Source organism: Podarcis gaigeae (genome assembly GCF_964106915.1).
Source record: "Podarcis gaigeae genome assembly, chromosome: 9".
Lineage (NCBI taxonomy): Eukaryota > Metazoa > Chordata > Lepidosauria > Squamata > Lacertidae > Podarcis > Podarcis gaigeae.
Genome location: NC_139685.1, coordinates 66,050,311 through 66,338,668, shown reverse-complemented (window position 1 = coordinate 66,338,668; position 288,358 = coordinate 66,050,311). Strand labels below are relative to the sequence as shown.

Here is a 288,358-nt window from a genome sequence, read left to right as displayed (position 1 = left end):
TTTTAGGGGGTTAACCAGGCTGGGATAGCTGGGATAGCAGGCTTGTTGGTTTTGAATGTCTTATGTAGATTTATTTTTTCCAATTTCGTTGTTCCGTATGGGACAATGACAACAAGGATTATCGTATCGTTGTCACAATGATATCAAGTGACCTGTTTTTGCCTGCACAATTTGAAATGTTATGTTGAATAGCACAGGAGACATGATGGACCTTATGAGGACTCCATAGCCCCCAAACTATAGAGCCAACAATATTCTCCTAGCCATAAGCACCAACGTTAAGGGGCTGAGGTCCCTTCGGGAGGCCCCAATAAAATACTGGAGAGGGGCAATGTTGAGAACGATCAAGGGGCAGAAGAGGCTGAGTGTGGAGCTGTGGAGCTAGAGAGGAGCTTCCAGACATTGAAACCATGCTGCTACCACATTCAGCTCCACCCCCTGGTTCCTCCAGGGGTTCCTGTGTCACAAGCACATCATTGGTCCGTCCCCCAGTCTTCTGGTCAAGTGGGCGCCTCTGCTCCTAGTGCAACTTTCTGGTAGTGACCCTGCAGGTAAGAGCAGAACTGTAGCAACACAGAACCTCCACGTCCCACCTCCCCGAGTCTCTCCAGAAGAGCACAATGGTAAATGAGGTCAAGGAGAACCAGTGGAGGGGCATTCCCTTGTCTATCGCTCAACAGAGGTATGGGAAACCGCAGGCCTTGGGTCCGAAAGCTGAACTAAGACTCTCTGTTCAGCCCTCAGCACTCTCCGCCAGTGCCGGATTTACATATAAGCTAAACAAGCTATAGCTTAGGGCCCCACTCTCTTGGGGGCCCCCAAAAAATATAAAGGGGAAAAAATAGATGTACATTTCCAAAATATAAGATAAAAAACAAATAAAACCTACATACAGCAACAGTGTTTTGTGTTGTCTAGGCTCCTAGGATGTAAATAATGGGCCCCACCTGCTAGCCTGCTCTATAAAATATCACTGGTTTTCTATATACAGAGTGCCTACATTCTGCTATTTATAATTATTAGTAGTTTGCATCATATATTTACACCTATTATTATTTCATGTTATATCAAGTTTCTGGAGACTAGATTATGAGTCTTTGTAAACTGTGTTTCTAAAGGAACTTTTGTTATTGCCAAATGCCAATATATTTGCATTATTAAGTTTGTTATGAATAAAAAAATCATTTTAAGTTAGAGCTTAATAATTATTTCACTATTACTATACTTCTTCTTAATTGTATTTCACTATTAATATACTTCTTCTTAATTGTATTTGAGTTCAACAGTTACTTTGATAAAATACGTATTTTGTTATGTGCAAATGGCTTTACAAACCTATTAGGTCCATAAATTACCAGATAGCATATATTCAACACAAAAAACAGTGCCAATTTATTGTTGACAAAGGACAGCTGGACATATAAAGAGCCCCATTACCTTTAGTAGCTTAGGGCCTCATCAAACCAGTAACCCTTCTTTGCATGCTCTTTTGGTGCTTTTGCCAGGCTGGAATGTGTCCTTGAATTCTGCCAATGGTTTTTGCTTGTCTGGGTAGAGAATAGAGGGGGATGCATGAATGTGTAGGAACTCGCTTACTGCACAAAGGTAGGATTTGCTGTCTCCACTGGCATGTACTTAGCACTGGTGCGGCACCTCCAAGGTTTCCAAATGAAGGAGCGTCTCCATCCCCGTCATTCAGCCCGGACACTGAGGTCCAGCTCCGAGGGCCTTCTGGAGGTTACCAGGAACCAGGCAGAGGGCCTTCTTGGTGGTGGCGCCCGCCCTGTGGAATGCCCTCCCATCAGATGTCAAGGAAATAAACAACTATCTGACTTTTAGAAGAAGGGAAGTTTGTTATGTTTTATCGTGTTTTTAATATTCTGTTGGGAGCCGCCCAGAGTGGCTGCGGAAACCCACCCAGATGGGCAGATGGGTGGGGTATTTTATTATTATTATTATTATTATTATTATTATTATTATTATTATTCACATATGGTATATAAACTGGATTAGGTCAACCATGTGTTTAATTCCAAATGGAGGCTGTTCAGGGTATAAAAGTTTACATAAAGTAGAAGAGAAGTATGGGGATGGGGATAATTCAAGTTTATTGAGTATTTCTATAAAATATCTGTTATATATTGAGAGAAGAATATGACACAACTCTATTTCTGTATTTGTTAAATCTTTATTGATAAATGAATAAACATTTAATAGCACCCTGGAGTGACTTTCACCCTCAATGAGTCAAATATATTTGCAGTTTATGGAACGCCTTGCAAAGGCAGGAAGGTTCATCCAAATTAAATTGAGATGTTGGGTGCATAGGTATTAAATATGATTATTTTTAATACATGTGTTTATTTCTTGCACTTAAAATGCCTTTCTCAAAATATATGATTTTGTCCTCAAGGAAAAGAGTGCTAATTTTTAATTGCAAAAAAAAAAAAAAAATCTATGAAATGTAATTATCATTTCCATGAAAAGCATCACTTGGAAATGACTGGTTGCACTTTCTTGAACTTAAGAGTGTAAAAGGATGCTATGTAATGTGTTGCAATGGGGCCATCTACTGGCCATTTTCCTCGCTGATCTTTTTAATGCTGCTTTTACAAGGTCACCATATAAGCTTGGTTCTCTAATCTTTCTAGCTTAGAGAACCATTTCCACATGGGCTTGTCTTCTGAAATACCCCAGGTGCCTGCTGAGATCCCTGGGTGTGACGCTGTGGCTTGGGTGCCCGCAGGCTCCACACTGCCCCAAACGGTCCACCCACTGCCTCCCTCCACCAACTGTGGGGTGTCTGAGTGGGAGGAGGCAGGCAGACTCCAGCGGCCCCACAGTACACCCCGCCCTATGGATGGCTCGCCCCGTCCCTGGATGTGCTGCCCCAGGTGTCCAAGCAGCTTCCTCCGCCGCTGAAGACATCAAAACCAAGAAACAAAATCTCTGCACTTGGAAAGTTAGCACATCAGGGGAAAGTAAATTTCTTGCCTGTATTCCCTGACACCCTAGCTTTCTATGTGTGGGGAATTGTTTCTTTTAAGGAAACAACAACAACAACAATTTATTTATACCCCGCCTATCGGGCTGGGTTTCCCCAGCCACTCTGGGCGGCTTCCAACACAATATTAAAATACAGTACAGTGGTACATCGGGTTACATATGCTTCAGGTTACAGACTCCGCTAACCCAGAAATAGTGCTTCAGGTTAAGAACTTTGCTTCAGGATGAGAACAGAAATTGTGCTCTGGCGGCGTGGCGGCAGCTGGAAGCCCCATTAGCTAAAGTGGTGCTTCAGGTTAAGAACAGTTTCAGGTTAAGAATGGACCTCCGGAACGAATTAAGTACTTAACCTGAGGTACCACTGTAATGAATCAAACATTAAAAGCTTCTCTAAACAGGACTGTCTTCAGATGTCATCTAAAAGTCTGGTAGTTGTTGTTCTCTTTGACATCTGGTGGGAGGGTGTTCCACAGGGCGGGTGCCACTACTGAGAAGGCCCTCTAACTTCCCTGTAACTTGGCTTCTCGCAGTGAGGGAACTGCCAGAAGGCCCTCGGAGCCGGACCTCAGTGTCTGGGTAGAACAATGGGGGTGGAGATGCTCCTTCATCTATACTGGACTGAGGCCGTTTATAATAATATAATAATATTCATCTGCAATCTGTACGACTTCAGAATGCAGTTGGGATCTTCCGTCATCTGTAATCTGAAGCGGAGCTTTACCATCACGTTTGCTGTTTGTGAGAATCATTACTACAGGGGAAATGCCAGCCCTGATTTATGCCTGACAACGCTGAAATGTGGATAGACATTCTAGTCAACAATGTGCAGCGTGCAGGTCTAAAGAAATAGATTCTGCAACGGGGTGAGTCGATTTTAGACTCTTGTGGGGTCTGCTATGTGGATCGCTGCCTTGAAGCCAACTAGGGGGAAAGACAATATAGAACCATAGCATTGTAGGGACCCAAGGATCATCTAGTCCAACTCTCTGCAATGCAGGAATCTCAGCTAAAGCATCCATGACAGATAGCCATCAAACCTCTGCTTAAAAACCTCAAAGGATGAAGAGTCCAGTGGGAATATGTTCCACTGCTGAACAGTTCTTGCTGTCAGAAGGTACTTCCTGATGTTGAGTCAAAATCTCCTTTCTTGTATCTTGGAGCCATTGGTTCGAGTCCTACCCTCCAGAGCAGGAGAAAACAAGCGTGTTCCCTCTTCCATGTGACAACCCTTATGAAATTTGAAGATGGCTATCATATCTCCTCTCAGTCTCCTTTTTTCCAGGCTAAACATGTAATAAACAAATATATAATAATAAACTCATAATCATCATCATCAAATAATAATAATCAAATAATAACTAACTATTATTATTAAGTGTTGGTTCCTTGACTCCCAGTTTCCAGGCACAATTCGAAGTGTTGGTGCTGACCTTGAAAGCCCTAAACAGCCTCAGCCCAGTATACCTGAAGGAGCATCTCCACCCCCATCGTTCAGCCCAGACACTGAGGTCTAGCTCTGAGGGCCTTCTGGCAGTTCCCTCACTGTGAGAGGTGAGGTTACAGGGAACCAGGCAGAGGGCCTTCTCGGTAGTGGCACCTGCCCTGTGGAACGCCCTCCTACCAGATGTCAAGGCAATAAACAACTATCTGACTTTTAGAAGACATCTGAAGGCAGCCCTGTTTAGGGAAGCTTTAAACATGTGATGAATCATTGTATTTTAATATTCTGCTGGAAGCTGCCCAGAGTGGCTCGGGAAACCCAGCCAGATGGGCAGGGTATAAATAATATATTATTATTATTATTATTATTATTATTATTATTATTACTACTACTATGAGAAGTGAAGTTACATGAAACCAGGCAGAGGGACTTCTCGGTAGTGGCACCCTCCCCGTGGAACACCCTCCCTTTAGATGTCAAGGAGATAAAGAACTACATAACTTTTAGAAGACATCCGAAGACATCTTGTACCAGGAAGTTTTGGGTGTTTGGTGTTTTACTATGTTATTATATATGCTGTAAGCCACCCAGAGTGGCTCAGTGGGGTACAACAACAACTGTGTGTGTGTGTGTGTAATAAACAAATAAATAAATGTGGTCCCCGCCCCCCCATAAAACTCAGGAGCCAGCAGCTGAAGTAAAATGGTTTCTGCAGGGATAGCATTGCCTTAGAATGAAGGGTCGGCTGAGGTTACAACCACACAGAAATCCTCTCCAAATTTTCCACCCAAGCTTTCTTCATTTCAGCAAGCAGCATAATTAAGAAGGCCTCCCGTTGTTCCTGTTGCTGTTGCTAAACAACTGGGCATCACAACGCTGCCGTCCCACTGTGAATCACCTCTCTTTTCTGTTCACCCTTTATAAATCGGATGTTTGGCAGCTAACACAGCAGAGGCTGGAAACAGTTGAGACCTGTAGAGCTGGAGGAGGTGGGGAGATGAACAGTAGGTGTAGTCGGAGACAACGAGAGGCAGAGTCACCCCATAACTGGCTGTAAGAAAGACAGCAGACTTTGGGGGGGGGTGTTGGCTGAGGGCAGAGTGAGGTTGATTGGGCAACCACCCACCAACTTCACGTGAGTACAATCTTCAGACCCCGATAATGGCTCAGAGCAGAGAACATCAAGGGGGGGGGATGAAAGAAGAAAGAGAAGAAAAGAATGAAAGAAAATAGGGGAGGGAAGGGAAGGGAACCTTGATTTTCTATCTGTCAGTTACATAAAAGAAATTATTCAAAATTCCAGTTACATAAAAAAAAAATATTCAAAACATTTGCTCTAGGACAGGAGTCAGCAAACTTTTCCAGCAGGGGGCCGATCCACTGTCCCTCAGACATTGTGGGGGGCCGGATTATATTTTGGGGGGGAAATATGAATGTATTCCTATGCCCCACAAATAACCCAGAGATGCATTTTAAATAAAAGCACACATTCTACTCATGTAAAAACACGCTGATTCCTGGACAGTCCGTGGGCTGGATTTAGAAGGTGATTGGGCCGGATCCGACCCCCGGGGCCTTAGTTTGCCTACCCATGCTCTTGGATGACCAGCAACTGTTCTACTTTCTGATAAGCAATATAATCCCTTTCTCCACCGCTGTTGCAATCCTTCCCCAGCTTCTTTGAGTTAAAGATAGGGCATGCATGAGGCATTGGTGACAAGCTCCTGGTTCACACCTAGGTTCTTGTGCAAAGTATGACTGTGAATGTGCGGCCACAACACACCTAGTCCTCTGCTGTGCTGTTAATTCCTAATAGCCGTTCTCTGGCCTCTAAATTGTGTTGGTTTGATGGTCTGTTAGTGGCTGATCTGTAGATTGCAGTGAATATAGCACATCACCAGATGCATTGCGAATCAGCGTTCTGACTATGTAGAAGGCAGTTTACTGTGTAGGAATAATATAAGCAAGGCATGTAGAAACCTGTCATGTGGGTGTACTATGAATTCATTGGATTGCTTAAGCAACCTCAAGAAACAATTTTGTAGCAACTATGCTGAAAGACCAGCTGGCTTATGAAACTCCAGCCGCACACTAACAAATACGATGAAGTAATTTTCTTGAACGGGTTAATAGCATACTCAGAGAGAGCAGAGAGAAAGAAGTAGAGGTAATCAGGTAATTGCACAATATTGGATAGCATTTCCTTGTTAGGAACATATGGAGGCCCTGCTGGTTGAAAACAAAGGCCTACAAAGCTTAATGTTTTCCTACCTCACCATCATTAGTTACTCAGACACCTTGGGGAAGCTAGCAAACAGGGCATCTCTCCCCTGTTCATTGTCCCCAGTGCGGAGTGTTTAAAGGTATACTGCTGCTGGATTTGGAGGTTCCACTTAGTTAACAACCTCATAGGGAGAGGGTGCCAATTCCTTGATCATCCTTTTCGTCACCCCTTTTGAAGTGCTGTGATAGACGGTTTTGTTAGATGGGGCACAAGAACTGCACACTGTTTCCCAAATGTGGCCACACTACAGGATTTACCTAAAAGCATTGTTATACAGACTGTTTTATTTCCATCTCCTTTCCAGGACGCAGGTGGCGCTGTGGTCTAAACCACAGAGCCTAGGGTGTGCCAATCAGGAGGTCGGCGGTTCAAATCCCCGTGACAGGGTGAGCTCCCGTTGCTCGGTCCCTGCTCCTCCCCACCTAGCAGTTCAAAAGCACGTCAAAGTGCAAGTAGATAAATAAGTACCGCTCTGGCAGGAAGGTAAACGGCATTTCTGGGCGCTGCTCTGGTTCGCCAGAAGCAGCTAGCCATGCTGGCCACATGACCTGGAAGCTGTCTGCGGACAAACGCTGGCTCCCTCGGCCAGTAAAGAGAGATGAGCGCCGCAACCCCAGAGTTGTCCGCGACTGGACTTAACGGTCAGGGGTCCCTTTACTTTTTACCTTTCCAGCTAGTTTGCTCTCTTGGTTGCTTTGGCACACAAAATGGACTTTTTCATTGACTTCAGCTGTGTACTCACCATATGTTTAAGCACACACCCCTCCCAAGAATACACGGAACTGTATTTTACCCACACAGAGCTACAATTCCCAGCACGCTTGACAAACTACAGTTCCCAGGATTCTTGGAGTGTGTGCAATAGGCACAATTCTAAGCACTGATGATTGGCAGGGGTCTCACCAGTAGTGCACCTTTTGACCCCATGTCCAGTAAGTAAAAGTTCCTTTAAAAAAATTAGAAAAGGAGGGCAGAAATGGGGCAGGATATCTGGGCCCAATACAAAATATTCAGGGATTGGGCTTTCTGGAGCACCTCCGCACAACACCAAATCCCCATGGGTGTAACAGCACCAATGGGAACTTTGGGAAGCATTCTTCAAGGCTAGGTTACTCATTTCCTCCTATCTAGCTAGGTTGTGTTTTGGAGTGTCCCTGTGGCCCCTAGTTGAGTACAGTGGTACCTCGGGTTACATGCGCTTCAGGTTACACACTCCGCTAACCCGGAAGTAGTACCTCAGGTAAAGAACTTTGCTTCAGGATGAGAACAGAAATCGGTCAGCAGCGGTGCAGTGGCAGCAGGAGGCCCCATTAGCTAAAGTGGTGCTTCAGGTTAAGAACAGTTTCAGGTTAAGAACGGACCTCCGGAACGAATTACCAGTAAGCGTCTGTAACCTGAGGTACCACTGTACAAAATTTTGGCATCTGTTGAGGGTGGGATCCCGAATTTTGGGGTCACATTTTAATGAAGCTATTGAAAGAGATTAGGTGGGATGAGAGAAGAAATAGGAGACAACAGAAAGCTAGAACAATCATGGCAGGTTCTACGTTTCTCCTCTTGATGAGAAGTTCTGGGAAGCTTTAGATCCTATCACTGGGCCCTTATAGGACTGGTCAAACTGGAATCCCCAAAAGGAGCACCGTTCTGTTATTCAGGAGCCACAAAATGTATACAGTGGTACCTCGGGTTACATACGCTTCTGGTTACAGACTCCGCTAACCCAGAAATAATACCTCGGTGTTATGTACTGAGTTGAACAGGATCCAAAATGCAGCAGTCTGAATGGTCTTAGAACAATAGGATTCAGAATGCAGCAGTCTGGTTGGTCCTAGAACAATAGGATCCAAAATGCAGCAGTCTGATTGGTCCTAGAACAATAGGATTCAGAATGCAGCAGTCTGATTGGTCCTAGAACAAAGCAGCAGTATGACTGGTTTGCAGGAGCCACCCAATCCGGCTCCAGATGGAAGTGAATCCACAACCTGATTGGCCTACAGGAGAATTCCGGAATTAGCCAATCACGTGCAGCCCATTGTGTAAATAATGTATATAAAGCAGATACTTTGGGGAAACTTCAATTTTCCTCCTCACCACTATGAGCTGAATAAAAAGCATGAAATCCACTCTCGACTCTGAGTATATTTCACTCAGGTTAAGAACTTTGCTTCAGGATGAGAACAGAAATCGCGCAGCGGCAGCGGGAGGCCCCATTAGCTAAAGTGGTGCTTCAGGTTAAGAACAGTTTCAGGTTAAGAATGGACCTCCAGAACGAATTAAGTATGTAACCAGAGGTACCACTGTACTTCATTGAATTATCATAAAGGTAGCTGGAATGTAACATAACAGGAAGTGGCTTTTAAAGGATTTTCTGTGCCCCCTTCCGGAACTACTGAAAGTCTTCATCCGATCCACCTTGGAAATGGCAATAAACAAGGGTTGCAAAATAGGCTACAAATGTTTTCTCATTCAGAGTGAGGGCAAGAAGCATTATTCTCCCTCTGATTTGACTCTGTGAAGCTGTTGCAAAGCCAGATCTGATTAGCTAGGTGCTGTCACAGCCATTGTCTTGCTCATGAGATAATGCCTGATTGGCTCAACCACATCACCAGGATGAAGAGGAATCCCTGTAAAAATATACCCCAGCAGCTGCTGAGAAGAGCATTAAACAGGAGCCAAGTAGAGCAGAAATGGTGTGAAATAAGTATGGGAAGGATCTTTTGCAAAATATGCAGTACCTCTCCAAACTCACCCCTTCTTTTTGCAGTGAAAATGTTTACACATGGAAATGTAGCTCAGTCCTAATTCTCAGTGATCTCTCCAGCTTTTGGTCCAGGAGCCCAAAAGAGTTTTAGGGCTCATCTACATATTAAAAGGTGACACAGGTGGTGCTGTGGGTTAAACCACAGATTTGCCGGATTTGCCAATCAGAAGTTCAGGGGTTCAAATCCCTGCGACGGGGTGAGCTCCCGTTGCTCGGTCCCTGCTCCTGCCAACCTAGCAGTTTGAAAGCACGTCAAAGTGCAAGTAGATAAATAGGTACCACTCCAGCGGGAAGGTAAACGCCGTTTCTGCACTGCTCTGGTTCACCAGAAGTGGCTTAGTCATGCTGGCCACATGACCCGGAAGCTGTACGCCGGCTCCCTTGGCCAGTAAAGCGAGATGAGCGCCGCAACCCCAGAGTCAGTCACGACTGGACCTAATGGTCAGGGGTCCCTTTACCTTTTTACATATTAAAAGGTGGGTGCCAGGAATCCTTAAACTTCCTGAATGTAAAGATCAATAGAAGCTTTATTTTTGGGTCAGAGTTAGGACAATGAATGATTCCAAGTTTCTGTTGGGAGTTGTTAGGACAGAGCTACAATTCCCAGAGTTCTCTGGGAAGAGTGATTGCCTGTTAAGCCACTCTGAGACTTGCACCCCTCAGCACCCCTAACAAACTACATTTCCCCTTTGGGGAGAGGTCATGACTCTTAAACTGCTATCATAGTGTTTTGTCAGCTGTACACTTTATTCATTTATACACCAAACGTTTCTTCTGCGCTGGCATCTGAAGCAGGTGGGTTTATATAAACCGACCATAGCAGCTTCCTTAAAAAAAGAACAATGTAATGATGCTTAATACACTGATTGATCTCACAAGAGATAACAGTTGTGCTGATGGTTGTGTAGCACTCTTGCAACTCAGCAAATTCAGCAATGTTTAGTATCTTGATAGAGACAGTTCAGGGGGAAACTGGGGGTTGGCACATTGTGCTTTGTCAGGAAAGAAAGAATGATCTGGGCCACTGCCTATATCTTGTCATATGGTTAGAAGGGAAAATAAAAAGTGTTATAGCCAGAGAAACAAAAAACGTTATTGTCATGCAATATGTTATCATTATCTGGGACGTGGGTGGCGCTGTGGGTTAAACCACAGAGCCTAGGACTTGCCAATCAGAAGGTCGGCAGTTCAAATCCCCATGACGGGGTAGTAATAATAATAATAATAATTTATTATTTATACCCCGCCCATCTGGCTGGGCTTCCCCAGCCACCCTGGGCAGCTTCCAAAAAAATATTAAAATACTGTAATACATCAAACATTAAAAGCTTCTGCCTTCAGATGTCTTCTAAAAGGGGGTGAGCTCCTGTTGCTCGGTCCCTGCTCCTGCCAACCTAGCAGTTCGAAAGAGAAGAAGAGGAAGAAGAAGAAGAAGAAGAAGAAGAAGAAGAAGAGAAGAGTTTGTATTTGATATCCCGCTTTATCACTACCCGAAGGAGTCTCAAAGCGGTTAAAAATCTCCTTTCCCTTCCTCCCCCACAACAAACATTCTGTGAGGTGAGTGGGGCTGAGAGACTTCAGAGAAGTGTGACTAGCCCAAGGTCACCCAGCAGCTGCATGTGGAGGAGCGGAGACGCGAACCCGGTTCGCCAGATTACGAGACTACCGCGCAAGTAGATAAATAGGTACCTCTCTGGCGGGAAGGTAAACGGCGTTTCTGTGTGCTGCTCTGGTTCACCAGAAGCAGCTTAGTCATGCTGGCCACATGACCCGGAAGCTGTACGCCGGCTCCCTCGGCCAATAAAGGGAGATGAGTGCCGCAACCCCAGAGTCGGCCACGACTGGACCTAATGGTCAGGGGTCCCTTTACCTTTATGTTATCACACTTAGCAGTTCACAATGTAAAACGACTAGTTGTGCATGCATTTATATCCGTTGGGGAGGAGTCCAGGGGTGTTGCTAGGCATTTAGCCTACTTGGAACATAGGCCTGTAGGCAGGAATTTGCATAAAATTTGCAAATGCAAATTTATATACTTTTAAATGGAATGCAGTCACAGAGACTCCGGTTCAGTTTCACCCCCGGATTTATTGCCCATCCAAAAACAGGGGTGAGTCAAGGGGCGGGAGAAGGGAAAAAGAAAGTTATGCTTCCTTCAATTACCGATGCTGCCAAACTAGCTCCGTGGCATCTTCTGCCACCAGAAATGCAGCTGTCACTATAATTCACCTTGTAGGAGTCAATGGGAGGGCAGAAAACCAAGGTTTATACTGCCCCTGCCAAGCCAGGAGCAGCTGGTTTGTTTGATTGATTTTAAAGCATTTAATATTGACAAAATGGCTAAGAGATGTAGAAAAAATAACATAGAAACCATAGACGAATACAGTGGTACCTTGGGTTACATACGCTTCCGGTTACATACACTTCAGGTTACAGACTCCTCTAACCCATAAATAGTGCTTCAGGTTAAGAACTTTGCTTCAGGTTGAGAACGGAAATTGTGCTCCGGTGGTGCGGCAGCAGCAGGAGGCCCCATTATCTAAAGTGGTGCTTCAGGTTAAGAACAGCTTCAGGTTAAGTACAGACCTCCGGAACGAATTAAGTACTTAACCCGAGGTACCACTGTATAATAAAAACAGAGATTTAAATTGCACGTTTGGATGTGAAATGGGATACCTGTTGAAGGGAAGGAAGGAAGTCGTAAGCTCGGCAGAGCAAAAGGTTGTTTTGTGTTTGTTATTGTAATGTTGGCAATGTTGTTTAAAGGAAAATAATAAAAATTTATGGAGGGGTGGGGAAGAATATAATAAAAACAGGAAGACGGAAAAACAGGAATTCAGGAATAGAAGAACTCAGTCTTGGGTCAAGCAAAGCTTGCCCCCAACAAGTCTTCACTAGATATCCGAAGCAGCTATGTTTTGACAGAGAGAACTGTGTTTCAGAGAACAAGGGCAATGGCAGAAAATTCCAATTTTTGGATCACCAGCTTGTGACATTGCACAGGGTGGGGTCCACAAGTAATCTCCCCCTATATAATCAGTAAGGCAAGTGATCTTGCAGGCAGTTGGGACACCCCGAAAGTTGTTGCGCTTTTTTTTTTTACAGAAATGCCAGAAAGCCATTGTGATTTTAATTGCCAAAGAACCAGGACAAACAGTCGTCTTCCACCTTTGAATTCTGACGTATGGCAGTCCTAGTGTTAGTGGCAAATTCTTAAGTGCAGGATCCCTTCATGATAGTCACCCTTGCACAGCCACACCTTAGTTTGTCTGGAGTTCTGTTGAGCAATGACTGCAAGATGGGAGCATGTCTTTTTGAGGTTAAGCAACAATAAATTGCAGCAAATCTCACGTACACACTCAGAAGAAAAGGGTTTATTTTGGCAAAGGAAAGCAGCTTTCAAGAGTTTCAAGCATGCACCCAAGAAGTAAAAAAAAAGAGTTGCAGGGTAGAGACTTAAATGCATGGAAATGACCCCCACCCCTTTCAACATACCTTACCAAAGTAATAGCAATTTGCCTTCAAATGAAAGCCATTTCAAACACTTCTCTGGAGAATGGAGAACAGGAGGAAGCAGAAAACAGAGTCTTTGGAGAGCCCGCAGTGTTCTTGGCAGTGCTTTTAGCACTGTATTTGTATTTGTATTTGGTACAAAACTGCCTAAGAGGAATGTCTGTCAGCAACAGAACTTTGCAACCGTTTCCAGATGACAAAAGGCACGTGGCTTCCCTTGCTCCCAGGAATACTGAGTGCTGTAGTTTACCCCCTCCTCCTCATGGAACTATAATTCTCGGTGCTCATTCTACAGTTCCCAGGATTCCAGGGGGAGCTGTGTGCATTAAATGCACAGTGTGACAAAACAACATAATTCCAAAAAACCACACGCACACATATGTACACACACCAACATCAGGGCCGTCTTACCCATAGGCGCTAGGAGTGTGGGGCACCCGGGTGCCTGGCTCTCAGGGGCGTCAGGCTGAGAGTCCGGGACCCGAGAGTTGAGTCCGGGGAAGAGCCCACCCGTCGGCTGGAGCGCTGTGATGGGCTCTTCCGCTGCAGGCAGCTCTGCGCCGCGAGTTCAGGGGTGACCGAGCCAGCAGGACGCTGAGGCGGCTGGCTGGCTCCGCCTTCCTGCGCGCCTGAGACTGGGCAACCTGGGGAGGGGGGGTGCCGGACAGATCTGTGCACCCCAGCTCTATGTGGGGCTACCTTTGAAGGTGACCCGGAAACTACAACTAATCCAGAATGCGGCAGCTAGACTGGTGACTGGGAGCGGCCGCCGAGACCACATAACACCGGTCTTGAAAGACCTACATTGGCTCCCAGTACGTTTCCGAGCACAATTCAAAAATGTTGGTGCTGACCTTTAAAGCTCTAAACGGCCTCAGTCCAGTATATCTGAAGGAGCGTCTCCACCCCCATCGTTCTACCTGGACACTGAGGTCCAGTGCTGAGAGCCTTCTGGCGGTTCCCTCACTGCGAGAAGCCAAATTACATGGAACCAGACAGAGGGCCTTCTCGGTAGTGGCACCTGCCCCGTGGAACACCCTCCCACTAGATGTCAAAGAGAACTATAACTACCATACTTTTAGAAGACATCTGAAGGCAGCCCTGCTTAGGGAAGCTTTTAATGTTTAATAGGTTATTGTATTTTAGTGTTTTGTTGGAAGCCGCCCAGAGTGGCTGGGGAAACAGGAGGATGGGCGGGGTATAAATAAATAATAATAATAATAATAATTATTAAGACAGCCCTGACCAACATAGAATTGTAGAGTTGGAAGAGATCCCCAAGGGTCATCTAGTCCAGCCCTCCCCACAATGTAGGAATGCTGGAACGTATTTACCTTTACCTCACACACACGTATCCCCCCCCCCCAAAAAAAAACCACAACAAAGGAGCTCGGGACTCGAACCGGCGATTCTCCCTCCTACTCATTCCTGCCAACATTCCTCTATGGGGAACTCCCGCTCCCCCTCCCGGCTCGCCTACGCAACTGCAAGCGGCGTCGCTTCCCTCTCTCTCCCGCGCGCCCGCCTCTGCAGGATTCAGTTCCTACGAGGGGGAGGGAGGGAGATAGAGGGGGGCGGGGCCGAACGCATCACCCCAGGGGGCGTGGCCCGGGCGCCGCGCGACGGGCAAGAACGGCCGGCCAGGCGCGAGGAGAAAGGGGCTGCTGAGGGAGCGAGCGAGCGAACGTCCGTCCTTGCCCCTCTCTCTCCCGTTGAGGAGTCGCTCTCTTGCGCGCGGCTGTTTTGTGTGTGTGTGTTTGTGTGGCGGCGGCTCGCGCGGCAGTAGCAACGCTGCGGCGCCGCCTGTCGCGGGTGGCGCTGTGGGTCGGAGGGAGGCAGGCGCTAAAGGGGTCTCATAGGGGGCTCCGCTGTGGTCCCCCCCTCACCTTCCCCGTTCTTCCAGGGGGTGTGTGGGCAGAGAGGTTAGGCGGGAGAAGCGAGCGAGCGGGTGACAGGGGTGGGGGGTGGTGGCGTTAGATCCCTTGGGTGCCCTCTGTAGTTGGTCCTGAGGGGAAGGGGAGATCTCCCCCCCCAAAAAAAACCACACTCGAAAGGGTTTTCAGGGGGGCCTTTGTGATTTTTATATTATTATTTTTATGTGGGGCCGAGCAGCGCCTTTTTTGGGCGGGAGTCTTAATTTTGGGTTGCGCATAACGCCCCCCCCCCATCATTTAAGTCTTCTGAGGAACAGAGCTGAGATTTATTTCGGGGAGCGGGGATTAGACAAGACACCTTATGTGTGTGTATGAGTCTCTGGAGTAAGAGACCCCCTCCCCACCTGCTTGTTTTATTTTATTTTATTTGAGGGAGGGTCCCCCAATACTTTGCCTAGGATAAAAGCAAATCTTATCTAGGAGCCCATTTATTTGGGGAGAGAGGGGGCGGGACGCGTAGCCAAAGAAGAACTTTTGACAGAGATCTTTTTGAAGGGCATCTGTTTTTTGGGGGGTCCCTGCTATAAGTAGCATCATGGAAAACTCCTGAGGGACCTGCAGGTCCCTTCTGTTTCGCAGAGTCTAGAGAGAGAGACTTCTGGTCTGTGTCTTACTTCTTTTGCAGTGGGGAGCTGATTTTGGGGTTGTTTCCCCCCCAGTTCTCTGGTTTCTTGCAAGGAGCTAGCTGGGATGTAGGAGGGTTCCAGAGGCCTAGGCTTTTGCAGTTAAAGCCTGTGATTCTCCCCATTATTATAAGGTAGGCTTGCCCCCTGCACACACACACATTCTACTTCCTGCTCCTGCTGCTGTTTTATTGACCTCACACCAGGGAAATGTCGGAGCTGAGGAAGAGAGGAGCTGGTGGAGATCATGAAACTGCAAACCTAATTGACAAGGTAAGGTTGAATGGGCCTCTTTTTCGTTTTACCTGTTTCCAGGTATGGGGACATGGAAGGTGTGAGCCCTGTCATTTTCCGAGGAGGATCCTTCGCATACCATTTCCTCCCAGCAGATTCCACCACCCTTTCTGCTTGGGGTATGATGTAAGCAGTTCTTGTTCCCCACGGAGGATTAAGATTTGAAAGAGAGATGCTTCTTTGCTGTCTCCTCTTTCACTCGGTTATCATTTCACCTCTGGGGATATGCTTGAGTAATGAAATTTGGGGCAGGTGTTTGCTTTCTTCACCTCTCTCTTAGGAAGTCACTCTTCCGTGTCAGTGACACTTGACTGTCCTTTATACTGCGGTGAAGGTGTGGGAAAATGAAAGTCATTCTCCCTTCCCCACACCTCTGCATTTTTAACATGTTCATTACTTAACAAGGTTGAGAGTATTCAAGGTGAATTGGTAAAGCTTAAAAATGTGGATATTGTGCACCGTTCCAGTTCTGCGGTAAGAGGCCGTTCTCTCTACCTGCAGTTTGCACTCTGTGCAGAAGGTTGTTCTTTGCATCACTCCTCCCCTTGTTCTACGTTTTCACTAGCTATAGGATGTAAACAGCCGGTTCACTAATACATTGACCCTGTGCATTGGAAGGAAGTAAAAAATAAACTGCTGAATTTGTTCTTGTTAGCTTGTTTCGACACCCATGTCAGGTTATATATTTATGGTTTTCTAACTGACAGACATTTGACTCTGGGCTCAGATATAATATTTCAAGAGGAGAAGCTGTTGTTGTTCGCTAAGAAACAACAACCCCCCCTTTCATGGATATCTGTGCATTGGTTTTGTGCCTATTAGCCTTAGGCAGAGGGGTTGAAACAATGCATTAGCAGTTGTTTCTGCCTTACGTAAACTGTATGTGATTTTAAATACTGAAACGTAGGCTTTTAGAAGTAAGTGTCATTCCTATGACTGAATATTAAAGCTGACACTATATAAAGCATAATAGAGGCATCTTAATGAAATAATGATGCCAAGATTTTAATTATGTCTAGACTGTGTATGTATGCTTTGCCAAAAAATGCACCATTCTTTTAGTGCTAGGAAAGAAATGGAAATGGGTGAGCCCAGTTTTTTTTTTACCTTTTAAATTCTAGCAGAACTTGGAAATGAAAGCTAGTTGTATTGTAGTAGTGTTGTCAGTAAACTCAATTGTTTTAGGGTGCTGAATATACCTGAGCGAGCAAGCCAGTTTTTCAAACTTTCTAACTTCAGGAAGTGATGGAATAAAGAGAGAGAGAGAGAGAGAAAAATGGATCCTGTTTTCAAGCTCATAAACTTAAAACAGAAGGCATACAAGAGAAGGGGACTGGAGGGAAAAGGTAGAATAAGATCACTTCTTCAAAGATGAAACAAAATTGTATCAGTCAAGCTGATCTTCCCATATTGGGCTGATCTTCCCTGTTCTTGTTTGAATAGCAGTTGCTTGCTCTTCTTCCTTTGGCTGAAGGATGAGGCTTTCCCCTTGCTTTTTTTCTACATCTCCAGGGCAACGGACAGTTGGAGCAGTATGTTCTTTCAGGGGGTGGGGTGGGGGGAATACAGGTTCCCTGTAGCTGTTCTGTTTCTGGCCAGTGAATGGGGCCAAGATGGTCTGCTCCTTGCCATAATGATCTTCTTGGGATGCGTAGGGAGCAGCTTCCTCATGGCTCTTGGTCTCATACCTGATGACAGAAGGCAGAGTATCCTGCCTTTCAGCTCTACAGTCCCAGGTCCATGGGGCAGGGGTGGTGCTGGAGAGAAGTAGCAGTGACTATACTCTCTCGAATTTTGTATTATGCCATGCCTGTCATGGCAGCCATTTTCTGACCACTGCCTGCACCACTTTTTGACTGCTGGTCAAAAAAGGTTGGCGACCCCTGTTTGACGTTACCCACCACTCTCCAACACAAGACCCTTCATCTATCATAAACAAAACCTTACGGTAATTGTGTGTTAACTTTATTGTAAACTTGTTTGCATGTACGCCTGATGTTGGAAAGAGCACACTGCATCCTTCATTGGCACCATAATCTCTGTAACACTGGGCTGGCAATCCCTGATCCTTTGGTGCATCTCCTGTTGCCTCGTGTGCAGTGCCTTTTTTTTTAATGGAGTATTCAGTCATGTGAATCTTGACCTGCAATCTGAAGTGGTATAGCCAAGCTAACAAGCTAATAGGCTTGCCATCAAATCTGCTGCTTGAGATAACTAGACATGTTGAGTAACTGCAGTAAACTGGCCAGCCTCTTTATTACTGCATTTTTGCCATCTTCTATGAACTAAGTGAGAATCTTGTATGCTTATTTGTGTTCATGAAGGGGATGCTAATTTCTCCTAGTTCAAACGCCTGTTGAAAGTTGTTCTGTAGAGTCTCCCAACCTTCAAGAATTGATTCTTGGAGTAGTTTTAAAAATAACAAAAAAATATACCGGTAGCATGAGTTAGAAGGAGCATGAGCTTCTGTCCTTTGCTCCTGCCTTTGGGTAGGGTTGTGAAAAACACGCTGTTAGTGCACTTTAAAACCCTGGGTTTCTTCCTGTGGGCTTTCACCACCACAGGCAAGGATAACGACATTAAAAATCAATCAAAAGCATCCAGGGGAAATCCCGACATGTAACCAATGCAATCATCACTCTTAATGTTTTAAAGTCTATGAGCACCACAGGCACTTTTGACGTGTGGCAGAAGAAGAAAAGGAGCTGTGGGTGCCCTAGTGGCTGGGGAAACCCAGTGATAAGCTCTTCTAAGTACAAATTTTACCTCCACATCTGACACTGTCACAATTTTAGAGTTGAGCAGCAACACTTAGCTTTTTCATTCTGTTGAGATGTCATTTGTTAGCTGCTTGCTCACAAGGGATTCCTAGTGGAAGGGATTTCCTGGAAGGGAATTCCTGGTGGAAACCCAGCCAGATGGGCAGGTTATAAATAATAAATTATTATTATTAAATTATTATAGTGGAAGCTGCCAACCTTGTTGTCATCAGAGGCTCCTCTGACAATGGTCTGGTTTCTCCCCGCTTCTCTTTATTGCTGCCACTTAAAGGTCCCCCTGAGGGGCTCACAAGGGTGAGCTACCTGCTAAGACCTCTGTTGAGTGAGGGTAGCTTTGCCCAGGCCAGGGGCTTCTGGCCACCAGGGGTAGGGGTAGGCGTGGGGGATATGGAGGAATGTAGCCTTGGTGTGTCAGGTGGGCCAGTACTCTCTCTGAATTGAAAAGCATGCCCTGTATCTGAGCATGTGCAGAGTGCCTTCCCCCAGAATTACTATGCAGTCGCAGCCAGCCCCCACCCCAGCAGAGTAGGGCAAGGGACTATGAAGATCTGGGTCAGGGCTGTTCCCTTCTGTTGTGCTGACTTGGGGAGAGAGATACTGACAGTGGGGAGAGTTGTGCTGACAGTGGGAAGAGAGATACTGTGAGCATTTAGGTTGCAGCAGCTGGGACCATTCACCCTGATCCATTTTCAGTTGGAGTTGCTAGCTGTCCCCCCCCCCCCCAATTATTGGACTACAGCTAAGAGCTGTTCTACAGTGGAATGGAGTCCTTCAGAAGGTGGTGGACTCGCCTTCATTGGAGGGTTTTGAGCAGAGGTTTGATGGCCGTCTGTCATGGATGATGAGATTCCTGCATTGCAGGGGGTTGTACTAGATGACCCGCAGGGTCCCTTCCAACTCTACAATTCTACGAAATGCTCTGGTGTAGTTGTGGCTCTAGAGATCCTAGAGGGTAATGTATGTTTTTAAACCGCATGTTGTAATGTTTGATCTAATTACAAAAACAAATTTGTGACCAATCCTGTGAGCCTGGGAAGGAGAAATTTGCAGCTGAGCAGTTATAACAGCATGGCAGTAGCAAACAATGTTGTCCTGGGCAGTCATATGTTTTCCTGGACAGTGACCATTGCTACTGTTTGATGATGCTTGCAGTTGTAGCAGGTGCTTTGCAAGCAAAGTTTTGCTGGGCTACTGGGTTTGCCCTTGACTGCTAGGAATCCCTTGTTTAATGAGCAAGCAGCTAGCAAATGACATCGCAACAGAATAGAAAAGCTAAGTGTTGCTACCCAACTCTAAAATTGTGACAGTGTTAGATGTGGAGGTACAATTTGTTCTTAGAAGGGCTTACCATTCCAGTTTGTGTGAAGGAAAGACAAAGGAAATATTTACTTGCTACTTATTATAATCCATTGGAGTCGCTTGCTTTATTTTGTATAAATAAGTTATCTTAAACCCATGAGCCTGGCAGTGTGCAGCTCTTCAAATTCTTGGAAGCAGTAGGGCTGGGAGTTAAATCTGGAGCTTTAGTCAAACAACATGCCCTCTGCCCCTGATCAGTGACTCTTTTAATCATCTTCAGACTAACTGTTAAAGGCCTGGTTATAAAGTTTTTGCCTGGTGCCTAAATATATAAAATGATGGTACCAGGTGAGCCTGCCTTGGGAGAGTGTTCCACGAACAGTGGCAGCTTATGGAGAAGCAATGAGACATAAAATAAGGCAGCCCTCCCCAAACTATTGCCCTCCACATGTCTTGGACTCCACCTTCCATCAGGTTGTGACACAAGTGAGGGAAAGGCGAAGGGGCTGAGAACAGCAGAGGCAAGGAAAATGGTGGCACAGCACAAAAACAGGGCCGCACACTTAAAAGGCTCCTAACATATTATTTTGCATTCTGCCACATACTACACTGCAGGGTGCCACAGCATCAGGCACAAGTGAGCAAAATATACCATGCTACAAGTGCCTTCTCTGCAGGGTAAGAAATCCAGATGACTCATGCAAGTAAGCCATACTGCATGGAAAGCTTATACTAATAATACTAAGAATTTATACAGCGCACATGGAGTGACATGCAACATTATGTGAGGTGATTTTCACTTCCTCCCCTTCCCCCTGCAGTCCGTTCCACTCACAGATGGCTACAGTTGGCTGTCACCCTTAGTGTTTGAAGCATTTCACATGTATATCAATATGCATTCATCAGTCATTTTATTTGTATGCTACCTTTCCATATAGCAGCCCTTTAAAATAGGTTAGTGTTAGCTGCATGTTGCAGTTGAGGACTTGAGGTGATAAAGAATAGTAGTTTGCTACCTAGTCTACCTAGTGAGTTTGTGCCTAAGGTGAGTTTTGAGCCAGGGACTTCCTGGCTCGTACTACTAGGAACTGTACTACTACCAGATTTCTCTATAAAAATGAAAAGTGCCTCATAGTTTTCTAAACTTCTAAGTGGAATATGAATTTGATCTTAAGCATAAAACTAGTCTGTTTACTGAAGTTTCATAGTTTAGTTTTGTACAGGAAATTTTGCAGCTAAAATAAGTAATAGTGTATGATTATGATGTGTTCTGGGAACAGATTATTGGCCATAATGTGCCCAAGCTTTTTGTACTGATTTATGTTAAACCAAGAATGGGAAAATGGACCAAAATGGTTAAAATACTCATGCAGTCAATTATTTTGGCAGACATTTGAACCCTTTCATGCTTAAAATTGCTTTAGAAGTATTACTTTGCACTCTGTTTCTTTCTTTCTTTTTAATAGCCTTAGCATACTTTTTAATAGTACTCCACTGGCTGTTGAAGGAGCACCTTATGTCCTTAAACCAGGCAAAGGCAAACTCGGCCCTCCAGATGTTTTGGGACTACAACTCCTATCATCCCTAGCTAACAGGACCAGTGGTCAGGGATGATGGGAGTTGTAGTCCCAAAACATCTGGAGGGCTGAGTTTGCCTATGTCTGCCTTAAACCTTCCAGCTTTCTAGAATTATCAAAGTCATGCTTTCCTTATTTGTAAACCTAGCTGAACTCACTGAGACTTCACTTTGAGTAAATATTCATAGCATTGGGCTGTATGACAGCTAACTGCACTTGAGAAGGGCATAACTAGATCCATGGAATAAATTAGGAAGTTACTTAGATGTGACACCCTTTAAATTCTAACAGATGTATTATGGTGTAAGCTTAAGTGGACTATATTTCAGTTGAAATATATGAACATTTCATGAAGTGGGCTCTAGTTCTTATGTAACAATATATTTGTTAGTCTTGAAGGAGCCACAGCAAGACTCTTTGTTCTACAGGCTACCCCTCTGGAATAAGTAAATACTTGGAACTTTAAACTAGGGCAGTTGCTTTCAGAATCTAAACTTCCAATCTCTGGCTTTGTGATGCATCTGGAAGCTAGAGGTATGCTGTGGTACAAGGAAAAAAAATAGAAGCAAACAGTTAAGATAGCAACAGCATTGTGACCTCAAAAAATTCAGTCTAAAATAATCAAGCAGAAGCTCAAACTAAAAGTTCTCATTCAGGGTGGATGGAACATTCTGACTTAAAATTGCCAGGGTTTCAGTTCTTCACTTTTCTTATTTTGGGGACTATAAAGACTTAACCTCCATTCTGGAAAAGCTTAAATGGGTAACTACTATGTAGTAGGACTGGGAATTGGTCTTTTCCTGCAGAGATTGACAATTCATAAAATGTCTCATTCTTTTTCATGGAAAGGTATCTACCCTGTGGAAGTAGAGAATAATTGTAGTAATGTGAGAAAGGTATTCTTTTTTTAAAAAAATGCCAGGCTAGAAACATAAACATAAACATTTAGTTTAGTACAAGTCTATACTGAAAATAGGAGAAGAAAATACAGTGGAACCTCGGGTTACATACGCTTCCGGTTACATACGCTTCAGGTTACAGACTCCGCTAACCCAGAAATAGTTCTTCAGGTTAAGAACTTTGCTTCAGGATGAGAACAGAAATCATGCTCCGGCGGCATGGCAGCAGCAGGAGGCCCCATTAGCTAAAGTGGTGCTTCAGGTTAAGAACAGTTTCAGGTTAAGTACGGACCTCCGGAACAAATTAAGTACTTAACCCGAGGTACCACTGTACTGCCCATTTTCTTGTTAAGAAGAAAAACCTCTCCTCTCCCTTAACTGTTTTATTTTACAACAAATTTCTTTCAGCTGATAACTATCCTTAAAATCTTGTGATTGCTATTAAACTCCTCCCAGCAGATTTGGGTTTCCTCTCTTGCTTTTTTTTTAGCTGACACTACTGTAAGTCTTTCAGAATGACTATTCATACTGTGCTCTGATCGGCAGTCGTAAGATACAGTGTTCATGCATAATGAAATTAATTCCTATTTATCTTTGATAAATGATACGGCAGTAAATGTAGAAAGAGCCAAGGATGGAAAACATCTCACATTCTTAGGCACCAGCATCAAATTTATTGGTGTCCAGTCAAGAACATTTTCCCCACCCCTGTGAAGTATGAGTACAGGTATAATTTCTATCCTGTCTTTTATTTTACAGCTTTTGAATTAAAGTAACCTACCTACAAAATAAAAAGAGTCAAAATAGGAAAGGAGGGCATGGATTATTTTGACCATAAATTGTTAATACAAATATACTGGACTGCTGAGTATGATGCATGCCTCAAAAAAGCTGACCAAAATGTTCTCTCATTTCTTTTCTGTATTCTCACGTTGATACCTTGTCAGCTCAAATAAGAATAGAGAGTAAGGTAAAGGTAAAGGGACCCCTGACCATTAGGTCCAGTCGTGGCCGACTCTGGGGTTGCGACGCTCATCTCGCTTTACTGGCCAGCATGACTAAGCCGCTTCTGGCGAACCAGAGCAGTGCACAGAAACGCCGTTTAAATTCTGCCATAGCAGAAAGTATTTATCTACTTGCACTTTGACGTGCTTTCGAACTGCTAGGTTGGCAGGAGCAGGGACCGAGCAACGGGACCTCACCCCGTCGTGGGGATTCGAACTGCCGACCTTCTGATCAGCAAGTCCTAGGCTCTGTGGTTTAACCCACAGAATAGGGAGTACAATTTGTTAAATCTATTGTTGTGTGGAAGGTGTTGACTTCTTCCAGTGTTTAAGCATATTGAGTTTCCATATTTTTTTTAAAAAAGAGCTTTCTTATTTGTTTTTGAAAAGCTGTATCTGTAAAGATAATTTTGTTCACAATGTTGAAAATTTCTAGCATTTCACTTAACATGAAATCATGCTTTGCCACTGATTTCAAATAATGGAATAATAATAAATTATAATAAATTTCTATATTACAGTACGTTGAATGTTGAAACAATATGCTGCTGTATGTGTGTTCTTAGCTTCTTAAGCGCATTTGCATCATGTGCTTTGTTTTAGGATGTAGATGGAGAAGATAGATTTGCGGAGCTAGACCTCAGGACCGATTCAGACATTCCTGAAGTTGTTCCACCAACAGACCGCACTCCAGAAATTTTTAAGAAGGCCCTTTCTGGCTTGTCTTCCAGGTATGGAAAAATAAAACTGAAAATATTACTGTAAAATAAATTAAGCAGATTGTATGCAAGCTAAAGCTTTGTTCTTGGAATTAGTTGCTTGGAGATGCATTAAGGGAGCCATTTGAATGGGACAATTATTCTAAAAAATGGTCTATTGTTTTTATCTCATTATCTCTTCCTAGTGTTATGAGTTTATAGGTGCCAGACTTATTGAACCTCATTGAACCTAGTGGGACTTATTTCTAATTAAAAAGATTACATTGTCAGTGGTGTTCTGACCTGGACATTGAATTTGGTTTCAAACATGAAAAAGTTACATTAGACTCATCAGTATTCCTTTGCTCAGTTGCTGAGTATTAGTGTAGCTTAATACTTAATTTTGTTTCTCTTGTTATGAAGTGGCAGGTAGTTGTAACATTATGGATTTTTTTTCTTTTGCAGATGGAAGAATTGGTGGATTCGTGGGATTTTAACTTTAGCCATGATTGCAGCTTTTTCGCTGATTATTTACATGGGATCATTTATGCTGATGCTGCTTGTAAGTTTCTTGAACTGTTAAAATTTATTTGCGTTGTTTTTGCATAAATGAAACCAATTTGTTAATCACTTCAGCCTGCCTTTTCTCAATTTGTCCGTTGTGAAACCAGTCTAATTGAGTAGCATAGCCATATAGACTGAAAATCTCCTTTGCTTTTATAATCCAGCACTACTTGAGGTTTCAATTAAGATGTAGAAGCTAGAAACCTGTAGTTGAAATCTGAAATGCCAAGTGAATTCCTGTATCTCTCTGTTCGTCCCCATTTGGAGCAATATTGAACATAGGCCTTTGTACACAATGTAATGTGCGTTGAGAGTTTCCCTTGATGTTGTATGAACCAGGAAGCCTGTGCACTGAATTTCTGGAGTGCCTATGAGCCTGCTAAAGGCATCTATGAAATTAGCTATGCCATATCAAAATACTTTGACTCACCTAAGATTAGCTTCCGGTTCCAGTTATCTAGGAACACCAGCATATGATTATGATGCATTTCTATCCTGTATTAAAATTTGGAATCGCATTCATCCTTTTACCTTAATTTCAGGTCATGAGCATACAAGTAAAGTGTTTCCATGAAATCATCACTATAGGTTACAGAGTCTATCGTTCTTATGAGTTGCCATGGTTTCGAACACTGAGCTGGTAAGTAATTTCGGTTCTAGCTGTTTCCAGCCTTTCCCCATTACATCCATGGGGATGACTTTTAGTGGAAGCACAGGCTGAGGATTTACTGACTGCTTGTAACTGCTGGCTTTGTGGTGCTTCACTTCTGTACTTGAATTAAAATAAGTGAGACATCAAATGCTTCAATAATGGACACAGTTAAAAGAAATGTAACAATTTAAAATGATTACTTTTTGGTATCCCCTGCAAAATACCCCTCCAAATCGTGTTGTATCTGCTTGCTTCGACGAGCCTCCATTGGACTCCTAAGTATGCAAAATGTTAAAGTTTTCTTACTTTGATATTTTCATCTTTAAAGATATAGAACGGTATGAAGAGAGAAAAAAGGGGGCTCCCTTCTTAGAAAGTATCTCAAGTTGCTTTATATGTTGCAGGTATTTCTTGCTGTGTGTGAACTACTTCTTTTATGGAGAGACTGTAGCAGATTACTTTGCCACATTTGTTCAAAGAAGAGAGCAACTTCAGTTCCTAATTCGCTATCACCGGTTTATATCTTTTACACTTTATCTGGCAGGTAACTTGGTCCAACTTGTTACTTGCCATTGCAGTTATTTACTACTTGATGTCAGATTCCAGTGTTCTCCATTTCTGTGCTAATAGACAAAGAGAGAGCGTGCACAGAAATTACAGAATTAACTATATGCAACCTTTGAAAACCACACTCATGGGTTGCAGTAAACACTGAGTAACTTGGTAAAGGCATTTTGGCAGTCATCTCCCATGTCATAGCTCCAGAATTATTTTTAATGAATAGCTTCAGTGTTGGATAAGTTTGGGAATGGGCATTCTTGCATAGAATCTGGAATGGCTTGATCTTGATTTGATCCTGCAAGGCACTTAACATTGTTAAGCAAGAATGCATAATTAGTATCACTTAACAGCTAATTGTATTGCAACTCTTAAGCAATCCAAAGTGTGTATTCTTGCTTTGAAAATATAATATGCGTTGGTGGGCCATGAAAATTCTAGGTCAAGACTTTCCAACATGCTTTCCAGATGCTGCAGACTACAGCTCCATCAGTCCCAGTCATGTGGCCCTTGTATAGGAAGCTGTGGGCTGTTTTCGTTTTTTATTGGTAGATTATACAATAACGAGGCTGGGCCATACTTTATGTAAACCAAATAACACTTCCAGAAAATCCTCTAGATGTTGCCATCCAGGGAAAGGATTTTCACAACTGTGAAACAATTACTGAGGCTGCACTTTTGTGCCCTCTTTCTTTTAAAACCTAGATGTAGATGAGATTATCAAGGGAGTGGTGCTGCCTAATCTAATAATTTGTTGTAACACACACCATACCAATGATTGTCTCATTGGTATTGCATTTTTAATAAAGGCAGGCACCAGACTGAGTACATGTGACATGCCCAAATTTTGAAATTTGTGCTTAGAAGTTACCAGCCATCTTTTTCGCTTTTGTGAAATAACCTTGCATCAGTGTTCCTTGAAAGCTATTGAGTATGAAAAATGCTCTGTTGGATGCAGACCTTATTATATACAACAATAACTTGGGGCAGGGTAGATTTTAGTTATGGTTCACATTTTAATGTGAACTTTCTTAATTGGTACGTCCCAAAACAGTATAAAAAGCAAAACACAGCTATTGTTCAAAACTCACAGTTCTCTGAATTTTGTCTTTCGGTTCTCCAAACAAAAAAAAGTACACCAAATATGCTATTAGAGAAATGTGTGCATAAAAATGGATGTATTAGTGAAATAACATACAAGAACACATTATATTAGGGGAAATAAAGATTTATTTTAAAAATTACAAATTGATGCAGAGATATGGCAAACTGAATTTAAGATTTGAAAAATAAGAAACTGAAATTGGCCCATCCTTAGTAAGAAGCCTCACACCCTGCTTGTGTGCAGGAAGTCAGATTTGTAATGATGCATAATACATACACGTTCTTTGGGTAGTACTCACAATTATTGGGGCATGTTCCTATGAGAACCCTGCCAGGCTTCCTCTCTACACTGCTTTTTAAGAGAGCATTGAAGGTACTCCTATCCATTAGGCATTTGGCAGTTGGAACATTCAGCTCCTAGGGTGATTTTTCAGGCTTTTAGCTGTTCATACTGTCTTTGTTGGAAGGTTCATGTTGAGTTTTAAGTGTCTTGGGGCTTCTGTTGAAAGGTAGTCTATAAATCTTAGGGTTATAAATCAGTCATTAAAGACTCATCTGCAATTATAATTTTAAATATTTGGCCTCTGAGTACAAAAACTATGCTTACAGTTGAAATGAACAGTGGGAGCCTTGGAAACTGAGTCCTCGCCATCAGTTTCCTTACAATACAGTGGTGCCTCTAGTTGCGTTCTGCTCTTGTTGCGGACTTTCAGCTTACGAACGCAGGAAACCTGGAAGTGTTTACTTCCGGGTTCACCATGCGTGCATGCGCAGAAGCGATATGCACACTTCGCACATGCGCAGAAGCGCTCGATCGTGCCTCACACATGCGTGGAAGAGGCGGTCTAGTTGTGGACTTTTCGGGGTGCGAACGGCACCCCAAAATGGATTAAGTCCGCAACTAGAGGTACCACTGTACCTGTATATAAGAATCTGGACAATCTTGTTCAGTGTACTGCTTAAATTGGCCCTATAATCAGGAGGTACAATGGAAACAATTTTAATCTCTAAAGAAAACAGTAGTATTTACAGTTATAGTATCGAGGTTAAGACTGATACAATTGAAAACCGAAGTGGAGGGGGCAAGCCCAACAATGCAACTGGCTAGCTTCTGTTTACTGAAAGGCTGGAAAACATGTACCTGCTTTCTGTTTTTTTGCATAGGTTTCTGTTTGTTTGTACTGAGCTTGGTGAAGAGGCACTATCGCCTGCAATTTTACATGGTGCGTATCTATCCTTCAGCTGCTAAATTTGTTGTCAAAATAATTATCAGTATTAAATCACTTGCTTTTGAAGTTTAATGTCCAAAATAGATTTTAAAGCCTTATGAATAAAAGTTATTAACCTGCACTGTTAATACAAATCTGGATTTGAGATATGGAAGACCTTTGTCAATGACTGTGTTGACATGTTTGGGCTAAATCACAGTTTCGTGTGATAAGCAGAGACCAGAATGTGCCCAATGCAGCTTTGGGCTCTCACTCTTCACCTTTCCCCATTCCCATTTCTCACCCCACATGACTGGGAGGAATTTGAAAGATTTCACTTCCAGAACAACAAGCTGGTTGACATAACCTGTGGTTAACTGAAAGCAAACCAGCTTCTGAAATGATGGTTTGAAGTAACCATAGTTATATATTAACCATGTTCTGGCTCCAGAAGACAAAGCTAGCTGTGGTTAACCAAAAGCAGCAGTAGAAGTTTGTGAATTCCCTCTTCCCAGTTGTGTGGGAATAGGACAGGGTGCATACACAAGTTTTTGTTTTGCTTAGGCTCATTTCAGATTGTGCACATGGCCTAGTGGGGTTGAAACCAGCTCAACGTGTAATAATTATGGGTTCTTTGTTGAAGACTATTGCTATAAGGTTTAATTCAATCTGCCAATATAGACTAACTACACTTTGGGAAAAGTGAATTTGTTATTTTCTATACCAATCATCCAGCAAAACTGTTGGGGTATTCAAAATCTTCAGCATGAACATAAAGAAAATTGTTTGAAATTTAAATGCACATTAAACCTTTAACATTTATGTTCTCACCTCTGCCTAAATTAACAGTAAGAAACCAAGAATTATTTTAAAATTATTGACTTACCTCAAGGCTGTCAGTATTTTGCATTTTTCTGTGGCTGCACTTCAATCCAACATGTGTTTTTGAATGCCTCTACATAGTACTGCTTTGTGGAATGGTTGCAGATGTGCTTTCAGTTGTCTTGAGTGATAAAAACACAAAAGTGTAGATCTACAAAAGTGTGCACTAGTACTTTGTGCATAGTCAAATATGTACAGTACAAACGTATATACAGCTAAAACAACTCTTCATCACAGATCAGAACAAGAGACTTTAGAAGTTTGGAAATGTATAGCATCCATGCTGAATGTAAATGTAAATTGAGAGTATCTACTTAGCACACACAAAAAGCACACATCATAGTACACATATGCAAGTGTCAGAATAGTCATATGGAGAATATTAATCAGTGGGATTCATATTTGAACCAGACATTAACATCTAGTCCCTAGTAGCCTACCAATTATTAGCTACATTTGAAATGGTAATTTAATTGTATGAAACCTCTCCAGAGTTGCCACATGACAAATCACAATTTGTTTGTAACAAGGGATTCTTCTTCTTTAGTACGTCTGCAGGTAGTGTAGTTTTGATCCTTTGTGTTCATCAATAACTTGTAGGAACTAACTTCTGTCTGGACAATTTTCCATCATTATATTGCATGCCATCACCATAACTTTGCCACTAACATCTTTATTGTTCTAATTCTAAATTGTCTTATATGTATATGCAGACTATCCTATTACTTTCCACCTTCGTTCTTCCTCATTCCCATTAAGATACATGGTTAAAAGTATTTTAACTCCCAAATGGAAAAATTATAGGAGTTTTAATAGAAATCTCCTTTTATGTCTTGTCTTCAAAATTAATACAATTAGATTGTGATACTGTTTGTGTACACCTCTAATTTCTTAGAATGTCTGTGCAATTCCTTCAGCTAAACTACCATTTTTATTTAGATGTATTGATCTGTTGTAGTGTCACTAACTGTTGTGTTATTGCACTGTTAACAGTTCGCATGGACTCATGTCACTTTGCTGATCATTGTAACACAATCCCATCTTGTCATCCAAAATCTGTTTGAAGGCATGATCTGGTAAGGGGACAGTAATTCTTGAAAATCTATACATATGTCTCAATTGTTTAAATAGTATGTTTCTAGAGTCTTGTAATTGTTTTCTCTTTCACAAGTTTGTCTGCAGATATTCCATGGGGCCTTGTCTAGGCCTTAAAATATCTGGAATAAACAATAAAATAATCATGGTTAAAATTCAATTCAAAATTGAAACCTTCACCCTCTGAGTAGTCTTAAAATATTGGTCAACATCATTGTAATCTAATTTTTAACTAGCATTAAGGACTGCTGAATGTAGGTCATAGAAAATAAGTGCCAGTTCTAAATACATTGTCTTGGAGGTATTGTGGGTAACTGCAAAACTTTCTTCCAGAGCCTTTAGGATTATGATGAAAGGCTAGAATTAACTATAAGAAGTATGGATGGGTATACCTCAAGAAGTCATACAAATATCTCAGTGAATTTCATTAGCTTTATGGTTAAATCCTGAGTAAATTGCATTGCTGGCAAGGAGTGAGATTGCCCTGTGTTCAGGAAAAGCTTCCCTCTTCCTTACAAATGGGCAGGGACCACGATCCAAACGATTCTGACACTAGTTCTGTGAACTAAAGGGGACTTCTGGTTGTTCAACAGCAACCTTCCAAGCTCTGTGGCAAACTGCTTATGAAACTGAGGGAATTTGTGATATGGAATGAGTGTCAGCAGTTTAAAGAATGATGTTCAACTTTTCTGCCGGTTAGCACGAGCCTTTGAATGAATTCAGGCAGTTAGTTGATTCCCACTCTGTTTTCCTGTTGTCTAGCAGTTGCCAATGACTGAAGTGGAAAGCGGGTCTTCTATTGCAAGAAGAGACCCAAACATAAATTATGAATCTAATTATTTGTGGTGAGGGGGTGTTGCTGATGCATAGCCAGAATTTATTTTAACTTACAGGAAGTGTTTGTCTCTTTAAGCATGTGCTTTGTATCCATCTCTTTTCCAGACATATTTCTGATTCATTTTTTCTGATTCATTTCATAACTTTCAAAGTGTTTAGCATATATTTACAGCGTACAGAATTTCCTCATATTGTAGAGCCATCTCAAAGTGATCATTCTGTAAACATTTGCATTTAAATTATTATTATTATTATTATTATTTTATTTAAAAAGTATACTCTTGCTGTCCTATGAATTTGCCCTTGCAAGTTGACCAGGATTTTTTTTCAAAGTTACTGTTCTTCATAATAATACCTCTGGGTTGACTCTAAACTATAAAACTTTTTTCTTTTTACTGCTCAGGTTTCTTGTTCCTATCTCAAGTGTTGTTTGCAATGATATTGCTGCTTATATCTTTGGATTCTTCTTTGGGAGAACTCCATTAATTAAGGTACAAAATTTGGTTCAGTAAATAATCAAATAACTTTTTATAGGTTTGGCTCATGTTTGGCTTCTATTTACTGCAGTAAATTTACTATTTACTGCAGAATGTGGCATATGCTGATTGTGCATTTCATCAACACATTATGGCTATTTTGGAAGGGATTGTTCTATCCAGTAACTAGGCTAACTATAATTTTGACCAATTTTACAATATTGCTTGCTAGTTGTACTCTCAGATTCTTCCCATTCTTCTTATGTACACATACAGATTGCTTTCTTTGTTATATTCTTTGCTATTTTTTATACTTGAATGTTTTGTTAACTTGTCAGAGGACCTCTTACTGTTAGAGGGGAAAAATTAGGACTATTGATGGGTCTACAGTGTTGGCTTTTGTTGGTGATCAGAGTGCATTAGTTGTATTTCTGGCACTCTTAACCTCGGATTTTGATTTCTGAGAAAACATGATTCTAGTCCCCAGTTGCATTAGCAGTCATCTTATAGACACATTTAATCTGCATTAGCAATTTACAGGCTCCTATTTGAATGTGTCTTTGAAGTCACTGCTGCCCTTAGACACAATCCCACTACCTTATTTGAAAAATAATTGAAAACGGAGGTGTACATTTGTAAAGGGTGAGCATTCTTACCTGTTATAATATACACATATCTACACATACCACTCTAGAAATAGTACAGCACTTGAAAGATGGCTGGAACATGAACTGATTATACTAGATCTAAACAGTATTTAAGTTCTGCTTATGTCATGTGTGTGTGTTTTGCTTGGACAGAAATGCACAAATTGTTGTAACTTCTTCATTTCTCTCTCCGATTAGCTGTCTCCCAAAAAGACCTGGGAAGGCTTCATTGGCGGTTTCTTTAGCACAGTTGTGTTTGGATTCCTTGTAAGTGGATGTGCCCTTCTCATACTAATGTGGTGTTGTTCATTGCATTTGATTTGAAGCTGGCGTGAAATGCTCTGAAATGTGGCCCGTCTGTTGAAGCTTTCAAGCGTCAGGCCCTTGACAAGTTAAGGCTTGGAATACCACTTTGTGTCTAGAAGTTGTGGATGGCAGGCTGACTTGTGATTGTAATCACAATTGCAGACAGCTTTCTTTGCTGCAGCAGAAGAGAGCTGGTTGAGTGACAGCATGTCATGTGACTATGCTACCTTCCCTAGCCACCTGGGTGGACATATCTTCATTTGGTTCCTGTATAGACCACCCTTCAATATAAGAATCGTTGGGTGGTATATGAGGACAGTAGTTCTAAAATCACAGAGCAGTACTCATAAGTCAGCGAAGTCCAGCATTTCGCAATAAAGCATCGATATACAAAACATTGCTAAATTGTATGCATTTTACAATACAGGGTATTATGCTTATCGGCCATAATGGTCCTCAAAATTATTCACCCTATTAAAACGTGATTTACAGGCTGCCGATGCTGCCTTTGCAGCGACTGATCTTCAATACCAGGATTCTAATTGGTTTCTACAAGTATTACGAAGCGCCACACTCTCATGCTTTAAAGACAGTAGCAACAGAGTGTGATGCTGGAGAGAACACCTGTCCCCCAGAGTCTTTTCCCCAGTTGAGTAGCTGTTCCTGCTGCTGATGGGGGTGGGGAAACTGGTTTGGTGTGGAGTAAAATTCTTTTGCTCCTCCTTGGAAGAAGGGACAGCCTTGGAAAAGGGGGTGATCTTGCCTGATTGCATAAATTGGAGCAACACCCATCTGGATGTGAAACCTTGAAAGAGCGACTGCTGCTGGGTTTGCCTTCTGTCCTAACAGCAGGCAGGACTTTCTTATCCTTTGTCTTGACTAGGGCAGAATGCACTTTTAAGATAATCATTTACCTGGCACTGAAAAGACATCATGTTTGGCACCAGATAAACTTTTCTGGGGAGGTCATTCCACATAAAGGATGCCACAGGCGAGAAAACACTGTATTCAGTCACCAGCTGCCTGACTTCAGATGGTGGGTAGGGCCTCAGGAGAAGAATGGAGATCTACACATCACCTGGAGTGGCATGGGAACAACCATTCCAACAGTAGCCTCATTTCTGCAGAAAACATTTCAAACGTGCCTTAGGTACACAATGGGAGGAATCAACCATTTTTTCTTGGTGGAGGTAGATATCCTTCTCTGGGATTGTTCTTCCCATTCATTCCAGAAGGTAGGACTTGTTTATATCAGGCTGTTGCTCTGCTCTGCTTGGGAGGGAGGGAGCACCCTTCCCTTTTTTTCAGACTGGAGATGAACTTGGGCAGAACTCCTTTCCTTTGGTTTTCTTTTCTGTGTCTTACTAGTTCTTCCCCTCAGTTTTGAAGCTGTCCAAAGTGGGAGGGGGGCCTCTCTCCCATTCAGAGCATAGCAAAAGCTTGATTTGCCTAAACAAGCGGTTCTCAACCTGTGGGTCCCCAGATGTTGTTGGACTACAACTCCCATCATCCCTGAGCTCTGGTCTTGCTAGCTAGGGGTGATGGGAGTTGTAGTTCAACAGCATTTGGGGAGAAAGGCTGGGACCTAAACCTTGCCTTTTGGATTGAATGGGAGAAGCAACCCAGAGGGAGGCTATCCTCCTACAATGAGCCCACCACAGGTAAGACCAGTGCTCCTTTTTCTTGTATTAAAGAAGTCCAAGATGCCCTCAACTTGTCACAAAGATCTTATGGATGCCTACTGTGCTTTTCAGGTTGCCACCCTTCTGGCTCAATATCAGTATTTTGTATGCCCCGTGGAATACAACAGTGAAATCAACAGATTTGACACAGAGTGTGAACCGTCAGAACTATTCCAGTTACAAAAGTACTCCATACCACCTTTGCTTCAGGTTGTGCTGGGAAGGGTAAGTAAAGCAAAATCTTTAAGACAAAGCTGAATCTTTCAAAGTTGGCATTCTGAAGGAAATGCTTTTTTAAAAGCCCAATTCTCTCTCCCTTCTTCCTTTTGAGTAAGTTAAATAGCAGCTGCGTGAGGAGGAGGAAACAAATATCCTTGAGTTGCCTGAAGTGACTCCTGCTTTGTGCTGCTGCTGTGTAGAAATAGGCAGGCCAGGCCAATCCACCTGCCTTCTTCTAATCATTCATTGTCTTCCAGAAGGAAATGGCACCATGTGGTTTGCTCTATACCCACTTTGTGCCTCTCTGCAGAAGATGGCAGCCAGGGAAAGCTCCCCCATGTATCTAGACCTAAGGCTGTTTCCCCAACAACCTTTTTCTGATGTCCCTTGCCAATCCATAACTAGGGAAGAGGGAGAGGGAGAAATTAATTTTAAGAAAAGAAGAAAATGAGAGGGAGGCTTTAATTAAAGTGTACAGACCTCTATGGAACCTTGCTTGAACCCCGACCTCACGCTGGTCTGAGAAGGCTGGATACTCTTCTTTCACTGATGAGGTCAAGATGAAGAAGAGGTAAAACTGGTCTGGTTTCTTGAGTAAGGTGCCCATCCTTCTAAGCATTTAATGCTCCAGGTTGTCCTTAAGGGGGGTCTGTGGATATGGAGAAAACTTAAGTTTCTTATAAGGAAAATAAGGAAAATTAATGACCATAATTTCTTGTAGGAAACAGTGAATTTGTGCCCGTTCCAGATGCACAGCATTGCTTTGTCAACATTTGCATCCTTAATTGGACCATTCGGAGGCTTCTTTGCAAGTGGATTCAAAAGGGCTTTCAAAATCAAGGTGTGTATGAATCTGGACGTATGAGTCTTCTCTGTACCGAGACTTCTGTGTCCCTTTTGTAAGTACACGTAGAAATAGAAATCTGCTGCCCCAGTTACCTAGGGGTACCTTTTTAAATTGAAAACATGTTATGGATTAATTGACTAAATATTGCATCTGTAACTTAAATATAATTGATAAATTGATTTAAAAGCAGTTTAGAAATGTTACATTAAATATATAATTAGTATTAATTAGGACAGCTATCTTCAAACAATAAATTGAATTTCCTTTTTTCTAAAGGATTTTGCTGACACCATTCCTGGCCATGGTGGAATAATGGATCGTTGTGACTGTCAGTATCTGATGTCTACATTTGTTCATGTCTATATCACCAGTTTCATAAGGTATGTTCTCTATTAATAATTCATTGCAGAGAATTGACATGAAGTCATTACATGAGTCTTCATTTCAGATACTACTGTAACCTGCTCTATGTGTTGCTGCCTTTGAAAAGTGCTCAGTCATTTACACTGGCTCATAACAGAAGAGAACTCATTGTCGGGGCTAAGGAAATGGCTCCAAATTGAAGTAATGGATGTAGGTAGCAATGTGAATGGTTGCTTTAACTTAATAGAAGTTTACATTAGATGCATGTCAGGACAGAGTTTCTGGTTGCTTGTCCCAGTACTCTACATTATTCTATGTGTAAAACTTCTCAGAAAGTGCCAGTGGCGATTGGTATCTTCCTTGTTATCTGACATTACTGTTCTGAGTTGCTGGAGACTCGGATGCAAAGGTATAGGTCCATTAATGGGCTTATGCAAGGGGAAAATAATAGGGCCCCAATTCTGTAGTGGTGCAGGGAGCAGCATTTCATATTTCCTCACATGCAGAACTATTTTTTAAAAACAACAACAACAATTTTTATTGTTTTTTAAACAAAAACCAGTACAAAAACCATTAAATACTTATCCTGCTGTACTGCAGAACCAGTTTTTGTGACTGGTATGTTATACACCTAATTTTGTTCTGACATTCTTAAATTTCCCTCCCTATAGTAATTAGTGCTTGGGTGGATGTTCATAATGAGGAAATGTGTCTCTCAGTAGATCTGGTTATTCATGTTGAATTTCTGTGACCTCATTAAGGTGTTTGCATATGTGCTGGTCGGCATGCTTTCGATGCTGTACTGTCCCCAGTAGGGCGAAAATTTCATTTGGATGAGCTCTTTATAAGCAAACATTTGACCACAAGTGGTATTGCAGATTGATACCTTGTCTCCTTCAATTTAATTGCCAGAGGCCCCAATCCCAGCAAGCTCCTGCAACAGCTGTTGGTGCTTCAGCCAGAGCAGCAATTAAATGTCTACAAAACTCTGAAGACGCATCTCATTGAAAAGGGGATTCTTCAGCCATCGCTGAGAGGATAGGCAGACCAAACTCTGGACTACAAAGAGAAGTGCAGCTGGAAATGCAGGTTTTGCTTATATGAGCATGACATGTTGGACCGAAGTCAGACTGTGTGCCTGAAGATATGAATGTTTGTTTACTAAGATTACTGTGAATATCTAGGAGGCCATGCAAGATGTAAGTTCCTTCTAACTGCATGTTTTTGCTGTCTAGTTTAGTTCCTTGGGTTGATGAGACGAGCCTTCTCCCTTGGTTCCCAGCTACAGTTTTTAAAAAAATAACTATTTTTAAACAACGGTGGGCACACTCCTTCTGGAACAAGAATTCAACGGATGATTGGGAGTATGCAGTTCATCAAAATACATTTTAGTGCAATGATATTAATGACTCCAGCTCACTTAATGACACTTTGCCGTGCTGCATTTTAGCTGACAGTATCACTAAACTTTGACCAAATGGCATCTGTTTTATCCTGTTGCATTACTTCCCCAAAATAGGAAAGGGGCCTGTAATGGAGAAACCCTTACAGGAAAAGCGTGCCTGTAAATGGATGCCTGAGGCTGGTTTTGCTTTTAGTTAAAAAGCCTAAGAGGCAGGTGAAAAATAAAAATAAAGGAACGGCTTCTTGTAAAAGGAAAATGTTCTTTGGGAGGGTGGGGCTCTTCCTCATAGCATCCTAAAGACCAGTTTAAAGCACAAAACGCCTACTTGAGTTGCAGGCCTCTTCTCTACCAGCAAACTCTGTCCAGGACTTTGGGGTTGAAATGACTGATTAGTCTCTGGAATGTGCTCATTTGTGCCTCCAATGTTTGGACGTGTTAAATAGAAACTCCCCCTTCCTTTATGGTAAGTGCAATACAAGTGCTAACTCAGCAATATTTAGATCACTTTCGTAACAATGTTAGTTGGAGTTCTATGCTGTGAGATGAATCTAGTGCTTCCACCGCTAATGGAGTCTCAAGGGCGTTTAGTCAGTAACAGAGTTGGAGATTACTTCTTCTTACCCTGTGGGGAAGACCAGCACTTCTGTTGATAGATGTGCTCAATATGATTTGCACTTTTGAGATTCCTTACCGAAGTCTGCATGAAATGTGACATTTCTAATATTCAAGGCATGAGTTGCTTTTTAAATGCTTCTGTGTGGTTTCTTTTTATCATGTGATAATAAAAAATATTTTTAAAGCAAATGAAAGTAATAAACCTAAAGCACACGAATGCCAAAAACATGGTATGGTGAGGAGTGATTAAATAGGGTTTAAGGCATTAGGAGTGTAATCCTCATGGAAGTTTCTTTCTACAGAAGTCTCACTGAAACAAAGGATATTTGCACAACAGCACATCTATTTCCATTCATTTCAGTGAGGCTTGTGCAACAGAACCTTCTGGAGGATTCTACCCTATGAACTTGGTGTGAGTGAGTTTTCTTCTGCTGTGAGCTTTCGAGGTTCCATATTTCTTGCCCTGCTTGGTGCTGCTTGACTAAACTGTATAGTGAAACTCAACACGTGTTATTAACGTCTGACTTCTAGAAAAATGAAATCCGTTTACATCATTGTACTATTTGAGTTCATTGTGTGTTTTGGTTTAGGATGGTATATATCAAATCATTATGACAGGGTGACTGAACAAGCTGGAAACCTTTGATTCTATCAAAATCAATGAAACATCACCAGTAATACCTAAATATTTACAGGCTTCTTCTAAAATTACCTTGGTGGTGCAGGAGTAGCTATTGTGTTTGTCCTTTTGATGCTTCTCCTGTGATAATGTAATTTGAAAATAGCATAGGAAATGCTGGTACTGTGGGAAAAGTTGGCCCACTGGGAACTGGAGCAATAACTTGTGTAAGAAGGATCCGTATTGTAGGTTCCTACCTCTTATTCTGGGGCAGATGCACTAGCACCCATGATGCCGAGATAACATCAGAAGAGGTGTCATGAAGCTGGATTAGATATTTCTTTAAAAGAAACAAAACAATGCAGTGACTTCTGTAGTTGCCATATCTTGAGATCCTAATGGAACTGAGTACTCTGAAGTACCTTGCAAAGAAAGTTTGGCAACTACCTTCTTCCTAACAAGCTGTTGCTCATACATTTGGCATGATGTCTGGACTTCTGGTCATATGGAGTGCCTACATGTGTACAGCTCTGTCTATAGGTATCATTTCAGACACTGGGGTGCACAGCATTCACTGAACGCATGTGGGTAATGTTTATTTGAAAATATAATTACTTTCCACCATCCAGAATTTTTCCCCATCCAGAATTTATTTGTGGATCAATAACTACTTTTAGAGATCTCAGCTTTCAAACTAATCACAACAATGACCCCATGGGGGTGATGGTTAAGCTCTAAAAAGAGAACAAAATGCAGCTTAAAGCTGAAGAAATGGCCTAGACTTTCAAGTTAAGAAGCATCACTAGGAAAATTTGCACTGAAGTCAGTAGTCACTTGTAGGCCTTTGAAATTTGAGACTTAAATATATTTTTTCTTAGGAAATTTTCTGCCTAATTACTTATTTCATCCTGAAGGTGACTCATATAAAAATGTAAAACTTAACTTTAATGTAAAGGTGTAACTTTTGGGTTACTATGGTGTACTTTTTATAGCATTGGTATTGAAATAAGACTGTATTTAAGCCATTGAATGCAGGAGAATAGCTGGATCTGCCAGCTCTGTTTGCACTGTTAAGAAACATGTAGAATGTTCGCTGCTCATTAAAAAGTGAAATGCCTCCTGGTCACTTTGGATGTGCTCTTATCACTTTAGAATCTGATTGTTTTTGTTTAGGACACAGTTGAAAAGGTTCTCCCAGTGTGCTTTTCAGGAACAGCCTAAGTATATTAGCAGAAATGACCAGACATACTCAAGGATGCAAAAACCCATACCCATGGCCATCACGGGATATCTGCAGCAGTGCCAAGTCTGCTTGTTGTCATGTAAACTTAAAATAACTAAAGGTTAAAGCTTGCTGAACTGTACCTGGGACAGTAAATTCTTAATGAGCATAATCTTTTCAGGGAAGGTGAAGATGTCTTGCTGCTTTAGCTTTTAAGGGTTTTGGGTTTTTTTAATTACATGCCGGAACATTTTCTTCAACGATCTGTATTTTATTAGTTCAAGCAAACTGTGTGATCAAAAGGAAACATCCCCCTCCCCTATACTTTTTCATTTGCACTTCTCTTGGGTGAGACACTCTGCCTTGTTTAGCAAAACTTTAGAAAATTGTGTGTATATACTGTAAATGTTGAGCATTCAATACTGTAAATGTGTATTCAAAATGTTTTAGTTGACCATTTTGTAGAGCTGGGATGGGGAAAATAAAGCCCTGATCAAAACCTTGATATCCTGTCTTTGCCCATGAGTTCTTCTTTTTGCAGATGTTTGAAGTTTGCAGATGAGTTTCACTATGTGTTTCCTCAGTTCCTCATGTGCTTTCTATAAAAACATCAGTTTAATTCCCAAAAAAGAAAAAAGCTCTAAGTAGTAAACAGATTACAGTGGTACCTCAGGTTACCTACACTTCAGGTTACAGAAGATTCAGGTTATAGACTTCGCTAACCCAGAAATATTACGTCGGGTTAAGAACTTTGCTTCAGGATGAGAACAGAAATTGTGCGGCAGCGGGACGCCCCATTAGCTAAAGTGATGCTTCAGGTTAAGAACAGTTTCAGGTTAAGAATGGACCTCCAGACCGAATTAAGTTCTTAACCCGAGGTACCAACTGTACTAGCTTTTATTGCACTTGACAGGAATACATAATGTTTCAAAAAGGAAAAAGCAGCTAGATTCATCCATACATAAATTTTAAAATAGCATTAGATGAGTACAGAAGCTTAACATACTTTAATATGGTAAAATAAAGGTAGCTGGGAGACATTGTGCTACTGTGCTGTTAATGAAATACTAAGGTTTGCTTTAAAATGGTCAATATTGTTAGATATTTGGGGTAAACCCTAGAAATTAACAAATGCTAGGATTTTGGGTTCTTTGTGATGTGAAAGGATAATATAAGCTGCAAGGGGATCCCTGGGCTGCCTTACGCAAACCAGTCTGGCTGGCTGGGGGCAGAGCAGAGCTGTTAGCATTATAGTAGAGAGCCCACATTGAGCCGCATGAAATGGAAGTCCATCAACCAGTGTATCTGAAGAAGTGTGCATGCACACGAAAGCTCATACCAATAACTAACTTAGCTAGTCTCTAAGGTGCTACTGGAAGGAATTTATATTGTTTTGACTATGGCAGACCAACACGGCTACCTACCTGTAAACAGAGAGCCATTGAGGGTCATCACACCTCCTCGTCCCAGGTGTGACCAGAGACTAGAGATTGGGAAGGTTGCCAGGGTAACTGCTGGGGTAGGGCAAGGGGCTTCTGGGAAGAAGAAAGGCTGAGATCCATTTTGGCAAGGGTGAAGGAAGGACTGCCGGAACTGTTGTGGAACATGCTGTAAGGACTGGACCCCCCTCCATGCCGCCGAAAGGTGTAAATAGGCAAACATACCTGATTTCGTAAAGCACGACAGCCTCCACCGTGTCTTCTATTATCCAAAGGGACAGAGACCCTGTGTGGGCACCTGAGATCCCACACACTCTTGCCAAGGCTTGGGAAGAAAAAGGGACGGGCTTTTGTAACAGTATGAAGATAGACGAGGTGGTCTTAAAACAACCACTTGGCAACTTGTTGCCATTGTTGCTGCTTTCCCATGACACTTCATCTTCTAGTTTTGCCATAGGTAAAGGACGACATCTCCAGGAGGGTGGACCAAATTCCTAATTCTAAACCGACATTATTTTGTGGCAGTTTGGTGCTGCGTACCAGTGGTATCTTGAGTGGGCACTAGGATACTACCAAGTGGGATGTTCTGAAGCTATTATTGTTATTCCCAAGATGGGAACTGGCACACTAATAATCTGGAAGCACCTGAAGGACAGGCCAGCCAAAGGCAGTCTCCAAGCATACATGTAAGTCCAGCTTTTATTTTTTAAATAATGTTTATTAAAGTTTCCAGAATAAAAAAGGAAAGAAAGAAAAAAGAAAAGGATAAAGTTTACACTTAATTAACATCTTTCCAGGACTTCCCCCCCTCCCCCTCCTGTATTCCATTTCCATTAAATTGATTCCACAAATTCTTACCCCAAATTTTAAAACCTTTTATAATTATAAATAACCCATTTATTCAAAATTAATTTATCTTATTTAACCATTTCTCTTTATATTTTTTAAACTTCCCTAAGATCGACCCCAATTCCCTTCCACAAATTCCCCTATTTTTATACAAGAAAAAATGAAGAAAAAGAGAAAAGAAAAAAATATGTAGTTTTACAGCCTTTGGATTCCAAATCTCCCTCCCCCCTTTCCCGGTTCCGATCCCCAAAGTTCATCCATCTTCTGCCAGCCTGGAGAACCCACGTCCATGTCTAAATCTCTCTCGATTCCACTTTGCCGTCTTTTTGGTAGCTTTTAATTTCAGAAAGTCCAATCTCGGAGAAACTCTCAGAAAAGATCATTCTCCTTCCATCCAGACCTCTATGTTTAAGAGTATAACTCAAATTCTGTTTCTTGATCCTTTTAAAGTCTGGATGTCCCAAATGTTCCAACTTCGAATTTAGTCCAGCTCTTATTCCTCAGATTTTCTTTTCCTGTTCTGCTGCAAAAACCTTCTAATTCAGAAACTTCTTATTCTCCACAGAGGCTTTATTTATTCAGGAACATAAACTTACGTCAAGTCCCTTCCTTTCTTCAATAGATAAATCCATTGTCTCCTTTAGTGTAGAAACCTCTGTAGACAAAATAATGCCTCGGTTTTGCAGCTTTCCCAAGAGATAACAAATCCTGTTCAATTTCATAGTATTTTTCCACTTGCTGCCACTGTTGCAATGTCCCGAACTCCCTCTAGAGGGAATATGGTAACTTAATTTCTTTCCAGATCAGACCCAAAAGTCAGATAATTTGTTGCCTTCATTTCCAATAATTTATGTCCAAATTGTAACAAATCTAACCAGCAAAGCCATTGTAACAAAGTTCTCTTTTATTTCCCTGCTTTGACAGCTACTTTGACAGCTGTCAAAGTTTCCGTGTCTCTTTACCAGTCTCTCATGACTGATCGCTCCCAGTTCCCGGGGGGTTGCATTTTAGTTCTCGCAAACCAATCTTCTCCTCCAGCACAGTTACTTATAATTTCCCTTCGTGAAATTAATTTTTTTCAAATAAACAGGTTCATCTCTCGATCTTAGTTGTCAAATCCTTGCGTTAAAACCTCTACAACGGGGGGGGGGGGACTTCCTTTTTGCACCTCCCCCGCTCGCTCCGAATTCGTAAATCAAATTTTCCTTTTAAGTCCGATAAATTTACTCACGGGTTGTTCTTTTTAATCCAAAATTTTCAAAAGAAGTCGTTGCTCTCCGCCGAATGGCATGCGGCTTCGCTAGGCAGGGGAAGCAGTGGACTCATAGCACCACCACCCCCGTCACCCGCTCCGCAGCCTTTAAAAAGGCTCCTTCGCGGGTCGGGGGGGCGCAAACGGTGCCCGCTGAGTCACCAAGTCCATGGGCATCACCGCCCATGGTTTTTGAGGGTCCCCGCGTCACCAGCGCGGCAGGACCCAACCCCTACCCAGCAGGCTCCCTCCGGAGCTCGGAGGGAGTCCGCCATTCGGCGATGGCGCCGACCCAGAAGTCTGTAAGTCCAGCTTTTAATGCTTCATCAAAGAACTTGGATTGATCCAAGTTACTGTCTGGCACATGTCTTGAAGAGATGTATTCTTGAGAGTGCAGCATCCCAAGTCAATTGCTAGATCTGTTGCATGGAAGTTTACTGTGATGCCTGGAGTGTTGGTACGACTTAGCAGGCATCTCTGTTCAACATCCCTGGCCAGTCAGGACCAGAATGAGAGTGAGGGCCCCGAGTCTGAAGATCCTGAAACCATTTTGGAAAACCATGCCTCCTTGGCCAGCAAAGAGCCTAAAACATGATGGTTGCCCTCTCCTGATACACTGTCTTGAACACTCAAGGAAGCAAAAGAATGGGAGGGAAAGCATATAGCAAGCCCAGAGGCCATGTCAAATCGAGTCCGTGCAACCCACAAGCTATGAAAACCTGGTATAACACCACCTGAGTTGGTGGTTGACATCAGACACGAGTAAGTCTCTGTGTAGTTTCCTGAACTGACATAGAATTTTCCTGATGACTGTGTTGCTGAGCTGCGATTTCCCTGGGCATCAGGGTCTGTCAACTCAGTCAGTCTGCATCAGTGTAGACTCTGTATCCGTGCTCTGCTATCAGAGCCAAGATTCTTCTTCACCCAGGACAACAGTAATGTTGCCTCTGTTGGATGGATTTGAGGTCAGGATAGGCTATATTATTTTTACGATTTACTCCCTGTTACGCGTGTGAGCAGAACTAAAAAACTTAAAAACAATCACTTAGCAGAGTTTTAAAACAATTCCATGCAACATTAAACTTTTGGGATTAGGTTGTATAGTCTCTTTATATATTGATCCAGGCTGTGGTGGCAGACTGGATCATTCCCTTTCCTCTCTTCATTAAAAGAATCACGTTAACAGACCGTAGACTTAGCATTAAAAGTGGTGTTTACTTACATAAGGTCTTGCACTTGATTCAGCAATAGCAGTAAGGAAAAACAAGGCAGACATTTCTACCTCTAGATTACAAAACGCACAGTTGAGTTCAAAAATGGAGTCCCTGCTTGAGCAGAGATCAGGTGACTGTCTCAGAAGCATGGGGAAGGAGAGTTCAGAGACAGAAGGCAGTAGAAAAGATTAAATCCTTGTGTCCTTTTCATAGATTCATGGAGTTGGAACGGACCAAGGGTTATCTAGTCCAACCCCACACAATGCAGGAATATCAACTAAAGCATCCATGAAACATGGCCATCTATTTTCCCGCCAGAGAACTAAAGGAAATGAAATGAACTAAAGGAAAGGAAATGATGTCACAGAGAGCTGTCTCTCTAGTAACCTGCAACTGAGTCTTAACCTTTTGACTGTAAATTCTCACAGCCTCCACCTGAAGACTAATGTATGTATGAATGTGTGACCATGCTGTGATATTTATGTTCTTTAAAAAAATGTTTAGGAGTACTCTCATTTTCCTACTCATATTGAAATACTGCCCCTCAATGAGGCCAAACTTAGATTCACAAAATGTTTAGGGCTATGCGTACCCCCATGTCCCCCCCAGAAAAAAAGCACTGGTTCTTCCTCATTTCCCCTTCTAAAAAGCACCACAACTATGGAGAGAATCTCTACATCAGACACTTTTTTGGGGTAGAGAAAGGAGGAAGAATGTCATGTCTGTTGCCAGATTTCACCAACAAGAGCACTAGAACTTGTTTCTTTAGTTGACGTGTCCTTTTGTAGCAGCGGAACCACAAAGTATAAAATCAATCTTGTATTAAAAAGCAAGGACAAAGGTCTGCCATGATTCACGCTAACACATGAAAGACAAGCTTCCTAAAATGTCAATTTTTATTTAAAATAAAAAGTGTACCTAGCCAGAATAGAAGCAGCATTTCAATTAATCTTCTTGCCTCACACCATGAGTGCCATTCTGATTAATTTAAATTGACATGAGAGTCAGCTTTCCCCCCCTAATGCAGAACTTGGAGAATTGCCCGGGGATAATTTTTTTTGGCACAAACACTTGACTTACCGTAGTTGTTGAAAGCTGTACATTTACACAAATATATTTTTTTTCTCCCAAAAGAGATATACACAGAATAATTTGGTGGTAAATAGCAAGTATTTATTTGAAATGAAAACAAAACAAAAAGTACCTGAACTATTGCATTTAATCATGTATTGTAATTGTGTTACTCTACCTTTTTGCATTGGAGACAAATATACAATAAACATTCAAATATCACAGATTGCACACTAGATAGTAATTCTTCTGGCCTTTTACATATCCACCAAAAAAACCCAGAAATTGGAGTCCGCAATATAGTACAAAATTCCACCCCTCCAGTCGTAGCCAGTTATCTTCAATTTACTCCGGTTGCTGTACAAATAAATGGCCATTTACCTAGAGTTTACAAATTAATAACAGGACAAAAAATATACATTGTACTGACACAAAAAGTCAGTTGTGTTAAGTCATGCAACAAGTAACCAAACTTGCTGAAATTAAAAATATTTTCTAAAAACAGTTTTAACTGCATAAATATTTTTTATACACAGTTCACTTACCAAAACAAAAAGGAGTCTTAAATGATACAAAAAAAAAAGTTTCTACTGATTTTTATACACAAGAAAGTGCAAAATAATGTCTCTAAGGTGTTTTTGCTATTGGACTGATGGATGAAGGGGGTGGAGTTAGCCACTCTCCACTTCCTATGCGTGAACACTACAACCGCACAGTACAAACAAAGGTAGAGCACATGAATGCATCAAAATGAGGATCACATCAAAGAACGAGGCAGGAGGAGAGATGGGAGCTATGGGACAGTGCAATAAGCTAGAGGTGCTGCTCTGCTCAACGAAATTAAATGCAAAACCACAAATTTGGAGAAACAGAGATATTCAGTCCAGAATGCTCTGATAAGTCTATGGAACTATACTAGACATTGTTTAGGTCATTAGAGCAGCAGCTGCAGGGGGACTCTCAGGGCTCAACTGGGCCAAGAATCCAGCCATTCACTCCAGTGGAGCTTGTGTAGGACTTCCATGTCAGGGGCCACCAGAATGAATGGAGGTTATGCAGTGCCTGTTTCGTGGTGCAGCTGAGCCCCCATTTTCCCTTTTCACACAAACAGAATACACAAATCTCTTCTATCCATCATCTGGCTACACAAATGAGTTCTGGGGAAAAACTCATCCCAAAGTAGGCAGCTGAGAAGTTCAGCCCACAGAACCTTAAATACACCTATTACTACGCAAGTTTGACGCAATCAACCACACAGAAGAAAAAAAATCACCTTCCATCTTGAGGAGTGGCAAATGTAAAAAGTGTAGAATAACACTGGTACAACATGTCTATGTAGTTAAACATGCTAAAAAAGAAGGAGTAAACATTTCTACACATCCTGCTGTCTTCTAACAACCCAGCAATAGTTGTAACTGTGCTATCCAGTACTTAGAATTTTATTTTCAATAATTTAGGGTGGGGTTTTTCTTTAAAGTAACAAACCCAAATTCTCAAGCTAGAGAGACTTCAAGTTAAGCTGTTCTTCTAATGTTCAGTCTTTCCTTAATAAGAGAAACAAAAATTTGGTGGGGTGAAGGTGCTTTCAGAGATTTTTTTTCCCAGAGAATTTCTTTTAAATATTTAAATATCTGTAATTTGAAAACTAGTTTTATCAGGTCAAGATCTATAAACCACTTATGTTTACCCATACTTAAGGCTATTTAGTTCGACAGGTCAGAATGTATGCTGGGACTTAAGTGGCTTGGAGATCATGTTGTTAGGCTGTAGCAACAAAGTAAAAAGCAACTAAGTGCGGAAACTGACTTTCCTTGCAGGGCAAAGTAGGCGAGACTGCTGCATCAGTGCCATTTGTATCCAAAACCACAGAGTGGGTGAAGTAATATTAATAAATTTGCATGCATGCGTGTGTGGAATGATTTCCTTGGGGACTTGAACACAAATCCACAAACTGATCTAATTCTTGCAGTTCATAACCATTAAAAACATCATCATCAAAACAGACAGTTAATCTTCCAATCAGTGCATATATCTCTATCACCAGGGATGTTTAAGTGGACAAAAATGTGAGCTCGATTTACTGTCAAAAGAAAGTACTTAATCAATATAAGCAGTGTGGAGTGTGAGTGTGTGTGTCCCACTTAATCTTGTGTAACGCTGCAAGGTACTCAGACCATTGTAAATGCTTTGTCTTTCCCAACTGAAGTGGTACAGATCTGAGAATGCGTTTTTGCCTTAGTGTTGTGCCCTGTTCCTTTTCACTTGGTAGTGTGCCAGGGTTTTGGTTCTGTTGCTAACGTGACCGTCAACTCATCTGCTGCGAAGCAGCAGCGGTGATCTGGGAAACTGAACAAGGCCAATTCATCTCCCCACCCGTTTACAACAGGGTATACATTACAGTGAAACGAAAACAAACAGAACAATAAAATAAAAACAAACCACCACTTTCCAAGGCCATGTTCAAAAAATGATGCCCAAGGATTGCGCCTGATCTGTGTATTCCCCCATCTCTACAGACAAGATGGACTGGAGAAAAAGTGACCCAAGAAAGAAGTGAGAAACATAAGATCTTAAACCGCTAATGTATGAAATGCCCTTCTTCAATGAAAGTTTGAGTAACATCCCCCAAGTTGATGGTACGCCAATGAATGATAAAGGCAGCCTAAAAAATAATCATAATGAGTTACAGACAACCCCAGCAGAAAAGCCCAGTTAAGGGGAATAAAAGGTGGGCAATTGTTCTTGTGCAACTCCCATTCACTTCAATAGGCCCTGTGCAAGAGAATCCCCCTCAATATATTGGTATTAGCATCCAGTTATAACAGCAAGGGTCCCAAGTCTGTTATTTTCTTCTCTGGGGTAGGCCAATTCTGAGTTTCATGCAAGGCATTTACTACTGTCCAAAGTAAGGTCTGGCCTTTACTGTTGTAGGAACCAGCTGATCCAGAAACTGCAAAGAATAAGCACAAGCCAAGGTCCACATTGTATAAAAAGAGATCATTTTAAATATGAAGATAGGCGCTCAATAGCTTCTGTATTTTTTAAAAAATGAAACAAAAAGAGGGTCCTTATCTTACAGTTGAGAATGAAAGATTCCGAGTCCTATTGCCGCAGACAAGTTGAGGGTGGTTTGCCCCGCCTTTCAAAACTCTCTGAATGACCTGGTTTAAAGTTAAGATATTGCGAGTAACCAAAGAACAAACATGCAGCCTGGGTTTTGAAAATAAAATACAGATAATGCCTCAATGCTTTAAAAAAAAAAACCAAACACATTCATATTTAAGTAGATGGATGAGCTAAAAATGAGACACAAGGTATAGTGGTTGGTCTGATGTCCCATGTAACAGGCAGTTAAGTTCATATTTCAATAAAAAGGCCATTATATCTATTTACAATATCCACAGTTTGCTTGCGAAGAAGGCAGATTTACAACTATCTTCTAAAAAGCCTTCTCCTTCCCGCAACACAAATAAGGTGACTAGCTCTACAAAACCAAAGACAGAACAAGGGGTGGTTAATGATGGGTTTTCCTTCCCAGCCACGTTAGCAGGGAAGGCTGGGTCTTGTGGGTCCTCACTGCAGTTGCGGCAACTGCTCGTCTCTCCGCCTGACACTCGCCGGCCACATGAACGCTTTCAGCCCCTTCTCTGAAAATGTACATGGAAAATGAATGATCCCTTTTGCTCGCAAGTGCTTTGCTGCGCAGTACAAAGACGAAGTGTTCAGGGCTAGCGTTGCAATCCTTTCTAGATGTGCTGCATGTTCCTTCCTGCAATGAATTAAATTTACCAAGTTCCGGTGGGCCCTGCAGTTTTGTGTGGCTTGCCTCTGCCTTGTTAATTCCAGGATCCCTCCTCCGGGCCTCGCTCGTGCTGAAGGTTGTAGTAACAGTTCTGGCAAACCCGCACCGGGGAGGAGATTTTCAAACGCTTGATTTCCGACTGGAAGCGGCTGCACCTGGCGGGGGGGGGGGGGAAGGCATGCAAAAATGTGAGCTGCTATTCCTCTCTCTGCACCCACAGTTTATTATGGTGGATGATGAAGTCTTCGGACTGGGCTATTTCTCTTGCAAGAGACTCAGGCAGGAGCAAAGAATTGTGGGAGGTAGACTGTTTTCCTCCTGCATTTTTGCTCAGAATCACATGGTTCTGCTGTTAGAAGAACCTTGCTCTAGGGGCAGGGGTGTTCTTGGGGCACCCGGTCATCTTGAGCAAGGGAAGAACCAGCAATCGATCAACGGAATCCAAGGGGTCATGGTATAGTGACAGCACTACTGAAACAGAAATGGAATTTCCGGGGTAACTAGTGTTAAAGTGGCCGGCAATGGGCTTATAAAGGATCAGCTGTTCTGAGAACCAGCACTAATGTTTACAGGAGCTTCTGGGAACAGGGTATTCCACTTATGCTATTGTGGGTTTAATTTCCCCTCTAGGCCAATTGAGCTCTATCCTACCTTTCTCAAAATAATATAGCACCAACTTATCTAGAATAAGAGAATTTATTTATTTTTGGTGGGGAGAGGGAGTATCAGATTTGCTAGTGAAATAAATAGGGTGCCTGTTGTTATCAAGAAGCAGCTCTTCAGACAAGTTGTGTACAAACGGAGAGACTTGCCAGGGGCAAGTTTAATGATATTTGGAATTCATTTTTAAAACTAGATTAAGGTCTGATTAACTACAAAAACTTTTTTTTTCATTTTTTTGTAATGTACACAATATCTTTTTTCTGTTTTGTTTTCTACATGGGTACTATTTACTGTTCCTTCTTTTTTTGTGTCTTATCTTATTCTGTGCACTTGTAATTCTGTACTTTTAATTTTTCAATAAAGAATATAAAGTAAAAAAGCAGCAGCTCTTCAGATGCTAGCACTTCTTTGCGAGAACCAGTCTGTAAAGAATTTACAGGAGAGACCATCTTTCTTACTTCTGACAGAAGAGCTGCCCGCAGTTTCTGCAATGGTGACGCCTTTCAGTAAGAGAGAAACGGACGGAGCAGCTGGAACAACAGTCTCCTCCCTCATCTTTCACCCAGTGGTCAGCTGCAGAGCGGCCGGGCTGGTCACTCACTGACCAGCTGAACACTCTGCCCCTGCTGTCGCCTACGAGAATCCTGCTGTGATCCCTGAAAAGAGAAACAGATACGGAAAGACAAATTAGCACTTGATTTAAGCATTAGGAAGTAGCCTCAAGGCTAGAGAGAAACACATTTTTAAAGCCAGAGAATATTAGGCCAAAGGTAGCAGCTTTGCTCCACATCCCCCCCTCTTGAATGCAACAGCCTTGCTGAATCAAAGTAAGGTCTATCAGGTCAGACTTACTTTCTCCCAACTCTGAAAAAAGATGCGGAGCACCAAACACAAATGAGAAAAAAGAGGGGGGAGTGTCAGAATGGTAACCCAAAAATACAAAAAGTATAAAGAAGAAGAATGCCCAAAGCATTTCATTAAAGGCCTCATTGTGTTCCCGGCACCTGATACTCTGACATAGGCTAACTCTGAGCACAGTACAGTGGTACCTCAGGTTACATACGCTTCAGGTTACAGACTCCGCTAACCCAGAAATATTACCTCGGGTTAAGAACTTTGCTTCAGGATGAGAACAGAAATCGCGCAGCGGCAGCGGGAGGCCCCATTAGCTAAAGTGGTGCTTCAGGTTAAGAACAGTTTCAGGTTAAGAACGGACCTCCAGAACGAATTAAGTTCTTAACCCGAGGTACCAATGTAGTTTTATCTAGCTATCATTGCTTATAGTTGCATCTCCTATCTGTCTAACCCAGGCATCCCCACACTCAGCCCTCCAGTTGTTTTGGGACTACAACTCCCATCATCCCTAGCTAACAGGACCAGTGGTCAGGGATGATGGGCATTGTAGTTCCCAAACAGCTGGAGGGCCGAGTTTGGAGGTGCCTGGTCTAACCATTTCAAAGCAATTTTCAGTTCCAAACTTGTTTGTTTTATTCAAGCGATCTAAAGCTGAAACCACTACTGTGCCTTCAGCTGATATACTGAGGACACACAGAAAGCAGGTCACTTACTTGGAGATGCCCAATGCCGTGATGTCTGCAGGATGTGCGTTGTCCTTGCGATCAAAGGCTGTGTGCATAGTTAGTTTGCTCCGGAACACTAGCTGCCGTTCCCATCTGTAGCCTAAGAAAGGAAAACGGGTAACAATGTAAGCAGATGTGGAGGGTGGGAAACACATCTGCATGGTGCCTGCTCAGGATCTGGGTCGTCTTGCCCCAAAGAGTACAGGATTGATCTGGGCACCCGGAAACCTGCCCAGGCAACACACTGACTTGGCAGCAACACACGCCAAGAGGCGTTTCCCTACCTGGTTTGAGCTTGCTGTAATGTCGCAGTTCCCCTGGATTAGGGTGTGGGTGGTTAGCTTGAACCTGGGGGTGGACTTTCGCTTGCCCCTCAGAGTAGTTCACGAAGATGAAGCCGTCCTTCTCATCCAAGCTGAGCTGGTCGGACCAGCGCCTCGAGTCGTCAGAGCTGCTGTCTGCTGACCACGCAGCTGCTGCTCGGGCTGAGGACGAGCGAGGCCTGTGGCTGGCGCTGCCTGGCTGGCTCCGGCTTTCCTGCAACTTTGGTTCCTGGCCAAGGCCCTGGTCTTCTGCTTCCGAATCGCTGCTGTCCTCATCCGGGGCTTCCTCGCCTGTTACATGCAATGCGTTAAAAAACAAACAAACCCAGCCATGATACGCTTTCCCTCACTAGACCTGCTCCTCCGTAACTCTGACATAAAACCTAGGCCCAGATTCATACAAAGCCTATTAGGTACATTATTACCGTATTTTTCACTCTATAAGACGCACCTTTTTGCTCCTAAAAAGTAAGGGGAAATGTGTGTGCATCTTATGGAGCAAATGCAGGCTTCGTGGGCTATCCCAGAAGCCAGAACAGCTAGAGGGAGCGCTGCGCCACGCTCCCTCTTGCTGTTCTAGCTTCTGGCGAAGCCTCCGCAGGGCACTGGAGCCTTCATCCCACTGCCCTACGGAGGCTTCGTGCGGCTATCCCTGGCTTTTGCGGGAGGTGGGGGAAGGGACAGAGCCCCTCCTTGGGGAAAAGCCTGCAAGCGCCGCACACATGCTCCTCGCGGCTCTTGAAAGGGAGCGCTGAGCAGAGCCCGGGATGCATACAGGCTCTGGTCAGCGCTCCCTTTAAATAATATTTTTTTTCTTGCATTACCCCTCTAAAAACTAGGTGCGTCTTATGGTCAGGTGCATCTTATGGAGCAAAAAATACGGTATGCCATCCATGCCAGAGGGCAGCCGAAGTGGTGCTCCCCGATATTGTCAGACGCCAGGCCAGCAAAGAAAATGATCAGGGATGGTGGGAGTTAAAAATAAGTTATGAAAAACTAATAATTTTATTGTTTTACTGTTTTCATTCGCCATTTTGAGAGTTATTTTAAAGCAATGAAATGGTATATAAATGTACGAAATAAATAAAATTATAGCCACAACTATAACTGGAGAAGCAAAGGTTTCTGACTCCTGAGCTACACCTTGAACAATTTAAAGCTGAACACAAAGCCAAAAAGAAACAGCACCTATTTGGGTTTCTGGACACTCTTCCTGCATCTCGAGCGCCTCCACAGGTTCAGGAGCTGGAGTTTCCGGGACCTGCAGAAACTCCATTCGCCAGAACTAGGACAAGGAGGGATGAAAGTGTGAGTCTGAATGCATACATCCATTGCCATATAACCTGGCTTTCAACCTGATACGATAACAAGACATGGAGCAAAGTAATATTGAAAGCACTCAAAGAGACACAAAAATCAAGGCACATTTAAATTACAATTGAACTAGGTTTCTAACTGTATGCCCAAAACTAGCGGATGGGCTATTCAACTGCTTTAATATATGAGTAAATGAATATGCCATTGAGGAATTCTGAATAGAAAGGAGCTTTAATTAGGAATGAACCTGGAAATCCTATATAAGTCCTGTCATCCTGTTTCCCACAATAGATTTCTATGGGAAGCCCACAAAGCCCTCTTCCAATTAGCAATTTTAGATGTAGAGTATATGGCTATCACACCTAGTAACCACTGATGGCCTTATTGTCCAGGAATCTGTCTAAATCCCCTTCAGACTTCAGATTCATGAGTTTCAATGCTGCCTCACTCCCTTTCCTCCGAAACTCTCAGCATTCAGGTTCACCAGATGAGCCAGGTTCTCATATTTTGAACAAAAACCCTTCTCTATCAACTTCCTCTGCACCACGAGGCATGCTGCCGATCACCAGTTTTATTTCTATGCAACTGCTGGTACTTACTCGGACCACACCATCTGAATGCCCCGTCACAATCACGTTCTGGGTATCCCATTCGTTCATTTCTGACATGCAACAGCACAGGATTTGCTGGCTGCGCCCGGTGAAAGTGTTCACGCTCACTATGGGGTTCCCATTAATGCTCCACACGTGGATGTAAGTGCCAGCGCAGGACACAATGTCTCCCTGAAAAAAATGGATAAATGTTTTAGGCACACTTAGATCTCAACGCTGCCATTCTTTGCCATCCCGGAGGACAAACGCATCTCGATTTAATATGAAGAACAAAGGCGTGGTCTGGCTGGAAACTCCAAGAACCGATGACTTGAATCTGACCCCATCAGGAACTGATCTACATAGCTAAGAGGCTGCAATCTAGTTAAAGACAAATTGAAGGCCCCCTAATATGCTACTGCTGTGGCACACAAACAATGTCCCTGCAATAGCAACTGGTATCATGTGGGTGGGGTCAAGACCACGGCTCCTTTCAACCCAACTGCCATCATTCGGGAAAGACCATAACAAGCCTACATTATGACATGCTTTCCATTACAGTGGTACCTCGGGCTACATATGCTTCAGGTTACAGACTCCGCTAACCCAGAAATAGTACCTTGGGTTAAGAACTTTGCTTCAGGATGAGAACAGAAATCGTGCTCTGGCGGCGCAGCGGCAGTGGGAGGCCCCATTAGCTAAAGCGGTGCTTCAGGTTAAGAACAGTTTCAGGTTAAGAACGGACCTCCGGAACGAATTAAGTACTTAACCCGAGGTGCCACTGTATTACAGCAGGATGAAGCCACAAAGAAGCAGCTTAAAGGCCAATGCAGTATTGTAGGATCTCTGGTTTTCTGCTATGCCTGCTCTTCTAGTGACGGTGCCAAAAATTTACGATAGGTCTCCCCCTACTCCAGAGTCAACTTGCCTAGTTACTGGGCCAACATGATGGTCAGGTGAAAATATGATAAACAATGGTTTTGGAAGAGGGGAAGAGAATCTCTGGGTGACCCCCCATAATAAGTTTTTCTAAGTACCCAGCAAGCTGCTTTCTGTCGGCAATAAATTGCACAGTTGAAACCCCCAAAGGGGCTCCATGATGTTTTCATTTACCGTATTTTTCACCCTATAGGACGCACTTTTCCCCCTCCAAAAATGAAGGGGAAATGTGTGTGCGTCCTATGGGGTGAATGCAGGCTTTCGCTGAAGCCTGGAGAGCGAGAGGGGTCGGTGCGCACCGACCCCTCTCGCTCTCCAGGCTTCAGGAGAGCCCCACCGCCAGCCCCGCAAGCTCCCCCGACATTGTTTGAAGGCTGGTGGGCTTCCCCTGCCCCAGCCCCGCGCCTGGGGGGGGGAAAAATTTTTTTCCTTATCCCCCCCCCAAATCTAGGTGCGTCCTATGGGCCGGTGTGTCCTATAGGGCGAAAAATACGGTAATAACTTGGAAATCTTCACTAACTAGGGGACATGTGCAATCTGGAGCTGAAATGAGCGCAACCAGCTCAAGAGTGATTTTCTACATTTGTGTCTCTTCTAAGAGAAGCAGTCGATGTTCTGATCTGTACCGTCAGTTCGTTGATGCAGAGTGCTGACACGGGGGCCCGGTGGCCACGAAGCTGTGTTAAAAACGAGAGCTTGTTCAAATCCCAGATGATGCAGGTGCGGTCCCGAGACCCGCTCACAATGATGTGATAGGCCAGAGAGGCTGTCAAACACGTGACTGCTTCGGTGTGGCCGAGCAGCGCCTAAAAGCAGAGGAAGACGGAAGAAAACACATAAAGCATTTGCTGCAAAGTGCTGCAAATACAGATATTGGAATAGTTTTCCTTCGGAGAGAGGGACAATGTGGGAGTATGACACTATTACTAGGTTGCAGAAGACGAATTTAAATCTAAGAAACACAATGCTACGGAAATTGAATAGTGTGGTTTCTTGCTGAATAACCTCAAACCACTTAAGTGGGGTTTGTAGCCATTTCCCAGGTGAGCCTTATTGAAATGAATGGAGACTCTGTGATAGCACTGGTGAACTGTGCCTAAGCAAATAATAATAATAATAATAATAATAATAATAATAATAATAATAATAATAATAATAAATTATTTATACCCCGCCCTTCCCGGTTCAGAAAACCAGGGTCAGGGTGGCTAACAACAAATTTAAAACACTTAATTGATGCAACAAAAAAAGCATAAAATACAGTATAAAACGTGAATAACAATAAATTCAGAATTCATCAATTTAGGGTGGAAATCAATCCAATAAACATTAGATGATCACCAGGGCTAGCTGGCTAAATTAGTCCTATTTGGGCCAGCGAGGAGACCAGGGGAGAATTAGCTGACAACAAGAACAAATTCTCAGCCCCTTCCTTGCCTTTTGCTCACCCTTTGCTTATATAGGCAGACCCCTATGGGGACAAAAGACAGTGGCAGGTCAAATAGCAGGGGTGTATTTCAATGGTTTTAGTAAATTGTCCATGCAGTCACATGGACGTAAGGCTATGGTTGTGCAAGGTAATAAGCAGATTTTGTTCAGAGCTCTGACAGAATCCACAGTGAATTTCTTCCTTTCTCCAGAAAACAGCATCAACAACTTTGGGTGATCTATCCATGTGCCAACAGTTGAGGAGGGCAAAACCTTCTGACTTAGTTCACTCCCAACTTGCCGGATTTAATCAGTACCGATGAAATATGCTTGGGGGCCCAGTTTTCTGACACAGAAATCCAGATTTACCTGCTTAAGAGTGAGTGTTCTGGCTTTTTCCTTGGAGGTGCCCATCTCCCATACACAAACAACTGTGCTGGTTCCTCCGGTGATGACCAGCTTGGGATTTGGACAGATGGCACTGAGAACCTGTCCCCATTCCGATAAGCATTCATAAACGATCACGGCCTAGGAAGGTAGAAAAGTAAAACAGTGGACCCATCAATTTACAAAACGTGGCCAGTTTCCGGCATCTTATCACTGTGTTGGTTGGTTGGGGAAGATACATTTCCTTCCACCCAACCTTGCATCCTGAGAGAAAACCAGCTCACACTTCCAAAGGCAGTTGCAGGGGAGAGGCAATGGATTTCTTGTACTCCCATCCACAACCAAAGAGCTGGGTTCGGAAGCTGCGTTCAGGAGCCAGCTCCTTGGTTCCATGGAGAGGGGCAAAGCAAGGGAAGTGTGGAAAGGATACAAGTAATAGGAGAAGAAAGCCTGGAATCCTCTACCCCCGGAACATAATTCACTCTGTATTTTGGCCAACCTTAAAGTCATTACCATAGCCCATCCTGCACCAAAGAATGGTGCTCATGCAAATTATACTTGTTAATTAAAACATATGTACATTTAACAGACAGGTTTCATAAGAAGTGTTCACTAGAAACAACTTTCTGCCAAGTGTTAATTTGCCCCACGGCCTGCTTAGATACCGGATTTATTTATTTATGTTACAAGCTTTCACAAAATGCACCGCTTGAGTGTTAAAAACCAACAAAGCAGTTTTTTAAAAAAAGATAAAACAATAAAATTATCAATAAAAATTAACAGCTATTGTCAGGGAACTGATATCGGAGCCAGAGGTGGAGGCAAGGCTCCCAAGCGATGCTGGAGAAGGGCCCAGCAGGGACAGAGGGAGCTCATCGGCTGGGGAAGGAAATCAGCGTAACACCAGGGATAAAGGGGGGGGGGCAGATGGGGGAATCGGCGAGAGGGCTCCAGGACTCCTCGCCAGAGACCAGTGGGGAGAGCACGGGTCCTCCGCTACCCACACCCACCCTGCGCATAAGACTTCCGCGCAGGGAAAGTAGGCATAGACTTGGCGTCAAAGAACTTCTTTGCTGGAAGAAGTTCAAGAAACGCCCACTGACGGATTCTGCTAGCGACTGAAACAGCCACGAAGTGAAGGGCTGTCCAGCCAGGAAAAGGTTTAACCAGGCAACCTAGCCAGGAGTGGCCGCAACTTACGCACGAGCAACCCCATATAACCATTACAGCTATGATTTCAAAAAAATATTAACTAACTTCAGACTAAAACCTGCATCAACTTTCTAAGTACCTGGATAGGCTTGTCTGAACAAAAATGTGTTCAGCAGGTTTCTAAAAGGGTACAGTTAAGACACCTGCCTGAGGCAGCTTGTTCAGTCATTGTTTTCCATCATCAAGCATGCAAGTTAAAGAGCCACAAAAATCTGAGAGACAAACCTTGTCTGACTCATAGGTTCCCAGCCTGCAGCTGAGATCTGCATAACCCCAAGCAAAGGTTTTATTCCAGGCTGGCGGAATTAGCACTTTATTCTGCTCCACTGCTAAAATTCCTTTGTCCGTGTACACGATCTGTCCTACACGCTCCTTGAGCTCTGCTCAAAGAGAGAAAGAAAAGCGAGAAAGAAAAGATAGCAGCACTCACAAACAAGACCTCATAAAAACATTCGCTGTTCCAAGATTAGGTGAAAGCTATACCCAATCACAGTAGAAAGTGAGGATATTTCACGAGAACTTTGTTATCTTTCTGAGAAACCTGCTTACACTACTGAAAGCTCTGAAAGAATTTAAACAGTGACCAGTGATGTTAAATTCTTATCAACTCCCATGACACAGAAGTGTAAGAAACTGGATAAGAGACTTTCAAGGGCATAGAGCTACTGAGAACGCTCCAGGAATTCGTTAATGCTCAAATCAGTCTTACGTTTCAGCAGAGCAGTGGGGAAAGTGGCTGGCGAGTATCAAAATAACTTTGTATAAATTCAAACACAACCATTCCATTGTAAGAAGACTTCTTTTCAGTCCTCTAGCAGTCTAGCAACATGAATCTTGTTCATGGTTCAGTGTGCTAGAAGCAAGGCAAATCCGAACAACACAAAGCCTAAGGGAGGATCTGTAGCGCAGGCACAATGTAAGGCCGGCTCCCAGTCCAGAAAGCTCTTTTGTGGTCTCATAATTTCCAGCGAAGTCAGGAAGCATGGAAATTAACTTGGGGTTGCAGCCTGGACAACTCTCTGAATGTCGCTAGTGCATACACCTACCGTCACCAGAGAGGGCAAGATGATTAAAACCAGTTTCTAGGCGATGTTCCCTTAGAGCCATCCCCATCCCAACACAGAGGCTATTGTGGGGTGCGGGGGATTACCTTTGCCACACAAGCTGCAGGCACTGGACACCACAGTCATATAGGTCTCTATGCAAACAGAGTCCAACATGTAATCCGGATCTGTGCCGACTATACACTCTTCGCCACTCCGAGGGATCAGGATTTGTGGGTTTTGCTTACACATTTCACTCTATGAGCACAAGCCCTGTTCAAACAAGGTGTCTAATGCACAGATGCCATTGACAATCCTGATCCCACATCAAGCGAAATCTTTGAGGCACATTGGCCTTCGTTTTGTTTTCTTTATTTTAATATCAGCTTGTTTTAAACGAACTCTAGATTAAAGACTGGCTTCATATATATATCGCTTGGTTTGTTTTCACTCGTTTCTTTACCTGCCATGACATGTTCTGTTGTTTCTAGTGCACTGAATTTTTGGCATATTCTGTTCTGCTCATGCCATAACATACCGTATTTTTTGCTCTGTAAGACTCACTTTTTCCCTCCTAAAAAGTAAGGGGGAATGTGTGTGCATCTTATGGAGCGAATGCAGGCTGCGCAGCTATCACAGAAGCCAGAACAGCAAGAGGGATCGCTGCTTTCACTGCGCAGCGATTCCTCTTGCTGTTCTGACTTCTGAGATTCAGAATATTTTTTTCTTGTTTTCCTCCTCCAAAAACTAGGTGCGTCTTGTGGTCTGGTACGTCTTATAAAGCGAAAAATATGGTAGATGCAATGAAGGACGCTTCACATTTTTAATAGATTAAAAAAAACATTTTAATTGATATAGACGGCCTTGGAAATCTTTTTCTTCTGGGGTAAACAATAGTATATGTTTTAATAAAAATGCCTGGAACTATGAGCGTAGTTCTAAAAAAAAACAAAAATCAAAAGTAAACTGATTGCAGCATTTACCTTTTACTGGTGCAAGAGAAGGCCTCAGGTTGTCTAAATGATGAAAAAAAATCTTGCCACTGGCAATACCTGGTGGGATAGAAACCCCACTTATTTCTCCATTAATTCGGCTTCTCACTCGCTTTGGAGGGTGAGGTTTCTTAAACAACTGCAGCAAGACAGAAAACATTACAGGCTTAGCAGCAGGCCTGCAAATAATTTGCAGCAACACCTCTCAAAACATGTCAGCACCATCCATGAGACTTGTTGCAAATAAATTCCCTAACAGAGATGGATTTCACAGTCACAGGAAACACACAAGCTGTTTTCAGTTGCCTCGGCCCACCATGTGACGATGAGTCAGTGAAATACCAGTATTCGCCACTCCTGATATACACTCAAAGCCATGTTAAGCAACCACGGGGTGCTTTTAAAGGGACTGTCAGAGGAGCAGATGGAATGCTGGTGTTTATCAAAACAGGATGCTAGTTTAAATACTGTCAACCTTAGCAGATAAGCTGCAATCATAAACAGAGAATTATTAAGATTTGGCAGGCTTCATCCTAAACATTTAATAACATTTTAAAACACTCCTTTAAAATCTAACTGTTCACATAATTTCATTGTTAGAGAGGGACGTTTTAGCAGTGGAACGTTCTCCGTGATGAAGGGACAGGTCAGCTCTATTTTAGCTTCTGGGAAGGTAGTAAAAAGTTTTGTCTTTATTTTTAATATGCAGGTATTGAAGGGACAGAAGAAGTTACTTTTAATCCAGTTCTGCCTTAGTATTTTTATGTTTCAGGTTTTTAGGATTTTCATTTTTACCGCCAGCTTCGATGCTGACAGCTATGTGGGATCCCATAAACGAAACCATAAGCAAGTAATTTTAATTTTGGAGAAAATGTCAGTCACTTTATGTTTTGGCTGTGTGGCTGTTTGTTCTTTGTCAAGATCTGTGCAAGGCCTTGGAACTCCATATATTTATATTTTATGTCTGGAAATCACATTTTACTTCTGGAAAGCATCAAGGGCACGATCCATTGGGCAAGCATGACTAAAATCAAGATTTTGCATATTTTGCATTCGTTTAAATGGGCCTTGCACAGAAGATCTTCCTGATGAACTACACCCCCCCCCCTCTTCCTTTGCTTGCTTCTCTGTCAAACAAGATCACGCCAACATACTGAGGATGGACATATTTGTTTATTCTTGGAGTCACTCTAAGACCACCCAGTTCATCTCCATTTGGGTCATTCTGTCGTGTGGTGACATTAATATGCAATATTACAAAGATGGCATGAGCTGAAGGCCCACACCCTGTCCCAGACGGATACCTAGGATTGTCATTCAAATACGTCACATTTGCATGACCAGCTTTTACTTTTACTATGAAATCACAGCAACAGTGACTTGCCTTTTAAAGCAAGAATAAAGCCCATGGAAATGAGATTCAAACTCCTGATTGCTCCATCCTCCCCCAAAGGGCCAAGGGTCTCCAAGTCTTGAACAGAAGGAATTAAATCTCCGAAAGGACAAAGCAAATAGAATAGAATATACCAACTTTGTCTTGAACCACAGATGCACCATACTCAAATATCATTCATTACCTGTTTCGGTATCTGTCCAAAGTTGTTAATGAATCCTATAGTAGCCGTTTCTTTTAATGGATCGTTTATGTTGTATATGTCCACTTGGCCCTCATAGAAGAGATGATGGAAAACATTTACAGCTTCTACTGCAGGCGGCCCTTGCTGTTTGTAGCCAAATATCAAGTCTATCCACTCGTGCAGGTGAGAACTCACAAAATCGCATTCCAAAGCCTGCAATTCAAAATGTGCACGTTAAGTGGAACACAACCTGCTTACAGGTGGGAAAAGGCTTGCTTGCTGAAACAGATGGCGTTGTTAGCCAACACCATGACCAAGTTTCTTTTTTTTTAACTACTTTACTTATCTTCCTTCAATTTATAGCCTGCTCTAAAAACATTGCAACTGTTTTAAAAAACTAACAAAACAAAAACAAAACTTCATTACAGAGTTCTAATAAGAAGGAAGGTGAGAACTTATCAACTGGACTCACTACGTCAACGACATGTTTGATAATCCCAGTGTGCTCAACATGTACAAAAGATATAAAGAGCAAAGCGATCACCCAAAAATGCTTTCTTCCAAACAGAATAGCGAGATTCAGATGGTGGCCAAAAAGGTATTGTAGTTTCTAACAAGAACATAAATTACCTCCCGATGCACTCTGATGAATTCGCGGGGATCCCCTTTAGCCCATGGGGGGAGTATTACATCCCCAAGTTTAGTGCCATTCTGCTTGCAACCTACAAAGCAAAAAACAAGGATAAAGAGGGTATTTCCGCAATGAAGTGTGCTTCCTGAGAAAGTTTAACAGGACACCTGAATGAGCTCCACAGCGCAAATGAGCAGTTTAAAACGACCAGTCTCCGAAATTAAGACGAAAACATACAATGCTCTTATCTTTATTTAATGCACATCAAAATCCGCTTTATGTTCATTTTTCGGCGGTGTCTCTGTAAGACAGAAATACAGCCATGCTATCAAAAGCGGCTTTTCTCACCTAGATCAAAGTTGTTGGAATTGAGTAGCAACTCTGGGAGGTAGAAGAATTCTGGGATAAGCTCCTTGACATCTGCCATATTGTGCTTAGATGCAGAGTACCAGGCTTCACGCACACTGTGGAACATTCTGTCAGCCAAGTCAAAGTGGCCGCCCTGAGGAAGGAAAAAGAGAAGTACTGTATTTTTCGCTCTATAAGATGCACTTTTTTCCTCCTAAAAAGTAAGGGGAAATGTCTGTGCGTTTTATGGAGCGAATGTGTGGTTGATCGCTGGCTCCCTTTCTGGCCCCGCCCCCTTGCCTAAGCCACCATTGTTGAATGTTCTGCAGACGGAGGCTGTTTGTTTCCCCAGCGACATGTGACTGGCTGATTAGATTATCTGTCTGGAAACTGTAGAAACAGCTCCCTTTCCTAAAGAAGCTGAAGAACTGTGAGTTGAACCCCATAAAAACAGGATTTTTTCCCTTTGCAAAGTAAGCTCAACAACTTTGAGCTGATCCTCAAAAAAATGGGGCTTTCCCCCTTTGCAAAAGAAGCTGCACAACTTTGAACTGATCCTCAAAAAAATGGGGGTTTCCCCTTTGCAAAAGAAGCTGCACAACTGTGAGCTGACCCCCCCCCCCCCAAATGGGGCTTTCCCCCTTTCCTCCTCTAAAAACTATGGTCTTATGGTCTGGTGCATCTTATAGAGCGGAAAATATGGAATTAAGGCGTTCCCTACACTGCTCATTACACCTTGGAAGCAAATGGCAGAAGTAAATAGTTTACCTGTAGCCTTAAGAATATCTGTGTAAAGGGTTCCATTCTCACAAGATATGAGGCTACTATCATCGCTGATGAATAATGGGTGCCGTAATGATAAGCTGGAGTTTCACCTGAAAGAAAATGGGGGGAGGGGAATAACAGGAAAAGGAAATAGGAAGGAAATGAGGAAGTTTGTGTTAAATTACTAGGCTTAGTCAGTATTAGCTTGCTAATACCAAAACACTCAGTACATCTAAAATTGGTATAGTTAACAAATTTTCAATGCTTATAATTTGGCACTATAGCCACTTACATTGTTATAGTGCTCAACTAATCATATTTCTTTTTTTAAAATGTCACACACAGTATTTTATAACACTCTTTTTGGAATTAAATGCTTCAGATTAGACACAACAAGTTTCTCTAGAGACATTTTCACCGATCATTTCGTGAATGTCTTTATCAGTGGAAACATTTCCAAGAACTGATGGAGACAAGCAGGATTTTATAAAATTATTATATTAATTTAGCACAGGGGCTCAACTGAATCACAGCAAATTTCCTAATGATAAACCTGTCCTCAGCTTCTTAGCTGGTAAATCTGATGATGTCTGGTGGGATCTCCAGCCCTCAGAAAATCAGATTAAAGGAAAAGCCACAGTACCATTTATTCCATTACATCCATCTCGGATTGTGGATGATAGACGCTTTATTGCACTTACCATTAGGGTCTTCCCAGTCTTTGTAGCGCTTCTTATACTGAGCTAACCTCTCATCAGTCTGGGCTCCCATCGGTTTGGCCAAGTTTCTAAATGTCTTTGGGTTCGTAAGATCCAATTCCTTTAAAAGCAAACAAGTAGTAAAGTCCATTCTTAAGAAATTTGATTCTCTGACTAATTTAATACATTCATGTGCAACTATTTCTGGCTCCTCTATTCAATATACTGAGATACTGGTTTCTAAAAATGTTGGCAACGACTCTAAATATTTAACTGCTCAGGCCTGATTTAAAACAATTGTCCCTTTCTCTCATCTGAAGTGCAGATATATCTTTTATAAATCTCTACAAATCACTGCAACATTACTCAAGCCATTGCCTTGAAACACCCACCCCACAACTTACTTCACAGATTAGTTAACAAGGAGTAATATTTGAAAAGCAAGGCTTCCAGCCCTAATCTGAGTTACTTTTAAGTGCAGGGTTTTAGGCTTCCAAGAACAGGCTTTTATTTTATGAAATGTAAGATTTTTATGTTTACCTCTGAATCATAGTCTGCAAGGATCCACGGGAAAACAGGATACTGCATGAGGTCATTGTAGGATCGGCCAGCCAAAGTGTTTAAGTGCATCAGATACTGGAAATTACTGATTTCACCTCTCTTTGTAGAGAGAGCACACAAAACAGAACAAAACAGCACTGGTGTTAATTTCCCAGTAACAAAACCAAAAACGTTTCAGTTGTCCACCGCTTTATAAAATACAGGAACTTAAATGTGACAAAGCATTTTGGCCCCAATATTACATGTTCAAATATTCCATTTCAATCCACTATGAAAAGGAAACTTTAAAGCCCTAAATGGCCTCGGCCCAGTATAACTGAAGGAGTGTCTCCACCCCCATCGTTCTGCCCAGACACTGAGGTCCAGCGCTGAGGGCCTTCTGGCGGTTCCCTCGCTGCGAGAAGCCAAGTTACACGGAACCAATAACTAAACTTTATACTCACCTCCCACCTTTGTGTAACAGATTTCTCCCCCACTAGGGTGCTCAGCAAGCCAGACCTAAGGAGAAGCAGAAAGAGTCAGTGCTCTTGCCATTTAGCAGTGGTATATTAGAGCAATGTTAGCAACTTCATGTAACATGGAGCAACTTTTTCCTTGTAATCCATGCTACCATATTAATTATACCTGATTTTAAACTATTAAAGAGTCAACAGTTGTACCATCCTAGTATTTATGGCTCACTATCAATGTCACGAACATGCCAACAAGGAACGGTCACCTCTAGCAGTCTAACATGCTTTGATGTTAGAGCTTGTGTAGTGCAGCTGTCTGAGTGCTTCAAGAACAGGCTTTGGTTTCCCAGTCATGGTTTGCTTGGAGCAAGCCAACCACCATGACTCATGGTTCTGATATGATACTAAGCCGGGGATTGTGGTTTGCAGCTCTCACTCTGGCTAGGAGAGGAGCAAAGCGGGAGACATCTAAATATTCGTGATGAACCTTTGGCTATGGTTTACTATGATGCGTGAGGGACGCCGGTGGCGCTGTGGGCTAAACCACAGAGCCTAGAATTTGCCGATCGGAAGGTCGGTGGTTCGAATCCCCGTGATGGGGTGAGCTCTCGTTGTCTGGTCCCTGCTCCTGCCAACCTAGCAGTTTGAAAGCACGTCAAAGTGCAAGTAGATAAATAGGTACCGCTCAGGTGGGAAGGTAAACGGCGTTTCCGTGCGCTGCTCTGGTTCGCCAGAAGTGGCTCAGTCATGCTGGCCACATGACCCGGAAGCTGTAAGCCAGCTCCCTCGGCCAATAAAGCGAGATAAGCACCGCAAGACCAGAGTTGGTCACGACTGGACCTAATGGTCAGGGGCCCCTCTACCCTTTACCTTTACTATGATGTGTGAGCACAGTCAATTTCAAGAGAGAAGCCCCTTGCTATTTTATTTGCATTGCTGTTCACAATATTTTATTTTCATTTCTGCTTTTTTTATACTCCAAATCTCCTCTACTTACACTGGGAAACACATTAAAGACAGTGAAAATCACCAGGAGGTTCAACTTTTAAAATAGCGGGATGAGTAGAAAGCAGTCAAAACGAATACTGTAAATTCCTTCACTTCCAAATCTATCGCGTGGAATAAAAAAACACAGACACTCACCCTTGTTCCACACTGGTGTTGGGTCGTTGTCCAGACACAGACTCTGAACTGTCAGTTAAAGATGGAACGACAGCCAGAAACCTTAAAAATAATAATAGGATAATGTAATCAACAAAAATGCCTTTCAATTAAGATTCAGGTGGCGCCAACTGCCAGACTGTTAATGAATTAATTAGGCTGCTGTGTCTATTTTTATTAAAAGTATACATTGCAATGAAAAAACAGTAAAAAGAAAAGTACACCTCAGTTCTAAAAGAGATTTTTGTGGGGATGGGATGGAGAGGAAGGCAGGCATTCAAAGTGTTACTGTTAGCACATAAAGCCCTTAATAGCTGGGAACAGTTTATATTTAAGGATCACTTTAACCCCAATATGTGTCCACTCAGCTGCTTGAAAACATAGCAAGCAAATCCTCTTTTGTTCATAAAACTAGAAGGTATAAGGCAGGAATGAACAGTTTTTGCAGGTGTCCACAAAGGAAATTGAACAGCAGAGTCCATTCAAAGATATGCATTGATCCTGTGATCTTGAGTCAAGGGTGACTAAAGAGGTGGTCAAGTTCTGGAGATGGCACTGAATTACTCTGGTTAGTAAAATCCCAGACTGAAGATCTATAAGAGGACAGAGGAGACCCCACCTATATTCATGCTGTGTAGTGTCCCCCTTACATGTGTCGCTGGGGTGTCTGAGATTTTCAGCAAATGCAACATTCCTTTCTGTCTACTGAGCTCACTTCTCAGATGATCCTGACAGATGGGTTCTTGAGCTCTACTGTTTGGCTGCCCTCTTTCTAAGGCAGGCTGAATTATTGGAAGCAAGTTGAGATGAAATAATTCTCTTGTCTTTGTAATAAGACTATGTTTAGTATAATATAGGCTAGCTGCTGCGGCGGCCTAATTTTCATCTCACTCCCTGTTAAGAGGAATTCTCACAATGGATGAATGGGCAGCAGAAGGGCAGGGGATAATACAGTGTTAAATGTTAACATTTCCTCGTGGTCAATAAAAACTCAATATGGAACTCTTTCTCATTTATGGTCAAATGTCTGCAATTTTCTCCTCTATTAATATTCTTGCCTACTATCAATAGGAGAGCATGCTCAACACACAAGCCTACCAGACCCTATTGGTATTGGTTATAAACATCACATTCTCTCAAGCCCTTTTGAAGAGGCAAGCCTCTGCCATGGCTGCCTTGCCAATACGCTTGTTATAAGTACTCTTATTATAAATAATATGAATGGAAATACCTTTGGTAGACTTTATTCCTCACTCCTTTCTGAAAAGCAAGAAGATAGTTGCGTCCATCTCCAGAAAATACTTCAACAGCAATTGGCTGCAAAGAAATGGCAGGTTTTAAAAACGTTGTCAAAGCACAGAAGAGTAATTGCTGTGGACTTTCACAAAGCCGAAGTCAGACCTTTTTTACCTAGGTATGAAGCCAACTTACGCCTGCAAAAATCAGCCCTAATCCCTTTGTCAGGCTTTACAATGCACCGAAGCTTCCAGACTAAAATGTTTAATAAAAAGACTACAATATATATTATGTGTGGGGTTTTATCCCACCTTAAGCAAGTGGCAGGGTGACGCCAGTGCCTATAAAATATAAAGCTCTTAACAACTTGGAACCAGTTTTCCTATGAGATCGCCTTACTGCGCATGTGCCCACTTGACTGATATGATTGGAGGAACTGGCGCTAATACAAGTGCCACATAATACCTGATCCACATTTGTAAGAACTTGATTGTTTAGTATGACAACACCTACACTTTGGAACCCCTTGCCTGTTGAGATCAAGCAGGTGCCGTTACTGTACAGTCATACCTCGGGTTGAAGTAGCTTCGGGATGAATATTATCAGGTTGCGCTCTGCGGCGATCCGGAAGTAACAGAGAGCGTTACTTCCGGGTTTCGCCACTCGTGCAGACACTCAAAATGACATCACGCACATGAGCGGAAGCGGTGAATCGCGACCCACGCAGATGCGGGTTGCGTTCGCTTCAGGATGCAAACAGGGCTCCGGAACGGATCCCGTTCGCATCCAGAGGTACCACTGTAATCTTTTTGGGGCCTGCTAAAAACATTCTGGTTTAGACAAGCCTACCCAGATGCTTAGAAAGGTACAGTAATTTTTAAAGGTTTTAGTATTTCAGCCTTTGTATGTTATAAAGTATGTTTGTGATTTTTTTCTTGATTTTCTTGTTTTTTCTTCTTGTAAATTGCTTTGAGGGTTGTTTTTTTTTTTATAAAAAAAATCAAGTAGTGTGTAAGTTTCATTAAATTATGAAATAAATAAATGAAATATTTACGAAACCCTGCTATTCCCCACTAGAAACAATACCTGTAACAGGTATCTTCTTTTGTGCACTTCCTTAATATCCTCGTATGCAAAAATACTGCATGTCCTTTTGAGTTGACTTGGACCCTGTCGGGCTCCTCTGGGTATAATTGGCTCATGCATACTGTAGAGAGTAAAAGGTAGGAGAGAAACTATAAATATAAGACTATACATAGCAAATCTGATTTCACCTACTCATATTCCATAGTCATATTTGGCTTCATAAACCATTACGAACATTGTCAAAACTATGATACAATAACTATAGAGTCACATACAGATTTTGCATATTTCTATTTTAGGTGCAGTGTTGTTTTTGGAGATGCATTTAAGAGCTATAGTCAGGAGGGTTTTTTATAGGTCTGATGCTGTAATCCTTTCTAACAGGGATACATTTTTTTCTCTTACAATTTCAAAGAATGTCACGCCTAACTCACTTTAGAGGCAGGGTTTCAATGTCCCGTATTTCTCTGGTGGCGGTCATGGTATAGCCATCAATCACATAAAAGTGCTCTTTGCCAAAGAGGAGGAGCCCCTCACTGGTGTCTAGGCCTTGAACCCGAGCACAGCGGTACATGTGTTGAATCTGTAATATAAGCACATATTTAATGAAAACATGATGAATAAATAAGGATATGTACATAACTATGATTATAGTGCTTTCGAACTGCTAGGTTGGCAGGAGCTGGGACAGAGCAACAGGAGCTCACTCCGTTGCAGGGATTCGAACCGCCAACCTTCCAATCAGCAAGCCCGAGAGGCTCAGTGGTTTAGACCACAGCGCCACCCTGCCACCCTGGAGGCCATATCAACACTCACAAACAGCATTTAAAACTCAATCTGAGAAAAAATGACTGCAACTGAAGATTTAATGAGAAGAAAGGAAAGCCCTCAAAGGACCATTTAGTCCAAGGGAAACTTGAAGTCTTTAAGAGGGATAACTATTTATATGGAATGAAATAAAACCAAGGCCAGTTGTGTCTTCTTGGAGGTTAGGCTTGTATGGCAGCCCTGAAGAAAACTAATCTGGTCCTATAGTTGAAATTGGAGATCCTTGTCTTGACTAACAGAGTTTCATGTAAAAGAGAATAGTTGAGCAATGGTTGTGTCGAAAGCTTTGCATGATACTATGGACCTGAATAACCTGCCCTTGGATCCATGAATTTGACAGATGGATAGGCATAAAAATCCAACATAGGAAAATCAGTGCTAAGCTACTATAACTGCAACATGTTATGGGGACTACCTGAAAATAAGATGCTTGAAGAGGATGAAATAAGGCAGTATCAACAGGACCTGAATGTGTTTAATTCTGGCTAGATTGTGACTTATCACTCCCCTTTCTGCTCCTCAGATATGATAAAGGAAAAAGGCATGCCAAAGGACAAGGAATGGTAAAAATATAAAGAGCAAACCATTGATTTAATTTTGAAATGCAAGCATCAGCATATAAATAACCTCTGCCCTATAATGTTCTTTTTGATTAAATTATAGGAGGAGAGGGTCCTGTTTATTGCCAAGACAGAATGAAAAAATGGAAGTGATTATTGCAGTACAAGCAACACTTCCCAGTTGTTATTTTCTTGCATCAGTGGTGCCTGGGGACCTGCCCTTCATGTCCTCATAAACTAGGAAGCCACAATGATGCTGAGTGAGGAGGAATGCAAAGACAACAAATCACCTCGAGAGGTCTATTTATTCCACGCATAATCTGACATTCGAGAGGAGGCAATGTGAAAACTTTCCCAGCCATTGTCATGTTGATTCTACATGTACGACGTATACTAAGTTTTCATCTGCCAGTCAAAGGCATTTGCAACTCATACAAACTATGTTCTGGCATCCAACATTGGATCCTCCCCTTTTGCATGCCAGAAGATAAGGATTTGAAATTGTACAAAGAACTTACATAATGCTTATTTATAATGCTTCAGAATAATAAAACTGCATACACATAGCATTAAGGAAATATTCTACTGCCTTCCATAGAGTGAGATTTATGCAGCTGGTTGTAACAGACAAGCGAGAGGCATCATGGCAGCTTTATCAAAAAGCATTTGAACAGGGTGCAGAGCAGGGTCTCAGAAGGGGTGAAGCCTGGAGAAAGTTCTGAGGGCCAGTTCAAGGGCCTGAGATTCCACACACCTGCGCTACAGTATTGCACACCTTGGAAAGATGGGCCAGTTCTCTCTATGTGGATGCATTTTTGTTCCAAGAAAACCAAAATAGGTTCCTACAATATTGTGATGGGATGATGAGCTGCTTGTGCGTTAAAGCTTAGTCCCTCAGAGCTTGAGCATGGTTCTCAAACTCTGCCTTAAGCGGAGCCCCCTTAAACATGACTCCCTCAATTGCTAGCAGAATCCGACAGTGGGCGTTTGCGGAATCTGCTCCAACATAAAAGTTCCTTAACGGAAACACGTCTTCGGGATTCTCGGCGAGACAGTTTCCGGCGAGGAGTGGGTGTACCTATGGGGGGTCCTGATACTTCTCCACTGTTTTCACTGGCAGTCTCTCGGAGCCCTCCCTCCGACTCACTTTCTCTCTGAGCTCTTTCCCTCCCCCTGCTGGTACCTTCCTCTGCTGCTGAGTCTCTCTTAGCGTCTGAGAGCCCTTCCACCGCCTGCCTTTCCGATGGCAGTTCCCTGACAAATATCAAAGCTGAATTTGTATATTTTTCTTAAGAGTATTGTTTCCAAACTATGCCAACAACAATATGACATTTGTTTTAAATGAGGACACTCATCACTGAAAGCAACAGACATTTTCCAAGGTAAGGCTATTTATTATGAGCATTCTCAACAGCACTTCAGAACCTATTATGTCAATGTTTCATAAAAACTGTTTCCCAACCACAATTAAACATGCTCCTGCAAACTTAAGGAACAAAGATGCTCTAGTAATTCACTGAATTTTATTTTATTTTTTTAATGAATATTTATTAGCATTTTCAATAACAAACATAACAAAAATAAAACAAAGAAAGTAACAAAAATACAAAAAAAGAAAAACTTAAAAAGAACAATTAAAAAAAACATACAGTGGTGCCTCGCAAGACGAAATTAATCCGTTCCGTGAGGCTCTTCGTATAGCGGTTTTTTCGTCTTGCGAAGCAAGCCCATTGTCAGCTTAGCGGATTAGCGCTATTAGCGGCTTTTAGCGATCAGCTGTTAAGCGGCTTAGCGGCTTAGGAAAAGGGGGGGAAAGGAAAAAAAACCCGCAGGAACTCGCAAGACATTTTCGTCTTGCGAAGCAACCCCATAGGGAAATTCGTTTTGCGAAGCGCCTCCAAAACGGAAAACCCTTTCGTCTAGTGGGTTTTCCGTCTTGCGAGACGTTCGTCTTGCGGGGCACCACTGTATGAGATTTCAAATGCTTATTTTCATATAACTTCTTTCTCAGACTTCCTCACACCTCCCCCTTTTGTATTCCAATTCCATTGTTATTCCAGCAAATTCTTATACTTATTTCTCAATTTTCAATTAATAAATTTTTACATATTATAATATTACCTTTCCTCTTTCTTCCATTTCCTTAAATTATTTTTGCAATTCTTATTTTCATTTTAATTTAACCATTCTAAAGACCAATTTTCATTTATCTAAACTTAAACATAAATACCTATACGTCATTTCTTATACTTAAGCATATTTCTTAAAGTCGGCCAATTTCCCATCCACGGCTTTCCCAACTTCTATTCAAATCATCAACACATTTCAACAAAGTAATTTATAATTATATACCCTTTGGATAACTAAAGTCCACCCTCCCTTTCCCGGTTTTGGTCCCCAATAGTTCATCATTTACTGTTTAGCCTGGAGATCTCACCTCCGAGGCTCTCAAATCACCCTCAGTTCCTCTTTGCCAACCTCTCTGACAGTCCTTGATGTTAAGCCCCAGGGCTCGGAGGGGCTCCAACCCCTCAGGGTCCATGTTTTTTCCAGCTAATCCTCCATATTTAAAGTTGACACTTGTGGGGTATTCCAAAGCTAATTTCATCTTCCTCTCAAGTCCAAAAGCTCCCCATGTTCCATCGTCCCCTTTGGTCAGATTTGTAATCCTTAGATCTTCATTTTCCATCTCAAGGCAGGTTTTCCATCTCAAATTTTTATTCTCCTTTGTTGTCTTCCTGTCTGGCCCCAAATTGTAGCTCTCCTTTGACATCTGCAAAGTTAGAACTCCTCCCTCCTTTTCTTCAATAACAGCATGTATCTCTTTCTCCATATTCTCATGGCTCTCCGCTTTCTCTGGTTGTTCAATTGTGTAAATTTCTTGCTTCCATTCCTTGTCAGTATCAACAATGTTATTTACTGCTAAGGCCAAAGTGTTCACGCTTGTAGTCAAAACATCAGTCTGGTTTTGTAATTTTCCCAGGAGAACAAGTATTCTATTGAGTTCAGTCTGATTTTCCTTTCCTTCAGCCATTCTTGTAACGTCCCTTACCCCCCACAAGGGGGATTTTAGTAGTTTAATGTCTTTCAGTTTAGACCCAGTAAACAAGTTAGTTTGTATCCACTCTCTCTTATTTTCAAAAAGTTGCAACAAATATAGCCAACAGAGGCGGCAAAACAAAGTTCCCTTTTTCCTTTCCTTTGACAGCTGGTTTGACAGCTGTCAAACTCTTCAGTACTTCATCAACCGGCTCTTTTCACGGGACGCCCCCGGGTTTGGGGGGGGGGTGAAACTTTAACTCCCAAAGTTACTTTTATCCTCCGGTAACACTCTTGTAGTGTTAAACCATGAAGGTTCAAAGCTTTTAAAGAAAAAAAAGAAGATTCTCTCGACCTTAGATAGCAAGCTCTTTGCTTTAAAATATCTACAAAGGGGGGGGGGACTTCCTTTTTAACCCCTCCCCGCTCGTTCCTAATTCATCAAAAAATTTCTTTAAATTCCAAATTCCGTATTTACTCACGGGTTCTTATTTTTAAGTCCAAATGTTCCAAGGAAAAAGTCAGCGCTTCTCCGACAATGGCACGCGGCTTCACTCCGCAGAAGTAGCACTCTGCTCACAGCACCACGCCGTCCCCCGTCCCCGTTCCGTAGCCTTTAAAAAGGCTCCTTCGCGGTTTGGGGGGGCGCAAATGGTGCCCGTCGAGTCACCACGTTCACAGGCATCTGCGCCTGTGATTTTTAAGGGTCCCCGCGTCGCCGCCGCGGACAAGACCCGATCCTGCGGAGCCGATTCCCTCCGGAGCTCGGAGGGAATCCGCCATTAGTCGATGGCGCTAACCCGGAAGCCAGTAATTCACTGAATTTTAAGGCTGAGTTCTAATTTAAAAGTGTTTGCCAGGTGAATAAAAGAATCATTCTTATATCAAAGGTATAAAAAGAAGAAGAGCTTAACTGAAGGTTAAATCTACAGAGGGGCTCTGTCACCATGTAATTAACAATTCTGCGTTTGAGTTAGGAAACTGCGGGTTTTATCCAACAGGTCAGCATGTTCATGCAAGGACTTCCACTTGCGTAATGGAACTTCCCCTCTCTCCGCCCCTTCCCCCCCCATCTGTTTTGAGGGTTCCCCTCTCCAGAACTGATTTTTGTTTGGGGGGAGGTTGGGGACATGGGGCAAGGATAGGAGACAAGAGGAGAGGGAATTCCACTGCATAAGTTGGAAGTCCTTGTGTGAACAAGACAACTTAGTTGGATACAATGCATGACATTTTTGTGAGATATCACACACGCGTACTCCACACCCCCTCTATGCCATGTTCATTTTGAATGATGGATGAACTGCTTCGGAGACTAGAGGCACTAGAGAAGCCTCCACACAACAGCTTGCTAGGTTCAGTAACTGAGAGACCAAAAAGAGCATTAAATGCTGGCTTATACCTTCTCCCCTTCTTCGAGCAGTCGAAGCAAAGTTGTGTTATCTGTTTTCTCCTCTTCGTCTATAGAGCTGCTCTCAGCTATTTGATCCTGCAGCTGCTCCTGACTCTCCTCATCACCACCATCAGGTGCGGAACGAGATCTCTTCAGGGGCGGTTTAACAAGGCCTGCATGAAGCAATCAAACCAGCAGCACATTTGTCTGTAAGTCACTGAACTTTGTGTGGTACATGAGCAGCGCTGCATACTCTACTTAAAGCCCACCCCAAATCCTACAGCTAAAAACTGGTAGAATTTCTGCACGACCAGCTGAGTCTGAGAACTTGCAGGCCAAGGGCAGTCAATGGATAACGGTCCTTGCTCAGGCATGAAGGTCAGTGGGTGATCTCATATAAGTCACACACTCTCACTGTTTCTTGTGGGGCTAAAACGGGATAACCCCCCAAGCTCCCAGAGGGGGGACTGAGAATCTGAATGCAAGTTTAGGTCATACAGGCTGTTCACATGCTATGTAGTCAAGGGGAATGGGAAATCAAAGGAGGCATGCCCACTTTTACAAACACACTGCGCTGATACATAGGGATAATTAGTGAATCTGATCTTTACAAATTCCAATGTGAAGTGACCTGGTCAATATGAAGTGACCTCTTCGACTAAATACACTAACAGAACTTAAGTGTCCTCAGGTTTTGCATTCCTCTGAACGCTGCAATACAATTCTCAGCACACTAAACTATCAAAATATGTTTTAAAATGCATGTTTTGCAGGAATGCATTAATATATATATATTTAATTTAAAACATTTAAATGCAATTTTATGCATCTTTTTTCCCACAACAACAAAAAATTCTAGATGCAAAAGTGACTGGAAGTTGACCAATTCCCTACTGATAGGGAAGGACTACTAGACAAGACAGATTCAAATCTTTCTTAAGCAACCGTTTTAGCATCTTTGGGGTGATTCACACATTTAGGGAGGCCACTAAAGTATTACAATGGTCACAATTCACGTATCAGCAGATGTCGGGTCTGCTGAAGACTTCTGCCTTGTCCTAAATAACCTATGAATGTAAAAATTGTGAATGTCTGCCATCACACTCAAGAACAGCTTGCTACTTGTGCATACTTCCCTATAGGGAAATACAGCATAAATAACATCAACCTATGCCTATGCATACAGAGGTATGTGCGAAAACACCCACCTTTAACTCTTGCAATAGTATCTTCCCCATGTTCTGGCTCCTGCTGAGCAGTTTCTCCTTCAGAGCTCTCTTCGACAGTGTCTTGGAAGACCGCAGGGTTTCCAGAAGCCAGGCGCATGTAGTATTCTTTGCTGTCATAGCTTATAGCTCTTCGGTAGCGCGCAGGTTTCTTTAAACAACAACAGAATAAAAACATTTGGCAAAACCAACTCAAACATACCCTAAATATAAATCTATGTTCAGAACCTGCTAAGTGTTGTAGCTGGAGGCAGCCAACTGTAAACTGATTACGTTTCCAATAGGCAAATCAGCTAGATTTGGAATGAACCTATTGTTGCTGGAAAGATGATCAAAAATTAAATGCTGCTCAATGAACGTAAAAGTTAGCAAAATGTGTTCGGTGCTTTGTGAATCATCACAAAAGAACTGGCATCTTATCATTTCCAATATTGCACCCAGCCAATTTAGGTATTTTCTTTTAAACACTGAAATGTTAACCAAAGTGCAAGGATGTAGAAAAACTGATGGGGATTAATTTAGACCTATTATTAACTCCCACACTACTACTTTAATTATGATATTACAATTCTATGATTTTATGATTATGCGCAGAGAATGGGGAGGCAGGAAAGCTATCATAATTTGTTCATATGAACAGCTCAAGAACCAAAGTGTTGTTTGGTGTTAGCTCACACAATATATATGTATGTTTCTTTTTCTATTTGTTGGGCTGCAATCAAACACAGCTGCATGCTCCCTAATGGCTAAGGTCTCATGACCAAAACTAAATGTTGAGTGCAATGGTAAAAGTGGATCTTTTTTGGGGGGGTGGGGAGAGGTGGGATTTTGCATTTTTGCCAAAGCTCCAATCATGTTTTACAGGAACTTCACAGTTCATCAAAGAAGAAGAAATGTTTTCTGGAATGCTATAATGTTTTACCAAATTTCTATTTTAGTCCACTTCTCTTCATTCTCATTACTGTGAAATACATCTGTGGAGTTTCTTTCTGCAGAGAACAGTGATGCGACTGCTTCTCCGTGGGCTCAGAGCACTTATCACCCCACAACTGTTGAGTAACCAGCGTTTATCATCTTTACGCTAGCGTGGTGAAGAACTGCAAGTGAGGCAGCATTCATAAAAATCACTTCACCCCCTGCCAAATTCTACAGAGATCCAAGCAACAAGTATTACTAACATGCCAACTGGGTCGAGAGAATCAACTCTAACCTCCATATATTTTAGTAGAAATAATGGGTAATACAGAGAAGTGGATCAGCAGAGGGCCGGGCTCACCCTCTGTGAGTCATTTTGATAAGCATTAGCCCCAGCATGTCAATTTTATGTTTTTCCTTTGCTGCGCTTGCTTTTAATTTGAGTTCCTTGGAGGTCAGGCAAATCCCTGTCAGCGCTTGGATATGGAGCCTGAAGATCCATTATTGGCTAAAACTTGTTTCCCCCCCTCTCGGCTTGGCTCTGGTAACCCTACTGGATTCCTATGAATCCAAATGGAAAGCTACACTGCACAAAAAGCTAAAAGGCTTGGGGTTACTCCACAAGCCTTGGTAGCTGTAGGTTATGAGAAAGCTAGAGCAATAATCCACCAATGAATTTGGGATGTGGAACTGCACTGTCACGTGAGTGAGATGAATAAACACGCAACAATAATAGATAATGGGAGAGGATTCATCTCAGCTAAATGTCTGTCAAAATTACAAATACCTAAATACAGACGGTCGTTTACCCTCGCTAGATTCAAAGGGCTGCCATCTGCCTTACTGCAGGGCAGATTTGAGGGTAAACCTTACGCAGAACAAGTCTGCCCCTGCGTCTTGATGGAGGTAGAAACTGTCTCTCATGCCTTGTTACGCTGTCGTTTCTACTGGGATATACGCTCAGCATTTATCATCCCGGCTATACATAAATCTCCAAATGGGTCCAAACTTCAACGTCTAAAATCCCTGGTAGAGGACAAGGATCCAGAGATCACGCTAAGGGTGGCCAAATTCTGTGCGACTACCACAAAACTTAGGGAACAAGCTGTGCTACCAAGGCCTTAAATGACAAAGGCCTTAAATGACAATTTTAGGTTGTATTTTAGTGATTAAGATATACCTTATATATTTTTAACTGCTGCTATATCTGTATTGCCCCTGTTATAAAGGTAAAGGTAAAGGTACCCCTGCCCGTACGGGCCAGTCTTGACAGACTCTGGGGTTGTGCGCCCATCTCACTTAAGAGGCCAGGGGCCAGCGCTGTCCGGAGACACTTCCGGGTCATGTGGCCAGCGTGACATCGCTGCTCTGGCGAGCCAGCACCAGTGCAGCACACGGAAACGCCGTTTACCTTCCCGCTGGTAAGCGGTCCCTATTTATCTACTTGCACCCGGGGGTGCTTTCGAACTGCTAGGTTGGCAGGCACTGGGACTGAACGACGGGAGCGCACCCCGCCACAGGGATTCGAACCGCCGACCTTTCGATCGGCAAGTCCTAGGCGCTGAGGCTTTAACCCACAGCGCCACCTGCGTCCCGCCCCTGTTATACCCAACTGCAAACTCAAATATATCCCTATCGTGTTTTATGACTTCCCTGATATAGTATGTAAGCTGGAACCAGTCTGTGACTGAAATTAATAAATTCTCATTCTCATTCCTTGAATTCAAATTGGGAATGCAAAGGTAGACTCTTTTGGGTGGGTGGAAATGCTGCCCTTTACTGTCAAAGAACAAGCCACATTTCTCTTATCTCCAATCTCAGAGTTTGGGAGCACAGCACTAAGACTGAAGGTAAGCCTCTGCCTGATGCCTTTTCCTGTCTAAGAGCAGGCAGAGGCACACAGCCAAAGCATGTGACAGCACTAAGATAAAAAATAAGCTCAGACTGGAGATAAGAGAGCTCCACACCTGAGGTCATGTGATGTCAAGTGACTGACAGGTGAGTGTGGTTTGTGCAAAAAGCCTCATGGGCCAAATTCAGAGGTCTGGTGGGCCAAATTAGGATCGTGGGATGGAGGCTCCCTCCCACAGGTGTATGATGTACACATTATTATACTAGGTCACATCCTATGAAGTTGTCTTATTTGTGCTTCTGCAATGGAAATTCTGCTCCCCTCGCATGACTCCCAAAGTTGTCCCCCGACTCTCTGAAGAAAATTCAGGGGACAAAGAGGAAACTATGTTAATAATATATACAGATGGTTATATCCAAGTCCAAATACTTATGCCTGGAATTAATTAGTTAATAATGCAATTAACATGTAGATCGCAGTCCCCCTGTATCTCTCAGAAATGAAGATTAGGCAATATAAGGTTAGGAAGGTAATAAGCACTACACTTCATCATGAAGCCTATTGGAAAAGAACAAGAATTCAGCCAAAGTTCTTCTCTAGATGCTCCCTAAAATCTCCAATTATGCTTGAGGTTTTTTAAAAGAACAGTTCATTTATATGATGATGATTTGTTAACCTAGTCCTATGGACATAAGAGATAAGCCACCTAGAGAACAGACACGTTTTTAGCAAGTCCACCAAGAGCCAAAAAATATATTAATGCATCACCTTCCAAAATGTTGGTTTGACAAGTAATTCAAAATGAGTGAAGGCATATTGTACTTAGTGATGAGCAAATTTTAAAAAATGTTTTGATCTCTATTTTTTTGTGACCTAGATAGGACTATTTGCAAAGGCAATATAATGTTGGAGCTTTCTTCGCAACGTATTTTGAGAATTAAATATCAGTGGAATGCAGTATAGTTATTCGTGAAAAGAAAGGCATGCATTCCAGGACGTATATCCCATGTTCCTCATTAGAAGCACATAGAAAATGTTTATGTTAACAAGGGGGCAGAAAGCAGCAATTAATGGTCCCAAATACACGTATGGGACAAGGTGAGTCAACTGCTTTGCCAGCACAGTGCCCTGAACAGGTGGGATGCAAAAACATTATGCCAGCCCTGAAATACTGATTAGGCTAAGTGCATGAATGTCCAAACTGCCCATCACTAAACACATCATAGTCCATTAGTTCTAATTTCGAGCTGGTACATGTTTATACAGTGAGAATAGTGACAGCACAGCCCATCACAGCTTGTTAGTGTGCAACACAGACAGAAAGAGCTACATAGACATTGTATTAGGTGAAGACTGAAGAGAACACAGCCACATCCTCTTAGTATATCATTAACCCTACGACAGAGATACTGAGGAAGCACGTTGAAAGCCAACCAGAGAAGCCTTGTTAAGGTTGCCTAACATGCACAGAGAAGTTTCTATCTGTTTTGCCACCCATGGAGAGTTTTCTCTCTTTACCTTTTGAGGAATGGTATCGTCAGATGTCTCAGGAGGCTTACTTGAGAAGTCAGACTGAAAATAGGGTATTAAGTATAGAAACATCAGGGGAAATATCATGTTGAGGAAGAATGCATGATGCGACTAAAACTGTCAGAGCATTAGTGGGCAAAAAGCCAATGACTGAACTTCTAATTTTCTCCACACTGGGAAATGCAAAGCAGGAAAAATAACAACATAGAAGCTCGAACCTTAAAATTTGCTAAAACTAGCACAAGGTAAAGCTCAATTTAATCACAAAGTTCTTGCACGGGAGGCATACGCAGTATTTTAGCAATTCAATTAAAATCTTGTTGATTATCAGTGGATCAAATTAACAGCTCACACTGCTGCTTTGATTCTGCACTTGCCTACAAACTCAATCTTCAAATATGATGGACTATGAAGAGACAGTGTGAGAAACTGAGATATGAAAGCTAGGAGCTAAATGGCACCCTAAACCTAGGTTATGGGCGCAACAATGGAATGTCTTGGCACGGTTTTTTTATAAGAAGAATACAAAGCTGAAAATGAACTGCAGCTAAAATATTATGTTCATTTTTCACATGGTCTAGTCCTTCCCCTGCCCACCCCCTAATATTCCTAAGAGGGTCTCTTCTCCAGTCTTCAGAGAGTAGCTGGAAGTTGGGAGGCTGAAAAAGGTCCTCTTTTCCTTCCACTTTGCAGTTTTAATCTGAAATCTTAGGCACAGTACTGCACCCAGAGCTCAGAAACTGTTTGCACTAATGAAATTCCCTGTCGCAAAATGCACCCAGAACAATGGGAGTTCCGAACGCTCTTAAGAGATGCACCTTTAACAGCAGCCTCACATTTGTACAAGTCACACCTACCTGACAATGCATTTACATTTTTCTAACTTCCCATGTATCTTTGATCAGACTAGCACAGGCCTGTATAATTCCCCCCCCCCCCCAAAGCTCAATGCAGTCCATCATCCATGTAGGACAGCCCACCAGGGACTCAATTAATCTCATGTTTTTGCTACCTGCCTAGGACTGCAAATACAAGGGGGCTATGAAGAACCATGGTAGGTGGGCTGTACCTGGCTTGGTACATTGTAGGTGGTATAGTCTGGCCTTCCTGTTAGAGCAGAGCGAAGCCACAGCCCACTTTACTTCTGCTATCCTCCAACTGGAAAATTAATCAACAGGAATCCAGAGGCTGCAAAAAGACAACGGCCATGGCTGCATGGTTCAGGGAGCTAGTGCAAATATTTGCTGATATGCACTTGAAGGGGAATCAACGTCCGTCCATAAACCCATAGCTGAGCACCACCAGAAACACATTATCCAATCGGCGATGGACCTTCTTGGCAATGTTGCAAGAAATAAGCCAATGCACTGCTACAGCTAAAAGCTACTGCCCTCCTGTAACTGCACTTACCAGCATATTTGTCTCATGTTCAGTATCCGGCATGTAAGGATACTGAATATAAAACATGTCATTTCGCACCATCTTCTTCCTCATTCGACAGGGACCTTCTGTCATCTCCAGCATCCACTTGTCCAGGTGAGAGCCAATAGGAGGGCCCCACAGTCCTCTCTCCCGTAACAACTCGTATTCAATCTGAGACCACTCTTCTGTCACATACTTCAACGCATTCTGCTGACGCTGAAAAGGACACTACAGGTTAACTGCCATGGTGTGCAAAATCACGTGTCATAAATGACATGCAGTATCAAGTAAGCTCCCTTGTACCGTGATTCTAACTGACATAGATTCTCATGAGGCACGGCAGCAAAGAAGCCCAAGGCATTTAAACTGCCCTGTGATCCTCGGAAGGACGGTATATAAATTTAATAAATGAAAATAAAACAAAGTCTTTTAAAAGGTGCAAAGTTGGATATTCATGCTGTGTTCCTCAATCTCGGAGCTTAAAAGCTCAAGTTGTGAACTGTCCTTGCACGGGAATTGTTATTTACATAGTTCATAATTACATATTTATAAAGTGTGTTGTCTATAAAAAGGGTGTACTTGTGCTAGCCTGCTTAAATCTATACCTGTTCCTTAAGCAGCTCTAGCACTGCTCCTAAGCTGCCAGCACCACAAATCTTTCTATAAACATATGAAACTGCTTTATCCCAGTACAGTCCACTCTTAAGAAGAGTGTCTGAAAGAATTCTCTCCTATCACTTGCTACCTAACTGGATATGCGAGGGATTTTATCTGAGACATCTTCATGCAAAGCATATATACCACTGAGTTATGGATGCTCCCCTCTTAACTGCTGACAGGGCTTTCTCTCTAGTTGAAGGGCAGCAACATAAAGAACTCTCTTTAATTTAGGAGATGGCTGGTTGAGAAGGACTAGCCTATCCAAAGGATATGATCATTATCTTCTCTCTGCAGGGTGTATGTTTCTTAGTGAGAACTATCTATGGGTGGGGATCTTCTGATTGTACTGAAAAGTTTGAATAAGGACTTTTTCATTGTGATGCCCCATTTGTGGAATGAGCTCCCCAGGGAGACCTGGAGAAAATAGACAATGTGGCATTTTTGCAGACAGGAATAGATCTTTCTATTCTGGCTTTTCCTGACTACTGATACCGAGTTCTTCTTTGGTTCTGTATGGTATAGTTCAAACTGCATGACTCTGTAAAAATGTTTCAGTTGTTAGTTTTTACTTTGGCTGCTTTACGTATATCACAAACCACTTTGGGACTTACAAATTTAAAACAGAAAAGCAAAATGAAAGATTTTTTTATAAATAAAATGAAACAAAATAAAGAAACCACTTTTAAATACAATGCTCATGCAAATTTGATAAAAGCATTTGGTTTGATTACTGCTCTCATTTACCTCTTGGTATTCTTTATACTGCATATCTACCAAGTCTCGAACCACTGCTATGTGAGTAAACATCCATTGAGAGATCTCCTAACAGAAAAATAATGAATATATTAATGTGTGCAGAAAAGAGCTTGTCCTTAAAACAACTTACATATAAAATAACCCTGAAAACTTCAAGTAGTGTGGATTACGTATGGAATTATGGTAGATAGTAGTTACGCTGCAATTTTTACAATAAAACAATACCTCTAATCTAGCAAAGTATTTCAACGGTCTCATCTACTTGAAACTGCTATGGTGGATTAAGGCTACAGTACTTAACATTCAGGCAGTTTAAAATCTAAATAACAGAATATAGTGAAGGGGGGATTTATTAAGACAGGCTAAATCATTGATCAATTTGTTATACATATAGGGGATGACCATTGTTTTTCCTTTGTATTATCTGTTTGTCTTTAAATGCTATGCAATACCTGTGTGGATAAATTATGTTTGTTAAGACCGCTTTCTTTTCGGTTTCTTCTCGATCCTGTTAGCTTGGAGAGACCGAATCCACTGCTGACCCGGGAGAGCTTGGACTGTGTAGTCGGAGCCAAGGCTTCTCCTCTACTGATGCTTTTCTTTTCATGAGCTAGAATGCCAAGAAGAGTTGGGGGGTTTTCAAAGCGTATTTACTGGACCCTACTAGCACACCTACAAACCAGGGTGGATAAAAATCAATGATTTTTAAAAAATAAATTTTAAAAAATCAGATTTCAGAAATTTGATTCGGATTTTTTTTTAAATTTAAATTGGATTTTTAAAATAAAATGCTTTTGGAGGAAAAATCTTTTTAAATATAGTCTTCTATTTAAGCTACATTATAGTCCAAAGGCTATTCATCAGGAAATAAGGATTTGTTTTAAGTTTTTCATGTGTGCTAAAACTCAGTCTCATTTAAAAAAATTAATAAATAAAATTAACCACATCAGTTAACAAACATGGCTACATATGCTATAATGTTATTTTTTTAGTTAAATGTTTAAATGGTTATTAAGGAAATTATTATTTTTCTCCTTCCAATAAAGTACAGCAGAAAAGTCCACATATGAACAGTTAACTTCTTAAACCTCACCATAATTTCATAATTGTCTATGTATTTCTAATAGTATAACCTAATCAGTAATTTGTGATATAACTAAAAACTACTCTGAAAATTTATTATTCCAAAAATGAAACCTTCATATGGTTGTAAATATTAAGATTATACCAGCAAGATTGAGTCTTTCTGTGAAAAAAAATTGATTTAAATAGTCTTAGTGACTGGTGATTTAAATCAAGCCTTACTGATTAGTGATTTAAATCAATTTAATTTAAATCAAATCCACCCTGCTACAAACCAAAAACGATACCCAGAAAAGCTGCAGGCTAATCTAGATGGTAGCATTCTCCCACAAACAAACTCCCATCCTACATACTTTTAAACAGGTTGATATTACACCTTTATATTACAAAGCCCTCAAAGAGCACATTCCACATTTGTAACACTGTCTGTGGGTGATGAACAGGAAACCTTGTTCCCTAGGATGAAAAGCAGGGGATGAAATGGTGCCCTGTGGGATGGGTAGAACGGAAGGCGAATTATCCAACATCAGATGGAATCAAGGACAATGTCATTTTGCTCCCATCTTCCTCCCTACACTTAAGGGATTTTAAATATGCCTAAGCCGCCAAAGAATTATATACCACACAATAATAATCTGCACAGCTGCTCTTACCCAAGTGATTTTGCCAACATTTTAAACTGGCTTCTTCCACAAGGGGCTTTACAAGGGCAATATCCACATGGCCCCTGTCATTGACGGGGAGAGATACTTTGAATACCTCCTCCAAAGCCTGTTTCTTGCTGTAGAACAGTTCTGTCCACACACGATTTACAGCTTTTAAAAGAAGCTGGCGACCTAAATACACGAAGAGGACACAAAAGTGAACAAATGCACATTTATTTTGATAATTAATCTCCTGTAACTTCAGCATAGATTTATCGCTCTAGAGTGGCTAACAGAGTAGCATGAAACAAAGAGTACAATTTAAGAAATAGTAAAACAACAACAACAACATGCAAGCTAGTGTAGCAAATTAAAAACAAGTGAAAACAGCGTCAGTTTAAACAGATGGTAAAATCAAATTGCTCTGAGATAAAGCTAGGCACCTGTCAGCTGCAGAATGGATGAGAGACAAGAATGAGGGAGTGAGGGAGAGAGAGAGATAGAGCTCAAAAAATAAATAAATGTGTGACTAAAATTAAGTTTGGGGCAAACCACCTGTGTTTGCCTCGGAAAAGCACCTGGGGTTTGTGAATATTCTTGAATCACAAAACTACCTTGTTCAGAATCATAGAATTGTAGAGGGGAAAAAACCTTTTAGAATTGGCAGGGGACAGGAGGACAGCAAGTTTATTTTGAGCCTGGTCCAGACAACAATGCAGAGTCACTTTTGGACTCTCTCTTTTAAATATTCACCCCACTCCTAACACGATTAGGACACTAGTGTTAGCTTTTCCTATGATTTATATTAACCTGAGTCTATTCATTTGGATTTATAAGCAGTGCTTTTTTTCTTCTAGTACCTCAAGAAAAAAGCACTGTTTATAGGTCGCACAATACCTTGTGCCGACTGGGATTCATAGTATCAAATACTAGATTTCCTCCATTTTGAGCCAATATGCAATGGCGTTCCCAAGTTCTTCAGTGTCAAGGATGAAACAGCAATGATGCTGGTGAAATTTTTAACGGAAGGGTTTCCAGTGAAGCAGAAAGTCTGTGCTGTGACAATGCTGGAACTGCTGCCAGTCATTTGGAGGCTTCCTTATTTTTCTCTTTCATTATCCTAACTCCATTTTAGCTACCTACTTCAATGATTTGCAAAACAGATCTGTAATAAATCTTGCTTTCTCCCGAGTTCTGAATTGTTAGCCATTTTCCATGAGAGGCAGGTCCTGCTGAGTGAGAGGGATTAAACCTAATCCTAATTATTCCTAACTGCTGTTTGGGCAGGATCTGTTTAAGGTAGATATGCAGCCTGTAATCTGTATTACTGGTCCTCTGTTCAAAATTAACCTCTGATTAGTCCTGGCTTGGCCTCTACTTCGAAATGGCTTCTTTTATATTCTAGTGTTTATCATCTGCAATCTTTTCTTCATAGCTCCTTGGGAAATGACTCATACCCCCACTCTCCAATGAAACAGCCGAATTATAAAGGGAAGACATGAGGAATACATTAGCTAACGTACTAACTGACATTTAAGACGGATGGACTCCAGCTGCATAATTACCTTCACTAACATCTTGATTGTAGACTCCATCTGGCTCGACATCAGAAGGGATCATAACATGCCAAGTAGTCATCCTGGCTTCTGCTTCCAGGCCAAACCCATCTACGCTGCTGCAAATATTATCCAACAATGTTAGATGGAAGTGAAGGAGTTACACTGTATGCAGGACAAAAAGTATACATAAGATCTGCACGAGGTCTCCATTTCTCAATAGTACCTGGATGAAGCCTGACCTAAACAAACAGGCTCCATCACATCAAATACTGTCTTTAAAAAGTTGTTATAACCCATCCTTGACTTCACAGTGAAGAGCGGGTAAGAAATCAAATAAATGAATGAATGAAGTTTCCTAATTATACCACTTTCTAAAGGAGGTGGGGGGCTGCATATTTGAATGCTTCCCCCTCTCTCTCACCCTCCAAAACACATACAAAAACAGCTAATGCCTCAGGGAGTAAGCTAGATCAGTATCTGTCTCCATTACATTAGCTAAGAGTGCAGAGGTGTGTGTGTGTGTGTCTGTGTGTTTATCTAGACTGGCCTTCCCAGTGCTTTTTTTCTGGGGGTACGCATACCCCTAAACATTTCGTGAATCTAAGTTTGGCCTCATTGAGGGGCAGTATTTCAATATGAGTAGGAAAATGATAGTACCTCTTGTGACATTAACATATGAGAGTGCTGGAGGTGAATTAGTTAAACAAGTTACCCAATCAGAACCCAGGGGGGTGGAGTCAGAGGGACTATAAAACCAGCTCTGGGAGGGGCAAAAGGAGAGTTCATTGGGAGTTGGGTGGTTGGTTGGAGTGGGAGTGAATTGGGATAGAGTCTGTGGGTAGGTTGAGTTAGTGCGGAGAAATAAGCTGAGTCAGGAACAGTTAGGAGCTAGGAAGACAAGTAAATATCTGAGAGGTGGTTTAGTGAGTGAGAGCAGGTAGCAGAAGTTATAGGTCTGGATAGGAAACCCATGAATGTAATTGACCGATACCATTTATGAAACCACACGCTTGTTAAACTGCAATAAATAAACAGAAGTTTATGTTCCAATTTAAACCTGAATGGACTCAGTATTGTACCAGGTAGGGCCTGGGTGGGGGCAGCGAGAAATCAAGTGGTGGCACAGGGATCAAGAGACAGTGAAATGTCTGGGGAATCCTGTGTGATTGCCACACCTCTAAATATTTTATAAGAAAAAAAGCACTGGGCCTTCCTAAAAGGCGAAGAGTAAAAAAATGTGTATCTATCTCTATGGGCTCAGTACATGACATTCCCACCACCCCTTGAGGTTAACCTAGTTTACACATGACAAGGAAGGAAGATGAGGAAAATTATGACCGTGGCTGCTTCATGTATTTCTGTTCAGGAGTTTCAACATTTGGACAAAATTAATACATAAGCACCATAACATAAAGACTCCCTCACCTGAAGCGTGTGTGAGAGAGAGGGCAAGATTGATGGCTCACGTGGTCATGTAAGACCTAAAGCTGCGTCAAGAACCTACTGTGACCTGTCTTGAAATTTTACATCTGTCTTTACCTAAATTGTGTGTCCTTGCATGACTGGAATTTTATTTCTACATTTCCTGTACGTTGCCCCTTCACTGGCAAGCAAGATAAATGGAAATATGTGTGACTGTTTCTAGCTTATAAGCTGCAGCTGCAGAAATATGTCCACTAGAAAAGGGAGGGGGGAAATTATAATGCACCTGATGATTTTAGAGTAAACAGTTTTCTAAACAAACTGGTGTGTGTGCACTTGGTGAGTAGCTCACCTCCCAGCATGCAGATTCATCAAGCAATGAGCCAGGCAGCTGAAGAACTCTTGGTCGTGATTCCCAGGACCCAAGATCAGAGTTCGATTGACAGTAAGCGTCCTTAGAGAATCAAGGAGAGCAACTTGCTGAGGAACTGTTTTGTGTGGTCTCGAGAATTGGTATAAGATGGTCCTGTTCAGGCAGTGATAAACGGCATCCAGTGATAATCCCTGAGATCTTCTTTTTGACTGAAGCAGCAAAAAAATGCAAATGAACATGTTTAAACGTGGAATCTCTGTATTACCCCAAGTTTATTAGCATGTTTTAAAAGATACTTCTTCCACTCAAATCAGAGTAAACCATACTGCGGTACTGAGGTGTAAGGAAATAGCCAAGTATTAATTTGTAAAAATAGCTTACAATTTTGTTTCTGTAGGAATTGGCCTCAATTGCAGGAAAGGACCATGATACACTTGCAACTTATCATAATGAAGTAGGAGGTAGATATCTAGAGAGTTCATTAAAAGACAGAGCCATCTGATGATCTGTACATTCATACAGCCAGGGGAAATTATTGCTTTCTGGGTAGTTTTTCCAAGAGTCACATGCCTGTGGTGGGCGGAGCCAGAGGCAAAAGGAGGCAAGACAACACAGGGAAATTTTACCTTTGTACAGTAGACTAGTTGCTACACACACACACACACACACACACACACACACACACACACACACAGTTCTCCTCCATCCAGGGAAGAAGGAGGCATCATCATAGTACAAGGACAGATTCCAATCAGGCAAAAACACGCAAGGAAAGTCCCTCTGGCTCCGAGGTTCCCTATCTTTGTATATACTGCAATGTATAAAGTTAAGCAGGCCAAAATTATAATAGGAGGATGAGGAAGAAGAAGAAGAGAAGCATACCTGTGCAATTAACTGGATTATGAACTCTATAAGCAGCTTGGATTCCTTGTTGAACATGCCTTGCCAAAGTTTATCCACCACACGCTGGGTGAAATAGAACACATTGTTTACAAGCACCTGATAGCTTCCTCCACTTGTAATAGGCAGAGATGCGTCCTCCCCTAAACGACAATGACAGCGTTAAAAAGCGTTTTACCCAAATAATTCCATCCCATCCTTCAGTCAAACAGACACAGCATTAAGAATGAAACCAAGCTAAATTATGAACCGGAAGACAGATTAACATGCAAACGTTACCAGTTGCTGAGGAATCGATCACTCCCAACACTACCACACCAGCCAGCAGGACTGGTGACAAGGCCATGTCTTTGCCACCTGCTAAAAGGTTTAGTGCAGATGGAGGGCATTTTCTGTGCCTAGGCCATGAAGGCCCTGCCTCGTATGCCCATCCTTCAGACCTCTGACAGTGGAGGACCACAGCAGAACTTCAGAGGAAGGAACAGGTGGCAAGATACCCTGGTCTCACAACATCAGATGGGTTAAAAGCCCATCTTGGCTGCGAGCCCTGGAAGACTTGCTCCCTGCCTTTTTCCACCTCGCCTGGAACAGTGGAGCTCTGATTGACACCAGCTACAGAAGCTGATGCGGGTGGAGCTCTGGGTTAAACCAGAGAGCCTAGGACTTGCCGATCAGAAGGTCGGTTGTTTGAATCCCCGTGATGGGGTGAGCTCCCGTTGCTCGGTCCCTGCTCCTGCCAACCTAGCAGTTCGAAAGCACGTCAAAGTGCAAGTAGATAAATAGGTGGGAAGGTAAATGGTGTTTCCATGCTCTGGTTCGCCAGAAGCGGCTTAGTCATGCTGGCCACATGAGCTATACGCCGGCTCCCTCGGCCAATAAAGTGAGATGAGTGCCGCAACCCCAGAGTTGGTCACAACTGCACCTAATGGTCAGGGGTCCCTTTACCTTTACCTTACAAAAGCTGAAATTGCTGAAAGAGACCAGAGATTTATCTCGGCTGTCTCTAGTATAGACACATAGAGCCTGAGATTCCACACATTAAGCCTGAGCTTCTAAGAATGTAAGAGCTGGATCAGACAACAGTCCTATCTAGTCCCGCATTCTACTTCCTACAGTGGTCAACCAGATGCTTATTAGAAGCTCACAAGCGGGACTTGTACACAGAACTGTACGCAGAATTCCAAGTGCAACCAAACCAAAGGACTTGCATAAAGGCTCTTAAGATACTTTCAGGGTTTTCACCCAATTCTTTTCAAAACGTTCCCAGATATTGAACTTTTTCCTTTCGAACGGAGCTTGCCATCGCAAAGCTATTTTAGTGTGTTATTATGTGATACTGAAAAAGAGTCAAGCAAAATAAGTTAATTACCCAATAAAACATCAGCGGCAAGCAAATGGTCCATCACACTGTCCAAAATATAGGTCTGAAATTCTTTTTGCTGTGCTCTCGTCGATCTCTCGGGAGAGGCCTGGAAAATAAAACAAAAGCATAGAAATATTTACCGTAAGGGCTTACTTTAAAAGGGCTTCCTTTAAGCGGGCAAATTTAGGACCACCCCAGGCTTTGTATTGTCTGGGACTCAACACAAATTGAATGTGCTCCGTGTACAACAACTGTGGTCAATACGGTCAACTAAAATATACTTTCCTTCTTAAATGAGAAAAAAAATGTCCTGAATACAAGCTACCTGCTAAATTGATAGAACATACCCCCACTCCCATACTTTTTTTTTGTTTAATGGTGGCAACAGATGCCTTTTTAGTTTTACTGGTACTCTTCATTGGGGTGGTGTGAGACCACTTTGTGAGAAGAGGATGAGAGTGACATGGATCACAAGAGTATGGTGCAGCCTCCGTTTGTTGCTCACATGCTACTTTACTTCATTTCCCAAGCTGCTCCCTAGCTCTGGACAAGACAGAAGCAAATGTGAGCACTGGGGGGTGGGAATCTCCCTACCTCCGCTCTCTCGCATTTTTCTGAGCTGTTTTCTGGTTCAAAAAGCTAAGGAGGGAGGCTTACAGAGTGATGCACATTGAAGTGAATGCCTTATCACCTTCCTTTCTTTCTGAGCTAGAGGCTGACCAGAAAATACACAAGGCAAGACAATCAGAGGAGACTCAGCTACATTAGTAAAGAAACGACGATTTTAATGTGCTATAAACAAGCAACACCAGATGGCGGCAGAGAGCAGGAAATTTTAAAACACAGTTTTCCATAGGGATTTATTTCTTTTGTTATAACGATATAATTTCTGACTTATTTATAGTGGCAGCGCCCCCTCCCGTGTCTAGATCCACCCAGGGTCATACAAGAAGCGTTCCTTCTTTGGCCCACCCATATGTTTGGCTCTCCTTTCATCCCTTTCCTCCAGAACAGTTTCAGGGATCTTTCAGAGGAAAGGGAGTGAAAAAGAGAAAGCGGTGGTAACTCACAGGCCAGCTAGCCCTTCCACAGGGTTGGATACAATCCAAGGGCTGCAACTTACCATCGCTCACAATTTGGTATAAACGGTACTCTTAACAAACAACAGATCATGAAAACTACTCGCTACAACCTCTGGTCCTGCTTAAAGGAACAACGGCAGAAGGCCAACTCTACCTCCAAGAGAAGGTCTATTAAAGGAGTTTGCTTGCTAGCAGGTGTAAGGCAGAGGTTATCAATTATCAGCACACGCATGAAGTCAAACACAAACTTCTTAGCAGGGTGGTTGGTCAAATAGGTCTTGGATCCAACATTGCAGTATTCTGACTGGCTTCGGTTCATTCCTGTGTCAGAGGCAAATGCTTTGAACTCCTCTGCTGGAGATCCAACTTCATCATCCAAATCAGTAACCTTTAAAAAAGAACAACCAATAATGCAAGTCAAGTGATTTACTAGAACCAAAACTATCTTCGCCAAGGCAAGGAAGGGAGCAGTTTGCAGTTATTCACTTATTTTAGTGTTGCTTTTCTACAAATATAAACTTTAGGGATTGTTGCTTTCTGGACTGTTTCCTGGACTGTTCAGGAAACAACTGAACACAATTTTCTTCCGAAAGGTTTTCCCCATCTGGATAATAAGTATTTCCAGGGGTCAGCAAACTTTTTCAGCTGTGAGCCAGTCCACCGTCCCTCAGACCATGTGGTGGGCCAGACTATATTTTGGAAAGAAAAAATATGAACGAATTCCTATGCCCCACAAATAACCCAGAGATGAATTTTAAATAAAAGCACACATTCTACTCATATAAAAACATGCTGATTCCCGGACCATCCATGGGCCGGACTGAGAATGTGATTGGGCCACATCCAGCTCCTGGGCCTTAGGTTGCCTACCCCTGGTCTAGATCATCCCATTCCCATTGCCTTCTGTCGTACTCTAACCACAACTGTTAGCAATACGTTCCTGTTTCTATGTTGGAGGCAGTTATACCCTACCAACACACACCATCTAAATTTGTTATGGTTTTTTGTTGTATTTATTAATTGCATTTGCACTCCACCTTTTCTGCAAGAAGCCTAAGTGGAGCACATGCTTTTCCGCCTTCCCCATTTTATCCCCACAACCACCCTGTGAAGTAGCTTAGGCTGAGATGTAGCGACTGGCCCAAGGTCAGCCAGTGTGTTTCATGGCTGAGCAGGGATCTGAAACCTCGTCTCCAATGTCCTTGTCCAACACACAACCCATTGTGTGTGTGTGTGTGTGTATGTAAAGGTAAAGGGACCCCTGACCATTAGGTCCAGTCGTGGCTGACTCTGGGGTTGCGGTGCTCATCTCGCGTCCATATATATATATATAAACAAGCATGTCCTATTGTATGGAAAGGTGGTATATAAATGCAGAACTTCAGCAAATAAAATCCCAGATCCCAACAGAAAATGCCATATGGACAAGAAGTAAAAGAGAGAAAGAGAGAGAGAAAGCTGGTTTCTACTGTGTGTGTGTGTGTGTGTGTGTGTGTGTTTTGTTCTCTTACCATTTCTGAGTATGGTCGGATGTTGAAAGGGAATACAGTGGCTGCCAGTGCACAAAGAAACTCGGGGCTCATCCACATTGAAGCCAGATCAGGAACATTGTGATACAAGTAGCGGAAAAACTGCATCAAGGTGACTGGATATTCCCGAAGCCAAGAACCCTCTTCTTCGGACTGCCAAGGCTGTAATGAAAGGCAAAAACAAAGCTAATAGTGTGTGTGTGTGTGTGTGAGAGAGAGAGAGAGAGAGAGAGAGAGAGAGCGAGCGCACCAGCCATAGCCTGCACTGGAATCTTAACATAAAACAAAATCCAATATATAATGATTGATGAAACAACTACTGATGAAATAAAAGAAAAACACTTTGTATGGAGAGTAAGATATCATCATCTCATCATTTTGTTAATTTGTGTTTAATATGAAAACGGTTGAAGATAAACTCACTGGGACATGGAAATAGTTTTTTGCTTATGTTGCTCTCTAAACAACCATGTCAACCAATGGTATCATAAAGATAATAAATAACATATTAAAGCTAAGCATGTATCAGCCCTACTATGATATGGAGGGAAGTCTGCCTCATAGCCCCAGGTAAGCCTCTCTGAGCTTTCAAAAGCAAATCGTAACACATAATTAGGAAGCTGGATGTTTATTGACATCTGAACAGTGTTCATACTTACTGAATTCAACATGCTCCTAAGCATCCCCAGCAGCAAAAATGCAGCTTCTGTGCAAAGATTGTGAACTGAAGCAACCACAGTGCCACTTGATGCAGGAACACCAAATATAAATGTCCAAATGGAATCCAAGTCAAACTGTTGATTAGAAAGAAAATTGAAAATAGGGGGATGGGAAAATAATAGTCAACACACAACCCAATTTAAAAGTATCACTATAATTGATGTTAGCCGCTTTGAGCCTGGTTTTGGCTGGAGAGGGCGGGCTATAAATTATTATTATTATTATTATTATTATTATTATTATTATTATTATTATTATTGGCTTCCATAGAAAAGGGCAACATTAACTTGGGATATGTCTTGTCATACTGCAATTTGTTTTACTGGGGGTAGGGGCACTTGTTCATGAAGTTCCAATTTAGTGCTCAAGTGACAAGTCAAGACATTTAGAAGTGCCTATGTAGAGGTACTGCCAAATGAACACAACAGGAATTGTAGGTCTCTATTGGTTTTCCATCAATCTCTGTTGGTTTTCAGTGCTGAACCCTAGAAATGGAGGAAACTAGCCAAGAGGATTCTGAGGTGTATTATGTCCCATGGAATCTGGGGAGCTGATTGTTCCATTGAATGCAAGGGATCTAGCAAAGCCCATATTTATAAAGGATGCAACTAAGATTTTTGGCACTAGTAACGCTGAGAATGTTGGTGTGCACTGACGCGCCTGGGCAATCTTAAGTGCTTCCGTCTTCTGTTACTGGAGACTCAGATGGAACTTCCACCAGAACATCTAGCAAGTCCCATCCAATGCTAAATACCACAGCAGTCCCCCCCACCCCAAGTCTATCTGTATTTCAAGTTTTATTGGAATTTAGCAGCAGCCTTAAAGGTAAAGAGACCCCTGACCATTAGGTCAAGTCATGGCCGAATCTGGGGTTTCGGTGTTCATCTCGCTTTATTGGCCGACGGAGCCGGCGTACAGCTTCCGGGTGATGTGGCCAGCATGACTAAGCTGCTTCTGGCAAACCAGAGCAGCGCATGGAAATGCAGCAGCCTTACTGAAGCTCTAAACGCTCCCATCAAGCAATTTCCAGTAAACTCAGCATGCAGCCTTTAAAGACCTCTCATTATCTGCTTGTGTACTTCAAAAGTACAATACTATACACCTCCAGATGGCGTTGAGGCATAATATCTATCTGCCCACTGCTGCTGGCCTTGGGGCAGCTTTAGCATATGCTTAAGTTGCTACTTGTGGATTACAAAAGAGGAACCTATCAGGGCACCTTTCGGACTCCAGTCCAACCGTACAAACTGTTTGCTTTTTTAATTGAGTTCCACGAAGGAACAAAAACTTGGGAGAAATACAATATCGTGCCTATATATGCAGCTCCTCGTTATTGTTTCTCAAGCAGCACACTGTCCTGACCCTTCTTTAGCCATGCATTCATTTTCAAATTATAAAGCTTTCTGAAGAGCATTCCCCATCATTCACACAAAATTAAACTTGACATTAGAATGACCTGTGCCTGTTAACCACTGGGACCTCTACTGAATTCAGTGGAATTCTAGAAGAGCGCAAGAGAAGGTTTGTCCACACAATGCAAGGGAATGAAGGCTGTATCTTCTTATATCCTTTATATTTCTATTAAGCATGATTCTAACTGGCACTGGAACGAATGTCAAGTCCCTCTCATATACAGAATGCTTCATCACAACTTTCATCGCAGAGCTTAAGTACTCTACTGTGAAGAGGGCTTCAAACCATCACTCCCCCCCCCTTTTGCTTTTTTGAGTCACACTTAACAAAATTGGTATCTTGCTAGATAATCCCTACCTGGCCTCCCTGATTACATCGGCTGGTGATGACAGGTGCACTGACCTGCAGGTTTTCAGGCAGTTCAGTGACTGGCTGCTGCAGGAAAAGTGCCATTAGGAGGAAATAGAGCGCAGGCACATTCGTGTGCTTAGGAAGAAATGACTGAAGAACCGGAAAGCCTGGGAAATGACAAGCCTCCCGGTTAATTTCCCTGACAGTTGATCTGCCGCCAGCACTCCTGCCAACGTTGAAACCTGAGAGGGGGAAAGTAAAATTAAAAGCCAAAAAGCAACAACAGTGGGTCCTATTCACAACATCAACATAATGGAACAGAGCACCGTTGTTAACACCTGTGTGTAACTAGTATCAAAAATAAATAAGGTAGTCAGAGCAATAGGTTGCCAAAATACCAGGCCAATATTAATTCAATGGTTAAAAAACCCCAAGATGGACGCTTTTCTGCTATGGCATTTTATTTGCCTGCCCTGTCAAAATGTTTTGGGATTGTGCAGGGGAATGTGCAAAGTAATGAAATTACTGGCGAACCAGAGCAGCACACGGAAATGCCATTTACCTTCCCGCCAGAGTGGTACCTATTTATCTACTTGCACTTTGATGTGCTTTCGAACTGCTAGGTTGGCAGGAGCAGGGACCGAGCAACAGAAGCTCACCCCGTCGCGGGGATTCGAACTGCCGTCCTTCTGATTGGCAAGTCCTAGGCTCTGTGGTTTAACCCACAGCGCCACCCGCGTCCCTTAATAAAAAGGTTAACATCTCTTTAAATCAGGGGTGGGGAACCCTACTGGATCCAAGGGCCAGATCTTTACCTGGCCCCATCCTGTGGGCCAATTTTGACAGGTGGACAGGATAACCCATCTGCCAATCACATAACATCAATATGGCATCTCATGATGGACAGGTAGGTTGTCCTGCCCACCTGTCAAAATCCATTGTGCAGGATTCCCAAGCACCAGCATTTTATTTGTTTGGATTTGTCAAAAATTATGAACATAGGAGAACTGAACACAGATAGGCTGGGGGGTGGGGTGGGAACCCAGAACAATACTACTGTTTTCAAACACAGGCTACATCCAGGGAATAAGGTGATTCAATTTAAGTAGGAACTCTGAAATACTATTGTTTTAAGTACATGAAGAAGAAAAAAGTTGCCAGAAAAATGTAATAATAAATAACATTGGTACAAAATGCTTGTCATTATTCTTCATAATCAAAAGGATTCTCCTATGAGAATACAAGACAGTGGCATTGAAATAGGACCTAATTTATTTTAAAATACATTATATTCTCATTTCCATATAGAACTCAAATTGGAATCCAATTTCACCTAAATTCCATAATCTCAGTATCATCCAAAAATGTTCACTATCTTTTGTTCTATGCCCTCTACCTGTCATCCCTGATAAATAAGTTTCTCATATAAAAAGACATCTGACATAAAGAATGTCATCTACCATTCAATGTTTGTAATTTAATTATTTTGCTTCTCTTACAAAGATTCAAATTTTAGTATACTCTCTTGCTAAGTAATGGACTATGTCCTAATCTAGAGATGCTCAATGTACTGTTCATCAGGTACAACTCAGGTTCATAGATGGTTTCTCAACCCTCTCCTCCAATTTTAAAGGTTTAGTCATCTCAGTACTTTCCAAATATTTTATTTTGGACCTATTCTTATATTACAGCAGCAGCTGCAATTGCTGTTCCAATAATGTCAAGAGATAATTTGGGAAGTGCAAACACGAAGATTGCTTGTGTACAGCAACCCACACATCACTCTCCCCACATATGGTAGGAAGCTGGGACACAATGGATATGGATTCTAGCTTCAACGTTCATTGAAAGGTGACTAAGGCTATACTCCTAAGTGCCCTTACTAGGGAGTAAACTCCACTGAGTGGGACTTATTTCTGAGTAAACATACATAGCATTGCACTGGGAATGATCCTCCATATTCCTCAGATGTCACTGTGCTCCTATGCAGTACTGTTTCACAGAAACCTCTGAGTTTGTCAGATTCACTGGGAAGCTTTGTACCGTATTGGCCTGAATATAAGCCTCACTCCCCCCCCCCCCATTCCAACGGTGAAAAGTTAAAGTGCGGCTTATATTCGTGACCTTACAGTATGCAGCCAGGAGAGCAAGGAATGGAGTGGCTTATATTTGGGTATCCCCCCCCCCCCCAATTTTAAAGGTGCAACTTATATGCGGGCCAATACGGTATCTGATAATGTCACAAACTAGTCTATGATCCTGTACATGGCTGGAGTTGATTTACATGGGTGTAAACAGACTAAATCTGTTTTGCCTTAATGAGCTATCTGTGAAATGTGCTCATCCATAAAGCTGTGAGCTCAACCTTAGGCTAAGAGGAGTACATTCCACAGGATGACCCGTTCAGTCGCAATACTTTCTGAGTGCATGCCTCCAGAGATTCACTCTAGAGACCATCTCACAACTGTTAAGAATGCTACATTGAAACTGGCCTTCCTGGTACTAGATCAATTCTGTATTAGCCACAACATTCAAATTTAAAATAAAATGAAAGTGAGGGTGAGGAGAAAAAGGGTTCAAAAATTAGGATGTTTTTAAATATTCATACCAAGCACCGTTCCAATCTTATTAGTCAACACAGAATCTGTTTGTTCAAGCCAGCCTCCGCCAGTGAGGCCTTCCTTGAACTTGATGAGAATGGCTGGGTTGCTCAACAGGACCACCAGAATTCTCATGGCTGCCGTCACTGTGGTAGGGTGCAAGTGCTCTTCCATAAACAGCATAATCCAGTCAAACCCCAGGGTCCGGACCAGTTCTTCACAAGCCCTGAATAAAAAGTAGGAGGAATGCTACAGAATTAATGGACTAAAGCCAGACAAAATGGGCAAGCCTTATAGGATAAAAACGTTAGGTGCTTTTCATTCTGTTTGATATGTAACTTTAACTCTGTTTGCATTTTGCAAGGTTGAGAGTACACAATTGAGAATGTGCTAACTCTCCTTAAGAGCATTCAGAATAATCTCTTAATCTCAGGGTTGTGGGTTCAAGCCCCATGTTGGGCAAAAGATTCCTGCCTTGAATGGGGTTGAAGTAGATGACCCTTGCGGTCCCTTCAAATTCTAATAGTCTTAGATAAGTTCCTATTCACTTTCCTGTGAAACAATTTTTCATAAATGGAAAATTTCCTTCAGTCCATAAAGCTATTTAATGAATGAGACTATATGAAGAACTGGTTCATCACTTCAGTTACTTTAAATTATGATTATGATTATGATTATTACTGCACCATGAACCAACCAACGGCCACACAGGGGAACTGAGAAGCATTTTTGGAGGACGCTTCTCAACTGTGGAACTCAGTTCCCCTGAAAGGTCACCCAAATTCCATTCCAGATGTCTTTGGAAGAGTGTCTTTATACAAATAGGCTGACCCCAAACTTTGGAACAGTGTGGCTCTGAAATAAATGAAATGGATAAATACATAAAAACCTGCAATCTCTTTAAATAAATGCCCTCAATAGATGGTTGCCGTATTAGCATTTCACTACTAATTGACCATCTACTTGCCCAATTCCAGGTGTACACAGCTGTGCACAGAAACATGTGGCGGGAATTCCACATAGATGTAGCCACCATAATAATGACTGCAACTGCCCCCTGCCTTTGCTATGGCACAGGGGTGCAACACAATGCCAATTACAGGGATATGCTGAAAGCAGCTAACACCATCCGTGGAACTCTCAAGTAGAGCTTGACTAAGCCTTGTTTTTGTCCATTAAGGCGTTGTGGGTTCTTGACACAGTCACATTTTCTAGCAAAAGTTAGGCTACTTGTACTCACTGCAGGTTGACACTGTTTTTTTCTTTAGATGTATACACAAGCTTAAGCAGTATGTCCAGCAATCGGTTCCTCAGAAGGATAAGATTTGCAGAAACAAGACCTCCAAAGTCTTCTTCCGTTCCTAAAACACAAAATGCATAGTTAGCTTTGAAACACATCAATGGAATGCTTCTTGCAAGTATTGTATCTTCTAAAATAACATCAGTTGCCATTAAGCCTCCTGCCCCCTCAAAATATAGCTGGTTTGTAAATAGTTTTCTGCTATTGTAACAAACAGTGTATGACTAAAACCGGCTTGAGCTGAAAATACACTAGACTGCTGATTGAAAATAACAGTTGCAGGTTACAGAATGGCAGTCACCACAAACAGAAAAGGGGAAATTTATTAGTAAATTCACTGTGATTGCACCCACAGCTAAGAACAAACTACGCCCAAATGAATTTCATGTAGCAAGAGTGTGAATTAAAATTATTGTTACTTGTACACCATAGATTCCAAGCTCTGCAGGTGAGTGAAGATGATCCTACTAATCAAGAGTGAAACATTTAACCAACTTGGATGGTGGGAAAATTGCCTAGGCAAGGAAAATACGACAAACACTTCAAATTAACCATTTTCTTTTCTTCAGTTTCTTTCTTCTACTCTAGGTGCTCAAGGAGCACATGTAAGTATGCAGAAGCACTATAAAAGTTCCCATCATGTTTAGGGCAATAAAGGGTGGAGGGAAAATACTCAGAATTTCTGAACTAAAGAGCAGAATGGTAGAGGGCATAAAGTTAAGAGGGTTTTAAAGCTCATAAAGGGTCTGTTTTGTTTTGTTTTCATTTCAGACTTCGTTACTTTTTCCTTTTCACACAAAGGGAAACGAAGAGGGGAAGAACTTCCAGCTGATGTGTGTAGCCAAGAAAAACAAGCTCTGCTACCTTTAAAGTATATGCTAGAAACTGTTTACTCCTGCTTTTTCATGCAATTTGTGGTTCAGAACAATTGAAGAGCCGTGGTCCATGCAGGCCACCTGGAATTTCATTACTTTTCTTGTAGACTACACTTCAAAAAGTGCCAATGTAAACATTTCTTCCACTTCATTTCCATTTAGATGGCTTGAATGTTCAATTAAACCTAATTCCTTTTACATGAAAAGAAAACCAAAATCAATGAGACTAATCACTTTCAACTCTGTGTGGCCAAGTCCCACACATTTGGTCGCAACCGCTGCTTTTACATGTAAATATCATAGAGGATCTATGGCAGGAGATTTAACATTTTAGGGCCATGCAGTAAGTTTTCTTTTACTTTTATTTCTGTGAAAAGGACTTTTCTCTTAACTTTCTGCACTTTTTACAACACAAGCCAGTGGAATTTATTTCCATGCCAGCCTCTTTGACTTAAATGAGAGTTTCTTGGGTGCTGAAGTTTGTAGAGTGCAACCTTGGAAAATTAACTTTAAAAGGGCCATCCTAATTAAAAGGTTATCTTTCTAGAGAAGAAAAGTGAAGGGACTGTAGCACTGAAAACAAAGAGATCATCATCCGTGGTAATGAGAAAACATGTCTCGAGTGATTTCTTCGGTTCCACTAGAACTGGAACTACTTACCAGTGTCAAGCTTTTCTTCATTGTTCATCTCCATGACTACAAATTTCTCACAGACTGCAAATGTAGGCAAAGTAGAAGAGATGAACTGCCCAAACCTTGGTGGATAAGAGGGGGAAAAACAGCATGCACTCCGTTTGACAGGTGGAGTTTAATTTGTCATTAATTAACATTGGCTGCAAAGCAACACTAAGCAGCAATTATTTTCTTTAAAATTCAGGTCCTGACATTTATTAGGATTGAATAAAGTTGACTCAGTCACACACACACACACACACACACACACACACACACACAAATTGTCTTGGATAACACTCACTCACTCTCTCTCTCTCCATGTGTGCAAAATTACTATAAATAGGACATTTTGAAGCATAGGGAGGGGAAAGAACATCATCTTCAAGGTATTTTAAAATGGATTCTGGAAAGCCACTGTAAAAGATTATTAAATTTACCAAGCATGAAAAAAACTGTACATAAGGAATGTTTTATGTTCCCAGGCTGGTAGATTCAGAGCAACGGAAGATAAATGTAGCCTCACAGAGAAACATGTGATCTATTTTTAATTAATTAATTAATTTTATTTATTTATTTGTAGAAAGAAGGAAATCTAATGATAACTCTATTTGGTACCTGAGCAAGTCATTGCTGCTAGGGAATCCTTGAAGCAAATAGCTCAGTACGTTGCTAATAGCGGCAATAGTTGGCTGAGACAAAGACATATCTCGAAGTGTCAGCAGAAGTTTTGGGATAAGCTGGAACTCCCTCATCAGTTTTGCATTCTTTGCTGCTTCACTGAAATGAAAAGAACAGCTTAAATAATAAGCAATTCTCATTGATTTGAGTAGCCCATGCATTACGGCTCTTTTTTTTTTTTTAAAAAAAAAAAAGGATGGATCTACCAATCCACTTGACTTATGTTCATACCATGTAACGAGAATATAATGTCAAATGTGGGAACATATTTTTCCCCATTTACTTCAATCAGTTTCTATAACCTGGCTTTACATCAGATGCATTCATTCCAAGGTTGCTTACAAACCCACACACAAATAAATCGTAACCTCAGTCATCACGATAGATAAGAACATAGGTAAAATCGGTAGCAGCCAAGAATAAGAGCAAACAAAAACTACTTTATATAAACAGATTGGTTTGGAAATACCTTTGTCCACACTTATTGTTTGCTGACCATCTTTGCTGTTAACATACATATGTATATAAGATGGTTAAAACAGCCAAATGCTGTTGAAGCAAGTAGGCCAACTGCTGTGGAAAAAAGCAGACTGAATCTCCTTCCCAGAGGAAGTCTAAGTTTCCGACTACAGAAAAAGCCTAGTCTCTTGGGCCTGCCCACCAAATATCTGATGGTGACAGGACATGGGTCTAACGCAATCTTTCCCATCCCAGTGTCAATGAAATGTTCTGGAATACAGCCAGCCAGCATGGCCAATGACATAACAAAACATGACTTCATGTTTGCATTTTATATTGTAATCTTCATAACTATCTGAATGGAACTTCCAATAGTTAGGACTAGGTGCTTAACATTCAATTCAGTCCAGCTCTCTTAACTCACTGTCTGTCTTTCGGTATTTTCCCACAAGTTCCACCTCTCCTTTCCTATTCTCCCTTCATAATAAAAAAACCTTTCGAATCATATCAAACCATGGCACAGCATTAAAGCAAGCAAAGGGGAGAGAGACTGGGAGGCAAAATCTGGATTGCACATAATGCTGTATTGTTTACAAGACAAATTATATCAGACGTTACCTGGATTCAGTAAGAAGCTCAATGAAATGTTCGAATAAGGAAAGGTGAAGTTCATAGGGTGCATGCAGCCAGACCTGAAATACAAAATATACAGCTGATTTATAGCTAGCATGTGCTATTCTGCTTAGTAGAGTTATTCTAGACTACCAATATTAGGGTTAGCTATTGCTGTTTTTGCCCCAGGTGTTGCTTTTTCCCCATTGGAAAAATAAATGAAGTTATCATAAACAATTATTCTTTTCTTTCCATACCAGATTGCAATTGTCAGACCACCAATCAAACAATAAAGCCCATGGATTAAACAAGTGAAGAATAAGTAAATTCATATTTCTAGTTGATCTACAGGTATAAAATGACAAGATTTAGCCTCTTCATCTTCCATTTATAAAAGATTGAGAATCTAACAGGGGAAGATTACAATCTGAAAACTAAACAACAAACAGCACTAATACAGCAAATTAATCAATGCCGTAGAAGGAAGTTGATCGACTTCCACTTGCCACATACAAGTGTGTGAATGTGACTTGGGTTTTACTTAACTATGATAAAAATTGACATTGTTATTAAGGAAAAGAACAAAAAGGGGGAAGTCTAATTAATCTGTTAAAAAATGAACCAGAACGAGATAGTGATAAGAAAATCTTCATAGAAAAATACAAGTCATTTTCTCCATCTTGGTTATTTGATTCTGTTGTTGCTAAAGCCTTTGTTTGTGGCCTAAAAGGTAAAGGTACCCCTGCCCGTACGGGCAAGTTGTGTCCGACTCTAGGGTTGCGTGCTCATCTTGCTCTAGAGGCCGGGAGCCGGCGCCGTCCGAAGACACTTCCGGGTCACATGGCCAGCGTGACAAAGCTGCTCTGGAGAGCCAGCACCAGCGCAGCACACGGAAACGCCGTTTACCTTCCCGCTATAAAGTGGTACCTATTTATCTACTTGCACTTTGACGTGCTTTCGAACTGCTAGGTGGGCAGGAGCTGGGACCGAACGACGGGAGCTCACCCCGCCGCGGGGATTCGAACCGCCGACCATACGATCAGCAAGTCCTAGGCACTGAGGTTTTACCCACAGCGCCACCCGCATCCCTGTTTGTGGCCTAGACACCTCTATTCTCTATAACCTAAATCTCTTCTTCAAAGGCCGCTTCCTGCTAGCCTTCTGTCACTGCAAAAATAATCCCTTTCTCTTCTTGTTAGGATCAGTGTGCAGACCTCCTTCAGTTAACAGCGATGTAAAAAGCTACCGCAAATCAAACTACATAGTCAAAAGTATTTTCTTGCCTGTACAATCATTTCTCTTTCTCATACCCTTGACTTCGCTTAAGGTAATGTGCTGCTGCTTCTCCCCCCGCCTCTGCTCCCGCTCCTTTCTTCATTTCCGATTTTATTTTTTCTGTGATATCGTTCTCTCTGATCTGCAACAGCCTCAAAAATCCTACTTCCCAAGACCACATATACAAACTCCCTTTCATTTTTTAAAAAAATTCTCATTTTCTGGTCATCAGTCTAACCTGTCTTTTGCTGTTTGCTATCAGCTAGTCCTGCCCTTTATCAAATCTTGTCTCTCAGTTCCGCTGGCATTACTTAAAACTACAAATACTGTGTGTTTGGATTATCAGTTTAAACACAAAGGCGGGAAACCAGAATCTGCCATGGGTCATTATTTGCTCGTCGTGCACAACACAAATTCAGAAAATGGTCACTCGACTCATATTCCATTCACAGGACCTGTGGCACCCACCCATGGATCCAGTATCTATTGCCAGTGTTGCCACTGCCATTTTGTGCACTCTCCAACACTAGACCTGCCAAAGCACTACAGTAGACCTTGAGCAGACAACTTAACTGATGTCAGGTGAGGATTCTGTATGGGGGCGGCCAATGAGTTTGGGGGCTAGTGAAGTGAACTGCAGTGAGACCAGCTACAGTGGTACAGCAGTATCTTGACACCATCGATGGAGATGCTCAAAATGCAGCCATCCGGGCCTCTCTGTCTGAACTGCGGGGCACTCTAAAGCCACACCATCTCACCCAAGGCCACATCCTCTTACTAGCCCTGCTTTGCACCTGAGTGATGATAAAGGGTCTGGAAGCCAAGCCTTAGGAGGAACGGTTGAGGGAATTGGGTATGTTTAGTGTGCAAAAGAGGAGAGACTGAGAGGAGATACGATATCCATCTTCAAATATCTAAACAGCTGTCACGTGGAAGATGAAGCAAGTTTTTTTTCCCCCCTGCTCTGGAGAGTAGAACCTGAAACAATGGTTTCAAGTTACAAGAAAGGAGATTCCGACTAAACACCCAGAAGAACTTTCTGATAGTAAGAGCTGTTTGACAGTGGAACAGACTCCCACAAGAGGTGGTGGACTCTCCTTCCTTGGAGGTATTTAAGCAGAAGTTGGATGGCCATCTGTCAGGGATGCTTTAGCTGAGATTACTGCATTGCAGGGGGCTGGACCAGATGAAACTCAGGATCCCTTCCAACTCTACGATTCTTTGTTTCTGCCTACCTAAAATGCATCGTTGAACTCTGACAATGCTTCTTACTGGCCTGGATGGAGGATAGAAAGCGGTGTGTGGATGTGTGTAGGAACTAGCCTACTGCACAAAGGAAAACAATTACCATTCAATGCTCTGCCCACTTTTGACTCTGTCCCTGCCCACCATTGGCATGTGGCCCCCAGAAGGTACCCCAGAAGGGAATGTGGCTCTCTGGCTGAAAAAGGTCCCCTGTCTCTACTTTACACCAACAACCTTAGCAGGTTATATCATAATGCCTGACTCGTGAAAAGGTTTCCAGGTCAGGGTGCTTCGCTGGTCTGAGCAAACAGTAATAGACTGATCTTGCTGCTCCATACTGGCAACTATTCGCCTTCCCTTCAAGTCTTCATTTAATCTTGCTCTCAATTTAAGGGAGCCAAGCCTGACACTGAATATTTCATTCAAATAAATACATGTCAGACTCCATACTAACTTTCACCTGCAACATAGTTTTCCACACTGTGTGCTACCCTAGCAGAGTAACTGCAAAGTGCTATCCTGTGGCAAAACAATTACGTTAGAGGCCGTTCATGATTGATCATGTGTTATTTCAAAAGGCATTTCTGACACCAACTATCGTCTTTAGCTTCAAAACTTATCTCCTTCACGAAACAGAATAATGTAATATATTTTAAGAGGGCTGCGTTACAATCAGTCAACATTGCTGATAGATTATAGTCTCTCTGCACTGCAATTGCATAATGTACTTCATTAGATATGTAGTTTCATAAGATCCACAAAACCAATCTCTTCACTGGCGTGCTTTCTGTTTCAGAAAACACTTGCCCCAGGTTTCCTAATGATTGTAATAATTTCTAGCTTTCAGGGGTGCCCTATGTACCTCGAAGTCGCAAAGCAGGTCCTGGAAGGCAGTTGAGTTTGGAATAATGGATGTTTCGTGACCGCTGTCAACAGTCCCCACCAAGGAAAAGGTCAAATGAAGAATGTGGCTATTCAGGAGAGAGCGTTTCTTCTTTAACAGCATTGCCAATAACTGAAATACAAGTAAGCAACATATGGACACTGAGTGGCAAAGTGGGTTTCCCCCCTCCTTTTATAATTCTTACAGCCTTTTGCAGACAAAGGAAATATCATCTTATTCCAAGCATAATAAGTATCACAGCAGGGCAGAGCCATTCGCAGAGCCATGCTTTTGTAAATTCAAAGATCATGTATAGTGTACATTTCATTGTCGTAAACTATGGATAATACCAAGAATTACAATGGAAAAGCAGAAAGAGGTAAAGTTGACATTAACCGACAAAACAGCAGGCGTTCTGAAATGAAGAGGCTATTCTCAGGGATGGGGTTGCTAGTGACTAGTCCTACACAGAACTACTTGTCAAAGGAAACAAAAGAAAGTCATCATGGTGGGCAAAAAGATTGGGGGTAGCAGTTGCAGCCTTTTGTAATTTAATATTTGATTATCCAGATGGATATAACAGGAGTCCTGCAAAGGACAGGCAGCTGCATTTTGAAATACAAGTTATCAGCCATTTCTGAATCCATTACCTTTGAATTCCAAAACCTTTTCTTTGATTTTTAAAAAATGTGCTTAGAAGGAAGCAATTTCTAAAGCACGTTTTACTGCCCAGTGTAAGTGTTCCTACCTCGGTATGGAACATAACTTGCCTAGGCCGTGACTAGTTTCCAGAAGACAATAATATTTGGTGCCTATTGAAAGCAAATCAAATGCAGGCAGAATGGCTAATAAATAAGCCTCACAGTGATGATTAGTTAGTTCATTCAATGCAGTACTGATTAAACAGGACTCCTATTGGCAAATTCAGTTCAGGGGCTAAGTGATAGATGGGCCTCATACACAAAACAGCCCCTTCTAAATCGTACGGCACGTTGAAGGTAAGGGAAGTCATCTTGGACGTGATGAAATTAGAACAAGGGTCTCATCTCCTTTGATGGAAAGTCATTCCCAACTCGTAGGAGAAGCTCCATCCATTTGTCCGAACAAATTACTATGTTTTCAAATAGACAGATAAATCAACCTCACTACTGGCTTCAAATGCCCTTCAACTGACACAAATGGTGCACTGCCCTTGATTACGGTAACAACAATAGAAGCTCCTCCTCATGTATTTCTCTTCAGGCTCCTGTGTGTTCTTCCTTTGATTTGGCAGCAGATAAGAGTCTCTGCTGAGCTAGCAGATGTCACAGATCTGACACGATGACCATATTCTGATGGTGCTTCACTTTAACCGCAGAGCTGTCACTGACTGAAAGCCTTTCCAGTACACAAGGAAACAGAGCTAAATAATGCAATTGACTTCAAAGGCAAGGTAGCAATGAAATGTGTTGATGCATCAATGCTTGAAGTGCAAAATCATGTAAGAATTCAAATTCAGCACGCACCTGATAACCTTTAATTCTTTCCATTTCTTTGCTAGCCAGAGGGTTGCTCTTTACCACACACACAAGGGCCTTCACAGCAGCATATAGCCCCTCGACATCCGAAGCCATGGCTACCAGACCCAGAATAGCAGCTGCTCCACCAATGTACTGTAACGTAGTGGCAACAGGCTTTGGGACAAACGTTCTTACTCCTGAGCATAAGGTGGCAAAAAATAAACCAATTGGCATTAGTGCGTTTCATGGATTGCTGTACAATCAAAAACTTCTACTATGATTCAAAAACAGTGAATGCATTTCCCATTTCCCAAGAACCTACGACATCAGAAACAGAAACAAACAAAACCAAACAAAAGCCCTTAATGAGCAGAGGGGAAATTAGCTCATTTGTAGTAAACGTAAACTATATAAAATTAACATGACTTCTAGCACATTTTGCTTTCAAAGGAGACTCACAATCCATTTGCTGAACAATTACATGCAAATAAGACAACGGAGTATAACTGAAATTAGAGATGGGGCAATTACTCAATTATATGGGGTGCTCAAACATGTGCTAACAATGCTGGCCTAATCAGTACAGCCACAACTCAAGGCAGGCACAAGCATCCTTCAAGCTTGCCTGTCCACAAACTGGTGGTGCGCCCAGCAGAGGATTGGCATAGTGGGGATGCCCCGCTCAGATAAATCGCTGCAGAATACCAGGATGGAGCGGGGGAGGGGCGCAGTGGTGGCAAGGTTGGTGCAAGGTAAACCGCAACCCAATGCTTCTGCCATGGTGGCTGCACCACACCAGCCTCACCACCATTGCATTCCTTCTCTCCATCCCAGGATGCTGCAGTGATTCAGCGCTATCACCCTGTCCACTACTGCTTGTACCTCTCCTTCGCCACTGACAACTTGCAGGGCAGCAAGTGAGCTCTGTGGACTTTGGCCATAACCCATAACCTTGCCATTGGCTGCTTACTCCACTCCCTGCTGCCAGTTCACCATATCTATCCGAGGTAAGGGTTTGTTTGTTTTTCTTGGTAGGTGGATGGGGGGAATGGGGTGCTCAAGTGTGCAACTTAAATTACTTGAAGAAACATAAAGCTACTGAGATTTTTTCAGCGTCGATTTCTAGTCAAGCCAGTGTCATCCATCCCTTGCATCAAATCTCTCCCCTAAACAGCCCATCTAACTCACTATTGTTTATACTGACCAAAAGCAGTTCTCCAGGATCTAGGCAGATCTCTTTTCCAATCCACACCTGAAGATGCTGGGGACTGAAACTAGAACCTTCTGCATACATATATTGTTTTCATAAATTTATTTCATTATAAATGCAAAGCTCTGCCACTGAGCCGTGATCCTTCCTGCTCTCATAACATTCCCCCATGGCAAAGCATGCACGAGCCTAAAGTTAAAACCCTCCATTTCCACTACTAATGTTCATTTGCTGAAGCAGATTTTTATCCTGCCTTTTCATTCTGAAGAGTACCCAAGGCAATAATAGGGACCAACTTGCATAGGACTAGTCAGCCAAGCAAGCAATAAGAAGGCGCATACGTTTTATCCAAACTCCACAAAAGCGAAGACCACAAACTTTGGCTATTTTAAGAATCATAGATTTGGAAGCATGGGCCACCAAAAAAATAATAATAATCATGGACACAATAATTTTCAGAGATTACAAATCTTGACATATGAGGAGGGACTACAAACCAGATGCCTAGAGGCCAGGAATTGATAGAAACATTGTGAGAATTTCCTAGGAGCAGACTGCTTGGTAAACGAGGAAGAAATAAGAATGGCAAGATTCCAGATATGTATTCCAAGGGACAGCAGGATGCTGCCAATCATGTTCAGTTATTCTTTTATCGTGCAGAGGGTGCCAACACCACAAGGCAAAGGCAAAGAGCTTGAGTCAATGCCTAGAATTCGTGATATTGGGGCAGAGATCAGGATTCCCCATCCCATGTGCTGGGTGTTCCTCTACTTAGGGGGAAAAGAAGCACCTGCGTTTAGAGGACTCCCAAGCTCGGATCTGAGCCTTTAGTACCATGGTCAGTGTGTAAAAAGCACCTTAAACTCTATATTGCAACTAAACACTGGAACTAAAAAAGTGAAAGAACTGCAACTCATCTCACCCAGATATCCTATCAGAGCTGCACCAATGGTACGTGCAGGTCCATTCAGATGTCCTCCTGAATTGTGAAGCAGCTTCACTGGAGTGGCATTCTCATGAGATGAAACAGCCAACTAATTAAAACAAGGAAAACTGATCATTTAGAGGGTTTCTTCAGTGACACAAAGTGTTTAATACATTTTCATGAAGTGACAGAACAATGCTTAGCCCCCCCCCCCCAAAAGGTAAGATTAGGTCAATTCTGAACAACTGAATTTTGATTCAAGGATTAATGCAGGCTAAGCTGTGAGGTAGCAGGACTAGCAGCCTAAAGAGGCAGTGGAAGTGTTTCTCTTGGAAGTTTTAAAGAACAGGTTAGCAGATATGGTTTAATCCGCTATAAATTTACAGACTTGAGTCAACTCTTTGTGGGTCCATATAGATAGAGGCATCATAAAAGGAGACCAGAGGTGTCTTCTGTAAAAATGCTAAGCACATAGTGGGTCCTGAATTTCATTAACCCCAACGTTCTCCAGTTCTGTCAGAGTATGTCTCTCTAAAATTTAGAAGTAAAAACAGATGATAAAACTATAGGGAAATCAAAATGAAAAACAAACAAACAGCTGATCTTACAAAGCCCAGTTTCCCATGGTCATCTCCCACTTTGCACCTACATGATTTTTTCATATCACACTTTAGCAGTGGTAGACCCAAGAGAGGGAGATGAAATTAGTGCTGTGTGTGTGTATGTTTTTTCTATTATGTTTTATTGTAATTCATATTTGTTGTTAGCCACCCTTAGCCCGGCCCTGGCCAAGGAGGGTGGGGTATAAATAAAAAAATTAAAAATAAAATAAAATACCCAAATATGTCTACAAAAAGACTAATAGCTTTCCTACTCTGCAATATTGTATAAAAGAGGTAATAAGAACACACTTTACTAGCTACTAAATGATCACTGCTGTATTATCATTAATTACTATAATAAAAAAAATTATCAGTAATGATAATTGTTATTACTACTGACATTGGGCAGGCACCTTCATTATCCTCTTTTTGGTGCCTGCTTAAAACATTTTCTTTAGGCAAGCCTATCCAGACACCTAGATGTGTTTTACTATCCAAAACCATTTAAAACAAAATCAATGTTATTAACTGTTTTTACTAATATTTTATATTTATATTTTTTGTAAAGAAGTTTTATTACAATCAAGGAGTATATTAATTTTGTTTAATAAATTAAAATAAAGGTATCTACACACAGTTATTAACAACTAAGGAAATTAGTTCCAACTGTTTTCTCTGTTTCAGCTTTAAACGCTTGCTGCAAGCTTTTCTATTCCGCCAGACATCTGCAGACACTTAAGAACACATATTTCCACAACAGCTAATTGATGTTTGATTTAAACTTTTTATATGGCTTTTACTGTATGGTTTTATGTAATATTGCTGCAAACCGCTTTGATTTTTTAAAAAGAAATAGCCATATATAAAGATTTTGATAAATAAAATACACGAATAAAAGGTTAACACCTTAGTCTCAATTCAGCAGCCCCAGCACACATGCATAGCTTCCAGTATTAACAGTGCTGGGGCATGCTCTCTGTTAATGTGTGTGACATCCACAATTACATAACATGGCACTCCTCGAGTTAAAATCATAAAACAAGCCAGATGGTAAAGTCTTCTTCAACCTGAGTGTTCCAGCTTACCTGCTTGGCTATGGCCTTACTGTCCAGTTTGTTATAAACTTTTCTGATCCTTGCCACTGTCAGTGACGAAACAGAGAGTGCATAGAGGCCAAAAGAAACTTTCTCTTCTGGGACCAACGATACTGGAGACGGGCTGACTCCTTCTGGTTTTGAATCCTTGCCTTCAGAATGAGAGAAACACGTTTCACCATGAGCTGATGCAACGTAGTGGATAAGACAATGCCCTGCCTTGCCCAGTGTTTTGTCTCCCACAGTGACCACCCAGACCTGGTAAGGGCACAAACAGTGGCAGGAATTCAACAGCCATCTCCTTCTTGCTGTTCCGCAACAACTGGTACTCAAGCAATAATGGCCCCTGAAACTGGATGGCAAGTATAGTCATCATTACTATAGAGGCCTATTCACCATGAATTTGTCTAACTCTCTTGTAAAGGCATGTAAGCTAGTGTGCAAAGCTCAATGTGTAAATGCTAAAGAACAATGTTAATTAATTCTGTGGAAACTGTGGTTCAAATAAACTATATTGTGGGGGACAATTTTTACTAGCTAAACTCCAGTCTTTTACCATCTCGAGCCAAATTAATAAATTCTCAGTTTAAAGTATTATATCTCATTTTAAGATTGCACTAAGATTATCACAAAGTATCTAAATTGTATTTTGTGCACTTTTGAGGTCTCCTCCCCTTTTGTTTCTTTGCAGGTGCCAAGTTACAATAGTTTTGAGGAAGAGCTTTTTGTGGTAGTACAGCTTTGGATAATGAACATGCTTGCTTCTCAAAGTGATATCATTCACACACACACACACACACACACTTTCCGCGTATGTGAATAAATTAATCCTACTCCAACCTAAATCAAAAGAGAAGCAAACAATCAAAAAACACCACACTAGGATAACTTTTACTTACATGGCATATATACAGCTTGAAAGCTTCCAACATAGTTTGGTCCTAGTTCATAAATCGTGCTAACACTTGATGGAGGCAAGACCTCTTCCAAGAAATGGGTTGGCCCCAGACGCCAAACAAGGGATGAGAGCTGGCGTTGAGCAGGTGGCGAGCCTATATAGGTGTAAACTGTGCTGACTACTGGTGGATTAGCACAACTTGAACCACCAGGACTACTGTGAATATAATGAAGCTGTAAAATAAATACCAATGCTGATCAGAAAAAAGCACAATTTTTTTAGCATACATAAATTCATTTAAACATTAATGGAAGTCTGTAGCGGAATAAGAAGCTACACAAGCTGACTATGATTGGACCACATGTGCTGATGGCAAACATTTTGAACATTCCCTCCAGAGGGAATTTAATCTGGTTAAATTTGCATATATTTGCATATTTATATAAAGTATTTCAGCATGAAACTGTCTTTCCAGGCATACTTTCAAGGAAGAAAGGATGCTTTTTAAAGGTTTTTACAGTATCAGAAAAAGGTACGAAAAATGAGAAAAACAACCTTGAAAATTTAGCAATACATGTTAATCATTTAATGCTGCAATCCTATGCACACTTACCAGAGATAAGCTTCACTGAACAGCTAACATCTGAGTAAGCATGCAGAGGAGTGCACAGAACAACTGCATCTTTAGTGAATGCACCATCCATTCAATGAAATATTTAAACAAGGAAATTCCTCTCTGACAAGAGAGCTAAGAACACCTCTGGCAGTAAGAACACATGCAATATTTGTGTTTAAAAATACACACAGATGCGCAAACATAAAATAAAAAGATTAATTCTCTTCCAAATCCATCCAATCTCAATATTCTCCAAATCACGTACATGTACTGATATAAACAAATGGTTCAAATAAATCAATCCATCCATCATCTCCCCTCTCACAAAGGTAGGACCAGACACATAACCCCTCTAACCCTTAATCCAAGGCATAAAACAACGTCCTTCCCAAACACTTAAAACGTTGGAATTGATCTCCTTCAAAACACAACCAACACAAAACCCAAAATCATATAATTCCTTCACACTCCCTGCTTTTCCCTTCCTCCAATTAAAGCCATCCTTTCATATCTTCTCCAACCTGACTCCATCCTTCTCTGCTAGTGATGGCTGGCTAGTGCTAGCAGGAACAAGAGCAGTAGCAAATCAAACGAGTCTCACATCACCAAAGTGAAGTACTGCTACTTCAGAACACACTAGGGTTCTTTGGCAGGAAAGGTGCAGAAGCAGTCGCTTACTCAAGGACGGACAGAGAGAGGGCGGGGGGTCTCCTCTTTGTCTCTAGATAGGGTTGTGGTGGTGATTTGCTGCTGCTCTATCTACTTGCATGGTACTTTCCTGCCCAAGAATCCATAACCCCAAAATGCCCAAGGAGGATTAATCAAGTTCTCAACAACTTTCAACCTCCTCCATCACTCTCTGACTAAAGAAGAAAAATAAGCAACATCTCAAGTCATTTTTGCACAAGCTCCTCCCACAGGGAAGAAAAAGAGAGGTGAAGGCAACTGAGAAGCAGCAAAACATGAAACTCAAGGGAAAGGTTCTATAAATCACACGTAAAAGAGATAAACCTAAAATGCACCTAAAATGGAAACCCAGCCAGATGGGCGGGGTATAAATAATAAATTATTATTATTATTATTATTATTATTGTTGTTGTTGTTGTTGTTGTTGTTGTTGTTGTTGTTGTTGTTGTTGTTACTACTACTACTACTACAAAAGGTTAATCTTCTACCAGAAATGCACACTCTGCTTCATTTCAGCAACCAAAACACCACTTCACTTGATTCATCCTATTTTGCTTGTTGATTGGCATTAAAGAGTTATATCACCAGAAAGGAAACTTTCATGCTTCTTTCAATAATACCGTGTTACATTGAATACTAGAAAGTAAATTTGAGATACATAATGAAATATGCAAAAAGGTAAACTATTGTTACTGGAAGTATCTATATACCAGCCATCTATTTATGACACCAACTGTTATAGGAAGAAGATAGGAATACAGAACTGAAGCTTAATCACTCTGCAAATGGAAATGTTCTGATAAGCTTTTAGCCGGAAAGGTGCAAGAATGCTGTCCTATTAACTAGCTGAAAGAAGGGCTGCGAAACCTCTCATTAGTTTCAGTCAGCTGAATTAATCGCAACAATACCTAGCCCACTTTAAAGAGGAGGGATCCACTAGTCAATTTTAAGGAAACATGATAGATAGCTCAGCAGCACATTTCTGGGCTTGAGTGACATATTAGTTCTGCAAAAGAACGCCACACAGAACTGGTTGTGGCTAATGTCACACAGACTGGGATGGCTGCTACAATGATAGGCTTCTGCAAACTGCTGAAAGCTTTTGGCTGAAAGATCAGAGATGCTGTATCATCCATCGAACCTGACTTTTGACATCACTGATTTAAATAATGCAGAGGGGACTATATACTGCTAAGTAATCATTTATTTGCCCACATGCTTCTCCTGTGCTGTTTTCTTAATAGCTTTTTGTCTCAGGTACAGAATTGGGTTTGTGGTGTTGGATGGTTCACTGCGTTTGTGATTGAGAGAGACAGCCTACTCCCTCTGCTAACCAGCTATTCTGTATGCTATTCAAGGCTAGTCATCCGGAAGAAATCCCCCAAGGGAAGCAAGATAACTCTAGGCCGTTAAAAGAAGATTTCACAAAACCAGTAGTATGGACCCCACAGTTACAGAATACCTGGAAAGAAGGTCCTGATCATGGCAGCAAAAACTGTGCTTTGATCTCTGATAACTGATTAACACTGATCTCACATGCACCCACAATGCACAATCTGGTCCAGAAGAAAACACCCACTTCACTTTAACAGCTGAACCATGAGTTCAAAACCAACACCATCAGCAACTCAAGGCAACCATTCCAGGTTGCACTCAAACCTTAAACACAAAACATGCTCGTAGTCCTTCGCACACATTATCCCAAGTAAGAATCAGAATGTCATTGTATTCAACTTACCTTCACAGTATTTATCAGCTGCCCATCAATGTAGAGTGCAGCAGTGCTGTTTTTCAGCATGCCTTTGCTCATAACCAGAACCATATGATGCCACTGGCCTTCCACTATATGGTCGCCGCAACGAAAACGAGTGCAACAAGGGAGGATTTCATAGCAGGAAGATTCTTCACTGAAGTCATCAACTGAGGACAAAAGAAAATTAAATGGCAGCTCCTATTGCCATATAAATACATACATTAATTGAACAGTCCCAAGTTGGAAGCAAACTGTATTCTGCATCACTTGCAGTTTTCATCAAAAGCAGCCAGACATCCAGCACAGTGCTATGGCCTCAAGGTGAGGAGTGGCAAGTAACAGAGTAAAAATGTTATGTAGCACAATCTTTAGTTTAAGTGCATCAATAAAGCATTCAATTCAGTGCCAACTAAATTAAGATTTAGTACTGTACATTCAGACCTATCCACCCCCCCCCTTTTAATATTAAGAATGTTATGATTTGGGCAAGTTATTTGCATTCAGAAATGCGGCAGTTAAAACTTTTCTTAAAGTAACTGTTGATAGAAGGGAGGAAAAATTGCAATCCTGATTTGAAAAAACCCCTGAAATCAATGTTTCCCAGTTCAGATGTCACAGGGGAAAATGTGGTTTAATAAATCAGGAAATCTAATGCTGAAACTGGGCACATAAGCGGGGAAACTCATCACTCCATTCTGGTTGATGGGGAAAGCATGGGCTTTATGCCTTACTGTCACAACAACACAGAATGGTGAGGAATATATGCTGCACAGTGTGCTTCTTACCATAGTTCTGAAGTAGTTCTTCTTTAGTTGAAACAATCAGTGACCGGTCTTTTGCAGAAAGGACAATGGCAAGGCATATATAGTGCTGCTCGGAGCTGTTTGCCCGTCTTACAACTGTAAGTAACCTGACTGGGTGATGATTTGGAGCTGTACTAAAATGTTCTATGCAAAACCAACTTGAATAGCTCAATCCAGATGGGGGTGGGAAAAGTCTCTCTCCTGTAAGAAGAAGGGGGGGAAAGCTAGATGTGAAGGCAAATGAACACAAGAACAGACAATGAAATTGACTCTGAAACACAGTCTTGTATCAGGGAATAATTCTAAAGCTACCACCTTGAGTGAAAGACAGGAATGCAACTGGGGCTCCTCCAAGGCAATGGAGCCAGACAGAAGTTTCCTGTGGGATGACCACATTCCTGCCTTCAAGCAGTAGGAGGAGCAAAACCCAACTGGGTCAAGTATGAAACCACAGTAGAAAAAGCCTAAACGTCACAGTTCTTCAAAAACTTTGAATATAGTTTCTCCAAATTTGCAACTGTTTGTGTAGGAGTGAAGTGAGAATTCTGAAAAGGTGGTAGACATTAATACTGTTTATTATTTATATACACACACACACACACACACACACACACAGTCATACCAAAATATGCTTTGGGGTGAATATTTTCGGGTTGCGTTCCACGACGACCCGGAAATAACGGAGCACGTTACTTCCAGGTTTCGCTGCTCACGCATGCGCAGATGCTCAAAATGACGTCACACACATGCGCGGAATTGGCGAATCGTGACCCACAGATGCGGGTTGCATTCGCTTCAGGATGTGAACGGGGCTCTGGAACGGATCCCATTCGCATCCAGAGGTATCACTGTGTGTGTGTGTGTGTGTGTGTGTGTGTGTGTGTGTATATAATTTAAAAATCTGTTTCTACAGTAGTATATATATCAATTAAAACAAAAGGTCACATTTTATTAAACCTTTTCTACATGCTCACACCAAGAATGCTATAGAACAGGGGTGGCTAATCTGTTTTCTTTTTCCTTTTTTATATGTTTTCGGATTTTACAACATAAAGTCCCCCCAACCCCACAAGACAATTTTCCAGCTCTCTCTCACCGTCTCAGATCACAGCCAACCAAGGATCAGACTGTGAGTAAGATGATATCATGCTATGTAGCCAATCAGTTTTGGTTATGAAGCAATGCCAATGAAGACAAATGAAGTGGCATTTTCCCCTGCTGGGGAGGGGCATGTGCATGTCTCCTACACTGCCTGTTCCCCTAGCACAATATGTCGGGGCAGGACAAGTTGCTTTATTGTTTTGGCAATATGAAGACATATTCCCTACAGAAATTCAAAGAATACAGTTGCCCGGTTGCCTTGGAAACTGAGAAATGTACTCCCTTTCACTTCCCTTGCCGTGGTATTCAGATCTGCATCTAGCTAACACCACGTCTTGCTGAGATCTGCTTTTGCACTTCCTTTGTTATGGTGTGGCAAAACAGGGAGTATCATCCCAGTTATAGCAAGGATGCTTTCCCTCCTTCTACATACTGTTTCAAGTCTCCCCCACCAATCTTCCACAAGGGGGCTGCTTTGTGAGGAGCAAGAAAATGTTCATGCAGCTCGTGACCCCAGTTCAGCTCAGCTCTAATAATGAGATAAATGCACAACTCTGGATTCTTTCTACTTAGTTGGGGGAAAGCAGGGGAATAACAGGTAGAGTTGAGCATGCTGCTCATTTGCGTTGGCTTATTTTTAACAATGGCTTAATGCAAAGGCAGCTAACCCATAGGTTGAGCTGGATGCAGCCAGCATGCCACATGGGAGCTGCCCAGAGTGGCTGGGGAAACTCAGCCAGATGGGTGGGGTATAATTAATTAATTAATTAATTAATTAGTGCCAAACCAGCCCCCACAGCCTTACTTCTCTATCTTGGCATTGGTGATGCTCTGTGCTATGATCAGGAAATAAAATTCCTCTGCTGGCTCAGTGACAGGGTTGAGGGGGCTGGAAGTCCTGTATTTTACTCTTCACAGAACCTTCTGCAAAATGTAAAAAGGCAGTGTCTCCCTCCACCCACAAAGGGTGTGTGTGAATTAGGATGGGAGTGGTTTTGCAAGAGCGCTCATCCTGCTTTGGTACAGGTGTAATGAGTATGTGTGCTACCAGTGTGCCAAGGGAGTGTGTGCATATAATAGCCATGTCCACTGCTGATCACCAAAGTAGCCCTGGGATGTAAAAGGTTAATCGCCCCTGGCAACCAGCTCCATGTAAGAACTAAGTGGCTCTTCTGCCACTGGGTTATTTTTTTCTGTGCCTATGCTTAGCATTACTTTTCATTACATCAAAAAGTCCCCCACAATTTTGGATGCAGGAAACATTTTGCAGTAGTCTGATGGAGCTCCATCGCAATAAACATAGCTTTTTTCCCTGTCGCAATCTTGTGGATTCCTAGTGCATTCAAGAGGATTTATTTACATAAATTAAAAGTAAACTGAGTCAAGAGTAGTTACAGGGCTGCTTTCAGAAGATGACAGACGCACCAAATCCATCCCATATGGCTATGGCAAAGGGACTTACCAGTTCCAATTCCACTGACCACAGTGCCATCAATAAGCCCAGTTGTGACCACATTGTTGGTAGGTGCATTATGAGGGGCCAAACTTGGTAAGAACAGACAGCTGTTAAATAAAGATCAATGAGTTAGGAACAGTACTTCCAGTCAATATCCATCAGGTGTTATCACTTAGTCCATGGCAGGGAACAGAGAGAGTCTTTTAAGCAAGGTAAAGGTAAAGGGACCCCTGACCATTAGGTCCAGTCGCGACCGACTCTGGGGTTGTGGCGCTCATTTCGCTTTATTGGCCGAGGGAGCCGGCGTACAGCTTCTGGGTCATGTGGCCAGCATGACTAAGCCACTTCTGGTGAACCAGAGCAGCGCACGGAAACGGCGTTTACTTTCCCGCCGGAGCGGTATCTATTTATCTACTAGCACTTTGACGTGCTTTTGAACTGCTAGGTTGGCAGGAGCAGGGACCGAGCAACGGGAGCTCACCCCGTCGCGGGGATTTGAACCGCCAACCTTCTGATCGGCAAGTCCTAGGCTCTGTGGTTTAACCCACAGCGCCACCCGCGTCCCTCTCTTTTAAGTAAAGGGGTGTGTAAAAGAGGGAAAATACAGATTGCGCAACACGCTCTTGATCCCTTAGTGATCAAGCCAGCATTAGGAGCATGGCTCCTTTTCTCAAGAGCATGAACGAGTATTCATTTTATGAAGATAATTCCTTGTATAAATACTTCAATAAGTGAATTACAGAATTTAATATTAATGCATACTTTTAAGATATCAACTTTGCAGATTAAGCCTCTTTACAGATTAGAAGAATAAAAAAAACAGAGTAAAATAGACAAGTTGCTCAAGAAAGCAAAGGTGTATATTTAATCTACAGTAATCAAATATGCTGAGATTATTCCATGATCACTGAACTGCCTTTCCAAAGCTGCTACTTTAATTATTAATTATATTTCTCCAAGCCTGATTCCATTCCACTTCCTCTGACAAAAATTTTCTAGGGAACGAAGGGATTTTTTTTTTTTTTTGAGAACTGGATGTCGATGCCACTTCTTTGCTAAGAAAGGGTTTTTTAAGCACACACAAAACTTCTAACCTACATAACCCACATTTGCTTTGTGGGATTATCTATACTCAAAGAACTCATCATCTGAATTAGGTGCATTATTATATCAGAGGCAGTCTTCCATGGCACAACTAATGGTTTTGAAAATCAAAGAAGTTAATTAGGAATTGCAAACATTATTCTGAAACAAGAAAAGAGTAAGAAAATAGCCTTTACGAGACCTTACCCAAACCCTTCAAGAGACGTGTCAAATTCAATAAACGCAGGAGTAACTGCTGAGCCATGAAGTCTAATATCATGTGGGGTTGTCATGGAAACCAAACATTTCACCCTCGTCAGGGGTACTGTGCTTCCTTCTGCTGGTTTTAAAAGGCTCTTGCTTATCCTGTAGTGGTTATCTTCATGTAAACTGAACACACAGTCGGTACCCAGGCCTTCCATTGATGTAATCATGCTATCTATAGCAGAAGTTAAAAAACGAAATACTTTTTTAAATAAACAATAATAATAATAGAAGATCCACATGAGATTAGTATTGTCAAGTAAGAGAACCCAAATACAATAAAAGGACAAAAGTACATTTTGTCTTTTCCTACAAAGTCCCAAAATATTTTTGCCATTCAACCCACTGTTGATTCACACGACTACAGCCACCAATGGACTCCAGGTGGTTGCAAGCAATGTGTGTCAAAATTAACTGCTTGTGAAACTTCTGTAACAGAAGTTTTATCTACACAAATGCAAGGTTTTCTAAACACAGGTTAATTAACTACAATGTAGCCTACATAAATGGAAGTATTTAAAATTAAATCAACCAAGTCCTAATGAGCTCAACATAGTGAAGCAGTCTTGAGTTCTGCTATGCCAGATTAACTGGGCTGTGACCAGAGAAAATAAAATCCTTCCTTTCTTCTTTGCAGTTAAAAAAACCCAAGTAGGTCTTAATTGCTGTAATATCAGTAAAACAAATGGAAATTTGGGAGCACCCAGTAGTATATACCATTCGCTATTTGAGGCCAGAGGTGTACCCATACAAAATAATAACTATCCTACTTTGCAGTAAATGGAAACAGAAAAGCAGTAAAAGGCAGGTTGTAATATTCGTACCTTAGCAGTTCAAGACAGCAGGCTGGCACAAGTGTAGTGCAGCCTGCCCTTTAACCTTTGTTAAGAGATCAGGAACAGCTGGAGGAGCAGATCCTTACAGCTCAGCCCCAACCCCCCAACACCCCCCCCCCGTTAACATGATTTGCTCCTCTTCATCACTGTCGTGTGTGACAGAACCGAAAGCATCAACCCTTTTTCTCCTTAAGAACCAGTGTATCTAGCAATGAGTCCATCATTCTGTCATTCCGTAAGAGTAAGGCAGTTGCCTCACACAGCCTGAGCTTTGCGTACATCCACAAAATAGTGATTGATTCATCTAACTGGCAGGGAAGAGACATTTGCTCAAATTTACACCTTTATATCCATGGGTGAAAAGCTTTTTCCTTGCGAGAAAAGCCAAGTTCCAAAACCGCCATGCACCTGTGCATACAGAACCAGACCTTTAATCTGGAAAGAAAAAGCTGTCTTAAAAGCAGAGCTGTACACTTGTTTCAGATCCAGTGTCCTAGCTGGCCACATCTAGGGTCAGAATTGCTGCCCACTGCTAACCATCATTAGGCTCTATAAGGGAAATCCTCACTCCTTGTTATTACCTACAAGCATTAATTAAATCTCACTTGTTAGCTCTCTGAAACATTGTTGAAGCATGGCCAGGTTTCAGTCTGGTGGTTACTAATGAGAGCCTCAAAATTATTTCAAACATAAAAACACTTACTTCTCAACTCCGGCTCATAACTGAGTGAGCTTGGTTTATGCACTCTGTATCGTTTCAACAGCTTCTTATCCCAGGCTCCACAATTCAGAGGATTTCCCAAACGTAAAAATTCCCTAGAGAAAAATGGAGAGGGGAAATAAGAAAGGCTTCAAAGTCATTTGCATTCCCTTTTATTTGATTAAGTGCAACAGCTGCCACGCGAACATGTACATACATTAAAATGTGCTTAATCAAAAACTATTTAGAAAGTAAACAAAGCAAAATACAGACCAAAAGAACCCTACATTTTATTTAAATATAAAACAGAACTGTAGAAATCCACACCTACTTCACCAATGTCCATGTGGTCTTAGGCATTATGTCTCAGAGGAGCCAAAATCCTCTTGGCATAATTATGTGGGTTTTTTCGTATTAGGAAGTAGGTACAGGCGCAGAAACAGACGAAGATACACTACAAGTGCTTGATTTCAAATGCTATCAATTTAGACAAACTAAGACTGCATACACATTACAGCTCAGTTTACCTAACATTTATGAACATATTCCCATATATGCATTTTACATGGCCACATTTGAAATATTAAAATAGTTTTCAGTGCATCATAGTTCAACTTCGTAGTGCTTCTTTCAGCTTCCCCCACTCTCCCTCACCCTAAAGGGTAGAACAGTAAAACACGACAGCTGCTTCAGTTCATGTAGCTTCTCCTGTTCACAAATCACCAACTTCATTATCAAGGTGCTTAAAGCAAAACAAGTGTTTGTGAAAGTGACAGTGTATAATACTTTTTTAAAAATGTGGAGATTGTTCCCATGTCATGTGTGAAACAGTTTCGAATGCTGACCTATTTAAATACGTTTTGCACCGTGCAAAAGAACTCTCTCGCTGTCTTGGAGCTATGATAAACAGCAACAGAGAATGTACTTAAACAGTAAGTTTAATACCAGATTCATTCTTCTCTCTCTTTAAATAATCCTAAGCCCAACCTCCATATCAATTCAATAAAATACATTAATGTCCATGATCAACAAGCAGCAGCAGCAGGAGAGGACAGAGGGTGAAGAAAGAGCTGTGAGGGGTCCCCATCCTCTGGACCCCCTGGGAAACTCAAAATACCTGCTGTCTGCTGTTTCCAGGAACTGTTCTAATTGTGAGACTTTTGTGGGTGAGCTGAGAGCTTGTTTGGACTCTGGGCGAGAACCTGGAGGCTGAGTGGGGGAGGGGTGTCAAAGGAAAATGAATGGATATTGATTCGTCTCTATTAGCAACTTTGTATTAACGTAACATTTTTATACGTAGCTGTGTATTTTTGTAATTTCTTGTTTAAGTTGCCTGTTGTTGCTTCTGTTTTTTGTATACCGCTTAGAGATATATATTTTTAATATTAAGCAGTCTAGAAATCAAAAAATCAAATTATGAGAATTTGAATTAAACCCACTCTTCTACTTACCTCAGCACCATCGGTTCCAACGCCTGAGAGGCCAACCTTTCAAACATCCTCTGGAGTGGGGGGTGCAAAGAGTGGTCCTCATCAGCAAGAGCTGCACTGCATCTCTGCAGAAGTCGTGCATGGAGTCCAGCTTCACACATGACTTGCTGATTTCTTTCGGTGTGCACTAGGGACTGCAAGATGTTGGCCACTGCTAGCTGAAGATCTAGGGCATGCTGCAAATTTTGCACAGGCATAAATGAGACAAAGACAAAACAAATATGTAACAAAACACTCAAGAAAACTGTGTCACTCGCCATTTCCAGCAAGTGTGTGTGTGTGTGTGTGTGTGTGTGTGTGTGTGTAATTTAGGATATTGCACAGTGGTCTGCTGCTCAAAGAAAGAAAAGGTTAAAAAAAACAACAACCCCAGGACAACCACAAACTCTTAAGAGCACTTAAAATAGCCTTTGGGATTCTAGTTGCTAAACTCAGATCATTTTTATTTGATATTTTACTGATGAAATTAGCCAAGAACAAGAACTATGGTAGTGTTTTATAAATGGAAATAATGTCCAACTCGCATATTTTCATACTATCAGATGACAAAAGCATTCTGTCCTATACTTTACTCACCTACGCTTAGTGTAGATGCTTGTTATATTTTTAAAACAACCAAACAAACAATTTTGTTAGAAAAGCCAGGTTTCTGCTACTACTGATTTTGGCTTTTTGAAATATAGCTATCAGTGACTAACAAGAGATGAGCACCTTTAAATCTCATAAGGCAGAGTTCTCAAGTTGGCATGTATTTTGTAGGTAACGGCTGGAATCCAATTAGCTTCTTTAGGAACTCTCAAATATTTCAAAGTGCCCAGCAGGTCCTCATGTCATGCCATAAACTTTGGAAACACCCTGGCTTCCCATTTCAAAAGTGCTTTGTCTGCTATTTAGCACAGGGAGCTACTGTTCTAGAAGATGAAAAATCCAGAGCTTCTTTAATCAGATGGAAGTAGTTGGTTGTGCTGTTCTTTTTGATTCAAGCCAATAACTGTACAGTGTCTAAGTTTCAAATTCTCTGCTTCCTAGTAAAGCTCAAGAGTTAACTTTAAGATAAAGCAATTAATTAGGTTAAAACAGATCTTAAACTCCCCCAATGTATTCCTTTATAAGCTTTCTTAACTTAACCCTATAGGGTAAGCAGTATATTTGAAAAGGTTCTCACTTCTGGCTGTGTATTCGACCCAACAGAGACTAAGAGGTCCAACATGGAAAGCATAGCTCCAGGATGGATGATGACAGCATCTGAACTCTGCAGAGACACAGTTCCTTTGTGCAGTTTCAAATCAGTTGGGTTTTTGGGAGGAAATACTGGAGGTGTTGAAGTAGAATGATATGCGTGCCTAAAGATAAGAGGGAAAAATAATAGGGCTTTAACACACATGCAACATTAAGCTTTTCTCAAAATACAGCATTTGGATTAAATATGCCAAGGCTTTTCTGGTATTCACTTTCCATAATATGTGCTCCAGGTGGTATCTTCTTTTCAGATGTGGCACATGCATAGATGTTGCTTGCTGGCTCTTCCTAGAATACCAGCTTAATGGAAAATTACACCAGTAGCATTTGTGGATATAGAGATAAAGCCTGCAGGCATTATGGCAAAAACCAGATAGCAAACAAGAAGAACCACAAATTAGGTTTTTCAGCCACATGACTCTGAGATATTTTGCAGCCCAGATGAACTGTAAACTTAACTGGTAATTTCTCATCTACCGAAACAGGTTTAGGCCTAAGGAGGTGAAATTTCCATGAAAGCTTTGGGTCAAGTGGCCAATCTGGATTGAAACATAAACTCGCATCTGTTAAAGAGTCCCCTTATGTCTTTCTAATTACAGGAGATGTGTGCCTTTCTTCATAACTAGTTAGCTCAAGACTGCTTTAAAATAATCTCTCAGTAAAGCCCCATAACCCTGCCTCCTCAAAAGTTGCTCTGGCATCGACCACTTGTAAAAGGATTTAGCGCATACTTGTCCCCTCCTACATCATCTGTCCACACACCACTTCTCATTTGAGCATGAACAGCTCTTGGCAGGGTTACTTGCACACCCTTTCTCTGTCATCAAGACTGTGACATTTGCTCAGTCTTGGGGAGAATTACAAATCAGCACACAGCACTTTGAATGGAATTGCAAAGCACGGCAGATAATGATACTCTGGTAATAACCAAAGAGGCTTAATACAAGCACAGGGTGTGCAGCACACATACATTTTTTTTAGTTGTTACTTTTGTGGATCACAACTTTCTCCAATAAACAAGAAAATGTCTTTCCTAAGGGGGGGGTGAGTTCTGACAAAACAGCAGAAGCCAGCCCAGCCAGAAGGGACTCAGAACACTTGGCAACTGTAATTACCAATGAATAAGAGCTTTGTGCACTGAAAGAAGAGTTTTTAAAGACCCCAAGAGGATTCTGCAACGGTTTCATACAAATCTTAACTAAAGATTCTTCACGGATGATTTTGTTGCCTCAGCTCTCTACCTCTCCAACTGTGCTTTTAAATATTGCTGGTAATGTTTTGTTTTGCAGTAGTCATTGATAATTTATTGGAATTAATAAATACCACAGTAACATGAATGAAGAAAAACAACAACAACCACCCCACCCCCAAGGAACAGTAAATAAAATCTGTTTCCAAACAGATTAATATATATATTCCAATATATAATCTGTTTCCAAACACAAACCCATGCAGCTCCCCAGGAAGAGATTTTTAATAACCTCTTATTACATTTGAAATATTTCCCCATGATCTATTAGATACATGCTTGCAATTTTTTTTAAATGTTTACTCCAGCTGTCTATAAATCTTTATGTAATATCTTAGGCGAGGATGATCTTACCGGCAAATAACAAGTCAAGCCTGGCTTGGGCGAGGGTCATGTGAGCAAGGAATGGAAAATCCTACAGTCCATTCATACGTTCAGCACATAAGTAACATTCCTGATCTACTAAGCGTGACCAGAACGGAAGAACGCTGCGGAATCATGCACTCGCCCACTCCCACCATCTACTATATGAATTTCCTCTCCCTTCCACCACTTAGTGTAACCATGAAGCAGTCTCACACCCCCATCAGCACTAAGCATGCTGAATAAGTTCAAATCAGGAAGGGAAAGAAAAGTGTGCACACAGGAAGAGGGATGAGACCCAACAACACAGCTCTCTCCCAACCAGCTAACCACTGTGAGGAGACAGGAAATGGTTTATCTGCAAGGGGTGAGCTATCAAATCCACAGCAAAGGATTCTATGGAAAGTTCGGAGAAGTTTCGTTTGTTCAAGCTGTTGCTCAAAACACTGCACAGAAAAGACCTTTCCGTATGCCCAATATAATTTTTATGTTACAGCCAGAATCATTGCCAATAAAGTATGGTGCTGCATTAAAACAAGTCTTTCACAAGTATGGAAGTATGCCATCACATGCCTTCCTTTCATTCATAGTTCTTTGTTTCCAAGCCAATGGAAAAACCCATGCCACAAAGTTTCACAACCATCACAGAATCATAGAAGGGCCATCTAGTGCAACCCCCTGCAATGCAGAAATCTGAAGTAAAGCATGCAAGACAGATGATGAACTGTATTGCTGAAACATTCAAGTCTACAAAAACATATTGTTGATGGGCTATATTGCAATATCATCCAAGGGAATTATTACAGAGCAGATTGAGCCCCTATATAGCAACACACACTGCACACACTGAACACAAACAATGTAGAAGGGAAAAAAGCACAACAGCAGAAATTGATAAAACTTTCTGAATACATTCAAGCATGTTTTAACTACTCTCAACACAAAGAAAATCAGAAGAATCTAGAAGCTAAATGTTTGCTTCAATTGATTGAAAGTCAGAGTAATCCTACGGAAGGGGAAATGAATTATGCCACTTCCCAAACCTAACAGGCATCAACACAGGAAGCGAGGATTCAAGATTTCCCAGAAGCCACTTCCAGTCAGCAGAACTTCCAAGTTAGGATTACAGTGGTGCCTCGCAAGACGAAATTAATTCGTTCCGCAAGTCTTTTCGTCTTGCGAGTTTTTCGTCTTGCGAAGCACGGTTTCCCATAGGAATGCATTAAAAATCAATTAATGCGTTCCTATGGAAACCGCCTTCAGACCAGGTCCGGGGACAGTCTGTCCCCCGACCTCTTCTGAAGGCCGGTGGGGGGCGAAAGTCTTTGCTCCCCCACCCCTGCCTTCCCGGGACAGCGGAGACTTCTCCGCTGTCCCGGGGCGGTCTTAAAATGCTGGCGGGCGGCAGCGAAGCCTTCGCTGCCGTCCCCCAGCATTTTAAAAGCCCCTGGGACAGCGGAGACTTCTCCGCCAGCATTTTAAGATCACCCCAGACAGCGGAGAAGTCCTCCGCTGTCCCGGGGTTTTTAAAATGCTGGTGGGCGGCAGCGAAGGCTTCGCGGGCAGCAGCGCTGCCGCCCGCCAGCATTTTAAGATCACCCCAGACAGCGGAGACTTCTCCGCTCCCGGGGCGATTTTAAAATGCTGGTGGGCGGCAGCGAAGGCTTCGCGGGCAGCAGCGCTGCCGCCCGCCAGCATTTTAAGATCACCCCAGACAGCGGAGACTTCTCCAGCGCTGCGTTTCTCCACTCTCCCGGAAGGCAGGCAGGGGGGAGCAAAGACTTTTGCCCCCCCGCCCGCCTTCAGAAGAGGTCCAGGACCTCTTCTGAAGGCCGGTGGGGGGCGAAAGTCTTTGCTTCCCCCCCCCGCCGCCTGCCTTCAAAAGCCATCCGGGATAGCGGGAAGCGCTTCCCTGCTATCCCGGACTGCTTTTAAAATGCTGGCGGTGGGGATCAAAGCCTTTCGGCCCCCGCCGGCCTTCCTGGACCTCTTCTGAAGGCCGGAGGGGGGGGGAAAGGCTTTGCTCCCCACCGCTAGCATTTAAAAGAGGTCCCCGGAGATTTCCCTATGGGCTTTCTTCTTGCGAAGCAAGCCCATAGGGAAATTCGTTTTGCGAAGCGCCTCCAAAACGGAAAACCCTTTCGTCTAGCGGGTTTTTCGTCTTGCGAGGCACCACTGTATACTACAAATGCATTATATAATAAGGTAACCAAAAAAAGAACACAATGAGGGGAATTCATTCAAGAACTAAGGAAGCAGGAAGGAACAGTGTGTCAAGAGTGTAGTAAAAGATCGAGAGTGCAAGAGGGAAATTATATCCTGGGAAATGCCAGGTTTACAAAGGACTTTAAAATCAGCATAGAACTCCCTGTGCACTGGTTGACTCTGTAGCTTAGATCAATCATTAAGAAAAAAATTATATCTAACTGCTTTTTGCTGCTTTTTAAAAAGAAAACTCAAGGCAGTATACATTTTTAAAATCAGTAACTCAAAAATATACTGAAAGTTTTTGAATGCTCCACCACATCAAATGCTCCTTAGAAGTACCAAAAAAGAAAACACCGTAGCACATCAAGAAAAAAGTTCTGGCCCTAGCTGCTCCCCACTGTGCTTAGTTTTCTACTTACAGTGAATTTCGTTATCAGAACAGAATTCAACATTTTGATGCCCCAGGCTGAAGTTCAAACTGGTATAGTCCATTCTACCACCACTAACGTAATTCTACAGCACATAGACCATGCCTTAAAAACCGCCCTGTATGCTGTCTCAGGGCAACAAATTCACTCAAAATGTTATGAACCTTGACTTCCTTGATTTCCTTTATTCTGCACCAAGTACAAAGGTACCTCGGGTTAGGTACTTAATTCGTTTCGGAGGTCCGTTCTTAACCTGAAACTGTTCTTAACTTGAAGCACCACTTTAGCTAATGGGGTCTCCTGCTGCTGCTGCGCCGCTGGACCCCGATTTCTGTTCTTATCCTGAAGCAAAGTTCTTAACCTGAATTTCTGGGTTAGCGGAGCCTGTAACCTGAAGCGTATGTAACCCGAGGTACCACTGTATTTGCCCAAATATTTCAAAATGGGGCTTCATTACATGTGAATTTACTAACTTGCCAGCCAATTAACAATTCTTGGAAGAACAGAGAAACACAGTAACAAACCTCACTCTGAGGAAGTTAATGAAACACAGAGAACACAGGTGTGAAGGCGGTAGAAAGCGCAACTTCTCTTTAAAAGGATCAGTACCTTTTCCTCGACAAAGCTGGTGTGCCCCAAGGAGAGGGGAGAGAAGTCTCATTTGTCAGGCAAGGAGGGATCTGTTCAGCACGACTACAGACAAAACAAACGTGGAGGGGATAGAGAGGTTAGAAAAGAAAACAAGAGGCTAGAAGCTTTGTTAGTTTTACAGTTTCGCCAGTAGAAATACATACTGCAGAATTAGCCAGAGCAAAGGACGAAGAGCACATGAAGTAAAAACTAAGACATACAAAACAGATAGGTGTTTTTTTTAAAAAAAGGAATAGATTTTCCTTTTCATTTGTTTGTTTATATTTTGAGTTATCTGCTTCTAAACAGCCTAATATCTTGAAACAAACTGATGCAGATCAGGGACTGATAACAGAAGACCAAGTTTGAATACATACTGATAACCAGATATGATTAAAATTTCATCAGGACTAACATTATATCCCAAGCAAGTCTGCAAAAATTAATGAGTTTTAAGAACAAAGGGGATGAAGGGAAGACAGATAATGAGGAATGGGAAAGACAAAATGGATTAGAAATACTTATGTAACAACAAAGCTAACCCAGATTTCTTAAATTCCAGTATTAACCAGTATCAGACAGAGTACCCCCCCCAATTCTATCCACTAGAAATCTGAAATTACTATTTTACTGAGCAATTAAAGATCATGCCAGTAATACTTTATAAAAGCATTAAAATCAATTGGCAATATTTAACAAAGAGGAAACCCAGAATACAGCTAATTTTAAGGCTGAATTTCAAAACTGCATGAAGTTTTGAAGTCACAGAATGTGTTTGCAATTAAATAAAATAAGGAATAATGGGTGAAGGATGTTCTATGCCTGTGCCCCTCTCCATCAAAAGCAACAAGGGTTACATACTACACAAGAAGCATCAAGGCTCAGGAAGTTTCCAGCCTAACCTATTATTTTCCAAGTGTTAACTTTAAATGTACTGATTTTATAATCCTAGTACTAGCCACTATATATCAAAAGCAACAATCCCAGAGACCCAATGCCTCTGAATATTTTAAGATACAAATAAGGTATTAACTATTTTAAAATTCATTGGATTCAAAGTATCATTTAAAATCATACATATTTTTTTAATGTCCCTATTTTATTTGAGCCTGTATTAAAATGGGCTCTGTTTTGATTTGCCTTATACAACAGAATGAAGAACCAACTACTGCCCTTAAACAAAATACCTTAAAATAAACCTACAACTTTTCTTAGGAGTCTCAAAACTTACTAACAAACAAAGGGGAAACTGTTCTAATAAAACAGCTATCTGAAGTTTAAGGCCAGGGAATGGTGCTATCTTTTTTTAAATGGTTAGGTAACTATACAGATTACTTTACAATACCAAAGTTGATAGAATGCCTGTTGCCTCTGAGAGTTGCAGAGGAGACAGAATTTTGGCAGAAGCAACTTCTGCTCAACTTGCCAAAATCCTCTCTTCTGTAAACTAATGGAAGTACAGCAGCCCTATCTACTTTTGCTTGCAAAGAGGACAGGTAGTTAACAGTCATTATTGCCAAAAGTTAGACCTTCTGTCCTACCCCAACCCCTTCTATGAATCATAATTTCCACGCGCACAACCTCAAAGTAGGGATGCACCAGTAATAAATCATTGTCTACAAGACAGGCACTTAAAAATGGCTGCCAATTCTCAATCTCAGAAGAAAATAACAGCGTACAACCCCCTTAGGGAACGTCAGATAGAAATGAGTGATGTGATTCCCAGACATAACTGTGTTTCCGACTCCACCCCAAACCTCGCCAATCATACCTGTCAAAAGAGTCTGTAGCTACTTTGTAGAGGTAAATAAAGAGTTTGCTGCAATGCCTTAACGTGGGTGACACCGAATCCATGGATATGAGGTCATCTTCCAACAGTCTTTGAAAGGGCTGAGTGTTTGAGGGGAAGATGTTAAAAGGGCTTATTTTCCTGGAGTCTGAGAAGCAGCCAAGTAACCTCACAGCATCGGCCAACTTTTCGTACTGGATCTCTGTTCTGAAGAAGTGTGAGTTGGCTGGCTCATAGCGCATTGCTGCAGTCAAGGTACAGAGCACAGTGTGGAGCAGCTCAAACACTTGGTTCTGGTTCACTTTCTCCCAGCCATTCTTAGGTGGAGAGCACAAGGATCTTTCCATGGCAACAAGTAAAGATGTGACATACACAAATCCACCAACTTTTCTGAATACCGTTCTCGTGCGATGACTCTCTTTCAGCACGGACAGCAGGGCCTACACGGATATTTAAACAAGACAGAACAAACAGGATGTCATGGAGGTCAATTGTTCTAAACACTGCAGTGACAAAGGCTTCCGAGATTAATTTGAATCATATGCACACAGAGAAGTTTTTAAATTTCCCCAAACAGTGAGTAAAAATCAGCCTGGCCTCATCAATACAAAGAGCTTTTTCAAGTGATGAACTTGTATTGTTGAATCAGCTTCAAGATTCAACAGAAATACAATTCTCTCTCTCTCTCTCTCTCTCTCTCTCACTCACTCACTCACTCACTCTCACACAACCTCTACAATGAATGCAAAAACCAGGCTGAAAGAAGCTTTTAATTTTAATAACAATTGTGAAAAAGTAAAACAGTTGCAGTTCTGTGAACCATCCCAAGTTGTGGACTGAAAGAAAATGAAATATGAAAGCTGTCCAGAACTGCAACAACGGTGGGAAATGGCTGCAAGTCAGTTCTGCTGACTGTCAGAATCTTAATTGGGGAATCACTTAAGCAAAAAAAGATGTTGGCTAAGTGAATTCTCGAAGGTTCATGAATGTGAATTATATTTTACAGAAAAGTTGAAAGAAGTGGATTTCTTATTTATTTGAGAAATATTATTATTCCTGCCTCAAATAACTTTTCAGTATTTATTTTCATGTTCATTTGTGTTGCCTGAGTACATGAATAAGATCAGTTCAATTTATCTGCCCCCACAAAAAAGAAAGTTTGAGATCAGTGATGTGAAGTGAGATATAATTGCGTCTGAAACAGTAATTTAATAAGAAGTGTTAAAACATCCATACATTTTTCATTAATGTACTTACCCTTAATATGTCAGTCTTCAACTGTAATTCTGTAGGTGGAGCAGAGTGCATTAATCCCAAGAGAGTCCCCATGTCATCGTCGCCACTTGGTGATAACACCAACTGCTGGATTATCATCAGTGCATGTTGCCTGCATTGTGGATATTTTACTATGTTATGTACACACCTCGCTCCACCAAACTCCCTGAAAATGCCTACAATGAAAACAAAGACAGTGGAATAGGTATGATGCCACCAGGTAGATCTAGGCAGCACTTTCTAATGAACCACACTGGCACAAATGCTTGCAATTTCTGGGATCTCGGAGATGACTGAAAACATTTAAAACTGGATATAAAGGGTTTTACTTAGCTTGCCACTCAGGCGGATAAGCACTAAATAGCTGTAATACAAGCAAACATAAAATAGGATCTGCATGTTCTTGGTAATTCTGCAACTTCATTCAGGCTTGTGATATTCTACAGTGCAAATATTTATTATTTGTTTAATACATTTATACAGTACATTCTATATCTTCTTAAATCCAATATGTGCCTTGGCAGCTTACAAAAGTTAAAACCATGCAAAACTTAAACTGCCAGAAACCTAAAAATAACCTAACAGCATATAAAAGCAGAAACAACAATCACAGCTTAAAATAATCAAGGTGCTCAAGGTGCCTTGAAGTTATGGGCTGGTATTAGGCAAATATCCTCAAGGAGGACATTCCAGAAATGGTGTGCTGCCACCAAAAAAGGACTTCTCTTATTAAAAGGCAATTTTCTTGTAGCAGATGGTAGCTGAAAGCAGGGAATCTGCTAATGATCTCACTATGCAGGTAGGTACGGGTGATGGTATTCCCTTATGTCCTTGGTCTCAATCCATTTAGGGCTTTGAATTTGAACTCTAACTGAATAATCAGACCAGGAAGTCTCTTAAAAAAAACCCCAAACTAGGAAGATGTGATCAGAGTAAGCAGCACCAGTTAAAACTCCAGAAGCCAACAGATACTGACAGACCAGTTTCAACTACATGCCCCTGTCCTACCAGACTCTATTTCAGCTTCATTCCAAAGTTCTACCCCAGCCTTTGACAATCTGGTGACATCCTATGTTTTTGACTACAACTCCCATTAGCCCCAGCAAAGATGGCCATTTTATTCCAGTGATGTGTCCAGTTTTGCCCTATCTCTTCTTGCCTTTGTGCAAGCACTTGGCCGCACCTTAGAAGATAGTATTTCAAAACTAGAACTGAATGAGCTCAGGTGAGCTCATGCACACTCTCAAAACACATCCATGAAAGGGGAATGGAGAAATGTTGAAGCAATTACAGTGGTACCTCCCATCTACGAACAGTCCTCCTAATGAACTCTTGGGCCAACAAACTCCGCAAAACCGGAAGTAGGTGTTCTGGCCAGCGAACTTTGCCCCGGAAAATGAATGGAAGCCAAACAGGGGAAGGGTGCCGGCGGCAGGAGGCTCCATTAGGAAAAGCACGCCTCGGGTTAAGGATGTTTCGGCTTAAGAATGGACATCCGGAATGAATTAAGTTTGTAGATGGAGGTACCACTGTATTTCAGGCGTGGAAGAAGATCATGTTCCGTGATAAGGTCATGTTTTGTCAGGGAACAGAAGCTGCTAGACTGCAGTAACATGCCAGTAAACATATTTGCCCTATTGTCAAGACCAGGCTAATACAAACCTACCCCACACTAAGAAGCAACCATTTATAAGAAGAGGCTATTGATTTAACTTTTGATAGATTGTGGTTATCAGAAGACGCAGGTGAAATTAATAATTTATCACTAAATATGTTTTATTCAAATAAATGCATCTTAAAACTACAAATTTAAATATCTGAAAGGCACCATTCTAGAATAATCTTATCCTCTGCTAAGGGAAATTCAAGCAAATCTGGCCAAGCAAATTAAACCAATTCAGTATTCTATTAATGTACCCTCCTCTCAAGAAGGTCAAAAGACCTGCTTGACACAGCATTTCCACATCTAAACAGATTACATAACTCTATATTGGTCTTTATGATTTAAGTGCATTTCAAGGGCAGCTATCAGCATTAAGAGACATAGGTTCATTCCTTGTAATAGCCATTTGCCAAATACCTGCATTTGTGTTCGATCCTTGAAGCAGTACTGTCAAGGTCTCCATAACCAGCAAAGCAAGCTGCTTTTGGTCTTCAAATGAACTGTTGTTTCTTGAGTCCCCTAGAAAACAATTTCGAAAAGCTACAATGAAAGAAAATGCAGTGTATATATGCCCATGCTATTACCAAACTTCTCATTAATTCAGAGTATCGCTCCTATATTATATGTGCTGGCTGGTGTACAACGATCACTTTAAAAAAATGCTTAATCATGGTACACTGAGCCTGCCTATACTTTGCATCCAGTGTGAAGTATTGGGATACAACTCAGAGGCAAGTCTATAGTGCATCGATATGTCACTTAGTGCATTTTAGTTTCAAAACTAAGTGAGAGTTTAAAAGGTTCTAGCAGGTTGTTTTACTCTTGTAAGCAATACCAATGTCTCGTGAGATTCTGCTGAAAACTAAATGCCTCTTTTGAGGAGAATCTGAAAGGTGGTTTTGGAGGAGGGCTGATGATTTGAGGAATAGGAGAAATCTGAACTTACATAGGTTTTATGGGCAATAGCATATCTTTTTGCAAAGTAATGCAAGACAGGTAAGCATTTCCAACAGTATAAAAAGAGGTGATAAAAAAAGAACAAGATAAAAGCAGGATTTGAAAGAAACCTTGGTCAGGGGTGGGGGAGGAAGAGAAGATAATTACCTTGATCATTCAGAACCTGTGTAGGCTCTTTCAGAAGAGCTGCATACTTATGTAAAAGGTTCACCATCACCTCCAGGAGTCCCACCTCCCTGAAGACGTCCTTAAAGATGTAGTCATGCCGTGTGAACTTAAGTAGTGTCTTCATTGCAATGATGCTACATGGGTAAGAGGTGCTGGATTTTAAGAGGATGCTGACGCTGATCAGTTCTTTGCAAGGTATGTAATTCAAGCTAAACACAACAAACTCAAGCATCTCAAAGTATTTGGCCTGTACTTCTGGAAGCTTGGAAATTTTCTCTGCAAACTGGGACAAGGTGTGCTGGGATTCCAAGATGAAATAGTTGGCATTGTCGGCAATGTAGATATTTAAGATGGCATCAAGGATAATTTGTGCAAGGTAGCTGGTTTTTGCCTTCAGGAAAGCATTCTGTAGGACAGAGAAGGCTTGGATATTCCTCACATTGTGACCTACAACAGGAAGAAGGGAAACTTTACAGATCTTTACACATAAAGATTATTCTTCAAGCATACAGTTCATCGCACGTTATTCTCTAATGCAAATAACTGCATATGAACAGAGCCTGCAGATGAAAATGGGGTAGTAGTGGAGGCTCCTCTTTTTTAAGAATAGCCACACTATTCCCAGAGGGGGGAGTGGACAGGAGGCAGCCCCCATGATAATTAGGATGTGTTGGAGGGCTCCAGTGGCAAAGAATGGTGGGAAAGAACATAATATATTACTCTTACATAGTATGGTATCCTATGTAGGCTAGGAATAGACAGATCCAATCAATACCATCATCACTGTATTTTATTTTACAGTGCTAAGCAATATAACATAGTAACTGAATATCACTTTATGGGTTGCCTCAAGAAGCAAAGGTGAGCTTGGGGTAAAGTAGAGGGTCAAGTTGCTCACACTATATTATGGACCGGAGGTCTGAGAAAGTTTCTGATCCTTCCTAATTCTACACTCTTAAGAATCTGAGATCACCATCAATTCCAGATCAAGCCACTGCAAGCAAATCCAGGACTCTTAAATGTCAGATTAATTTTTGCATGTAAGGGACATTTTTAAAAGAAGAGAAAGCTCACCTTTGCCTGCAGGTTGTGGGACGGCAAATCCAGGCAACAGAAAAGGTGCCCCCGTAGTAACACCAGTTGGCTTTAATTCATTGACACCATATGTTGTTAATGAGGTTATCAAATTCACCAAGTCCTTCAGAGCATCCTTAGATTCTGCTTCTTTTGCTTGTTCTAACCTGCCGGGATGAAATTCACACGCATCTCAAAACAAGGCCACTCATTGGTTCAAATCAAAATTTGGAAACAAAATTATTAAAAAATCACATCCAATTTCATGTGTTCAAGTTCTCCATAAAACTTGGTTCTTACTTAAAATATCAACCTACAATAGCCAACACTACACCACATCAAAAGGTTAATTACTAGACAAGCAAGACTCAAATAAAAACCCAAAAATAAAATGTAGTTTCAATTTGTGACATACTTTTCCTTGGTGGCATTCAATTTTTCAGCTCCAAAAATGATATGTGAACACAGATCTTGCTAGGATGAAAACTGCATCTGAAGCAATAAAATAAATTTGCAAACCTGGTTTGCATACCTGAGTAAGAGATCAAAGAGGAAGTTGTATCCTTGCCATATCCTAAAATCATCTAAGAGTGTTTGGGAGACATCACTGGAATCTTTGAGGAAGCAAGAAAGGCCAGCAAACATCTCAACTATTTCTAAGGGAGAAAGGTCATCCGATTGTTGCATGTTTTGAACACATGTTGACAGGCATTCTTTTTCTGTAAAGACAATAAAACCCTCAGCATTTTTCATATTATACGAAAGTTACCAAGCACAAGTGTTCTCATACAACATGATTATTGACTAGTTGGTATCAATCCATTTTCAAGAATAATCTTATGTACTGAACTAAGAGCTATTTCACACATTGCAAGAAAATAAAAAGAGATGGTTGGGACACCTATATTATACATGTCTAGGAAATGTACAAAATGGGAACTCTGACATCTGCACATGTTCTACACACATTTGCAAAGCCCACACTATCCCAGAGCAGATGTGCAAATTCCCCTTTTAACATGTTACACAGAACTACAAATCACATCCACTTCTTGCCATTTGTCAGGATGTGCAAAATAACTCACAAATAGGAACCTCAATCATATCTCTTAGGAAAGCAAATTTTCTTCACTATGCATCTTTGAGTGTCTGACTATATCTATATCTTGAAAAATGTGAAAACTGGCAAGGCAAGATAAAATGTTGTTATTATATTATATTATATTATATTATATTATATTATATTACCGTAGACTCCGGCGTATTAGGCGACTGGACATATTAGACGACCCCCCAAAATTGGCAGCTGCAATTTGGGGGGTTCATCTTATAAGCCCAGTCGCCTAATATGCTGGGAAGCTCCGTGCCGGAATAAAGCCGCCTGGCGTGGAGCTAAGCCTATGAGCCGCTGCTTCTTCTTCAGAAGCAGCATTGGGGGGGGGGGCTCAGCTCCACACCAGGAGAAAGCACCCCAAAGCAGAGCTGAGCCTGCCGTCCACTGCTGCTGCTTCAGAGCCACTGCCACAGCACAGGGGGAGTGGGCTCCACTCTGTGCCACCCATACCCAGCATATAAGATGACCCCCGACTTTTTAACCTCTTTTCCGGGGTTAAAAAGTCGTCTTATATGCCGGAATCTACAGTTTATATTATTATATTATATTATATTATATTATATTATATTATATTATATTATATGTAAAGGTAAAGGGACCCCTGACCATTAGGTCCAATCACGGACAACTCTGGGGTTGTGGCGCTCTTCTCGCTTTTTTTGGTCTTGTGGCCAACATGACTATGCTGCTTCTGGTAAACCAGAGCACCGCCGGAGTGGTACCTATTTATCTACTTGCACTTTGATGTGCTTCCAACATGCTAGGTTGGCAGGAGCAGGGACCGAGCAACACGATTTGAACCACTGACCTTCTGATCGGCAAGCCCTAGGCTCTGTGGCTTAGACCACAGCGCCACCTGCGTCCCATATTATATTGTATTATAATTATTACTATACACACACACACACTATCCTGTATACTCCCCCTTCATCTGAAGATCACAGGGCAGTATTGGAGCAGATACGGGGAACCTTTGTTACACTACACTCCCATCCTTCCTGGCCATTGGCTATGTTTGCTTGGGTGGATGGGAATTGTTGTTCAGCAACATCTGGGAGGCCAAAGCTTCACCAACCCAGGTTAGAGTATGGAAGATCCAGGTCTCCTGATCAAGCCATGAAACTCACTGCTCTTGGGCAAATCACCGTATCTCAATGCAGTCTGCATTTAAGAACTGCTGTCTATATAATTGTAGTTACAGGAAGGTAACCGTGTTGGTCTGCCGTAGTCGAAACAAAATAAAAAAAAAATAAAACAAAAAAATTCCTTCCAGTAGCACCTTAGAGACCAACTAAGTTATTAGTATTATAATTATAACTAAGAAATAATTATAAAAACATATTGAAAAAGAAAACGCCCTGAACACTCTACCTAACATTTGAACAGAGTTCCAAGCATAAGAACCAGTAGCCAACCGTTCTGGCTTAGAAAGTAACCATGCAATTTACCCTGCCCATGACATCTGGTACTATTACTCCCAGAGCAACAAAAGACGAGGCCAAATCAAAGCCAACCATGCCACATGCATATTGAATACAAGAACTCCACAAACAAAAAACATACAGAAATAGCGGGAATGTCCTAGCATAAGTGCAATTTGCACTTTAAAAGATAATGTCTTCTGACTGTGTTACTTATCAGAAGGAAATCTGCTGTGTGTGTGTAGCTCCTTATCGCTTGAAGAGTCTACATTTGGGAAAACAAAAAGCCTTGGATAATCTGAATGAGTTTATTTGCAACAAGTGTGCTCTTATTCAAAGCATGGATATAATTTGGGTGCCATATATCCATGTTACAGCAGAACTAAATTACAATTCCTGGACTTTATTTTAAGCATGAGTGGATGTATTTGAGCAGAACTCTGCATGGTATACTAACTACAAAACTATAACGGCATAAGGCAGTGGCATAATTCCCTTCAATCTGTTACAAATGTTCCACAGAAGAGACAGGAAGCACTAAAACAGAAGCAACTACCCATTGCTGTCTCTGCAAGAATCTAATGCTCTATTACACGTAGATAAGGAACAGAAACTACTCTTGGGAGCTTTCAACATCAGTGGAAGTGGCAAGCCCACAATCATTCATGTAAGAAACAACTGTGCATTCTGCTAGCCAATACAGAGGTACAAAAAATAGGTTCTTCTTCCTACAATCCCTTTTACGTCATCGTTACTACCAGTTTAAACCAAATTCAGTCTCCCCAGCATGTACACAATATGCAGTTGTTCTGTGTTCTGCTGGTTTACTGAAAGCACATCATCTATTTCTGTCACCTTGTTCAAGCAACAGAAATAGGAGGGTTTATGAAACATCTGGTGGGATGGCAATAAATGCCAGGCATCTCACAAAAGGGACAGCAGATTTGATGACCCTGATTCAGAGTTAGGCCCGTCCTATAATATTTCCAGTCATGTCCCCACTGTTTTCAGGATAGGCACCACCACCTCAGTTACGTCCACATGAGTTAACACACCAATATTCCTATTTCACAAATGGGAATTTAAAATTAGGGATTAAGACCAGGTGGTGGTCACCCAGACAGAGAGAGAGAATCCAGCGATGACAGAAATTATTACACGACTATATTGAGAGAAAAACAAAATCACAATACAACACCAAGATATACCAACCGTGAATGTATTTCACTACATTGACACTAAGGCCATGACGTGATATGGTCATTAGGACTTCGCCTGCACTTTTTCTCCAAGGCAGGTTATAGGGAGGGCACCATGAGGTTATTGCACTGAATAGAAGCTGAAGATCATCCTTTTGAGCAAGTTCTTCCGCCGGGGACACAAAACTGCAGAGTTTCACCAAGATCTGAAACAAAAGGCCATTATAGGAAGCTCATATAATTGCTACCGTAAGCATTCTGTTTATTGTAATTTTCATTTAAGCTGTGGAGAAAGTAGGCAGATTTAAGCAACTCCTTGGAATCAGTTCAGTGCAACTATATTAATTTTCCAAATGCCACCGTGCACTTATGGAAGTTTCTCTCATCAGTAACCAGCTTTATTTTTAAAAAATAAAAATAAAATTGAGGGAGGGGGTTGCAACAAAGAAAAACATGTAGACACACAAAAAAAGGTAGGTAACAGAGAAAAAGTAATATAGAATAGAAGGATAACACCTTGATTTGGCCTAGGAATTGTAGAGTGTATAAGCGTCAGTGTAAAAGAATTCAATGTAAGAACCTTTCTTCCCAATGCATCCTTTAGGAGTTGAAACAGAATTTGAAATGTAGTATTGTGGTTACAACTCATTTACCTGCACAAACACTTTCTGCAATAGCGTTCTACGTTCTGCTAGAGGCAGCTCATTCTGGGCTCCTCCAGCCACCTCAGGCACATGTGGAAGGTCAAAAAACAGATAGAGACATTTCACAAGCGTGGAAGGCACTGACATAGTCGTCATGCAGTCCACTGTTTTCTGAGGGCAGAAAAAGAGTGGAGACAAAATGTTAGCGTAGCATTCCTAGCACAGTGCAGTTTGTTCTGAATTCCACCTACTCTGTTAGAAATTATCCAGCTATACAGCTTCTAGAACCTTTATGTGGAAGTCATAGAATACCATTCTTGAAGCAAGTTACTCTAAAAATTTTCAGAAGAAAAAAGCATTCTCATTATGAGAAAAGGAAAGCTTTTAGCAACATCGATAAACTGTGCACACACAGAGGAACAAACTGAGCAGCCCCATCCCATTCCCCAAGTGGAAAAAGAGCTTCAACCCAGGAAAGAGTACCAATGGGAGAAGCTTAGTGCACTTCTAACTAGCTGGAGAATACACACAGAGCATCATTTTCCCCCTCAATGGAGCACTCTGGCACCTGTTTCATTCATCATATTTTAGGTTTTTTCTTCCCTTAGAGGAGAGTACGACAGAAGGCAATGGGAATGGGATGATCTAGACCGAAATAGAGGCCCACTTGAGGTATGCTATGCTCACCCTGCTTCTGCTGGTTGTAATTTGAGTAGGAGAAATCACACAGCAGAGCACTCTTGTCTTGAATGCTCACCCCATCTCATCTTGAGATGGGGTATACAAGAGATGGTATACAAAGTCCGTCAAAACCTAGTGCACAAAGTCTGCCCTATTATCTTAAAAATTGCACACAATGATAAGCGAGCTTCTCCCAGTTTGACGTTAAGATCTGCACACCTCCTGGGTATGTAACATTGAGGTAATATTTTGAGTCGTACTTGTCCTCTCCCACCATAGCCAGATTCTACACCTAGAAGCTTCCCTTTCTTCTTTGTACCTACAAGGTAAAATGCATGATCTGATCATATCTCATCTATGCTACTTTGCTGTCTTTTAGCCTACCATCTCAGGCTAAAATCATTAATGCCTTTGCCAAAATAATCCTCCCCCTCAAATAATAATAATCACTATGATCATGTATAGATTATATTCATTAATCACTGGCCATTTCCCACAATGTGTTCTGTTGCCTAGTCTGTTGAAGAACTCCCAACACCAGCACTAGCTTTCTCCGTCACATGCTACTCACTGAAGCTCAGTGAATATCATTCCACCTCTGCTGCCTACGCCAGCTTTCACCTTCCATGCATGAAGACACTCTAGCCCCAAGCTTTGGAGTTCTGACATGCTATATAGAGTATGCAGTTTCATGTGTGCAATATTTTCACATATATACATATTTCCTAAAATGAATGGTGTGGCCTAAAGCTATGTGCACATAAGAAACAACAGAGGATTCTAGATCAGACCATAACCTTTTAACCTCCAACCTACAGAGACGCCTAACAGGACTTTACAAGGTATTTCTTTTTCTTTTTATCACTGGATGTCTTCGCTCACAACTGCTAGAAAAATGGCAAACAATATACATCTCTTGTGTTTCAAAATCCTCATTTGCTAAATACAAATACCTCTAAGAGTATTTATAGGTGCACGCTACACAGTACCAGATTCTGTTCATGCATAACTAACCTGTCCAGATGAAGCTAACAAGTTAATTGTAGTAAGCAACATCCAACCTCTACTGGCTTCTTCACTCTGATTGATCTCCAGAAACTGGACTATGGCACGACTTGCAGCCTCTGGAGTTAATTAAAAACAACAACAGAAGATAAGCGAACACAATATTAAAACCAGTTTCTACTCATACAATATTAAAGCCAGTTTCTACTTATACTGTATATAGGCAAATTGTTCCTTCTCATGTTCCAGCTGCTTAAAAACTCCCATCCTGAATCCAGTTTTGCTATGAAGTGCATAATCAGCATGAAGACAATCAAGACTCACTTTCCTTTCATGTCTAATTACACGCTTGTCCCATTCATACTTTGATGAAGGCAGGTGAGAATCATTCACTATCTTCAGTGACAGCCAAGAGTCAATCATCTCTCGAAGAATGTTGTTATGTGAATATTCAACTTCTGATTGGACAAAGATAAACTAGGTGCTATGGAATGAATTTACCTGTAGACTTGTTAGAGGCTCTCCGCCGAATTTCAGTCACCATCAATCGTGACACTTGTGTTGTAAACTGAAGGAGATCTGAGAATTTTTCTATCATTGTACTAGGGGGTGCATTTCCAAATACCTGCAGATAAGAAAATACTATGAACACCACAGAATTTATGGCAGGATTCAACGAAAGTGATCTGTCAGTGGAAGCCCTGCAGAAGGACTTCTGCAAGTGCAACGTAGCTTCTAGCCACCTCTTGCACCTCTCCAAACTGGCTTAAGGGGTGTTGCGAGAATCCCTGCAACGGCAAGGGATTCTCTACCATTCCATCAATATGCTGGTAGAGCGATAATCTTAGTACAGTCTCCCCTAGAAAATCCAGTCCCCTCTTTAAATTGGAGCATTAGATGTTTAGAGTGCAAAGTCATCGAACGAACTTTGATTGTTGAATACCCTTCCCTCAGAGATGCAGTTGGGCTTCTCCCTCGTATACAATTCGACACTGGGTCTCAAGAAACACCTTCTTGCCACAGACCTTTAGGGGACGTCACATGCAGCTTAATACAATAAAACCATGTAACATTCAAATGACCAAAAGCCCACAGCATGACTGCTGCAACTGCATGTTGGATGGGTGAGGGAGGGGTCTGCAACTGCATGTTGGATGGGTGAGTCACAGGAAGAAAGAGAGCTGTTTGGCACTGGCTCTGACCCCTGGTCCATCTAGTAAGATAAAGGTAAAGGGACCCCTGACCATTAGGTCCAGTCGTGACCGACTCTGGGGTTGCGGTGCTCATCTCGCTTTATTGGCTGAGGGAGCCGGCGTACAGCTTCTGGGTCATGTGGCCAGCAGGACTAAGCCGCTTCTGGCGAGCCAGAGCAGCATACGGAAACCCCGTTTACCTTCCTGCCGGAACGATACCTATTTATCTACTTGCACTTTGACATGCTTTCGAACTGCTAGGTTGACAGGAGCAGGGACCGAGCAACGTGAGCTCACCCTGTTGCAGGGATTCGAACCGCTGACCTTCTGATCGGCAAGTCCTAGGCTCTGTGGTTTAACCCATAGGGCCACCCGCGTCCCCATCTAGCTCAGTACTGACTACTATGAGCTGGTCTACTATGAGTAGAGACTACTATGAGCTGGTCTCTAGGGTTGCTGGCAGGAGTCTTTTCCCAATCTAGCCCAAGCGTACTCAGTGCAGAAAGAGCTTTTAAGCCTTGCTGGGGGTGTATGTGTGTTTAAGGCAGGGGTAGGCAACCCGTGGGCTGGATGCGGCCCAATCGCCTTCTCAATCCGGCCCATGGGTGGTCCAGGAATCAGCCTGTTTTTACATAAGTCCTTTTATTTAAAATGCATCTCTGGGTTATTTGTGGGGCCTGCCTGGTGTTTTTACATGAGTAGAATGTGTGCTTTTATTTAAAATGCATCTCTGGGTTATTTGTGGGGCATAGGAATTCATTCATTCCCCCCCCCAAAAAAAATAATAGTCCAGCCCACCATATGGTCTAAGGGACGGGACTACTGCTCCACTTTCCCAGATTTCTAAGCATCTGAGAAAAGGTAATTTTGCTGGTGTTAATATCATGGTTAGAGACCATGCATTCACGGGTGCCATACAGCACATATGTAATGCCGCCACTGTAGAGTTCCTTGCCATATAAATCTGCTAAGTTCAAGGTATGCACTATTACTCTAGTGTATGAAGTTCAAAATGGCATACCTGAAGGACCACCCTGTCCCTTATACACTGGCCAGCATACAGTGGTACCTTGGGTTACAGACGCTTCAGGTTACAGACTCCGCTAACCCAGAAATAGTATCTCGGGTTAAGAACTTTGCTTCAGGATGAGAACAGAAATCGCGCGGCGGTGCTGCGGCGGGAGGCCCCATTAGCTAAAGTGGTGTTTCAGGTTAAGAATAGTTTCAGGTTAAGAACGGACCTCTGGAATGAATGAAGTTCTTAACTAGAGGTACCACTGTACTGAGATCATCTGGGGAAGGCCTCCTGACTATCTCCCCTATTGAAATCAGACAGACACCTACAATTCTGATATTTCATGACCTGCTTAAAAGTTTAGCTTGCTAAGCATTTATAGAGAACCAGGTTGATTCAGTGTACGTCATTTGTTCCATACTTTATGATTTTATCATTTTATTATTATCTTCTAACTTTATAATTAGTTTATTGTATACCACCACAATAATTTTTAATGAGTTGGCAGGTTATAAATACTCTTAAAATAACATGAATTATGTCTCATTTAGTTTGGTCCTATGCATATGTGGGGAGTGCAAAGACCTAGGGGGTATACTGAAGATTAAGGCTGCAATCCTATACCCACTTGCTTCTAAGTAAACACCATCAACTTCAATGGGACTCACTTCTGCCACTTATCCCACTCCCTTGTGTTCCTGCATCCTTGCTCCATTCAAGGATAATTCACTGTCCTGTCTTAATGCCTAATAAAATGTATTAGGCAGTAAAACCTGCAGCTGGACTTGGTTATACTTGGTGGTTGTGGAAAATACATTCCATATAGCTAGGAACAAAAAAAAACTTTACAGGAACCAACAAATACAAGTGTTCCTACACTTACACTAAGGCTGTTTATGGCTTTTGATCATGCACCACTCAGAGAAAACCAATATACTGAACAGCAAAATGTAATAAATACACCACAGTAATTTGGAAAATAACTTTGTTATAACAGAAGCAACCACCTAGATCTGTCTGAAACATGATCCAACAAAAATGGAAGTCTGGGCCTTGAAGCAGTCTTCCTCCTCACTCATTTGCAGCCTACAAGATGCTCCCGGGGAGGAAGGGCATGCTTATTTTCCATATTTCATCATATTGATCTTCTCTATCTTTAAATCAAAAGCACTTTGCTGCAGTTCTTACAGTAAGAGAGTAAGCACATGCCATATATTTGAAGCTAATCACTTAAGAAACTTTGAGGCTTTTGTTTTTTAATAAAAACAAAAAACCCGCAAGCCTATCATTTCGGCACCCTCGTACTATGCGCACAATTATGCCACTCTTCAGGAACATTAAAATGCATCATTAAGTATTCAGGATTGTGCAAGTAAAGCAGTGACAAGAAAACACAACACGTTATGAACCAAAGCATTGTTTACTGGCAGAGACCTTTTCAGTACAATGTCCACATTTTACACTTACACACACACACACAAATCCTTGCCGCTTTAGCTCATTGCTATTCAATCCAAAATCACCCCATACAGCACCCAACTGTATGAAAGGCTCTGTCAGAGAAAAATAATCTACAATAACATAAATGGAATGGTTTTAGAAGAGTTCAGAAGCACAACAATTTTACTAAAGATGCAACATGGATTGTTTGATGACAAGCCTCCTGAGACCTTTCCACACATTATGCAGTTTGACAAGGACCCAGTTCACATGTAACATGAAGGTAAACAATACCCATGTGTGAATGAGCAAGAAAAAAACCAGAACAGCTTTAGTCCTTCTCCATTCCTGCAACTGCCATGCTACCCGGAGCTACGCCATTGTTTGGCTCAGCATTACGTCCTAGCCAAAGTTCAGGATTTGTCTCCCCACAGTAAAACCACAAGTGGCAAGCCACAAACAGGTTTTTTTTTCATGAAGATTATGAATAAATTGACAATGAAACCAAAGTTAATATCAACAACATGCTGCTCAGTAAACCAGTCCTTTCCTGTACAACGTTCTGTGGATTAATCTTCAAACTCATATTTGGTGTCCTTAAAGATGTATAGAGGAAAACCCAAACAGTAATCCTTAATTTAAAATTTGCTCTCCTAAGAAGATGTATGCAGAAAGTTCATGGGCTGCATGAGCAAATATTTGGGGTTATGTCCCTAGTAGTTGCAAGCAGATACACTTTAATGATTACAGCAGCCAATTAGTATACATCGTCATTCATAAAATCTATGAATTATGAAGTTGGAAACTCGATTTAAAATTTATGATTTACATCAGTTTCTTTCCTTGTGGAGCTAAAATGCCCTTGATTTAAAAAGCAGAGCAAAACTCAATCCACCCTGTTACAACGGCCTTATAAATAAATCTACGGAAGTTACTAGCCTGAAACAAAAATTACTACTCTGCTAAGAGCTGGTGAAAAGAGAGGGGGAGGAGAGAGAGATCTACCCTGCTGTGGAAATGGCATCCCACTCAAGTTTCTATGGCACATGCAGAAAAGAAATGGAGCACTGTGACTCTCCTCTGCCATACAGCTCTCACTCAACTGCTTAAATACAAGACCTGATCTTATCACAATACATAAACGGCTTCATCTAAGCCTTGTATTTAAGCACTAACCTGGCAGCCCTAGGGACAAGGAACTGCATGCAGATAAGTGCATGAAATTCAATGCCAGCAACTGTGGGGCTGCTGCAGGAGGGACTCTTCAGTGGTTATTACAGGAAACCTTGAAACACATAAACCTGATAAGCAACATACACACACCCATAATCAATACATATTTTTGTAGAAAACTTTTTTTGGGGGGGGGGGAATTCAGAACTGTATTCAGGACTATTACAAAGGAGCTAAGACTTGTGACCAAGATTCGATACAAAATCCTCTTCTGGGGGAAAATTGGTCATAGTATTTAAGCTGACTTTCATATTTGAAGTGGAACAGAATGGCCCAGGTGGTGCAGACAATCTATGATTAGGATTTGTAAGCAAAATCTGGATGATCATGGATGCTGAAGCAGTTTGCTTCCAGGTTGGCAGTGGGTTGGACTAAATGACCTCTGAGGTACCTTCCACCTCTATTATTCGAAGGTTTGATTTAGGTTCAAAAAGGTCAACCCCAATTCAGAAACAGTGATGACTTAAGTTTCAGTCATTCTCAGCCCAGTATCTGTCCCATACGCCCACTTTCAAATTCTCTGTATTCATGGGAAAACTCAAATCTACTAAAAAATCATGACAGACATTGCTATAAGATCACTTCCACATATAATTTGTCCTGGATGTAACGAACTTGGAGGTGGCCACTGGAGAATTTTGATCCAAGCGTAAGGAAGATAAGTTGTTATGGCTGCAGAGGCAGGCAATGTACACACTGTGATATTTAGATGCTGATATAGATGCAGAGAAGGCAAAAACTGGCATTCCATTACTTAACTTTTAATCGACTCCCTCCTGCCCCTCTCCCTACCCCATGCTCTCCATGTTCCATTAAAAAAAAAAATCACCTTGTTTAGAACCAATAAGCAGATCTGAATTCAGATGGGCTTACCCTATTAAAAACGGGGAGCATCATGTAAAGCTTCTCTTCCTGTTCTTTCTGGGTCATGTGCCGAGGTGGATGACACAATTCCGTGAAGAGTCGACGCAGATGCATCAATCCAAGAGCATTATCCTGAGGGCTACATTCCTCCTGCCGGGGTCGACCCATTATCCTTTTCACCATATTCATCTTTGCTGGTTTCTGAAAGACCCCTTTTATTCTGTTCAGGGGGAAAACAGAATAACAGAATTTGAAAAAAAAATGCAAACAAAAAAAACAACAGCAACACACTTAGTTATAATTTATGTGTGATCAAAAATAAAGAGGGGAAGGAGAGGAAGAATCTGGATCGTTATTATATACTGAAGTCAGCTACATATACATCAGGGGCGTCCAACTTCCAAGAGTCTGCGATCTACTCACAGTATTAAAAAACCGGCAGTGACTTACCCATTTGTCAGAGTTGTTGAGCTTTTTTTATTATTTATTTTTTGGGCCATTTTGCTGGGGGTTCAAAGATCGACCAGGGACACCCTGCAATCGACCAGTAGATTGCAATCGACCTGTTGGACCGCCCTGATATACATTATGACTTCCTCCTACATATGGCACTGGCTATGCATAACTGGCCAAAAATTACAAAGCATAATGCTGATGTATGGCTTCCAATTAAGAGAAACAGCAATATAAAAAATGCACATGCAATAATTAGGTAAACACCTCCACTTTTTAAGGCTTTTTAAACCATTAACCTCAAAATGTCTTTGGGCAATGTGGATCCACCAATATTAATCCCATTGTGGAGCCTGCAAATATGTATGAGGATGCCCTTGGCAGCAATGCTGCCTTTGCATGAACTTCCCAAAATAAATTTACAATCCAAGTTTCTTTCAACGTTCTAAAAGCAAGTGATTTTTAAACACCACAAAGTCCTCCAAAGGAGATTTTAAGTCAAAACCTGAAACTCTTCCTCCATATGCCACTATCCCTCAAAGAGAGGAAAAACAAAATCCCAAGACCAAAAAGAACAAGAAAAAATGAGACAAATCTTATCTCACTTATGAATAAGTATTCCTTTCACAGCCATTGTGGGAGCTGCATATGTGGCAATAAAGCAAGACCATATCCTTGTAAACCTGGAAAGCAACCTGAAAGTAAGCTGATCACAGCCCCAAACCAGAGTCATATTTGGGGCCTGACTAGAAGAAATATGGTGATATGCAACGTTTATATTGCACATGGTTGCACCTTTTTAAAACAACAACAACCCAGCAACAATAGTAGCCTGTGTGAGTAGGCCCAATCCAGGGGATGGGGTTTAATCCTTTTCCCTTCTGCCATTTCCTCCAATGGAAAACTCTCATCCCAAAGCTACTTTTTGCCTAGAGATAAAAGATACATGAGTGCCTATATATTGCTCCTCCTGAGAGGTATAGCAACTTGGTCCCAAATCAGTAGCCCACACATCTCTTATCCCTTCAAAATTGGCTAGAGTCGTTTTTCATGTATACATGCAACCCCCAATTTGGGGGATGGGGGTTTGCTTTCTGGGTCATGGGGTGCAATGGCGGAGTGCGCATAAGCCCATTACACCCCCCTTTCCCACCCACTTCCAGGTCACCGCAAGGCACATGTGCACGGCCACACATCAACTGGATGCATGTAAAGCAATCATTGCCTGTATGTCCAAAAAACACAGAACTAGAAATGCCTATCCTATTTCTGGAAGGGGGATGAGACTACAAAACTTTAGTCCTGAACGAGTTAAGCGCTCTGTATACACTAAACTGAGTGTTCCAGATTCAAGACACTGAGTTTGAGCTCACATAACTGTAGGTCTATCAAGCACATATCCCTACCTAACCCATTTATCTTGGTTGGCTGAAAGAAGGCTTACTTAATGTGCACGAACACACACAGATTACAGTTACTAGACAGAGGCCACCAATTAAAGACTGAGTAGCCCAGTTTATGTATACTGTTTCTATTTACAGCAACCTAGTCATTTGAAACTGTCTTCAAGTACTAGCTTATTGCAATCATCACAAGCCAAGCTGAAAAAAACTATCCATTCTACCTTGGGAATCCCAGTGGGGTGGTGGTGGAAGGGACAAAATATTTGCTAGGACCTAATTCCTAGTTTGGAGTTAACAAGGGATAAGATACGTTGTGGGGCATATGCCGTGTATATCTTGGGTAAACCCAAAAAGTCCCGTCACAAAATTCTTCACCAATGAGTTCTATTCTGCACCACTGCTTATTTTGGTTGCCAATTTATTGTGCCTCCAGTATTCGCGTGAAAGGGCACCAAGCTATGTGGAACACTGAAACTCTCACAAGAACTGGAAAAGCTATTAAGCCCTGCTCTGGCATCTGGGACTACAAGGCATTTAGCCACATGCTTTCAAGCCTAAGTGGAAGATAAACGGTTGTTTACTTTAGAATGAAAGCCAAGATTCTTATGATGTTGAATTCTACAAAAGGAACACATATTCTGAGCTTTCACACATTTGTGATACGCACACAGATCCCAAGTTACAGTTTGTTACGAAAGTGTCGCTCAATTCCACATACATAAAAGGAAACATGGAGGATATGCAATTTTCAACACCTCACTGTTCCGTGATTGGATGTTACAACTGGACATCAATAAGAAACTGTCCAATAGAGCAAAGGGCATCCACAGAGTTCAGATAACTGAAGCCAGAAGCTCAGGCACTTCATTTTTTGCTTATTTCAATCTGAATCTGTGTAATGGTATATGAGTGTCCTTCTTTTTGACATCCCTGTCAAAAAATATGGAGCTCACTGCATATCGAGATTTGAACTTGTCCCAGATAGAAACACGCTTCCCTAGAAAACCTGTATGCAAATCTCTCACAATATATACCCAGGCAAACAAAATTTGTCACTGGAAAGGTTTAACACATATGGCAAGCAGTTACCGTATTTTTCCTTCTATAACACGCAGATTTTTTCTTCTAAAAAGGAAGGGGAAATGTCTGTGCGTGTTATAGAGCGAATGTGTGGTCCCTGGAGCCGAAAAATCATGCAAAAATCAAATCGCGGCGCTGCACGCTGCACGGAGAAGCGAAACCTGAAAAGAGGAAGCAGCTGCTTTCCTGCATTCTGCCTCAGGGTCTTAATGCCCACCCTCCTCTGTTTCGTTGCTGTGTTTGCTGAAACGGAACAAAGAGCAGGGAAAGCCCCTCCCCTCCAGGCAAGCTCCGGTGCTGCTGCGGGAGAGGGAGAGAGAGGGGGGAAGGGAGAGAGAGGGGGGAGGGGGAGGGAGAGAGAGAGGGGGGAGGGAGAGAGAGAGGGGGAGGGAGGGAGGGAGGGGGAGAGAGAGAGAGAGAGAGAGCGAGAGAGAGAGAGAGATGGCTGGCTTGGGTGGGGGGAAACTTTTGCCTTTCTTTCCTCCCTCCCGTTAAATCCCTCTCCTGCATTCTTAGCCAGCTGCTTCTCTGCACACCCCTCTAATGCCCCTTCTTTGTTTTTCCTTCGCTCCCCACTTAAAATGTGGTTACAAAGCATGGATCCTCAGGATCTTTGCATTGGGTCACCCCAAATTCACCATCAGATCACATAGCATGTCCATGGCTACAGCCTGCACCAAAAAAATCACGCACCCACTGTTGCCTGGGGCTGCAATGGTGCAAAAATGTGGTTAAAAAGCATGGATCCACAGGGATTCTCAGGATCCTTGCATTGGGTCACCCCAAATTCACCATCAGATCACATAGCATGTCCATGGCTACAGCCTGCACCAAAAAAATCACGCACCCACTGTTGCCTGGGGCTGCAATGGTGCAAAAATGTGGTTAAAAAGCATGGATCCACAGGAATTCTCAGGATTTTGGCATTGGGTCACCCCAAATTCACCATCAGATCACATAGCATGTCCATGGCTACAGCCTGCCCCCCCAAAATCACGCACCCACTGTTGCCTGGGGTTGCAATGGTGCAAAAATGTGGTTAAAAAGCATGGATCCACAGGAATTCTCAGGATTTTGGCATTGGGTCACCCCAAATTCACCATCAGATCACATAGCATGTCCATGGCTACAGCCTGCCCCCCCCCCAAATCACATACCCACTGTTGCCTGGGGCTGCAATGGTGCAAAAACGTGGTTACAAACCATGGATCCACATGGATCCTCAGGATCTTTGCATTGGGTCAGCCCAAATTCACCATCAGAGCACATAGCATGTCCATGGCTACAGCCTGCCCCCCCCCCCAAAATCACGCACCCACTGTTGCCTGGGGCTGCAATGGTGCAAAAATGTGGTTAAAAAGCATGGATCCACAGGAATTCTCAGGATTTTGGCATTGGGTCACCCCAAATTCACCATCAGATCACATAGCATGTCCATGGCTACAGCCTGCCCCCCCCCCAAATCACATACCCACTGTTGCCTGGGGCTGCAATGGTGCAAAAACGTGGTTACAAACCATGGATCCACATGGATCCTCAGGGTCTTTGCATTGGGTCAGCCCAAATTCACCATCAGAGCACATAGCATGTCCATGGCTACAGCCTGCCCCCCAAAAATCACGCACCCACTGTTGCCTGGGGCTGCAATGGTGCAAAAACGTGGTTACAAACCATGGGTGCACAGGGATTCTCAGGATTTTTGCATTGGGTCACCCCAAATTCACCATCAGATCACATGTCTGTGGCCACAGCATGAAGCACAAAAATGATACATCCACTGTTTCATTCAGAATGTTTTTTCCCTTGTTTTCCTCCTCTAAAAACGATGTGCGTGTTATGGTCAGGTGCGTGTTATAGAGCGAAAAATACGGTAGTTCAGATAAAGTACCTCCAGGCTATATTAAATAATGCAGATACATGGGCAGGAATGTAGGAGATTAATATACATTCATCATGAATCATTACGATATATGATAATTTAGGGGTAAATAATACTGCTGCTTTCAAAACATTTGTTAAAAACAAAAACGGCTAGGAAACGACTAAACAGCACACACTGTATTTAGTTTAACAATAGCTATTATAGGACTACAGAATTGGTTTGTTACTTCCAAAGGGTGTTATTTAAGCAAGCAAGCAGATAATTATCCAAACATTCATCAGGAGACTTTCCCCAGCTTTTTAGCCGGCATACAGAAATAACTCAGCCATTTCAAAACACATTAGTAATAAGATAACATGAAACAGACATATATTTCTTGGATTTTTATAACAGTAACAGTAGAAGCAAATATTTATTCTCACTGCTGTCCCAAGTACTTCAGAAGTGTCCCTTTAACACAAATTCAGACCCCATACTATGTAGAATGAGAACAGGATCCACCTTGCGCCTCACTTAACTATAAAAGATGGCCTTCAATTAAGCTTATTGAAATTTTCAGTGTTCTCCTCTTTAGACCAAATATGGAAACTGGAATCTCAAAAGATTTAACAGTTTAACTGCATTTGGCAGATGTTGAATTTGAAAAACAGATGTCTAGAAACTAATTGTTCCAAAATGTTGTTGTAGGGACGGCTTAAAGAATGAATATATATATATACAATACCCAAGAATCCATAATTCACAGGTAGTACACAGCACGAAAACACAAACCATCAAAACTGTTTCGATAAAAGTGGCAAATGCTTCAAGTAAACAGATGTGCATGCCCGAAGTATTTCTTCCTTAAACATATAATTTCAGTAATTATGTTGAACTGCAAAGGCCAAGCCAAAATCTATAGTTGTGATGCAAAGGACCCAGAGCAATGCTCATGTGAAAAACTTACAAACTTAGGCTATCATTTTTTTAAAAAATCCCACTCCATTTTACTACAGACATGGTCAGTGTGCATGATCTCCAATGTTACGTCAAACTAGACCCATTGCCATATATGGACTTAAGTTTGTTTATTTCAATGAGTCTGCACTAAATATGACTTTGTGGGATATCACCTTACATTTGGGAGAAAAACATACAAAAATCCTCATTTTCCTGAATAAGTGACTTCAGAAAGAAGGCACTCAATGGCTGCAATAGAGTGGTACCTCTGGTTGCAGACAGGATCCATTCTGGAGCTCCAGTCAGATCCCAAGGTTTCCACAATCGGAGGTGCCTGTTTTGCGCATGCACGCGGCACATAGAGCGCTTCTTCGCATGCACGAGTGGCGAAACCCGGAAAAATACTTCCGGGTTTGCCGCTTTCGCAACCTGAAATTTACGTTACCTGAGGGTAACCTAAGCCGAGATTCTAAAACGCAAGCTAATCCACACTGGATTCTCTTCACAGGGAGAAAAGCTTCAATAATAATGATGGCTCTAGACCAGCATTTCCCAGTCTATTGTCCTCCATATGTTTGGGACCATAACTAATCTGCTTCAGTCAGCATGGTCAATGTTCAAGGATGACGGGAGTTGCAGTCCAAAACATCTGGGCAGAACCACTTTGGGGGAGGCAGCACTAGACAGCGAGAAAGCATCACATTTCACCAACAATTACCAGATACAAGGGATGGGCTTCCAATAGTGTTACTGCAATCTGGAGGGAAGATGTGTATCCGTTTCAACTGATGCATTACAACTATGTAACCTTCATTAAAAAACAAACTGAAACATCTGTGCTGTGTCTAGGATTCACAGAATTCTAAGCTACCAATTAGGATTTTAGGGTGTACAAACGGAACTGTCGCCAAGCAGCTTTCTAGATTCTATAAACAAGCTGGTCACAGTGGATCAAAAAATCTGGAAGCAGTGATCCGACAGGATATTTCGCATTTAACATTTCTACAAATTGAGAACACTTTATCCAGTTTGTGATAAACAAACACTAAGCCTGTGTGGCGTTAAATTCTGATTTGGTAGTTAAAATATGCATTCCCTGTTATGTTTTCAACAATGAAGAGAGAGGATCAATACAAATCAGAAGTACCACCACCACCTGCACCAAGATATCTACTGCAGTAAACATCTGACCCATGATTCTCCAGCTGTTTCTTGCAAAAGATTACTTTCACAGAGAAATTGTGTGATTTATAAACAGCTCCACACAAAGCATTCATTCACAACAGGCATATTCTAGGAATCTAAAAAGAACGCTAAACAATCATAAGCTATTCACTTTATATAGCTTTTAAAAATATTTATTTTTTCATAACAGTGTACAACTATATTAATAAGACTGTTAAATCAAAATGCAAAGTAATTCACAGACCACTTGCAGCGGTGTATTTCTGAAGACAAGAAGGCTGTACCATTTGTAAACAATGTAATGAATCACTGCTCCAAGTGCAAGACATTCAATTAAAAGGAATGAAACATGAGAACTAGAAATCTATCTATCAAGTTTTATTTTTAAATATTATTAGCATATACTCTGTATTAAATAGTTTGTTGAAACACCCCACCGTGTTCATTTCCCCCATGACCCAATTTTCATTTCCCAGGCAAAAAAGGCAAAGCAGAAAAACCTTGGCAACATTTAACACCATTTTCATTGCAATGAAACAAAACATTACTCATGTTCAGCACAAGATCAAAGAGAAGGAAGCATTTGTTGCAGGGATATTTTATGGCGTAAAAATGATTGCTCTGTCATCAAAAGAAGCATGAAATCTGCTACGCGTTTTGCTTCCTACATAAATGTTTGCAATCTTACCTGTGCTGTGTTTGTTTTGCACTAACAAATTCCAAAATGTTACAGTCGAAACATGTTTGTCACAATTTCACACAATGACCATCTGACATTAAATTTTCCAAACCAAAAGGAGACAAAATAATTATCCCACCTGGTGCTTTTCAGGTTCTTTGCAGGCATCTTTAAGTTTTAAATCTTCTCTTTGTGAAAGAAAATAACAGCAACCGCTTGTGTCTTGTTATTATCTACTACTGCTAGCCCCACATGCAGCAAAAATACTTCAGGCAATCCAGGCGAAACTCAGAGCTTTGCACTGGAGTCTCCTGGAGCTTGCTGTACCAGTGTGCAAGCTGGCTTGACGACAGAGGCAAAGGGCTGCTGTTCTATCCAGCAGTACTGCCGGACTTGTTTGTCATAGGATGATGAACCCGTTCTGCTTCAGGCAAGGCCCCCCCCCACCTGCTTGTGTCAACTAACATATGCTGATTAATGTAGCCTTTGGAAAGAACAGGGGGGGACAAAGGGTGGCAGGAGAAAAGCCACTCAAATTCACATATAGGGCAATTTAGAAATGCCTGACTTATGCATTCTTCATGTGTCATTACAGTTTGTACTTCACTTGTGTCAAGAGTGTCTATGGCACTGTACCAACACACAGGAGTAATGTGCTTTATTAGAATCTTTACAGTCTAGAAAAAGGCGCAGGGAAGCTCTGGCCCTGCAGACACTGTGGGGCTACAACAGCCATCGTACCAAAGCATTGGACACAGCCTGCAGCTAATGGGCTCTGGAGTCTAATAACATCTGGAGGGCTGTAGGCTCCCCACCCCTAGTCTAATCGATAGCTCTGGCAGATGCAATGCTGGAAACTTCAGATGTATAAGCTAGGTGACTAATGGCTGCTTAAACCAAGGTTACAGTCACCAAAACAGAATGTCTAGTTGCCATTTTTTGGCAAGGCGGCTCTAAAGTCTTGTTTTTCAAAGGATGGGCTGACTTTGATTGATTCTCAATTAAACATCTGGTTAGTTCAGATGATAACCTTGAGCTTGGTTAAGAGCTTTGAGAACTCAAAGAAGAAAAGTCACTGATCCAGGGACAGTCCACATATATATTGGCCTATTCCAACCTCTTTTTCTTAATGGCGACTTCACCTGCTCAGGCTGAACAGAAAAAGCATTTTGGTTCCAGAAATTCTTTCCAATTGTGTAGATAAAATATAACTGAAAGAATTCTACAGGATAGGGTATTTGTGTGAAAACAAACCAGATCCAATGATCCCTAGGAATGCACCTCCAAATAGTGCAGATGTCAGGCGCCATCTTGGCGCCTAGGCAACTAGACTTGGTCGCAAGTGGTCAAAAGCCTGGTGCAAAATGTGCCTGGTGCCTGGCTAATTTCGAACACTGTGGAGATGCTGTGTATGCAGAACCCAAAAGTTACCTATACATCTAGGATTCCTAACTTCCAAAGTAACGCGATAAACAAAGACTCACAGATCTTGCCCGGCAAGGACTTACAACAAGAGCGCAAATTATACTTGTATTAGGCATTATTTCTTTTGAGCAGCCAAACAATTCCTGAATAAAGACAGGGCATTATTCATGCACTTAACTGTGCCAAAATTCAGCTCCCCACAAATGCATGTGTGCCACACTAAACACTGCCTCAGGTGCCATGACTAAAGAAACAAAGAGTGTAAATGTAATAAAATAAATAAAAAGCAGCCACATGCATACTGAGACAAATGAAATGCCAAATGATGACTAAAGACAGCAAGGGGATGAGCAATCTAGTGGCCCAATTCCCATTGCTCAACTATGGTGAAGGGCCAGCAAGTGCTGCAATCCAAAATTTCACTTTCTGTATCAACAGTAAAATGAAGACTCATGTTTACCCACATACTGAAAGAGTGAGGGTCATGGTAATATGAAAAACAATGGAGCTACTTGCATAGAGGTATCTCTCCTAAAACTGCTCCCACTGATGGCTCAATTAGCACAAGCATTTCTGGTTGCCAGATGGAACAATGCCCCCCCCCACTGAATGCTGTTCTAGGGGTTCTCTTGACTCTCCAGAGTGGATGGGGTTTGTGTGGGTGGCACAGTGGGAGTCCTTCTGGCTTCTGACAGTGTGCTGTGTTAGTTGTGCCACTGACTTTTATTTCTTGAATTCTAGTTGCCAACTGGAGTCATTTCCTTCCCAGGATTTTATTGGGGGTGGGGATACTTTCCCTGGGTTAGGTACTACAAAAAAAGGCTGGATTATTAGTAACCACAGTATTGTCAACAAGGAAAGTCGCTTGCAGAACTGTTTTCATCTTCAGAAAAATAAGGCTATATGAAGACTTAGCTTTGCTAGCTCAAATGATGTGTAATCAGTAACATATCAACAAGCAAACCTAAGACACTCATTACAAAGCACACTCTTTTCCAAACTAAAAAAAAGGGGGGGTTACATTAGGGGGCATGACAGAGATTGTCAGGTGCTCACTTTCTAGAGAGAGTCTAGGAAACAGCATTTATGATGACACTATTTCCTGGTGCTCTGCTGCTATGAAATTTTGAATAAGCTTAGTCAAGTCCACAAAACTTTTCTTCTAAATTTTGTTGTTGTTGTTTGCCTTCTCTCAACTTCTCTTTTTCACATTCCAACACCGTTAGTATAATTTGCAGGGATAAAGTGCAGCAAAATGCTTTCTTCTCAAAGGTTAAGAGTAAAATTATTGAAAAGATGTATAATAAAATTTTAGAGACAACAACCGGCTCACAGGATATGCCATACCACAGTAGCACTTATTAAAGCTACAAGATGTGAAGCTGCAATAGGCTCTCTCACTCTCTTCCCTCAATAAAAAAATGTAATAGACTTAGACCAACATAAAAGTTACTGTTAATGTAGAACATTTGTGCAAAGTTAGAAAAATCATTTAGAATAATTCCAGGTGCATTCTATTGGGCCAGCTGGAAAATATGTAGTTGCTCATATACCCCACAATGAGACTTTCAGAGATGTTTCACACATTACTTGTTCCTGACAGATTAAATGGGTTACAGATTTCTTCCACTGACATTTAAACAAAGCAAAATAATTTAGAAAGAAAAATAGCTAAACTGAATTTTCTAAAAAGGTACAATTCAGCATGGAGTTAAAAAAAAAAAATATCCCAGCAATTTACTGAAATATCACCACTTCAATGTAAAGCTACCCCTTCAGTCAAAAAGTTAATTTGGCCTGAAAGTAAGAGAAACATTTCTGTCATTCTTTTACTTGGGCAAAAGAATGAAGAAGTTATCTCTCAAAATCAATGTGACGATGACTAATGAGGGATTTTAGGCACTCAATGAAGCAATTTCCTATTTTTGTAATAACAAAATCTACAACTGCTATGGTGACTATTCAGAGTTATGACAGGGATTGCTAAATTCTAGGCACCCAGAAGTATAAACTGCTGAAAAGGGCAGAAATAGCATGTGCATCACCATTTATACATGGTGTGGGTAGGACCCAGTCTCCTCCTCTTATTGCCTTAGTTCCTATTTTTCCTGTTCCAAGTGCATCTCCCCTTTCTTATACACATTATTTCTTTGTGCTCATCACTTTCCTTTTCCCTTAAAAGCCTGCCAAGGATGAAGGATCTAATGGAAAACAGCTTCCCAGAGCGCAACTCTAGGACCTCTTTCAATACTAGCAGCCAGCTATGGAAGATATGATGTAGTAGTAACAGCAACAAGAACAATGGGTATGATCATATGCAATTGCTCTCCATGACACTGAATAACCACAACAAGCAAATTCTCTTTGAGGAAGGCATCCCAAGAAAAGGTACCTTTTAATCAAGCACCATATTTTTCGCTCTATAAGACACACATTTCCCCCTCCAAAAATTAAGGGGAAATGTGTGTATGTCTTATGGAGCGAATGCAGGCTCCTTGGCTTCGGCGATAGCCACCTGAAGCCTCCAGAGTGCAGCAGGAGCTCCCGCTGCGCTCCGGAGGCTTCAGGTTCCTTTTGCTGAAGGGTAGGTGCCCCTTCAGCTGAGGCGCAGCGCCCCTTCAGCTAAGCGGGAGGAGAAATGGAAAGGTTTCCGTTTCTCCTGCCGCTTCGCTGAAGGGGCGCTGCGCAGAGAGGGGGAGAATTTTTTTCCCTTGTTCACCCCCTCTAAAACAAGGTGCGTCCTATGGTCGGGTGCGTCCTATAAAGCGAAAAATACGGTGCTTCCAGAATGGAAGGATGAGAAAGCATTAGCTAGAGCAGGCTCTCTTACCACCTAAAACCACAAGCCCCCTTCCCTCCAAACTTGCATTAAAATTTGCTACACTCCAAGTTATGTCAAAAGTTATTTCTACACCAGTTTTCCTTTCATCTTAGTTAACAATCCTGATTCAATCGATCAATCAATAAGCAAACGGAAAATCAAAGGGCATCCTTGTTTATGTAATTCAGATAATGTGAGAATCTGTACTCAAATGGTGATAATTACTGAATTCTGAACAATGAGCTTTGGCATGGACGGCCTGTATAAGACTCTATTTGATTTTAATGCAACTCAGGAAGTTCCCAATTCAAATCACCCCAATGAAGATACTAGGTGGCCTTAACACAGAAGCTTAATCTTCAGACTCATGCAAAGGCCTTTCGTGGCACCCAAATGGTCCGTTCCCACCACTGAAATTAGCGTCACCATGCAGTCTGCAAATCTACCCCAAAAGGTTGGTAATCCCTGCCCTATAGGACTGTTATGTGGTCAACTGAAAGTATGAAGTGATTTCAAAGTCCAGAAAAGTGTAGGGTTAAATGATGTATAGTATTGTTGTTAAAGGAAGCATAGTGACCAACTGCAAATTTAGGTTTCATGACACATTCCACCTCCACATAAGAGCAAGTGGAAGAATGAGAATATATCTGTAAAGTATTACACACTGGCAGTACTATGTAATTTATTAATGGCTCTACTGTTCTCATGCTGTGGGGTTGACAACACTGTCATCACCAAACCTGCCAATACAATACAAAAAGTACCATTAACCTTTTATTGAATTTAGCAAGTCACAGTAGGTGCAGCATTTCCATCTGGCACTGCGATTTCTAATTTGACAGCTTCTTTAAAAGCTTTCGGGGTCTGAACAGCAATGCAAGGCACTCTGGAGTAAGGGACATTCTCTAGAACAACACTGCAAGGCAAATGCTATTTCTGAGCAGGGGCTGCAACACAAACGCCCTGTCAAAGAAGGTAAGTGATGGTGAAGAATCAAGTAGTAGTAAATTAGGTTTTGATTACTAATAATGCAAAAGACTGAAGTTAACAAGGAAGGGAATACTGCATGTTCATGAGCCTAAACAACCCACATGCACTACAATGTATTATGGACTACAGTAATGGTTCCATTTAGTTGATTCAAATCTCCTTCAGTCCTAAGACTCAGCTAGCTACACAGCTGCAAATAAAATGTTTCAAATGTGATGTAGAGTGCAATATACAAATGTGACACTAGATGGTGACAGCGAGCTATGCAAAATTCAATGTATTTTTCAAAACAAAATTTAAAAAAACATTTTCGCAATGTTTGTGTGTGTGTAGATTCCACCCAAGTTGCAGATGTAATTGTCACAATGATTAAAAAAATTACCAAGAGTTTGATGAAGACAGAACACTGGCCACTTTTAGGGAACACAGCCATGGGCCCACACACATTTCTTAATAGTTGTATTATAGAATCATAGAATCATAGAGTTGGAATAGACCACAAGGGCCATCGAGTCCAACCCCCTGCCAAGCAGGAAACACCATCAGAGCACTCCTGACATATGGTTGTCAAGCCTCTGCTTAAAGACCTCCAAAGAAGGAGACTCCACCACACTCCTTGGCAGCAAATTCCACTGTCGAACAGCTCTTACTGTCAGGAAGTTCTTCCTAATGTTTAGGTGGAATCTTCTTTCTTGTAGTTTGGATCCATTGCTCCGTGTCCGCTTCTCTGGAGCAGCAGAAAACAACCTTTCTCCCTCCTCTATATATAATCGGTCCAGATCAGTTACACATGTCAAAGAGTGGGGAATGCCTGATCAAAATTGAAGGGGAGCAGAAAGGAACGCCTGATCATCCACCATGTTTGGGAGACCTAACATTACAGAAAAGGGAATTTGCAACAGGCTGGGAGCATGCATCCCTATGGATGGCTCCCCATTTGCCATATTAAATAATAACACCCAATCAAAGATCATGACATACATATTTCTCTAGATAATATGGGGAGGGATACATGTACAGTGGTGCCCCGCAAGACGAACGCCTCGCAAGACGGAAAACCCGCTAGATGAAAGGGTTTTCCGTTTTGGAGGCGCTTCGCAAAACAAATTTCCCTATGGGCTTGCTTCGCAAGACGAAAATGTCTTGCGAGTTCCTGTGGGTTTTTTCCCCTCCCCCCTTTTTCTAAGCAGCTAAGCCGCTTATCAGCTGATCCGCTAAGCTGATAAGCCGCTAAAAGCCGCTAAACCGCTAATAGCGCTAATCCGCTAAGCTGTCAATGGGCTTGCTTCGCAAGACGAAAAAACTGCTATACGAAGAGACTCACGGAACGGATTAATTTTGTCTTGCGAGGCACCACTGTAAATCAGAAAATAAACTACATGAGATAAAATCACACCATACTGTGTAGAAATGAGCAGAATCTTCGTGTCCCTGAGACACTTAAAGTATGCTATTGTTTTTCTGCAATAACTGAATTCCAGAAATTTTACTGCATAGCCAGATTTGTTAACCATTTCCACTGTTGTGCTATTATCACTAATATAATAACAGAGACATTGCTGCATGTCTTCCTGCTCTGAGAAGCATGGGCAGTAAAAATAGGGAACAGGACTTTTGTAGTTATAGCAGCCATATTTGGAACTCATTACACAGGAGACTGGTTTGACCCAGACTGCCTCCCAGGGGAAGTGGGATTTCATAATCCATATTCTGCACCTTACGTAGTGACTCTTACCTTGGGATAGGAATTTTTCTGTGTATTGTAAAAATACATTCCTTCCCCCTTCATACTAGGTGTCATGTCCTTCAGTGTGCTGGCTTTATTAATAAATAACAATAATAAATAATAATAATAATTCTTAGATTAAGTGAAAATCCAGACACAAAAAGTCGTTGAGCTTTTTTTCCACCTGAATTTCTGCCCGCACACTGCTTCCGACGGCAGTATTCTGGGCATGTCCAGGAAATTCCAAACGTATGGCAACCCTTTATTATATTTATATGCTACCCCTCATCATAAGATCTCAGGGTGGTTCACAGGGCTTTAGCCTCAAGATTTGATTTCAGTTTTCTATCTGTGTGATTGTTGGGGGGATGGGATTCTCGGAATGCAAAGAATGATTGCAGAGGCCAAAGTGTATGTGCTCTTGAATTATATATTTAAGGTTTCCTTTATGTATATTGATCTGCTGCTTATGCACTGCTTTAGCCCCTTGGATTCAGAATATAACAATAAACAATGTGACTCCCTGCTCCCCGTCCCTGCAGTAATAATCTAGCATTATACTACACTCTCTGACCAAACCATTCCAACCAGAATATTTCCTCGTGTTTGCTGGTTGTAGAACTTGACTTGTTGTAAGCCGACTTGAGCATGGTTTAAACTATGAAAAGGCGGCTTACGATGTACGTATTTTTCAGCCATGTGCCTAAGGTCGCAATTTCAAAAGTAAATTATGTATAAGCAGTGCTTTTTTTCAGGGGGTACTCAAGAGTACACAGTACTGGCACCTCTCTCTTTTTGGTGAAAAAGTGTAACACTTACTGTAACAACTGCATGGTGAGTACTGGCACCTGTTTTTCTAGGAAAAAAGCACTGCGTATTATAAGTGGCAGGCCCACTGTACAATGATAAAGGAAAGGCAGGGATGAGCGCTCACTCTCCCTCTGTTTGTGTATGTGTGTGCCTCACAAGCATGCATGCACACACACAAACTCAGTTACTCTTGGAAAGACTGAGAAATGGCACATGGAATGTGTTCAGTTAGTTATTTCCCATCATAAAGACATCAGGCAAAATTGAAGCTGGAAACTGCTTTTGTGAAATATACCAATTTTTCAAGTTTAAACAATTTTCTTAATCTATTTCAAACCCTATTTCGCAATTTACACCTAATTCACATACTGTGTCAGTATAAAACTAAGGTATTGTAAGCAACAGTTGTGAAGTTGTGAAGACTTCTTTCCAGTAAGATAAGCAACTGCATATTCTACATCTGCTGATTGAAATGCAACAGTCCAGCAAACACTAGACTATAAAATTTTCCAAATCCCCCTGCTTGGTCCAATATACAAATATAACAACCCCATCTAAGCACATACCTCTCTATACATTTGTTGACTGGCTGATTCACCATCCTTCACCAAATTTGATTTCAGGGTAGTTTACAAGATTATACATATACAATCATGTAAATACACAGTAAAAAAGAGTGAACAGTCAGTAACATTTTATATTGATTAAATTTTTGAAAAGCATGGATTTTTATTTTTTTTAAAGTTCCTACCTGGTGCCTAAAAGAAAACAATGTTTGCTCTAAGAATAGACACCATGGCTGAAAAGGCCTCCCTGGCAGTCAGAGAGTTAGTGGTTTTTTGTTTGTGGCTTGGTTGTTGATTTTGGGAGCAATATTCAAGTTGGTGATATCTCATTATCCTCCTGCCTACACATGAAACACAGCATGAGACACAAAATTATTTAAATGTGTTATTTAAGTTATTTATTTAAGTTATTTAAATGTGGGTGCAATGTAAGGGAAAAGGGAAGCTGAGTTCAAATACCTGCCGGACATTACCTTTTATGCACAAGGGCCCAGTCCTAAAGTCACATGCACTGAACCTTTAGGGGGGTGGGATCACATTTGAGGAGGATCTGATTTCCTCTCATTATACTTTAGTAGGACATTCCCTGGTTGGGGGGGGGGGGGATAAGTAACAAAAAGAGAACAGAAAAATGGGGAGAGTATAAAAAAGGTAAAGGACCCCTGACAGTTAAGTCCAGTTGCAGACAACTCTGGGGTTGCGGTGCTCATCTTGCTTTACAGGCCAAGGGAGCCAGCATTTCTCCACAGACAGTTTTTCCGGGTCATGTGGCCAGCAGGACTAAGCCGCTTCTGGCGCAACAGAACACCGAAACCAGAGCAGCACACAGAAAGACCGTTTACCTTCCCGCCGGAATGGTACCTATTTATCTACTTGCACTTTCTGGCCTGCTTTCGAACTGCTAGGTTGGCAGGAGCTGGGACCGAGCAGCGGGAGCTCACCTCGTCGCGGGGATTCGAACCGCCAACCTTATGATCGGCAAGCCCCAGAGGCTCAGTAAGGAAGCTAAATAAAGTTCTGTTATTTCCCAGAACTTTGTTAAACTTCCTTACACTCTGCTTCAATGCCCCCCCCCCTGAAATATCAAGTGTCAATTATTTCAAAAATTAAATCATTTTTCTGCCCCTGATATGCTGGTGCCCTAACCACGTGTTTAGTCTGCCTATTGGGTAATCCAGCACTACTGTCAAGTGATAACTTACTGCACTACTACAAGTGATTATGTAAACTGGTCTCAGTAGAGAATGACAGCAATTTCAGGCAATAAGTAAATATATTTTGCAGATACACAGTATTTTCACTTTCTCCCAGGAGAGAAAAGAGGAAGAAACCACCACCAGCTTTCTTTTCTGGTAGCACTAAAGAGCAATTTCAATCTTGCTAATACAGTCAGCATCATCTAATTGCCTGCTCAATCTTACTTAATCAACCAGAGGACAGTTTCTTTCATATTTGTTTGAAGAAATTCAATTTATCACACTTTATTGGGATTTCCTTCCGCTAATCGAGACAAAGCATTCTTATGAAGTTCCCAATTACCAAACAGAATCGATTTCAAAAGTCAGAAGAAACAAAAATACCTTAAACTAAATTAAAACCATGGACACCCCACTTTTACCAAAGGTAGCTGGAAAAAAGAGTTGGCAACAGCAGTCCTAGTCTTCCCCATGTGCATATTGTTGTTCCCCTCCCCAAGCATTCAAACAATTTATAGAAGCCATTAATCTTCTAGCTACCCACTAAAAAGGATTATACATAAAAATACACAAATACAGAATATTCATCTAAAGGATTATATATAAAAATACACAAATACAGAATATTCATCTATCTTACATCTCTAGCACCTTCCTTTTTAATGTATCCCAAAATAGAATTTCTGTTTAATCATCCAATGTCACCTTTCCCACTCATTTTCTTTCCTGCATATGTTTCCTTCATCTAAGGAGAACTATAAATCAGACACAACTGCAAATCCTTGAAGCAGTTTTCATTTACCATCACCTTCAGTTACAGACAAAGACAGAAATTATTCCTTCTATACCATTAACGAGTCTGTCTGCACCTCCAGCACCTGCTATCTATAAAGAAGCAAAACACATACATTTGAATAAGGATTAAAAAGTGCCCATGGAATGTTTGTTTCAGGGGGGAAACCTCACATATTCATCCGGGGGGGGACCTCATAAAGTGTAGCGATAGAAATTACTCTTCAAGCAGAATTGCAAATTTCAGCTAGTCCATTACTTTTTTCTTACTTATCATGTAACCCTGAAATTATATGTTAGGTTAGGACTATAAACATGTATGCATATTCTAGAGTGATGAACCCCACTACCAGGGTACAAGTTGTTTTTATTTGACCATATCAATTAGATACTCTTTTCTCTTAGTTATATTTAGTTTCCATAGTTTACACCAGAAACAGATGTTAAGTAGCATGCTAATACCCAGGTCTCCCTGTATCATAAAAAGGTTTACACTTTCCAGACTTCAGGTATGGAGGCTGATCGAAGGACAGGTTACATATTTTTGTTACACCAGCAATTTCACAATTAAGTTTGTGGTTTTTAAATTTGTCAATAAGGCCTAAAATTTAGACTTTATCCGCTGGCCTCAGATCTTCAAACACTTTCTGAGAAAGCTAGTTCTGGACAAGGATCTGCCCTACATATTCTGCAGTGCAGGCAGATACAAAGAATTCATTCAGCTTCTCTGTAGTATCCTATAGCACACCTATGTGACCCCTTGTCCTCCAAGGGAGTCTTAATGATATGCAGAACTGTACTCGCTCTGATAATTTATAGATTCTGTAAAAGCGGCACAAAAAGTGCTCTGCTGACTCTCTTAAAAACTGAATTAGGTCACATACATACATAATTTTAAGCGTATTCCATCTTTCCACAGTTCCACAACAGGGCTTCCAGGACTCACAGCCAACTTGCAGAACATTTTTGGAATTTCCGTAATGAAGTAATGATTACTTAACACTGAAACATTGTACATGTAGATTCAATTCTCTCTTCTCTATACAACTTAAGGACCGTACAAAGTAACTTTTTAAAGTACTGAGGGAGTGAGCCAGAGGTACCAACTACAGTAAGCTAAAAATTAAAAAAGTCAAAGGGGTTCGTACACTTGTTTTCTATACATGTGTGAACATGAATTATAGTAAAGATGCTTTCTTGCTAACCACTGGCCCTTCCCCCACTATTTTTAAAATTGGCCCCTCTTTTTATAGAGGTGTTCAATGGGGCATACTTTAAATATTCATAATTAATATTTAGAGGGAATGCATGCCAAGGAGCATGCTGGTATTCTAAGTCCAAAGCAATGATCTTATCCTAAAAAGGTGCTCAACTCTGCAGACAGTTATAGCAAAGAGAAGCCAAATACAAATTTATCCAGAAATCTGATTGAATGAACAAGACTGTAAACAGCTTCTTGTCCTGTTTCAAGAACTGAAAGAGCTTAAAGGAGCATAATGGTGTTTCTAGTCATATTCCGTTTATTTATAAACTGCATTTTCCACACATACATTGTGTTCAAAGCAATTCTTAGACAAAACCACAACAAATAAGAATACGCTACAAAGTCTTCTTCTTCTTCTTTGGCGATCATTCGTAGCCGAGTAAGATTGTCTTCCATAAACACGGTTTTAACAATGAGTCCATAAGTGACTGTGGAGGCCAATTCTGGACCCACACGTCCTTCCACAGTGGGGACATTGGTTCCCGGACGGGAGTTGATCACGGTGTGGATTTGCCAAGCGTGCCTTCCTCTTAGCACGTTTCTCCCTTGCGTTCTGAGTTCAAGTGTCTTCAAAGCCCATGACACCTTTGGTAAAGGCTGTTCTCCAACTGGAGCACTTGCAGGCCAGTGTTTCCCAGTTGTCAGTGTTTATACTACATTTTTTTAGATTTGCCTTGAGACAGTCTTTAAACCTCTTTTGCTGACCACGAGCATTACGCTTTCCATTTTTAAGTTCAGAATAGAGTAGTTGCTTTGGAAGACGACCATCAGGCATCCACACAACATGACCAGTACAACAAAGTTGATGTTGAAGAATCATTGCTTCAACACTGGTGATCTTTGCTTCATCCAGTACATTGATATTAGTTTGCCTGTCTTCCCAAGTGATGTGTAATATTTATTGGAGCATATTAAAAGTTTGAGCAAGAACCATACCAACAGATTAGATAATATGCAATATCAATGCTACAATTACACCCATAGTAAGGAATTCATTCCACAGTTCATATTAAGAACTTAGCAAAAAGATACCTTTCCTACAAAGTAGCAGGAAAAAGAGGAAAACTTAACACTAACAAAACTGAACTTCCTTTAGCTGCTAAAGTGTAAGTACAGTGGTACCTCGAGTTAAGAACTTAATTCGTTCTGGAGGTCTGTTCTTAACCTGAAACTGTTCTTAAGCTGAAGCACCACTTTAGATAATGGGGCCTCCTGCTGCCGCTGCGCCACCGCTGTATGATTTCTGTTCTCATCTTGAAGCAAAATTCTTAACCCGAGGTAATATTTCTGGGTTAGCGGAGTCTGTAACCTGAAGCGTATGTATCACTGTATACTATATCACCGCACTGTACATAAAAAAGCCAACATGTTCCAACTAGCGCCACACTCAAATCCCCTTTCAGTGAGATTTGAACACTAGCTTCAAAATAATATACTACACACTTTGCATCAATCCATGTCCCAACCCTTGGTATCCTGATTAGCATATGTGCTACATAAGTCTAAAAAAACAAAACATGGGGGGGGGTCTAGTTGAAAAAATGAAGAGGGATATGAAGAATTGTTCTGGGATGCATTCAAAGAACTGTCTTCAAATTTGGCATCTGTTCACCCCATTCTAATTTTAATGCAGAGAGCTACAGGTGCAACTCTGGGACCATGCATACCCCCTCCCACAGTCAATATAAATATGAATGAGAATTTGGACATAGCATAGAAGTGGTCCTATCTGAGCTCTCGAGTTCTCTCTTTCTGAAAAGAAAAAGCAACACTTATCTGTGTAGATCTTGCCCATGTCACTTCTCATTAAAGGTTATTTCTTCATTTTCACCAGATTCTGAGGCAGCTAAAATAGTGATTATGACACAAGGCATCTTCAGAGAACACTTCCTTAAAGTTGCCAGTCTCCATTAATGGGGAGCGGGGATGGGGGAAAGAAAGACTGAACTTAGCATGCTTTGGTAAAAGTATAGCTAGGGCAACCAAACACAGATTATTTCATAAACTGTGGTGTGGTTTTCCACTGTAAATTATTTGCTTAGAAATCACAATTTGGTCATGGAAATAAAGCAACAAACATCATGTGGCTCTGTGAGCAGTGCCAAGAACCTTAAACAGCAGAGTTTAAACAAAATAGCCTTTATCACTGAACTAATCATTAGCAAATGCGGAAAGCTGCAACCAAATGCCTGCAGGTTCATCCAACAGCAGTGCACAGACACCTCTTGCTTACATCATTTCTTTCCAGATTTCTTGTACAACTCAGTGGTGTCAATGTCACAATTATTCCTGAGACAGAAATGAGGAGGAGGGAGAAGGTGGATGCTAAATTAAAAGAATGGAGAAAAGCAAAGGTCTTATGCCAAACTATTCATCTTCCTCTATCAATGTGTGCAATTTCAATCTTTATATGTAAACACATGCCCAACACTCACTGCCCAAAAAGAAGTGACATTTATAGCAGAAGATCTGAGAACAAACTGTCAGAAAGTCAGATGCAATTATATTCAAGTGTCAGAGGAAACTCTGTTTAAAGCAATGAAGTTCACAACTGTACAGGTAAAGACTGCAGTTCTGCAAAAATTTAGTGCTCTGAAGTTACAATCACATGTGTTTATGCATGGAATTAAGTATCACCGGCGCCAGCACCATCATGGCAGAAAAACATTGATCCAAGTTATGGAGTCTCACAGGTCCATATAAGACATGCCCACCAAACCATTCACCCCAAATTAAAACTGGCATTGGTTTCTATTGCTTGCACTGTAAAGACAAAACACTAATCCAGCACTTGTCAAAGCCACCATAGCACAAAAACATGGATTCTGTTCACAGAACTTCATGCTAATGGATCCTCATGATTTTCCCAAGGAATCCCTCTAAAACCACAATCAAATCACAGTTTATATCTGTGTCCACAGATGTGTTCTGTGGTATGGGGGTGGGGGTGGGGAATCCCATGTGACAAACATAAAAATCAATGAGGATCCCTGTGTAAGGTGAGGTTTTCTTTACCGCTGTAAACACTGTTCCAACACTATCCACAGAAATCAATGCCAACTTTATTCAGTTGGTGGCTTGGGGGACATGCCTTGCAAAAATAATGGGGAGCTATTAAGCATCACCCCCCCCCCAAAAAAAACACCTTTCCATCAGCTTTTTGGCTTGCCAGACAGAACAATTTCTCTCTCCTTCCCTTCCCGCTGCACTATTCTGAGAGTTCCACCCGCCACCCCGAGCCAATTTCAGGGGGCACAAGGCCATGCAGAGAGAGGAAAGGGGGAGAAGCTCCATTGTGCAATCAAGAGTCCCTTTGCCGGGCTTTCACTGACAGAGCTCATTAGATGAATCCCACCCAGGATGATTTGTTCTGTGCCATGACAGTGCTGACAAATGCTGGATCTGCAGGGTTTTTTTACAGGTCAGCCCATGAAGACGAATGTGGCCTGTTATTTGATGGTGGCCTGGGGGGAAATCCCATTTAAAAATTGTGCAAGTGCAAGGGAAACCATTCTGATCCACCTTTTATATTCTGCTTTTTCCATGCCCTGGAACAGCCATTTTCTAACTAAGATCCACAACACACAAAATTCCACATGTGCCAACAGGAACAGGAAGTTTAGGGACTCCTAGTCTAATCCATCTAGAATGAACCAGGAAGAGAAAAAATTGGTGGAGGTGGGAGTAATCACTTGCATTCAGTGTTAGAAACTGAGATATGAAAGCTAGAAGCTAAATGGCACCTTAAACCTAGTTCCAGTTACAGATAGGTAGCCGTGTTGGTCTGCCATAGTCAAAACAAAAAAAATCCCTTCCAGAAGCACCTTAAAGACCAACTAAGTTAGTTCTTGGTATGAGCTTTCGTGTGCATGCATCGTGTGCATGGTATCTGAAGAAGTGTGCATGCACACGAAAGCTCATACCAAGAACTAACTTAGTTGGTCTTTAAGGTGCTACTGGAAGGAATTTTTTTTTGTTTTGACCTTAAACCTAGGTTATGGGAGCAACAACGGAATGTCTAGGCATGCTTTTTTATAACAAGAATACAAAGCTGAAAATGAATGAACTGCAGCTAGAATATTATGTTCATTTTTCACATGGTCTAGTCCTTTCCTCGCCCACCCGCCTAATACTCTTAGGAGGGTCTCTTCTCCAGTCTTCAGAGAGTAGCTGGAAGTGAGGAGGCAGAAAAGCCAATGAAATTCCCTGTCGCAAAATGTGCATAGAACAATAGGAGTTTTGAACGGCGCTTGCATTACCATGTCAATATGTGCTGACAAATACTTCCAACTTTTCAGAGAACAGGCACTAAGAACTGCCTTGACGTTATAAATATTTTTCTCTTCAAAACAAGAAGTTTGTAATGGTGCAACCAAGTTGAGACGTGGGACTACATACACCCACAGGTGAATGCTGATTCCAATATAGCTACCACATGCCTCAAAGTGGGCTTTCGTATACTACAAGCTGCTACATCTATGTTACCCAGGCACTAACATACCTTGCTTGAAAAGATTCGCTTGACTTTGGTAAACAAAAACAGACTGCTAGCACTACTGTATTAGAATGAGGTGAGGAGCCACACTGTAATGATACAATAACATTTTGCAAGCAGCAAGTTACAAATTCAGCTTCTAAAGCAGTGTTTCCCAACCTTGTGCCTCCAGATGTTTTTGGCCTACAACTCCCATCATCCCTAGCTAGCAAGACCAGTGGTCAGGGATGATGGGAGTTGTAGGCCAAAAACATCTGGAGGCACAAGGTTGGGAAACACTGTTCTAAAGATCCCCAGGGCTGCAAGATTAAAAGAATCCAAAGTAGCAGGGTTGGGAAAGACCTGTCTAAAACAAGGTAAACCAAAGGTCTGCCTTGGGGTAATGAATTGGGCGCGTAAACCTCAGCTCTGATGTTTCAAAAGTGAGCTGATGTTTTATTCCAAATTATTGTAGGATACTACAATACAAGAATCAGAAAAAAAAATCAAAATATTCATACACAGAAGTATTTGTCTGTTTACTTTCTAATTCAATGTAGAGTTTAAATTATAGCCTCTTTTTATTTTTGATTATTTGCACATTAAGCCATAAACCATGAACTACTGTGAACAAGTAGTGCATATGGCCCAATTGCTTCTGTTTCACTCCTCCCCTAGCATGAGAGCAACACCCATTAAACGTGGCTTACCATGCCACGTGAACTCGGATCATGGTTTGTTTCTCCTTAAGAAAACCACAATCATCAAGCCAAGAAACAAAGCACATTTCTGGGTTCAAATGACATGTCAAACCAAAGTCTGTGGTTTGTTGCTCTCACTTACACTGTAGGAGGAACAAAGCAGGAGCGATCAGGTAGTGTGCTCTAGCATGCTGCTTGTCTATTGCTTAAAATGATGTGCAACAGTGACCAGCTTTTCCAGCATCACTTTGGAGGGCACTCATTGTTTTTTTTTATAGCTTACTCTCTTGCTCCTGAATGCTGGGATAGTTCCACCAATTTCATTTGCATGCACCCATGCCTATTTTACTCATATGTACTCTCAGTAGAAAAGGCATCCCCAACCTGCGGCCCTCCAGATGTTTCGGCCTACAGCTCCCATGATCCCTAGCTAACAGGACCAGTGGTTAGGGATGATGGGAATTGTAGTCCAAAACATCTGGAGGGCCGAAGGTTGGGGATGCCTGCAGTAGAATGTCACAGCAGCTTCTCCTCACGTATCCATGAAAAAATAGATATCTGTATTTTTGTGATAGTAAACACCGAACATAAATGCTTCTTCCTACGCTGAAGCATTTAAGTGTTGGTTAACCACCATATGTGGAACAACCCAATCCTTAAGCAGGAAGCTGCTATAGCTACAGAACATAAGAATTTCAAAACTTCCCTTGGTAATCATTTGCCACCCTAAATATAAACTTCATGCACATTTCCTGATATTTAACCAAGCCTTCCCTCTTTCAACACCATCAAGCGTAGTCAATACTGTTTCAGTGGGAAACAGTAATTTTTCATGCACTGAGCTTAGGAATATTGTCAATATATCTGCAGAAGAAGATCTATAGAGTAGATAAGCAACTTTAATTTAAGGCACATATTTTTGAGTGATGGAAACTATCATGCACAACAACATGATTAGTAAAATCCTATGTCTGAAAGTAGTTGAGAAATAAGCATGGAGAATGTCAATTTTCAATAAATTAGCACATATGCCAAAATATGCCAGAAACCTATATCCAAAGACTGTATTATGAGCTGTATTATGGAAGACCATTCAAACATAGTTTCTCCTTTTTATTCATGCACCGAATTTTGGAAACTGCTGACTTGCTTATCACAGCCTCCAGTTCTAACAGTCAAGGATAGCAGATGCATTTCTTATCGCTACATGAGCAGCTGAAGTTCTGAAACAATTGTTTATAAGAGTGAACTCTGTTGTATTTATCTCAGAGGCATGGTGAGCATGGGAATAATGTATGACTGATCTCTTTTCTTTTCTTTCCAATACCAGTTATTAGCAGAGGCATGGGGGAGCGGAGTCCATCAGTCTATATACTATATACAAAAAAAAATTAAAATGGAACTAAGCCAAGCAAGATTTTAAACAGAATCCTGCACTCAGGTCACTGCAACCTACATAGGACCATGAAACATTTCAGCTAGCTTATGAAACACATACTGCAAAACAAACTTGCAGGAATCTTCTATGGATACACTTAACACACACAAACAAGTACACAATACAATTCCTAAATTCCCTCTGACCTCACTTTTTACAATATGCTATTCCAGTCATGTATATATGTATATATGCAACTCAGAATAACACACTGTGCATCTGATGAAGTAGACTGCAGGCCATGAAAGCTTGTGCAATAGTAAATCTGTTAAGTCTTTAGGGTGCCCCAAGACTCTTTTGTTATATTTACGTCAGTAGTTAAAAAAAGAGAGAGAGAGAGCTGTAAACCAGGCTAAAAGAGGGGAAGGAACTCCTGAAATCTTCGGAAAGATCTCTATCAGCAATAACTGCTTCAAGATTGACAGGTTTAAAGATTAAAGATTCTCTACTATAACTAGCAGAGTCATTTATCCTAACGTAACTCAACATTGGGGTGGGGAGATCCATTACAGTTCCTAATGACTAGCCAGTCTTTCCTTGCCCCCTCAGCTACACACAAATATTCCTTTAAGCTCCTGAACCAACATTAAGAGCCTTTCAGACAAATACATCTTTTATCATTTCCTACAGACCTGTCACGTAAAGCACTTTCTAAAAACAAAAACAAACCACCCCTAATGGACAGGGATGGGGTGCCTTTTGTTCTTTTCCCTTCATCATACCGCAGGGCACAGAAGGTTGGGAGAGATTTAAAAGTGGGGTGGGGGGAGCCCTGTATTTCCTGTTCCGTTCTGCTTGCCCATCTTTTTCCCCCATATCCCTTCCCAGCAGCTAAAAGGAACAAAACCCATTAACAAAGGTAAAGACAGCACACTGGGGTGCGGGGGAGAGAGAGAAACAGAGGGATTTATTTATTTTTTAAGGCAATCACTGCAGGGCCAGGAAGAGGACAAGCTGCCAGCGTTTCCGTGGGCCCTTCAGTCCCTCTCCCAGAAAGCAGAAGCAGCTTCCAGAGACAAGGGGGTGGGGTGGGGTAGTGGGTGTTGCAACCTGTCCGCATAGGTTAAAGTGAAGGCAAATAATAATAATAATAATAATAATAATAATAATAATTTATTTATACCCCGCCCATCTGGCTGGGCTTCCCCAGCCACTCTGGGCGGCTTCCAAAAATATATATTAAAATACTATAATGCCTCAAACATTAAAAGCTTCTCTAAACAGGGCTGCCTTCGGATGTCTTCTAAAAGTCTGGTAGTTGCTGCGATTCATTTATCTACCTCTCACATACAAAACACCGTTTGCTGGAGAAAACAAGGCCCACAATCCCATGCAGATCCAAAAACCTGGAGCAAAAGGGGGGGGGGACACAAAAAATCTGGGGTGAAGGAGGGGGGAAGATAAGAGAAAACCACCAGCCCAGAACGAAGCAAACCATTGGAAAGAAAATAATAATCAGGAAGTCTGGGCTTTCTCGTCGCCAGGAAGAAAAGAGATTCCTTTCCTCCTGAATATTGCAGCCTAGGATAAACATGCACAAATAAAAAAAAGAGCTAAAGCAATGCGGGTAACTGTCCGCCACCCCCCACCCCCCTTTCAAATCGAGGCGCAGGGGAAAAGAGGGTGGGGGTGCGGGGAAAGCGACGTATAGCCAAAAGCCAGCGGGGGGGGGGGGAGCAAACGGCTCCTGCTGCAGCATCCCTGGCCGGGGAGGTGGAGGAGAGCTCGGAGCCGCCGTTGCGGCCTAGGAAGGAGAGGAGGGAGGGGGAGAAAAGGGAAGGAAGAGGGAGGGAAGCCGGGGGGTGGGAGAGAGACACCCCCCCAAGTGTCCTCGGCAGTCAAAGGGTGACAGAAAATGGGGGTGGGAAAGGGGGGAGCTGAGGTTAATGCCCAGAGCTCCGTTTGCTCACCGGGGTGGTCGCTGCGCGGTTGCTGAGAGAGGTTGGAGACGCGTCCGGGATCCGCCCCACCGGCGAGGGCTTTGGGAAAGAGGGCTTGCAGTTTTTTTTGAAAAAGGGTGAAATGATGATAATAATAACAACGACGAGGCTGGGAGGGAGGGAGGGGCGGCCGTCCGCCTCCTCCTCCTCCTCCTTTCCTTCTCTCTCTCTTCCTTTATTCCTACGGCGAGGCTGCAGCCCAGGCGGGGAGAAGAGGGGAGGTGGGCTTCAAGGCAGCGCCGCCCGCCGTCGGGCTCCCCTCAGCCGGCAGCTCCCAGCGCCGCTTCCCGCTTCCCCCATCAATCAAGGCCCGGCCTGGGCCGAGCGGGCAATCCCGGGAAACGAGGAGGAGGCGCTGCTTTCTCCGCCGCTGCTGCTGCTCCGCTCCCAGCTGCTCCCGCAGCGGCTGGTGGCCATTTTAATTCGCCTGCTCCGGCCTCCTTTCCTCTGGGTGCCGCCGCCGCCCGACGCGGTTCCCTCTTTCCCAAGCGCTCGCTGGCTCCTTCCTCCGGCGCTCCTCCCTGCCGCCCTTCGCCGGCTCCCTTCGGCCCGCCCACTCCTCAGCTTCCCTCACAGAGACGCCTCTGGGCGGGCGGGCGGACGAGTCTCCTCTAGGAAGGTCCTCCTCACCACAAAAAAAGGAAACCTCAGCGCCAACAGTTTTAGGGAATTTCTTCTCCTCACACTTTTAGGGGGGCAGTTCCTGAGAGGAGACAGAAAACAGGCTGTTGTGGGTCGGTGGGTTCCGAGTAACTTCTCTCACGTCTGAATGGATGTTGCGAGTCCCGCACTCGCTCGGGATTGTGTTCCTTGCAAAGGAAAGCTCTATTTCTGCGCTACCCCACGCCTCTATCTATCTATCTATCTATCTATCTATCTATCTATCTATCTATCTATCTATCTATCTATCTATCATCTCAGACACTCCCTGTTATGGATGCTTTAGCTGGGATTCCTGCATTGCAGGGGGTTAGACTAGATGACCCCTGGGGTCCCTTTCAATTCTCCGATTCCATGCTTCCCGACTGAAGCAGTGCACGCGTTTTTTCTTCAGCAGATTTCCATCCCTAATGAGACCCCAAAGGCAGGGCAAAAACATATATGAAACGACATAAAGCCAACAAAAATGCACATGCACACCCTCAGTAATATCAAATCGATCACCAGCAGATCATTTGTATATATGATATGTAATAATATATAGATAGATATGTGTAAGTGGGCATAAAGATGGTCTACACAGGTCAGCCAACTTCCTTTTCTGGCTTTCTTTGTCTCACTTCACCCCCTTGTTCCCCACATCTTCTTTTCTCTCTCTCCTCATCCCTTGGACGCAACATTCCTGTCTGTTCTTCTCCATCCCTTGTACTTCCAAATGGGAGCTATTTTGCTTGCTGCCCACCTCTGTTGTGTATGGCAAGCTGATGTTGTTTCCCACTTTCTGATTTAGAAAAAGCAACTTTGCTTATAGGGCTGCTGAGCATGATGTCAAACAGTCCCCGGGTGACAAACCAGCCACGCACCACCTTTATCTGCTCAGAAACCTAAATTTACTTTTCTGTACATATAAATTAACATAGCCACATTTGTGTCACGGGCTTGAGTCCTCCTGTAAATAGATGTGAAACAAGAATGTCTCAAACTGATGCCTTCTTTGAACAGGGGAAATTCAAGGTATTGAATTGGGGGGCATCAGTTGCTGCGAATCAGAATTGGGGAAATTGCTGCTGCTGCACTCGTGTCTTGTTTTTGGGTTTCCCATATGCCTCTGATTGTCCACTAGGAGAACAGGATTCTGCACTCAATGGACCTTTGGCCTGATCCAGCGGGATCATCCTTATGTTGCTATGTTATTGGGTTTTGGAAACCTGATAAAATCTTGGGTGGGAATTCTGGAGGGAGAGGGAAAAGGCAACAAAGCCGTATGCTACTAGACCAGACTTGGTTTAGTGCTACTAGCTACAACTTCAACTTGTAAACTCTTCTTTTTCAAGGTGTTTCCCACATGTTGTTTTAACTGAAACAAATGGCAAAGCAGGAATCTGGCATTAATGGTAAGATGGGCAAATAGGACATGAGAAAGATGACAACATAAGGAAAGGGACAACTTTAGGAAAATCTGCTTTGACTTTATTGAATACGATTAGACTAAAGAACTTGGACATAAATCACCAAGGACTCATGATGGAATACCCCCAGAAATAAAGACACAGGAGACGTTGATTAAGTTAATTGGGCATGAAAAGGCCACAACTTTATTGATTAGAGAATTGAAGGTATTGGCCTTAGGCATTGGCACCTATCCACTACCCGGCATGGTGACCGGGATGGGTTAACACGAACCGTGGGGGGTCCTGTTGAAGTACGCCAACTAGGATCCCACGGGTGTCACCGCTCGGGGGCGTGCCGGAGGCCCTTACCTTCCCAGGTTTCGGACAAGACAACGCCCCCCAGAGTCCTTTACCGGACTACCCCTTTTCTTGGGGAAGGTGATGGCGTACCTTCCCCCCGATCCATTTGCATAACAATTGAACCCCCAGCCAATGCCTAACCGCCAATACTAAAGAAAGTTGTGACGTTTGCTACGAGGTAGGCGAAAAAACCAAAAGGCCGTAAGTTCGCCAACTTGGAAAAATTCCTACCAGGCCCCTTGCGGCGACCAACCGAAGTCCATAGCAAGGTCATATCTACCTAAGCTAACCTATACCTAAGGGTGGGTGGGACAGGAAAACCTCTCAGCTGGCCAGGAGTAAAGAGGGTGGTCCCTGGGTGTGCCTGGCCTTAAGTATGCCAAGGCCACGCCTCCCCCAGCCCGCCGATTGGCGGACGGGTGGAAGGCACGCCCAGGGATTCCCCCAACTCTCGCGGGGGCAGCAGGCCAGCCCTCGCGCTTGGGGGAGGGGCAAGACCGCAACCCCCTCTCTTCCCCCATGGGGTCAGAAATGGCTTTGCGTGTCAATACCCCTCCCCCCCCAGAAATAAAGACACAGGAGACGTTGATTAAGTTAATTGGGCATGAAAAGGCCACAACTTTATTGATTAGAGAATTGAAGGTATTGGCCTTAGGCATTGGCACCTATCCACTACCTGGCATGGTGACTGGGATGGGTTAACACAAACCGTGGGGGGTCCTGTTGAAGTACGCCAACTAGGATCCCACGGGTATCACCACTCGGGGGCGTGCCAGAGGCCCTTACCTTCCCAGGTTTCGGACAAGACAACGCCCCCCGGAGTCCTTTACCGGACTACCCCTTTTCTTGGGGAAGGTGATGGCGTACCTTCCCCCCGATCCATTTGCATAACAATTGAACCCCCAGCCAATGCCTAACCGCCACCCGAGCGGACGCACGAAGCGACAGCAGGCGAGGGGAGGAATCGGCTCCAAAGAGCAAGGAGGTTTAAATGAACCGCACAGAGAAGGGAGACCCGGCAAGCGCGTGTTACCCTTTCCAAGCGCGTGGAAACCTCTCAGCTGGCCAGGAGTAAAGAGGGTGGCCCCTGGGCGTGCCTGGCCTTAAGTATGCCAAGGCCACGCCTCCCCCAGCCCGCCGATTGGCAGACGGGTGGAAAGCACGCCCAGGGATTCCCCCAACTCTCGCAGGGGCAGCAGGCCAGCCCCCGCGCTTGGGGGAGGGGCAAGACCGCAACCCCCTCTCTTCCCCCATGGGGTCAGAAATGGCTTTGTAAACTCTTCTTTTTCAAGGTGTTTCCCACATGTTGTTTTAACTGAAACAAATGGCAAAGCAGGAATCTGGCATTAATGGTAAGATGGGCAAATAGGACATGAGAAAGATGACAACATAAGGAAAGGGACAACTTTAGGAAAATCTGCTTTGACTTTATTGAATACGATTAGACTAAAGAACTTGGACATAAATCACCAAGGACTCATGATGGAATACTTTTTTATCATGATGTTGAGATATTATATGTTAAATAAATAAAATGGTTAGATGGTGTGGGTTCATGTTCATGGCCACAGTTACGCTGACACTGTAGCAAGCATGTACGGTAATTTTGCACTTTGGCATATTATTGCTTGAGTTTTTATATAGCTGGTTTTTTAACATCACAAGGTCACATGTTTTCTGCTTCTCTCCTGCTTGTGACACTTACTTGGTTTGTGATAAATTGTTCTCTTTTTGAGTCACCATTGTGTGAACCATTTTCTTTTAGTGTTGATTCAAAATATATAGGTATGAGCTGTGTGGAGACAATACCTTTTAGGAATTGACTCAAGTCAAAATACATGTGTCAAAATACATGTGTATCTAGTTATAACATATTTTTATGTCTGTGTTTTCAATATTTTACATTTTATTCCAGGCCTCTAAGGCAATTCCTACAATAAACCCCACCTATTATGTTTTGGTTTAGTGGCAGTTCTCCCCTCCCCCCGCCCCTGGAAATGTTTGTCTGATAAAACTTCCACAGAGTTGAAAGCAATTTCAGGGTGGATTTCTTTTTGTTCCCTAATATAGATTATGTATTATGAGTTTTATTTGATTTTTTAATTATTTGTTATTATATTATTTTTTTGCAGTACCCCTGATTAAAAGCAGAGAAATTGATGCATCCAAGGAATGGTGATGCGCTACAAGCTCTTTCAAGCTGCTCCCATTTCCAAGCTGGTTATAATTGTATTGCCCATGCAAGCCAATGTTTCTCAGCCATTATAGCTAAATGGAATTTCTATGTTCAGGGACAGTTTAGTTCTGAATAAAAGTGCTGAGAACAAGCAACAGGGGAACTCTCTTGCCCTTATACCCTGCTTGTAAGGTCCCTAGAGGCATTCCGTGGGTCACTTTTGGAAACTGGACAATGTGGAGACAAGTGACTTGCCCAAGACTACGTTCAGAACAGCTATGTCTTCTGAGCTCCAAATATATGCTTCTTGATACTCTCAAAGGACTCTTAATAGGTTAGGGAGACAGGGCTTACCTTTGCACAAGCCATGCTGGTTCAGCTTCAGCAAAGTTTGTTCTTCTCTATGCTTGGTTATTTTATCTTTAACAATATTTTCCACAGGTTTTCCTAGCACAGATGTTAAGCTAACTGGCCTATAATTTCTAGGATCCCCCTGGATTCCTGTTTTAAAAGTTGTGTTGCACTGGGTGCTTTCCAGTCCTTAGGTATGGAGGCTGATCTGAGGGACAAGTTCAGGACCCTAGCTAGGGGGTGGCAAGGTGGGGGACATGCTAAATTGCTTTAAAATATGTACATAAATATGTCTATAAATAAAAATATTGATTATTGCCTCATAAGAAAAGGTTTTAAATAGAGGGTGAATTGAATGGGGGGGGGGGTTGGAGGAGAGGCGGAAAGAAGAGCTAATTTCTCCATGGCTAGGGGGCACAATCTGGACGGTTCTGCCAGGGGCACAAGATCACCTAGCTACAGCTATGGACAAGTTACATATTTGTTGCACAGCACCCCAGTCTCTCAGCTGTGCAATATTCCACAGCTTCCAGGAACTTACCCAGGGTTCTGTTTTCTCAGAATGAGGGACAGCGGAGACTGTGGTGTCTCTAGTATAGATGGTTTATTTACACATACATACAATCTGAGCTGGCGATGGAGCAGCTCACAGCATTAACACGCCCGGAAGGTCTTGCTTTCCCCATAGTCACACCCTTGGCTTCTAGCAGAAATCAAGCAGAACTCAACTGCCCTGGCCTTTGTCTTTCTTATTACCAGCCAGCTGAGGGTGCCCATCCATTTGCCCTCCTTTGTTATACTAATGACCATATACAGGACCATTAACTCACCAAGAAGCTTGCCTGGTTGGTTCGATAGTGGAATCCTCTTTATGATGTTTATGGACCCAGGACCCCAGGAATTAGAAGGAACTCAGGAACCATACAAGGTAACACACACCCCAACTCACAACCCTATTTTTGTTAGAAGATCAGCAATTTCTGAGGTCTGAGATCTCTCAAGTGGATGCCACCTGGACCCAGACATTTGTCAGTTTCTGGTTTGTCTATTAGGCCCAGAACTTTGTTTCTCATTACCACATTTGGCCTCGGTTCCTCAAATTCCCCTCCTGCAAAACTTAGTTCCGGCACAAGGATCTGCCCATTATCTTCTGCTGTGAAGACAGATGTTGAGAAGAGTCCATAGCTCAGCAGCAGAGCATTTGCCTTGCATCCTGAGGCTCTCAGGTTCATTCTTGGCATTTCTAGATAGGGCTGAGAATTCCCTGTCTGAAACCCTGGAGCATCACTGCTAGTCAGTGTAGGCAACTTTGAGCTTAATACGCCAATGGTTTTGATTCAGTATATGCAGCTTCTTATGTCCCAGTGACCTATCATAGGCGAGCCACTTTGTACAATTCTTCTTGCTCTTTTAAAAACAATATACATTTCTTTGGGGTTGTTTTTGCCATTCCCTGTTTAATCATTTTTCTCCTGTTTAAATTTCTAACAATGCAAAATGGGATCAACTTGAAACTGATGGAGCTAAACCCGCTTACATCCAATATCTCTTGCTTGGGAATTCGACTGGAGGGGAAATGGGAATGGACAAGACTTTAGAGACACGGCCTTGAAGTACTGCCCAAAATAAAATGCATATATTTTCCAAAGACATGCTTCTTTTAAATAGCTCAATACAGTTTCTTTTGAAGGTCTAGCAAGCTTTTCACCAAGAAGGGCCTACAGGGCTGAAAACATAAGCCCAGTACACACAACCCTTGGAGAATACTGCATAATCTTGCCCTTGTAAGCAGGAATCTTCTAACTAGGAATATGCCTGCCAGCATCCTCGCTCCCTTTTACTGAGCTGGCAGGAAGAAAAATTGGCCCTAATTCAGCAAAATAGGCAAGCCAATAGCTTAGCCTGTCACGCAGAATCTAACTCACTCAGTGAGGCCTTACAATACTTGCCTCTGTCCAAGAGCAATGGCATAAAAAAACCCTCTTAACAATTAAGCTGCTCAGTATGTTTCTCTTATTTGCAGATAGCAGCGCTGTATGACATATACAAAAAGACATCTATATAAATTGCGCTGTCATAATTCAGGCTGGACAGCAAGCAGCAAGAGGTTTCTAACTATCAAAACAGCAACATTCTCTAATGGCCTCTTCAGAAAAGCACCTACTTTAAAATATATATATATATATTCAAACCATGGACAAACTATTTACATATTTGTATTGTTATGAGCTTGTGAGTGCAAGGCACCTATCATTCCTGGATCCAGTAAGTGTTAGAATTCAATCAAGGCTTGGGATGTTAGACTGCATCCAGGAAGTGTTAAAAGCTAATCAAGCCATCACACTCCAGAGGAGAGAGTATAGAGGTTAGAGGCATTAGGAATTATGTGAACTAGAAGCTGGAGGCATGGAGCAGTAGGCTGGAAGGCCAGATAGGCAGAGCACAATGTTTGATGTTTATTTGCACCCAGGGGCGGAGGAAAGGGGGCGCGGTAGATGCGGGCCACCCCGGGTGTCACCACTGAGGGGGGGGTGACAAAATGCCAGGCAGCACTCACCGCGGGGCCTGCGGGCTCCGCACTGCCCAAATGGTCCACCTGCTGCCTCCCCCCCAGCTGTAGGGCGGCTGAATGGGAGGAGGCAGGCAGACTCCGGAGGTCCTGTGGTGCGCCCTGCCCCTATGGGAGGCTCACTCTGCCCCGAATGTGCAGCTCCAGGCACCCAAGTGGCTTCCTCCATCACTATTTGCACCCAAGGTTGTGGCTATGGGAGAAACAATAACCTTTTGGGGTGTTGATGCCATGAACCCCTCCGTCATACGCTCAGGTTGTATACATATGTGTAAATAAACCATATATCCTAAAGACACCACAGTCTCCTCTGTGCCTCATTTCCAAAAGGAAACACAGACCCAGGATAAGAGACTGGAAACCCTGGAATCTCTCACCACTCAGAGTTTGGGCCGGCATGCAGCAGAATAATGAGCAGCTACCCTGATTCCAACTGTGTATACTCAGCAATAAGCAGCATTCAGTTCAATGACGTCTACTCCAAAGTCTGTTGCCACAATACAAATTAAATAATAGCCAGTGGCGTAGCGTGGGTTGTCAGCACCCGGGGCAAGGCAAGTAATTTGCACCCCCTAACCCGTGGATTTGCTCCCCCTAACCCTAACCCCCAGATGTTGCGCCCGGTGCGGCCGGCTCCCCCTGCACCCCCCACGCTACGCCACTGATAACAGCAGAAGCAAATTTCAATGTTTTATTATTATTGTGCTGTCAGTGCCATCATACAGTGCCATCAGTGTGCATGACATTTTATTGAGTGCAAAAATGACAGGTCTCTGCCCCAAGTAGATTGCAAACTAAAAGTTGACATAGCAGAAACAATAGGTGAAGGAAAGGGGCGCAGAGGCAGGGGTACACAGGGAAAGACTATCTTTCTGTTTCAGTGGCATGTGCTTAGGCCTGGTGACACGCTTAGTTGCAGTAAAAAGAAACTAATAAATTTTATTTTAGAAGACCTAGGAGGAGGCAGGGCTCATCAGAGAGCTCTTCCTTTGGCCCCTTAGGGATGGCAACATCCTGCTTCACTGCTGCTGCTGAGCCGAAGGTGATTTATTCAGCAGTTGGCTTATGCTATCTACTCTGGAAACATAAGGAAAATAATGAAGAGCACTTTGGGGGTACCTACCAGGCAAACCACTTACTTGGCCAGGAGCCAGATTCAACCCCATTGGAAACAGCAACGAGGCTGCCTGTAGAGATGGCAGTTAGGGAGGCTGAAAGAATGCTTCAATGTGGTATAATGGTTAAGGTAAAGGGACCCCTGACCATTAGGTCCAGTTGTGGTCGACTCTGGGATTGCGGTGCTCATCTCGCTTTATTGGCCGAGGGAGCCGGCGTACAGCTTCCAGGTCATGTGGCCAGCATGACTAAGCCACTTCTGGCGAACCAGAGCAGCGCACGGAAACACCGTTTACCTTCCCGCCGGAGCGGTACCTATTTATCTCCTTGCACTTTGACGTGCTTTTGAACTGCTAGGTTGGCAGGAGCAGGGACCGAGCAACGGGAGTTCACCCCGTCGCAGGGATTCAAACCACCGACCTTCTGATCAGCAAGTCCTAGGCTCTGTGGTTTAACCCACAGCACCACCCGCGTCCTGGTATAATGGTTAGATCCCTGGATTAGGACCTGGGAGGCCAGGGTTCAAATCTCCACTCTTCCATGAAGCTCACTGGGTGACTTTGGGTCAGTCACTGTTTCTTAGTCTAACCTACCTCACAGGGTTGTTGTGAGGATGAAACAGGGAAGGTTAGCACAGGCAAAAGCAGGAAAGTGGAAAATAATCACTAGTGGCTGGTTACTTTTCTTGGATGAGATTCCTCCTTTGTGCAAGCTGTTTAAATGGTAACATTTCGCTGCAAGCTTCTTTGCATTTATAATTAAAATCTATGTACTGATTAGGGATGTGGACTCAGGCTTCCTCAGAACAAAGTCCAGCACGCTAAACCCTACACCACCCTTGCCAGCTCACTATTCTGTGACTCAGCTGATTCAAATACACCAGGTGTTATGACACATGTTGTTGTCCATCGATGTGCGTTCATGTAATGGATCAAACTGCCTGTGGTTCTTGCTCTCTTTGGGGCATGCCTGCAGGGTGGGGGTGGGGAGCCTTTTTGACTCTACAGGCCAGATCTTTATCTCCCCTCACCCCCTGTGGACCGACTTCACCTGTCAAAGGTGGTCAGTGAGTTTGTAGAGAAACCAAGCAGGATGGAATCCCCAGCCCATCAGCTGACCGGCAGTTCCTATTTTGCTTTCTGCAGAGATCCAGGGTGAATGCTCAGCAAATAGGTAGCGTGCTTAATCAATAATATTACTATAAGCCACTACAAATAAAAAAGAACTGTTCATAAATAATATAATAATATAATTTATATGCCCATCTAATTGGGTTTCCCCACTCTTCATGTGATGACTAAAGGGGGCGGGGCTAAACTACTGGCCCCAGGGCCGGATTTATGTTTGATGAGGCCCTACATTACTGAAGGCAATGGGGCCCTTTATATGTCCAGCTGTCCTTTGTCAACAACAAATTGTCGCTGTTTTTTGTGTGTTGAATATATGCTATATGGTCATTTATGGACCTAATAGGTATCTAAAGCCATTTGCACATAACAAAATATGTATTTTATCAAAGTAATTGTTGAATTGTTCAATTAAGAAGACATATATTAATAGTAAAGAAGAATATATTTTGGGGGGGTAGAGAATGGGGCCCTAAGCTATAGCTTGTTTAGCTTATACGTAAATCTAGCACTGACTGGCCCAGACTTTGATGTCAAACACATCCCAACTTCATATCCTAAACATCCACACACTGCTGCAGACACCTGCACTGTCAAAGGCTGGGACCATGCATTTAATGCACTTGCATTTAATGCATTTAAAGCTATGCATTTAATGCACTTCTGCAGGAATCCTCACAGAACTAGAATTGCCAGACCCTTAACAAAGTACAGTTGCCAATATTCTTCAGGTGTGTGTGTGTGTGTGTGTGTGTGTGTGTGTGTGTGTGTAAGATATGAAGTGTGCATAGGCCTGATCCCATTATTCACATGCTCTTTTCTCCCACTTCCACTGACGCAGTTGTGCTGACACAAGGGCCCAGGCAGCTTGTGGAACATGGGCTCGGTTCCCTAGACCGGAGGATTACATTTGGACGAAAACAGCTGTGGTGGAAATGAATTGAAACGAGTCCAAAAAAGTTATAAGCATGTGTCTGTAGTCCAATAAGAGGTCAGTTTAAAAGTCCTCTGGAAGCGTTTGAAGTCAACTGGTTGGTTTTTAAGCATTCAAATCCTTATGTTGTCATTGTTTAATATTTATATCTTGCTCTTCTCTCACTAAATACCCAGAGTGCCTTACAAGGAAACATGAAACACAACCATGCATTAAAATATAAAAACAGATTTATTTTCTTAATACTACATTCTTTTTTAAAAGTGTAAGGAGTTGGATTATACGCCAGTTGTGTTTACTTCTGTTTTCAATTCTTGCATGTGATTTTCACAGATCTTTAGGTTGACATACCTGCGTGAATCACTTTCTGAGCCCAATGACACAGAAGCTTCCCCAGCACGGGGAAGAGGATACTTTTTCCAAAATGTGTCGAGTGCCTTTGTTTTAGCAGTGGTAGGATGATTGCCGTCTAAATTGCCCTGCACTATGAATTTTTAACAGAGATGGTTTTAGTACTTGAGCAATCTGTTGTAACCTATAAATAGTCTCTATAACATTTGGAATTCTTATAAGCAGATATGTTTATTAAACATTAATAAGAGATTTTTTTATTTGGCAGTATTCATTAATAACTATGTGTCAGTAAAAAGCATTTGCAGGAACAGAACTGCAATCGATGCCCACAGTCCAAAAGCCCTGTACAGTCATGAACACATTCCTTTCAATAAGTAAGTATGGAGTACATATGCACTGCCAACCAACTTGGAACTGGGGAATCTGTATTACAGAAGACTTTCTCTAGGGAAAGCCAGTGACCCCAACTTGTGTCACATCCACATCACACATTTGAAGCACGTTTAAAAGATTTTATTTATTTATTTATTTATTTATTTATTTTGCCAATTACCAGCACCACTAACAAGCTACAGGATTATTTGGGGGAAGACATTTGCTTGGTCTGGATGTGACCAAGGTTTCCATCCACTAATATGTCAGGTTGATTCTGTTTCAGAATACAGTGGTACCTCGGGTTAAGTACTTAATTCGTTCTGGAGGTCCCTTCTTAACCTGAATCTGTTCTTAACAACCTGAAGCACCACTTTAGCTAATGGGGCCTCCCGCTGCCACAGCACCGCCGGAGAAGAAGAAGAAGAAGAAGAAGAAGAAGAGTTTGGATTTGATATCCCGCTTTATCACTACTCAAAGGAGTCTCAAAGCGGCTAACATTCTCCTTTCGCTTCCTCCCCCACAACAAACACTCCGTGAGGTGAGTGAGGCTGAGAGACTTCAGAAAAGTGTGACTGGCCCAAGCTCACCCAGCAGCTGCATGTGGAGGAGCGGAGACGCGAACCTGGTTCCCCAGATTACTAATCTACCGCTCTTAACCACTACACCACACTGGCTCTCGATTTCTGTTCTCATCCTGAAGCAAAGTTCTTAACCCGAAGTACTATTTCTGGGTTAGCAGAGTCTGTAACCTAAAGTGTATGTAACCTGAAGTGTATGTAACCCGAGGTACCACTGTATAACTTTTTAGTTGCTGGGGGCTCTGATACTTTGCCAAATTATTTGAGATGAGCCCTGTTTAATTCAACTTTTAAGTAGGCATGTATAGTTTTCCTGGCATCTTAAGGTAGAGATGGGAAAGATTCCTTTTTGAAACTGCAGATGAGGCTCACTGCAGTCAGTGGCAGGCATTTACCAATAAGTTCTGTCAGCCCCAGTTTTCTGCCAAGGGACAGAGGTTCATAACCGCCATATTTCTCCAATGAAGATTGGGACGTCCTAAGGAAAAGCAGGACATTCTGGGATGGCTTCTGTAAATCCAGGAGTCGGGACTGTCCCTGGAAAACAGGGACATTTGGAGGGTCTGAGAGGTCCAGAATAGAATGAGCAGACCAATAGGATGAAGGATAAAGATTTTATTAAATAGCAGCAAAACATCATGATTATGTTTACATCCCTGTGGTTTCTGGGAACCCCATTAGCAACAGACGTGACTCCAGAAGCTGGAGCTGGAGCTTGGCTGGTGGTATAATGCGTTTTCTGCAGTCTAGTGCATATGCTAAGGTACTCTCCAGCAGAATTGGTGGAGAGGCTTATGTAGTGCTAGGGTTGCCTAGGCTGCACCTGGTGTTTGGGTGACAAGTCTATTCCCACCAAAGTGAAAGTCTACTTCAGACTTGGCAGGCAGCCAATATAGATAACTTCCAAGTCTATCCAATACTCCTTATTCCAGGTGTCACCGTGGGAATGGCAGAAGCAAAATCCCCACACGGGGCTGTCTCAGCCCATAACTAGATGTGAAAAACAGTTTGTGAAAGAAACAGAGTTTAAAATCCCCAGGCTCACAGGATTTCTAGGCATAAAATGAGCATTGAGGTATACCTCCTGAAGCTCCTAAAAATCACAATGGTCTTCAAGAATTTGCTAATATTCTCAGCTGATGGGAGAAGTGGTCTACCAACCCTTGAATGGCACCATATTGGCAAGGGTATACAGTGGTACCTCGGGTTACAGACACTACAGATGCTTCATGTTACAGACTCCCAGAAATAGTACCTCAGGTTAAGAACTTTGCTTCAGGATGAGAACAGAAATCGGGCTCTGGCAGCGTGGCGGCAGCAGGTGGCCCCGTTAGCTAAAGTGGTACCTCAGGTTAAGAACAGTTTCAGGTTAAGAACGGACCTCCGGAACGAATTAAGTTCTTAACCCGAGGTACCACTGTACTACTACTACTACTACTGCTACTAAAGCAGCCTTCTGTGTAGAGTTCTTTAAAATTCTCCACAGGGAAGTAAATCATATCCACTGTACAGAAACATAATGTTGTGTTGGGGAAACAAAACACTTTTTCAATTCTTCAGTCTAACTGTGTTGCCTTATGGACATCAAGAGCTGTATGTTTCTTTTTGATAGATACATAACTTACAGCAGAGAAAGCAAATTCAATTATATCTGACAGTACCTTGCCTACAAGCAAATCGCCCAACTGCAAGCTTTTACTGCTATTATTAGCTTTGTCATAGGAATTGCTTTTTTTAAAAAAGCAAAGGCTTGTGGATGCCTTTGGCTGCCCTCTTAACTTCAAATTACATTGTCAAGTCTCCTTTGGGGTATGCTCCCGAAAGGCCATTTCATTTCATGCTGAATATTAAGACTTCTTGCGTTTGTCCTTATTCTGCACATAAATGAAGGTACGTTAGGTGGCAAGTCCTGGCATCCGGTTAAATATGGGCATGTTTAAAGGGGCATATTCAGCATAAAGAAGCTGAGTGCAAACAGTAACTGAGTGGGAAGAGCAAATATTCTCTTGAGCATAGTTGTGCTGGTCCCGGGGGCTAACCGAGAGGCAAGGTCCGAGTCCAGCCCGAGGTCGATTGTGCGGTATGGAGGCTGTCCGTCAAAGCTGTAGCTAGGTCCAAGGCAGGGAGTCGGGTGAGGTCGGGAACTCTGGCAGAAGAGCAGGACAGGGTGCAGGCAGGAACAGGCTAACAACAACATTGCTCCCGCAACCTGGGACTGGGGCTGGATGGCTTTTATCTGCCCCGAGGCATAGGGCGGGCCCAGTCCACAAGTGAATCGCCTCTCCTGGCCTGGAGGCGAGCACTCCTCCTGCAGGAACTTAGTTCCCTCTGCCTCTCTGCCCTGAGCCTCTGTAGCTCAGGAGAGGCTGGAGGGTTACCGGACCCAGAGGCAACCTCAGCTTCCCCTGACGGGGCTGAGAGTGGAGCACCTGCAGGCAATGGGTCCTCCATCACCTCAGGAGCCAGAGCAGATTCAGCTGGTGCCTGCACCTGAGGTTCCAGCACAGGTGAGGACCCTTCAGGCTCAAGCCCCAGCCCTGGCTCAGCTGGTTCTGGAGGCAGGGACTCCTGTGCAGGCTGGGATTCCTCAGGTTCAGCCTGCGAGTCTGAATCCCAGGCCATCACAATACAGTGGTACCTCAGGTTAAGTACTTAATTCGTTCCGGAGGTCCGTACAAAACCTGAAACTGTTCTTAACCTGAAGCACCACTTTAGCTAATGGGGCCTCCTGCTGCCGCCGCGCCGCCGGAGCCCGATTTCTGTTCTTATCCTGAAGCGAAGTTCTTAACCTGAAGCACTATTTCTAAGTTAGCGGAGTGTGCAACCTGAAGCGTATGTAACCTGAAGCGTATGTAACCTGAAGCGTATGTAACCCTAGGTACCACTGTAGTTGAATTTTGAGGGGATATCTTCTCCGACTCTTTTTGTAAGTGACATAGGATGTACTGGTGGGTACACAGGGGCCTGTGGGCGCCATGTTGCCTGCTGATTCTTGCTTCTAAGAAAACGTTATAAATTAAATAGTGGTTTTTAGAAACACGTTTTAAAATCCACACACACCTCTGAGGGGAGGAATTACCACGGTCTGGTATCTGCATTGGTGACCCCTGTTTTAGAAGCACATGGAATGGGATTTCCAGGGTTGCAACAGACAAAAACAAAACTGGCAGCTTGTTTCAAACCTTTCATGTAAGCCCACTTTCTCATTCTATCGAAAGTGCTAATGTTCTAAAGCTAACACTCTTAAAAGCGCTAATCTAATTTAAGCGTAAGCCTTTTGTTGGTGCTGGGCTGCGTTTTGGTGCAATGAATTATCTGCACATAGTTCCCTTAAGTGTAACCCAGTCTCTATTGCTTGGCCTCTGAGAATCCCTGCTGAAGGCCTTCATTTAGACGGCCTACCAGCAATCTATATACTGTAGAACCCTGTGGAAAAACCAGTCGAGTTACCCGTGTGATGCCTGAATTAACCAGTCAAGGTTCAACAGATAATGCAGCTTATAAGTGCCTAGGTGAGTAAAGAAGAGATGGGCTCCTGTTTGCTGAGATAATGTAGGCATAGGAGGATTTAGGGGACCACAACCGGTTTGGTCACATTGGGGATGGAGTAACTATAATGTAGAATGGAAGGTGAGAAGGGGGGTGTCAGCCAAATTTGGGCATTGGACAAGGTGCCACTGAAATCGGAAACCCCAAGGCCCACCGCTGATGTATGTCAAGCAACAAAAATTTACTACTGATGTATGTGAAGCAACAAAAGTGTACAAGGTAAATGCTTACATTAATATGATTACTTTAACAGTTGTATAGAATGATGGAGTTTTGAGAGGGGCGATTTCTCATGCCCAGAGTGAAAACATTCAGCTGCTGAAACACGTGATAATGTTACGGATCGTTCCTGAGTAGCGCATGCCAAAACAACATAATTGAACCAAAATAATATGTATTTAGAAAAAGTGTGAGATAAAGTGGAAGAATTGCTGCTTTGATAGGCATGTTTTTGCACAGATACAGAGTTACCTAAATACAATGTACTTTCCCCTTAAAAGCAAAACCGTTTTTTTTTTTTTTACATCTCTCCAAAAGAGGAGAAGATTCATAATTGTATCAAATTGTAAACTTCTAAACTTCTAGGGTATGCTTTTCGGTTATTTCTGGAAAGCTGCTAAGATCAAAGCATTTTCATTGCTGCACTTTAAGAAACAGAACTCCATTAAAACGAAAAATTTCTTGCTCTTAAGTCCAAAAACTAATTAGTTGTTAAATATTCACAGGGGATTTTCCTTCTAGCAACAAATCAGGGACTTCGTAAACCCAGCCTTTAATAACCAAAATATGTTCCTAGTTAGGTCAAGTTTAATTAAAAAGTGTCTTTTGTTGGGCGCTGCTATTGTATCCCTGATAAACACCAAATTAGAAAATAATTTGTATTAATAACACATGGTCCAGGGGTTGGGGGCAAGGAAGCAAGGTGTGCTTGCTGTTTATTTGGCAGCATGTTTAATAGTCAGTGCGAGTTAATTACATTTTAAATTATACCCTGTGGTGTAGCAATGCAGAGGAACATATTTCCTGGCATTTTTAAATAATGAAGAAATTATTCATATATCTCAAATGTGCAGCTTTCAGAAAAACCTGCTTGGAGGGCCATATACATCAGGGTAGTTAGGCAGACTTCCAATTTTTTTTTGTACCAAAAGCCCAAGATCCAACAACCAGAGCCTTGTGCAAAAACCACATAAACCGTGAATTAAATAATGTTAAGCTTAGGAATTGGTTTCCAGCACCAGAACTGAACAGAACTCATATAGTCCTTCAACACCAAAGCCCACTTCTAGCCCCAGCCTTCTTCATTTCATAGAATCATAGAGTTGGAAGGGACCCAGGGGTCATCTAGTCCAACCCCTTGCAGTACGGGTATCTCAGCTAAAGCATCCATGACAGATGGCAATCCAACCTCTGTTTAAAACCCTCCAAGGAAGGAGAGGCCTGAGGTTTCAGCTGTATAAATTAGGACTGGATTGGAAGCAAGACCTGAATGCAATAGCACTCCCTCTGCTTGTGACTCTCAGCAGCTAATAATAATAATAATAATAATGTATTTATACCCCGCCCATCTGGCTGGGTTTCCCCAGCCACTCTGGGCAGCTCCCAACAAAATATTAAAAACACGATAAAACATCAAACATTAAAAACTTCCCTAAACAGGGCTGCCTTCAGATGTCTTCTAAAAGTCAGATACTTCTTTATTTCCTTGACATCTGGTGGGAGGGTGTGCCACAGGCCGGGTGCCACCACCGAGAAGGCCCTCTGCCTGGTTCCCTGTAACCTCACTTCTCACAGTGTTCAGAGGCATGCTGCTTTTGGCAGTGGAGGTAGTGAAAAGCAATCATGACTGCTAGCAACTGATTTCCTTATCCTCTATGAATTGAACTCTTTTTTGGGCAAAGTTTCTGAGCTATTTTAAAGAAAATTAACCAAAATCTACACTTCCGATACGGGCTGCCATACATCCTTGTGTGATTTCCGCTGGGGCACCCTTTCTGAATGTCGTATCCTGTGGAAATTCTGGATGTAAGGCAACCCTAATCGTTCTACCTCTCATGGAAGCCAGTTCCATAATTTAACTGTTTACTGTGTGAAGAACAGTGAGAGCTGGACCATAAAGAAGGCTGATCGCCAAAGAACTGATGCTTTTGAATTATGGTGCTGGAGGAGTTTCTTGAGAGTCCCATGGAATGCAAGAAGATCAAACCTCTCCATTCTGAAGGAAATCAGCCCTGAGGGCTCACTGGAAGGACAGATCCTGAAGCTGAGGCACCAATACTTTGGCCACCTCATGAGAAGAGAAGACTCCCTGGAAAAGACCCTGATGTTGGGAAAGATGGAGGGCACAAGGAGAAGGGGACGACAGAGGATGAGATGGTTGGACAATGTTCTTGAAGCTACTAACATGAGTTTGACCAAACTGCGGGAGGCAGTGGAAGACAGGAGTGCCTGGCGTGCTCTGGTCCATGGGGTCACAAAGAGTCGGACACGACTAAATAACCAAACAAACAAAACAAAAAAAATTCCTTCCAGTAGCACCTTAAAGACCAACTAAGTTAGTTCTTGGTATGAGCTTTCGTGTGCATGCACACTTCTTCAGATACCATGCACACGATGCATGCACACGAAAGCTCATACCAAGAACTGACTTAGTTGGTCTTTAAGGTGCTACTGGAAGGAATTTTTTTTGTTTTGACTGTGGCAGACCAACACAGCTACCTATCTGTAACTCAAACAAACAAAAAAACAGTGTGAAGAACTGCTTTCTTTGGTCTGCCCTCGGGGTGTTAATGCTGTGCACCCCTCCATCGTAGGCTCAGGTTGTATATATGTGTAAATAAACTGTATATCAAAAAGACACCAATCTCTGCCACGCATCATTCCAAAATGAAATGCAAACCCTGTGTAAGCTCCTGGAAACCCTGGGCTCTGAGATTGGGGTGGCATGCAGCAATATAAACAATCTCTCAGTAGCTGTTTCCAAAAGCCAAGTGGTGTTAATTGTCCTACACATCTCTCTGAAACGAATTCAAGCTACCCTGCAGTTTAAATGTTGATCACGTCCATCATACGCAGGCAGAGGTTTGTACAAAAACCATTCTTCTTAGATCATTATGGCAGCAAAAGCACAGGGCTAATATTTATCGCTTCACTCTGCTAAACAAGCTTGGATTTCATCAGCTCTGCACATTAAAGGCACAGAAACAATTCTCTGGCATCTTTTACAAATGAGTGTTCAAAAACCTCAATCTGAAGCATTGCACGAATTCATCACTGAGCAGGAAAGAGCAGCAAGGCCATTATATTTAGTTACGCTTTGTTTACACAGTGTGGTGTAGTGGTTAAGAGCGGTAGTCTCGTAATCCTGGGGAACCGGGTTCGCGTCTCCGCTCCTCCACATGCAGCTGCTGGGTGACCTTGGGCCAGTCACACTTCCTTGAAGTCTCTCAGCCCCACTCACCTCACAGAGTGTTTGTTGTGGGGGAGGAAGGGAAAGGAGAATGTTAGCCGCTTTGAGAATCCTTAAAGGGAGTGAAAGGCGGGATATCAAATCCAAACTCTTCTTTTGTCCCACCCTCAGGGAAACACAATGTACCAGACTGAAACCACAGTTGTGGTAATATTGTGAAGATCTATTAATGATCCAAATATATTTATATATATAGGAAACATTTTCTAAAGAAAGAGGGAACAAGTCTGAATGATCAGGCATGGATGCTTATCAGTAGCACCAGGCTTTAAATAGCTAATTATGACAATACTTTGCATTTATACCAAGTAGATTTCAAGTGTTCAAGGAGCACCACATATATTATCTCAGTAATCAAGCCATCCCCAACCTTGGTGCCCTCAATATGTTTTGGGTTACAACTCCCAGAACCCCCAGTGAATATAGCCATGGAAACTGGAATTCCTCTCCAAAACGTAATTTGGACTATGGGAGGCAGTAGTAATCTTTATTTGCAAGTTAGGCCTGCTTTATTATCTGTATTTTGCAAAAAGGGGGCCACTGGTAGATTACGGCTACAACCCTAATTCCATTTACTTTAGAGTAAGACCCACTGCGGGTGGCGCTGTGGGTTAAACCACAGAGCCTAGGGCTTGCCGATCGGAAGGTTGGCGGTTCAAATCCCCACGACAGGGTGAGCTCCCGTTGCTCGGTCCCTGCTCCTGCCAACCTAGCAGTTTGAAAGCACGTCAAAGTGCAAGTAGATAAATAGGTACCGTTCCGGCAGGAAGATAAACAGCATTTCTGTGCGCTGCTCTGGTTCCCCAGAAGCGGCTTAGTCATGCTGGCCCCATGACTCGGAAGCTGTACGCTGGCTCCCTCGGCCAATATAGCGAGATGAGCACCACAACCCCAGAGTTGCTCACGACTGGATCTAATGGTCAGCGGTCCCTTTACCTTTACCTTAAGACCCACTGGATTCAGTAGGACTTAATTCTGAGTAGTGATGGTTAGTTTTGTGCTGTAAGACTGAAAGAGCAGTGCTTTCATTTGAGGTGATATTTGAAAAGGATACACCATGAGTATCAACCTTAGCAACAAATTTATATATTTATAGCATCCATTACCTGCCGTGAAGGAAATGGTCTATTTGATATTGTTTCACACCCCTCCCTCCCAATCCTTCAGCAGTGTGAAATTCCACAGATTCCAGGAACTTACCCAAGGTTTAGTCTCTGGCATCTTCAGAATATATGGTTTATTTACACATATATAAAACTTGAGCCTGCGATGGAGGGGCTCACAGCATTAACACATCCAGTAATGTCTTGCTTCTCCTATAGTCACAGCCTTGGATTCAAGCAGAAATCTGGCATGGCTCTGTCTCTCAGCCAACTCCTTGGGCTTCTGGTACAGAACTACAGTCTTTGTTACCTTAAAGAGCTATACTTAAACCAGGAAGCTGACCTAGCATTCCAGCAACTGAACTGCATAATTTGGGTAAAATTGCATTAGATTTTAACCATTGATGGATTCAGGAATTAGAAAGGGTCTCATGCATACAGCCTACCCCCCACCCCTGGTCACAACAGTACTAAAATATACTGCTTTGTATTAGCTAAAATGTTTATACACTCCTTTGGGTATTGTTAAACCTGATCTGTCAAGATCTCTCTCTCTCTCTCTCTCTCTCTCTCTCTCTCTCTCTGTGTGTGTGTGTGTGTGTGTGTGTCTGCACCGTGCATATTATTCGTAGCTGAAAATTAAGACCCTCTAATTTGGGGGTTGCAAGTCATGGAACAGAGGCTATTTCTGGTCAGCAACTTGCTTTGGCTTGCTGATCAGAGGACGATCTCATACAAATGACGATCAGAATTAAGACAGGATCTCAGTACAGTATACAAAGGAAGCATCTGTTGGAGTTTGTGTAAGACAGTGGCTTTAGAGATACAGAAAGGGGATCGCCTTTCACTCAAGGTTCATTTTGACAGATCTGTTGCTCCACAGGGGAAGTCACTCACAGTGGCGTAGCGTGGGTTGTCAGCATCCGGGGCAAGGCAAGTAATTTGCACCCCCTAACCCGTGGATTTGCGCCCCCTAACCCTAACCCCCAGATGTTGCGCCCGGTGCGGCCGGCCCCCCCTGCACCCCCCACGCTACGCCACTGGTCACTCATATGCTGGTGACCCCTCCTTGTTAACCCTCTTATTTCTCAGAACCTTGTGCTTCTCAGTAAACTTTTATCTTTGCTTCATCAAAAACCCCTGTGGTCTCCATTTATACCCCAACAACGTCCGAAGCCAAGGCACACACTACTTTGAGTTGTTCTTGGGGAGACATAAGGGTAAAATTTGGTTTTAGTGGAGGGCAGGCTTGAAGAAAAATAAATTGCTTTCACCCAGTGGCAGTAAGTTCATAAATGGGGAGCGGGTGGGCAAGGAGAGGTGCAGACTTCATTCTGGCTGGATCTCTGAAGTGTTGACAACAAGAAACTTTATTGAACGACTGAACAACAGGCACAAAGCAACTGCTTATATACACTTCTGAAGACCTGGGCCACACCCACTCCCACCGTGATTGGCTTTCTAAACCTCCAAGCTGCGAATCATGACTCAGAGTTTAAGGGCCAATGGCAGAGGCCCAGATCCTGAAATGTTCTGTGATTGGATATCATGTATCAAAGCAGAACACAGGAGCTCAGATTCCTCAGTCCAGACTCTAGCTCAGGCAAACATAGACTACTGAATACAGAACAAAACACAACCCAGGGAAACTGGGATACTGCGACACCCACCCTTTGCCTGAAGGCCGCAGACTGGAAAATACAAACATTGGGAAACAAAGCTAACGACATCATTTAAAGCCATCCATCAACAAAACATCACGAAAATACAGTTCAGTAACAGCAGGCAACCAGTACGTTTCCGAGCACAATTCAAAGTGTTGGTGCTGACCTTTAAAGCCCTAAATGGCCTCAGTCCAGTATACCTGAAGGAGCATCTCCATCCCCATCGTTCAGCCCGGACACTGAGGTCCAGCGCCGAGGGCCTTCTGGCGGTTCCCTCACTGCGAGAAGTGAGGTTACAGGGAACCAGACAGAGGGCCTTCTCAGTAGTGGCGCCCGCCCTGTGGAACACCCTCCCATCAGATGGCAAGGAAATAAAGAACTATCTGACTTTTAGAAGACATCTGAAGGCAGCCCTGTTTAGGGAAGTTTTTAATGTTCGATGTATTTATCATGCTTTTAATATTCTATTGGGAGCCGCCCAGAGTGGTTGGGGAAACCCAGCCAGATGGGTGGGGTATAAATAAATAAATTATAATTATATTAATAATTTAATTATTATATTAATAATTATATATTATTATTATTGTTATTATTAAGATGCTTGCATCCACACTACACACCTGCCTTCCCTAAAAGCCTGGACAAAAAAGACACGTTTTTACCTGATGGCAAAATGAAAACAAAGAATTCATCATTTAGCGTGACAGCAACACCTAATCTCTGAAACCACCTGCTGAATAATAGCAGGCAGGTGCTTTCACTGTATTTTTTTTTTTGCCTGCAAAAGCCATTTTTGTTTAGATAAGATATGTAATTAATTTATGTATATTTGTTCTAGAACTGCTGATTGTATCTATTCTAATAAAAATGTGTATCTACTTGTTTTTAAAATTTGAATTTATCTGTATTTTCTTACAAATACTTCATACTATTTTATGTTAAGTGATTTTGATTGCTTATGTGGTACATAAATAATAAAGTGTGCTTTAAAAAGCATATATTAGTGAAAGCAACATACAAGTAAGCATTAGATTGGGGGGGGAATTGCTTCCAAAAGTGTGTACACGAGGCAAAATTGCATACAAAAATGCGTATCTCAGGAGAAATTTGCACTAAAATACGGACTAATTTTCATGCCGACTTTAAAAACAAAATTAGAAAACGGATGCAGAACTGTGGAGAAAATAAGAAATTTGCCCATCTATAGGTTAGTGTGCCTTATAGTGTCATCATAAAAGGTAAAGGTAAAGGGACCCCTGACCATTAGCTCCAGTTGTGGCCGACTCTGGTGTTGCGGCGCTCATCTCGCTTTACTGGCTGAGGGAGCCGGCATACAGCTTCCGGGTCATGTGGCCAGCATGACTAAGCTGCTTCTAGCGAACCAGAGCAGTGCATGGAAACACCATTTACCTCCCCGCCGGAATGGTACCTATTTATCTACTTGCACTTTGACGTGCTTTCGAACTGCTAAGTTGGCAGGAGCAGGGACTGAGCAACGGGAGCTCACCCTGTTGCAGGGATTCGAACCGCCGACCTTCGGATTGGCAAGTCCTAGGCTTTGTGGTTTAGACCACAGCGCCACCCGCGTCCCACAGTGTCATCATAGCACTAGTCTAATGCAAACTGCGCCTTCCACATTTCTATAGTTTGGGAGGGGAGAACAAGTCTATGAAGTCTATGAAGATATTAACTCAACGCCTCCCCCCTCAGCTGGCAGCACGCTGGCTTCTGAATTATACACAATTGTTACTCTTAGCGTGCTCTTATTTCAGTTATAAATACATGCACAGTTTCCGAGGAATATTTAACAAGTAATGGAGGATCAAAGACTCCTGACTTATAGCCTCTGATCTTACGGCTGAGCTATTGCAGCTCTGTTTTGAAAACCCATAGCGAAGCACCTGGGGCAAAAGCGGCAAAGCAGGGCGGTAGTGAGGAGGGGGTGACAGAAACCCAAATAAGAAGGCTTGCATTTTAATAGCATTCTTGGCTGCTGAGCTTCTGGCGTCTGTGAGTACCAGAATTTCCTTGAAGAATGTGCACAGCTTGAGGCACCAAAATGAATGAAAAGAAAATTAACATAAAAATGAAAACATATGGAGATATTGGATGGGAGGGGAGCCTAGAGGCAGTTGAGAAGCTAAACATAATCCTTTTTGTGTTATAGTCTTCCTTTGGCTTCTTTGGGAGGAAAATAAGATGTCAAGTATTCTTAGTTAGTTCTCTCTCTCTCTCTCTCTCTCTCTCTCTCTCTCTCTCTCTGTGTGTGTGTGTACGCATGCAGCAAATCCCTGAGATTTGCCGTTACTGAGATTAAACACAGCTATTTATCATTTTTAAAGAACTTCCAACATGTGAAGCGCTTCATAATCCCTATCTAATTAATCCTCACAACAACTTTCCGAGGTAACCCATTTGTCATAACGGACAGCGGGCAGTTCGAGAAAGGGGTGGCCTCAAGAGCTGCTTCACTGGAGCAATCGCGGTCGATGCAGTTATTACGCTGCTTCCCGCATCCCGTTTCAGCAGATCCAGCAAAATATGTTTGTTTATTTTATTTATCAAGGCTATTTATAGCTCACCCTCCATTCCAGGGGTGCTGTACAGACTGATAGTGTGACAGAAGCTGAAAGAGATAAGCACCATGTTCTGGGACAATTGGCACAGCATCTCAGTTCCTTTGGTTGCCATCCTAACTATGTCTGTCCAGATGCAAGTCCCATTGAATCCAGCAGTTCAAGCTCGCAGGTAAATGGGTTTAGGATTGCGGTCTCTGCCTAAGACACACTTGTGTCACCTGCTCCTTTCACCCACAGAGGTCTCCTTCCCTCTGTCAATGGGGGCAGCGCTAGTTAAACTATGGAACTCATTCACGAGGAGGCGGTGATGACCACCAACTCAAAACAGCTTTAACAAAGTGGCTATCAGTGGTTAGTAGCTATGATAAAAGGTAGAATAGAATAGAATAGAACAGAATAGAATAGAATTTATTATTTATACCCCACCCATCTGGCTGGGTTTCCCCAGCCACCCTAGGCGGCTTCCAACAGAGTATTAAAATACAGTGGTCTGTTAAACATTAAAAGCTTCCCTAAAGAGGGCTGCCTTCAGATGTCTTCTAAAAGTCTGGTAGTTGTTCTTCTCTTTGACATCTGGTGGGAAGGCGTTCCACAGGGCGGGTGCCACTACCAAGAAGGCCCTCTGCCTGGTTCCCTGTAACTTGGCTTCTCACAGTGAGGGAGCCGCCAGAAGGCCCTCAGTGCTGGACCTCAGTGTCCGGACAGAATGATGGGGGTGGAAACACTCCTTCAGATATACTGGACTGAGGCCATTTAGGGCTTTAAAGGTCAGCACCAACACTTTGAATTGTGCTTGGAAACATACTGGGAGCCAATGTGGGCCTTTCAAGACCGGTGTTATATGGTCTTGGCGGCCGCTCCCAGTCACCAGTCTAGCTGCCGCATTCTGGATTAATTGCAGTTTCTGGGTTACCTTCAAAGGTAGCCCCACATAGAGCGCATTGCAGTAGTCCAAGCGGGAGATAACTAGAGCATGCACCACTCTGCGGGCAGTCTGCGGGCAGATAGGGTCTCAGCCTATGTACCAGATGGAGCTGGTAAACAGCTGCCCTGGACACAGAACTGACCTGCGCCTCCATGGACAGCTGTGAGTCCAAAACGACTCCCAGGCTGTGCACTTGGTAAAGGACTCCTGGATGGTTAATTCCAGTCAAAGGCGACTATGGGGTTTGCAGCGCTCATCTCACTTTCAGGTCAAGGGAGCCAGCATTTGTCCACAGACAGCTTTCTGGGTCATGTGGCCAGCAGGACTAAACCGCTTCTGGCACAACAGAGCACTGTGACGGAAACCAGAGCACACAGAAACGCCATTTACCTTCCCCGTCACAGTGGTACGTATTTATCTACTTGCACAGGCGTGCTTTTGAACTGCTAGGTTGGCAGGAGCTGGGACAGAACAACAGGAGCTCATGCCTTTGTGGGGATTCAAACCGCCAACTTTTCGATTGGCAAGCCCAAGAGGCTCAGTGGATTAGACCACAGCGCTACGCACAATGACTTGTCTCCATAGCTGTAATGAAAGCAGTAATATTTCCAAATACCAGTTGCTGGAAACCCTGGAGCCATTTCCTTCGTTCCCCTTAATGGCCCATCACCTCACCAGGAAGCTAGCTTGGCTATTCCAAGAATTAGAAGGGGACCTAGACGTTCAGGCTATGCCCCAAACTCATAACAATATGTTCCCCTTGCACCACTCTTCAGTTTGTCAGAAGCCTGAGGTCATATGAGAGGAATTGACAACACAACCCGTAGCCAACTAGAGTTGACCCAACTCCCAAATGAGATGATGGTGTTTCAAGCGGTGTAGGTTATCATTAAGAATCAAGCAGGAGGAATGCAAAATGGAAAGCTTTGGTTTAAATAAGCTTGCTTTCAACTCCTAACTCTCTGTCCCTCCTGCTCTGTCTTCTGTACTCTTTCTGCTGAGTCACTTCCTGGTCCTTGTTCCCTTAACCTGTTCCTTCTTTCTGGGTCACTACGTTCCTCTTCTTGTCACATGTCCTAACTTAGTTCCGCACACATTGATACAGACAGCAGTGTGGGAATTAGCTGCATTGCCAATGCCAGGTGACCTCAGCCTTCTGAGGCCAGTCAAGAAGGCCCACTCCACATCGCCATAGAAACACCAAACCGTCCTTAAGAAAATATGATTTGTCCCAAATTAGCAACTACAGTAGTTTCCTGTTTGGTGCATCTTGATGTCAAATCACTGCTTTTGCTGCTACATTTTGATCTGTAGATAAATTCATCCACCCGCTTAGTATGAAAGACTTTGTGAAGAGAGAGGTGAGTAGAACTGGAAGGGTAATAAAGAGTAGACTCCACTCCTGACGTTGATACAGATCCTTCCTTCACTGCATCTTTCATTTATTCATTCATTTTTATTTACTTACGGCAGGATTTCTATCCCACCTCAAGATGGCCAGTGTAATAATTTTTAAAACAGTCAATAAGAAATTTTAGACAGTACAGTAAAAGGCAACACACACACAAAGAGACAGCAGCAAATCAAAGACAAACATTTTATTTATTGTAAAAATGTACACCCCACTTTTCGGTATCTGGGCCCCAAAGCCAGTTACAAATTAAAAACCTACCCCCAAAACTGCAGAACATAAACTCTAGAAATTAAAACGTAGCACTTCTGGTGCAAAGGCATCCTGGAATAAAATAGTTTTGACCAGATGTCTGAAACTAGGGACAGAGCCCGTCTGAATTCTGCTGGGAAGGAGTTCCACAGGGCTGGTAGTACTGCCATACATCCAGAATTTCCTGAATCTTTGCCTGGGAGGAAACTGCTGAAATGTTTGGGGATATCCCATATTGGAAGTGTAGATTTTGGTGAATTTTCTTAAAAATAGCTCAAAAACTTCATTTTAAAAAAAAGTTTTGTTGGGCCTTCTACAGAGGGTATGACTCCACATTGACATGAATCATGCTTCTGGTCCACAGCAGACCATCAACAGTGCTCTCCAATATGATCTCAATGATTGACTTGGGACATGTCAGGTAAGGTACCCTGAAGCTAAGTTGTAGACTAGTACAATAATCTTGAACCTGGCCCAGTAGCAGATGGGAAGCCAATGCAGGTCTAATACTCTGGTTTCTCTTCAGATCGTATAAATCTTTCGCCTTTTACCAATGCAGGTCTAGACAACTAGACATGATGGCCCAATTGATGTGCCAACAGCAGCAGTGGCATGTCCCCAAAAGGAGTTTTCCTCCCTCCTGTTGCCCCCACCCCAGCTGCTATTCACCTTACAAGAATTGTTATGTTAACTGCACTCCCACAATTAGCATCACATTTAGCTTGGCCCAGAGATGGTTCCCTTTATTTCCACCTATTGAGATTTGGAGAAGCTTTAGAACCAGGGCCATCTTTCCCATAGGCACTAGGGGTGCGGGGCACCTAGGTGCCGGGCTCTCAGGGGCGCCAGGCCGAGAGTCCGGGGCCCAAGAGTTGAGTCCGGGGAAGAGCCCACCTGTTGGTTGGAGAGCCATGGCGGGCTCTTCTACTGCGGGTGGCTCTGTGCCACAAATTGGGGCGACTGAGCCAGTGAGATGCTGAGGTGTCCATCTGGCTCTGCCCTCCTGCGTGCCTGGGACTGGGCAACCTGGGGGGGTGTCGGGTGGATCTTTGCACCCCGACGTCACATATGCTTAAGACAGCCCTGATTAGAACATGCAGAAGAGCCTCTGCAATGCAGTTTAGAACCTGCTGTGGATCTTTATGCCTGAAGTAGTTGAGATGGGGCTCCAGCTCCGAGCCATTCTCTGCAACCTTCCCATAGCAATTCTCTTGGTTCAGCTGGCTCCTTTGGAACAGCCTTTCCGCTCAAGGGTGCACTGCTCTAAATGTTATCCACGTCAAAATTGAGAACTATAGTGACAGCTTCTTCCCCCCACCCCTAGCTCTTGTTCATTTCTGAAATCCAATTTTCTTCCCCTCCCATCATTCCTCGCCTAACCAAGCCATGCAGTGACACATTTTATAGAGCTGCATCTTACATGGCATTAAGCTAATGCCTCTGCCTATGGGGGTGGACTACAAAGCCAAAACTGGATTGAATTTCAACTTTTAGAAGTTAGGTGCAGGTGCCCTGTCAGGAGGGGAAAGGAACTTTTTAGGTTCATATTGCTCCTGGGTTTGAAGGAGCTTAGTGGAATAAGTTAATTTGACAGATATACGCTATGGAAGATTTCTTTATTTTATCTTCATTTCTCGATTGAGTTGGTTGCCTGCTTCTTTTTACAGCTGCATCATTTCCTCTCCCTCTTTCTTTCTTTCTTTCTTTCTTTGCCTTTTGCACGAATCCCAAATTATCTTACAAAGCGATCCCAACAATGAAACCAAGTATAAAATCCAAAATAAAATGTAACACACACACACACACACACACACACACACAGGCAGGCAGATCTAACTCAACCCCCCCCCCCCCCAGGAAAAGAGACCACAAATATCCCTAATACCCTCCAAATTAAGGATTCTACAAGCAGGAAGCCATAACTGGCAAGGCCTATTCTGATGTTGCCACCAATGTTACTGTTTTCCTAATCTTGTTAAGCGTTGAAATGAGATCATATGAAATTACCAATACTAATGAATGGGTGTGGTATCTTTGGGGTTGTTTCTGGGAGGGGACACCCCAAGACATTTTGCTGGCTGAGAAACACATGATTCAGCACCCCCAGCACAAGTCAAGGTGTATTGTTCAAGGACGAGCCAAGTTATTTTGGTAACTGAAGTAAATTAAACAGCTAACAATTTACTGGCACCCGAAATCTGCCACCTGCCACCTCTTTGCCTAATGATAGGGTCAGCCCTGTTTATGGGAAGTAGAAAAATGAGACTTTTCAATACATATAAAAGCATATCCATTGCTAACTGGTACATTTTTTTGATGCAATATAAGTTTGCCCACTGTCCAGGGCTGAGGGTGAATGAAACAAACCCTTGACCTATTAAAATGGCTCAGGTGTGTGTGTGTGTGTGTGTGTATGTGTGTGTGTGTGTGTGTAATCAAGGTCAGAATTACTGATCACAAAATTAACCCAGAACCTAAACTTGCACTCCTCTCAATTCTGGAAGATGCTCATGCAATCGTTCCCCAAAGGTTTCCCACCAATAGCCCCTTGACTATTTCTTGTTTACTGCCCATACGGAAACTGCACAGCACTTGGAGATTTCTACTCGGTGTCAGCTACAAGTCTGTTACCCTCATTTCCTAGAGAAATTATTATTGACCCACATGGCTCTACTCTCCACAGGTCTGGTCAGACTTCTTTGCTACCCTTCCCCAACCAGATGCTCTCCAGATGTTTTGAACTACAAGTCCCATCATCCAGGACCATTGACCATGTTTACAGCCCCAGAGCTGGCTCCAGCTGGGTTTTTATTTTTTTAGGGGGGGGGAGAGGAGGCTTGTTCAAGTGCCCTCTGGTCAGCTTCCTCCTTTGTGTGCAGGAAGGGGTGGGGTTACTTCATGGGTAGGCAAATTAAGGCCCGGGGGCTGCATCCGGCCCAATTGCCTTCTAAATCTGGCCCGCGGACGGTCCAGGAATCAGCATGTTTTTACATGAGTATAATGTGTGCTTTTATTTAAAATGCACCTCTGGGTTATTTGTGGGACATAGGAATTCATTCATTTCCCCCCCAAAATATAGTCCGGCCCCCCACAAGGTCTGAGAGACAGTGGACCGGCCCCCTGCTGAAAAAGTTTGCTGACCCCTGGGTTACTTGGTGGTGGCAGTAACACATCATTTGAGGCCTGATAAAGTACTGGGTGTCTGGCTACTACTACCATATAAACTTCCTGAAATGCCCTGGAACAGATACTTTGGAGGCATGATGAGAAAATTAAAAACTTGAGTCCCAGCCTCTGCCAATGCAATGCCGATAGGAATATGGGAAAGAGACAGGGATCCATGGCAGATGTTGGTGGTGGATCTTGCAGCAGCTACCCAACAGTGCCACATGCTGATACCAGTTCACCCAAGCCCCAGCAGCAAAGCTGGACCAAGCAGTAGCCCCAGGATACAAAGCTGGTCCTCAAAGGGAAGTGCAACCCCATCCAGCAAGGGCTGGATACCGATGTCCTGAACTGATGCTACAAAGCGAATCAGCACAGAATATGAGCACTGGGATGAATATTTTAGGTTTTCCAAGCAACAAAGCTCTGCATAAGCTACTAAATCAATGTTTCACACTGAAATCACTGATCTGAAGCTCACTAAGCCCATCCTTAGCTACGCAAACACATTAGTATGGGAGCTACCAAGTCATTCCATTTCTATTTGACTTCCATCTTTCTGAACAAATTGCATTTCCCCTGGTGTCAGGTTGCCTGGAAGAGGAGGTAACTGAGTAACAGCCATGTATTTTCAAGTGGCTTGTAAGCTGTTGTGCTCTCATGTCACAACAGGAAAACCAAACTGGGACACATAACATAAATGTTGCAGTGTACCCTCCTTCCTAAGAGGAGAGCCCCCTTTCAGGGTTCCAGCAACATTCCCTCGAAACAGAGCATTCCATTTCTCTCCTCCAACAGTTTTTCACTTTTATTTTCCAGATGTGGCTACTGGCTCAGCCCTCAATGAGCTGCTTTTGAGGGGGTCAGATTCCTCTTGTGTTTTTATCTTGTATTTTATTTTTATCTTGTATTTTTGAGCTGTTAACTGCCCTGAGATCTTCACAGTATACAAGTTTAATAATAATAAATAATAACCTCAGGGGTCCTCTGAGCATGTTGATTTTTCCCTCCCCTTCCGATTGCTTCTCAGTGGCCTCATTTTGCTCCAGTCCTGTTGGCACTCACTAGCTGAGTTTGCTATTAAATGAGAATGATACAGACATAGAGCGCCTTGCTGGCTTATACTGTCCAGTCCACTATTGCATATCCAGCCGATACCTATGAGATGCCCCCAAGCTGCTGGCCAGTAATGAGCTTATGCTAATACATTCGATTTCGGCAAAACCAGTTGGCTCCCAGTCTTTTCTAGAGGCAGAAAATCTTCCACTGACAGTGAAATGAAGATCTAGCTTTTTTAAAACTAAAAAAAGATGCAGTTATGCCAGTACTCATAAGAATCAGAAATTGTAATGCACGGATTCCTTGTTTAATTGACCCTTGACCCTTGACTCTTATAGTCCTCCTCAGCTTTTACCGTCAGAAAAAACATCTTCCTTCAGAAAGAGGTGCATCCCAGATCCCTGATGCTTTAGTACCTCTAGTGGGCATTGTAAGGCATACTCTACAATTCCCTTGGCAATATATTTTCATTTTTTGCGTCATTTTCTAACTGATTGTAACAAATATATCTAGTGCAGTCCATATCTCTGCCAGAAGTCTTCTCCTGGTTAGCACCACTCTGCTTCTAGTTTTCTTAGCAGGAAAGTTAGGACAATTTCCATTGTGCAATATTTTGGTTCTTTGATTGGCTTCTTATTCTTTCTTTTTTTTTTTAAGGATCAAAGAAGCATAGAAATGTGGTGTGAAGAGTGGTCAGTCTGGATCTCCCAATATTTATTCAAAACATTTCTATATCATCCTTCAATTGACAGTTCCTGGGGCATTCCCAGTAAATATGATCCTGATCATGGATCCATCCTGGGAATGTTATGATCTAAAATACATGGTCACTGTCTAGGCATTCACAGAAACACTTTAAATAGAAAATCCATAAATAAACAAGGTCACATTGGAAGAGGCACTTCATCAAACAGACACCAAAGCCCCATCTGCACTATCCATTTAAAGCAGCATCAAACCACTTTAAACAGAGAATCCTGGCAACTTAATCTCAGTGGAACTGAATAAGGAATTAGGAATTGCAAACAAGGAACTAGAAACTGCTGGTGCAGAACACCAAGGATCGAACTTCAGGATCATTAAAAAACAACAACCCATAACCAACCCTCCCGTTTTCCATTTTTTGAGACTCTTATATGTGAGTTCAGATTCTTTGTAGAACATCAAACTTTAGATTCAGCAGCAGTAAGCAAATTTAACTGGATCTGAATCCATAGCATATCCAATGGATTTGAATTTATAGGAAACTATGTGTGAAAGTAGTTCCTAGTCAAGTGATACTAGTGTGATCTTAACATTAAAAGTGTGAGATGGTATAATCTTGTTTTATTTCCTTCTTAGATCTGGAGACGGCCTGTCAGAAAGTCCATTTCACATTTTTTAAGCAATCACATTTTCTGTGGCTACAGTGCTAAAAGAACCCATGGTTTAATACCAAACTCGTAAGTATGAACAGCAGACAAGTGTTCCTAAACACCCACAATACAGCATACTGTATTTTTAATACTGTATTTTTTAACTGCTGCATTTAAAAATTCCATTTCTTAGCCTTATGGTGAAACCCAATAAACAACAATAATACATTATGTATACTCACACTAGGGAAAACCAACCAGTTGCATTGAGAACCCTGATTGACTGGGATCCCCAGTTGAACACATATGACACAATTTTTGCCATTTGCAATATACATGTTTGTGGGAACAGTGGGAGAATACTGGCAGGTGCAGCAAACTTGACTGCCATAACTTTGCTGTGGCTCCAGAGTCATATTTGATTCTGCAAGTGAGAGACTGGGAGCTGGCCAAGGTGCTGAACAGAATATCCTTGAAGCTGCAACCACAGTTAAGGACTCGGCCAGCTGCGCTGGCTCAGCAGCTGAGTGTAGCCACCTGTCTTCCAGCTATTTATATACCCTCTTCTCATATCTGTATGCCTTTCCTGGTGTTCCAACAATAAACTTAGTTTCATGATGTACCAGTACTATGTTTTGAACCCAGTCAATTCACTGGGGTCTTTAGCATGAGATATGCCATACAACGCCTATGCTGTTTGTTATACACTGACATTACTCCAAGAGCAGTTGAGACATGTGTCCTCCAGGGCAGAAGGTACAGTCACCACCTGCCCCTCGATTTTCCTGCTTACCTGGCACTGCTGAATGGTTCATTTGCAGGTGTTGGCAGCTGCTTGCTGACACAGATGCCTGCCCTCAATGCAGGCCAACTCTAGCTGGCCCACGAACATGGACAAGGAAGGAACTGGGTAGGCAAGGGGCCACATACACATGACACCCCATCTGCCCTAACCAGGGCCAGTCCCTTCCCTCTACCTGGAGAAGTGACGTTGGCTGCTGCTCTGCCCCACTTCCTGCCTAAGACTTGGTTGCCGATGGGTTTGGGAAAGGGATATCTAGCTATCTCCCAACCACTGACAAGCAGAGGAACAACAGATACAGATGAGATGAATCCTGAAAGGCAAAAATAAATGTCTGGATTTGCCAGCAAGTCACTCCAACAGGCCTCCTGCAAACAGAAGAAAGAGAAGCAGGTATGGTATCCCTCAGTGCTTGGTGCCCACGCTAAAGACAGTGTCTTTTCCCACCTATCATAGATTTGACAGGGAGCAAGAGCTTGTCTGATGCAAGTAGGTTGACAACTCCTCAAGGAACAGCAGGCTTCATTCTGATTGGTGTTGGCCGAGATGGGGCTGGGACTCCTACATAATCTGCATGTGGCTGGATGGTTCCATTGCCCCATTAAGAACCATATCATACTTTCAACCTTGCTTTCATCCATATATCTACTTCATTGGATCAAGGTAGCACTTGAGCTGACAAGAGCTCAAGTGGAGCCCAGGGAGTGTGGCAGGTCTGCCCTGGTGAGAGAGCTGGCATGGGAGATTTGTGCCCAGCCCATTTCCTTCTCTCCATTAAACCCCATGCTGAAGGGAAGTATGAGGCCATAGGCAGCCATCGAATCACAACCCAGTGGAGGCTGATGTTGTCTGGGCAAAGATCTAGCTTGTCTGGGAAGACTTCATAGTCCTTCGAAGTTAGGGGAAAGCATTGCCCAGTCTACTTCAACCCAGAACTCAACTCACATCAATCACCCTTGACCGTTGGCTAAGCTGGATGGGGATGATGGGAATTGCTGTTGTTGTGCAACAACTGAGGACCCAAGGTTGAGGAATTCTGCTTTAGCCATTGGCCAGTCAGGATGGGCAGAGTCACTCCTGAGCCTAAGAACACTTTGCTGTCCTGGAAGGACTCCAATCTGTACCCCTGGTGCTTCACCAGTGGGGCAACACCACAGTGATCTATGGTTTATCACTTCCAACTGTGGCACCCAGCAGTCTTAGCCCTGGCAGGCTAATATTGCGAATGTTGGTCTCTGCTGTTGGTGGTCAGAGGTAGCATGACAGCATCATACATTCACAGCCCCCCAAGCTCCAACACAATGTTCCTCCAACACAACACAATTTCTCCACTGAGCTCATTCACACATGTGTCAGCCACTTTACTAAGGAGAGGAATGTTTCAGGCTTTAAACATGTTCTTAAAACTAGTGTATCCACTAGTGAAGATTTAGAGCTCAAGTATAATAATTTAATTCACACACCAGCACACATAACCATCCTGATTCTAGTTGGATTCTACCGCATTGCTAAAAACAGCCCAGGTTTTGAAGCACCTTTTGTCTGATTCTGTTAGCAGAAGACCAGCTTCATTGATGTAATGGCTGGAACAAGGTCCAGTGAAGTTTATTTCCATGGCAACCTGCAAAACAAAGTGGGAACAGCGAACTACCAAGGCTTCCTTTGAAGTGCAATGCAATTGAGCTCCTTGGCAGTTTTCAGCTACTGTACTTCAAGTAGCATTTGTTTTGGAGAGAAGGTTTCAGTGTGCTAGGGGAGGCAGGACCACATTTCCAGGTGGGGCTTTGAATGAGTGAAAGGAAAAGCAGTGATTTCTTCATGTACAAATGCATCTCAGCACATGATTCTTCCACCACCCAGGGGGGAACATGTACGTGCAAACCCAATGCTGGCTCCTGCTTTATGTGTGTTTGTGTTGGCCCAGATGCTTTCCTTGGGAGAAAAGCAATGACAAACCTAGACAGCATCTTAAAACGCAGAGATATCACCTTGCCAACAAAGGTCCATATAGTTAAAGCTATGGTTTTCCCAGTAGTGATGTATGGAAGTGAGAGTTGGACCATAAAGAAGGCTGATCGGCGAATAATTGATGGTTTTGAATTATGGTGCTGGAGGAAACTCTTGAGAGTCCATGGACTGCAAGAAGATCAAACCTATCCATTCTGAAGGAAATCAGCCCTGAGGGCTCACTGGAAGGACAGATCATGAAGCTGAAGCTCCAATACTTTGGCCACCTCATGAGAAGAGAAGACTCCCTGGACAAGACCCTGATGTTGGGAAAGATGGAGGGCACAAGGAGAAGGGGACGACAGAGGATGAGATGGTTGGACAGTGTTCTCGAAGCTACCAGCATGAGTTTGACCAAACTGCGGGAGGCGGTGGAAGACAGGAGTGCCTGGCGTGCTCTGATCCATGGGGTCACGTAGAGTCGGACACAACTAAACAACAACTAAAAATGCTTTCCTGGACCCCCTCGTCCATACCACAGACACTACTGGCCCTTTGCTCGCTCTCGTGGTCTGGATCCCTCCTCAAAATTGCAGTGGGGGAAGGAAGAGAAGCACAAGATACTACTTGCCTTTTCATAAGAGGTTGTTGAAACTATATGGTTACTAGTCATTATGACCTAGAGGAAATTAAAATTGATCACAGTGTTACGGCTACTACTGTGGTGGTTTGTATCCAAGTAATGTCACATCCACACCACATATTTAAAGCAAAATCAACTCACATTTTAAGCAAGAGGCTTCCCTCAAATAATCTTAGGAACTGTGGTTTACTCACCACAGAGCTACAATTTTCAGTACCCTCAACAAGTTCCCAGGATTCCTTAATCTGTTCCCATGTGCTTTACACATGTGCTTTAATTGTATGGTGTGGATATGATCTAAGTTCTACACCTAGAGTAGGCCCATTGAAATTAATTACCCTAAGTTGGTCATGTCCATTAACGTCAGTGGGCATATTTTGAGCAGGATTAGCATTGGCTTTAACCCAGAGTTTATAGGGAAGTTATCCTGGACCACTTCTAAAGCAAGTGCTGTTATGTTAGCCTGTGAAATCCATTTTAGATGAAGTCACAATAGTTATTTGTCTCAGAAGAATCATAAGAATCAGACATGCACATTAACTCTGCTCTGCTACAGGTCTTCTGGGTTAGATAAAACATTTCATACAACCCAGTAGGAATATAAAATGGGCAAATATTGTTCTGAACCAGAAAATGCGGAAGGAGGAGCCCGTTAGTTCAGTTCTGGAGGATGAATTCATTTAACACTGAGGTTGGACTTGGAGGCCAGATCAGCCCTTTGCAATATTATCCTCACGGAACATGGATGGAGACCTCTCCATGTGTGGTTCCTGCGGCTCTCCATGGATTGTTGCAGGCCCCCTCCCATCAGCCAGTGATCAGGGATGATGGGAGTTGTGGTTCAACAGCATTTGGAGAGCCACAGGTTCCCCATCCCTGTCTCCGAAAATTTCTATGTTGAAACGCCACTGCTTGACAAATATGTAGGCACAAACCCAGATCCAATGACATGCCAGCAACCTCATGTTGCTGTTTTTAGCTGTGTAAATTCTGAATGATATTGAAGTTTTTCAAACCATGGTTTGGGAAACTCTTTTATTAGGGGCACCTCCACAAGGTGACCTTCCTCAGCAGCTTATGTTGTAGTCCAGAACATCAGATGGGCTCTGTAGGGCTGATGTAGCTCATCCTTGTTTCCTGAAGCAAATACAAAAAGCTGCCAATCTCAGTGAATGTCTGCCCGACACATCTATTGCAGATCTGTAGCTGTAAAACCAGTGCATTCAGACAACCATCAGTTCCACGGGCTCATATTTCTTTGCACCAAAACACTGAATGTAGGAGAGGGCTGCCTTGTTTTGATCCATTACTAACGTGCCAAACCAGGTGCCGTTGTTAAACCTAGTGCTTTAGAAGCTTGCTGTCAGGGGCAAGATTAACTCATGTTTTGAAAAATGGAGAGCAGAGCCTGTTATTCTTCCTAGGGCAAAGTATGTGACAAGATAGCAGCTGAAGACTGAATGTCATATCTCACCTGGCTTCTGCTGACAAAAAATAAAATAAAATACTGCTTGACTCATTTCGTCTGGTTAAGTATCTTCTGAGTTGCCGCTTGATGTAGGAGGGCAGAATTGACACTACATGCCTCATGGACCTTTTTTTGAAGCTTGTCAGGCCCATTTATTTATTTATTTACTTAAATATTTCTAAGCCGCACATTCATAAAGATATAGCAAGGCAGTGTGCATCATGCAAAATTACAACAAAAGGAATAAAAACAGTGATAAAAACATCAGTAATGACCACTCACTAGTCATGTGACCCATGCTTTTTGGGTCTAGCTTTTGCGACCCAGCGCGGGCTTCCCTGACCCATGGGGTCATGCTGCCCATTGCTCTGACCCCTGGGCCATCCCCATAGGCTGTAGGTCACCCAGGTGACCTGCACCACCAGCCAATCGGCTGCGGCCCAGGGGGTGGAGCTGAGAACCAGAAAAGGAGGCTGCTGGCAATGCTGGTCAGCCATTCTGGTCAGAGCCTCACCCACCCATCACTCCTTTTAAAGCGTAGTGTTATTTGTAGGCCAACCACGCCGTTTCCTTACAGGGTGCAGGCGTTGCTACGGTCATACCATGGTTGCTGTTTCTCAGAGCCGGGAAGGAATTTTCTCTGCTCTGCAGGTTTTGCCTTCCCCGTAGCAATTGTCACAACTTTGGCGGTTTTAGGCCTTGGGCGGAATCCTTTAATCCAGCTTTTCTGAACCCCAGATGTTGTTGAACTACAACTCCCATCACCCCTAGCTAGCAAGGCCAGAGCTCAGGGATGATGGGAGTTGTAGTCCAACAACATCTGGGGACCCACAGGTTGAGAACTACTGCGTTTGTTGATGTAACCGAGGGGTAGCGCGGTAGCGCACCTCTCACATGGCGGTGGAAGCAGGGCCCTGTTAGAGGGGTTTTTATGCTAGGTACCACTGACCATGAGTGCTCAGTACATGGTCAGAAGCCCAGAACGGGAGGAGCTGGAGGGGCCTGCAGCATAAACTTATATTCTGTGGTGTCCCCCTGAACTCCTCCAATCCCTGCTCTTCCTCAGTTCCCAGCCGGGGGCTGAGAGGGATGCATGCCCAATACCTAAGCCAAGGTTCCCCTACACCTGAATTTTAATAAAGTTGTGGCCTAATTTAATCCCATAACACTCTCTGTGTGTCTTCTTATTTATGGGGCCTGACTTCTGGGGGAGGGGGGACTGCGACTGGGCTCGCAAAAAGAAGAAGAAAGATCAAGAAATACAGGTTGGTAAAAGGAAATTCAGAGCCATACAGAAGACACCAGAGGCTTTCTACATGCAAAGCAGGTGTTCTGCCACTGAGCTGTGGCCCCTCCCCAAAGCACCCCTTAAATGAATTAGATTTCTTTTGCCAAAGACTACCTTTGTCATCTTCCATAGGATTATCACAAGTCATCCACACGTCGCTTCCTATTTCCCACATGTGTTGCTCTGGCAGCTGAAGGCATGCAAGACACAGTGGCAACCTTTGGAAGTGACCTTTGTATTTTGGAAGACGGCTGTTCCCTTGCAGCTGCGGTCACAGACCATCCACTTCCACAGCACACACCCTGTGTGCCAGTTTAAAGCATTTCCCCATTACCGAGCCAAATGAATCATTTGTGCTCATAGCGAGAGACATTAATTAATTACAGCGAATTGGAGAAGTCATGTTTGTTTTGTAGCCTTCGCTTTCCCATCCCAACACATTTTAGAGGGTGCCACAAGTACTGTTGTGAATGATGGGCAATGCAAATACAGCTGGCCCTTTGAGTGTTTAGCAGAGGCAAAGGCCAATGGTAACAGGGAAAGGCCAGGTTTAGGGTTTCAACTTCGAATGATGTAGCCTGGGGGGAGGTCCTTGGGGTTGGTTAGCAGCGAGAGGTAAAAGAAGGGGCAGAACTCCACATGTTTGGAGAAGGACAGGCTGGAACTACCTCTGCTCTACCTAGAGGAGCCATATTTTGAATCCTGTTGCTTCCCCTCTGCAGTATCTGCATTGCAGTGATTTAAAGTCTTATGAAAAGATAGTCACAGCTCTCTCTCTCCATGATTCCTCAGATCATTAGCTTTACTGAGCTTCCTGCTGACCGCATTCTGGAAGACCAGGGGAGAGGGGAGGTTGTCACAGCAGGAGGGAGAGACACCTGTGACTCTTCACCAGCCTGACTCATCTCTGGTTCTTGGCCTCTCTTCTCTCCTTGTTTAGCTTCTGCCTCTCAATCTGGACTGCTCTCTGCCACAGCCTCTTCCTGATCACTAAACCCTGTTTCTTGTTAGGATTTTTATCTATCCGAGCTGCTCCAGCGAGTGGTACTGATGCACTATGTTTTGTATACATCATGTGAGTGTCTGAGTGAGTGTGAGACAGGAAGTCTGAGTACTGCGGGAAGTTAGTTCTACTTCTGAAAGTGTTGCAGTTCTGTACTGATGCTGAAAGAGCACAGACCCGCTGATGGAGTCTTTGTATTATAGACTGTAAATAAAGTAGTTTTAGAGCTACTAATTGTGTCTTTCTTCTGCTATGATATGTCAGAAGATGAGTGTGCTTCTCTCAGGAGAGAGGGGTCACTTATCGCCAGTCCCTCTGGACTGAGGGAGATTTACAGCCAGGGAGGACCACCGGAGAGACGCCCCAATGACCTGGGAAGTTGGCGGCCTTCCCGGGCGTGTTTCTGAGACCTCCTCCCCCATCTTCTCCCTTTGACCACCCATCATTGTCCCACCACCAACCCCCAGGCTCTGAGCCTTCTTCCCTTGGTAGTTCCCCAGCTGGTTCCTCTCACCATTCCTCTGCGTCCAACCAATCTATGACACCTCAGCACCAAGCACCCACCAGGACAGTTCCCCTCTTCAGTCCTTCACTCATGTGATGGTGGAGCCAATGGAGATGTGATTGAAAGGGCTTCCATGTGATGCTAATCATGTGAACCTGAATGCCTACATATCATCGTCATTTCTTCCACCAACTCAGTGTTTTGGTGGTGGTCCACTTTTCCTTTAGTGTTTAGATCAGATGTTGCTGGATTGCAGCTCTCTGACCATTAGGCATGCTGGCTGAAGCTGATGGGAGGTGGAGTCCAACAATCTCTGGAGGGCTGCAGGCCAGGCACCCCTGATTTAGAGAGTCATAAGTTGATTTTCTCATTTCATCTCTCAGAACAGAGCTAGTGCACATTTGGAGAGAAGCACATTTTGGACAGATGAAATTTCAATTTCAGCTATGAATGGCTCCGTTTTAACAATGAATAGCAGAGCCAAAGGCCTTTTAACATGTCAGTTTGAATGCTGCCCAAGCCAGCAATGATCACTCCCCCCCCCATCCAACTCTGTTCAACTGTCTTTATGGCAAGATGAAGTCCAAATGGCAGCTTCTGATGTCTGTATAACAAGCACTAAAAAATGGAAGTCTGTGCTGGCAGAAAAGGTCAAACACCTGAGAACCAAAAAAGCTGCACTTCCTTCTGGACTGAAAAGAAGAATTCGGCTTTCTATAGATTTTCACAAGTATAACGTACGTTCTTTTAAGAAATACCAGGATCTATAATCTCAAAAAGGAGATGTGACCTTTGTACGGTAACAATAAAAGAAAGAGAAGTGGGCAGAAATAAATTAGAGCCGAATCACAGAGGCATTTCATCGTAGTGCAGTCTGGCTTCAATGTGTGTCCTGCATATCAGCTGAACCAGCTCTACGTTGATGGCCAAGGTGGGGTTTGAAAAGAAATCAAATCCAATGGGTGGAAAATGACTTTATTTGCAAACCGGCTTCCCAACATGTTTGAACGTAAATGTTCTTCCTCAGGGCAAACTACTTAACATGCAAATTAAGAACTCAGTATACTGTTTGAATCCAATCTCCTACAGTTTATGCCCCAGTACAATTCCCTTATTCAAATACAGAACTCTCTACATTGAGCTAGCAGCTTTTGATGAGTTGAATATGGATGCAACTTAAAACCATCAAATAATAGATTTTACTGTGGTGTAAGCTGGAGGAAATTGAAACGAGCCAGTATACTGATTTTTTAAAGTTCCTACGAAAGAAAAAACATTTATGTTAATAACACAATGTAAGGGACTTTCTGTATTAGAACAAGTTGGTGGCGCCACTCCCTCTTAAAATTGCAGTGCTGGAAGGGACCCCAAGGTCATCTAGTCAAACCCCCTGCAAGCAGGGGGCAAATTCCATAGTTTATGCCCTGTGTGAAGAAGTGCTTTCTTTCGTTTGTCCTGGATCTTCTCCAGCTTCAGTGGAGAAAAGCAGGTGGTCCATGTTAGGATATTGATGTTCCATTCCACCTTAAGAACAGACATGTGAAGTTGTTGTATGTCACATGTCTGTTTACTTCCAGCACAGCCTGCTGGGAACTTCCGTTGTGAATAGCTTTTGCCTTATGCTTTTTGCTTGGACATGAAGGGGAGCAGACATGTTTTTCCTTTGTCCTGATGCTGAATAAAATGCTTGTAAATGAGCTTTACATATGCCTCTCTCTGCCCTTCCGTTGCAAAGAGTTCTTATCTCTGCTGGCTTGCGTGCCCAACTTCTAACGGCTTCTGAAGCTCGGGTTGCTGTTTTGATGCTGATCCAAGGACCGGAGGTCACCTGGCTGCCAGCTGGTGGGCTGGAGCTAGCTGGGGGCCTGCCAATTGCCCCCATTCCCTTGGACGCATCCCAACAGTCCAAGGAGAGATCATGAATGATCACAGTTCCTGACCCTTCAGTAAGTTCTCTTGCACAGGTCATAAGAACATAAGAATAGTTCTGTTGGATCTAGCTAATGGCCCATCTAGTCCAGCATCCTCTTCTCACAGTGACCAACCTGATGCCTGCGGGAAATCTGCATTTAGGACCCGAGTCCAAGAATACTCTACCTTCCTGTGGCTTCTAGCAACTCGTATTCAGAAGCACTACTGCATCTGACCATTGAATCAGGGAATAGCCACTGGGGCTAGTAGCCTTCTCCTCCCTGAATTTATCCAATCCTCCAAGATGGCGGCTTCACTGCCTCCTGTGGACATGAGTCCCACAGTTTAACAATGTGCCGCATGGAGAAATGCTTTCTTTTGTCTGCCCTGAATCTTCCAACATTCAGCTTCATTGGAGAAAAGCAGCCGACAGTGTCTTCTTCCTTCTGCATTTCTGCCTTATCCTCTCTTCCTTCAGAAGTTCGTTCAGAATCCTCAACAAGACAAAGCCCCGCTAACTGCTTTTTGCTAATTTTAGCTGGATTAGGGGCTTGGCAAACTGCTTCCCCCGAAACTCCTTAATAAAAGATAAGTCTCCCCAAGCTATTGTGCACTCTAATTGGGAACGCCACGGCGATGATCGTAAAAGCCGATTACCATCTTGATTCCAGCAACTAAAATGTGTCATGTTTATCCACAACGTATTAAAGCCTCCAGCAGCTAACTTAGGTTGTCGTTTGAATTATAAGATTATTTTTAGTCCTACCTGAGATGGAAGGTGGGAACCGTTTTTATGAAGACAGCAAAGCCAGAGGATCCAGCAATTTTACTACTTAGCGACAGTAATTTAGATTGTTGAGCAGCTATGGTTACGACTCCCCACCAACCTGATGAAAACATTTTGTAATGAAACTGTATTTTACCAAAAAGACACCAGAGGGTGCTCCTCTACTAGGAAAAGCAAAGTTTGCCCAGCGTGCAAAAGTGATTTGAAAAACAACTGTAGGGGACCATCATGAATTGTTCGTTCTCCTTTTCTTTTACCGATGCCAATGACAAGAGATGAGAAGTGGATTTTAGGCAACAAAGTAGTCTTTTATTTTATGTAATTATTTAATTTGTTTAATTTCTATACTGCCCTCAAGGATCACAGGGCCTTCCTCTGCACACATTCCAGCTTCTCAACATCCTTCTTAAATTGTGGTACCCAGAAGTGGACACAGTACTCCAGGTGTGGTCTGACCAAGGCAAAATAGAACAGTAGACTTCCCTTGACTGGGGCACTATACTTTTCTTAATGCAACCTATAGGATTAGCTTTTTTATGCTGCAGCATCACACTGTTGACCCATGTTAAGCTTGTGGTCCACCAAGACCCCTAGATCCTTTTCACATGTATTACGGGCAATCTAGGTGTTCTCCATCTTATATCTGTGCAGCTGGTTCCTCCTGCCTAAATGCAGAACCTTACATTCCTCCCTATTGAAATTTGTTTTCTTAGTTTTGGCCCAGTTCTCCAATCTGTTGAGGTTTTCTTATATCCAGACTCTTTCTTCTGTGGCATTGACCACCCCTCCCAGTTTGGTGTCACCTGAAAATTTGATGAGCATCCCCTTAGTACCTTCATCCAGGTCATTCATAGAGGGCCTTCTTGATAGTGGCGCCCTCCCTGTGGAATGCCCTCCCATCAGATGTCAAGGAGATGAGCAACTATGTAACCTTTAGAAGACATCTGAAGGCAGCCCTGTATAGGGAAGCTTTCTAAGGTTTAATGTATTATCATGCTTTTTTGTATGTTGGAAGCTGCCCAGAGTGGCTGGGGTAACCCAGTCAGATGGGTGGGGTACAAATAATGAATGAATGAATGAATGAATGATGTTGAACAACAACGGGCACAGGACAGAACCCTGCGGCATCCCACTTGTCACTTTTTCCAAGGAAAAAGGAACCATTAGTAAGCAGCATGCAAGTGTGAGGTTTGTTGACTGTCCTGCAGGGATGGCTAGCCAGTCAGGAATCCCACACTTGCATGATCTTGACTGAGGCATCCCCTGCCTCCATCACAGACTTCTATCAGTTTCTGATAAGGACAAGAAGGCCCCTCTTCCATCTATCAACCTATACTTACTTACTGGCTATACTTACGTTCTATGCTCTTACAATATTTATATCTAAGGGATCAGGAACAGATGAACAGATTATCCCATTTTCTATTTATGCTGGTGGCTTCGTAAAGTCACAGTTAGTTACTTAGATTGATTTTAATTTAATTAAAATTCTCTGTAAGACTTAATTCAGAAAGATATAAAAATGAAGAACTCTTATTGAAAATTAAAATGTTTTGCAGAGGGAGGGAGGGAGGAAGGGAGGGAGGGAGAGAGATGTTGAGTGGAATATTAAATCTTCTTGTTATACGAGTCTCTCTTACAAGGCAGATCCGTTTCTTTTTTATCTTTCTGAGTTTCTCCTGGAAATAATTAATTCCATCTCTATTTTCTGAAAACAATATAAATACAATCAGCTTGAGGTTTTTTTTGGGGGGCGGCTATTTCAAAAGCTTGCATTATGTAGTTATGAGATACCCCCGTCCAACCGGAACCCAGAATGCTCTCCAAGAGCTCTGCATAAATATACTCTAAACAACAGCAAAGCATGTCTAAAATCAGATTTTAAACATTTTAAAGCCAACACCCTGAACAAACAACAAAGCTATGCAGGGCGAGAGAAAAAAGAGATCAAATCCAATTGCTCAACCAACATCTGTGTGATGGCCTGGGATTCCAATTCAGAGGCTGAACCAGAGGAATCCCAGCCTGCACAGGAGTCCCCGCCTCCAGGGCCGGCTGAACTGGGGCAAGGCCTAGATTCTGAGGAGCCTGCACCTGTGTCAGATCCTCAGGAGCAGGCACCAGGTGAAACCATTCTGGCCCCAGAGGTGCTTGAGGACTCAGTGTCTACAGGTGAGTCTCCTCCGGGGCCCAGTAACCCTTCGGCCTCTCCTGAACTGCAGAGGCTTAGGGCAGAGAGGCGAAGGGAACTGGTTGCTCCCAGGAGGAGTGCTCGCCTTAAGGCCAGGGGAGGCGGGGCTCCTGGGGGCCGGGACCACCCCTGCCCTTAGAAGAAGATAAAGGTCAGTCAGCTCGATCCCAGGTTGCGGGAGCAAAGTCGTTGTTGGCTTCAGTCCTTCCAGTGTTCCTGTTCCCTGCCCGGCCTCCTGCTCCTGACCTTCCAGCGTTCCTGTTCCCCGCCCGGCTCCCTGTTTCGGACCTCGCCTCTCATCTTGTGAACTCGGACTACGGTAACGGTACTTTCCCCCCGGGACCAGCACAATCTGTTGGGGGAGGGGACCGGACCCCCTCAATGTGGAGGGGGCAAAGGAGGCTGAGCGCAGAGCGGAGTGACCTGGCTTCAGTGGCAAACCTCTCCTGAGTGTGAGGGAGGAGGAACTGCCAGCCATTGACGCCACTGAAGCCATGCTGCGCTGGGCTCTGCGCTGGACCTCCTCCCAACAATGCGATGCTGTGCGCGCAATGCGTGTTGTACAAACATCCTGTGATGGCCTGGGAATCCGATTCAGAGGCTGAACCAGAGGAATCCCAGCCTGCACAGGAGTCCCTGCCTCCAGGGCCGGCTGAACTGGGGCAGGGCCTTGATTCTGAAGCGCCTGCACCTGTGCCGGATCCTCAGGAGCAGGCACCAGGTGAATCCACTCTGGCTCCAGAGGTGGTTGAGGACTCAGTGCCTACAGGTGAGTCTCCCCCTGGGCCCAGTAAACCTTCAGCCTCTCCTGAACTGCAGAGGCTCAGGGCAGAGAGGGTAAGGGAACTGGTTTCTCCCAGGAGGAGTGCTCGCCTTAAGGCCAGGAGAGGCGGGTCTCCTGGGGGCCGGGACCGCCCCTGGCCTCAGAGAAGATAAAGGCCAGTCAGCCCGGTCCCAGGTTGCGGGAGCAACGTCGTTGATGAGCTGTTTCAGCCAGCATCCAGTCCTGTTTCCCCCAGAGTTCCTGTCCTTGCCCGGCTTCCCGCTGTGGTCCCCGCTTCGCCCGAGGAGGACTGTCTGCCGACCCTCAACTCAGGTCCTGGACCTCGCCCCACGGTAACCTCCCCCCTGGGCCAGCACACATCCTGTCTCTGTCACTTCCCACTTTGTGGAGTCAAAACATATACCGTCATGTGAAAGACAAAAATCCCATGACTGCAATCATGGAGCAGGAATTCTAACATTTTCAACATATACCTCTCTCTGTCTTCCACCCATCCAAGCAATCAGGAAGCATTAACAGAATTCAAGGGCACATTCCAGCCTGGCATAAACACACAAGGAGGGTGAAAATTAAGGCTGGTGAGGGAGTGTGGCTCAGGAGGGTGTCTGGCTTGTGCAGTATGGTCCCAAGGGCCAGAGGTTCCTCTTCCCTGACCTGAGTGGTTCACTTAATGTGCTCAGTAAAATAGATAAGAGGGAACAGGGAAGTATCAATGCAGAGCTAATTGATGAAGTTCACTGCCATAAGACATGGTGATAGTATCTTAGGTGGCTTTGAAAGAGGATCAAGCAAACCACCAGATCCTAAGGCACTATGTATCTCTGGATCCCAGTAGCTGTGCAATAGCAATGGGATATAACTTTTGCCTTCTTAACCTTCTTATGCCCCGCGCCCAAGGCATTTGGTGGGCCATGATGGGGAACAGGATAGAGACTAGATGGTCTGATCCGGCAGAACCTGTCTTATACGCTGGGTACACAATACTGTTTACTTTGGCTCGAGGTTTTGAATCCGTTTACACATGACGTTACCCACGATGCATGTCTATCCTGCAGTGTCTTCTGAAATACTGACGTTTGATTTATATGTCCTCCTTGCCAAGCTAGTTTTGATCCACACTACAGTGGTACCTCGGGTTAAGAACTTAATTCCTTCTGGAGGTCCGTTCTTAACCTGAAACTGTTCTTAACCTCAAGTACCACTATAGCTAATGGGGCCTCCTGCTGCCACTGCACCACCACCATGCAATTTCTGTTCTCTTCCTGAAGCAAAGTTCTTAACCCGAGGTACTATTTCTGGGTTAGTGGAATCTGTAACCTGAAGCGTTTGTAACCTGAAGCGTCTGTAACCTGAGGTACCACTGTAGTTGTGTATGATCCAGGGCTTTGAGCTTCCCATCCCCTGTTCATGCGGAGTTGAGCAACTATATGCACACTGGCACTACTCTGGGGAAGATGATGGCAAAAAAGGAAAAATGCGTTCCAATTGTCTTTTTCTTTTTAATAAAGGTAAAGGTAAAGGTACCCCTAGGGACGCGGGTGGCGCTGTGGGTAAAAGCCTCAGTGCCTAGGGCTTGCCGATCGAAAGGTCGGCGGTTCGAATCCCCGCGGCGGGGTGCGCTCCCGCTGCTTTACCTAAAGGTACCCCTGCCCGTACGGGCCAGTCTTGACAGACTCTGGGGTTGTGCGCCCATCTCACTCAAGAGGCCAGGGGCCAGCGCTGTCCGGAGACACTTCCGGGTCACGTGGCCAGCGTGACATCGCTGCTCTGGCGAGCCAGAGCCGCACACGGAAACGCCATTTACCTTCCCGCTGGTAAGCGGTCCCTATTTATCTACTTGCACCCGGAGGTGCTTTCGAACTGCTAGGTTGGCAGGCGCAGGGACCGAGCAGCGGGAGCGCACCCCGCCGCAGGGATTCAAACTGCCGACCTTTCGATCGGCAAGTCCTAGGCGCTGAGGCTTTAACCCACAGCGCCACCTGCATCCCTTTTCTTTTTAATGCCCAGCTGCAAATGTCAACTCCTGGTCTTGGACTTGATTACTGCACGTCTGACTTGCAACTCGTTTTCGTTTTCTCCCTGGGAACAGACTGCAATACATTTGCAGGAATCAACTCTCTGTAATGTTCCTTTGCAAGCAATATACATTAATTGCTACTGAGTGACCTACTTTCCCATCGGGGTAGGCCCTACACTTCAACAGGTATGCAGGGCAGCACGTCGGTTTGGAAGTATACTGAGCTATTTGCAGCACAATATTTTGTAACTGATACAATCGTGATGCTCGATTTCAAGGTGAAATCATGCAAGCTGTTTCACTGTAGCCTATGAGAGAACTAAGCCCCAGTCATGTTTCTGGGACTTTTGAAATGCTTTGGTTTGACAAGTTGAGTGGCATCTGCAATTTCCAGTCCTCCAAATAAACAAGCAATCAAAATCAACATATGTATCACATTAAAATGTGCACCTGGATTTTTCAGTTTTTAATTTTGGAGCTAAATCAGGCCAATCTCCCATCTCCTCCAATGCAATTTTGAAAATACTGTGGAAGAGTTATGCAGGCACGCATACAAAAGTTTCACTTGGCTGCTCCATCACTGCAGACCTTACGAAAGCGGTCCACACTTGTACATTATCCCAACTTTTTTCTGATTGCAATGTTGTGTTAGAATTAGATGCTGCAAGATGCAGCTCCTATCAAAAGCTTCAGCATCATCAGGGTTGCTTCCATACCATAGCTGAGACATTACTTTTCTGCAATTATCTGGGGTTAATATGGAGGTTTCACACTGTTGGAAGTACAGCAGCAAGGATCGTTCAATTAGTAACCTAAGGGTTAATTCTGCTGTCAGTTAGCCAACCAAGGGGATGGCTTTGGTGAATGCATTTCCTAGCAACCACTCACAATGGCATGATCCTTGCTGAAGTAACGAGCTCTGATTGCTGTTCTTGTTCAGTTTACTAAGTAAAGTATTATCAGTTTCTTTTCTCTCTGGACTCTGTCTGCTTTTAACATATACATCACTACCCATACCACTGTATTATCCAATCATGCCCTTCCTCGTGGCCAATATCCTTCTATCGTGTCTGCTCACATGTGAATTCCATTCAGCAGAAGTTATATTTAATGCTAACTGAAAGCCTTCAGTTTTCAGGTTCAACCCATTTCATTGCTTCCTATTGACTGGAACTTTGTGTGATGGGTGAATTTTTCTTAGGTTCTCATTCTTCCAATCATTCACCATATTTCCACATTCAGTTAACAGTTTTTATTTTGTTTTTTTGTTTAAAAGAAAGTCCTCAAAAAAAATCCACCGGCATTTTACACCACATTTGATGCACATTTTTGGGTTAGTGAGCTGCACCACAAAATTCAGAGAAGTGTGAATTTTGAAGGATAGCTATATTTCAGTTTGTGTATTGCTTGGGAAATATAAACCAAATTTTCCCGCCCACCCTAACTGGCCCTAAGAGCTTAGTGGTGGCTACCCTCTCATTTGACCCTTGAATAGCCTCTCTCAATTGCCCTATCTGCAAAGAACAATAATAGCTGCTATTTGGACAAAGTACAGGAAGCATGCAGGCCCTGTTTGCAGCCTTCCCATGGGTACCTGCATGTCTACTGTGAGAACAGGACATTGGACCAAGTGGGCCAAAGAACAGGGTTCTTTCCAAGAAAGGTGTTAAGTTGTGGGTGAACATATCAGACGACACAGCGATTCTTCAAACAGCTCTGGAGAGCCAGTGTGGTGTAGTGGTTAAGAGCGGTAGTCACGTAATCTGGGGAACCGGGTTCGCGTCTCCGCTCCTCCACATGCAGCTGCTGGGAGACCTTGGGCCAGTCACACTTCTCTGAAGTCTCTCAGCCCCACTCACTTCACAGAGTGTTTGTTGTGGTGGTGGAAGGGAAAGGAGAATGTTAGCTGCTTTGAGACTCCTGAAGGGGAGTGAAAGGTGGGATATCAAATCCAAACTCTTCTTCTCTTGTTTGTTCACAGGCCCAGAACAGAACTGGACTGAAGAGTTCAGCCAACCTGCTTATATAGAGCTACACTACAAAGCAACAGTAACAACTTTCTGTAACTATCCAATCACTACAAAAAAATCCTTCCAGTAGCACCTTAAAGACCAACTTAGTTAGTTCTTGGTATGAGCTTTCGTGTGCATGCACACGAAAGCTCATACCAAGAACTAACTTAGTTGGTCTTTAAGGTGCTACTGGAAGGATTTTTTTTTGTTTTGACTATGTCAGACCAACACGGCTACCTATCTGTAACTATCCAATCACTGAATGTCACTTTTAATTCCTTATTTGCATATGTGGACCTGAGTGAAAAATATCTACGGTATCCCCCTGCTGGCCCAGGGTGAGAACTTCAGTACCTAACAAAGACCCCACAACTGACAGTGGGGAAAGGATCTAGGTCAAAACCTAAGCAGTGTGTTTGGCCCATGTGCCAACCGAGCCAATGTTGTGATCTCTGAGAGTTTATCCTAACTTACGCCGATTTCTGTGTTGTTTGAGAGTCAATGCCAGACCCTCTGAGTGTCCTTATTTCCCAGGGACAGTCCTGGATTTACAGAAGCCATCCCAGTTTCTAATTTGATCCGGGAATTTGGTCTCGCTTATCCTTAGGACGTCCATGTTTTCACCGGAGAAATGTTGGAGGGTATGGAATAGCATATCCCCAAGACTTTATTCCGGCACCTCTCAGGTGGGCACCACCGTCATTCTAACAGACTGAGGGAGGTGTTCATGGTGAGATCCAGCACTTCTTTTTCTATACAAATAGCACTGGATGTCCCTGTTTCCATTGGAGAAATGTTGGAGGGTATGCAACGCTGGACTAATTTATATTCTGCATGGATCAGGATTCATTACCTCTCCTTTAATAGTAACCCAGCCTTTCCTCCCAACCCTGGCACTTGCCGCATAATACATATGCATGCACAAACTATTGTATTTATATTTCTGAGAGCAGCAGCAGAATGAATAGCAATCAGTTGCAGTTTACAGATTTACATATGAGGAACTGATTGCTATGTATTCCCCGCCTCCCTTTCGCTTCCTTAGATGCAAATGTAAGTAATGGCCATACAACCGCAGAGTCCATTTTAAAAACCCAGTCACGGTCTTTGGCTCCTTGACACAGGCACCGGGAGCCTTTGGGAGCCGTAGATTATTATTAAGAGGCCACCGAGAAGAGAAAGATTGCTTTGTAATTTGCAGCGCTTCATCCATTTGGGAGGGCCTGGTGTAATTGACAATTTTAAAAAACATAATTGACAATTCAATTACATAGCCTACAATGCAGACAATATTAATTTTGTCATCCCCAAGTGCTCTTCCTTTCTTGGAGCACAGCAGGATGGCGCTTCTCCCCAACCAGCCTCCCGTCCCTTCTTTTGCCCAAGACACCAATTAGTTGCTTCATGACGGGTCTTGCAACCTTCAGTGGGGAGCTGCGTCTGTGTTGCTTGATGGCATATAACTCGGAGGCACTGCACGGCAGCCTTAACAAACAGAGACCATTTCTCCCTTTTCCTTTCACTCACGTGCCCTTTTGCACCCAGCTTGCCGCACAGAAATTGAGCACGCGAAGCATTTTCTGGAATGGAAGTAGGCCCCTGGCAGTTGTCAGGAGTTCAGCCTACACTCGAGTAGGACCCTGGCAGAGACACATGCCCGACTGGCAAGTTCTCTCCCTCCTGGTCGATCGTTCGGGAGCTTCATAAGCTTTCTTCAGCCTCAACGTCACAGCAACCGATGCCAACTGACACTGACACACTTAGGGATCCGCAGAGTTTGCGCAACATGCGTGACAGACCTCAGCAACTCAGCATTTTGGCTAATCTATTTTATTTACATATAAACACACACGGAGCACTGCAACATGGCTTCCTCTCTCTCTAGCATCAGACAGCAAAGAGAAAGAACAAAGGACAATAGTCCCACTTCACGGAACACAGTAACCCAAACATCCTGTCTCCGTCACTTCCCACTTTGTGGAGTCAAAACATATACTGTCATGTGATAGACAACAATCCCATGACTGCAATCATGGAGCAGGAATTCTAACAGCAGGGACTAGCAGGACACTGACGAGTGTACAGTGGGGGGGGGGAGTGGGTCTGGAGTCTGACTTGAAAGAGGGAGCAATAATTTGTGGGGACCAAAGAGGCAAGAATCAGAGGAAGGGGAAGCTTCAGAGCTGGAGGAAGAGGCAGGCCAGGCAAGTGTAAGGGCAGGTGCTTCCCCACCCTGTAAATTATAATAGATTTAATTGACACAGAAATTGAAAATGTGTGTGTATTATAAAATGGGCTCAGGATGTGGGGCATAACATTATGTTTGCAGACTGGGAAAGGTTATGGAACACCGGTTTGAAATTCACGGCTTGCACTGCCTTGAAGGAAAATATTATGAAAATGGTATACCGGTGGTACATGACCCCAGTCAAGCTAGCTAAGATATATCATCTGTCTGACAACAAATGTTGGAAATGTGGAGAGGCGGAAGGGACATTCTTTCATCTCTGGTGGACCTGCCCGAAAGTGAAGGCCTTCTGGGAAATGATCCATAATGAACTAAAAAAGGTACTGAGATTTACCTTACCTAAAAAACCAGAGGCCTTCCTTCTGGGCATGGTGGACCAGAGAGTGCTTAAGAAGGACAGAATCTTTTTTATGTATGCTACCACAGCAGCAAGGATCCTGATTGCAAAATATTGGAAGACACAAGATTTACCCACGCTGGAGGAATGGCAATCGCAGTTGATGGACTATATGGAACTGGCTGAAATGACTGGCAGAATCCGAGACGCGGGAGAAGAAACAACTGAGGAGGACTGGGAAAAGTTTAAGGACTATTTGAAAAAACATTATAAGCTGTATGAATGTTAAAAAATGCACCTTTCAGGAAATTCTAGCTTCAGCAAATGTAAGTTAATGAAATGAAAATTAAGACACAAGAATTCAGAGGTAAAATAATGAAATAACTTTATTGTGTTTAATATAAAATATATAAGAATTGAGCTACAGTAAAATTGAAAATAGGGAACATGATAAAATGGAAGTTACAATAAGTTTTGAAATAAGTTAACAAATTGCTGATGCTTTATAAGACAGAGAACGCAGGGTTCGGAGGATGTGGGGAAGTCCTATAGAATAGATGGAAAAAGAATATGGAAACTTGTTACTTATACCCTATCTTTTTATAACCACTCTTTATTCTTTTTTCTGTATTTCTAAAAAGCAATAAAAAATGTTTATAAAAAAAAAAAAAATGAAAATGTGTGTGTATTAATGAAGGTTTAAAATGGAAAATGGCTAAATTTGCCTTGGGAGGTTTCCACAGTAGTTTTTCCAAGGGTAATTTATGGACCTAATAGGTATCTAAAACCATTTGCACATGTTGCCATGCAACCAGTCCATGCAGAATGTAGGCACCCTATATATAGAAATGAGCAAACCAGTGATATTTTAGGGAGCAGGCTAGCAGGTGGGGCCCATTACTTACATCATAGGAGCCTACACAACACAAAACACTGTTGCTGTATGTAGGTTTTATTTATTTTTATCTGATATTTTGGAAATGTACATCCAGGTTTTTCCCCTTTAATTTTTTTTTGGGGGGGGCCCTCAAGAGAGTGGGGCCCTAAGCTATAGCTTGTTTAACTTATATGTAAATCCGGCACTGCCTCTAGCAGGGCTCTTCTTTAGTCCTTACACTGAAAATTTAAAAAAACTGAATCCAAGTGTATATAGAATGAATAAGTCAAAACTAGGGGAGCGAAATAGTCTCAGATTCTTACTTTTCAGGGTCCGATTGGCTTCTTGCAACAACTATTCATCCGTGGATTCTTTCTGACTGTGAGGTAAATAGCTTGCTCAACAGAGTTCAGTAATGGCTGTTACCAGGATGGGCAAAGGGTGGGGATAATGAAATGATACAGTTTTTGCATATACATTTTTCTCTTTGGGAACTTCAGGTCTGAAATATATATATATATGTGAGAGAATCACCCTAAAAGTAGAGCAATATGGTTTATTGGAGGCTGATTTATTATTGAGAGATGAGGAGCTGTAGGCCACGACTAACATTAGTAAGTGCAGCAGACAGACGGACAATATGGCATGTGAGTATATGTTGCAGCCCATGCCTGAAATGTGGTGAATGTTGACATTCCTATGTGAACCCCCTCCCCTAATCATTAGAATGGCAATACCTTTCTTAACAGCACAATCCTAACTTGTTGCTTTTGTTTAGTCGTTTAGTCGTGTCTGACTCTTTGTGACCCCATGGACCAGAGCACACCAGGCACTTCTGTCTCCCACTGTCTCCCGCAGTCTGGTCATACTCATGCTGGTAGCTTCAAGAACACTGTCCAACCATCTCGTCCGCTGTCGTCCCCTTCTCCTAACTATCCCTGCTCAAAAATAGGTAAGTAAGGTTAGGCTTGTAGCTTCAGCGAAGCAAAGTGCCACAAAATAGTGAGAAAGCTTTAAAGTTCTCCGGAACTCTTTATCCTGCTGGATGCTAAGCAAAGGAGGAATAATAATAATAATAATAACAATAATAATAATAATAATAATACAACACCTAGACTTACATTAAAAGTCATAAAGCCTTCATTGGTCTCAGTGTGAGGTGGACGTGTGGGGAATCAGGCACAAAATGTTTTTTCATCCAAGCATGGGGGAAGCTGTTGCCCTCTAGATGTTGTTGGACCACAGCTTCCAGCATCCCTGACTCTTGGTTATGATAGCTTGGGCAGATGGAAGTTATAGAGTCCTACATCTGCATGGCTTGAAGATTTATTGCAATACAAACAATTGGACGTCTAACCGAGCATCCGTGCCTTATGAGTCAGTTGACCCTTCTGAGGAGTGCTTCCTGGTTCTGCAGAATATCCTGAACCTATGGCCCTTACATTTCTGGGTTTGTTTCCTGTCTAATACCTTTCCCATACGACTATTCTTTGGGCTCAGGGGATTAATTGCCTCCACTTCTGGTGGCTACTCCTCCTGCTTTCCAAGGCTGCCTGTGCTTCTTGAGCAAGCTGACATCTCTCCCTCCCACTCTCTGCTAACGCCTTATCTACATTCCATTCCATGTCAGGGGGGGGGGGCTGCTCCCAGTTGTCTGTCCGCTTCCTAACTCATGCTTTGTTTCTCTACTTGGGGCAGATATGTTCATGACAACAGGTTCCCCCATCCCTAACCTAACCTATTAAAACTTTCCCCTCTTCCCCTCTGCTCCATCTCTATAGAATGCTGACTGATAGCTCAGAGACAGGAGATGGAGAACTGGGTGGGAGAAGGTATGGCCTGGAGGAGGACTCTGAATAGGAACACTCAACGCTGCCACATTTTGTTGCAGATTCAACTTACCTGTTAACCTCTCCTCAACCTCCCCACCCCCGATGCATAGATAGTTCAGTTCTGTACTCCCCCCTCCCTCCACCATTCACTACACACCTTCACAGGCACAGTTCTTGGATTGTTGGCCCTGTTTTCTTCTTTAGAGTCTTCTTCTTATGAAAACCTTCAGTTTTCTGCATTCTCAGATACAAGGTTATTCCTGGCAGATAAAAATAATGTGGTTTGCATAGGCATGTACAGGTGCATTGATTTTGCTTCCTAATGATGTATCTGTTCCACTTAAAACATTCGCATGATCTCATCAGAATTCATCTGGTATGCAAGCGGATAACCAGAAGATTATTGAGGGATTGCTTCATTTTGAAAAAAGAAGAAGTTCAGAATCAAATATTAGCATGCTGGTTTCTCACTATTTTTTCCTGCGTGTCCAAAATTCAGGAACCGAGCGGGCGGTGGGAATGAAAGGGGAGGGAAAGTCCTGGAAAGGTGTGTTTAATAAATGCAGTCGACATCATTTCCCGCCTGATGCTCAACTCAAGGTAACTTTGATTTCCAATCAGTTGCATGAAGGGTATTGCAAAACAACAACGACATTCAGAAGCAGCTGTAGGAATTGTAAAACCTGGTGGGCATGAAATCAGAGTGGTACCCCAGAAAGAGTACAACATCAGAGGTACTACCCCTCCCCTAACAATTATGATATATTCTGAGGGGTTTCTTTTGAGCTAGGCAGCCAACCAAGATATTGGGGTTGCTTATTTATTATTATTTATTGCATTTCTTACCCTCCCTTTACTGGAAGGTCCTAAAGTGTGTTATAACATATAAAAATGCAATTAAAACAGTAAAAAAATAACATACCGGCCAAACAGAAAAAATAATAATTGCACCCATAACTCGCAAATCAATAAGCCATACAACACATTACAGGTTGTTGTCATTTAGTCGTGTCCGACTCTTTGTGACCCCATGGACCAGAGCACGCCAGGCACTCCTGTCTTCCACTGCCTCCCGCAGTTTGGTCAAACTCATGTTGGTAGCTTCGAGAACACTATCCAACCATCTCGTCCTCTGTCGTCCCCTTCTCCTTGTGCCCTCCATCTTTCCCAACATCAGGGTCTTTTCCAGGGAGTCTTCTCTTCTCATGAGGTGGCCAAAGTATTGGAGCCTCAGCTGCACGATCTGTCCTTCCAGTGAGCGCTCAGGGCTGATTTCCTTCAGAATGGAGAGGTTTGATCTTCTTGCAGTCCATGGGACTCTCAAGAGTCTCCTCCAGCACCATAATTCAAAAGCATCAATTCTTTGGCGATCAGCCTCCTTTATGGTCCAGCTCTCACTTGGTCCAGCTCTCACTTCCATACACCCTTCTATTACAGGTAGGATACCACAATCAATTCCTTGATTTTCAAAGGCCAGCGTAAGGAGGCACATTGGCAGCAACCAAAGGAAGCTGTAAAGGGATAATGCCAGGTGCACCTGTGTGTGCATGACAGAAAGAATTTCACATTATTGGGGCCATCCCTGAGAAGGTCCTCTCATAAGCTGCCCCTCAAAACCTCCTAGAGCATTAGGACAGCCATAAGGTCTTCAGCTGCTGATCTTAATTCCTGGTCTCTTGGGAAGGAGGCACTCCAGATATTTGGAGGCTAAGGCATTAGGTTGTTCTTTACGAATTTTGGGGTGGGGAAATCAACCACCCAAATGTCCTATATATACTTCAGGAAGAAGTGATAGATCAGCCAATGGACTCCCCTGGGAATGGAAGGTTGCAAATCCACTTCAAACCATGGTTTCTGATATGATGGGGTAGCAGGGCAAAAATAAGGGTGTGGTTTCAGGGTCTACTATAGATTAAAAGAGGTGCATAGAGGACCCACCTCACTGTGGTTTGCTGAAACGCAGCATGGAACTTCAGAACTGGTTCCTGATCTGTAAAACACAGCTTGCAAGTGCGACACAAGGTAAGTCTAGATTCAGGTAGGTAGCCGTGTTGGTCTGACACAGTCGAAATAAATAAATAAAAATAAAAAAGAAAATTGTCCAGTTGCAGCTTAGAGACCAACTAAGTTTGTTTTGGGTATAAGCTTTCGTGTGCATGTATACTTCTTCAGATACACTGAAACAGAAGTCACCAGACCCTTTTATATAGAGGGAGGGTGGGGTGGGGTTTTTCTCAGAAGGGTGGTAGGAGATGGGTGATTGACTCAATGGGTATGGTAAACCTGTTGACGACTGTTAATGACTGCAATTAGTCCTACAGGAAAAAGCGAGGGATAGTATGCAGATGACCAAAAATAGCTTTAGCTAAAGAAAACCCCCACTCTCCCTCCCTATATAAGGGTCTGGTGACCCTTCAGTGTATCTGAAGAAGTGTGCATGTACACAAATGCTTTTACCCAGAACAAACTTCGTTGGTCTCTAAGGTGCTACTGGACAATTATTTTATTTTATTTATTTATTTTGACAGGTAAGTCTGACAGGTAAGACTACTGCAATGCGCTCTGACTACTGCAATGTGCTCTGACTACTGCAATGCGCTCTTCGTGAGACTACCTTTGAAGGTGACCTGGAAACTACAACTAATCCAGACTGGTGACTGGGAGTGGCCGCCAAGACCATATAACACCGGTCTTGAAAGACCTACATTGGCTCCCAGTACGTTTCTGAGCACAATTCAAAGTGTTGGTGCTGACCTTTAAAGCAGCCTCGGTCCAGTATATCTGAAAGAGCGTCTCCACCCCCATCGTTCTACCCGGACACTGAGGTCCAGCTCCGAGGGCCTTCTGCCGGTTCCCTCACTGCGAGAGGCTAGTTACAGGGAACCAGGCAGAGGGCCTTCTCAGTAGTGGCGCCCTCCCTGTGGAACGCCCTCCCACCAGATGTCAAAGAGAACAACAACTACCAGACTTTTAGAAGACATCTGAAGGTAGCCCTGTTTAGGGAAGCTTTTAATGTTTGATGTATTACAGTATTTTTAATATTTTTTTAGAAGCCGCCCAGAGTGGCTGGGAAGGCCCAGCCAGATGTTGTTGTTGTTGTTGTTTAGTCGTTTAGTCGTGTCCGACTCTTCGTGACCCCATGGACCAGAGAACGCCAGGCACCTCTGTCCTCCACTGCCTCCTGCAGTTTGCTCAAACTCATGCTGGTAACCTCGAAAACACTATCCAACCATCTCGTCCTCTGCCGTCCCCTTCTCCTTGTGCCCTCCATCTTTCCCAACATCAGGGTCTTCTCCAGGGAGTCTTCTCTTCTCATGAGGTGGCCAAAGTACTGGAGCCTCAGCTTCACAATCTGTCCTTCCAGTGAGCACTCAGGGTTGATTTCCTTCAGTATGGAGAGGTTTGATCTTCTTGCAGTCCATGGGACTCTCAAGAGTCTCCTCCAGCACCATAATTCAAAAGCATCAATTCTTCGGCGATCAGCCTTCTTTATGGTCCAGCTCTCACTTCCATACATCACTACTGGGAAAACCATAGCTTTAACTATACGAACCTTGTTGGCAACCCAGCCAGATGGGCAGGGTATAAATACATTATTATTATTATTATTATTATTATTATTATTATTATTATTATTATCATCATCATCTCAACGTATGTTGAGTATAGAATAGGCTTTGCTGCATGGCTTTAAAAGAGGTTTGGTATGATTATGATGCCTGTTGAACATGCAAGGAAATAAGGTGTGCTGTTCCCGAGGGTAAACTGTGCAGCAATGTCTGAGTCCAGCCCGAGGTCGATGGTGCGGTATGGAGGCTGTCCGTCAAAGCTGTAGCTGGGTCCAAGGCGGGGAGTCGGGTGAGGTCAGGAACTCTGGCAGAAGAGCCGGACAGGGTGCAGGCAGGAACAGGCTACCAACAATGTTGCTCCCGCAACCTGGGACTGGGGCTGACCGGCTTTTATCTGCCCCGAAGCATAGGGCGGCCCTGGTCCACAAGTGACTCGCCTCTCCTGGCCTGGAGGCGAGCACTCCTCCTGCGGGAACTTAGTTCCCTCCGCCTCTCTGCCCTGAGCCTCTGCAGCTCAGGAGAGGCTGGAGGGTTACTGGACCCAGAGGCAACCTCCTCCTTCCCTGACGGGGCTGAGAGTGGACCACCTGCAGGCAATGGGTCCTCCATCACTTCAGGAGCCAGAGCAGACTCAGCTGATGCCTGCACCTGAGGATCCAGCACAGGTGAGGACCCTTCAGGTTCAAGCCCCAGCCCCGGCTCAGCTGGTTCTGGAGGCGGGGACTCCTGTGCAGGCTGGGATTCCTCATGTTCAGCCTCCGAGTCCGAATCCCAGGCCATCACATAAGGTTTCAAGGAGATAAACGGTTAATTTTCAGGCCTCTGTGCCTTTTAGCAAAAACCCAGCAAATTCTGTCCTCGGTGAGCTAGGCCTCATTCATGCTGGGTTAATCCTAAAAATATGAACAGGAGATTAGTGCAGTCATTTGTCAAAAATGTGTGACAGACATTGCACAGCTTTGATAAACGCATCATAATTAGTGGAATGTGGCAAAGTGACTCAAAGAAAGAGAAGGCGGGAAGGGGGAACCTGATATGTATCGAACATTTTTATACCACCCAGCTTAAGTCGCTGACAGGCAAGCAACCCTAAAGCCATGATCAGATGACGAACCGTTAGGGCGAATCTGGATCTACACAGAAAACAAACAAATACAAAAGCCCCACCCAGAAGCATCTCCTACAGTCGCAGCAGCGAGGGTTGCCAGCTTTTAAAAACTGGGCTGCTCCTGCGCAGCTGTTAAAAGCAGAAGTTCGGGACCAATAAAAAAAGTTGGCAATAATTTGTGGTGGGAAAGCTGTGGCGGCCAAAGAGTTAAAGACACAGCAGCAGCCTCTTTCTTTGCATCTGGGCTCCCTAAGGTGAGTCCTACAGGGTAGCAAGATGTCAATTTTTAATAAATTAAATTATTTTATAATTTCAGTTACTTTGAATATTGTTGTTGTTGTTTCAGTGTATAACCCACAACAACACCCCCTCCTCAGGAGTGGCTAATAACATTAACCATACAGAGCTCACGAGTAGAAAAAAATGGATTAAAATGTTTAGTTTTGAAAATAAGCAGAAGGAATAACCATAGAGCGGCTGCAACGGTGAAGTCTTGGATGAGATTAACTTTGTTTCCCATTTAACTGTAGGATCCAGAATCTACCAGCTGCATTACACCATCCACAGGAAGTCTTCATATTTAAAAGTTTGGTATGGAAACTCTGGCCATTCTTGAGTCTTGAGTCCTTGATCTTTACACCTTAGGGCAGGCTTCCTCAACCTCGGCCCTCCAGATGTTTTGAGACTACAATTCCCATCATCCCTGACCACTGGTCCTGCTAGCTAGGGATCATGGGAGTTGTAGGCCAAGAACATCTGGAGGGCCAATGTTAAGGGTATCAGGTGGTTGCTCGAGAGCAATCAGGCAAGATGCCTCACTAGTCCGTGCTAAAGCTTTCTTATTGGTGCTAAAAAAACCTTTGCAAAGCAGAGCGCCTCTATTCCATGTCTTGCTCATTCACTGGCAGAATCTGAGAATCTGCTTAAATCTTCCCCAGCAGAGTAGTTTCTTGATCCCCATTCTGTGCCTCCCCTCTCTGTGCGGAAGCCTAAGCCTACTGCGCAGGGACGGTTTGGGTAAAGGAGGACCTCTCTCTTCCCCGCTTTGCCCAGGCAAGGTGTCCTGGCACCGCCTTGCCTCCTCCGAACCCTGCATCTCCTCTCCACTAGAGGCGTGGCTTCCTTCCTCCGCTGAGGAAGTGCTGCTTCCCACGATCTTTGGGGGCTCTCTGTAATCCATTCGCCTTTTCCCCTCTCGCCCCTGAGCCAGTGGCAGTTCCCTGATAGCCAAGGTTGAGGAAACCTGCCTTAGGGCACCCTTTGCCCACCTGGCACCCTCCAAATGCTTTGCGCAACAACTTCCACCAGCTGGTCTTGTGGGTGGGTACTAGGTGGGCATTGCAGAGTCTCTCGCTGTCTTCTGACTCAACCTACAAGAAACAGTGTACTGTATCTGCTGTACAGACCAGGCTCTTAAAGTAGCTGGAACTGTGACCTAGAGGTGCTTTTATCATCTCCATCTGATGAAGAAGAATATTGGATTCCTCCTGTGCTCTGAGCTAGTGTGCATTAGTGCTCGACAGTGCTGTGTGCTTTGCACACGTTCAAATGTTTCGGACTGCCTAACTGTGGCCTGTGGAGTGGAATTTCCCTTTTCTCACCAGTGTTCTTTACAGCAAGACAAACGAGCATTCCTAATTTTTGTACTGGGATTGGGTTGATCACATATTCTCTTCAAAGTCTTCCTAGATTTCCCAAAATTCTATGTATATTTTTTATTTTGTAATTGTTTTTACTGAAAAACAACATCAGCTCACATCAACACCATCAATTCTAACATATATATTAATATAAGCAGGGCCTACCTATGTCCAAACAAATCTCCAACAAGACTGATAATTACAGTGGTACCTCTGGTTACGTATTTAATTCGTTCTGGAGGTCCGTTCTTAACCTGAAACTGTTATTAACCTGAAGCACCACTTTAACTAATGGGGCCTCCCGTTGCTGCTGGAGCACAATTTCTGTTCTCATCCTGAAGCAAAGTTCTTAACCCGAGGTACTATTCCTGGGTTAGTGGAGTCTGTAACCTGAAGCGTATGTAACCCGAGGTACCACTGTATAAGATAATACAGTCAAATTTGGAAAAAGCAATGAGGTCTGCAGGCTGTTGAGGAACGAATGGCAGATGTTTATTTCTCCAGACATGAAGTCTAAGTCTCTTTGTCACCATAAAAGATGTCAAGATCCACTTTCGTTGTCCACCTGTTACTCCCTTCCAAAAAATTATGATACAAAAATATGTGAACATCCGCAGATATCAAGGGTTTTTCTGAGGCAAAGTTAATACGAGCAACAATTTCTGATGAGAAAGAAGACATCATGTAATATGCCCACATGATATGCCTCACAGAGAGGGCTTTCCCCCGGGGGAACTCACAGGAACTCAGTCCTGACACCTCTTTTTCTAGAAAATTACCATTGCTCACAGAGGCATTTCCACACTTACTTTGCTGCATGCTTTGTGATTTGAAATCTCTGCTGGGGTTCTCTCACCAAGGAGTCCTTGCCCTAAACTTGGAACTTGGCATCCAGGAATTCTCCTTTTATACCTCGCCCCCCTCCCCTGCTTACAGCCTTCAAGAGGAACAGTTCTGTTCCCTCCTCTCTGTATTCAGTGAACCTATGAAAGCCTCCTTGGAAGGAGTTGAAGTGAGCTCATAGCTGAGAAGTGAGATATGAAGCAGCCATTTTCTTGCTCACAAATTTAGCTGCTATGCCTGCATTCATCAACTTGGTACCCTCTGAATGTTTTGGACTACAATGCCTCTGTTAGCTGGGGCTGATGGCAGCTGTAACCCCAAACATCTGGAGGGCAAGAGGTTGAGGAAGACTGCATTAGACCATTCTCAAAGGGACATGCACACGAAAGCTCATACCAATAACGAACTTAGTTGGTCTCTAAGGTGCTACTGGAAGGAATAATTTTATTTTATTTATTTTATTTTGTTCCAACTACGGCAGACCAACATGGTTACCTACCTGTAACTATGGCTATTCACAGTCATAGCGAAATCAATAACAATGTCTTGCATGTTGCTCCCCAGAAGGTAATGCTATCTGGGGAATACTCTGTAAAAAAGATGTTGTTGTTGTTTAGTCGTTTAGTCGTGTCCGACTCTTCGTGACCCCATGGACCAGAGCACGCCAGGCACTTCTGTCTTCCACTGCCTCCCACGGTTTAGGCAAACTCATGCTGGTAGCTTCGAGAACACTATCCAACCATCTTGTCCTCTGTCGTCCCCTTCTCCTTGTGCCCTCCATCTTTCCCAACATCAGGGTCTTTTCCAGGGAGTCTTCTCTTCTCATGAGGTGGCCAAAGTATTGGAGCCTCAGCTTCAGGATCTGTCCTTCCAGTGAGCACTCAGGGCTGATTTCCTTAAGAATGGATCGGTTTGATCTTCTTGCAGTCCATGGGACTCTCAAGTGTCTCCTCCAGCACCACAATTCAAAAGCATCAATTCTTTGGCGATCAGCCTTCTTTATGGTCCAGCTCTCACTTCCATACATCACTACTGGGAAAACCATAGCTTTAACTATACGGACCTTTGTTGGCAAGGTGATGTCTCTGCTTTTTAAGATGCTGTCTAGATAATAAAGATAAATTAAGTGACAGGGCCATCATGCCACCGTGAATTTTGAAAATGGGAACTTTTCTTCCCCCACCCAGATAATTGCTGCGACTTGGGCAGCTGTGTCTGTTTTACTATTCCCCAGGAGCTGTTTAGGCAGTCTAGAGCTCAGATAAAGTGAGCGACTGAAAGAGCTGGAAAGCAATTAAAACAAAAGGGGCTCCTATTGATGTGCAAAGCCTTTGTGTGATGCTTCAGCAGACCTCTGCATATTGGCTCAGGGGCCTTGCTCCCCTTACCTTTGGCTGCCCTTCTCAGCTGCTGTTCTGCCTTTAAGCCTCGCCTTTTTCTTTTTCAAGGGGAACTTTCATCTCTCTCTCTCTCTCTCTCTCTCTCTCTCTCTCTCTCTCTCCCCCCCCCGCCCCGGTAACTGGCAAAAACTCCACTTCAGAGGATTATTGATCATAATGCAGATCATTTAGTTCAGAGAAAGCCTACATGGGTCTGGAGATAATAAATTCTCTCTCCCACCCCTACTTTTTAAATCTAGCTGTTCTGTTAGATCAATATTGCAAAGTTGCTAGCAGCTCAACAGCGGCTGAGACGGTAAGACTTGCCTTGCTCATCTGCTCAAGCGTTTTGTCTCTTAAGAGGGGCCAGCCAAACACCTCTGCAAGCTTGAAGGGTGGCCAGGATGTGTGGGCAGGTCTAACCAACACAGTTAACTTCTGGATGCTGTCGGACTACAACTCCCATCATGCCTGACCACTGGCCATGCTGGCTGAGGCTGATGGGAGTTGGAGCCCAACAGGAGGGCCCCGCCTTGGCTACCCCTTTGTGTAAGGTTTCCAACTTTGGTTTCCAGTCCATGCTTCTTGAAGCAGCATGATCGTGAGATCTCAGCACATCACCATGCTGCTTTCCTTGCTCTGAAAAGCTCCTCCTGCTGATTTATGCAGATCTGGCTGCTGTTAAAGATGCAGGACCAGGCTAGGGTTATGTCCTGGGTCAGGAGTGATATAAGTAAAAAACCCTGCTCCTTTTCCCTTATGGGGTACCCAAGAGCCATTATTTATTATTATTATTATTATTATTATTATTATTATTATTATTATTATTATTTGTACCACGCCCATCTGGCTGGTTTTCCCCAGCTACTCTGAGCGGCTGGAGAGTCCTTTGCAGGTTCTCCATTGGTACATAGCTGTCAAATTACAGATTTGAAAATAAGGGACCAGCAGCCTTGAAAATAAGGGATCAGCAGCCAAAATAAGGGATTTTCCTACAACAGGTATGTTCAGCTTCTGAGCCCCTCTGAGCCAAAGGCAGAAAGCCCAGCCAGCAGCCAAATGAAGCCTCAAGCGGTGGTTCCCACAGTGCAGCAACCCGGCAAAGGGGATGCAGCAAGGAAAACCACTGGGAAGTGCTGAGCAAAGGCGAGTCCCCAGGCAACAAGGCTGATTTGATTGGCACAAGGCATGCAAGCTCCACCCCCCAGTCGTTCTTAGACTCCTTATTGGGTGAGCAACGCAGCCAAGCAATACAGTTGGAGCCTCCCTCCTCCCTGGCCGGCTGGGAGGGAGGGAGAGGAGCTGCTTCCTTTGAAACCTGGGAAATTTAAGGGACATGATCAATAAGGGACAGCAGCGGGACACAGTGCTGGGATAAAGGACTTTCCCGCCAAATAAGGGACGGTTGACAGCTATGCATCGGTAGGAGAAAATAACAGAGACCAACCAGAGAATATTTAGAAGCAAAGCAGCTAGTAAGTCTGATTTTTATTAACTGTTGCAACAGGGTGCTCCCCACACGCAGGAGAGAGGAGGAAGACCCAGAACAAAGGTGTGCCCACCCCTATTTTAAATTGCCCGCCCTGGAGTCCAAGACTACCCCCAGAAACATTATACATACATCACAGAAAAGGCTGTCTACAACAGAAATCTGAGTGCGTTGTTTATCTCCTATCTGGCAAGTTACCTGATTGCATTATCTGTGTTTTGGCCACTCTTTTGTTGTTATAACTACTTAATTCCTGAATTTAGGTCACAGGTCACAGGTTCACACCCTGTTCATATCTTGAATGTGCCCTTAAGACAGAATTCGTGAGGAAAGAGACAATGGGGAGGTTTGCCACTTTGACCTTAAAATTCTTAAAACAGGAGTTAGCTTTGCCTGCTGAGCAGCAGCCTGAAGGGGGAAGAAGGTGAAGTGACTCCACCTGCAACTGATCAGCTTTCAAGGCCACAGAGCAAAGAGCAAGATGAGAACCTGCTGGCATTGATGAGAGCCAGCTGGCTCTGGGCTTCTAAAACAGAGCTCTCAGCAGCAGTCAGATGCAGGAAACAGTGATGGTGGTTCTTACCTCTACCTGGCTGCTTTCCATCTTGCCTCTGTGATCATCTGGATTCCCTGATTATCTGACTTTGTATGTGGATTCTGCTCTTAAGGAGTCTCCTCAGAGACTCCTAACTCCTGCTTGCTTAGCAATGGGATTCAGATGGGGCTATGACAGCTAGTTCCCAGTGGTCAGTTGGCAGTCAAGAGCTTCCAGGAGTCAAATGAATGGCGCCCCCTAAATATGGAAGCCCCATGTGCTTAACAACCAGGGATAGACTTACATAAGTCACAGGATGCCAGACCACACCCCAGAGGGTTATTGCAAATAAGAGCTTAATACAGGCATAGGCAAACTTGGCCCTCCAGGTGATTTGGGACTACAACTCCCATGATCCCTAGCTAACAGGACCAGTGGTCAGGGATGCTGGGAATTGTAGTCCCAAAACATATGGAGGGCTGAGTTTGCCTATGCCTGGTTTAATGCAGCACTGTTAACTAAGGCTGCCAAATTTTCCACCAGCCCCTGCAGCTGTGCTCTTAACGACAGGTCGATCTGGCGTGATTAGCAGGTGGTATTTTTTCTTTCTATCTGTGCTCCAAAGCTTTGCCTGCTTGTTATTGCATTTTACAAGCCTCTGTAAACAGCCACCAGAAAAGTTGGCACCAGTATTCGCACTTCCCTGGAAGTAAGGTAAAGGGTAAAGGGACCCCTGACCATTAGGTCCAGTCGTGACCGACTCTGGGGTTGCGGTGCTCATCTTGCTTTATTGGCCGAGGGAGCCGGCGTACAGCTTCCGGGTTGTGCCCAGCATGACTAAACCGCTTCTGGAGAACCAGAGCAGCACACGGAAACACCTTTTACCTTCCCGCCGGAGCGGTACCTATTTATCTACTTGCACTTTGACGTGCTTTCAAACTGCTAGGTGGGCAGGAGCAGGGACCGAGCAACGGGAACTCACCCCATCATGGGGATTCGAACCACTGACCTTCTGATTGGCAAGTCGTAGGCTCTGTGGTTTAACCCACAGCGCCACCCGTGTCCCTCCCTGCAAGTAAATCCCAGCAAAATAGGTGGGATTGACCTTTGAATAAAGTTGTGAGATTCAAAGCCTGTTCAGCATTATCTCTTGACCAAATCCATGCCAGACCGCATTTAAGTCTAATTAATCCAAGCAGTTCTATTGTCAAAGAACATGAAAAGATAAATTTGTTCTCTTTCCTTGTTTTTTTTTTAATTGAATCCAGTTTAAGCTCCGTAACAGAGATTTCCTTTAATCTCCCTCTCCAACATGGCTGCTTAATTTTCTTTGGGGACTTAAATAAACTTGACATGTCACGGCTGGTTCCAGCCCTGAAGATATGGAATTTAATATGGCAAGGAGACCAGTTTCCTTCCAGCTACTCAAACAGCCGTATGTCTTTTCCAGGTGTGGGACTTTCCGCTGTTGACGGATATGAATTTGGCATCCCAGCCAAACTTCTGGAAAAAAAAAATACTGGTGGGAGAATTGCTGGAGTAAGTCTCTTTAATTTATTTCTTTCATGCTACAGTGTTTGATGGCAACGGCAGGGTTTGGGGAGAATTAAAAATACAATTAAGGGCCTGTGCATTCCCATGTAGGAATGGAGATGAAATTCAATTTGGTTACCATTTAAAGGTGAACCCACCTAATTCAAACTTCCCGAAGTAATATGAGGCCCCAAACACAGCCAGCCTTGAAATTTTGCAGTGCAGTTCTCCAGGCAAATAACATGTACAAAAATGCATGTATAAGTGAAAAAAAAATACAAAATGAAATTTTAGGTGAAATTGCTTTGCAAAACTGTTTATATTGGGCAAACTTTCATACAAACATACGTGTATTAGCAGAAATTCACAATAAAATGCTGTTGAATTTTCACTAAGTCAGAAAAATCATAAACACCAATTGATCTGGAGAACTGAATTTAATATTGGAAAAACGAGAAACTGAGAATCCAGAAGTGACATTCACCACCCTCACTCCTCTGTGTGTTTATTTAGGAAATTGGAAATAAGCTCAGTCAGTCAGTAGGTTTTAGGAATTCATGCACATATATTTTGCATCTTGTCAATTTCATATTTATTTATTTGTTCGTTCCTTCATCAGTTTATTTACTGCCCTTTGCTGTTCAGGCCCCAGGGGTGTGTGTGTGCATCAATAAATGTATAAAACCAATCCAATAAATTGGGTCAAATATAATAAAAGCAATTTCATAACTCTAAGACACAATAGGAAGAGGCAGCTTTAAATTGTTTGTCAATTCCTCCACGAATCCCAAGCTGTACAATCAATGCAACATACTAACATTGGGTGTAAAATGATGTTCTGGGATTTTATAAACTTAACTTCTGCTAAAACCAAAACACCAAAAAAAGCTGAAAGGGAGGCACAGGGTTCCTTCAGACATTCAGCCAGGCGATCACACAACCTTTGAAATACTGTAAAACCTTCTAGCAACTAGGCGTGGAGCTGAGTGAACCGAGCCAATACAAAATGCCCTGTTTGTCTAAGGTGGGATGGCACATCTGCAGTCTTCCTGATATTTGTTGTTTGTTGTTTCGTCGTGTCTGACTCTTCGTGACCCCATGGACCAGAGCACGCCAGGCACTTCTGTCTTCCACTGCCTCCCGCAGTTTGGTCAAACTCATATTCGTAGCTTTGAGAACACTATCCAACCATCTCGTCCTCTGTTGTCCCCTTCTCCTTGTGCCCTCCATCTTTCCCAACATCAGGGTCTTTTCCAAGGAGTCTTCTCTTCTCATGAGGTGGCCAAAGTACTGGAGCCTCAGCTTCACGATCTGTCCTTCCAGTGAGCACTCAGGGCTGATTTCCTTCAGAATGGAGAGGTTTGATCTTCTTGCAGTCCATGGGATTCTCAAGATATTCCTGATATTGCTGGACTACACCTCCCTGGCATCGGCCATGCTAGGGCCGATGGGAACTGTAGTCTAACAACACCAGGTTCCCATTCCTGATCTAAGGCACAAATGGGCAACCTGTGGTCTTAGGGGCACATGCTATCTTTGGCCTAATTTCATGTCGCAGGAAAATAGTTCTCACCCCTTCTTTTTTTTTTTTTAAAGAATTTTATTGAGTTTTCCAATAATTATATAAAAACAAAATAAAACAATAATATAGCACAGACAATAAAAAAACAAAACAAAAAAGAACAAGTATAATTTCATTCCCTTTTTTTCTTATACCTTACTTTCCCGACTTCCCCATACCTCCCCTCTCTGTATTCCAATTTCTATTATGTTAGTTCAGCAAATCCTTCCCCTTAATTTCATTTAAACTTTTAACCCTTCTTTTCTTGTTACTTATCCAATTCAGCTGAAAACCACGCAATTTCTAGACCAACGCCATTCTAACACTCATTGATTTTGCAATATTTCTTAAGATAGTCCTTAAATTTCTTCCAATCTTCTTCCGCTGTCTCTCTCCCCTGGTCTCGGATTCTGCCCGTCATTTCTGCCAGTCCCATAGAGTCTATCACAGGGGTCTGCAACCTTTAAGACAAAAAGAGCCACTTGGACCCGTTTCCAAAGAAAAAACAACAACTGGGAGCCGCAAAACCATTGCGACATTTAAAACAAATATAACACTGCATACATTGTTTCTTAGCCCAATGTTATCCTCGTCATTATAAAAATAACTTTTTTGACACTTTTTAATTATTTTTTGTTTGACCCCTCAGAATTACTCCTCCTCATAGAAATAAACGTTATATTAACAAGTTACCTTTTTTTGAGTGTGTGTTCTTCACTCCCCTTCAAAACAGTAGCTGCAAATTGCAAAGCAATAGCAGCAAATCAGCCAGCAACAAAGACATGCTATATACCGTATTTTTCGCTCCATAGGACGCACTTTTCCACTCCAAAAATGAAGGGGAAATCTGTGTGCGTCCTATGGTGCGAATGCAGGCTTTCGCTGAAGCCTGGAGAGCGAGAGGCATCGGTGCGCACCGACCCCTCTCGCTCTCCAGGCTTCAGGAAGCTATCCGCAAGCCTTGCAAGCCCGGCGGGAGTTCCCACAGGCTCACAAGGCTTGCGGGCAGCAGCCTGCAGCCCCAGCGAGTGTCCGCAAGCCTTGCGCGCCTGGCGGGAGCTCCCGCCAGGCGCGCGAGGCTTGGGGCGGCAGCCTGTTGCCCGAAGCACAGGGAGCCCTCCGGAGGGCTCCCCGTGCTTCAGGCGAGTGTCTGCAAGCCTTGCGTGCCCGGCAGGAGCTCCCGTCGGGCGCGCAAGGCTTGGGGCGGCAGCCTGTTGCCCGAAGCACAGGGAGCCCTCCGGAGGGCTCCCCGTGCTTCGGGCGAGTGTCTGCAAGCCTTGCGCGCCCGGCAGGAGCTCCCGTCGGGCGCGCGAGGCTTGGGGCGGCAGCCTGCCGCCCGAAGCACGCGGAGCCCTCCGGAGGGCTCCCCGTGCTTCGGGCGAGTGTCTGCAAGCCTTGCGCGCCTGGCAGGAGCTCCCGTCGGGCGCGCGAGGCTTGGGGCGGCAGCCTGCCGCCCGAAGCACAGGGAGCCCTCCGGAGGGCTCCCCGTGCTTCGGGCGAGTGTCTGCATGCCTTGCGCGCCCGGCAGGAGCTCCCGTCGGGCGCGCGAGGCTTGGGGCGGCAGCCTGTTGCCCGAACCACAGGGAGCCCTCCGGAGGGCTCCCCGTGCTTCGGGCGAGTGTCTGCAAGCCTTGCGCACCCTGCAGGAGCTCCCGCCGGGAGCTGCTGCTGCTGGGAGCCCCCACAACCCCCGAAAGAGGACTCGCTCCAGAGATCCTGGCGGCTCCCAACCCGGGGTCGCTTCACCGCGCGGGGCAACAATGAGTGAAAGGAGGCGCACTAAAAACAATGGCTCACGGGGAAGGCGGGCGCGTGCCGCTCGGCCCTTGGGGAGCCTTCCTGCTGCCGCTGCCCTGCGCCCAACTCGCGAGGAGAGTGGCGCTGCCTTCTGCTCTCCGCCGCCGCCTCACAGATGACAGCGACTGCACGGGAACAAAGGAAAATGCGCCTCCTCCCCTCGCCTCCACCCCGGAGCCGCGGCAAAGGCGTTAAAGAGCCGCATGCGGCTCCGGAGCCGCAGGTTGCCGACCCCTGGTCTATCACCTTCATCTGCCATTGTTCCAAGGTGGGTAGATCTTGTGTCTTCCAATACTTTGCGATGAGTATTCTTGCTGCTGTTGTGGCATACATAAAGAATGTTCTATCCTTCTTTGGCACTGTTTGGCCGACAATACCCAAGAGAAAGGCCTCTGGTTTCTTCAGAAAGGTATATTTAAATACCTTTTTCAATTCATTATATATCATTTCCCAGAACGCCTTAATCTTAGGGCACGTCCACCAAAGATGAAGAAAGGTACCTTCATTTTCTTTACATTTCCAACATTTATTATCCGGCAAGTGGTAAATTTTTGCAAGCTTGACTGGGGTCATGTACCACCTGTAAATCATTTTCATAATGTTTTCTCTTAAGGCATTACATGCCGTAAATTTCATACCGATGGTCCACAACTTTTCCCAGTCAGCAAACATAATGTTATGACCAATGTCTTGTGCCCACTTAATCATAGCTGATTTCACTGTTTCGTCCTGCGTATTCCATTTCAACAGCAAATTATACATTTTTGTCAAATTTTTAGTATTGGATTCTAACAATTCTGTTTCCAATTTGGATTTTTCTACCTGGAAGCCAATTTTCCTGTCCATCTTGTAAACCTCCATTATTTGATAATAATGAAGCCAGTCTCGCACTTTGTCTTTTAATTTCTCAAAACTCTGCAATTTCAATTTGTCCCCTTCTTGTTCCAAAATTTCCCAATATCTCAGCCATTTGGACTCCATATTAAGCTTTTTCACAGCTTTCGCCTCCATTGGCGACAACCACCTTGGGGTTTTACTTTCCAGCAGATCTTTATATCTAATCCAGACATTGTACAATGCTTTCCTGACAATATGATTTTTTAAAGCTTTGTGTGCTTTAACCTTGTCATACCACAAATATGCATGCCACCCAAAAGTATTATTAAAACCTTCTAAATCCAGAATGTCTGTGTTTTCAAGAAGTAGCCAATCCTTCAACCAGCAGAAAGCTGCCGATTCATAATATAGTTTAAAGTCTGGCAGGGCAAATCCCCCCCTTTCCTTTGCATCAGTTAAAATCTTAAATTTAATTCTGGGCTTCTTGCCCTGCCAGACGAATTTCGAAATGTCTTTCTGCCACTTCTTGAAACAGTCCATCTTGTCCACAATTTGCAATGTTTGAAACAAAAACAACATTCTAGGCAATACATTCATCTTTATAACCGCAATTCGACCAGTCAAGGAAAGCTTCAAATTTGATCACTCACCCCTTCTTTTTATTACCACAACATCCCTGCGAGGTAGGTTAGACTGAGAGCGAGTGACTGGCCCAAGGTCACCCCGTGAGCTTCATGGCTGAGTGGGGATTTGAACTCTGGCTTCCCTAGTCCTAGCCTGACCATCAAACTGTTAGAATTCCTGCTCCATGATTGCAGTCATGGGATTGTTGTGTATCACATGACGGTGTATGTTTTGACTCCATAGAGTGGGAAGTGACAGAGACAGGATGTTTGTGTTACTGTGTTCCGTGAAGTGGGACTATTGTCCTTGGTTCTTTTTTTCTTTGCTGTCTGATGCTAGAGAGAGAGGGAGCCATGTTGCAGTGCTCCACGTGTGTTTATATGTAAATAAAGTAGATTAGCCAAAATGCTGAGTTGCTGAGATCTGTTACACATGTTGCGCAAACTCTGCGGATCCCTAAGTGTGTCAGTGTCGGTTGGCATCGGTCGCTGTGATGTTTGGGCTGAAGAAAGCTTTTGAAGCTCCCAGACGATTGACCAGGAGGGAGAGAACATGCCAGTCGGACATGTCTCTCTGCCAGGGTCCTTGTGATGGCCTGGGAATCTGATTCAGAGGCTGAACCGGAGGAACTGGAGGCTGCACAGGAGTCCCCGCCTCCAGGGCCGGCTGAACTGGGGCAGGGCCTTGGATCTGAAGCGCCTGCACCTGTGCCGGATCCTCAGGAGCAGGCACCAGATGATTCCACTCTGGCTCCAGAGGTGATTGAGGACACAGTACCTACAGGTGTGCCTCTCCCAGCCCTGTCAGGGGAAGGTGAGTCTCCCCCTGGGTCCAGTAACCCTCCAGGCTTCCTGCTTCGGACCCCGCCTCGCTCTTTGTGAACTGTTTCCAGACTCGTGACCCAGGACCGGACTTTGACCACGCCAACGGTAACCTTCCCCCCGGGACCAGCACAGTCCTACTCAAGTGTAGGCTGAGCTCCTGACACAAACAACTACCCCACACTGGCTGGGGGCCTCCTTCTGCTCTGTGTGATAAGCTAGTGAGCTTTCTAGAGTTGTGTTCATGAAGAATGATCGCCTGATGCCTGAAACAAGAGATTTTGTGGGGTGGCCCCTTCAGCTTTCCCTTAATGGCACCCCTCCTTAAATGTCCAGCATCAGCACTGCGGTGGGTAGATGTCTTTATTCACAACCACTTGCACCTGAAAGCAGGGAGGGGAATATATGTGAGATTTTATGTGTCGCTTCAGACAGCTGCAGATTTTTACATCAAAGTTATTAACCTCTGAAAAATGGGGGTTATATTAATGGAAGTGGTGACACACACTTCATCATGAAGGTCACAAGCAGTGTTATTATAGTAAACTCAATGTTCCCTGCCTACGGATATTGTGGAAAGGGCCCCTTGTGATGGTCTACTTTATGAAAATGTAAGAGAAAATGAAATCAGACTTAGCATTCATGGAAGTTTCTTGATTGACCGCTTTGGAAGCACAAGTGATTCCTGTAAACTTGAGGGAATAAGACAGGCAAAGTACTGCACGCCTCTTAACATCACTTTGTCAATACTTGTGACTGGTGAAAGAGCGGCTTGTTCTTCAGGGCCCTTACTTTTCGTCCTTGGCCGAGAAAGTCTGTTGAGTGTCAGATGTAATACTTATTTATTCCCAGCAGGAACTGTCCAATGTGCCCGAAATGAGCAGGATTGAACTCCCCTATGCATCAGCCGATACATTTGTATGTTTCAATCCTGCTTTCTTCAGGGTTTGGGGCCAAATCAGCCAGTTCAACTGAGGAACTTACAGTGGTACCTTGGGTTACATACGCTTCAGGTTACATACGCTTCAGGTTACAGACTCCGCTAACCCAGAAATAGTGCTTCAGGCTAAGAACTTTGCTTCAGGATGAGAACAGAAATCGTGCTCTGGCAGCGCGGCAGCAGCAGGAGGCCCCATCAGCTAAAGTGGTGCTTCAGGTTAAGAACAGTTTCAGGTTAAGTACGGACCTCCGGAATGAATTAAGTACTTAACCCGAGGTACCACTGTACTGGCATAGCCAAAACAAGCAGGATTTAACCCTCACCTATGAAGCAGTTGATCTACCAAGCTCCCAGTACGTTTCTGAGCACAATGCAAAGTGTTGGTGCTGATCTTTAAAGCCCTAAATGGCCTCTGCCCAGTATACCTGTGGGAGCGTCTCCACCCCCATCGTTCTGTCCAGACACTGAGGTCCTCCTCTGACAGTTTTCTGCTGGTTCCCTCACTGAGAGAAGCAAAGTTACAGGGAACCAGGCAGAGGGGCTTCTCAGTTATAGAGCCCTCCCTGTGGATGTCAAGGAAATAAACAACTACAGTCATACCTCATGTTACTTTTGCTTCAAGTTGAGCGTTTTCAAGTTGCGTCCCACGGCGACCTGGAAGTACCGGAAAGGGTTACTTCCGGGTTTTGCCACTCGTGCATGTGCAGATGCGCAAAATGCCATCAGGTGCATGTGCAGAAGTGGCGAATCGTGACCCGTGCATGCGCAGATGCGGGTTGCATTCTGCTCATGTTGCGAACGAGCCTCCGGAATGGATCCTGTTCGCAACCAGAGGTACCACTGTATCTGACTTTTAGAAGACATCTGAAGACAGCCCAGCCCTGTTGGGGAAGTTTTTTTAATGTTTGATGTTTTATTGTGCTTTTAATTCTGTTGGGAGCCACCCAGAGTGGCTGGGGAAACCCAGCCAGATGGGTGGGGTATGTATAAATAAATAAATAAATAATAATAAAAAATTATTATTATTATTATTATTAGTATTCACACTTGGTTCAAGCATGCTTGGTTTGAGCCCCCCTTCAAATAGAGGATCCCTCAAGTAGAGCTATCCTCTGTAAGGTAGGACACATGGCCCACCATTGGCAAGTCTGAAGTGGTACAGCCCAGGAAAGTGCATTATAATATGATTCCCTTGCATGTGTAGATTGGATTAACAAAAGTTCTTAGGGGTGCTGCACCCACCTAAAGAGGAGGCTAACAGCGGTTCTCAACCTGTGAGTCCCCAGATGTTGTTGGACTACAACTCCCATCATCCCTGAGTTCTGGCCTTGCTTGCTAGGGGTGATGGGAGTTGTAGTTCAACAACATCTGGGGACCCACAGGTTGAGAAAGGCTGGGCTAGGAGATTGAACAAGCACATGTTTAGAATTCGCTCCCCTTTTGTATTCTCTGCAGCAGGACAGGAGGATAATAATTACCGGTAAGTGTCATGAACTGGCAGGGAGGAGGAAGACAAACCCAGCAAGGGGTATAGCTGTAACTGGTATGCAATGGGGCAAGCTGGGGATGGAGAAGGTTGGTGTAGAAAATATGGGGCAACGGAGGATGGTGAGGGGATTTGGATCAGTGCACAGGAACCAGAGCAGCAGGACCCATCTCCAGAGCCAGAGGGCGCCCCCGTCTCCATGAACATAGCAGGCCCTGAGGTGTAGGGAGCAGTGTGAGTGCTCTAGTGCATGTGTAGGCAAACTAAGGCCCGGAGGCTGGATGCGGCCCAATCGCGTTCTCAATCCGGCCCATGGACGGTCCGGGAATTAGCGTGTTTTTACATTAGTTGAATGTATCCTTTTATTTAAAATGCATCTCTGGGTTATTTGTGGGGCCTGCCTGGTGTTTTTACATGAGTAGAATGTGTGCTTTTAATTAAAGTGCATCTCTGGGTTAATTGTGGGGCATAGGAATTATTTCATTTCCCCCTCCAAAATATAGTCTGAGGGACTGAGGGACAAGGTCTGAGGGACAGTGGACCAGCCCCCTGCTGAAAAAGTTTGCAGGCAAGGCCCACAGCTCAGCTCACTAGCTGCCCAGGTGGGGCTTGTTAGCTCTGGGAGGAGGCTCAGGACAGGTGAGGGCTATATGCCTCGTCAAGCCCAGATGCTGCCCTCAGTGAAGGAAAAAAGGGAAGCAGAGCTGAGGAGCTGCGTCTGCTCAGCATCCCACGTTGTTTGGACCATGACCTGGATGGTCCACGGAGCCCTTTGGGACTGTGCTTATGTGGGACTGACCTTCAGGTGCCCTGGCACCTTGACTGGTCGCAGAGGTGAACTGACTGGACTTTGGACTTTGTGCCCGTTAGCCTGCCAGACTCTGCTTGCGGAACTGTGTACACCAGCAGGACTTGCTACCAGGTACCCTGTGGTTCAAGACATAAATAATCTACCGATTATTTTATGTCACTTGCTCCTCAAGCATAATCGGCTGAAGTGGGGGAAATCATGAGCAGCCGAACTTATCTCTTGAATATGTTTCAGGGCCCTCTTGAGTGTCCAGAGAGTTAAAAGATCACCACTCAGCTTTTTCAGATGCCTCTATCTTCTGTCCCATATGAATCTTCCCCGCCCTCTGCAGAATCATATTCTTCTTCAGCCCCAGGCTATAAATGATACAGAACATCCGTTTGCCTCATCTCCCCCCTGAAACACAGGCTGAATGAGAGCCTTGTAAAACTTCCTGTGTTCTTTTCCTATCGTGGTAGCACTTGTTATTTGAAACAGCTGACTGAACGCTGAAACTTTTCCAGACTATTTCTGTACTCGTAGAGGGGGGTGCCTGTTCTCCACTGAGCTCAACTGAACTCCCCAGAAAAATAAATATTAACAAGTGCTCTGTTGTGTACAGTTTCGGTGATCTAGCTTTTGCTTCTGTGCTTTGGTGTGTAAAACCATCTGATTGAAAGGACAAGACTCTTGTGCATCTTTGCTATAAATACGCCACAACTCAACAAATTTAGTTCAGTTTATGCCTATTTAAATAGCCTGAACCTGGAAATTTTAGTGAGGTCCTGAGAACTGTCTTTTTAGAGATTACCGTATTTTTCGCCCCATAGGGCACACCGGCCCATAAGGTGCACCTAGTTTTTTTGGGAGGAAATAAAGAATTTTTTTTTTATTTTCCCCCCCGAGCTTCCCCCGACCCCAGCCCCCAGAACAGGCTGTTATCCGCAAGCCGTGGGAGAGCTGAGCGACTTTGCGCAGCTCCCCCACACCAAGCGGAGAGTTGCGCGAAGCCCGAAGCCTGGGGCATGCTGAGCTCAGCGCACCCCAGGCTTCGGGGTGCAGGCAGCTCTCTGCTAGCCGTGGGAGAGCTGTGTGCCTTCGCGGATAGTTTCCTGAAGCCTGGAGAGCGAGAGGGGTCGGTGCGCACCGACCCCCCTTGCTCTCCAGGCTTCAGCAAAAGCCTGCATTCACCCCATAGGATGCACACACATTTCCCCTTCATTTTTGGAGGGGAAAAAGTGCGTCCTATAGGGCGAAAAATACGGTATTTGCTTCCTCTTACATAAGTACAGCCTGCAGTATGAAATAATAATAGATTTTCTGGATCTTTGATTAAACATTCTATGGCCTTTAAAATGTGTTTGTGGGAGGGGGGTTATTGGTTTGTTTCTGTTTTTTAATGTATTTTCTGTTCTCATTTCGTATTTTTATCTTGTAAACCACCCTGTGATCTATGATTACCTACTCTTCATCCTAAGTTCCCTGCATGGGTCACAGTATTTTAAAATACAACTTTAAAGCAGACTACAATCAAGAGAAGCATCGAAAGCTAGGGCAAAGAGGTGCATCTTTGGTAGAGTGTGAGACCCTTAATTTCAGGGTCATAATTCGAGCCCCACGTTGGGCCAAAGATTCCTGCATTGCTGGCGGGGGTGGGGTGTTGGACTTTATAACCCTTGTTCCCTTCCAACTCTACAATTCTTTAAAATAAACTGTATAATGAAGATGACAGATGCATCTCTGTGGAGAAGGAATTCCACAACTTAGGGGCTGCCACAGAGAATGTCGTCTCCCCAGCCACCCCCAATTTCTGGTGACTGTGACTGTGGAACTAGCAAGAGGGACTCCTCTGCTGATCTTAACACCCAAGAGATGGTATATGACACCTGTAAAATTAGCAAAGATGTATAAGGTTGACAACAAATGTTGGAAATGTAAAGATAAAGAGGGGACATTCTTTCATCAGTGGTGGGAATGTAAGAAAGTGAAAAGCTATTGGGAAATGATATATAATGAGATGAAAAAAATGTTAAGATATACTTTTGTTAAAAAAACCAGAAGCTTTTCTTTTAGGTATTTTAGGAAAGGACATTAGAAGAAAGGACTATAAGCTTTTCCAATATGCTGTAACAGCAGCCAGAATCCTGTTGGCCCAGAAGTGGAAACAAGAGGAGATACCGACTATAGAAGAATGGAGATTCAAAATTGATGGACTATGCGGAATTGGACAAATTAACTGGGAAAATTAGATACACTAAAGACCAAAAGTTCATCGAGGACTGGGGAAAAATGGTGGATTATCTGAAAAACATATGTGGTGTAAATATAACGCTAGTGGGATTTCAAGAGGCACTGTAAAAAACAAATAAGTATTGTTTATTAAAAATAAGGGAGTAAGGAGGAACAATGGCAATGCGAAAGAAGGAATGTGTATTAAAGGTACAAATATGGATGATTGTCAGAGACGCTGAAGGAAGTCAAAAAACAGTTATGATTTGTTGTATTCGAGATGAAATGTATAATTGAATGGAAACCAATAAAATTTATTTTTAAAAAACAAAAAAACACCCAAGAAAGTCTGTAGGGAAGGAAGCAGTCTTTAAAATATCTGGGGCCAAGTCATTTAATGCTTTCAACACCAATGTGAGCACCTTGAATTGGGTTTAGAAATGAGCCAGGTGTCAAAAGCTAAGGTAAATAGGTACATCTTAAGCATTTGATGAAAGCTATGCAACAAGTATTTGTTGACATGCAGAGGGCCAGGAGGCCAGCTGATAAGCCCCAGCTGTGCCGTCTCCTTCCATCGGCCCGTGCTCTGACGTAAATCAGCGACCTGGACTTGAGAAGCCAGGGCACGCTATTAGCAGAGTGTACTGCGCACACAGAATAGGTGTGAGGCTTGTGAAGTCAATACTACGGCTACAGATTTATTAAACATAAATCAGGACAAAGAAACATGTCGCCTCCCTCTCATGTCGTCTCGAAGAGAACAGCAAAAGCAAAAGCTATACACAAACGGAAGTTCCCAGCATACTGTGCTGGAATGTGAACAGACATGTGACACACAACAATCTCATGCCTGTTCTTTAAGGTGGAATGGAAATGTCAACAGTATTATGCTTAAACACATCTCTGTGGAGAGGGGATTCCAGAGTCTCAAATGTCAGGCTCCTCCTTGTTGGATTTTGAGGATGCTCAAATGTAATGGTTGTTAGGGGTTACTTGTGCGTAACCTTACTTCAGTTCAGTTAGCTTGCTTGCTCCAACCATGCCCAGGGTCGGAGCTCGCCCTCCGTGACCTGTTAGTCACTTGCAGAATCCGAGAGTGGGCATCTCTTGAACCTCTTCCAGCATAAAAGCTGTTTGACCCCGAGTCTCCTCCTATGTTCTCTGCACGGAACGCGTCTGTGCAAGTAAGGGGAAGGCAGGGGTGTCCCAGCGCTCTCTCCACTATCGTCGGGGGAAGGGTCTTGGAGCCCTGTCACCAATTCCTCCATCTCCCTCTCTTCTCTATGGGTGTTACGTTGAAATCCTTCCCCCCTGCTCGTCCCCTCTCCGGCATCGCTGGGTGGTCCTGCCTCCGTCTCTCGTTCTGATGGCAGTTCCCTGATATCCAACTTTAGAAACTATTTAAGAAATACAGGCATAAAATGAGACTATTAATACAGGTCCCTCTGCAATAAAGCTATGTGCTCTAAAAGGATCCTGTGGTAGTTAAGTGGAGCCATTTATCTGACTGTATTGTACGACAACCGTAATGGCTGCTCCAAATTATTCAAGGTCACTGATAATGCGAATGCAGTTTGTTTAGCCACCTTAGAATAAATATAGGCTAATTCAATCCTGGATCAAGAAACTTCATTTCTTTTAAGAGCAATTTATTGTCATTTTAAAGAAATCAGATGGCAGGTGTTCCGCGTCACTAGATGAAACTGGTGACATCTCTTGAATATTCATGAAAGCGCACATTGTCGTTTCAGAGGCTGTCAGATCACCCAGGTTTAGACAAAGTTGCTCGTTCCAAATGTCGCCAGAAGAACTCCCAAGGAGTGCAAAACAAAGGCAGGGGGATAAACAAATCATTCATCCCAGAACACTTTGATCTCCTTTGTGCTCAAATCTTGCCTTGGAATGTCGTAGAAACACAAGATTGGAAGGGGCTCTGGAGATCAAGTCGAACTCCCTGCAGGATCTGCTACATGGGATGCAACAGCCGCAACTCAACAGATGCTTGAACACCTTCAGCAAAGGACCAAAGTAGTCTCTTCCATTGTTAAGCAGCTTTCATCATTAGGAAGTTTCTGCTAACGTTTGCCCGAATCGGCTTCCAGGCTATTTCCACCCTTTGGTTCCAGTTCTGCTGTCTGGATCAACAGAGAGCTCCAGGTAAAACAATGTCCCCATTTAAAGCAGTATCATACAGCAGACATCACCTTGCCAACAGAGGTCTGTATAGTTAAAGCTATGGTTTTCCCAGTAGTGATGTATGGAAGGGAGAGCTGGACCATAAAGAAGGCTGATCGCCGAAGAATTGATGCTTTTGAATTATGGTGCTGGAGTAGACTCTTGAGAGTCCCATGGACTGCAAGAAGATCAAACCGATCCATTCTTAAAGAAATCAGCCCTGAGTGCTCACTGGAAGGACAGATCGTGAAGCTGAGGCTCCAATACTTTGGCCATTTCATGAGAAGAGAAGACTCCCTGGAAAAGACCCTGGGAAAGATGGAGGGCACAAGGAGAAGGGGACGACAGAGGACGAGATGGTTGGACAGTGTTCTCGAAGCTACCAACATGAGTTTGACCAAACTGCGGGAGGCAGTGGAAGACAGGAGTGCCTGGCGTGTTCTGGTCCATGGGGTCACAAAGAGTCGGACACGACTAAACGACTAAACAACAACAACCACTTTAAACAATCATGACTTCGGCCAAAGAATCCTTGTTCCTGATTCCTATTCCCCTTACAGAGTGACAGTCTGGCATTCCCTGGGGAGAGGGATTGAGTGTTAAAACCACACTGGAATCACTGCTCACAGCTTGCCTAAGAGGGAATTCACTTCTTGAATGTTCCCTTCTCCTGCTCTTATTGCCATAACATTTTCAAGGCTCTAGAATTGGATGTTGACATGTCAGAAACACAGGCTATATAGGGACATTGCCCGCCTTTTAGCTGTAACAGATCTCCCAGGTGTGGTGAAACGATTAGGAATTACACAACTTACTCTTTTAATTTTTTTCCCCTTAAAAGGGTTACGGCTGCCTAATTCTGTCCAGTGTGAAGCAGCAATGCAAATCATTCTGATGGAGTAGTTTAAAAATACGGTGGTTTGATGTTGGCATCTGTCTGTCTCAGGAGACAATGGAAGAATGTGCCTTCAGGGGTAAACTGCTGGAGGGTCACAGCACCTTTTGTGGCTGTAGAACAGAGCTTTCCAAACAGTCTGTCGTGACACATTAGTGTGTCAGCTGCAGTGTGTAGGTGTGTTGCACAGGCTCTCTTCCTGGGGCTGGAAAGGGGTTAGTTTAACCTCTGGTTTGCTAGCAAAACTGAATCACTGTGCCGCAAAATGATGCATGTCTGAAAGGTGTGCCACCAGCATGAAAAGTTTGGAAAGCTCTGTTGTAGAGAAAGTTACGGCAGAGACATGTTTTGTTGCAGCTGGGGCAGATGAAGGCATTCGGTTTTGCTGATGCAGATACGTCATGACATTTTCTCTCTCTGCGCTCCTCCCAGCAGTCATTCCTTCCCTGGCCACTGTTGTGGATGCACAACCTGACTGTCTGTCTCCAGGCACTGTGGTTGTCTGCAAGGGACTCCGATAAGGTGGGGTTGTTGCCAGCCTTCGGATGTAGATATGAAACTGGCAGAGCAGGCCACAAGGATGTATCACTCAAGGAAATCCTGTCTTTGACCATGGGAAAACATTTGTCAGGAGTCCAAAGGAGAAACTTATCTTAAGAATTGCAATAGGGTAGAGGTCGTCAAACTAAAGCCCGCGGGCGCAGGTGTGGTGCAGAGTCCTCACAGTACGGAGAATGACTTCCGCAACGTAGCATGGTTTCTGATTGGCTGCAAAAAGCTCCTGCAGGCAATCAGAAGCTGTGGGTGCCTCTGGGTCCCTTCCTTCCCGCTGAGGCAGCTGAGCGGGAGGAAGCAGCGGTGGTGCAGGGGCTGCCCAGGCCAGTGGCATCTGGGTGCCACCCCTTCCTTCCCACTAAGGTGGCCAAGTGGGAGGAAGCGGCCAAATGCGAAGGAAGTGGCAGTGGCGTATGGGTTCTGTGCCCCGCCGAGACAGAAGACACCGAAGCTGCTGAAGACGAGGCAGCGTTGGCAGCTGCTGCATGAGTGGCATAAGTGAGGAGGCCTTTCAGGAGGGGGGTATGGCGATCATACGGAGCCCCTGGTCATCTCACAGACTATTGACCCGTACACTGCTAATCTGTTGCCACCAACCAGGTCCGTCCTGGTAAATCACTTGGTCTCAGTCAGGTTCTTAAGTTAACAATGAATAGTGTAGTTTATTGCAAACACAAATAAACTTGAACTGCATTCAAAACCTTGTTACTCTTTACCTTCTTAGTCTTGCTTTATCCTGTCTCTAACTCTTCTACCTCCCCTCACGCAAGAACCAACTGCATTAACTGTCTCTCTATTTCCAACTGACTGTCAACTGCTTTCCCAACTGCCTTTCCCAACCAACCAACCAACCAACCAACCAACCAACCAACCAACTAAAACTAACTAACCTCGGCCTAAGCCCTTTTATAAACAGGTAGGCTCCGCCTCTGGCTTTTCTATTGGTCTACCTATTAACCCTTTTTCTCCCCCTGTACAGACATTTCCAAAAGAACAGGCAAACGCCACAGGGGGTGCTTTCTGGAGGCGGTGGGTCCGGCCCCCCACAAGGTCTGAGGGACAGTGGACCGGCCTCCTCCTGAAAAAGTTTGCTGACCCCTGCAATAGGATGTACAATAATGTTGCCCCTGCTGATCAGCTGTCAAAACAGCCCCACAACAAAGGCGTAAAGTTTATTCAAGGGCAAAAGAAAGACATGCAGAAGCTTCCTTGTGCTGTTGTCCTGCAAGGCTGCCTTTCTTAGAAATGAATGCCAGGCAGTTCAGGCAAACTCAAACAGAAGCAGCTTCATTTAAGTGCAGCAAACAAGAAGCCCTCCTTACTCCTGGGTCTCCAGGTCTACACTTGCTTCCTCCTTCCCACCACATGATTTCCCCTCTTCCTAATCAACACATACTTGCATGTGATTTTTCTAAAATACATATTTTTGCAAAGCAATTTCTTCTTACATCATGCATTTTTGCATGCTGTTTTCAATCAGCTCAAACTGTTTGTTGTTAATGGGAGACAGACAGAGAAAACTGTCAGGGCAGGACAGATCGGGATGGCCGGTCCCAGGAATAAGAGGGTAGAAGAGGGAGCCTGTAAAAATAAAAGAAGTACCGGTAATAAAGCTTCCATATTAAGTGAGGCAAAAAAATCTCTCCTTGAAAGAGGCTGAAAGGAACTGGACTGAATTACAAGCTGTGGGGGCTGTAATATGAAATCTATTTGAGAAGCGGTGGAAGAGGGCTTGGGGTCAACAGACTCATTTTGCTGAGGGCATATTTACGGAGGGCCTTTGAATGACAAGGTCAAGGTAAAAAAAGAAAGAAAAAGAAGGTAACCTATTATGTCCATGGACTGCTCTGGAAATGAGGGGAGCTGCTTCCAGTTTCCTCTGTGGAGTTGCCTCATCAAAACATGAAATATTAGGGACTTTGGTCTCAGAGCTGCATCCAGAGAGTTCTTGAGAGCTGTGATGTTCTTAAGCACCAGTCATGAAAGTTAAACATAGTAGACCTGGCAACTCTCTGTCTTTCTATCCACCACAAAAATAAGCTTTGTTCTAGTGAGAAAGTATATGGCTATATTTATTGTGACCCCGTATAGCCTGAGTAAAAAAGGACTGTCATCCCTGGGGACTGACCCAGGGCTCCCACTAGGTGGTGTTAAAGCCAGCTTGTGGTTCCTGGATTTAAAAGACACATAAGGCATCTTTTATCCTGTCTGTCTTGTCTTTGGGCTTATCTACACTTACATTTCCTCTGCTTACATTCCCCCCCCCTCCAGAATTCCCCCCCACAAAAAATGCTTCTCTTGATGAAAACTCAAACTGATGTTTGCTCTGATTGAGTGCTAAGGAGCAGGCTTTTGCAGGGCAAAAGCTCCAGGGCAAAAAACAACAACCAGAAAACCCCTATCTCACTCGGACACAGAGCTTTAAAGCTTGGTTTCCTGAGACTCTTCTAACTCTAAAATTCTATGGTTTGTGGTTTCTGAATGTTTTGAATAGACGCAATGCTTCTAGAGAGCTGGGGCAGAACAGGTTTTGCAGGGTATCCAGACAAACATGCGCTTGTAAGCAACAGCAGTTCTCTTTTCCTTTTCAGACTTTGTTCTGAGTTCATAGCCTCACTGTACCTACAAATGGCACACTCTACTCAAGGATAGCTACATAGGAACATAGGCAGCTGCATTATACGTACCATTGGTCCATTTGTAGCTCAGTTTTTACTCTGACTTAAATCTATACTTAATTTTCTCTGTTAAGTTGTGGGTGAACATATCAGACAACACAGCGATTCTTCAAACAGCTCTTGTTTATTCACAGGCCAGAACAGAACTGAACTGAATGGTTCAGCCAGCCTGCTTATATAGAGCTCCACTAGAACGCAACAATAACCATTTTCTGTAACTATCCAATCACTGAACGTCACTTTCAATCCCTTATTTGCATATGTGGACCTGAGTGAAAACTATCTACAGTATCCCCCTGCTGGCTCAGGGTGAGAACTTCAGTACATAACACTCTTAGGCAAGTTATCACAAGACGGCCTGGCTGGTAGCCAGATTCTGCGCCCAGATTTGTAGGCACAGATCATCCTCCAGAATAAAATAGCTTACTAGGAAAATGCTGAAGTCGCCCTTTGGGGTGCCTCAGGGTCAATTTTTAGCCCAAATCTCAGTTGTACGGGTGTATGTATATATCTCAATTTTAACTCATGAGCTATTGCTGCAATCTGCTCTGATTGTATATTTTATCTTTATAAATGCTGTTTTTATTGTGTTATGCGAGCTGGTCCTTGACCATAATAAATTATCTATCTATCTACTCTGACCAGCAGTGGCATTCCAGGTTTTCTGGTAGGTTTCTCTCCCAGTTCTACCTGAAGATGCCGGAAGTTGAAACTGGGACATTCTGCATGCAAAGCAGATGTTCTGCTACTGACCTATGACTTTCCTCAAAAGCTGTACCAAACAGGTACATTTTGTAGCCCTGTTTGTAAAAGCAACAGCTTGCCGTGGCTGCTGAATTGCACCCTTGAACTCGAAATCTGAAGGCAACCTTCCACAAAGTTGTGCCCTCTTGATATAGTTCCCATCATTCCTGACCCTTGGCCATGCTGCCTGGGGCCGATGGGAGCTTGAATCCAAACATGCACCATGCTAGAGAAGGCTCTTCTAAGGCCTGCTTTCACCCCACCCAAAGGCACACTCTTGACTGTTGACAGTTGGGTCATCTGGAAAAGATTAAAGGCAAAATGCTTCACTTAACAGTTCAGGACAGAATGTCGCTAGGCTAAGTATTTTGTTTCCTTCTCAGTCCAGCCATTTTTTATTTATTTTTTAAAGTGGTGTTCAGTATAAAATATCCGCCTCATAAAAGCCCCCATTCATTGTGGAACCATAAACAGCTCACGAGGGAGATCTGGTGTCCAAAAGTTGGGTCCTGTTGCATGGAAAGCAGAAACCTGCTTTTAAGGGTTTGGTAGAAACTTCGGTTTCCTGAGGGAATTTGCATTTGCTAAGGGGAGCGACATATAGTTAAAGCCATGGTTTTCCCAGTAGTGATGTATGGAAGTGAGAGCTGGACCATAAAGAAGGCTGATCGCCAAAGAATTGATGCTTTTGAATTATGGTGCTGGAGGGAGACTCTTGAGAGTCCCACGGACTGCAAGAAGATCAAACCTCTCCATTCTGAAGGAAATCAGGTCTGAGTGCTCACTGGAAGGACAGATCATGAAGCTGAGGCTCCAATACTTTGGCCACCTCATGAGAAGAGAAGACTCCCTGGAAAAGAACCTGGTGTTGGGAAAGATTGAGGGCACAAGGAGAAGGGGTCGACAGAGGACGAGATGGCTAGACAGTGTTCTCGAAGCTACCAGCATGAGTTTGACCAAACTGCGGGAGGCAGTGGAAGACAGAAGTGCCTGGCGTGCTCTGGTCCATGGGGTCATGAAGAGTCAGACACAACTAAACGACTAAACAACAACAAGGGGAGCGAAGTGAACACCACCAAAGACTGCCTTTTTCAGATGTCCTGTGGGATTTTTTTGCCTGTGTTCCTTTGAACACCAGCCCACCGTAATGTTTACGATCTGCTACCGAAATCACCCCTCTGCCACAGTTTCAAAAGTAGATTGCGCGATGTTGCAGAGCGAGGATGTTGTTTGAGAAAGTGGAAAGAGACAAATAATTTTAAATAATGACAGACTGCACCATGCAGCACATCCTCCTCTTTTGCCATGCCAACACTACCCACAAGCTATGACCCGCCTCTTCCTGTCATACCAGGCGAATGGGAAGGAAAAGGGGGAAGACAGGGCAACCTGTGGGAGAAAATAGAGGAGAGGGATATCAAGGACCAGAGTGTGCAAGAAAGCGACTTCCGGGTTGGCGCCATCGCCGAATGGCGGACTCCCTCCGAGCTCCGGAGGGAGCCTGCTCGGCAGGGGCTGGGTCCTACCGCGCCGGCGACGCGGGGACCCTCAAAAACCATGGGCGCTGAAACCCATGGACATGGTTACTTGGCTGGCACCTTTTGTGCTCCCCCCGGCCCGCGAAGGAGCCTTTTTAAAGGCTGTGGAACGGGTGACAGGGGGTGGTGGTGCTTTGAGTCCTCCGCTTCCCCTGCCGAGCGAAGCCGCATGCCATTCGACGGAGAGCGCTGACTTCTTCTATTGAAAATCTGGACCTAAAAGAATAACCCGTGAGTAATTGGAACCTGGACTAAAAAGGGGGATAATTTTTTTTTAAAATTCGGAGCGAGCGGGGGAGGCGCAAAAAGGAAGTCAGCCCCCCCCCCGTTGTAGAGGAGTTAAAGCAAAGGATTTTACATCTAAGATCGAGTGCAACCCTATTTTTACAAAGATATTAATTTCGCGACGGAAAACTATAAGACTGAGCTGGAGGAGAAAAGTGGAATTGATTTAAAAGTAACCCCCCCCCCGGAACCCTGGGAGCGTTTTGCGAGAGCGCCGGGAGAAGACAAAGAGAGGTTTTGACAGCTGTCAAAGAGCTGTCAAAGCAGAAGAACAAAATGAGAACTTTGTTACAAGGACTTTGCCGGTTACATTTGTTATAAATTGGATACAAATTGTTTAAAACAAGGAATAACAAGTTATTTGGACTGATTGGGGTGATCTGGAAGGGAACTGAGTTATTGCAACCCACCTAGAGGAGCCGAGGGATATTACAAGTTGTTGACATGGAATTTGAACAGAACTTTCTATCTCCTGGGAAACTGCAGAAATGGAACACTATTTTGACTACAGAGGCTGACATACTAAAGAAGACAATAGACTTATCTATTGAAAAATGGAAGGGACTTGGCATTATGTTTCGTTCCTGAATAACAGAGCCTCTGCAGCTGAATTTGAAGCTTTTGGAATTAGAACATTTGTGCAGGAAAACAGGAAAGGAAAGAAAAAAAAAGAAAAGGAGAGAGATCAACAAGAACAACAAGAATAACAAGAATAACAAGAATTGGATAAAGTTGAAAGAGGGAACATTTGGGACATCCAGACTTGAAAGGTTTAAAGAAATAAAATTGGAGTTTTTACTCCTAATGTATAAAAATCTGGATGGAAAAAATGGGCCTTTTTGAGACAGACTCCTTCCAAGATTGGACATTCGAAATTAAAGATGACTGGTAAAGGACTATGGCTTAAATAAATTGTGGGAGCTCCAGGAAGACATCAGATGTTGATAAATTTTGGGAACGCAACCGGGAAAAGGGGGAGGGAAATTTGGAATCCAAAGGGTGTTAAACTACATTTTATTTCATTATATTTTAATTTGTAATGTATGTTAAAGGGGGGAACGCGTGGAAGGGAACAGGTCGATTTTAGGAGATGGGAAAATATTTTTAAATTGGGCCAATGACAATAAGTTCAAAATTTGGGATAAGAAATTGCTGAATCTATAAGTAAGAATTGGAATACAAGAGGGGGAGGGGAGGGGAAGTCCTGGAAAGATGTTATGGAAAACAAGATTTTAAATTTGGATGTTTTGTTTTTTATTTTGTTGTAATTGGAAACTTTTAATAAATATTATTAAAAAAAAAAACCAGAGTGTGCAAGAAAGCAGGAAGCTGTCGCAGCCCAGCAGGATCACAACTGGTGCACCATTCAGCTGATTTCTTTTTTCTTTTAAAAAATATTTTTATTATTTTCCTCCTTAAACAGCACTTTCAACATTACAATACCAAACACAAAGACTTTCTGCCGAGCATACGACTTCCCTCCTTTCCTTCAGTAGGTTTTCCACTTTCAAATCAAATCTCGCAGTTTAGATCTTTAACCTATTGTCCACATTGTAGGATTTATTTCAATACTGCTAGTATCTTCAGATTTTTGCAATTATTATTCAAATATACAATAAAATTACTCCAGTCCCCTTGGAATTTCTGATCGTCCTGGTCTCGAATCCTGCAAGTCAGTCTGGCCAGTTCTGCAAAGTCCATCATCTTCGCCTGCCACTCTGCAATGGTAGGTACCTTCTGTAACTTCCACTTTTGTGCCAATAAAGTTCTCACTGCCACTGTGATGTACATAAATAGTCTTTGATCCATCTTCGCAGATTCCTCTCCCATGAAACCTAGCAAAAATGCTTCCGGTTTTTTGGGGAAAGTGTATCTAAACATCTTTTTTAGTTCATTATAGATCAATTCCCAGAATATTTTTACTTTATCACAAGTCCACCACATATGGTAGAAGTCACCGTCTGATTCTTTACATTTCCAGCATGTTTTATCTCTCATTCCCCCCCCCCCCGACACCCTTTTTTTAAATTAAAGATTTTCTTGATTTTCAAAAGTGTGTGCAATGTCTCTCTCTCGTATTTTATCTCTCTTCCATGTAACATTTTTACAAATCAGTTTCATTTGTTGATACATTAGGAGAAAAAGAGGGAAAGAGGTGGAGGGGGGGGGAGATGGAGTGGGGTGGCGATGTTTCTATTTTACTTACTATAGGTAGGGTTTGGTGTCAGCGTTTCTTGTGCAGGTTCTCTGCTGTTCACTTGTGTTTCTTTGGTGGTGAGAGCGGTTGGGGTTGGCCTAAGGTGTGATTGTTCATTTGTGGTTGGCTGTGGTGGTCTTTGTTTTCATGTGTGAGTGGGTTGGGTGGGTGTTTTGAATCAGACTAGCCATATTGATTTGTATGCTGTTGGTGGATTTTTGTCGTCTTATTGGGCTGTGTGTGTGTGATAAAGGGGAGCCATACAAGGGTGAAGTGTCTTCTTTTATTTGTCCCTGCGTCAATTTCAGTTGATTGGTTAATTTTTATAGGAAGGCTGTTTCCCATACTATTTGGTACTACTGGTCCATTATCTCTCATTCTATACATTTTAGCTAACTTTACTGGTGTCAAATACCATCGATACATCATCTTCATTACATTTTCTTTTAATGCCATGCATTCTGTAAATTTCAAATTTTCATTCCACAATTTTATCCATGAATCAAGCTCAATGTTATGCCCAAAATCTAGTGCCCATTTTATCACCACTTCTTTCACTTCCTCATCTTTGGTAAACCATTCTAACAACAAATTGTACATCTTAGATAAAAGTTTACTTCTGCTTTCCAACAGATCAATTTGAAATCTTGATTTTTTGCTTTCAAAACCAACCTTCCTCTTATCAACATTAAATATGTCATTAACTTGATGATATTGCATCCATTCAGCTGATTTCTGTTTGGCAGATGGTTGAAGCCCATGGATGTGCAATGGGTGACTGAGGCTCAGAGACTTCCTTCTTGAGGCCAGTTCACATCTGGCCCCAGACAGATAAACCACTCTTTCAGTCCTTCTGCATATGGCAGCCCATTTTACATGTTTCAGCTACCATTGTAAATATCTGTAATGTTGACGTTTACACATACGGGCAAAACAACATTCAGATTGTTGAAAACTTTTCATTTTAAAGAATTTTCTTGGCAACAGATTTCCTATACGAGGTTATCAATAGACGTTTATCTCAGTAAATCTAATTCTGCAGAGAGCATAGATTATGCTGGCAGCCTCAACTGCACTGTTGACTGCAATTTATTTTTTTAAAAAAATAAGGGATAAGTTGGAGAATGTGCTTTCTCAAATGCTATCAGCACTGCCTGGGGCCACAGTAATCACGCTATCATGGCAGAAGAGTGCTATCACCCCATTGCAGAGTTTATTTTGTGATTCTCACCTCCAGTTAGGTTCATGGGATTCATGTCAGTGGGATTTGGGGTGTGTGTGTGTGGGGGGGGGGGAGATCAAACTCTATTTTCCAGGGACGGTCCTGGATTTACAGAAGCCTTCCCGGTTTCTGATTTGATTCTGGAATGTCCTAGTTTTGCTTAGGACGTCCCTATTTTCATCGGGAAAATGTTGGAGAGTATGGAGTTATGCGACCCCCGAGCCAAGGAGATATATAACTATACAACCCTTAGAAGACATCTGAAGGCAGCCTTGTATAGGGAAGTACAGGGGTAGGCACCTAAGGCCCATGGCCGCTCACTCGGTGAGTCCCTGCACCACGTTGCACTGGTTTAGCGCAGCGCGCAGGGACTCTCTTCCGCAGCTCTGGAAATTGCTACTGCGCATGTGCAGATGCCGGAAATCAAGTCTGCGCAGGCGCAATTTTCGGCATCTGGGCATGTTCAGATGCAATATCCGGCATCGTGCTGCGTTGGCCCAGCCCATGGAGGATCTCTGCAGGAGTGATCCGGCCCATGCCTGGTAAGCCTTGCTGACCCCTGGGGAAGTATTTTAATGTATATGGTTTTATTATGTTTTCATTTATGTTGGAAGCTGCTCAGAGTGGCTGGGGTGACCTAGTCAGATGGGCAGGGTATTAATAATAATAATAATAATAATAATAATAATAATAATAATAAAAAAAAATTTATGGAATAGAGCACCCCCATTTTCATTTGAGAAATGTTGCAAGGTACCGGAAAAGGACATTGACAACACTGCCAATATTGACATAGCTCTCTCTGTGTGTGACCCCCCTCCAGTGTCCACCTTAAAACAGGCTGCAGATGGCAAAGGGTTTTTTGGTTGGATCAGGAGGCTCTTTTTGTCTGCATAGACATTTGCTTGCATTTTTTTTAAAAAAAACCCCAAGTCCTGATAATTTATTTTGTTATGCCCCAGAAAGATTTGGTTTAGATGACTAAGGTTGCTAGGTTGCAACTCGGAGATTTCTTGTCGTCTACCCTTCAATATGCAGCTGGATCAGAAAAAAAGCAGCTGTGGGCTCTTAGCTTTCCCCCCACCTCTTCTCTGCTTACTCTAAAGCCTGGAATTCCAACATTCCAACTATGGTCCATGGACACAGCAATGGGGTTGGGAGATGCCTTGGTTTTCTTATTTCCCAGTTCAGTGTCACGTTGCAAGGCAAAAGATGGACCCTCTAGGTTGTAATCTAAAGATAGGGGATGGAATTCAGTTTAGTTTTGCTCAGTGTAGACTAGGAATAGGCAAACTCGGCCCTCCAGCTGTTTTGGGACTACAATTCCCATCATCCCTGACCACTGGTCCTGTTAGCTAGGGATGATGGGAGTTGTAGTCCCAAAACATCTGGTGGGCCGAGTTGGCCTATGCCTGGCATAGATCCACTGAAATTAATGGGCCTAATTTAGCCATGCCCATTAATTTCAGTGACTATACTCTGAGTCAAACTTAGTTGAATACCACCCAGGGTTTCTTTGTCGGGGGTGAGAGGACTGGATAATTTCAGCTAACTTGGTTCGATGACTGAGCACACACATCAAAGAAAGGAAATGCACTTGGATGTAGAATTGGGAAATCTCACCACTGTCTGTTTTGATAGCCTCAAGGTTTGAAAAGAGTTGAACACACACACACAGGCCACAAAGCGTGTGGTGCTATGGAAGTTCTCCCACTGCTGTGTCCACAAAAGGCAAGCAAAAAATGGCAAAGAAAAAGCAAACCATTTCTTCGCTACATTGATGTCATGGATGAAAGATGCATCGGAGAGAAATTACTTTTTGTCACTGTTGCTTGCTTGCTTTAAAATACAACAGGCTTCTCAGTTCGCAGGGCCAGATCACCGACATCACTCCAGCCGTCCTCCTGCTCTGTCCTAATTCAATATGCAGGGATGATCTTACTTGAAAGTGGATTATAGGCTTGTAAATCTAATAGAGTATTTCCTATTTCCTCCTTGTGGTTTTTGCAGCAGCTAGGGCACTTTCTGTTGAAGAGTGATGATTGACAATTGTACTGAAGAACCCCAGTGTTATAAGGAAAACACATAGAGCTCAGAGCCCAAAGTGGGTTGCATATAAATACAAGAATTAGAATAAGATAATAAATTATTATTATTAGGGGCTTTCTTTTGTGTGTCCTGTATCTTCCAACAATTGGCTTCATTGCATGACCCCTGAGAGAGAGAGGGGGGGGGATTTTTCCTCTGTCCCCTTTCTCTACCCCATGCATAAGCTTGTCTCTCCCACCATATCTCTTCACCCACCTGCAAATAGTCACTTTTCCCCTAAGCTAAAAAGCCTCAGATGCAGAGCCGGCTCCCCTATGAGGCAGACTGAGGCAGCCGCCTCAGGTGGCGGAATCCAAGGGGCACCTCCAGATGTGTCACCCACTGCTGCTGCAGAAACAATGAAAAGCAGCTTGGCAGCTTCTGGATATTGTGAGAGGCCCACAAGATCACACGGAGGCCTCTGGAGGCCTTGCCAGCAAATCTTGGGGGTGGAGGGCTGAATGCAGTACATGCCCAGGGCAGCACTTTTGCCTTTTGCCTCAGGCGGTGAAACAGGATGGGTGGTCCCTGCTCAGATGTAACCTGAGCAGGAGTTGCTTCAACCCCTTGGGCATCTTGGTTGTCCTTTTTTGCTACCATACAGTGGTACCTCAGGTTAAGAACTTAATTCATTCTGGAGGTTCGTTCTTAACTTGAAACTGTTCTTAACCTGAGGTACCACTTTAGCTAATGGGACTTCCTGCTGCCGCTGTGCCACCGCGCACAATTTCTGTTCTCATCCTGAAGCAAAGTTCTTAACCTGAGATACTATTTCTGGGTTAGCGGAGTCTGTAACCTGAAGCGTCTGTAACCTGAGGTACCACTGTATATGTATGTACATTCTTAAGGAAATCAGGTCTGAGTGCTCACTGGAAGGACAGATCCTGAAGCTGAGGCTCCAATACTTTGGCCACCTCATGAGAAGAGAAGACTCCCTGGAAAAGACCCTGGGAAAGATTGAGGGCACATGGAGAAGGGGACGACAGAGGACGAGATGGTTGGACAGTGTTCTCGAAGCTACAAACATGAGTTTGATCAAACTGTGGGAGGCAGTGGAAGACAGGAGTGCCTGGCATGCTCTGGTCCATGGGGTCACGAAGAGTCAGACACGACTAAACGACTAAACGACAACAAAATGTGTGTACACACTGGACACATTAATACAAATTAATACTCAACTCTCCTCAACCTGGAGGGTAATGCCAGCATTGCTCAGCTTCAGGTCTTCTGAGCATCCCAGCCTCCAAGAGCAACTGATGGAAGGCCGAAGCTGAAATTTTATTATTTATTTATATGTTGTTGTTGTTGTTTAGTCGTTTAGTCGTGTCCGACTCTTCGTGACCCCATGGACCAGAGAACGCCAGGCACCTCTGTCCTCCACTGCCTCCCGCAGTTTGCTCAAACTCATGCTGGTAACCTCGAAAACACTATCCAACCATCTCGTCCTCTGCCGTCCCCTTCTCCTTGTGCCCTCCATCTTTCCCAACATCAGGGTCTTCTCCAGGGAGTCTTCTCTTCTCATGAGGTGGCCAAAGTACTGGAGCCTCAGCTTCACAATCTGTCCTTCCAGTGAGCACTCAGGGTTGATTTCCTTCAGTATGGAGAGGTTTGATCTTCTTGCAGTCCATGGGACTCTCAAGAGTCTCCTCCAGCACCATAATTCAAAAGCATCAATTCTTCGGCGATCAGCCTTCTTTATGGTCCAGCTCTCACTTCCATACATCACTACTGGGAAAACCATAGCTTTAACTATACGAACCTTTGTTGGCAAGGTGATGTCTCTACTTCTCAAGATGCTGTCTAGGCCTGTCATTGCCCTTCTCCCAAGAAGCAGGCGTCTTTTAATTTCGTGGCTGCTGTCACCATCTGCAGTGATCATTGAGCCCAAGAAAGTAAAATCTCTCACTACCTCCATTTCTTCCCCTTCTATTTGCCAGGAGGTGATGGGACCAGTGGCCATGATCTTCGTTTTTTTGATGTTGAGCTTCAGGCCATATTTTGCGCTCTCCTCTTTCACCCTCATTAAAAGGTTCTTTAATTCCTCCTCACTTTCTGCCATCAAGGTTGTGTCATCTGCATATCTGAGGTTGTTGATATTTCTTCCGGCAATCTTAATTCCGGCTAGGGATTCATCCAGCCCAGCCTTTCGCATGATGAATTCTGCATATAAGTTAAATAAGCAGGGAGACAAAATACAGCCTTGTCGTACTCCTTTCCCAATTTTGAACCAATCAGTTGTTCCATATCCAGTTCTAACTGTAGCTTCTTGTCCCACATAGAGATTTCTCAGGAGACAGATGAGGTGATCTGGCACTCCCATTTCTTTAAGAACTTGCCATAGTTTGCCGTGGTCGACACAGTCAAAAGCTTTTGCATAGTCAATGAAGCAGAAGTAGATGTCTTTCTGGAACTCTCTAGCTTTCTCCATAATCCAGCGCATGTTTGCAATTTGGTCTCTGGTTCCTCTGCCTCTTCTAAATCCAGCTTGCACTTCTGGGAGTTCTCGGTCCACATACTGCTTGAGCCTTCCTTGTAGAATTTTAAGCATAACCTTGCTAGCATGTGAAATGAGTGCAATTGTGCGGTAGTTGGAGCATTCTTTGGCACTGCCCTTCTTTGGGATTGGGATGTAGACTGATCTTCTCCAATCCTCTGGCCACTGCTGAGTTTTCCAAACTTGCTGGCATATTGAGTGTAGCACCTTAACAGCATCATCTTTTAAAATTTTAAATAGTTCAGCTGGAATGCCATCACTTCCACTGGCCTTGTTATTTGCAGTGCTTTCTAAGGCCCATTTGACTTCACTTTCCAGGATGTCTGGCTCAAGGTCAGCAACCACACTACCTGGGGTATACGAGACATCCATTTCTTTCTGGTATAATTCCTCTGTGTATTCTTGCCACCTCTTCTTGATGTCTTCTGCTTCTGTTAGGTCCTTTCCACTTTTGTCCTTTATTGTGGAAATCTTTGTACGAAATGTTCCTTTCATATCTCCAATTTTCTTGAACAGATCTCTGGTTCTTCCCATTCTATTGCTTTCCTCTATTTCTTTGCATTGCTCGTTTAAGAAGGTCTTCTTGTCTCTCCTTGCTATTCTTTGGAAATCTGCATTCAATTTCCTGTATCTTTCACCATCTCCCTCACATTTTGCTTGCCTTCTCTCCCCCGCTATTTGTAAGGCCTCATTGGACAGCCACTTTGCTTTCTTGCATTTCCTTTTCATTGGGATGGTTTTCGTTGCTGCCTCCTGTATAATGTTACGAGCCTCCATCCATAGTTCTTCAGGCATTCTGTCCACCAAATCTAAATCCTTAAACCTGTTCCTCACTTCCACTGTGTATTCATAAGGGATTTGACTTAGATTGTATCTTACCGGCCCAGTGGTTTTTCCTACTTTCTTCAGTTTAAGCTTGAATTTTGCTATAAGAAGCTGATGATCTGAGCCACAGTCAGCTCCAGGTCTTGTTTTTGCTGACTGTATAGAGCTTCTCCATCTTTGGCTGCAGAGAATATAATCAATCTGATTTCGATGCTGCCCATCTGGTGATGTCCATGTGTAGAGTCGTCTCTTGTGTTGCTGGAAAAGCGTGTTTGTGATGACCAGCTTGTTCTCTTGACAGAACTCTATTAGCCTTTGCCCTGCTTCGTTTTGATCTCCAAGGCCAAACTTGCCAGTTGTTCCTTTTATCTCTTGACTCCCTACTTTAGCATTCCAATCCCCTATAATGAGAAGAACATCCTTATTTGGTGTCACTTCTATAAGGTCTTGTAAGTCTTCATAGAATTGGTCAATTTCAGTTTCTTCAGCACAAGTAGTTGGTGCATAAACTTGGATTACTGTGATGTTAAAAGGTCTGCCTTGGATTCGTATCGAGATCATTCTATCATTTTTGAGATTGCATCCCAGTACAGCTTTCACCACCCTTTTGTTGACTATGAGGGCCACTCCATTTCTTTTATGGGTTTCTTGCCCACAGTAGTAGATATGATGGTCATCCGAACTGAATTCACCCATTCCCGTCCATTTTAGTTCACTGATGCCCAGGATGTCAATATTTATTCTTGCCATCTCATTTTTGACCACCTCCAACTTACCCAGGTTCATGGTTCTTACATTCCAGGTTCCTATGCAATATTTTTCTTTACAGCATTGGACTTTCCTTTCGCTTCCAGGCATATCCGCAACTGAGCGTCCTTTCGGCTTTGGCCCAGCCGCTTCATCAGCTCTGGATCTACTTGTACTTGCCCTCCGCTCTTCCCCAGTAGCATGTTGGACGCCTTCCGACCTGAGGGGCTCATCTTCCAGCGTCATATCTTTTATATGCCTGTTGTCTTTGTCCATGGAGTTTTCTTGGCAGGGATACTGGAGTGGCTTGCCGGTTCCTCCTCCAGGTGGATCACGTTTGGTCAAAACTCTCCACTATGACCTGTTCATCTTGGGTGCCCTGCTCGGCATAGTTCATAGCTTCTCTGAGTTCTTCAAGCCCCTTCGCCACGGCAAGGCAGTGATCCATGAAGGGGATTTATTTATATACTGGATTTATATACTGCCCTATACCCAGAGGTCTCAGGGCAGTTCACCAAAAAATCACAACACATAAAATCAAAATAAAAGCAATGACCCAATAATACCCCCCCCCCGAAAGAGCCACATTTTAAAAGGGTATGGGATGTTGATCAGGCCAACCAAAGGCCTGGTTAAAAGGGAACGTTTTTACCTGACACCTAAAGGTGTATAATGAAGGCGCCAGGTGATCTTCTCTGGGGAGAGCATTCCACAGATGGGGAGCCACTGCAGAGAAGGCCCCGTTCTCGTGTTGCCACCCTCCTGACCTTTCGAGGAGGGGGCACATGAAGGAGGGCCTCAGAAGATGATCTCAGGGTCTGGGTAGGTTCATATGGAAAGAGGCAGTCCTTGAGGTATTGCAGTCCTGAGCCATTTAAGGCTTTATAGGTCAAAATCTGCACTTTGAATTGGGCCCGGTAACTAACTGGTAGCCAGTGCAGTCGGACCAGGATCGGCCAGAATGAAATGCTTTGCTATAGCCATTTTAAATTTCTGTTAGGCAAGTCACTGGTTTTAGTGATTAAAGACATGCTACCACAATCCAGAGCAAACTTGTCTGAAGTTCTGTTTGAGGCTTTCTATATCTACCTAAAACTCTACGTTGCAAGCTCAGCATTTCTAATAATACCCCCCAATTGCTTGCCTCCAAAAATTGGGGATGCTACAGAATGTTTCATCAATCAAACCCACTCAGATCACAACCAAATCTTTTGTAGACTGTTTCTGTTCAATGCATATTTATTGGTTCAGCAAAAAAGTAGGTGAGCCTCTCTGATTAACCATGTGAAGTATCTGGGACGGCTGCTACTGGCGTACAATTTTAGATAAACACTCAAGGCATATGTTTAAAAATTCAGAAAGCCGTCATAACATTTCACAGGCTACACATTTCAGGCTGTTTTGAAAAAAATCTTCATTTCTGAAAGGGAAGACAAGACTTGTAAGAGCTGGAAGGAAGATTCAGCCTATATTTTAAATCTCAAATGTATAATAGTTGATGATTCCCCCCTCACTAAGTATTTGTATTATTTTATTTTTTTCAGATTTAGCTTTTTCGTGAGGTTTAGATTTAGCTATTTTGTGAGGAGGCGGCAGAACTTTCTTAAATAGCAGCGCACAGTTCTTTATAAAAATGACAAAACAATCACAACAAAAAGAAAACAAACAATAAAATCGCACAGCTAAAAATTGATTTTCGAATGTGTCAGCTTCTGCATGTGCAACTAACTGTAAAAGTTCTTGAAGAAATCCAGTCTGTTTTTATTGTAAGTCGCCGTGAATCGCTTTTGTGGAAAATATGACGAATTGATAATATAACAGTAACAATAATATTTTACCAATAGAAAAGAAATATTACTGACCAGTTTATGTAAAATTCTTTTATCTAGCCTTTTAAAATAAAGTCAAGTTGCAAAAAGCAAAATTGTAATGCGCTCACACAAGTCATTAGCGGTCAATGAAGTATGAATAAAATAATATCACAATGAATAAAATAAAATCACATCTGTGTAGGTCACCAAATGTTTGCCTAAATGAAAAGGGCTCCACTGCCCCCTAAAACCACTAGTTAGGTAAAGGATGCCTGGACCGTTAAGTCCAAAGTTAACTATGGGGTGCGGCACTCATCTTGCTTCAGGCCGAGGGAGCCGGCGTTTTCCACAGACAGCTTTCCGGGTCATGTGGCCAGCATGATTAAACAACTTCTGGCACAATGGGACACCGTGATGGAAACCAGAGTGCACAGAAACACTGTTTACCTTCCCACCACAATGGTACCTAATTATCTACTTGCGCTGGTGTGCTTTCGAACTGCTAGGTTGGCAGGAGCTGGGACAGAGCAATGGAAGTTCACCCCGTCGTGGGGATTCAAACCACTGACCTTCCGATCGGCAAGCCCAGGAGGCTCAGTGGTTTAGACCACAGGGCCACCTGGCTTATCTGGAAAAGAAATTCCACACCATGGGGAGAACTGGCAAGGGATTCTTTGTCCTGTGCTCTGATGGACTCATAGGCAAAAATCACCTTTCCCCCCCAAAGTGGGGAGCGCTACCTGCTGTTTGAAAAGTTTGCTTTGCTTGTGCCCCTGCCCCACCTGAATGTGCTCCATCTCTCTCTCCATCCTATTTTTCTAGGCAGCTGAAATAACACAATCTTCGTTTTCCTTTGCATAACACAGAATCCCATTGTTTTGAAGTACGAAGCTTGCAATGTGTGTGCAAAATAAAGCAAGAAAGGGCAGGTGGGGGGCATCAGACCTAGAGCCAAGAAATGTGCTTAAGCCCTAACTTGCCAGAGGTAAACTTTGTGCCTTTACAATACAAAGGAGCAGGCAAATCCTGTTTACTGATTGTTTGAATTAAACTAATCTGGATTTGCCTTGAAGAGACTTGCCTTTCTCAACCAGAGCACCTGGGTTTTCAAAGGAGAAGATACGCTTCATTTGAAACACAAAACAATATTTAACTATCTGCAGACCTAGATATCCTTGCATTTTTTCATATGTGGCAAATTCAGGGTGGATTGTTCCAATTATAAAGAACGCAAGAATGAGTCCTGCTGGATCAGAACCAGAGACCCACCTGGTCCAACATCCTGTTTTCAGAGTGTTCAACCAGATGCTCACAAGTAGGAACTGAGTGCAAGAGCTGTCCAGATTATTTGCTAGAAACTCTTGGTCACTGCAAAAATACATACTATACAGAAAATACAAACTGCATAGAGGTTCACTGCGAGAAGTGGTGTGACAGGGAACCAGGCAGAGGGCCTCCTCAGTGGTGGCACCCGTGCTGTGAAACACCCTCCCATCAGATGTCAAAGAGATAAATAACTACACAACTTTTAGAAGACACCTGAAGGCAACCTTGTATCAGGATGCTTTCAATGTTTGATGTTTTATTAGGTTTTTATATGTGTTGGAAGCCGCCCAGAGTGGCTGGGGCAACCCAGCCAGATGGGCAGGGTATAAATAGAATTATAATTATAATAATTATTTTTGTGATGGCCTGGGAATCCGATTCAGAGGCTGAACCGGAGGAATCCCAGCCTGCACAGGAGTCCCCGCCTCCAGGGCCGGCTGAACTGGGGCAGGGCCTTGGATCTGAAGTGCCTGCACCTGTGCCGAATCCTAAGGAGCAGGCACCAGGTGAGTCCACTCTAGCTCCAGAGGTGATTAAGGACACAGTGCCTACAGGTGTGCCTCTCCCGGCCCTGCCAGAGGAAGGAGAGTCTCCCACTGGGTCCAGTAACTCCCTAGCTTCTCCTGAACTGCAGAGGCTTACGGCAGAGAGGCGGAGGGAACTGATTTCTCCCAGGAGGAGTGCTCGCCTTAAGGCCAAGAGAGGCGGGTCTCCTGGGGGCCGGGACCGCCCCTGGCCTCAGAGAAGATAAAGGCCAGTCAGCCCGGTCCCAGGTTGTGGGAGCAACGTCGTTGAGTACCTACTCCTGCCCGGACCCAGACCTGACCCTCCAGCGTTCCTGTCCCCGCCCGGCTTCCTGCTTCGGACCTCGCCCCGCTCCTTGTGAACTGTTTCCAGGCTAGTGACCCAGGACTGGACTTTGACTACGCCAACGGTAACCTTCCCCCCGGGACCAGCACAATTTTATTGCAACACTCTCCCCACTGTGGTGTAGTGGTTAAGAGCGATAGACTCGTAATCTGATGAACCAGGTTCGCTTCCCCGCTCCTCCACATGCAGCTGCTGGGTGACCTTGGGCCAGTCACACTTCTCTGAAGTCTCCCAGCCCCACTCACCTCACAGAGTGTTTGTTGTGGGGGAGGAAGGGAAAGGAGAATGTTAGCCGCTTTGAGACTCCTTCAGGTAGTGATAAAGCGGGGATATCAAATCCAAATTCTCCTTCTTCTTCTTCTTCTTCTTCTTCTTCTTCTTCTTCTTCTTCTTCTTCTTCTTCTTCTTGTGAGTCCTAGCAGCTAGCTCCAGCTGTGTTAAGTAGAACATAGTGGGTCAATGACTACAAGCCAGAATTGCTATTTATTTGTCTAGTTCACTTTAATTGTCAAAGCGCGATGTGAACAAATATCTAGGCTGATAGTGAGCTTCTTGTGAAATGGTTATATCATTGCATGTTCAGTTTTTACTATACCGTTGTAAAAACTCTGTCTGGAAATCTTGGGTAGAACAGTAAAACTTGGCCACAGTATCGGTTAACTGTATGATTCATTTGCAAAGATCACCTCAACCTCTGTTGTTAATGCTCTGTTGTTTTTAATATTTGATTGGGAGCCGCCCAGAGTGGCTGGGGAAACTCAGCCAGAAGGGCAGGGTATAAATAATAAATTACTATTATTATTGTTACAGTAACTGGCGTAAAAAAAGGCCCGTGACCCCCTCCTCAATGTCAGACTATAACTACTATCATCTGTGACCACTGACCCTGCTGGCTGGGGCTGATGGGAGCTGGAGTCCAGATACACCTGTATGGCCACAGTTACCCCACTCCTGGGTGGAATCTAGACACACATAAAAAAATTGTGAAAACGCTTTTTTTTAAAAAAAAAACTTTAGGAAAATATATTGAATTTGCCATAGCTCACCATCACCATCTAGTGTCAAATTTGTATAATGCACTTTACAACACACTTAAAACGTTTTATTTTTCAGCTGTGTAGCTGAGTCCCTGATTTGCACCGCCCACACAGTCATTTACACAATTTGCTCATGCAGTTGATCTACCTACCATTTTAATCTCAATTAAACAGAGAGAGGGAGTGCTTTCAAATGACAGGAAATAGGATTATTACATTGCTCAACATGGCAAAAGAAGCCTTTGACAGCTCCTTCCCTTAGAGGAACAGATTTCAAGTTGGTGTTGTTCTTTAAAGTTACACCGGTGGCGTGTTAAAAGAGCAGCGTTTACAGCTGAAGCAGGATGAAACTGACAAGACCATATGTCTTTCCCTGTCTTCAAGGTTACTTCTGTTTTCAAGTGAGGTTCTGACAATGTTATCCCTTCTTAAGGCTTCAGCAGCAGTGGCAGTTGGAGATTAAAATCTTAAAGAGCATTTAATTGTCAGTTACCAGACTCGACTAGAAAGGAATTTCCTCCTATATTGTATTTAAAAAAAATAGATAAAATTAATTTGCAATAGTTTCACCAGTAAGGACTAATTTAAAGAAGAATACTTGGAAGGTAATTTAATGATCAGCAGTTTTAACTAGGGCTGTGAATGGCTTTCCCAATCTTGTGCTTCTGAACTGACCCTGTCATGACACAGGACAATCTGAGGTTTACCCAATCTGGATCCGAGACATTGGCCAAATATAGAACCCCAGACTGTTGTTGTTTAGTCGTGTCCGACTCTTTGTGACCCCATGGACCAGAGCACGCCAGGCACTCCTGTCTTCCACTGCTTCCCGCAGTTTGGTCAAACTCATGTTGGTAGCTTCAAGAACACTGTCCAACCATCTCGTCCTCTGTCAACCCCTTCTCCTTGTGCCCTCCATCTTTCCCAACATCGGTCTTTTCCAGGGAGTCTTCTCTTTTCACGAGGTGGCCAAAGTATTGGAGCCTCAGCTTCACGATCTGTCCTTTCAGTGAGCACTCAGGAGTGATTTCCTTCAGAATGGAGAGGTTTGATCTTCTTGCTGTCCATGGGACTCTCAGGAGTCTCCTCCAGCACCATAATTCAAAAGCATCAATTCTTTGGCGATCAGCCTTCTTTATGGTCCAGCTCTTACTTCCATACATCACTACTGGGAAAACCATAGCTTTTACTATATGGACCTTTGTTGGCAAGATGATGTCTCTACTAAATAAACTCAGGTCCAGGAGGAGGGGTAAATATGGCCCTCTAGGCTTCTCTGTTTGGATCTCAGAACTCTCCCTTAGCCACACCCACTCTTTCCAGGTGGTTTTGCCTGGCTGCAATGTCTCCTTTAACTCTCATAATGCCTTTTGCTTCTCTGGATGAAGGATGGAGAGAGGACCACGAGTTTATGCAAAACCTAGCCTACTTCACAAAGGCAAAAACTGCATTAGTTGCTCCACCCATTTGTGTCACTGGCCCTGGACACCACTGAAATTTCCCTATTCCTGCTGTGCATGCATTTTTCAGGTCTCTGCCCCCCCTACATCCCATCTCCCCTTTCTAGGGTGGCCAATTGGATGGCATGGTGACGGTGGAAATGACCAGATCGTCTCTTGCATCTTTAGCAGTGGCTCGATCTGAACACATCAGCTAGCACAAGGGCTTCCAAACTTGGGTCTCCTGCTTGTTTTTGACTACAGTTCTTATCATCCCAGACCTCTGGATCCTGCTAGTTAGGGATGATGGGAGTTGTAGTGCAAAAACAGCTGAGACCTAAGTTTAGGAAAACCTGCGCTAGCACAATATGGCAATATGTATTATCAGGGGCTGATGGCTGTCAGAGAAAGCTGCTCTTAAAGGTACAGGAGGAAGGGGCTATAAAACATCTGGTAATCCCAATTGCCCAGTAGTGATGTATGGAAGTGAGAGCTGGACCATAAAGAAGGCTGATCGCCAAAGAATTGATGCTTTTGAATTATGGTGCTGGAGGAGACTCTTGAGAGTCCCATGGACTGCAAGATCAAACATCTCCATTCTGAAGGAAATCAGCCCCGAGTGCTCACTGGAAGGACAGATCCTGAAGCTGAGGCTCCAATACTTTGGCCACTTCATGAGAAGAGAAGACTCCCTGGAAAAGACCCTGATGTTGGGGAAGATGGAGGGCACAAGGAGAAGGGGACGACAGAGGACAAGATGGTTGGACAGTGTTCTAAAAGCTACCAACATGAGCTTGACCAAGCTGCGAAAGGCAGTGGTAGACAGAAGTGCCTGGCGTGCTCTGGTCCATGGGGTCACGAAGAGTCGCACACAACTAAACAACAATCCCAATTCGGGTTTGTCAGGGGTTGAGCAATCCTGTTTATGTAGCTCAAGATCAAGCTTGAGCCCAAGCCAAAGGGTTGTTGACCCCCTTTCAGCTCAGAATAGATGTTTGCTGGGCTTCATTTGTTCAGAAGTCAGGCCACCCTTCTCCCCTCTCACCCCTGATAATCTTCTTGCTTCTTAGAAACTCCCTCACCCTTCCCACTCTGACGATCTCACTTCACAACAGAACAAGGCAATCAACTATAATAATACTAATAATTTTATTATTTATACCCCACCTATCTGTCTGGGTTTCCCTAGCCACTCTGGGCAGCTTACAACATATCTAAAAACATAATAAAAGCATCAATCCTTTAAAACGTCCCTAAATAGGGCTGCCTCAGATGTCTTCTAAAAGTCAAATAGTTGTTTATTTCCTTGACATCCACAGGGAGGGCTCTAGTACTGAGAAGTCTCTCTGCCTGTTTCCCTGTAACGTTGCTCCTCACAGTGAGGAAACTAGCAGAAGACCCTCGGAGGAGGACCTTAGTGTCTGGGCAGAACGATGGGGGTGGAGACGCTCCTGGGTATACTGGGCCGAGGCCGTTTAGGGCTTTAAAGTTCAGCACCAACACTTTGAATTGTGCTTGGAAACATACTGGGAGCCAATGTAGGTCTTTCAGGACCAGTGGTATATGGTCTCAGAGGCCACTCCCAGTCACCAGTCTAGCTGCCACATTGTGGATTAGTTGTAGTTTCTGAGTCACCTTCAAAGGTAGCATTGCAGTAGTCCAAGCGGGAGCTAACCAGAGCATGCACCACCCTGGTGAGACAGTCTGTGGGCAGGTAGGGTCTCAGCCTGTGTACCAGATGGACCTGGTAGACAGAATTGACCTCCTTGGACAGCTGTGAGTCCAAAATTACTCCCAAGCTGCGCACCTGATCTTTCAGGGGCACAGTTACCCCATTCAGGACCAGGGAGTCCCCCGCTCCCACCTGCCCTCTGTCCCCCCAAAACAGTACTTCTGTCTTGTCAGGATTCAACCTCAATCTGTTAGCCACCAACCATCCGCCAACCGCCTCTGTCAGCAAATGAATGAGCACAGGTGGCACGATGATCCATTAGTCCTCCCGTATGGAACACCTGCTGCAATTTCCTTTGTAGTTACAACTTGGCGACAGCTGGTCTCGTAACAGTTTCACTCTGTGGAGAAGAGATGCCTGGTATGCGGCTGAAATAAAAATGGATGCGTGTGCCAAGCCTTCAATTGAGTTGTCCTCTCCCCACGAGGCCCAGGACTCAAAGACCTTTTGCAAAGTTGATGTGAAGTTGCAGGCACTTAGAACCTTTGAAGGTCAAGCTCAGGCATTAAGGATTTTGTACACTTGTAGGTCTAAGCTAGTGAGTTTCAGTGTCTCATCTTGAATTTCTGGTCCTACTCTTGGGATTTTAACAACTGTCTGGCACAGAGAAATTAAGTGGACAACCTATTTGTCCGTCATTTTGGGTGCTTCCAAACGGGGGCTTAATATTGTAAACAGGTTGTTTGAATGTCACAAACCAGGAGAAATGGCAGGAACTTGAGATGGGAGGGGTGAAAAGGTGGGGGGGATATTTAATGCTGATGGACAGCTTTTCATCACAATGAATTATTTTTCAGGGCACCTCAGTCTCAGTGATTTGCAGAGGAGAATAAAAACTATTTATTTTTGTTTTCTGCATGGATCTATGCTTTCCTCAATCAGCCCTGAGTGCTCACTGGAAGGACAGATCCTGAAGCTGAGGCTCCAGTACTTTGGCCACCTCATGAGAAGAGAAGACTCCCTGGAAAAGACCCTGATGTTGGGGAAGATGGAGGGCACAAGGAGAAGGGGACGACAGAGGACGAGATGGTTGGACAGTGTTCTCGAAGCTATCAGCATGAGTTTGACCAAACTGTGGGAGGCAGTGGAAGACAGGAGTGCCTGGCGTGCTCTGGCCCATGGGGTCACAAAAAGTCAGACACGACTAAACGACTAAACAACAACAAAAAATGATTTCCTCTGTGCATGCCAAATGGGGAGATCACCACCCCAGGAAGAAGAGATTGTATCTCTAGATAGCCGCTGTGGGGCACTCCCCTTCAGTGAGCTATGGTGTAACACAGTGGGGGAAATCACACATCCTAAGCTTTCCTGAATCCCATACTTCCTCCTGACCCACAAGCCACCTGTTTACCAGCTCCATCTGGTACGCAGGCTGAGACCCTATCTGCCCGTGGACTGTCTCGCCAGAGTGATGCATGCTCTAGTTATCTCCCGCTTGGACTACTGCAATGTGCTCTACGTGGGGCTACCTTTGAAGGTGACCCAAAAACTACAACTAATCCAGAATGCGGCAGCTAGACTGGTGACTGGGAGCAGCCACTGAGACCACATAACAGCGATCTTGAAAGACCTACATTGGCTCCCAGTACGTTTCCGAGCACAATTCAAAGTGTTGGTGCTCCCCTTTAAAGCCCTAAACGGCCTCAGTCCAGTATATCTGAAGGAGCGTCTCTACCCCCATTGTTCTGCTGGGACACTGAAGTCCAGCGCCGAGGGCCTTCTGGCAGTTCCCTCACTGCAAGAAGTCAAGTTACAGGGAACCAGGCAGAGGGCCTTCTCGGTAGTGGCACGCGCCCTGTGCAACACCCTCCTACCAAAGAGAACAACTACCAGACTTTTAGAAGACATTTGAAGGCAGCCCTCTTTAGGGAAGCTTTTAACGTTTAACAGACTACTGTATTTTAATACTTTGTTGAAAGCCACCCAGAGTGGCTGGGGAAACCCAGTCAGATGGGCGGTGTATAAATAAATTATTATTATTATTATTATTATTATTATTATTATTATTATTATTATTATTATTTATTAATGCTTTAGTTGAGATTCCTGCATTGTGGAGGGTTAGACTCAATTCTATGATTTTATGAAACCCACCCTTCTGTGATTCCTATTGTACCATCCAGGAATAGCATTGTCTGCTGTTGTGAGAGAACCACTGGCAGCTATCCTTCTGAAATTTGTCAGGCTTCATCCCTTCAGAAAGGGTGACGATGTCTGCAAATTGAATCCAGTTATGGAAAACATTCAAAGCATTACAAATTTTAAAGTGGCCCTGCACAAAACACCTGGATGTATCTGCTAAGGGGGCTGCTATGGCTGAAAATTTAATTCAGTTGTGCGAGGGTGGGAGGCTGCAGCTAATTTTAGATTTTAGAAAAAATCTTACAGTGTCATAGAATCATAAAATTGTAGAGTTAAAAGGGACCCCGAGGGTCATTAGTCCAACCCCCTGTGATGCAGGAATATTAGCTAAAGCATCCATGACAGATGGCCATCCAACATGTTCTTAAAAACCTCTAAGGAAAGAGAGTCCACAAAATTTAGGGGCTGAACAGACATTTGGAGTTTCAGGAATAGTATGTGAGCAGTACACAATTTTGGTCAAAAGCTGAAATAGATGTGCTTTAAAAGTGCTTAGCTTTTGCCAGATCATACAAATCATCTTTATAAAATTTGTTGGTACCCAAAAAATTGAATTTCGGGGTTTTTAGCTGGAATATATGAAAAGGATGTAATCAAAAGTCCTGTGGTCGATGAGGACTCGTTATTTTCCATTACAAAAGTGCTCCAGAAGCACATGGGAAATCCTTATTGCAATGTTCATTATGACAGCAGGGAGGTCCCCGAGCACTACCCTTTCCATGGAGATACATGTGTGTGTGTGTGTGTGTGTGTGTGTGTGTGTGTGTGTGTGTGTGTATACCTGACAAATCCTGCAGCAAAGTCCAATCTGTGTTTTTTTAATAAGTTCACCTGACATCCATAAAGTATGCTGCCAAGTAAACATGCGCAAGCTTTCAGCCAAAGGATAATTTCCAAGTACATTTCAAGAAAAACTCAGCTGGCAGTCTTACTCTGTGATTATGGGATGAAAAGACAGTATTCTGGAGTATAGAGGTGCATGTTTACACAACGTGTCTACTGTATTTTGTGCAGAGGGCACAGGTTATATTTGAGACAGCCAAATGCAATCTGTTGTCGATCAGAGTTGAAGATGGTGGCTGCTGAATAGCTGTCTTCAGACAATATACATTTGCTTTTTAACTAGAGCTCAGCATCCACCTTTGATGGTTTTCCCTTTTTATTTTCTGTTATTTTTTTTATACATAAAATCATATGTGTGTCCTCTTTGTATTAAGCCCCCTGCACTCCTTAGCTGAATTAAGATTGTCTGTCTGCGGTGAGATGAGACAATATGAAGAATTCAGAGGGATTACAGTAATTATTCAAAATTGCATTGTGGAAAGGTAAACAGCCCCAAACAGCTGTTGGGACAAGTTATTCAGGTGCTTGTTTTTTTCACTTTTGAGCTAGTGGAGAAGGAGAAGGAGAAGGAGAAGGAGAAGGAGAAGGAGAAGGAGAAGGAGAAGGAGGAGGAGGAGGAGGAGGAGGAGGAGGAGGAGGAGAAGAAGAAGAAGAAGAAGAAGAAGAAGAAGAAGAAGAAGAAGAAGAAGAAGAAGAAGAAAGCCCATTTTGTTGTTGCCAAGTCAAACGTGTGAAGGCTGTGAAAAACAGGAGAGTCTATTTAAGAGAAATAATTGCCAGGGTATCTGAGTCAAGGAGCACCTCTCAGTGGGACAAGGCAAGATGAACATTCCAGGGGCATTGTAGTAAAAAGATATGATGGTTTGAATGTACAGAAAACAGGGTTAAGGGGAAGCTGATTTCTCTGCTCCCTTCACTGCCCTGCAGTCCTTGAAAAGACTCCTTCAAGGAATGTGGGAGCCAGAGATGCCAACTTGTATAAAATATCCCCCTCCAATAATCAAGGACAAGACATGGGACATGCACACCATTTGAATGGTGTGCCCCCCATCAACTTTGGGGGACACTGGGCCCCCTCACATATTTTATTGGGATAGCTGGAGGGACCTCAGCCCCTAGGAGTTGGCTCCTATGGTGGGACCCTCTGAGTGGGATGGGCTTTGGTGTGAGGTGGGGCAGAACATGGAAGGAGGGAGGTGGAGGTTGTTACGATATGGATGCAATGCTGCTGCAAAGTGCTAGCTTGAAAAGTAAACATGATGGGAATGTTGGGACTGCCCGTGGGAAACAGAGGGACAGTCAATTCACAGTGCAAAGCACTGGAATTAGCTCAGAGTGTAATATGAGCTCTTCTGTTTGTTCCTGTCCAGGAAGTACAGGAAGTGTTTGTCACTACACTGCTAGAGTTTGAAGAGAGCAGTCATGTTTTTTGTAATGCTGCAAAGACAGAAATAAAGGCATGTAAATACGTTTCTGTCTATCTCTTTCCCCTGCCAGGGGGCAGGAAAGAGGGGGTGTGTTCTTCTCACGTTTGAGAAGAATCGCCGATCAAGACCTAGCCTGCGCTTGCTGGGGAATGCAGCCAGGGAGGTCAACAGGGAATCAAGCCGGGTGCCTAGGATTGTTGCCAGTTTCTCCTGATATGGGCTTGAATTCCCAACATCTTCTGTTTTGGGGAAAGTCTCTTCCACCTGATTTCACAGTATCCCCTCCCCTTTCCCTCTCAGCTCCCCATATCACTGTTGGGATATAGTTCTGTTCCACCTTAAAAGGGAACAGGCATGACTGTTGTGTGTCACATGCCTGTTTACTTCCAGCACTTGCCGGGAACTTCCGTTTGTATACTGCTTTTGTTTTTAGCTGTTTTGCTGGAGACGAAGGGAAGCAGACATGTTTTCCTTTGTTCCTGAACTATGCTGAATAAAATGTTGTAGGTAATGCTTACACATGGCTCTGTCCGCCTCTTCCGTTGTGAGAAGATTTATTCACTCTGCACTCTGCTGATAGAGCGTGCACAAGTCTCTAAACATACCTGTCGCTGTTTGATGTTGTTCCAAGGGAGACCGGTGATCACCCGGCTGCCGGCTGGTGACCGGAGCTAGCTGGGGGGGGGGGGCTGCCTGATGTCCCTGTCTCCCCAGCAGTATCCCAAGATGCATTTCTCGTCAGCTGGTCCTGTTTCTATAAATGTGAGGTTGAATGTCTTACGCAGTTGAACGTGTCAGCTGAAAAAATAAACACTCTTGTGCATTCCCATCTCCATGCAGTTGGGGACAGCTTTGCTTGGGGGGGCACGGTCTCTTTGCCAGAAGTGAGCCCCCACCCCGATTCCTGGCCTTGCACTCTCTGCAGCAGGGTTAGCCAATGTAACCACACTGTAACCCTCCAGACATTGCTGGACTACAACTCTTATCATCCCTGACCATTGGCCGTGCTGGCTGGGGCTGATGGGAGTTGTAGTTCAATGGCATCTGGAGGGCACCCCATTGGCTGGCCCTGCTCTAGAGCCATCCCAGGCTTCAAAGCTGCAAAGGCCAAGTTTAAACAGATGTTAGCTGTGACCTCCACCACTTCATATGCAATAAGCAATAAGCAGCTTTCCTGCTAGCACTTCCCCTCTTAAAATATTTGCTTTTGCCAGAGGGTGTTGCTGTAGTGTTTAGGAGGAATGCAGGCCCACAAAGCCATGATTGCTCTTTAGTGCTCTGGTTTCCCCCCAGCCGTTTACTTTTCCACCCACTTTTCAAGGGATCCAATATTTGCATGTCTCTTCTCATCACCCGGAGAGTCATCAGCTACTGCTGTGCCTTCATTACTTTTTTGGACAACCATTTCTAGGACAAATCTTGACCGTGCTCTCACAAACCTCCTTCCCTGAGCAAAGGCACACCATCTGTGGGAGTCAGGTGTGTACCAGTTGAAATTGTTTCTTATACAGTGGTACCTTGGGTTAAGAACTTAATTCGTTCCAGAGGTCCGTTCTTAACCTGAAACTGTTCTTAACCTGAAGCACCACTTTAGCTAATGGGGCCTCCCTCTGCTGCTGCGCAATTTCTGTTCTCATCCTGAAGCAAAGTTCTTAACCCGAGGTACTATTTCTGGGTTAGCGGAGTCTGTAACCTGAAGCGTCGGTAACCTGAAGTGTCTGTAACCCGAGGTACCACTGTAATCCCACCAAATGGCCACACTAATGTTTTTCTCTTGCTCCTGATGCTCACCTCAATCATTCTCGACCGTTTAAAGCCCTACCCACAACCCCCAGGAAGATGATGTAAACCGGAAAGAAATCTCCGGGATAGCTTAATTGGCAGTACATGAGGCTGTTAATCTCAGGGATGTGGGTTTTTCAAGCCCCAGGTTGGGCAAAAGAACTGCTTGGATTGCAGATGGTTGGAACAGACGACCTTTGTGGTCCCTTCCAACTCTGTGTTTCTGAAGGATTTTATTGCTGCTGTTGTCCTAGTACAGGGATAGGGGAACCTGTGGTCCTCTACATGTTGCTGAACAACACCTTCCATCATCTCTGGTCACTGAGTTATGTTCCCTGGGATTGATGGGAGCTGCATCTCATTCAGCAACATCTGAGGTTAGGCACCTCTGTCTTTGTGCATTACTGTTGTGTTTTAAAGTCCATTGTTCTGGCTGGTCCGTGATCCTAATAAATATTAGATTGGAAAGTGCATCGCCAAAGAGATGTGGAAGATACATATTGAATTTATAAATGGTGTGATGGTGATAATGATAATGATGATGATGATAATAATAGTGCTGCTACACCAACTTCCCACCCTCTTTTCTCCTCTGCCCCTCCCAAAATTTGCTTCACTGGCAAACAGCTTACCTGTCAATCATTTAGTGGAAGAATAATGTTCCAAGAATAATAGAGAGAGGAAAATTCACTTAGGTGAATGTTTTACTAAAACATGTCCATCTCTTATTCAGATCATCTTCATATTATTTGTAGCAGGCATCAACTGGTAATGCAATCATTTTTTCAGAAATGAGATTTGGCAGGGAGACGGTCCGAGATTATTTTTGCAAGGAGTGTCTCTCTTTTAGTTATGTGGCAAGTCTCTACAAACTGGTAACTAGATCAGGAAGGAGTTTTTGTGCAACTTTCCTTTCATGATATCCTCTCAATGCCATTGCTGCAAGGTGACCTGCAGAATCGAGCAACTTTTTCTCTTTCATTCTTTCTGACAATGGTCAGGCCTGCATATTACTCAATGGCAAGGTGGACAGTGGGATGTTGCTTTTGTGTGGTGGCTATTTTTATGGGCCTCTGGTTGGTTGCATGACTTCTGCTTACCAGGAGAGGGAGGCAATGGGCAAGGTTGGCGTGGTGCAAACACACCAGCTAAACCCACCAGAGTTCCTGCCAGGGCACTTGCACTCCAACGACCTCACTGCTTCTTCCACTCTACGTCCTGGTAAGCAATGCAATGCAAAGAAATCAAACGCCAGGTGAATGGCACCTCTCTCACCACGCCATCTGCTACTGGCAAGAGTTGGCTTCCCGATTTGGGTGTCCACTATTCAACTCTTGCTTTCAAAGGAAATAATGACTGCAAAATTTAACTGAATTGTGAGTTGCATTCAGCTAAGTCCTACTCAGTGTAGACCCATTAAGATCAACGAAGCTAACTTAAATATGACCATTTTATTTATATACAATCGTACCTCGGAAGTCAAACGCCTTGCGAGTCAAACATTTTGGCTCCCGAACGGTGCAAACCCTGAAGTGAAACCCTGAAGTTCTGGTTTGCGAATGTTCTTTTGGAACACGAACGTTCGACATGGCTTCTGCGGCTTCTGATTGGCTGAAGGAGCTTCCTGCAGCCAATCAGAAGCCGCGCTTGGTTTCCAAACGTTTTAGAAGTTGAACAGACTTCCTAAACAGATTACATTTGACTTCTGAGATACAACTGTACAAAAATATTTATATACTGCTATTAGTGGTTTTTTTTAATAAATCCAGAGCGGATTTATTAAACATGCAGTAAAAACTGCATTAAAAAGTTGAAATCAATCATTAACATCAATGGGTCTCCTCTGAGTAGTACTAGCATTGAATGCCCCTGTCACAAAGGTAAAGGTAAAGGTACCCCTGCCCGTACGGGCCACTCTTGACAGACTCTGGGGTTGTGCGCCCATCTCACTTAAGAGGCCAGGGGCCAGCGCTGTCCGGAGACACTTCCGGGTCACGTGGCCAGCGTGACAAAGCTGCATCTGGCGAGCCAGAGCCGCACACGGAAACGCCGTTTACCTTCCCGCTGGTAAGCGGTCCCTATTTATCTACTTGCACCCGGAGGTGCTTTCGAACTGCTAGGTTGGCAGGCGCTGGGACCAAGCAGCGGGAGCGCACCCCGCCACAGGGATTCGAACTGCCGACCTTTCGATCGGCAAGTCCTAGGCGCTGAGGCTTTAACCCACAGCACCACCTGCGTCACAAAGTAGTGTGTAAATCAGATCTTC

General features: G+C 43.2%; 3 protein-coding genes across 11 annotated transcripts in view; 2 read left to right on the top strand and 1 right to left on the bottom strand.

Moving 5' to 3' along the window:
* Positions 1 to 14,593: 14,593 nt before the first annotated feature.
* Positions 14,594 to 39,919, top strand: CDS1 (CDP-diacylglycerol synthase 1). Its single transcript, XM_083757234.1, has 13 exons — positions 14,594 to 15,835; positions 24,019 to 24,146; positions 24,579 to 24,675; positions 25,220 to 25,317; positions 25,734 to 25,873; positions 28,156 to 28,214; positions 30,075 to 30,157; positions 31,417 to 31,504; positions 32,335 to 32,403; positions 34,197 to 34,349; positions 35,065 to 35,184; positions 35,467 to 35,570; positions 36,466 to 39,919. The coding sequence occupies exons 1-13, from the start codon at positions 15,773 to 15,775 to the stop codon at positions 36,593 to 36,595; spliced, it is 1,332 nt and encodes a 443-aa protein (XP_083613360.1). The 5' UTR covers positions 14,594 to 15,772; the 3' UTR covers positions 36,596 to 39,919.
* A 5,400-nt stretch (positions 39,920 to 45,319) lies between these two features.
* WDFY3 (WD repeat and FYVE domain containing 3) lies at positions 45,320 to 175,446 on the bottom strand. 8 transcript variants are annotated; one of them, XM_083756153.1, is made up of 66 exons: positions 174,853 to 175,446; positions 147,128 to 147,338; positions 141,875 to 141,998; positions 141,383 to 141,492; positions 139,697 to 139,858; positions 139,057 to 139,249; positions 135,842 to 136,028; positions 135,310 to 135,476; positions 134,215 to 134,682; positions 133,528 to 133,629; positions 131,430 to 131,623; positions 130,155 to 130,612; positions 128,363 to 128,446; positions 123,432 to 123,609; positions 122,228 to 122,442; positions 120,780 to 120,892; positions 119,184 to 119,415; positions 117,900 to 118,000; positions 115,319 to 115,537; positions 114,519 to 114,700; positions 111,479 to 111,710; positions 110,571 to 110,731; positions 108,881 to 108,992; positions 106,755 to 106,945; positions 105,229 to 105,381; positions 101,853 to 101,926; positions 100,713 to 100,874; positions 100,083 to 100,177; positions 98,488 to 98,608; positions 97,256 to 97,473; positions 94,654 to 94,889; positions 92,823 to 92,957; positions 92,146 to 92,325; positions 90,789 to 91,022; positions 89,559 to 89,658; positions 88,172 to 88,332; positions 87,269 to 87,498; positions 85,501 to 85,610; positions 83,945 to 84,127; positions 82,661 to 82,818; positions 82,197 to 82,274; positions 80,781 to 81,008; positions 79,359 to 79,412; positions 75,056 to 75,224; positions 73,857 to 74,020; positions 68,465 to 68,613; positions 68,031 to 68,151; positions 66,940 to 67,025; positions 65,691 to 65,771; positions 64,539 to 64,593; positions 64,075 to 64,194; positions 63,538 to 63,655; positions 62,840 to 62,946; positions 62,072 to 62,225; positions 61,723 to 61,814; positions 61,093 to 61,305; positions 59,507 to 59,654; positions 57,706 to 57,860; positions 56,251 to 56,409; positions 55,080 to 55,259; positions 53,524 to 53,706; positions 52,796 to 52,892; positions 51,569 to 51,898; positions 51,273 to 51,384; positions 50,163 to 50,360; positions 45,320 to 49,196 (listed from the first exon to the last, which is right to left on the bottom strand). In XM_083756153.1, the coding sequence occupies exons 2-66, from the start codon at positions 147,305 to 147,307 to the stop codon at positions 49,076 to 49,078; spliced, it is 10,587 nt and encodes a 3,528-aa protein (XP_083612279.1). In that variant the 5' UTR covers positions 147,308 to 147,338; positions 174,853 to 175,446; the 3' UTR covers positions 45,320 to 49,075. The 8 variants fall into 8 exon arrangements, with proteins under 8 accessions (XP_083612279.1, XP_083612281.1, XP_083612276.1 ...); XM_083756155.1 differs by having other exon boundaries at positions 94,699 to 94,889; XM_083756150.1 differs by lacking the exon at positions 174,853 to 175,446 and adding an exon at positions 154,879 to 154,896.
* Positions 175,447 to 257,275: 81,829 nt separating this feature from the next.
* The window catches only part of ARHGAP24 (Rho GTPase activating protein 24), a 415,266-nt gene continuing 384,183 nt past the window's right edge, over positions 257,276 to 288,358 (top strand). Inside the window, exon 1 of one of the 2 annotated variants that reach the window (XM_083756498.1) lies at positions 257,276 to 257,360. The gene's annotated coding sequence lies outside the window, so the exon portion shown is untranslated. Of the gene's footprint in view, positions 257,361 to 257,757; positions 257,779 to 288,358 lie in introns of those variants that run through there. The other variant, XM_083756499.1, reaches the window with a different exon arrangement.

What these genes read in the sequence shown, in the direction of transcription:
- CDS1 (XM_083757234.1), top strand. Translation starts at nt 15,773, where the DNA reads ATGTCGGAGCTGAGGAAGAGAGGAGCTGGTGGAGATCATGAAACTGCA. An exon ending in CAGTTGTGTTTGGATTCCTT is followed by an intron (nt 32,404 to 34,196) that starts GTAAGTGGATGT and finishes TGTGCTTTTCAG; the next exon opens with GTTGCCACCCTTCTGGCTCA. An exon ending in AAAGGGCTTTCAAAATCAAG is followed by an intron (nt 35,185 to 35,466) that starts GTGTGTATGAAT and finishes TTTTTTCTAAAG; the next exon opens with GATTTTGCTGACACCATTCC.
- WDFY3 (XM_083756153.1), bottom strand. Translation starts at nt 147,307, where the DNA reads ATGAATATGGTGAAAAGGATAATGGGTCGACCCCGGCAGGAGGAATGT. An exon ending in AGAACTACTTCAGAACTATG is followed by an intron (nt 114,701 to 115,318) that starts GTAAGAAGCACA and finishes TTTTGTCCTCAG; the next exon opens with TTGATGACTTCAGTGAAGAA. An exon ending in AAAAACAGTGTCAACCTGCA is followed by an intron (nt 97,474 to 98,487) that starts GTGAGTACAAGT and finishes CTTTTTATTCAG; the next exon opens with GGCTTGTGAAGAACTGGTCC.